Source organism: Phyllobates terribilis, unplaced genomic scaffold (genome assembly GCF_046119375.1).
Source record: "Phyllobates terribilis strain yellow unplaced genomic scaffold, ASM4611937v1 Scaffold_1__5_contigs__length_1240528914, whole genome shotgun sequence".
NCBI lineage: Eukaryota > Metazoa > Chordata > Amphibia > Anura > Dendrobatidae > Phyllobates > Phyllobates terribilis.
In genome coordinates, this window is record NW_027362761.1 from 361,755,201 (window position 1) to 362,043,558 (window position 288,358).

Here is a 288,358-nt window from a genome sequence, read left to right on the forward strand (position 1 = left end):
AGGTCTTTATCATTTATGGTTCTGCAGCCAAATGTAGTAATGTCATTGTGGTTTACACTTATTTAAGTTGCCTCAACCTTTATACTGCTTTTACTACACCGCTTAGCCAGAATGTGGTTAAATATGCTACCTCCCAGATCTCTCTTCTTCTAGGCTCTTTGTATTTTGAATTTACACTATTTTTTTGCTTTTTATCTGCAATAATGGTTTTAGTAATATCGTGATTGCCCAAGCAGCCCACCAATTGATTTGGCAACTAAGGCTCCGTTTTCACAGACTTACTGGTGGCACAGATACGACCAATGAACAATAAACTTTTACTGATCAGCACATGTAAGAATGCCTAAATGCACAAGCAGACCAAAGTAAACGATGGCATAGGCTGCCATAGTTCTCGTCAGTGCGAGTCCTGTTTACAGGACGATCCTTTATGCTGCACAAAAGATCATTTCACCCAACGAACAAGCGTTTTGTTCATTCATTGGGTGATCAGCAGCCTGTTTGAAATAAGCATTTTTAACAACACTCATTCACAATCTTCTTGCAGTGTAAATGTCCCTGAAGTAACATTCATTGTTCAGTGGATTATCAAAATCTCCATTCGTGGTTGTGGGACTTAAGGCCCCGTCACACTAAGCGACGCTACAGCGATCCCGACAACGATACGACCTGTCAGGGATCGTTGCTGCGTCGCTATGTGGTCGCTGGTGAGATGTCAAACAGTCACATCTTCCCAACGACGCAGCAGCGATGCAGCGACCCGTAATGATCTGTATAACGATGCACGCCTATGTGTTTCTGTGTCTGAGTCGTCAACAAGGTCGTTGGTAAGGTGTCAAACACAGCGATACATGCTACCCAGCGGGGCCTCAACGATCAAAGAAATGTCCAGACCTTTCCGACACGACCAGCGATCTCACAACAGTGGCCTGATTGCTGCTACGTGTCAAACGTAGCGAGATCGCTACTGAGGTCGCTGTTGCGTCACAAAACTTGTGACTCAGCAGCGATCTCGCTAGCGATCTCGCTTAGTGTGACGGGGCCTTAACAGTGGTGGAGGAAGTACCTTTCATAGTAAAAAGATTTCTGTGTGATACTGACATATAGTTTTCTGGTGCCACTGAAGATAAGTACTGTTTGGAAAAATATCTGCAAAGTTGGTTATCTGCAAGTGTATGGTGCTCAGGAAGGTAGCCGTGGGCAAGCTGCTGCTCCATAATGCCCTGGCACTTTACAAACCAGTCCACATGTGTTGTGCTGTGCACATTGCATTGTACTCACTTGCAGGACGGAGGATTTCGCTGACTCCATGTCCTCAGTTCCAGGACCAGCCACACACACACACACACACACACATCAGGGGACACACGGTTCGTTTTAACAAGTTCAACTTTACTGGACTGTTCAAGTACATCAGTCTTTAACATGCAGTATCAGGCACAACACCCACCGGTTCTTGTGCCATCAACACAGTACATTTCAATCAGTCCGAGCTGAACGTAAGAAAGTATCGGCCTAGCCGTACTTTAACAGGTCCTGTTAGTCCTAGGGATTCCCCGTCTGGCAGCGCAGTATTCCCAAGAGACGCTACGTTTCCCTCATGCGGTTCCACGTCCATCTTCCTCTGTACAGAAGGGTTGTCGGTGCTTTACATAGCCCCCAACTTGAGCCTTGAGCTCCGGACGTTGCAGGAATGTCTGCTGGTAGTTTTGTACGACCTCATACTCGCAGAACGTTTTGTCCTCACCGTGCTTCCAGCAAAGTGCACCTTGAACCTCAACTTGTTACTTAGCAAACTAACTCTCCTCACTAACTGACTAAATCGGGATGTAGTTCCCTTTTCCACTTGCCCCATCCCCTCCCAATCTGGGCTAATCCTAAACAATTAACTGGATCTTACCCTACTGTATCTACAGTACTATCTATCTCTACCCTAGGCATTAAATGGTATTCTATACTTTCTGTATACCTGAGTTACCTTAGGCGTTACCTTTGCAGTACCCACACAGCAGCATCAATACCTATCACACTTTTCATTGTTTACATTACTCTCTATACATTTTACATAAAATGCAGTAAAAATGCATGACAATATTCACACTACGCAATTGTTGTCTTCAGGGGCAGGAACATAACAGTTTTTGCCACACCGTTACATAAGCACCCATTCTCATCTCAATAAGATATAAATCATAGAAAGAATTGTACACGAGAGACATTTATTAAAGAATTAATCATTTTTATTAATTACGGTACAAAAAATGCGATTAGTTTAAAAACATGAAAAAAAACGTGGGAAACCACAAGATGGCGCCACAATCCCACGGATGGTAAATACAGGCAGAGAAGTGCATAGTATTGACTGGTCCCATAAACATCCAAAAAGACTCCCTCTATAATCTGCTATTGTCATACTAATTAAGCCTGACTGCACAGTCAAATGATATAATATCAAACAGACCCAGCAGATATATATACATTACACAGTCCCATAAACATATAAAAATACAAAAGGACTCTATAGTCTGCTGGTGACATACAGATTAAACCTAATTGTGCAGTCAAATGACATTGTATAGAGAGACACAGCAGAGATATATACATAGAGCCATAGTTAAGGGAAAACAATGACAGACATGCTATTACCTGTAGTGAGATGTGGAGCCAACCCTGAAAAACGCAGATGTACGTTTTGGCGTATTGCCTGCATGATGGTACCTACTGTGTCTCACACCAGGACACATGGCGTCATCTCCCCCAGGGGGTGGCAATGTCCCCCCGCAACTACAATCGCTAAACAGCCAATTGCAGTGTTTCTCAGTGTTTCAGTCAAATTGCCTGAAACACTCCTGTCCAGCCAACGATCGATGCTGTAAGAGCACCGATCATAGGCTGGAGTCTAGCACCTCTGGCGTCACCAGGGCCCGCTCTGATTGGTGCGATCGACGATGACGTAGATCGCACCAATCAGAGCGCACAAATGCGATCTGATCTCACAATGACCGCCCTGTACTTCCTCATTCTAGCTGCGGATTTGTACAGGTCAGTCAATGTATCGTTCTGTGCGCTGTGCTGGGCCTTCTGGTGCCAAGCCTGTGCCATTTGTAATGCACACGCCCGGGCTGAGCGGCGTGTGCGTGTGATTCTACTGGACCGTGCCGGAGAGTGAATGCCTGGAGGGGCGTAACTAGGTATTCACCCGATCCGACCAGGGTCGCACGATGGCATACGACGCCAGTGCACCAAGGAGGAACCGAGCAGAGGGACCAGGTGCTACTCCAGGACAGACCCCGGACACGGCTGTTGACCCACACAGGGGAATACAGGAACAGACTGGTTAGGCTGGCACACAGACTGGTGGGTATAGGCAGGCACGACTGGTATGCAGGCAGGCGGGTATGCAGGCAAGCACGGCTAGAGTACAGACAGGGAGGCACTAGCAGGTAGGAACACAGGCGGGATAGGACCCAGTACACACTGGGACTCAGGAACAGAACCACAGATGTGGCGGACAAACACAGCAGAGTAAGGCCGCCCAGAGTGGTGAGCGAGAGTAGGGCAAGACGAGACCGCCTAGAGCGGTGAGCAAGAGTAGAGCAGGACGAGGCCGCCTGGAGCGGTGAGCAAAGGGTCAGAGCGGAGCGAGACTGCCGGAGCAGTGAGCAAGAGTAGTCAGAGCGGAGCGAGACTGCCGGAGCAGTGAGCAAAGGGTCAGAGCGGAGCAAGACTGCCGGAGCAGTGAGCAAAGGGTCAGAGTGGAGCAAGACTGCCGGAGCAGTGAGCAAAGGGTCAGAGCGGAGCAAGACTGCCGGAGCAGTGAGCAAAGGGTCAGAGCGGAGCAAGACTGCCGGAGCAGTGAGCAAAGGGTCAGAGCGGAGCAAGACTGCCGGAGCAGTGAGCAAAGGGTCAGAGCGGAGCAAGACTGCCGGAGCAGTGAGCAAAGGGTCAGAGCAGGCCAGAACCGCCGGAGCGGTGAGCAAAGGCAGAGCAGGGGGGACAGGGCTCTGTACACACGGAACAGGCAGGAAGGGAAAGGCAGAACCAGATACCCACAGGGTACTTACAGTGAAGTAGCGAGTGGACCACAAACTCACAAACGGAAGTACAGTGACAACGAGCAGGAGTTAGGTACGAGTTCAGACTCTGCAGAAAAAGGAAAGGTACGGACATAGAGAAACACAGGAAACAAGCTAGAAGAGTATACAGACAAGAACGGACACAGTAGCAAGATACAGGAGCGGGTCTAGGTAAGCAGCCCCTAGAAGGCGGGAGGAACAGGCTAGGAGCGTGTTCAGACAGGACAGACAAGATACAGGAGCGGGTCTAGGTATGCGGCCCCTAGAACGCGGAATGAACAGGCAAGGAGCGTGTTCAGACAGGCCTGGAAATACAGCCTCCAGGAAGGGCAGGCAAGCAAACACAGAAGGGGACCTGGCACATTCAGAGTGAAAGAGCACACTGAATGAAACACAATGCTCAGGCAGGGATTCATTGGAGCACCTGGGTTAAATACCAGGTGACAGACAGCAATAGGCTGAGGACGCACAAGGGGTGTGCCTGCAGCAGGTACAAAAAGCAGGAAGTGATCGTGCGCCGCCCTTAAGCAGCAGAAACAGAAGAAAACAGACAGCATGGAGGGAAGCCAGAGAGACATTCTGGATTGGAGATCAAGTGCGCGCTCTTGCACAGTGGGAGATGGACCACTATGCAAGGACGCCGCCAGGTATGTTACACCATCACAGTTCTTTTTTGCTGCTGCTAACAGAAAGAAGAAAGAAAAACTCCTGATCCTTCCCTGAGCCGTTCCTGATCTTTCCTAATCCACCCCAATCCCCCTCTCCTCTCGTTTCCCCCTTCTTCCCCCTCTCCCCCCCTGCACCACCCTTCTGCCGCTGAGCACTGATCAGTACTTGATCACTTGATTTTTGGCAGTTTTTTCTTCTTCATGCCTCCTGCAGCCCCAGAGCGCTGATCAGTGACGCAAATCACTGATCAACGTCCATGGTTGCTATTTTCGACTACTTTTTTTGTCCCTGTCTATTTATTCTCACCCCCCCCTTTGCACCACCTCCATGCGTGCATCCTGCAGCCACTGAGCGTTGATCAGTCATGCAAATCATTGATCCGCACTCGTGCTCGCTGTTTTCAAGGTCTTTTTTTGTCCCTGTCTATTTTTTCTCCCCTTACCACTTTGCACCACTCTGTGTCGTACAGCCACCGAGCCGCTGATCAGATGCACCCCACTGATTAGCACCCGTTCTCGGTTTTGGCAAGTACATTTTTTTTTCATTCACATCCATGCACACTGCAGCCGTCAAGTGCTTATCGCTAACGCACATCAGTGATTGGCCTCTGGTTGTTTTTTTTTTGTTTTTTTGTGAAAAAAAAATTGAGTAAAAAAAATTAGATTAGTTGATAGGATTAGATTAGGGAAAGTAAAAATATACTGTATTAATCGTCGTCTACTACAGTATTTTTTACAGAATTGAGTAAGTTAGTGTCAGATAGTAAAGAGTAAAAATATACCATAGTAATAGTCTTATACTACAGTATCTTACTGAATTGAGTCAGGTTTAGTGTCAGATAGTAAAGAGTAAAAATATATCACAGTAATCGGTGTTTACTGCAGTATTTTTTACTGAATTAAGTCAGGGTTAATGTCAGTGTGGAAAAAAAACATCGGTGCGTGAGTCCTATAGCCAATTTACGTCGGGAAACTTTTCCAGTCATATACTGTAATGTCACCATGGCCAACCGTTCACCATACACAAGGCTAAAAGTGTGACCTTTCAGTCTCCGTCTGACCGGCATGCACTGATGTAACTGTATAGGAAAGCACAGCAGATTACATTTTCCTATACATGGGGACATTGCAAAGAGATATACACCATACAATATACCTCTCTTTACAGTGGGTCCATAAAGTGGACAGATGCTTTGGGATCCATCCTGACAGTGCACCCTGATGAACACATACCTCCTGAGCGTATGCACCCGACAGTGTCTACAAGCACAGTGTGGACCTAGCCTAGGTTCGGGATGCTGCTGGAGCAGTTTCAGCTGATCGTGAGAGTGTCAGACCCCTACCAATCTTATATTGAGATGAGTCATCAATTGTTAGGCCCTGGACAACCCTTTTAACAATCTATGCGGCACATGTTTCCGGAAGCACAAGCCAGGCATAGTATTGGGCACTAAAATGGCATATTTGTAATGTTCACTCTGCAACATCAATTGTGCACTAATTTCTGGAGAACGCCAGTGGGGTCAAAATAGTCACTACACCCCTAGATGAGTGTAATTTGCAAAATGGGGTCACTTATTGAGGGATTTATGCTGTTTTGGAACCTTAGGGGCCCTGCAAATGATGCCCACAAAGTACTCCCTAAAAGCCAAATGGTGCTCACTCTCTTTTGAGCCCTGCTGTACGCTCAAACAGAAGTGTATGATTACATATAGGGTATTGCTGCATTCAGAAGAAATGTTTAGGTCCATTTCCTCCTATTATTCTTTGTGAGAGTTAACAATTTGGAGCTAAAACAACATTTTTGTGTAAAAAAAAAATGTAATTTTTCAATTTCATGTCCCAATGTTATAAAATTCTGTGAAGCATCTGAAGGTTAAATAGCTCACAACACGCCTAGATGAATTTCTTGAAGGGTGTCGTTTCCAAAATGGGGTCATTTGTGGGGAGTTACTGCTTTTCTGGCAGTACAATGGCTCTATAAATGTGGCATGGTGCCTGCAAACCATAGGAGAAAAGTCTGCTTCCCAAAACGGCACTTCTTTCTTTTGGAGCTCTCCCGTGTGCCCGAACAGTTGTTTTCCCCAACATATGGGCCATCATTGTACTCAGGAGAAACTGCACTACAAATTAGGCAGTGGATTTTCTCTTGTTACCCTTATGAAAATGAAACATTTTTGGCTAAAGCAACTTTGAGTGAAAAAAACATAATTTTTCATTTTCTCAGTCCAATGTTTTAAAATTCCATGAAGCACCTGTTGGTTCAGAATGCTCACCACACCTCAGAATAAATTCCTTGATGGGTATAGTTTCCAAAATGGGGTCACTTGTGGGGGCTTCCACTGTTTAGGTACAAAGGTGCTCTGCAAACGCTATCTATTCCAGACAGTTTTGCTCTCCAAAACTGAAATGGTGCTCCTTCCCTTCCGGGCACTAAACAGTGGTTTTCCACCACATATGGGGTATCGGTGTACTTTTGTATAACAAATTGCAAGGTTCATTTTCTCCTGTTTCCATTGTGAAAATTAAAAATATGGGGTTAAAGCATCATTTTTGTGGGAAGAATTTATGTTTTCATTTTCACAGCCCAATGATATAAAATTCTGTGAAGCACCTGTGGGTTCAAGCTACTCACCACACCTCTAGATAAATTCCTTGATGGGTGTAGTTTTCAAAATAGGGTCATTTTTGGGGGGTTCCCACTGTTTAGACACTGTTTAGAGACTGCAAACGTGACATGGTGTCCGCTATCTATTCCAGACGATTTTGTGATCCAAAAGTCAAATGGTGTTCCTACCCTTCCGAGCCCTGCTATCTGTCCAAACTGTAGTTTTCCACCACATATGGAGTATCAGTATACTGTGATTGCACAACCAATTGTATGGTCCATTTTCTCCTGTTACCCTTGTGAAATTGAAAAATTTGGGGCTAAAGCAGCATTTTTATGGGAAAATTTTACAGATTCATTTTTTTCCTTTCACATTGATTTAATTCATGTGAAGCACCTAAAGAGTTAATAAACTTCTTGAATGTGGCTTTGAAAACTTTGAAGGGTGCAGTTTCTAAAATGTTGTCACTTTTGGGTATTTGGGTTTTTTCTATCACATAGGCCCCTCAAAATCCTTTCAAATGTGATGTGGTGCCTAAAAAAAATAGTTTTGTAAATTTTGTTGGAAAAATTAAAAATTGCTGATAAACTTCTAACTTCGTAACAAGAAATTGTTTCAAAAAATAATGCTGATGTAAAGTAGACATATGTTAAACGTTATTTATTATCTATTTTGCGTGGTTTGTCATATTTTCAATATTTTCATAAACGCAAATCATATAGACCAAAATTTACTACTAACATGTAGTACAATGAGTCACAAAGAAACAATTCTCAGAATCACTGGGCTATATTGAAGCGTTCCAGAGTTATTACTACATAAATGGAAAAAGCAGAAAAGGTCCTCCAGCGATGGCAAACAATAAAAAAAATTGTCTTTATTGTAGAAATATTTAAATATAGATGCACTGGTTCTCATGGAACATCCAAGAAATACAAAGACCAACGCGTTTCAGCTAGAAGCCTTAATCATGGCTTCCCATGTCCAAGACTAGGACGGCTCTGTGCGAGGCTCTACATGTGCTGGTGATCTCCAATCTGGTAAGATGATGTTCCCTTCCCTATTCCCCTCTGTTTATATTACTACATAAAGTGCCACTGGTCTGAATGGCAAAATATGGCCTGGTCAGGAGGAGAAAACAAGGTTTGGGGTGAAGGGATTAAGTCGCATAGGACACTCTGATGATAACCACGGGTCAGAATGTGCAGATTTCTTGCATTGCATCACACCGCTCCTACTATGGTGTCAGACATTATATTTTGAGGGCCTTCTAGGTGATGAAGTTAATTGGAAAATAATTTACTGCTGGAGTCTGGCAGAAGAGGAAAAATGAGCAGGATGAAAACTACTGGAGAGCCCAACATGGCAGAAACCTATGAGAACAAATAGTGTTATATCTGTGCTATCCCCCTTCTGTGGCAACATCAATGCCCCACAATTACCTTACACCGGACTACGTTAACAGTTCACTCACTGTGCAAATTGCAAGTTCAAAACTGCATGCATGCTACAAAACATGTGACCTGTGGTCAGGAGTATGTTGCAAATGTGTTCTGGATTAGCAGTTGCAGACACACCTGAAGGTGCCAGGGCATCCTGTATAAGAGGCTGGTGCAGCCCCAAAATTCATAGCCAAGGCAGGGTGTGTTGTGGTAGGGAGTTACTAGGACCTCCCTAAGATCCATGTAGGTTCTGTCACGAGCTGGCAGTCCAACCACAAAGTCAGCAATCTGCAACCAATAGTGTTCTGCAGATTAAGTGTGTAACGGATTGGGTGGTGGAACCACTGTACCAAGATCTGAGGAGAGCCTGGAGGGGCGTGACCAAGTGCCACACCAAGACTGACCCCGGATGCATGGCAACTGATGGTGCTGCGATCCGAGGAGAGCCCGGGGAGGTGAGACCAGGTGCTACACCAGGACTGACCTGAAGATGCACGGCAGCTGACCCGCAAGAAACAGGTAGCTGGAATGGCCCGGTAGGAGAGTACAGCTGATACAGGCAGGCACACACATAACCCCAGATGCAGATGGGTCCAGCTGATATGCAGATTGGCACGGCAGGTGCAGATTGGTTCTGGCTGAAGTACAGACTGACAAGGCAAGTACTTGCAAGTGGGCTAAGGAGGGACAGACTAAGTGAAAACTAGCAGGTACTAATGAATAGGGACCTGAGAACTAGCAATTGTGTTTGGGAAACAGACTAAAGACATTGCACATGCACCTCCATGCAGGTGGAGATGCCTTAAATCGCAAGTGGCTCCCAGCCATTGGCTGGGGACAATTTAGGATGACGCGCACGCTGCCCTCTTAAGAAAAAAGGAGTGCGCGTTTGCCCTAAGCACAGTGCTCAGGGATCTGCATGCTGTGCTCGCAGCCTACGAGGAAGGAGAATGAAGTGTGGGACGGTGGCCGCGGCGGTGAGTGAGTTGGTTTCCCTGCAGGGTAAGAGGGGCAGCGTGCAGGGACGCCGGCGATATAGTATAGTACCCCCCCCTTGCACCCACTCATTTTCAAGCCCGCAAGGAATCTCTCCAGGGGCATGGATGTTTTCTTCCCTAGACCTCTCCTCAGGACCAAGCCCCTTCCAATCCACAAACGTCATCAGTGTTGACTAAAGCAGGAGAGGTACCAGGATCTTTGATAAAAAGGACTGAGGACAACAGGCTTGAGGAGAGACACATGAAAAGAATTGGGGATCCGTAAAGAGGTTGGGAGTCTGAGCTTGTAGGCTACTGGATTAATCTGTTTTAGAACCTAGAACAGACCGATGAAGCGAGAGCCCAATTTATAGGAGGGTTCCTTGAGACAGACATACTTATATAACAGCCAGACCTTTTCCCCAGGGCAAAACATAGGCGGACCCAAATGTCTCTTGTCTGTGTCTTTTCATCCATTCAGAGGACTTCAATAAAAGGTGGATCCTTGACGAGGGTTTCAGCAGCAGGAATATCGGAGGTAGTGGAAACAGGGAATGGAATATTGGGATGTTGACCGTAGACCACAAAAAAATGAGATTTGGCAGACGATTCAGTCTCATGGTTGTATTAGAATTCGGCCCAAGGCAGGAGTTTGGCCCAGTGGGCATTGACAAAGTACCGCAGGAAGTTGGCCTGGATCTGATTGACCTGCTCTTTCTGGCCATTGCATTGAGGATGGTAGGCTGAAGAGAAATCCAAAGTGACATTCAGTAGTTTGCAGGTGGCCCTCCAGAAGCTAGAAGTAATCTGGAAGCCTCTATCCGAGACAATATGGAGCAGTAGACCATGGAGGCGGAAAATATGTAGAATAAACTTCTCTGCAAGCACTTAAGCAGATGGGAGACCAGACAGTGGAGTGAAATAAGCCATCTTGGAGAAGCGATACACAACCACCCAGATGACGGTACACCCGGCCGATACTGGAAGATCAGTGATGAAATCCAATGCAATATGCTGCCAAGGAGCAGATGGTCCAGGCAAACAAAGGAAGCAGCCTACCAGTCGGAAGCTGTTTCGGAGTCTGGGCACAAGTGGGACAGGCAGAGACGAAGTCCGCAATATCCTTGCGCAGGGTTGGCCACCAATAATGTCGGGAAATGAGGAGAGACGTTTTCTTCTGTCCGGCATGGCCAGCCAACGTAGATGAGTGACCTCACAGAAGGACCCACTTCTTTTCTGATTCTGCAACTTTAGTCTTTTTGGAGGGCTCAATGATGTGTTGCGGCTCCTCCTCCTGGTCGGAAGACAAGAAAGGTCTAAAAGTGCATCCGCCTTGACGTTCTTATCAGCCAGCCAGAAATGGAGAGTAAAGTTGAAGCAGGCGAAGAACAGAGACCACATGGCTTGTCGTGGATTAAGCTGCTGTGCGGACGGCAGATACGCTAGATTCTAGGGGTCAGTGTAGATACCCACTGGGTGCATCGCTTCTTCAAGCAAGAATCGCCACTCACCCAGAGCCAGTTTTATTACGAACAGTTCTTGATCGCCTATTGCAGTGATGGCGAACCTATGGCACGCGTGCCAGAGTGGGCACGCAGAGCCCTCCCTAAGGGCATGCGCGCCATCGCCGCAGCACTAGTGCTCCTGGACCAGGACCTGGCCCGGCGGGTGAGTACTCGGAGCCAGCCGACGCCAGTCCCCACTTCAGCTAGATGTGCGTTCTCTGACACACATCTAGCTGAAGTGTATTGCAGCGCATGAGTTGGCAGGCCCGTGCGCCGCAATACACGCTGCTGACCAATCAGAGACCAGCAGCTGATGTCAGCGTAGAAGCGACCGGGCGCAAGGTAGTGATGTCATGCGCCCCTTCGCTAGGACGCTGGAGTCAGCTGCTGGCTACAGGAGAGGATGCGGTGCGGGAGAGGAAAGAAGGTGAGTAGGAGTGTTTGTTATTTATTTATTTTTTTATATGAACAGCGGTGCCAGCAGGATGGAATGGGGGGCGGCGGACGACAGCAATATATACTGTACATGGAATGGGGGCGGGAACAGCAATATATAAATGGAATGGGGGGGGAGCATATATACATGGAATGGGGGGGGGAGAGCATATATACATGGAATGGGGGGGGGAGCATATATACATGGAATAGGGGGGAAAGAGCATGTATACATGGAATGGGGGGGAGAGCGTATATACATGGAATGGGGGGAAAGAGCGTATATACATGGAATGGGGGGGTAAGAGCGTATATACATGGAATGGGGGGGAAGAGCGTATATACATGGAATGGGGGGGAGAGCATATATACATGGAATGGGGGGGGAGAGCATATATACATGGAATGGGGGGGAGAGCATATATACATGGATGGGGGCATATAACAAGATGGGGGTGAGCACATTCTTTATTTCTGCAGTCTCATACCCCTGCTCCTGTCTGTGGCTGCTCTATGCTACCCTCGCCTGCTCTCTGTACGAGTTGTTTTTTCTAAACTAAAACCTCAGTATTCAGGTTAATTTGCAGTGTTGGAACTTGGCGATAAATTAGTGGGTTTTGGATTGCAGTTTGGGCACTTGGACCGTAAAAGGTTCGCCATCACTGGCCTATTGAGTAGTTGCGATCTGGGGCTGAGAAGATTTTGGAAAAGAAGCCACAGAAGCCGGAAGAAGACTTCTGGGTAAGAACGGCTCCGGCCCCTGATGAAGGAGCATCCACCTCCAGAAAGAATTGCTTGTTAATGTCCGGACGATGCAGCACAAGAGCTGAGGAGAAGGCCTATTTTAAAGACACAAAGGTGTTCTCTGCCTCTGGAGTCCATATCTTAGAATTGGCCCTATTGAGGGTCAGAGCAAAAATAGGAGCAGTCTGAGAGGAGAAATGCAGAATGAACTGCCAATAGTAATTTGCAAATCTGAGAAACCACTGGATAGCTTTCAGACCATCTGGACAGGTCCACTTCAAGATGGCGAATACCTTCTCAGGATCCATTTTCAGGCCGATCTCGGAGATTAAGTACCCAAGAAATGAAAGAGAGGTCTGCTCGAAGATGCACTTTTCATATTTGGAATACAGATGGTTCTTCCTTAATCTCTGCAGGACCATGGGAACATCCCTTCGGTGTGAAGGCAGATCGGGAGAGAACACCAAGATATCGCCTAAGTAAACTACCACACACGTGTAGAAAAGGTCCCGGAAGACGTCGTTCACCAGTTCTTGAAAGACTGCAGGGGCATTACGGAGTCCAATGGCATGACCCATAATGGCCATCTTCCATTCATCTCCTTGGCGTATTCGCATCAGGTTGTATTCTCCCCAAAGGTCGAGCTTCGTGAAGACCTTGGAACCTTTAATATGAGCAAACAACTCGGAAATGAGAGGCAGAGGCTATTTATTCTTGATAGTAATTTGGTTGAGACCCTTATAATAGGGTCGAAGTGAACCGTCCTTTTTCTTCACAAAGAAGAATTCTGCTCCAGCTGGGGGGGGGGGGACTTCTGGATAAATCCCCTGGCAAGATTCTCTTTAAAATACTCGGACATGGCTCGGGTCTCAGCCTGCGACAGGGGGGGTAGATTCAGCCTTGTTGAGGGGAAGTGCCTGGTAAAAGGTCGATAGGGCAGTCACATGGCCTATGAGGTGGTAGTGTCTCAAATTCCTTCTTTATTAAAGACGTCAGCGTACATCCAATATGCAGCAGGTAAGCCAGGTAAATTAGATGGAGAAGCTGAAGGTTGAGCAGGACGAATGGGAACTAGACATCTCTCATGGCACTCCTGACCCCAGCAGAGTACTTCTCCGGATTTCCAATCCAACACAGGCTCATGTTTTCGCAGCCATGGCAGACCTAGAAGCAGAGGGTGAGACAGACCCAACAGCACATAGAGAGGAATCTTCTCCAAATGTAGCATTCCTACTCGAAGTTCCACAGGCTCGGTCACAAAAAGGATGGTCTTGGAAAGAGGTTTTCAATCCATCGAAGTAACCACCAATGGATCCTGAAGATGTTGGATCAGGATTTGATACCGCTCTACTACGGCCTGTAGAATGAGATTACCTGCGGAACCAGAGTCCAGGTAGGCTGACTCGACAAAACGGATATTGCCACAGGACACGAATACTGACAGTCAGAGATGGAGAGAAGCGATTCTCGCCCAGGGTGACCTCTCCAACAGACCCTAGGCTCTGGAGTTTCCCGGTCTCTCTGGGCAGGAGCAGATTACATGCTCAGGACTGCCACAATAGAAGCACCTTCCCTCGACCCGACGGGCCTCCTGACTATGCATGGTGATCTTCACCTGGTCAACCTGCATGGATTCTGGAGATGGAGCCAGAGCTGAGGCTTGCTGCATGATCGGTCTTTGAAAGGTAGGAGCCAGGCATTCAGGTCTTCTCTCGCAGGTCACCTCCTTGGAATGCTCCTGAAACCTGATGTCTATCCGAGTTGCCAGAGACACCAGGTCATCACGACCGGACAGCTTGTCCTTGATTCGCCCAGAAGGCCCTCCCAGAAAGTGGCTACCAGAGCCTCATTATTCCAGGCGAGTTCAGACGACAGGGTGCTGAAACATACAGCATACTGGCCCACTATGAGGTTTCCCTGGTGCAGGCTGAGGAGAGAAGATGCTGCTGAGGAAGCAAGGCCGGGCTCATCGAAGACCTTACGGAAGGCTTCTAGAAAGGACTGGAGGATTGACACAAGAGGATCCACTCTCTCCCATAAGGGGTTGAGCCAGGCCAGAGGTTCGTCAGTGAGGTGGGACATGAAGAAGGCCACTTTGGCCCAATCTGAAACGAACTGATGAGCCAGAGTTCAAAGTGTAGCATGCGCTGATTGTTAGATCCCTGACATAGAGCAAGGTCACCACCACAATGTGGAGGAGCTGACAGACTGGGTCTGGAGCGGGGTACATAGCTGGCAGACTGATGAGTCTCGGCCGAAGTTGTTGCAGGTTGGGTAGGTGCGGATGTGGCTGGAGTTGTCATCGTGTCTAGACGGGTGGTTACTGTCCGCAGGTAGGATAGGATCTTATCCTGTTGGTCTTTCTGGCGGGAGACTTCATGGTACGGGTCAGGGATGGAGGAAGCCTGAGGAGGGGGTTAGCTCACAGCACAATGTCCTGGGTCAAACAAGTGCTTTCAGGCACTTCAAACACAGTCTACATCAAGCAGGTTTGATGGAACCAGTTTTATTGGCTCTGCATAAATTCAGAAGAAGAACTGACACTTTTGAAATATGCAAACCAACGATGAAGTCACTGGACAATGTCTTCAAATTGAGGAATATTTCACTGGCTCCGAAGATACGGCTCGTACATAATTTGGTCTTTTGTATGGTAACATAAGGATGCAAAACTTGGACGATAAAGAAACAAGACAGAAGAAGAATCAATGCCTTCGAGATGTGGTGCTAAAGAAGGATATTATCATTTCTATGGATGGCAAGAAGAAAAAAACAAATTAATCTTTGAACAAATCAAGCCAAACATGTCACTCAAAGCAAGGATCAACAAGCTACGACTTGCCTCCTTGTGACACATCATAGGAAGAGAGAAATCACTGGCGAAGGACATCATGGTTGGATCAATAGAAGGAACGAGGCGATGAGGAAGACCATTAACCCGATGTCTTAATACTATCAAGATAACAGTGGAGAACACCCTGGTGGACCTATCTAGGCTTGCACAAGATCGATATTCCTACAGATCGCTCATCCATCAAGTCACCATGGCGTGAGATAGAGTCGAAGGCTGCTAAATGAATAAAATAAATACATTCAGCAAAACATAGAAAATACAGAAGAAAATCCTAGGTCAGCTGGTCGCGAACTATTCAAATAAATCATGACACAAGAGGGCTGGGCCTAAGGCACAGCTTTCCACACTTCAGATTTCAAAAGCGCACATAGACAGCCAGAATGTGGACTGTGCCCTCATATACCATACCTGTACATTGCTGGTGATTAGCCAGAGTCATCACAAACACCTGGACTGGCTCCATGGAGCAGGAAATACACAGTTGCCTGCTTACAAACTGCCTGGCTGGCTCATCTACACAGTATAAGGATATGTGCACACGTTCAGTATGCTGCTACAAGTACTAGAGTGTTGGCAGGAAAAATGCTGGTTAACATATTCAGGTTTTTTCCTCATTTTTGATGCATTTTTATTGTCTTTTTCCATTTATTTTAATAGGTGAAAAATACTGCAAAAAACACTGAAAGAATTGACATGCTTCAGATTTTAAACAATTTCAAATCTGTACGGAAAAAAGCAGCATGTGCATGAGATTTCAGAAATCTCATTCACTTTGCTGGTAAAGTAAAATGCCTTGTTTTTTTTGCGTGGCAAAAAAACCCCAAACATGTAAAAACCATGGCAAAAATGCAATGTGTGGACATCCCCTAAGAAAGGAACCTAGTGGAAATGTACCCACAACAATCACTTTTCCCTTGGTCCTGATACAACCTCTTCACAGATTCTTACCATAAATGTTTCCCAATCTTAAAGAGACAGCAACAATTAAGCCCTGTTCCTAAAAAAATGTAATTTGTCTGAGTTTTTTGAGGCATTGATAGCATCTTGCTTCTTTATGCCCAGTCGTGTACTTCTCACTTGAGCTATGCTTTCATAGCAAAGGTGAAGAAACCGTGTGGTGTAGGTTGGCGACTGTGATCCAAGGAAATTTGGAAACTTGTCTGTAGAGGAGATGCTTTCTTAATGGTGCAGACAAAGACAACATTTCGGAGTCGAACCGTCCCCTTTGTCAGGTATATAATACCAATTAGGAAAGTAAAAAATACCATCCACTATCACCTTTGCTACACTATCAAACCCAACCTGTGAGATCGGAGAACAGAAGGCCGGCTGCCGCCTAGTACTGCACAGGTTTCTATACTCCTAGTATAACTCCACCAGATGAGAGTCGAACTTATGCCACGAACAACCATTTTCTTTCCCAGAGATGTTGCCCCATTTAGCTGTTCTTTTTTCTATGTACAAACAGTATGAGCTCTGCTTTTGGAATATGGCGGCTTGCCCCATTGTACTGGCGTCCTTTTCTCTCTTCCTAGGGCCGCAGTTCCCAGCTAGTAGTGTACGACTACTGCTTGCCTCTGTCTGGGCCCCGTCACCCCGGAGGCTTCTCGTTCCACACTCGCATCCTGACAATGTGCTGACTGCCAACATGGTGCTCGGCTTTCTCAGACAGCCTCATAGAAGTGAATGAAGCTGTGAATTGGTACTTCTGCTAATAACTACAAAAAAGGGGCCCCAGCAGGACTTATCCATTGAAGTATTGCCAACCAAACATGCAGCACTCTGGCTCAGTACTGGCACCAAGTTCTTTATTGCAGTCAGAAAATGTGCAAATAGGATAACAAAGCCACAAGGGGAAACCTGCCATACACAGCTCGGACCACGCCATTATTTCTGGGCCACAGCTGCTTGAGGAAGCCGGTCATAAACATCTGAAGTTAACACATTTGACCGCTAGATGGCAGCATGCGACAAATTGTGGAGGAGAAAGACACATTCCAACAATCCAATGACGCGACCGCTTTGTCCCGAAGACTTCCGTTCCTTCCCGGAAGCGACGTCACGCCTGGGAAACGTCTCCTAGGCAACAACTGCAAGCTGCTTTCATCGGTAACGGAGCAGGATTTCTGTCAGGTAACTGCCTGCGCGCACTGCTCGTTATATCCGAGCAATGGCGTCTGTATCTGATAAGAGCTGTAAGGATAGTGAAGTAGGAAAACTCTTATTTCTCCAACATAATGAAGTGTTGAGCTGAAGTGACCCGTGTATATGAAGGAGGGCTCCTCCTAGTACTAGCACTGCTGATATAACAGCAGTGACCGACCCCCAGGCTCCCTCCACAGTGTGACCGACCCCCAGGCTCCCTCCACAGTGTGACCGACGCCCAGGCTCCCCCCACAGTGACCTCCGCCGCTGCACATTGGCATGTACCGGCCATGGACACTGGTCCGCCAGCCCTCTGACCCCTGCTTGCCTTGTGTATGTATGGAGCATGCTATACTAGTATTAGTAAGTGACAAACGCGCAGAATCCACACAGAGTTGAGGTGGCGGCTCTCTGTGCCAACGTCTTAGAAAGAATGAGTTAGTTTATTCATGGTGCCCGGACCACAGACAGCAGGAATCGCACTCTGTGTTACCAGAAAACATGCTGTAAACAGCTGACTATATGGAGAAACGATGAGTGCAATGATGTCCCCGCCGGCTTCTTCCCGCCCTGCTCCAGCTGACTGACAGGTCTCCCTCATGTGTGTACTTAGGTAGAGACCTGTCAATCATCTAGAGTGGGGATTGGGAGATGCAGGACGGGGACGTCATTGGAATGGTCAGGTCTCCCCCCTAGAATTTCCAATTTTCTCTGGAGCACGGCAGCATTTCAGAGTAAAACTTTCTTTGTCCACACTGCCAAAAGTACCAATACCTGGTTTAAAAACAACAGTAATATAATAATAATTTTTATTTATATAGCGGCAACATATTCTGCAGCACTTTACAATTAAGCGTGGACATGTACAGACAATAAATTCAATACAAGGTAAGACAGTTTAAACAGTTACATTAGGAGTGAGGTCCCTGCTCGCAAGCTTATATTCTACAAGGAAATGGGGGGACACAATAGCTGAAAAGTGCTTGTTATTTCAGGTCTGGCACTTATAAATAGGGATTTTCATATAAAGCTGTATGATCCGGTCATCAGCCAGTATGTTTAAGTGCAATACTCAAGTATAGAGTGCAGTTATCTTGTGCATGGAGGGTGTGAAGACAGATGAAGAGAAGGGAACAGATTCTGAATAATATTTAGAAGAAGGGAACAGGGGAAAGTTAATTTACTGAGTAGTTGAGGTGGTAGGCTTGTTTAAATAGATGGGTTTTTAAAGCGTGCTTGAAGACATGGGGGCTAGGCATCAGTCGGATCGGCTGGGGTAGTGCATTCCAGAGAACTGGCACAGCATGAGAGAAGTCTTGGAGACGGAGGTACCAGGTTCGGATTATGGGAGATGTTAGTCTTAGGTCATTTGTAGAACGGAGGGCACGTGTAGGGCAATAGACAGAGATGAGAGAGGAGATATAAGATGGTGCAGAACTGTGGAGAGCTTTGTGGGTGAGAGCGGTGAGTTTATATTGGACCCTGTAGGGAATGGGCAACCAGTGTAAACACTGGCACAAGATGGAGGCATCGGTGAAGCGGCTGGACAGAAATACGACCCTGGCTGCCGCATTCAGGACGGATTGGAGAGGAGAAAGTTTGGTAAGAGGGAGACCAATCAGAAGAGAGTTGCAGTAGTCCAGACTAGAGTGAATAAGACCGACAGTTAGGCTATGTGCCCACGATGCAGAAATGCTCCGGATTTTTCCTGAGCGTTTCTGCATTTCCCTGGCAGAAAAAAACGCATGCGGATTGTACATGCTTTTTTCCTGCCAGGGACATGCGAATGTAAAGCGTTCTTCACATGCATTTCCGCATGCGGGTTGACAAGCGCTTTCCAAGCGATTTTAGCATCACTTGTAAAGTGCTTGACAACTTGGTCACACCATATAAATCCATGCAAACAGCATGGATTTATATAGTGTGACCCGAGAGAATGTCAAAAACTAAAAAATAAATCTATACTTACCTTCCGATGGCCCCCGGTGTCTTGCTTCGCTCGGTCCCGGCTGCTGGCAGATCGTGGTACACTGAAGGACCTGCCGACGTCAGCGTCGCGTGACCCGTCACATGACTATGGCGTCAACGCAGATCCTCCAGTCCATCGCGATCTGCCTGCTTGAGAGGAGGAGCGCACCGCGGGCCACCAGAAGGTAAGTATATATTTATTTTTTATTTTTATTTATTTATTTTTTTTATAGTTTTCTATGGTACCCGGGTCTGGAGGAGTCTCCTCTTCTCTAGACCTGGGTACCATCCGCACATTGAACGCATGTATTCTGCATGTGCTTATCTAGTGAAGCGGAATACATGCGTTCTAATGCAAGTCAATGGCGGCGAAAACGCAGCACTTCCGCAAAATAATTGGTAGTGCTGCTTTTTTTTCCGCAATGATAATCCGCAGCGGAAATTTCCGCAGCATGTGCACAGCACATGCGGATTATCATTGGGGACCATGGCAGGCCTTCTACCATGCTTTCTTTAAGCGTTTCTGCAGCGTTTTTGCCGCTGCGGAAACGCTTAAAAAACGCATCGTGGGCACACAGCCTAAGAGTTTTAGCAGTTTCAAAGGTGAGAAAAGGTCGGATTCTGGAGATGTTTTTAAGATGCAGGTGACAAGAGCAAGTGAATGATCGGATATGGGGAGTAAAGGAAAGGTTAGTGTGGAATATGATCCCATGGCAGCGGGCGTGCTGCTTGGGAGTTATGGTTGAACTCTCCAAGGTAATTTTGATGTTAGGTAAAGTTGGGTTAGTAGAGGGGAGAAACACAAGAAGTTCCGTTTTAGAGAGATTCAGTTTAAGATAGAGGGAGGACATGATGTTAGAGACAGCGGACAGACAATCCGTAGTATTTTGTATTAGCGTAGGGGTGATGTCAGGTGAAGAGATTTATAGTTGGGTGTCGTCAGCATAGAGATGATACTGGAACCCAAATCTGCTGATTGTTTGTACAATCGGGGTAGTGTATAGAGAGAAGAGGAGGGGGCCTAGGACTGAGCCCTGCGGGACCCCGATAGTAAGGGTACGAGGAGAGGAAAAGGAGCTGGCAAAAGATACAGTGAAGGAGCGGTCAGAGAGGTAGGAGGACAACCAGGAGAGAACAGTGTCATTGAGGCCTATAGAGCAGAGCATAGTGAGGAGGAGCTGGTGATCCACAGTGTCAAATTCGGCAGAGAGATCCAGGAGAATCAGCAGGGAGCAGTGACCTTTGGATTTAGCTGTTAGTAGATCATTAGAGACTTTAGTGAGGGAAGTTTCAGTGGAGTGTAAGGAGCGGAAACCAGATTGTAGAGGGTCGAGGAGAGAGTTATCTAAGAGATAGCGGATTAAACGGTAGTGGACCAAGCGTTCCAGGAGTTTAGAGATGAAAGGAAGGTCAGAGACAGGTCTGTAGTTAGCAGTGCAGTTCTGGTCCAGGGATGGCTTTTTAAGTAAAAGGGGTTATGATGGCGTGATTAAATGAGGAGGGAAAGATACCTGAAGAAAGAGAGAGGTTAAATATTTTAGTCAGGTGAGTGGTGACCACCGGTGAGAGAGACTTCAGGAGATGTGAAGGAATGGGGTCACTGTTGCAGGTTGTAGGTCGAGAAGAAGTGAAGGGCTGGGTAACTTCTTCTGTAACAGGCTCAAAGATGGCTAGTGAACTTGAAGTGCGGCAGGGAAGGGGAACCAGGCACTGAGGAGATTGGGCTGAGATATCCTGATGCATGTGGTTGATTTTTTCTAGGAAATAAGTGGCCAGATCCTCCCATCTGAGGTTGGTGGTGGGGGCCTGTGCTTTCAGGAGGGAGTTTAAGGTTTCAAAAAGTCGTTTTGGATTGTTGGACAGTGAAGTGATGAGAGTGGTGAAGTAGGATTGTTTGGCCAGATGAAGGGCAGAGTTATAGGTTTTGAGCATGAATTTATAGTGGATGAAGTCCTCTGCTAAGAGATTTTCTCCACTGACGCGCAGCACACCTTGAGCAACGCTGAAGAAAGCGTGTTTGCATTGTGTGCCAGGGCTGCCATTGTCTGTGTCGGGTCTTTCTGCTTGTAGAAGGTGCGGCTTCGTCTAGGGCGCTCTTCAGTGTATTATTGTAGTGTGACAATGCTAAGTCCGGACAGGAGAAGAGGAGATGGGGGCTAAAGATGTGTGCAGATTGTCTATAAGCTGCTGGGTATTAATGGTACGTGTATTCCTATAAGTGTGGTAAGTGGGGGTGTCCCGGGTGAGGAGACAGTTCTTGACAGAGAAGGAAAGAAGGTTGTGGTCCGAGAGCGGGAGAAGGGAGTTAGTAAAGTCATGCAGCGAGCAGAGACGGGAGAAGACCAGGTCCAGAGTATTCCCGTCTTCATGCGTAGGAAAACTAGTAAATTGTGAGAGGCCGAATAAGGAGGTTAGAGAAAGTAGATAAGAGGCAGATTGGGAGAGGGGATCATTGATGGGGATATTAGTCTCCTATGATGATGGTGGGGATGTCACAGGATAGAAAATGAGGAAGCCAGGTGGCAAAGTGATCCAGGAACTGGCGGGAGGAGCCTGGAGGGCGATACACAACCGCCACTCGCAGGGAGAAGGGTTTGAAGAGTCTGACGGTGTACACTTCAAAGGAAGGAAGCATAAGTGAGGGAACTGGGGGGGATGACCTGGAAAGCACATTGTGGTGAAAGGAGCAGACCAACACCTCCACCCTGTCTATTCTCAGGTCTGGTGGTATGTGAAAATTTCAGACCACCAAATGAGAGAGCAGCAGCTGCGGTGGTGTCTGAATGCTGGATCCAGGTTTCAGTAATAGCCAGAAGGTTAAGGGAATTAGAGAGGAAAAAATCGTGAGTGTAAGTTGGTTTGTTACACATAGACCGTGCGTTCCAGAGAGCACAGTGGAAAGCAATAGGAGAGGGCAAGCACTGAATGTTAATAAGATTAGCAGGGTTTCTATATGCAGCTGGAGGAGAGTGGTGTATGCTAGTGGAGGGAGGCCCAGGATTGAGGGAGATGTCACCAGCGACTAGTAGAAGGAGGAAAAAGAGAAAGAGCAGTTGGTGCAATGAGTTGTATGAATGTTTTGAGTGCTGTATGGAGGAAGTGGATGGTTTGGAGTGGGTGAGAAAGGTCAGTAGAGCCTCAGAGTTATACATTGGAGAGGGGAGAGAGGAGGAGTTGATATGGAGAGAGTGCACAGAATGTGTTAAAGGGCGGGTAAGATGTGAGAAAGCAGAGGTTAAAACAAGTAAGAAGCAGATTGCTATAGTAACATACATAGTAACATAGTTTGTAAAGCCGAATAAAGACTTGCGTCCATCAAGTTCGACCTGTTAGTTCTGTAATTGCTAAAGTTGATCCAGAGGAGGGCAAAAACCCCAAATGATTTGGCCAATCTGCACCTGAGGAAAAATTCCCTCCCGACTCTGAAACCAGCAGTCAGAATAAATCCCTGTATCAACCTACTATTTTATTTTATTTTTAAGTATATGCTGAAATCTGCCTGGTATCTAGAAATGCATCCAGTCCCCGCTTGAACTGGTGTAGTGAATCCGACATTACCGTCTCCTCACTCAGTGAATTCCATATTCTCACTGCTCTTACCGTAAAGAACCCCTTCCTATGCTGGTGCATAGTAACCAATGCATAATGCAATACAACTGATCAAGAAGCAGCATGTATGTATGAATATCTTATACACCTTACCTGTCTCCTGCCCAATTGCCGTTGTATAACTGCTTATTAAAATCACTTTAAGCTATTGCATGCATGACCCAGCACATGTGCTATCCTGAGCCAGAGCTGAATAACATACAGCACCAGTTGGCCAAACTGAGTAATTAGCCAATTAACACAAGGCCAGAGCAGGCAATGCTATGCAGGATAAACAGACCAATATACAACAGAGGGCCATAAAACAGTGAAATAGATAGCTTTGAACACTTTAAAACGGAACCAAAGAAAAAAAAAAGAAAAAGAAAGCCACAGCAGCAATGGATGAAATACCACGTAGAAATCTTGCTAGAATATGACTTTGTTCACACCCAGACAGCACACAAACGGAGGGATGGATGAAATACCATGTAGAAATCTTGCTAGAATATGACTTTGTTCACACCCAGACAGCACACAAACGGAGGGATGGATGAAATACCTGTATGAAGAAGAGAGAAGAGATGAGTGTCAGCTTCGTGCCATTGTATAACTGCTTATTAAAAGCACTTTAAGCTATTGCACTTAAAGTCTGTTGCACACGTGACCCAGCACGCGTGCTATCATGAGCCAGAGCTGAATATATATGAGATATATATATATATATATATATATATATATATATATATATATATATATATATATATATATATATATATATATATATATATATATATATATATATATTGTAATGCAGTGGCTTGCTGCATTGCTAAAATGTCCAGGGGGTATGTTCTGGCTGACCATTTACCTCCCCCTCAGGTGACTGATCACATGACTGTGACATCATCACAGGTCCTGTGTGCACAGAAGGATATATAAATCCTGGTGGTTTTGAGACAGAGAGAGAGTGAGTCCTGGTGAAGCCTGGAAGGCAGAGGTTCAATAGGGAACTGCAACAAATCAAGAGAGACTATGAGGATCTCCTCAAAGTTAAGGAAAAACTAGAGGATGATAAAACTGATGCAGAACACATGCGCCAAGTGATTGAGACTACTCTACAGGACACCTGTGATGAGAATGATGATCTCCGCAGAAAGATCCCAGGACTGGAAGCTCAGGTGAAGGAGCTGCAGACGTTCTGTGGTGATCTCCAGAGGGCAGATACGTGCCTTAAGGATAGAATCTGCAGGATGGAGGAGTCTATTGGAGAAGGGAGGTATGAAGCAAATGCCTCCGCGAATAATGCGAGCTTGGATGATTCGGTGGATGTAAGAGCCGAGATCAAGGAGCTCAAGTAGAGGCTACAAGCCCATTTGAAGCAAGAGAAGCTTGAGAGACTGGCTGTCGAGAGCCGAGTGGGCGCATTGGAGACAGAGAGGTCTGAGAAAATTCTGCTGATAAAGGAGCAGTTGAAGCTGGAAGAGCTTCAGAGATGGGTTGCAGAGAGGTGAGTAGCTGAGCTAGAGGAAGAAGTTTTCGAGCTCAAAGGTCGCCTGGCAAAGTACCAATCAGTGAACGAGGCCTCCTTGGAGAAGGAAAAGGGCAAACAAGTTGCACTGAATCCTTTATACCATGAGAAGGTGGACCTGAGGAGAGCTGAGAGAGTGTTAAAAGAAGATAAGTATGAAGTGGAAGTGGTCAAGACGAGAATTCTTGAGTTCATAGCTGTGAGTCAGCTCAGGGGAAGCATACAGGGTGAAGAAGCTGAAAGTCAGTTGTCCCTGAAACCTGAGCCAGATGATCGTTTGGAAGCCACTGGTGAGACAGAAACGTCTCGGTACAAGTGCTTCATAGATGTACCCGAAGATTTGAGAGAAGAATGCACCAGAGAGTCAGTGCATGAAGAGTTTAAGAAGGCCGTGGGAGCCTGTAAGGTGTACTCGACCTCAGAAGCTAAACAGCTGGTGGTCCTGTCCACAACCGAAGTCACAGTGAAGAGGGTGGCTATCCTAAGTGACATGCACTGGCGATGTGTTCGCACAAAGCGGTTTGTCCGGTTGAAGACGGAACAAGCCATTAGACAATTGGAGCTTATGAGAAAAGCTCAGAGTCTGCGGGAAGAAGTCATCCGGGTGCCTCATGCTCTGGTAAGAAAGCTTATTGGGAGAAATGGCCAAGCCATGCAAATGATGGTAAAGAAGTCTGGTGTGATGAACGTAAGCAGTCCACGTGATCATCAGGACTGGATACCAGATGAAGACGGCGTGGTGTCATTCTCCGCTGTAGGAACGGAAGAAAATCTTGTATATATATACGCATGCTGATGGAGTACCGAGTGACCTACCTGCGAGAGGTAGAACAGTTAAATCTCGCCAGACTGCGAATGGAAAGACAGCATCGTCTGAGCAGCAGAACATGGCAGCCGTCTATAAATTGTGAGACCAGACAGAGAAAGGGCCCTTCAAATAATAAGATGGCTAGAGTAGAAGTTAGAGACCTTTCAAGATGTCCTGAGGATAGTGGGCGTGGGTTTAGAGGTAGTGAGACCTCCAGTAACTCAGGTCTGAGAGGCCCATACAAATGACCCAATAGATTACGGGACAGCACGAAGTCAGACCTGACCGGGCAAGTAAGTCACACTGCTGTATTGACCGCTGGGAGCGGGGGGAGGTCTGACAAGGTTACGACTCGGAAATGTGACTTGACGAAGTTAGTGACAATGTCAGATGGTAGATCCCTAAGGAATGGGATAATGTTGATGACTAATGTTCCAGGGGCTGAACAGCACAATTGTCAAATACATGGTCTCTGTGTGAACCGTGGGTTATAATGTGTTTGTGTATACTATGTGTTCAACCCCACAAGTTTGAACAGAGGGGGGGGAGGTTTATGTAATGCAGCAGCTTGCTGCATTGCTAAAATGTCCAGGGGGTGTGTTCTGGCTGACCCTTTACCTCCCCCTCAGGTGACTGATCACATGACTGTGACATCATAACAGGTCCTGTGTGCACAGAAGGATATATAAATCCTGGTGGTTTTGAGACAGAGAGAGAGTGAGGCCTGGTGAGGCCTGGAAGGCAGAGGCTGGATCCCTGTGTTTGAGACACCAGTAGCCTTGGAAGGCACGTGGATTGGAGGCTACCTCTGGGAAGCCTTAAAGCCTCAGCTGTGGCAGAACCGAGCTGACAGAAGCAGCTGAGACCCAGCAAAGGTGAATCGGCGCTATAAGTGAATATTGTTGCTGTACCTTGCTGAAGTCTGTATTTGAAGCCAAGCGGGCATAGCTGCTACTGAAAAGGCTCTAGGATACATGTGTAACATTCCTACGAGCCACTGAGATGGACTATGTTATGAGCGGTTTATGATGTGTAGTAAACTGCTGGTCTTCATATTACCGGAAAGCGTTGCATGTGTGCTTTAATTGATCCGGTGAAGCGAGTACCCCCCAGTGTGATAAATAGCACTACCTTACAATATATATATATATCACTGTGCTTGATTCGCCAGCAAATTCGCCTGACCTTAACCTGACCTTGTCAAGAGGAAGATGAGAGACACCAGACCCAACAATGCAGACAAGCTGAAGGCTGCTATCAAAAGCAACCTGGCTTCCATAACACCTCAGCAGTGCCACAGGCTGATCGCCTCCATGCCACGCCACATTGATGCAGTAATTGATGCAAAAGGAGCCCCAAGTATTGAGTGCATTTACTGAACATACATTTCAGTAGGCCAACATTTCGGATTTTAAAATAATTTTTCAAGCTGTTGTTATAAAGAATTCTAATGTACTGAGATAATGACTATTGTGTTTTCATTGGCTGTAAGCCATAATCATCAACATTAACAGAAATAAACACTTGAAATAGATCACTCTGTTTTAATGACTCTATATAATATATGAGTTTTTCACTTTATTGATCGAAGAACCAAAATAAATTAACTTTTTGGTGATATTCTAATTTTGTGAGAAGCATCCGGGGGGGGGGGGGGGGATATAAGCCGAGCTCTGGCAAACGGAAAATCGCCCGAGGGTGAAGGCGTTAAGGACATTTAGATCCCCACTCATATGAATGGATCCTGTACCTATTGTTTTATTTCCTTTTCTGTCATCCTAAATCGAATACAAAACTGGAAATATCTTCTGGACGTATGAACATAGCCTAAGGCTTTGTTCTCGTCATATTCAGAGCCTGCCTCAGGAGGATATACCAATTATTATTATTTATTATTATAGCACCATTTATTCCATGGCAGTTTACTTGTAAAAAGGGGTATTTATAATAAAAAACAATTACAATAGTCTTAAACAATATAAGTTACCGACTGGTACAGAAGGAGAGAGGACTGTGCCCGTGAGGCAATCTACAAGGGATGGGTGAGGATACAGTAGGTGAGGGTAGAGCTGGTCGTGCAGTGGTATGGTGGAGCGAGGGTTACTGCAGGTTGTAGGCTTGTCGGAAGAGGTAAGTCTTCAGGTTCCTTTTGAAGGTTTCCACGGTAGGCGAGAGTCTGATATGTTGGGGTAGAGAGTTCCAGAGTAGGGGGGATGCACAGGAGAAATCTTGTATGCGATTGTGGGAGGAGGAGATAAGAGGGGAGTAGAGAAGGAGATCTTGTGAGGATTGGAGGTTGCGTGCGGGTATGTACCGAGAGACTAGGTCACAGATATATGGAGGAGACAGGTTGTGGATGGCTTTGTATGTCATGGTTAGGGTTTTTAACTGGAGTCTCTGGGCAATGGGGAACCAGTGCCGGGATTGTCAGAGAGAAGAGGCCAGGCAATAGCGGGGGAACAGGTGAATTAGTCGGGCAGCAGAATTTAGGATAGATTTTGGAGGGGTGCGAGAATTTTAGAGGGGAGGCCGCAGAGCAGGAGGTTTCAATAGTCGAGGTGGGAGATGATGAGGGCATGCACTGGTGTTTTTGCAGATTCTTGATTAAGGAATGTACGTATCCGGGAAATATTTTTGAGTTGGAGTCGGCAGGAAGTGGAAAGGGCTTTGATATGAGGCTTGAAGGAGAGATCAGAGTCCAGAGGTCACCTAGGCAGCGGGCTTGTGGGACTGGGGAGAGTGGACTGCCATTTACTTTAATGGATAGTTCTGTTGGGGAGGTTGAGTGAGATGGGGTAACGATGATTAATTCTGTTTTATACATGTTAAGTTTTAGAAATCTAGCAGAGAAGAAGGATGAAATAGCGGACAGACATTGTGGGATTCTGGTTAGCAGAGAGGTAGATCTGTGTGTCCAGTGGTAGGCTCAGATGTATTACTTTGGCTTCCAAAATTTGTACTATTTGATAACCTTTGTATCCTTTTCTTTTTTGCTATATGCCTTGTATGGAATTGTCAGGCTATTATCCTACTCCATATTAAAAAAGTTAAGTGATGATTAACCGTCCAGATAAAGCCATATGGATAGATTGGAGTATATGCCAGATATTTTCCAAACTTAGGCTCTACAGCTAAGTTCAGACGCTGTATTAAAAATCAGGCCAGTTACGTCCTATGTAAATTGTGGACATGTATGGCTCCGTGTGCTCATCTGCATATTGGACAAGTATAGGAGCTTACTGCTATTTACATGCACTAGTCTGGTTTATAAATCGGACCAACGTAGTGCATCCTGCAACTTTTGTCCCTGCAGATTGTTGGACTGGCTAGATGCGTGCATTTGATGTTTGTGGTGCACACGGACAGCACAATCTGTATAATATGCTCCACTGAAGGAGCCCTGAATGTGCAGACAACAGAGGCTTAGAGAGAGATCCTGTTGTTGTCAGTTGAATCTGCTATTTGTGTCTCCGTACCATACATACATACATACATACATACATAAATACATTTATGACGCTGGTGGGATGTTGGATTTACTTATAAACATCTAATATTTATGACCAGTGTATGGATTGTCATATGTCACTGCTGTTATCAATGTGGCTTCCATCAAATGTTAGTATTAGTACTGAACCGTTATCAGTTTATTTCTTGTTCTAAAATAGTAAAAAAATATATCTTTATTTTTACAGATTTCAATCTCACTATTAAAAATGAGTGACCAACTCAAATTCATTGTGGAAAAATTGAACAAGGATCCCTTTAAGAAGAATTTGAACTTAATAACATTTGATTCACTGGAGCCGATGCAATTGTTACAAGTCCTCAATGACGTTCTTGCAGAAATTGACCCGAAGGTAATGTGTATTATTTTTATTTGGACATATAAAATCGGTGTCTTGTTGGTACTTAATGTAATTTTATGTGTCTGTAATGGTAAACAATATTATGGCGCTGTACTGTCCTAATTTTATATGACTGTGCTAATAAATAAAGGTATATTCCTACATTAAATATTTATGGTTTGTCCACAGGATGTGCTATAAATGTCTGGTAGGTGTGGGTCCCTCTCAAGCACTTATACGATATACTCTATTATTTTTAATGCAGATTAGTGATGAGCGAGCATGTTCGCTACTGCTCAGTGCTCAGTGCTAGCCCGAGCATCTCACTGCTCGAGATGTTCGGCGCTCGCCGAGTATTTCCGGGTTGCTCGGGCGGGAACTCGGGTCCCGTCCCTGTATGTTTGGCGCTCTTTAGAGAGCCAATGAACATGCAGGGATTGCCTGCTATGCACTGTAATGCTGTAGCCATGTTGGTTGTGGGCATTACAGTGATTGGCTGGCCGCACAACTTCATCAGGTCTATATCAGACCTGGCGCCGCCATGCTCGTCACAGTCACTCCAGATCAGACAGTGTAGGGAGAGCTGCTGCTGTGTTAGGGAGAGATTTGATCGTGTATTAGGTAGTTTAGGGAGAAAAAACGTACATTACACATATCCAGAGAAAAAAATTGGAGGACGAGACAGACTACATGGTATTTAATATGCAAATTAATTTTATTAAGTTCTATTATAAAAATAAAGGGGACAGTTTACAAGGTGGATACAAAAACCAGATGTATAAAACAGTTTGAGATCTAAAACCTGGTCAATAACACAACTAGGTTTACATTTAACTAGTTTCAAGCAGATATGATAAAATATGTATATACCCTATCGTTAATCATATATACTCATGATCTCGCATTAATGCACAGTGCCCCAATGGCCTAAAACATTGCGTCAATATATAAGTAATTTAAGTAAAAGTACATGGTGATTCAACAATCCAGCACATATTACAGGAGCACACATGCACCAGAGATATCATAGGACAGGCTACAATAATGTAGAAAACAAAAACCTGCTTGGGGCAGTGTAATGACCAGAATGCTTACCAGGGGTGGGGGGGCGGTAGGGAAGAGAAATGTTCCTGACGCACGTTTCGTGGCACTGCTGTCTGCTTCTGCCCCTGAGAAAGCGGACAGCAGTGCCGCGAAAGATACTGTCCTCCATTTAAAATGGGCAAGGCACGTGGCAAGGGACGGGGAACTGGACGTGATGGTAATGGTACATGCAGAGGCCGAGGGCAAGCCGAAATTGTGCCACAACAAACACCCACATCTTATCGCCTGACCTTCCTGTCCCAATTTCTAGGGGACAGCAGCACACCACTATTGAACCCAGAGCAGTGTCAAAAGATTGTTGGTTGGATAGCGGATAATGCTTCCAGTCACTTAGCCACCACCACCACCCTGTCTTCCACACGGTCAAGTCTCAGTAGCCGTGAGTCTGGACCGCATATTCCTCACCCTGATCCTCCTTCCTCCCACCATGCCGAGTACCCAGAGACAACTGAGCCCACACTTGGACACTCTGAAGAGCTGTTCACTTTTCCATTTATAGATTCGGGCCTCTTGCCCGGTCCACTTGAAGCGGGGCAAGAGGAGATCGCGTGTAAATATTTGAGCAGCCACAGTCCCACAAAGGCGACGGTGGGAAAGTGTCACAAGAGGTGGACGGTGATGAGACACAATTGCCAGAAAGTCAGGAGGAGGACCAGGGTGCGGAAGTGGAAGACGAAGTGGTGGATGATATAGTAACTGACCCAACTTGGCAGGAGAACATGCAGAGCGAGGACAGCAGCACACAGGGGGAGGGAGGCAGAGCACCCCAGCAGACAGGAAGAAGCAGTGTGGTGGCCGCGGACAGAAGGCAGGCAACCGTTCCCCGTAACACCAACACGAAGGAAGTTGCCAGTACAACTGTTAGGTCTTCCCGAGTCTGGTTGTTTTTTAAAGACTCTGACGATAACCCCCAAAAGGCCATTTGCACCACCTGCCAGGCCAGCATCAGCACCAGCAGGGGTGGCAAAACGACCAGCCTGACCACCACCAGCATGATCAGGCACATGGCAGCAAAGTACCCGACTTTGTGGGCCGAACCCCGGTGTCCAGATATAGTGTTTGCGTGTGGCACCATTGCCTCTTCCGCTTTTGTGCATGCAAGCCAATCCCCTGTCCATGGTGCATGCGAAGACGCCTCCTGCCCTGCACCTGTCGTTGCACACTCTCAAGTAGCAGCATCAGGAAGCACGTCCATGTCCTTGTCCCAGCGCAGCGTTCAGTTGTCCATACCCCAGTCCTTGGAACGCAAGCGCAAATATGCAGCCAACGCCCCACAGGCCACACTACTAAATTCTCACATTTCACGACTGCTTGCGCTCGAAATGTTGCCTTTTAGGCTCGTGGAGACGGAAGTATTCTGCAACCTGATGGCGGCGGCCGTCACTCGGTACTCGGTCCCCAGCCGCCACTATTTCTCCCGGTGTGCCGTCCCCGCATTACACAAGCACGTGTCCCAAAACATTAGCCGTGCTCTCAACAACGCAGTTACCGGTAAAGTCCACCTAACCACGGACACGTGGACAAGTGCTTGTGGGCAGGGACGGTACATCTCGCTGACGGCACACTGGGTTAACATAGTGGAAGCCGGGACCCAGTCAGACCTTGGGACGGAACACGTCCTCCCGACGCCAAGGATTGCGGTCCCTAGATCAATCAGGGTTGCCCCCACGGTCTACAGCTCCTGCACGTCATCCTCCTCAGCCTCCTCCTCCTCTTCAGCCTCCATCTCCGAAATGACCACATCAGTCACAAGCTGGAAGCACTGCAGCACTGCCTCGGCCAAGCGGCAACAGGCTGTGCTGAAGCTAATATGCTTAGCTGATAAATCGCACAATGCTGAAGAGTTGTGGACAGCTCTGAATGGGCAGGCAGATCTGTGGCTCACACCGCTGAACCTACAGCCAGGCATGGTCGTGTGTGACAATGGCCGGAACCTGGTGGCGGCTCTGAGGCGAGGCAAGCTCACACACGTACCATGCCTGGCCCATGTGCTTAACCTCGTGGTTCAGCGGTTTCTCAAATCCTACCCGGAGCTGCCGGATCTGCTTGTTAAAGTACGCCGCCTGTGTGCCCATTTTAGAAAGTCAGCTACAGCTTCCCCCGCCCTTGCAGTGTTTCAGCAGCGTTTGCAGCTTCCGGCTCACAGACTGGTGTGTGATGTCCCCACGCGTTGGAACTCTACACTGCAGATGTTGGGAAGGATTTTTGAGCAGAAGAGGGCAGTTGTTGAGTACCAGCATCAACAAGGCCGTCGGTATTCAGTTCAGACTCCACACATAAGACCTCAGGAGTGGACATGGATGTCAGACATATGTACCATTCTCCAAAACTTTGAGGAGTCCACCAAGATGGTGAGCGGCGATGACGCCATAATTAGCGTCACCATCCCGCTTCTCTGTCTTCTGAAACGCTCTCTGCTCACAATCAAAGAGGATGCTTTGCAGGCGGAGCACAATGAGATGGAGCAAGGAACCATACAGGGTGATTACACACAGCCAAGCCTCATCTCATCCCAACGTGGATTGGGTGACAATGAGGAAGAGGAGGAGGAAGGACAGGAGCTAGTTTCATGCACTATAGACGGTACTACCTGCACAGCTGTCATACCGTCTGTTCAGCGTGGATGGCCAGAGGACAGAGAGGAGGAGGAGAGCCTGGTCAGTCATCCTCTTGGTGAGGACACGGAAGTATTGCCTGTTAGTAGTCTGGCACGCATGGCTGAGTTTATGTTACGCTGCCTTTCCCATGACCCTCGCGTTCTCAAAATTTTGGGTGACAGTTATTACTGGTTGGTGACACTTCTAGACCCACGCTACAAGGAGATCTTTATATCTCTTATTCCTGAGGCGGACAGGTCTACAAAAATGGGGCAGTACCAGAAGGCCCTTGTTGTGGAACTATTACAAAAAAATTCCCATTTGTAAACGCTGGCGGCAGAGGGCACACTTCGTTGGACAACCAAGGAGTACAGGCGAGAGAGACACAACTTCAATCCAGCAGAGGCAGGGGAACACTGTCAAAGTTCTGGGACAGTTTTCTCAGACCCTCCCATCGCACAGGCCCTGAGGCGCGGGTTACTCTCACAAGGAGTGCAAAGTTTGGGAAGATGCTGAGGGAGTACCTTGCCGACTGTACCAACATCCTCCGTGATTCCTCTGTTCTTTATAATTATTAGGTATCCAAGCTGGATTCGTGGAATGAACTGTCTCTCTATGCCTTGGAAGTCCTGGCCTGCCCTGCCGCCAGCGTTTTATCAGAGCATGTCTTTAGTGCCGCTGGTGGAATTATAACGGATAAGCGCATCCGCCTGTCAACTGAAAATGCTGACAGGCTGACTCTTATCAAAATGAACAAGGGCTGGATTGGGCTAGACTTCTCAACACCACCGAATGATAGCAGTGTAACATAAACTCAAATCCAGTGTCTTTTCTTGGGAGGTGTATTCCCATGCACCTTTTCAAAACCACACATGGGTATGCGCTTCCTGATTTTGGCTATTTGCTCTTGTCCTCCTCCTTCTCCTCATCCTCCACCACCATATCACCAGGGTGACCGTGGTCCGTGATGCAACACCCACATAATTTTTTTAAAGGGTGTTTATGATGCCCGTGAAATTTTTTTTTTTATACAGTATGTTCATGTATAGCCCCCAGGGGTAAATGTTTGTCAGCCCATACATTTAGTGCATGGGCATTACAAGTATAGGAGGCCCGCTCCTTTCTAATGGAAACATTTTTTTATGAGGCCCTCCTCCACGTCTCTTCCAAGGGGCATTGAAGTGCCTCCAAATTTTTGGCAGCCCTTGCATTCACTGCATAGGCCAAACACTATGGGAGACACTCTCCTTTCTAATGGGAATTTGTCGTTACTGTGGCCCTGCTCTGTGTGTCTTTAAATTCTTAGTGCGGTTTTTCCTAAAATTGGTCAGCCGTTGGACTTACTGCATACCCTATAACTGTAAAGAAAAAACCTGGGAGTCTGAACTGAAACGTAAATTGATGTGCATGCAAAATGTAAATGCATGTTCACATAAGGCCACTAGACAGAGAAAAACAAAAGACAAGCAAAATACCCAAATATCTGGAAGTAAATGGGTAAATCGCACAGTGCAAAAATAATAATAAATAATAAAGGGTATTTCGTTAACATAATTTTGATCAAAATAATGTAAAAGCCATCCCACAACGTCACGGTAACCCTTATGGGACAGTCCTAACTCTAATATTAAAACGTTACCATTTGTCAAGTGAGAGACTGAACCACTAGTAGAAACAAAGACCTAAGAGGCAGTATAACTATAACTGTATAGCAGACCCTCTCCTTTCTAATGGGAACATGTCGTACCTTGTTACTGTGGCCCTGCTCCGTGTGTCTTTAAATTCTTAGTGGGGTTTTTCCTAAAATTGGTCAGCCGTTGGACTCACTGCATACCCTATAACTGTATAGCAGACCCTCTCCTTTCTAATGGGAACATGTCGTACCTTGTTACTGTGGCCCTGCTCCGTGTGTCTTTAAATTCTTAGTGGGGTTTTTCCTAAAATTGGTCAGCTGTTGGACTCACTGAATACCCTATAACTAACTGTATAGCAGACCCTCTCCTTTCTAATGGGAACATGTCGTACCTTGTTACTGTGGCTCTGCTCTATGTGTCTTTAAATTCTTAGTGGGGTTTTTCCCAAATTTTGGCAGCCCCTGCAGTCACAGCATGGGCATTACCACTATAGGAGACCCGCTCCTTTATAATGGGAACATTTTTTTTACTGACACCCTCCTCTATGTCTCTTCAAAGGCGTATTGGGTTGCATCCAAATTTTTGGCAGCCCTTGCAGTCACTGGATACGCAATAACAGTATAGGAGACCCACTTGTTAATAATGGGAACAACAAAGCATAGCCGGCTGATGGCTCTCTAACAATAGCTAGAGCCGACTGCTGGCCTTTTAAGAATAGTAAGGGCCGTCTGATGTCCCTGTAAAAATAGGCTTTATGACTTTCAGAGTCCCTCCATCATAAATAAAAAAGGATGTGTCTGATGATGTGTCACACACCACATTGCCAGATAAGGTAAAATGTTAAAATGACATTTCCCGGTGAATACATTTGTCTTAAAAAATAGCGTAAAAAAAACAAAACAATAGGATCTTTCTTTAGTATAGAAAACAGCGTCACCAATTTAACCTCAATGTAATCACATTGTTCAGCACATGCACCTCCTCCTCCATCTCCGAAATGATCACATCAGTCACAAGCTGACAGCACTGCAGCACTGCCTTGGCCAAGCGGCATCAGGGCTGCAGAGTTGTTGAAAGCTGTAACACAGCAGCCTGATCTGTGTCTCTCACCGCTGAACATACAGCCAGGCATGGGCGTATGTGACAATGGGCGGAACCTGGTGACGGAGAAATGACAGCCGGTGTAGATACGGTTTCCCTCTATGCCAGCCCTTTCACCGAGCTAAAGAATATGGCTGTGGTGAAATACAACTCCCACTGAGAAGCTGTTTCAGATTGAAAAACATTGTGCCCACCAGAAGATTTGATTCTGAGGGCTAACCTTTCTCACCCGCTCAAGAGCCCCATAGCAGCTGCAAAGTTAGCGCTATCATGAACTCTCCTGAGGTAGAAGCCAAGGGACCGTCCAACCCTGCCGAGAAGCAGTCCTGGCTAAGAAAAGTGTGCGGGAAGGTTCCCGGACACTCTATGGCTGCTTTTTTACTGAGTAGGAAACACACGCAAACACGGGGAGAACATACATAGTCCTTGCAGATTTTGTCCTTGCTGGGATTTGAACCCAGGATCCCAGCGCTGCAAGGCTTCAGTGCTAACCACTGATCCAATGTGCTGCCGTTCACCCTCTAATATCTAACAGGCTGGAGAAACTTGCACCTACTGCCACTCTATCTTTAGCTCCTTTGTGAGAAAATGTATTTGGGCAACCACTCAGTCTACTAAATGAAATTCCTGAGAAGGAAATTGGGGATGGCTTCGCTACTGGTACTGCGGGCAGTGCTAATACCATGGCGTCGTACCATAGTTTGCTGGAAATATTCCAGGCTGGTAGGAGGCAAGCAAATTCCCACAGAAAAGTACCAGCAGTAATGTTCAGTCCACATTTCAATTGCTAGCAGCTTTAGAGGACTTCCTGGGAGAAATGACACGCAGGGTAGATACTGTTTCCCTCTATGCCAGTCCTTTCACCGAGCTAAATACAACTCTCAGACAAAAAAGTTGTGGACTGGCTCCGTACCGTCCCTGGCCACAATCACCTGTCCACGTGTAAGTGGTTAGGCGGTCCTTCCCAGTAAGTGCACTGGGGAGGGCATGGGTAATGTTGTGGGACCCGTGCTTGTGGAAGGCGAAGGCGATACCGGGAAATATAGTGGCGGCTGGGGACCGAGTATGGACACCCGGCCGCCGCCGGCATGAGGTTGTGAAAAGCTTCCGGCTCCACGAGCTTAAAAGCCCATATTTCAAGTGCAAAAAGCTGCCCAGAAATCTGGCAGTTTAGTGTTGCAGCCTGTGGGTGGGTGGGTGTCTGCCTGCATACTTGCACTTGCATTCCAAGTAGCAGAAAACTAAGCAGATGGTGGCCTCTATCGTCATCATGGGCTCACCTCGGCACTATGAACTTTCCTGAAGGAAAAGCCAGGACCCGCCGGAGGAGTCTCCGGTTCTCTGGTGGGCCCGTCCAACCCTGCCGAAAAGCAGCCCTGGCTAAGAAAAGTGTGGGGGAAGGTTCCCGGACACTCTATGGCTGCTTTTTTAATGTGGATCGGCCATACTTATGCATGTTATTTCTTAAACCGCATTACAGATCAGGCCATTGTCCAACTCTGTATTCAAGAAATTAAATGCGCAAAGAAAGATGTATGTGTGTGTCAAAGCACCACCGACAAGTGCGAGTTGATGTTGGATGGGCTGCCATTGCTTCTGCAACATGCTCAATTACTGGACTTCCGGGGAGAAATGACACGCAGGGTAGATAATGTTTCCCTCTATGCCAGTCCTTTCACCGAGCTAAATACAACTCTTAGCAAAAAAAGTTGTGGACTGGCTCTGTACCGTCCCTGGCCACATTCACCTGTCCACGTGTTTTGTGGTTAGGCGGTCCTTCCCAGTAAGTGCACTGGGGAGGGCACGGGTAATGTTGTGGGACCCGTGCTTGTGGAAGGCGGAGGCGATACCGGGAAATATAGTGGTGGCTGGGGACCGAGTATGGACATTCAGCCGCTGCTGGCATGAGGTTGTGAAAAGCTTCCGCCTCCACGAGCCTAAAAGGCCACATTTCAAGTGCAAGCAGCTGTCAAAAATTTGGCAGTATAGTATTGCAGCCTGTGGGTGGGTGGGTGTCTGCCTGCATACTTGCGCTTGCATTCAAAGGAATGGGTTAGGGACAACTGAACACTGCCATGGGACAAGGACGTGGACGGTGATTGTTGTAAGTCTGCAATGACAGGTGCATGGCGGGAGGCATTTTCGCATGCGCCAAGGATCACTTATGATGGGCACACTTTTAGGCAGTGACCTGGGAGTCAGAGATGCTTCCATAGGTCTTCCCCATGCTGTTCCCATGTCTTTTTCACCACTGTATGCATGTATCTGATGTGTCAAACACCACATGGCCAGATAAGGTTGTAAAATGTTAAAATGACATTTCCTGGTGAATGCATTTGTCTTGGTTGAAAGCAATTCAAAAGTGCAAAAACGCATCAAAAACGCTACGTGTGAACATAGCCCAAGTTGTGGAGGAGTATTTTTGTTTTTGGTTATTTATTTTGCCTTATATACAAGTCATTACCCTGGAAAGGATGTTCCTTAACATATTTCCGAGGAAAATCCCTTTTTGTTTCGTTTTTGTATGTTTTATTGTGAGTCCGTAAAAATGGTGTAATACTCTGACCACTTGCTGACAGCAGTGATCTGGGAGTCAGAGATGCTTCCAGGGGTCTTCCCCATGCTGTTCCCATGTCATTTGAGAACTGTTCCCATCGATTTGGGCAATTTTTAGGCCCTCTGCAGACCACCGGGGGGAGCCACCTGAAAAATGCTCGAATTTCCCATAGACTTACATTGGGCTCTTTGCTCGGGTCGAGCACCTGAGTATTCCAATTTGCTCGACCCGAGCAACGAGTACCCGAGCATTTTAGTGCTCGCTCATCACTAATGTTGATGCCTTTAATCTAGAACATGGAGAACGCGGAATAGTACAGGTATAAAAGGTATATTTTATTTAGATACAAAAGTCAAACCACAATGGGTACAGTAACAACATGATGATTAAAAATGACAAGACCAAATACTGTGGGAAACAGCTGCACAATCCCACATAAGGTGCAGCCTCTTGAGAAAGCCGGTTCCTATGCGGCGAAACGCGCATTGTGGCGTTTCCCAGCATCACCCCAGCTGCTCCTTCCCCCATTGAGGTCCTACAGACGTTGGTAAGGTTTCAGCCCCATTTCTGATATTTTTATATTACTATTTATCTTTTTTATGCATGTGAACCTGGGGCTATTAAAATATATCTGTTTTTCACTATATCAGGTACTCCTAGCTAATGCTCCTTATGGGGGATTGTGCAGTTGTTTCCCACAGTATTTGGTCTTGTCGTTTTTAATTATGTTGTTACTGTACCCATCGTGGTTTGACTTTTGAATCTAAATAAAATATACCTTTTATACCTGTTCTCCATGTTCTTCATTAGTTTTGGAGTTGGTATCCTCTAGCGTTTTTTGGCCCAATTTTTGAGCCAAGTACGCTGCATTTTGGTTATTATTTTTTAGCCTTCCTTTTGCTAAGATGCCTTTAATCTGCAGACAGGCATCTTGAGATAACCTTTCTCCTATAAAGGTGTGGATTTGCCATACCTCGTTAAAGGGTTTTTCCCAGGATCGCAAGATATCCCGTATCTATAGGATAGGGGATCACTTGCTGTTACCTGGGTGTCTGACTACTGGGACTCCCATGTATCCCGATAAATAGGCTCCAACTCCAACTTGAATTCAGTGGAGGTGTGCATACTTGGCCTCTGCTTCATTCATTGTCAATGGGACTGCTGGAAATACATTAGTTGAGTGCAGGTCAAGCATGCATACCTCCTACTGTTACTGTAAGAGGCAGGTGCTGGCTGTATAATTCAAGATGAAGCTTAGGATGACTAGGAGTCCCAGCGGAAGAATCCCCAGCAATCACCAAGTAATTCCCTATCTGGGAATCAATTTTAGCCCTGGCATTTGAAAGCACAAAAGTTCCCTAGATGGGGGTGTCTATTGCAAATATAGCTTTGCCTGACTTTGGAGGAAATCAATATTTATTGCTAGATGAATATTTCCAATAATACTGTTACACAGGGGTAAATAATACCTCCATGCTATGATTACATAATACCACCACAGTGACAGGATCATGCCAACATACTGATCATTAACAATCATCAGTGTAGCAATATTCCCATTAGCACTGTAATATGAGACAAATAATACCACTAGATCAAAACCAAATATTACCAGTGCATACAGTAGTGACAATACCAACATACTGATCATTAACAATATCTACTGTACTAAAACTGATATTACCACCATACAGTGACATTGTAATGGTAATATCAGTTCTACACCAAGTGCTCTGAAGACCATATTTGTGAATACTGCACAGAATAATCCATTGATCACCATTGACGTTCTTGCTGATTGCAGTCATGCACTTTCCCTTTTCTTTTTCATTCAGCCCAGACCGCCATAACCACTTCTTCAATTCATAACTCATCCCGGCAAAATAGAACACAGACATCTTTTGCATATCCCTTTTCCAACCCCCTCCTTACATTCCCCCATCTCTACACAAACCATTTAGTGATATAACCTGTGCCCTAAATAGAAAAAATACCTCCTCTTTGCCCTGTGGCTCCTTATAATAATACTGTGTCAGTTTATAGTTATACAACCCCCTACAGTAATAATGTTTCCCCTGTGCCTCATTATAATAATAATAATAATGCTGCTCTATATGTCTACTTAAAATAAAAATGGCCCCTTTGCTGTATAATAATAGTTCCTGTGCTTATTATAATAATAGTGTCCTCTTTTGCCTCCTTATACTAATTTCCCCTTGTACCTCTGTATTGTAATACCGCCACCCTTATAGTAATGCCCCAATTGTGCTTCCTTACCATAATGACCCCTCTACCCTTATTGTGCCTTCTTATTATAATGCTCCCCTATTGTGCTTCCTTATCCTACTGCCTACCCATCCAATTGTGCCTCTAGAGCAGGGATGTCAAACTCAAACACGCAGATGGCCAAAATAAAAAAATGTGGACAAAGTTGCGGGCCAACCAGTATACGGTAAAATGGGCCTGACATAATCCTCCTTACAGAATAATGGGCCCCACATAGTCTTCCATAAACAACAATGGGCCCCACATAGTCCTCCATACACAACAATGGGCCCACATAGTCCCTCCATACACAACAATGGGCCCCACATAGTCCTCCATACAGAATAATGGGACCTACATAGGGGTGGCGGTTATGGTGTCACAGGTCAAATATAATCACCCTGTGGGTCAGACTTGGCCCTCGGGCCAGAGTTTGGCATGTATGCTCTAGAGCAGGGGTCTCAAACTCGGCTGGGTATATGGGCCGCACACGGAAAAAAATTTAATTTGGGGGGCCGCATTCTTTGCAGGACAAAGTGACATTTTTAGTGATACCATTTTTTTTCTATACACCTTTTGAACATTTTTGCGGTTTTATTTTTTTATAGCTTGGGTCGTTATGGATGTGGCGATAATAAAATATGCACTTTTTTTGTTTACTTTAGTTTAGATATAAAGCAGCATTTTTAGTGGCAAAATATTTTTTCCTGCTTTATTTTGAAGTTTTTCTGCCAAAATCTTGTAGTAATGTGCCCCACCCTAGTCTGCATCTTGTAATGTCCCCCATCTTTGTCCCCATCTTGTCGTAATATTCCATACTGCGCCCCATATTGTCGTAATGTCACATACCGGTCCCCATATTGTAGATATGTCCCCATCATCTAGAAATGTCCCCATCCTGGTCCCCCTCTTGTAGTAGTGTCCCCAGCCTGGACCCCATGTTTTAGGACTGTCCCCAGCCTGGTCCCCATGTTTTAGGACTGTCCCCAGCCTGGTCCGCATGTTTTAGGACTGTCCCCAGCCTGGTCCCCATGTTTTAGGACTGTCCCCAGCCTGGTCCCCATGTTTTAGGACTGTCCCCAGCCTGGTCCCCATGTTTTAGGACTGTCCCCAGCCTGGTCCCCCATGTTTTAGGACTGTCCCCAGCCTGGTCCCCATGTTTTAGGACTGTCCCCAGCCTGGTCCCCATGTTTTAGGACTGTCCCCAGCCTGGTCCCCCATGTTTTAGGACTGTCCCCAGCCTGGTCCCCCATGTTTTAGGACTGTCCCCAGCCTGGTCCCCATGTTTTAGGACTGTCCCCAGCCTGGTCCCCCATGTTTTAGGACTCTCCCCAGCCTGGTCCCCATGTTTTAGGACTCTCCCCAGCCTGGTCCCCATGTTTTAGGACTCTCCCCAGCCTGGTCCCCAAGTTTTAGGACTCTCCCCAGCCTGGTCCCCATGATAGGCCGGCGGCTGGCACTGGTATTGCTGTGCAGAGAGCCGGTCTCTGCGTGGCAATACACTGAACTGAAGCGCCGCTGCCGGCAGCTCCTGGACCGGGCCGCGATCGGGGTCTATGGTGCCTGCGGGCCGCATGAAGCAGCCTGAAGGGCCGCATGCGGCCCGCGGGCCGCGTGTTTGAGACCCCTGCTCTAGAGCAAATGAGAGTTCCGTGTATAGATCCATTTTCCTAATCATAGAAGCCTAAAAAAGCCCCTGTAGAATTAAAGACTCTTTACTTGTCCTGTACTCAGTACCTAAAGTGATGACATTCTCCAGTGATGTCAATGTGAAAAAGTTCTCAATTTGCTGTTGATTGGTGTTGATTTTGAGCTGATTGTATGAAGCCAACTAATACCAAATATGCCACTATACTATCATGTATAAACCTATGAAGTCATGATATCCACAAATTTAATAAAAAATAATATATTTGATTATTTGATATAAAATAAAAAAAACTACATGAAATTATTGAATAAAAAATGAGGTCCACAATGAAGACTCAAACAAGAGGAAAGAACAACACCAGATAGTAATAGATAGCCAGAAATAATGAGCATATGAAATAGACAATGTCATGATTCCAATGAATTAATATATATGAGAAGCATCAATGAGTAAAAGAATCAGTAATGACCTTTTATCAAATTTTACATGTTAAACTGGACTCACAATGTTATAGTGGCTGTGGAGCGGAATAAAGGATTTTTGATATTTTTTATTTCTCTTTACCATTGCAGAGATATCAGTAACGAAAGTATTTGGCATCTAGTGAGTTAACATGTTAAGTTCAAATGGATGTTATCAGATAGCAACTCATACAGGGAGAAGTACATGCACCAAATGAAAAGTATAATAACAACCACTTGAGATTTAAGAGGTTATCCGGCCTTAGGGTGCAAGTGACTTGTGAATCTTCACAGTGCACTTACTGTGCGCTGTGAGGATTCTCCGGTGATGGGAGTGGGCGGTCATGTGACTGTAAGTATGCGATTTGCATACTTCCGGACACATTTCGACTAAACATGGCTGGCCTTGCTCATTACACTAGCATTGAGCGAGGCTGCGCACCTCTAGTCGGCATGTGACCGCATGTATTCAAATCACATACCGCTGGTACCAGAGAATCCTCACAGCGTGCATAGTGTGACTGCAGACTTGTATCCTAATGCCAGACAACTCCTACTTAATGCATTTATTGTAAGGTTTCTAAGACTAGAATGTTATTTCTTTTATTTTAATTGCTTTTGCAGCATTCCCTTGACATTCGTGAAGAAATGCCTGATCAAACCGCTAAGAGGATGTTGAGCATTTTAGGTATCCTGAAATATAAACCTCCAGGAAACATGGGAGACATGTAGGTACCAATCATTATGAAAATTTGCAAGCTGTCCACTTTAAAAAAAAGACTTTTGTGAATCCAAATATCATTGTCCCCTATATTCATATATAACTGCTACTATTTCTGACATGTAGGATGTAGATATTGTATTTTGCCTTTTGAATCAGCTTTATTAAAAGGTATACAGTACAGACCAAAAGTTTGGACACACCTTCTCATTTAATGATTTTTCTGTATTTTCATGACTATGAAAATTGTACATTCACACTGAAGGCATCAAAACTATGAATTAACACATGTGGAATTATATACTTAACAGAAAAGTGTGAAACAACTGAAAATATGTCTTATATTCTAGGTTCTTCAAAGTAGCCACCTTTTGCTTTGATGACTGCTTTGCACACTCTTGGCATTCTCTTGATGAGCTTCAAGAGGTAGTCACCGGAAATGGTCTTCCAACAATCTTGAAGGAGTTCCCAGAGATGCTTAGCACTTGTTGGCCCTTTTGCCTTCACTCTGCGGTCAGGCTCACCCCAAACCATCTCGATTGGGTTCAGGTCTGGTGACTGTGGAGGCCAGGTCATCTGGCGTAGCACCCCATCACTCTCCTTCTTGGTCAAATAGCCCTTACACAGCCTGGAGGTGTGTTTGGGGTCATTGTCCTGTTGAAAAATAAATGATGGTCCAACTAAACGCAAACTGGATGGAATAACATGCTGCTGCAAGATGCTGTGGTAGCCATGCTGGTTCAGTATGCCTTCAATTTTGAATAAATCCCCAACAGTGTCACCAGCTAAGCACCCCCACACAATCACACCTCCTCCATGCTTCACGGTGGGAACCAGGCATGTAGAGTCCATCTGTTCACCTTTTCTGCGTCGCACAAAGACACGGTGGTTTGAACCAAAGATCTCAAATTTGAACTCATCAGACCAAAGCACAGATTTCCACTGGTCTAATGTCCATTCCTTGTGTTCTTTAGCCCAAACTTGTCTCTTCTGCTTGTTGCCTGTCCTTAGCAGTGGTTTCCTAGCAGCTATTTTACCATGAAGGCCTGCTGCACAAAGTCTCCTCTTAACAGTTGTTGAAGAGATGGGTTTGCTGCTAGAACTCTGTGTGGCATTGACCTGGTCTCTAATCTGAGCTGCTGTTAACCTGCAATTTCTGAGGCTGGTGACTCGGATAAACTTATCCTCAGAAGCAGAGGTGACTCTTGGTCTTCCTTTCCTGGGGCGGTCCTTATGTGAGCCAGTTTCTTTGTAGCACTTGATGGTTTTTGCAACTGCACTTGGGGACACTTTCAAAGTTTTCCCAATTTTTCGGACTGACTGACCTTCATTTCTTAAAGTAATGATGGCCACTCGTTTTTCTTTACTTAGCTGCTTTTTTCTTGCCATAATACAAATTCTAACAGTCAATTCTGTAGGACTATCAGCTGTGTATCCACCAGACTTCTGCACAACTCAACTGATGGTCCCAACCCCATTCATAAGGCAAGAAATCCCACTTATTAAACCTGACAGGGCACACCTGTGAAGTGAAAACCATTTCCGGTGACTACCTCTTGAAGCTCATCAAGAGAATGCCAAGAGTGTGCAAAGCAGTCATCAAAGCAAAAGGTGGCTACTTTGAAGAACCTAGAATATAAGACATATTTTCAGTTGTTTCACACTTTTTTGTTAAGCATATAATTCCACATGTGTTAATTCATAGTTTTGATGCCTTCAGTGTGAATGTACAATTTTCATAGTCATGAAAATACAGAAAAATCTTTAAATGAGAAGGTGTGTCCAAACTTTTGGTCTGTACTGTATGTTGTCATCTGATTCCATCTTCAGGTAGTTTTGAACCTGCAACTATAAGTATTCATACAGAAGTAGGGCATTTTTCATTATTTGTAATCCTTATTTAATGTTCTGGCTGGTCTACTTCAAGGATCCTCAGCGTAGGTCATCAATATCAGATCGATAGGGTCGACTCACTGCACCCCCAGCAATCAGCTGTTTTATTGACAGTGCTGCTGCCTCTTCATTGTTTACATGGCCCTGTCTGCCTCCACAACATTCACTTCAGTGGAAAAAGAGCTTCAATAGCGAGTAAATTTCAGACAGATGGATCACTGTAAACATTGAAAAGGCCACAACGCTTGCAAGTGAGCCCTTCACACCTTAAAGGGAATCTGTCAGTAGGATCAACCTTCCTAAGCCGTCTGTATGGGCATGTAGGTCATAGGAAGCTAAATAAAATGATACATTGATATCTACGATCCAATGTCTTATTCCCGAGAAATCAATATTTTTCTTAATATGTAAGTGAGCTGTTAAGATCTATGGGCTGGATACAGATCTCCACGAGAATCTGCCTCCAGAGATTATTTTAAATGAAAGGGGGCGTTACGAGTGTGAGACATGTAATGACTGACATTCTGCTTTCCTGATCTGCATGTCCCACACTGGTAATGCCCCCTATAATTTAAAATAAGCTATGAAGGCAGATTTTTAGGGAGATCTACCGTATTTTTCGGGCTATAAGACGCACCGGACCATAAGACACACCTAGGTTTTAGAGGAAGAAAATAGGGGAAAAAAATGTAAGCAAAAAATGTGGTCATGATGCCCTGTTATGGGGAAGGGGGTCTGCTTCTGACACTGGTATTGGGGTAATGTCCCCCAATTCTGTTAATATCCTCCATCCTAGTATATATGGCCCCTCCTTCCTGATATACGTGGCCCCCATCCCCATCCTGGTATGCATGGTACCCCTTGATCCCCCTCTCTGGTATGCATGGCACCCCTTGATCCCCCTTCCTGGTATGCATAGCACCGCCTGATCCCCATTCTAGTATTGATGGCACCCCTTGATCCCCCATCCTGGTATGCATGGCACCCCTTGATCCCCCATCCTGGTATTCATGACACCCCCTGATCCCCATCTTAGTATTCATGGCACCCCTTGATCCCCCATCCTGGTATGCATGGCACCCCTTGATCCACCATCCAGGTATGCATGGCACCCCTTGATCCCCCATCCCTGGTATTCATGGCACCCCTTGATCCCCATCCTGGTATTTATGGCAAGCCCTTTATCCCCCATCCTGGTATTCATGGGACCCCTTGATCCCCCATCCCGGTATGCATGGCACCCCTTTATCCCCCATCCTGGTATACATAGCACCCCTTGATCCCCCTTCCTGGTATGCATAGCACCCCTTGATCCCCCTTCCTGGTATTCATGGCACCCCTTGATTCCCCATCCTGGTATGCATGGCACCCCTTTATACCCCATCTTGGTATTCATGACACCCCTTTATACCCCATCTTGGTATTCATGACACCCCTTTATACCCCATCTTGGTATTCATGACACCCCTTGATTCCCCATCATGGTATGCATGGCACCCCTTGAGCCCCCATCCTGGTATGCATGGCACCCCTTGAGCCCCCCCATCCTGGTATGCATGGCACACTCTGAGCCCCCTTCCTGGCATGCATGGCACCCCTTTATCCCCCATCCTGGTATGCATGGCACCCCTTTATCCCCCATCCTGGTATGCATGGCACCCCTTGATACCCCATCATGGTATGCATGGCACCCCTTGATACCCCATCATGGTATGCATGGCATCCCTTGATCCCCCATCCTGGTATGCATGGCTCCCCTTGAGCCCCCATCCTGGTGTGCATGGCACCCCTTGAACCACCATCCTGGTATGCATGGCACCCCTTGAGCCCCCATCCTGGTATGCATGGCACCCCTTGAGCCTCCATCCTGGTATTCATGGCACCCTCTGAGCCCCCTTCCTGGTATGCATGGCACCCTGTGAGCCACCTTCCTGGTATGCATGGCACACCTTTATCCCCAATCCTGGTATAAATGGCACCCCTTTATCCCCCATCCTGGTATAAATGGCACCCCTTTATCCCCCATCCTGCTATAAATGGCACCCCTTGAGCCCCCATCCTGGTATGCATGGCACCTTCTGAGCCACCATTACGCTGCACACAAAAAATAATAAACAATCATACTCGCCTCCTCTCTCCTCCAGCGCTGTCCTGCTCTGCTGCCGACACTCTCACTGTGTGAGCCGCGCATGGCGTCCCTACCATGCGCCCTCACACAGTTTGAGATGCTGTGCTGGAATAGTCACTGCTCCCCACGCCGGGACTCTGTGCGTGGGGAGCAGTGACCATTCAGTCTGTTCAATAGCCGTCACACTGTACCGCAGCGCGGCTCCTGCTGCCGCTCTGCGGTCAGTGTGCCTGTTATTAAAGACCATGGATATTCACTACAACCCATGGGAGTGGGTTGTAGGGAATATTCATGAGCTTTTATAGCGGGCACACATACCGCAGAGCGGCATCAGGAGCCGCGCTGCGGCTCCAGTGGGCCGGCTATTAAGACAAATGAATATTCATTACTCTCCACGCCCATGGGCGTGGGGAGCAGGGAATATTCATTTTCTTTAGTAGCGGGCACAGGGTAGGCTGCTACAGGCGGCTGCTGCCTCCTGTGCCAAGCTGATCCCCCGCTGCCGCTCCCCCACACCCACCACCACGCACAGCCATGTATATAGTATTCGGACTATAAGACGCACCCCTCACTTTCCTCCAAAATTTTTGGGGAAAAAAGTGCATCTTATAGTCCGAAAAATACGGTATGTCCTGCCCATAGATCTTAATAGCTCATTTACATATAAGAAAAACGTGGATGTCTCTGAAATAAGATGTAATTTTATTCAGCTTCCTATAACCCACATGCCCATATAGACGGCTTAGGAGAATTGATCCTACTGACAGATTTCTAAGGAAGCAACCGATTTTCGTTCTTATGATTTCGTTTTTTCCAACTCTTTCTTTCACATTTTTATTTTTATTTTTCACTCAATATAGCCGTAGGAGGGCTTTTTTGCAGGATGAGTTATAGTTTTGAATGACACTGTCAATTTTACAATATAATATACTATAAAATTCCTCCATTTGTTGGCTTAGTTTTTTGCTATGTCCATTGTGTGGTGAAAATGACCAGACAACATGATTCTTCAGGTCAGTATGACGATACCGAATGGTATAGCTTTTTGGTTATTATTTTAGTGGGTAAAAAGAACCTCAACATTTTTTTAAAAGTAAGTTTTTGTTGCGATTTTGCTCACTGAGCTGTAGTATTTTTTTTTTTTTGAGCTTTAGTTAGTGTAACCGGCGCCTGTACTTTGAGAACTTTATTCCCCCTGGTAGTGTTCGGGTGTAAGTCACAGGGGTGGCACCAGCGAATGTTCAGGGTGGCTGCAACCTCTATATGCTTTCTATATAGAGATCGGTGACTGAACCTGGGCCGGTGCCACTCCCATCACTGAAAGAGCGTGCCTGCCGGGAAAAATAAAGTTAATTTCCTCCCAGCATCGGGGCACAAAGTGCGGGCGCCGGGCAGATTCAGAACGCTATTAACATGCAGATTAACCCCATATCTGCAGGTTAATAGAGTTTTTTCATGTGACAGGTTACCTTTAAACAACAGTTTAGTTTGATCAGTTAAATCTGTTGTTTGTAACCTTATCACTGTAAGGGAAGACCTCAAAAATGTTTCCATCATGGGGAACCCCTCATGCTTTCCTACCTCTAAGCATGTTGGTGTAAGGGAGGGTAAAGCTATCTAATATTTTTGTTAAGTACTATTTTTTGCAAAGGCTCTTTGCAGGCTTAAATAAATTTGCCTAACAAATTGCAAGAGTCTGGTCTTGCCACTGTGTTCTGTAAAAACCTCTGATCAGGGCCACAAAATCATCTGATTGGAAACTTCTGGGTTAGATTACTGAATATTACAATTTTAAAATATCTGGGGGTCTACTAAGAGATAGGTGGCAGAATTATTTGGTAAAAAAGTTGCAAATTTTGTTGCATTCTTTATTTGTTCAATCATTTGCGACCTTTTTCAGTTTTCCGCAACTTTTGTCACATTGCAGAAATAAGCTAATGTTTATCTATTCCTTTTTTCCTTTTTCTCTGGATATTTCTGTGATGTTTGATGTCCAGAAAGTTGTCACACACCCATTAGCTTCTCAGAAACTGATGATGTAATGTCATTTTCTTATCATCTCCAATCAATTACAAAGTGACATTTTATGATTGCAGAAAAGCGATTTCAGAAGTGACAGACGATATTCCTGCGCACCCTGTTACTTTGTGAATTGATAACCTAATTAAATTAAAAATACCAGTATCTCTGGAAGTAAAATACACCAAATGAACACAATGGCTACTGCAGGAACGTCAAATTTACTAAAGAGGCCATATACACACGTGGTCAAAATTGTTGGTACCCTTGTTTAATGAAAGAAAAACCCACAATGGTCACAGAAATAACTTGAATCTGACAAAAGTAATAATAAATTAAAAATCTATGAAAATGAACAAATGAAAGTCAGACATTTTCAACCCTGCTTCCACAGAATTTAAAAAAAAATTAAACTCCTGAAATAGGCCTGGACAGAAATGATTAAACGAGGGGTACCAACAATTTTGACAACGTGTGTATGTGTATATTTATGTATTTATAAATTGACACCCCTTAAGAAACTGGATACAAGAATTGCCATGTATTTTGATTTACAATGATATGCTAACAAGCAGCCTGTTAGTCTCCAATGGCAACACATCAGGACCCAGCAGTTGTTCAGTGGGAAATGCTGGTAAGGTAAGAGGTGGGATCCCCTCACTTTTGTGTCTACTTAAAAATACGGACATTGTCGGAACAGAAACCCTACGGCGTACTAAGTAGCGCACCATCTGCCTCATGATAGTAAATGGCTTTTTCAGGACTCTGTAGCTATTTCCTTCTTAATTTTATTGTTTTTAGGGATTTAGACAGAAACACCTGCATAGTACTCGGTGTAGAGCACATGAAGAATGGAAAGCGGTCCTTAGTGGACAGTATGGAAATTGCAAGATAATTTCATACATTTGACATAAAAACTTATCAATAGGTCATTTTCTGGCGACACATTGTTTTGATGTATTTGGTAACTTAGAACACAGCGTAGCAGTGGTGCTCCAGGCTTGGCTTGTTTTGTGACTCAATATAAAATGTGTTTAACCCCTTAATAACATCTGACGTACTAATACGCGTCTGTGCCCTGGGACTTAAGAGCCAGACCCGTATTAGTACGTCATGGCGATCGCGCGCGCACACAGGCTGTGCGGGCGCGATCGCCGCCGGGTGTCAGCTGATTGTCATAGCTGACACCCGGTACTATGTGCAGGGAGCGGTCACGCACCGCTCCCAGCACATTAACCCCCGCGATGCTGCGATCGAAGTCGATCGAAGTCGATCGCGGCATTGCGGGGGCAAGGGGAGGTGATCGCCGATACTCACCTCCTCTTCCGGCTTCCAGCGCAGTCTGCAAAGGCTTCCCGGGTGTTGCCATGACGACCCGATGTCGTCATGACAACATCCGGGTCACCAGAGAGCAGGAAGATTGCTTGGACATGCGCAGTGCATCTCCAAGCAATCTTCACACTGTGCACTTCTGACAGCCTTCATGGCATAGGGATGGTGCTCCATTCCTGTGCCATGCAGGCGATCAGAAAAAAAAAAGTGAAAGTCCCAGAGTGGGACAAAGTAATAAAGTGTATAAACTGTGTGAAAGTGGAAAAAAAAAAAAAAAAAAAAATGTGCAAAAATATTATAAAAAAATAAAAAAAATAATACACCAAAAATAAAAATATAATGTACCCATCAATAAATATTATTATAAAAAAAATAAAAAAAAAACAATAAAAGTACACATATTTGGTATCGCCGCGTCCGGAACAACCTGACCTATAAAACTGTCCCACTAGTTAACCCCTTCAGTGAACACGGTAAAAAAAAAAAAAAAAAAAAAAACCAAGCAAAAAACAATGCTTTATCACCATACCGCCAAACAAAAAGTGGAATAACACGCGATCAAAAAGACGCATATAAATAAAAATGATACCGCTGAAAACGTCATCTCGTCCCGCAAAAAACAAGCCGCCATATAGCTCCATCAGCCGAAAAATAAAAAAGTTATAGCTCTCAGAATAAAGCGATACTAAAAAATATTTTTTTCTATAAAATAGCTTTTATTGTGTATAAGCGCCAAAACATAGAAAAATTATACAAATGTGGTACCGCTGTAAACGTACTGACCCGAAGAGTAAAGCTGCCTCATCAATTTTACCACACGCGGAACAGAATAAAAAAAAAAAAAAAAAAACAATTCCTGAATTGTTGGTTTTTGTTTATTCTGCCTCCCAAAAATCGGAATAGAAAGCGATCAAAAAATGTCACGTGCCTGAAAATGGCACCAATAACAACGTCAAGTCATCCCGCAAAAAACGAGCCGTCACATGACTGTCTGCCAAAATTTGGAAAAATTATAGCTCTCAAAATATGGCGATGCAAAAACTAGATTTTACAAAAAATGCGTCTTTTAGTGTGTGACAGCTGTCAGTCATAAAAACCCCATATGATTCTGGCATTGCTGTAATCACACCGACCCGAAGAATAAAGTCGTCTAATCACTTATACCGCACAAGGAACGGCGTCAAAAATAAACTCTTGAGTTAGGATTGGGCTAGGGTTAGGGCTGGGTTTGGGGCTAGGGTTGTGCTGGGGCTAGGGTTGTGCTGGGGCTAGGGTTGTGCTGGGGCTAGGGTTGTGCTGGGGCTAGGGCTGGGGTTGGGATTTTTTTCAAAAGTAAGAAAAAAAGATGACGATATGGCGACTAGTGTTGAGAGCAAGTGCTCGCTACTGGAGTTTGCATCGGGTGCTCTGGTATGCATTTAGTATCGTGGGTATTTGAGTGACATGCTCGAGTCTCTGCCCCATATGCTTCGCGGCCAAAAAACTTTACGGGGATTGCCTGCCATGCACGAGCGATCCCCGCATGTTTTTTTTTGGGTGTCTAATAACCGTGAAACATGCGGAGCAGGGACTCGAGCATGTCACTCGAGCACACGCTGTACATGGTGCATACCTGAGTACCCGATGCAAACTCAAGTAGCGAGCACTTGCGCTCAAGAATAATGAAAACTTATTCAATATGATGACCTAATGTAAACAAATAATGTGCCGTACCTCTGGGTTCAAAATGTTCACTATACACCTTAATAAAATCTTTGAGGGGTATAGTTTCCAAAATGGGGACACTTGTGGGGGAGCTCCACTGTTTAGGCACATCACAGGCTCTCCAAACGCGACATGGTGTCCGCTAACAAATTGAATGGAAAATCGGCTCAAATTGTTAGCGGACACCACATTGCGTTTGGAGAGCCCCTCTGTGCCCAAACTTTGGAGCTCCCCCACAAGTGACCCCATTTTGGAAACTAGACCCCCCAAGGCACCTTTCTAGATGCATAGTGAGCACTTGGAACCCCCAGGTGCTTCACAAATTGATTCGTAAAAATGAAAAAGTGAAAAAAAAAACACTTTTTCATTTTTATGAATCAATTTGTGAAGCACCTGGGGTTCCAAGTGCTCACTATGAATCTAGATAGGTGCCTTGGGGGGTCTAGTTTCCAAAATGGGGTCACTTGTGGGGGAGCTCCAATGTTTGGGCACACAGGGACTCTCTAAATGCAACATGGTATCCGCTAACAAATTAAATGGAAAATCGGCTCAAATTGTTAGCGGACACCACATTGCGTTTGGAGAGCCCCTCTGTGCCCAAACTTTGGAGCTCCCCCACAAGTGACCCCATTTTGGAAACTAGACCCCCCAAGGCACCTTTCTAGATGCATAGTGAGCACTTGGAACCCCCAGGTGCTTCACAAATTGATTCGTAAAAATGAAAAAGTGAAAAAAAAAACACTTTTTCATTTTTATGAATCAATTTGTGAAGCACCTGGGGTTCCAAGTGCTCACTATGAATCTAGATAGGTGCCTTGGGGGGTCTAGTTTCCAAAATGGGGTCACTTGTGGGGGAGCTCCAATGTTTGGGCACACAGGGACTCTCCAAATGCAACATGATATCCGCTAACAAATTGTCGGCTCAAATTGTTAGCGGATATCATGTTGCATTTGGAGAGTCCCTGTGTGCCCAAACATTGGAGCTCCTCCACAAGTGACCCCATTTTGGAAACTAGACCCCCCAAGGCACCTATCTAGATGCATAGTGAGCACTTGGAACCCCTAGGTGCTTCACAAATTAATTCGTAAAAATGAAAAAGTGTTTTTTTTTTCACTTTTTCATTATTACGAATCAATTTGTGAAGCACCTGGGGGTTCCAAGTGCTCACTATGCATCTAGAAAGGTGCCTTGGGGGGTCTAGTTTCCAAAATGGGGTCACTTGTGGGGGAGCTCCAAAGTTTGGGCACAGAGGGGCTCTCCAAACGCAATGTGGCGTCCGCTAACAATTTGAGCCGATTTTCCATTCAATTTGTTAGCGGATACCATGTTGCATTTAGAGAGTCCCTGTGTGCCCAAACATTGGAGCTCCCCCACAAGTGACCCCATTTTGGAAACTAGACCCCCCAAGGCACCTATCTAGATGCATAGTGAGCACTTGGAACCCCTAGGTGCTTCACAAATTGATTCGTAAAAATGAAAAAGTGTTTTTTTTTTCACTTTTTCATTATTATGAATCAATTTGTGAAGCACCTGGGGGTTCCAAGTGCTCACTATGCATCTAGAAAGGTGCCTTGGGGGGTCTAGTTTCCAAAATGGGGTCACTTGTGGGGGAGCTCCAAAGTTTGGGCACAGAGAAGCTCTCCAAACGCAATGTGGTGTCCGCTAACAATTTGAGCCGATTTTCCATTCAATTTGTTAGCGGATACCATGTTGCATTTAGAGAGTCCCTGTGTGCCCAAACATTGGAGCTCTCCCACAAGTGACCCCATTTTGGAAACTAGACCCCCCAAGGCACCTATCTAGATGCATAGTGAGCAGTTGGAACCCCCAGGTGCTTCACAAATTGATTCATAAAAATGACAAAGTGTTTTTTTTTTCACTTTTTCATTGTTACGAATCAATTTGTGAAGCACCTGGGGGTTCCAAGTGCTCACTATGCATCTAGATAGGTGCCTTGGGGGGTCTAGTTTCCAAAATGGGGTCACTTGTGGGGGAGCTCCAATGTTTGGGCACACAGCAGCTCTCCAAACGCAACATGGTGTCGCTAACAATTTGAGCCAATTTTGCGTTAAATTTGTTAGCGGACACCATGTTGCATTTAGAGAGCCGCTGTGTGCCCAAATATTGGAGCTCCCCCACAAGTGACCCCATTTTGGAAACTAGACCCCCCAAGGCACCTATCTAGATGCATAGTGAGCACTTGGAACCCTCAGGTGCTTCACAAATTGATTCATACAAATGAAAAAGTGTTTTTTTTTTCACTTTTTCATTGTTACGAATCAATTTGTGAAGCACCTGGGGGTTCCAAGTGCTCACTATGCATCTAGATAGGTGCCTTGGGGGGTCTAGTTTCCAAAATGGGGTCACTTGTGGGGGAGCTCCAATGTTTGGGCACACAGGGACTCTCTAAATGCAACATGGTGTCCTCTAACAAATTTAACGGAAAATCGGCTCAAATTGTTAGCGACACCATGTTGCGTTTGGAGAGCCGCTGTGTGCCCAAACATTGGAGCTCCCCCACAAGTGACCCCATTTTGGAAACTAGACCCCCCAAGGCACCTATCTAGATGCATTGTGAGCACTTGGAACACTCAGGTGCTTCACAAATTGATTCATAAAAATGAAAAAGTGTTTTTTTTTTTCACTTTTTCATTGTTACGAATCAATTTGTGAAGCACCTGGGGGTTCCAAGTGCTCACTATGCATCTAGAAAGGTGCCTTGGGGGGTCTAGTTTCCAAAATGGGGTCACTTGTGGGGGAGCTCCAAAGTTTGGGCACACATGGGCTCTCCAAACACAACATGGCGTCCGCTAATTATTCAAGCAAATTTTACAATCAAAAAGTCAAATAGCGCTCCTTCCCTTCCGAGCCCTGCCGTGCGCCCAAACAGTATTTTTTCCCCAAATATTGGGTATCTGCGTGCCCAGGGGAAATTGCACAACAAATTTTGGGGTCCATTTTTTCTTGTTACCCCTGTGAAAATAAAAAAAATTGGGTCTAAATTAACATTTTTGTGAAAAAAGTTAAATGTTCATTTTTTTCTTCCACATTCAAAAAATTCCTGTGAAGCACCTGAAGGGTTAATAAAGTTCTTGAATGTGGTTTTGAGCACCTTGAGGGGTGCAGTTTTTAGAATGGTGTCACTTTTGGGTATTTTCTGTCATAAAGACCTCTCAAAGTGACTTCAAATGTGATGTGGTCCCTAAAAAAATGGTTTTGTAAATTTTGTTGGAAAAATGAGAAATCGCTGGTCAACTTTTAACCCTTATAGCTCCCTAACAAAAAAAAATTTTGGTTCCAAAATTGTGCTGATGTAAAGTAGACATGTGGGAAATGTTATTTATTAACTCTTTTGTGTGACATATCGCTCTGATTTCAGGGCTTAAAAATTCAAATTTTGAAAATTGCAAAATTTTCAAAATTTTCGCCAAATTTCCGTTTTTTTCACAAATAAACGCAAGTGATATCGAAGAAATTTTTCCACAATCATGAAGTACAATATGTCACGAAAAAACAATCTCAGAATCAGGGGGATCCGTTGAAGCGTTCGAGAGTAATTACCTCATAAAGTGACAGTGGTCAGAATTGTAAAAATTGGCCCGGTCATTAACGTGCAAACCACCCGCGGGGCTTAAGGGGTTAAAGGGGTTGTCCACTACTCAGAGAACCCTTCTCAATTACTGTGCTTCCCTCAAGTAAAATAATAACACCTATACTCACCTCCAATGCGGATTATCATCCTCTGACAGGTGACAATACTGTAGCTGTACACTATAGCTGAAAACTTGCTGCATCAGCTGTGATCAGTTTTGGCACCGACCATGGTTGTTTAACCCCTTAGATGCTGCTGTCAATAGTGACTACACAATCTAAATAGTTAACAGAGTGTGGGGGCTTCCTCTTTAACCCCATTGGCACCCTGTGGATCTTGATTGTGTAGTCCTGATGTTTGCCATGGCAGTTCTTGGCCAAATAACGGCCCAAGAGTCTGTCTGCTATAGTGACCCGTTTAGAAGTTTAGGTGGTAAAAATAAACTTTTTCATTCCTGTCATACCTCTTTGCATTAATTCCTGAACTGCACCTGAATGGTTAATGAACTACCTGAAAATTGAACAGGTCCCTAAAAAAATAAGTTTTGTAAATTTCCTTGAAAAGCTGAAAAATGACTGCTACATTTTTAAACCTTCTAAAATGCTAATAAAAAGAATAAAACAACATTTTACAAATGGAGCTGATATAAAACAGGCATGAGGGAAATTTAATTTATTATTGTTTTTTTGTGGTATGACTATTAAAGGGATAATCATTCAACTTTTGAAAATTGCTATTTTTGTTTTGCCAAACTTCTGATATTTTTTATAAATAAATGCAAAACATCAACCTAAGTTTACCATTATTATGAGGCATTATGTGTCACTAAAAAGCAATCTCAAAATCAATGGGATATGTTGAATCATTCCAGAGTTATAACTACATAAAGTGACACTGGTTAGATTTAAAAAAAATTGGTCCGGTCGCAAAGAGGTTAATATGCGTTTGAATATGTTTGTCAGGCTTAGGCTATGTGCCCACGATGCAGAAATGAAGCAGAAAATTTCTGCAGCATTTCTGCATCTCCCTGGCAGAAAAAAACGCATGCAGATTGTGCATGCGTTTTTCCAGCAGAATACATGCGGATTCACATGCTTTTCCGCATGCAGTTTGACAAGCACTTTCCAGGCGATAGCATCACTTGGAAAGTGCTTGACAACTAGGTCACACTGCAAACAGCATGGATTTATACAGTGTGAACCGTAAAAATTAAAACAAATAAAGCTATACTCACCCCCGAGGCCCCGGCGTGGCTGCAGCGCTCGTTCCTGTCTGGTTCCCGGCTGCCGGCATATCGCGAGACAGAGCGGTGAAGGGCCTGCGGTCACATGACTGTGACGTCACCGAAGGTCCTTCAGCGCTGCTGGCATTCAGAGAGAAGACGCCGGACAGGTGAGTATAAACTTTATTTGTTATTTTATTCTTTTTTTACAGGTACAGTGGTACCCAGGTCTGGATGAGAGTCTCCTCTCCTCCAGAACTGGGTACCATCCGCACATAGAGACGCATAGAAGCCGCTTGTAAAAATGTACAGTCGCGGTTTCTGTGCGTCTCAATGCAAGTCAATGGCGGGAGTTCCGCTGCACTTCCGCAAAATTAAATGACATGCTGCGGATTTTTGTACGCAGCATAAACGCTGCGGAAAAATCCGCAGCATGTGCATAGAACATGCGGAATCCCCTTGGGGACCATGGGGTGCGGATTACCTAGCGTTTCACAAGCGTTTCCGCTGCGGAAATTCCGCAGCATAAACGCTTGAAAAACGCTACGTGGGCTCACAGCCTTAGTGCCCATGATGCAGAAATGCTGCATATTTTTTCCGCTCCTCCCTGGCAGGAAAAACGCATGCGGATTTTATATGCGTTTTTCCTGCCAGGTAGAAGCGTTTATCAAGCGTTTTTGCATGCGGGTTATCAAGCGCTTTTCCAAGCGATTTTAGCATCACTTGGAAAAGTGCTTGACAACTTGGTCACACTATATAAATCCATGCAACCAGCATGGATTTATATAGTGTGAACAAGTAATAGTTAAAAAAAAGAAAAGAATAAGAATGGTAAAAAAATAAAGATTATACTTACCTTCCGATGGCCCCCGGTGTTTTCTCCGCTGCATCCGGTGTGTTGTATCGGTCGCGGTGGTGTTTAAGGACCTGCCATGACGTCATTTAGTCATGTGACAGGTCACGCGACCGCTGACGTCAGCGGTCACGTGACCCGTCACATGACTGATGTCATGGCAGGTCCTTTCACACCACCACGACCCATACAGGAGACCGGGGGCCATTAGAAGGTAAGTATAATCTTTATTTTTTATTTTAAATTCTTTTTTTAACAGGTTCTATGGTACCCGAGTCTGGATGAGAGTCTCCTCTTCTCCAAACCTGAGTACCATCTGCACATTGAACCATGTGATATCTGCATGTGCAGATGCAGTGATGCGGATGTCACGTGGTCCAATGCAAGTCAATGGCGGCGATTATGCTGCGTGTCTGCAAAATTAATGGACATGCTGCGTATTTTTCTGCAATGATAATCTGCAGCGGAAATTTCCGCAGCATGTGCACAGCATATGCAGATTATCATTGGAGACCATGGGGCATGTATTACCAAGCGTTTTTTAAGCGTTTTCGCTGCGGAAATTCCGCGGCAAAAACGCTTGAAAAACGCATAGTGAGCACGCAGCCTGATAGAGATTATTAGCGAAAAAGAGGCATGATCTTAAAATCATGGAATTGTGGTCATTTGACATTAGGCTGTTATACATGAGTTATTTGCTGCACTCCTCGCTAGATACCAGGATGTAGGAACGGTGTCTTATTGCAAGTTGTTCCACATCTTCATATCCCATTACACACTGTTTGTCCAGAATGTTTAACAGGTTTATATTGAAATTGGCTGAATATTTATAAACGGTGATAAGTTATGAATGAGGTAATTTGCATAATTTTCTATTGGTAGGCTACTTTCACGGTAATAAAGAATGTGTATAATATATTTTATAACTTAGCTGTCCTGTATTATGTATTTGCTTGTCACAGTTCCAGTCTAGAAACCAAACTCCTAAAATCAAGTGTATGTGTTGTTTCAAAGGTCAACCAGCAGAGTGTGATATCTGATTGATGAAAGTGCCGTCTCTCTTCGAGTCCGTGCTTATATCATTTGATGGATTTCCTTAAGAGTTTAGTTAACTTTTAGTTTAGATTTCCTTTAGGGTTTGGTTAGTAATAGCCAAGAAAGTCAGAAAGAGAAGCTCTCACTCAGGACTTAAAGAGTAATCGCCGTTTTAATTTTTATTTAAGAAATTACTAGTACACATGAAAATAAGCAACTTTGCAATATATCGTATCAGAGAAATCTTTCTTCGCCTTGACTCATCATTCATTCTCCAAATTCTCAATTCCTGTGTAAAATCTGTTTTCAGTGAATACAGATATTCATTTTACTGAGATAGTTGTCAGTTGTAACTGATGAGATTCTACAGTATATAGATGGGAGGAGGGAGGGGCTCTGCCTATAGCTTCTAACTCCCCCTCCCACCTACATACAATCTCATCAGTTACAACTGACAACTGTCTCAGTAATGTAAAAATCTGCTTTCATAGAATACAGATTTTACCCGTGAATTGAGAATATTGTGAGTGAATGATCATCCCTGGCAGAGAATAAAGCCGATTTCTCTGATAAGATATGTTACAAAGTTTCTTATTTTAATGTGTAATGTACTATTAATTTATGAAATAAAAATTAAACCTACAGTTAGTCTTTAAGGCCTATATACAAATTACAATAGTAAGCCAATGGCACTGATTACAACAGGAATAGACAAGCATCTGATGTGTATCTCATGGCTATGAGTACCTTAAAGGGGTTGTGCTCTTTTAGTAAAGTGGGCCCCAAACTGTGAAAACTACCCAACACAGTAGGTACTGTACTTCCCTAGATTTAGCACCTGGTCCCCGCTGCTGCTCCGGACAAAGCATTTTGACTACTGCGGTGATGTCATGTCAACAGCACGTGTTACTTAGCTTAGTGCCTGTATATTGAAATTGGACTGCTCGTGATTTTCAGCTCCGTGCACATCACCGCTCTAGCCAGCAAGGCCCTGAGCTCATCGTGTGTCGTAAACCTCCATGTTCGAGCAGTGAGCTCTGTGAATGGCTAGACCGTGATGTACACTATTGACATGACGGCACCGCTGTATTCAAAACACCAAGACCAGAGCAGTGGTGTGGAGCCAGCGCTGGACCCACAGAGGGTGAGTGCCTACTGAGTTTGTTGTTCTATGTATTTTACTCAGTTTAGAGCCCATTTTCCTGAAAGTGGACACCCCCTTTAAAAGGAATCTGTCAGTAGGATCAACCCTCCTAAGTCATCTATATGGGCATGCAGGTCATAGGAAGCTGCATAAAGTGATACCTTGATATCTGTGATCTGATGTCTTATTCCAGAGAATTCCACTTTATTATATGTAAATGAGCTGTTAAGATCTATGGGCTGAATGCTGATCTGCATGAGAATCTGTCTCCAGAGCTTATTTGTAATAAAAAGGGGGTGTTACCGGTGTGAGACATGTTGCTAACACAATACAGTAGAACTGAACTTAGTTTTCTTAAAAGCACATTTGCTGCAGCTCTCACAGCTCTACTGTACTGCAACCCTGTCTGCCTGTGAGATGGCAGCTGAGAGGAGCCTTAAGATGTGTCAGTTATAATTACACACAGCTCTGCAGTGAGAGGAGAGCAGAGAGCAGCCATTACACATCACACTGGTAACGCCCGCTCTTCTCTGGAGGCTGATTCTCAAGCAGATCAGTGTCCGGCCCATAGTCCCGAGCAGCTCATTTATATATAAGAAAAATATGGATTTCTCTGGAATAAAACATCGGATTGCAGATATGAAGGTATCATTTTATTCAGGTTCCTATGACTTACATGCCCGTATAGACGGCTTGTATAATATGGTTAAGAACATGTTCATTCGATGGTAAACCTAAAATGCAAGATAGCATATGTGATTGTCTAATTAGATATGCAGTATATTTTGTGTATGCGCTGTGCTTACTTATAAAGCATCTCTGAAAGGTCCTCTGTGCTATCAGATCTGAGGGTACTTATGATAAAGACAAAAATGCTGAGCACTGGGATACATATTTATAACCTCCACAGTGCTGTACAAAGTTTCCTGGAATGTCCATAACGAGGAGAAGTAATGGGAAGAAATAGTTATGCATGTGTGCAGCTCTCACTTTTAATTTATAAGCTAATCCAATAAGAAAACCTGGCCTCTACAATGCAGCACTTCAAATAGCAAATAAATCCTAATAAAAAATGAAGTCAGAAGCTGCTTAAATTCAAAACAAATATATCTTTATTAAATACAATAGTTAAAATAATAGAGTAAGGAGAAGTAGCAAAGAGACCCAACACATCCAGGTCTACAGATAGGAATCTAATGCATATACACGTGTAAAACAAATGCAGACAGAAATAACACACATGTTACAAACATGGCACAGTGGTCATAACCATGGATACCCAAGGTCCTGCAATGCCTGCACATGAGGAAAGAGACAGAGCGAATTTGAAAAACGATACTACATTTCTAATTGAGAATAATCCTATATAGGGCTAATAATAGCAGTACATATTGAGAATAATCCTGTATAAGGCTAATAGTAGCAGTGTGTATGTACAGTACAGACCAAAAGTTTGGACACACCTTCTCATTTTAGGATTTCTCTGTATTTTCATGACTATGAAAATTGTACATTCTGTAAGGCAGCGCTAGTCATCATACTGGGGGATACTCGCTGCACCGGGTAAATTAAGCACACGTGCAAAGTCCTTCCGGTATTTTCTCAATACAGCAGTTTATTATGTTATCATAAACCGCTGTTCACACACATAATGTCCATCTTAGTTTGTCACCGGCATGTTTACACACTTAACATCCGGGAGTCTCTCAAATAGCAGACAGGCCCAATTGGCCCCGGTCACAGCCTTCAGCAAGGTAATACTATAGCAATGTCCATAACACAGTCCATGTAACAAAGTGTATTACCTGTGCCGGGTTTAGTTGCTGCAGTCCCTTTAATCCGCCACCACTGTGGCTTTGTGGCTTCCCAGGTAGGGGTCTCTAGTAGTGTTGAGCCACCCCCGTAGTGTTCGGGTTCGGTTCGGTTCGTCGAACACCGGGATGTTCGAGGAACTGTTCGTCGAACACCTTAGAACACCGTCGAACACCGTTAAAACCAATGGCAGGCAAACAAAAACACATAGGAACACATAGAAAACACCTTCAAAGGTGTCCAAAAGCTCACAAACTGCTCAGAAGACGCTTTCTTTAAAAAAGCCGGCCGGCAATTCAGCAGCGGCATACACCGGTACCCGACAATTTAGAATAGAAGGAATAGAGAATCACACATAGATTAGATAGATAGAAACATGTCAGCCACATATATATGAAGTACAGTGACAGAGTTGCTTACTGTAATTGTCATTTAGTGTAAAGGATTTATCAAAAAAAATAATAGTGTTTTCATGCACCGTCTCTTTAAAAAAGCCAGCCGGCAATTCAGCATCTGTACCCGACAATTTATAACAGAAAGAATAGAGCATCACACATAGATTAGATAGATAGAAACATGTCAGTCACATATATAATAAGTACAGTGATAGTGTTGGTTACTGTACTTGTCATTTAGTATTAAAATAAAGGATTTATTATTAAAAAAAATTGGCGTGGGGTTCCCCGTAATTTTAGTCTCTAGCGGAGGTTAAGCAGACAGCTGGGGCAGATGTTTGAAGCCTGGGAAGGGGGTAATACCCACGGAGCTTCCCAGGCTACTAATATCAGCCCCCAGCTGAATACCTAGCCTTTACTAGCTATTAAAATGGAGGACCCCCCCAAAAAAAATGACGTGGGGTCCCCCCTAATTTAATAGCTAGCAAAGGCTAGGCAGACAGCTGGGGGCTGATATTAATAGCCCAGGAAGGGAGCCATGAATATTGGCCCCCTCCCAGGCTAGAAACACCAGCCGTCAGCCGCCCCAGAAATGGCGCATCCATAGGATGCGCCAATTCTGGCACTTAGCCTCGCTCTTCCACGCTGCCCTGGTGCGGTGGCAGGGGGTAATAGGGTTGGGGTTGATGTCAGCTTATAATGCCAGCTGACATCAAGCCCAGGTTAGTAATGGAGAGGCGTCTATAAGACACCCCCATTACTAACCCCATAGTCAAAGTTAAAAAAAAAACACAAACACCCAGAATAAAGTCCTTTAATTGAAATAAAGACACAATTCTTTATTGTTCTAAATTAAACCATACTTACCATCACGCCCATTCCAGCTGAAGCCAACGATCTCCTGCAATAAAAGAAAAATAATAAAGCAACCTCATCCTTACCTTTCCATGGTTCCCAGGACAGCTTCAGCTCTGCTACATCGAGATGACAGGCTGGACCTGCAGAACGCTGCCATCCAGCCTGTCATCCCGGAGACACTGAGAAGCGCAGGCATGCTTGCGCTCCTCAGTGTCTGACTGTGACGGCATCCAGATGAGCCGACAATGAACTCGGCTCACCTCATGTACGTCACTGACAGCGTGGGAAAATTCTCCTGCACTCAGCGCTTCAGCGTGAGAATTTTGCCACGCTGTCAGTGACGTGCATGAGGTGCGCCGAGTTCATTGGACATGACCTCGGCTCATCTTTATGCCGTCACAGAGAGACACTGAGGAGCGCAAGCATGCCTGCGCTTCTCAGTGTCTGCGGGATGACAGGCTGGATGGCAGCGTTCTGCTGCGGTCCAGCCTGTCATCTCGATGTAGCAGAGCTGAAGCTGTCGTGGGAGCCATGGAAAGGTAAGGATGATGTTGCTTTATTATTTTACTTTTATTGCAGGAGATCGTTGGCTTCAGCTGGAATGGGCGTGATGGTAAGTATGGTTTAATTTAGAACAATAAAGAATTGTGTGTTTATTTCAATTAAAGGACTTTTTTCTGGGTGTTGTGTTTTTTTTAAATACTTTACTAGAAATTCATGGTGGTCATGTCTAATATTGGCATGACCCCATGAATTTCGGGCTTAGGGCCAGCTGATAATGCCAAGCTGGCCTTAACCCCTTTATTACCCAGTGAGCCACCGCACCAGGGCCCTGGATGAGTTGGGTACAGCGCCAGAAGATGGCGCTTCTATGAACGCGCCATTTTCCGGGGCGGCTGCGGACTGCAATTTGCAGCGGGTGGGGCCCAGAAAGCTTGGGCCTCCCTGCGCTGCAGATTCCAGCCCCCAGCTGCTTAGTTGTACCTGGCTGGACACAAAAATAGGGCGAAGCTCCACGTATTTTTTTTTTAAATTCATGAAATTCATGGAATAATTAAGAAAAAAAGGGCTTCCCTATATTGTTGTGTCCGGCTAGGTACAAATAGGCAGCTGGTGGTTGGGAGCAGCCCGTTCCTGCCTGCTGTACCTGACTGGACACAAATATAGGGCGAAGCCCCACATCAATTTTTTTTTCATTATTGTCAGGTCTTCCCCGCTCCCAGCGGTCAGTCATAATCTTGTCCGACCTCCCCCGCTCCCAGCGGTCAGTCGTAACCTTGTCAGGTCTTCCCCGCTCCCAGCGGTCAGTCATACAGCGGTGTGACTCACATGCCCTGGTATCTAAGGTCCGGTTCGACTCCGTAATGGGCCGTCCTCTATTGGGTCGTTTGTATGGGCTGCTCAAACCTGAGTTACTGGAGGTCTCACTACCTCTAAACCCACGCCCACTACTCTCAGGACATCTTGAAAGGTCCCTAACTCCAGCTATAGCTGACGGCTGCCATCTTCTGTTACTCAGATGATGCTGTCTATCCACTCGCAGTCTAGCGAGATTCAACTGTTCTACCTCTCGCAGGTAGGTCACTCGGTACTCCAACAGGATGCGTATATATTCTAGGCTTTCTTCTGTTCCTACAGCGGAGAATGATACCATGCCGTCTTCGTCTGGTATCCAGTCCTGACGATCACGTGGACTGCTTACTTTCACCACACCAGACTTCTTGACCATCATCTGCATGGCTCGACCGCTTCTCCCAATGAGCTTTCCCACCAGAACATGAGGCACCCTGATGACCTCTTCACGCATACTGTGAGATTTCCTCATCAGCTCCAGTTGTCTAACGGCTTGTTCCGTCTTCAACCGGAGAAACCGCTTCGTGCGAATACATCACCAATGCATATCACTTAGGATCGCCACCCTCTTCACTGTGACTTCGGTCATGGACAGAGCCACCAGCTGTTTAGCTTCGGAGGTCAAGTACACCTTACAGGCTCCCACAGCCTTCTTAAACTCTTCATACACGGACTCACGGGTGCATTCTTCCCTCAAATCCTCGGGTACATCTACGAGGCATTTGTACCAAGACCTTTCGGTCTCACCAGTGGTTTCCAGACGATCAACCAGCTCAGGGTTCAGGGACAACTGACTTTCAGCTTCTTCCCCCTGTATGCTTACCCTGAGCTGACTCACAGCTACAAATTCACAAATTTTCGTCTTGACCACTTCCACTTCATATTTATCTTCTGTTATCATGCTCTTAGCTCTCCTCAGGTCCACCTTCTCATGGTATAAGGGAGTGAGTGCAACGTGTTTGCCCTTTTCCTTCTCCAAGGAGGCCTCGTTCACTGAGTGATACTTTGTCATGCGACTTTTGAGCCCGGAAACCTCTTCCTCTAGTTCCGTCACTCGCCTCTCAGCGGCCCGTCTCTGAAGCTCTTCCTGCTTCAACTGCTCTTTTAACAGTAGAGTTCTCTCAGACCTCTCTTGCTTCAAATGGGCCTGAAGCAATTCCTTGAGCTCCCTGATCTCGGCTCTTACTTCCACCGTATCATCCAAGCTCGCATCACTCGAGGAGGTATCTGCTTCATACCTCCCATCACCAGCAGTCAACTCCTGGCCCTGGTCTGTGGCTTTTCCGATGGACTCCTCCATCCTCTCTCGCTCAGCTTCCATCTTGCTGACTGTTTCCTTAAGGTACGTCTCCGCCTTCTGGAGAGTATCACAGGACATCTGTAGCTCCTTCACCTGAGCTTCCAGATCTAGGGTCTTTCCCCGGAGACCATCATTCTCCTCACGGGTGTCTTGCAGAGTGGTCTCAACCACTTGGCGCACTTGCTCTGCACCCGCCTTATCCTCCTCTAGTTTTTCTTTTACCTTGAGGAGATCCTCATAATCTCTCTTAAGTTGTTGCAGTTCCATACCGAACTTTTCATCATACTCCTTCTTGGAGTCACACAGCTCCTGGTTGAACTGTTCACGCAATCGTTCTAGGTTTTGTTCACGCCCAGCAACTTCATGCTGCAGCGCCTCTTTGAGGGCAGACAGCTCTAACTGTACCAGGGAGAAGCGATCTTTCACCTCGCATAACTCATCTTCACACTCCGCTTTGTCAATCTCTAATTGAAAAACCTCCTCCTTGATTTTGCGGCGGTCCTCCTTAATTCCGTGGAACATTTCCTTCCAATGGTTAATTTCCGCGTTGCTTCCCTCCATGTCTCGCTGCCAGTTCCTCATAACCTGGTATATTTTCTGATGCTCAGACTCCAGGTTCAGCTGGTCTGAGGACACGTTCCCCAGGTTTTCACATAACTGCTGCACGTCAATCTGACACTGCGGCCTGATAGGCTCCAGCTCTTGGTCATGACTGGCCGCCTCCCCTTTCAGGGCTGTCGGATCCTGATCCGTCAGTCTCAGTACCGTACCGGAGGTTGCTACTAGCAACGTCATCTCCTCTTCTACCTCTAAAGGAGGATCCACACTTGAAGCATAGGCACACAGTACTACATTCTCTTTATTTTCATTTTCAGGGAGTACTACCGGAGCAACCTTTTTGTGGCCCTTGCGCCGTCGTCGACGAGAGGGGGACTCTCTCCCCTCGTCTAGCCCCTCCTGACTGAATTTACTTTTTACTTTCATAGTGTCACAGTCAGCTACGGGGTCTGTGTCACTCCTCATGGTGTTGTGGACTAACAGGTCACCTCCCACTTTGACGTCACCCCCTTCTACTGGAGTTATCCCGTTATCAACGGTCACATTGTCATTTTTAGGAGGTACCAACCCACAACCAGTAACAATTTCCAGTTTTCTACACTCCACACCCTTGTGAAAATCCGCCCCTTTTTTAGACTCCGCCCCCTTTTTAACAACCACACCGGCAGGGTAATTTTTACACAAAAAATCAGCAGTAGTCTTAGGACTCAGTTCACAACATCTCTTATCACCTCCCCGGGCACTCTGGGACAACACTGGCGCCCCCGGAGAGTCCATAGAATGGTCCACTGCCGCCATTCCATATGGTGCCCACAGCTCCTGCGGTTCCTGCACCATGTCCAGTAAAAGTTTCCCAAATACCTGCTCCGGTCCCAACCGGCCCTTCAACCGCTCAATAGCTCCAGACAGATCTGCTGCTTTGCTCACAGCCATCGCGGTACGCTGTTCACACTAGAACTTCACCGCTCTCCCGGAAAAAATATTCGTGGCCCTGCCGAGCCACCGCAAACCAGGTTTGAGTGCGACGATAATCTTCGCAACCCCGCCGAGTTGCCGCAAGATGCTTTAAACTTCGTGAGCCCCGCCGAGCCACAGCAAACCAGGTTTGAGTGCGACGCCAATCTTCGCAACCCCGCCGAGTTGCCGCAAGATGCTTTATCCACACTCGTCGTCCTGTGCCGTTGACGCTAGCAACCGGGCTTTCTTTGCCGCTAGCAACCCGCATCCTTGAACCATATGTAAGGCAGCGCTAGTCATCATACTGGGGGATACTCGCTGCACCGGGTAAATTAAGCACACGTGCAATGTCCTTCCGGTATTTTCTCAATACAGCAGTTTATTATGTTATCATAAACCGCTGTTCACACACATAATGTCCATCTTAGTTTGTCACCGGCATGTTTACACACTTAACATCCGGGAGTCTCTCAAATAGCAGACAGGCCCAATTGGCCCAGGTCACAGCCTTCAGCAAGGTAATACTATAGCAATGTCCATAACACAGTCCATGTAACAAAGTGTATTACCTGTGCCGGGTTTAGTTGCTGCAGTCCCTTTAATCCGCCACCACTGTGGCTTTGTGGCTTCCCAGGTAGGGGTCTCTAGCCGTCGTCCCGTCTAAGGCTACTGGAATGTTTCACTCACACACATCCAGTCTGCGCCTTTCCGGACTCTTCACCAAGCCTCTGCCTTCCAAGGCCACTAGCATCCACTCACAGGATCCAGTCTCAGCCTTTCAGGCTGCCAGGCTTCACTCAGCCTCACTAGGCAGAACGGTGTCCCACACACATGGGGAACAGGCCTCATATCTCTCACACCGAACACACCTGTCTCCAATTACCGGGGTTTATATATCCTGTGCACACATACACCCATACTGACAGGACCTTGCTGATGTCACAGTCATGTGATCAGTCAGCTGTGTGTATAGGTCCTGTGTGCTGTCCCAGTCATGTGTACAGACCTTTACTGTGCATACAGGACCTGTGTGATGTCACAGTCATGTGACCAGTCAGTTAAAGGGGAAGGTACATGGTCAGGTAAAACACATCCTGTACCATTTACAGTAATGCTAGCAAGCTGCTGCATTACAATTCACAATGAAGGCATCAAAACTATGAATTAACACATGTGGAATTATATACTTAACAAAAAAGTGTGAAACAACTGAAAATATGTCTTATATTCTAGGTTCTTCAAAGTAGCCACCTTTTGCTTTGATGACTGCTTTGCACACTCTTGGCATTTTCTTGATGAGCTTCAAGGGGTAGTCACCGGAAATGGTTTTCACTTCACAGGTGTGCCCTGTCAGGTTTAATAAGTGGGATTTCTTGCCTTATAAATGGGGTTGGGACCATCAGTTGTGTTGTGCAGAAGTCTGGTGGATACACAGCTGATAGTCCTACTGAATAGACTGTTAGCTGCTTTTTTCTTGCCATAATACAAATTCTACGTAAAGAAAAACGAGTTGCCATCATTACTTTAAGAAATGAAGGTCAGTCAGTCCGAAAAATTGGGAAAACTTTGAAAGTGTCCCCAAGTGCAGTTGCAAAAACCATCAAGTGCTACAAAGAAACTGGCTCACATGAGGACCGCCCCAGGAAAGGAAGATCAAGAGTCACCACTGCTTCTGAGGATAAGTTTATCCGAGTCACCAGCCTCCACATATGTTAATTCATAGTTTTGATGCCTTCAGTGTGAATGTACAATTTTCGTAGTTATGAAAATACAGAAAAAAAATCTTTAAATGAAAAGGTGTGTCCAAACTTTTGGTCTGTACTGTATGTGTGTATGTATATATAGATATATATATATATCTGTATTTTTCAGACTTTAAGACGCACCTAGGTTTTAGAGGAGGAGAATAGAAAAAAAAATTAAGCAAAAAATGTGGTCATGATGCACTGTTAAGGGGGAGGGGGTCTGCTGCTGACACAGTTATAGGGGTAATGTCCCCCAATTCTGTTAATATCCCTCATCCTGGTATATATGTCTCCCTCCTTCCTGTTATACGTGGCCCCCCCCTGATCCCCATACTGGTAATACATGGCCCCCCCTGATCCCCATCCTGGTAATGCATGGCCCCCCTGATCTCAATCCTAGTAATGCATGGCCACCCCTGATCACCATCACACTGCACACACAATAAACAGTTATACTCACCTCCTCTCTTCTCCAGTGCAGGGTCCCGCTCGGCTGCCGACACTCACTGTGTGAGCCGCGCATGGCAGGGCGCGAATGGCATCCCTGCAATGCGCCATCACACAGTGAAGTGCTGTGCCGGAATAGTCACTGCTCCCCACGCCAGGACTGTGTGCGTGGGGAGCAGTGACCATTCACTCTCCTTAATAGCGCGCACACTGTAGCCGCAGCGCGGCTCCTGCTGCCGCTCTGCGGTCAGTGTGCCCGCTATTAAAGACCATGAATATTCAGTACAACCCATGGGAGAGAGTTGTAGTGATTATTCATGGACATTAATATCGGGCACACTGGCCGCCGAGCACAGCAGGAGCCGTGCTGTGGTTACAGTGTGCGCGCTATTAAGGAAAATGAATTGGGGAGCAGTGAATATTCATTTTCTTTAGCAGTGGGCACAGCGTTAGGCTGCAGCAGGCGGCTGCTGCCTCCTGTGCCCCGCTCATCCCCCGCTGCCGCTCCCCCCCACACCTCCCACCACCCACAGTAGATAGTATATACTATGGCTAGTATTCGGACTATAAGATGCACCCCCACTTTCCTCCAAAATTTTGGAGGAAAAAAGTCCGTCTTATAGTCTGAAAAATATGGTATATGTATATCTATCTATATCTCTACATAATTTAGATTAGTGTAGTTCTAACCATAATAAAGATAGACAGGTTGAGTGCAGAGAACATGAGAAACATATATAAAAAAAATTGCACCTAAAGGTAGAAAGATAAAAAATGTTTTATTAAGTCAGAATTAAAATTGTACAAGATATTGGAAACGAGGGTAATGACAGATGAGTGACCAAAAAATGGCACCGCAATAAAGCAAGGCATATATATGGTACATACAGTGGAATATGCAACAAAGCATACATAATAGAATAACTGATCAGGACATAAACAGATGGCTACAAAACACTATTAGTCACACAGTAGTTGTATGTGACTATTATATAAATTATATAAAGCCTGGGATCAGCCACAAGCCAATGTCCTGGTAAAATATCTTAATCATAAAGGAGATATCAGTCTTGCAAAGGGCATATATGTGGGTACAGGAATGAGTTCCCTTGATCTGATATTGTGGTGCCATGACCCCAACATGCGTATCGGCTGGCATGCCGCCGCCGCCTTTTAATTTGAGGTATTTGCTTTTATTATTATTATTATTACACCTACTACATACTGGGTTAGGATCTTGGAGATGGGAATACCCCTTTAAGTCTGAAGCACGGAATATGCACAAGAATTAGGATATAGTCTCTGTTCACATATAATTTTCTAAACCCGTTCGGCATATGACATGAGATGGTTTTTGACACCAATGTACCCAGCATGTACCAAAAGACGGTCTTTTTGGAATATGTTGGGCCAGTATGTGTCATCATGGCTTTCTATTCCTTTTTAGGAAACCATAGTGTGCTATCCTTTCCTGCAGAAGTGGACACTGTGAAAATATATACCTCATTGTATTTTTTTAAAGGGATTGAACCTATGCCAATACAGGGATATAAACTGTAGCCTTTAGTTGGTATACAGTACATCAGGGAATATTACTCGCATATCCTGTACTTCTGATGTAAAGAAACAGTGAGGTATTACCAGAGTTTAATAGGAATCTGTCAGCAGGATTTCCGACCTTTTAAAATATTTACATGTTGTGACAGAGTCACTGGTATGATGTATGAGGGGAGGTATGTGTCACACAGGTTGCTAGCCTGTGTGAATGAAACCTATAAACTTTCTGCCAGCATGTTATATGCTGGGAGTTAACTCACAAAAAGGGTGTGGTTTTATGGGAATGGCAGAGGGTGGGAGGCCATTCCCCTACCTCCCCTTAGGGTGTGGCTGAGCAAGGTTTAAATGCTCAGTCACCTTTTTTTTTTCTGTTGTTGAGTTTAGAGTGGCAAAGACTCCAGACTGGAAAGCCACAGCTCAGAGAGGAGCTGGAAGCTGGGACTACAACCTGTGTGTGGGAGAACCACACACCGCTATGGACTGTACTATCGTTTATCTTTTGTTTTGTTGTTTTTCCAGTAAGGCTGTGTTTATTTTGCTGGAGTTGCAGGGCTTTATGCTGTATAATAAAGCCTGCAGAGAAAACCCAGATTCCTGAGCCTACTTCCGGAAGCGGCCGAGCGAGTCGTCTTACCACAATGCACATGTAGCTCTTTCAAAGACAAGTATCCAGCAATACCTTTTTTTCAATCAGATTATTTTTTATTGTGAAAGATATCAAGATACATTCACATTTTAGTTTGTTTTTAGAAAAAATCTAAACTAAATAAAAAAAACACACAAAGCAAACCAAATACTAACCGGTTCATATTAGCGTTCATCGTAGGTATTATCATTCGCTTACTACAATTTACATATATGAATATAAATATAAATGAATACCATCTGACTGCTTGTGTATTGCATTAAACTACAAAGAATTACAGCATTTACATTAAACCTTTGGATGCCGTTTCTATTGTAGTATACTGACGTACTGTACACTAGCCAAATGAAGGCCGAAAGGGCTGGCATAAGCAAAAAACTTGATGTGTACAGGCCCTTATGCTGAATTCTTTTGCTCAATCAGGAGATAATTTGCTGGCACAGGTGTTCCTCTCTGTCGGTACTTGAACCCAGCAGCTCTTGTACACCAGGCGGCAGATCTTCCCTCTGAGCTATTCTGCTCGATGAACAGTTCCTGGCTTAACTAGATTCTAGTGTCTGTGTTATTCCTGAGCGGCTCCATCCTGTGTTGCTCCTGATTGGCTTAATCCTATGAATTCCTGATCACACACCCTATTTAAACCTAGCCTGGCACCTACTCCTTGTGAGATTATTGAGCTCCCAGCCTTTAGTCAAGCTCTTCTTTCACCTGCTGCCTTCTACAAGATTATACTGCTTTCCTGTGTATCGACTAATGGCTTTCCCTGACCACGTTACCTGTTGCCTCCTACAAGATTATACTGCTTTCCTGTGTATCGACTCCTGGCTTTCCCTGACCATGTTACCTGCTAAATCCTACAAGATTATACTGCTTTCCTGTGTATCGACTAATGGCTTTCCCTGACCACGTTACCTGTTGCCTCCTACAAGATTATACTGCTTTCCTGTGTATCGACTCCTGGCTTTCCCTGACCATGTTACCTGCTAAATCCTACAAGATTATACTGCTTTCCTGTGTATCGACTCCTGGCTTTCCCTGACTACGCTACCTGCCGGTGGGTCCCCTAGTGGTTGCAATACCACTACTCCAACCACATCAGTTCCTAACATTTTCCTTAATATAATAAATATGCATGTTCGGCTGAGAGAACGGGTAGCGAAACGAGCCAATGCCTGCCTTTATATGTTGGCCAGCTTTTTTGGTTTAGATTGGATTTTGTATTTACAACTGGTGAAATAAGTATTGAACATGTCACTAATTTTCTAAGTAAATATATTTCTAAAGGCCCCGTCACACTAAGCGACGCTACAGCGATCCCGACAACGATACGACCTGTCAGGGATCGTTGCTGCATCGCTATGTGGTCGCTGGTGAGATGTCAAACAGTCAGATCTTCCCAACGACGCAGCAACGATGCTTCGACCCGTAACGATCTGTATAACGATGCACGCCTATAGGCCCCGTCACACTAAGCGAGATCGCTAGCGAGATCGCTGCTGACTCACAAGTTTTGTGACGCAACAGCGACCTCAGTAGCGAACTCGCTACTTTTGACACTTAGCAGCGACCAGGCCCCTGCTGTGAGATCGCTGGTCGTGTCGGAATGGTTTGGACATTTCTTTGATCATTGAGGTCCCGCTGGGTAGCATGCATCGGTGTGTTTGACACCTTACCAACGACCTTGTTGACGACTCAGACACAGAAACACATAGGCGTGCATCGTTATACAGATCATTACGGGTCGCCGCATCGTTGCTGCGTCGTTGAGAAGATCTGACTGTTTGACATCTCACCAGCGACTACATAGCGACGCAGCAACGATCCCTGACAGGTCGTATCGTTGTCGGGATCGCTGTAGCGTCGCTTAGTGTGACGGGGCCTTATGTGTTTCTGTGTCTGAGTCGTCAACAAGGTCGTGGGTAAGGTGTCAAACACACCGATGCATGCTACCCAGCGGGGCCTCAACGATCAAAGAAATGTCCAGACCATTCCGACACGACCAGCGATCTCACAGCAGGGGCCTGGTCGCTGCTAAGTGTCAAACGTAGTGAGATCGCTACTGAGGTCGCTGTTGCGTCACAAAACTTGCGACTCCGCAGCGATCTCGCTAGCGATCTCGCTTAGTGTGACCGGGCCTTAAAGGTGATATTGACATTACATTCTCATCAGATGTTGGTAACAACCCATCTAATCCACGCAAGCAAAGAAAATGATGTGTAATAATGAGAAATGACACAAGGAAAAAGTATTGAACACATGAAGAAAGAGAGGTGCAAAAAGCCATGGGAAGTTATGACACCAGCTGAATTCTCTCAGTAATTAGAAAGTAATCCTGCCATTTAGTGAAAAATAATTAGCTGGTTCAACTGATGGCCTATAAAAAGGTGTCTAATTACAAAGGTGCCACACAAGAAACATCTCATGATGGGTAAAACCAGTGAGATATCTAAAGACTTTCGCAACCTCATTGTTGCAAAACATACTAATGGCATTGGTTGCAGAAGAATTTCTAAACTACTGAATGTTCCAGTGAGCACTCTTGGGGCCATAATCCGGAACTGGAAAGAACATGATTTCACCATAAACTGGTCACAACTAGGTGCTAACCGCAAGATTTCAGACAGAGGAGTGAAAAGAATTATCAGAAGAGCCAAGGACCACCTGTGGAGAGCTACAGAAAGACCTGGAATCAGCAGGTACAGTTATTTCAAAGAAAACTATAAGTAATGCAGCCTGTATGCACACTCATCATGCAAGTCTTCATTGGTGAACAAAAATCATGTTCAAGCGCATTTATAGTTTGCACAACAACATTTAGACAAGCCTGTGAAATATTGGGAGAAAATAGTCTGGTCAGATGAAACCAAAATTGAACTCTTTGGATTCCATAATATACACCATGTTTGGAGGCAAAAATGCACTGTATATCACCCCCAAAACACCATAAAAACAGTAAAGTTTGGAGGTGGTAACATCATGGTGTGTGGGTCTGTCTTTCAGCATATGGCAGTAGCAAATTTCATTTAATTGAAGGAAGGATGACCGCCGTCTGCTGCAGGAGCTGCGCTAAGGTACCATGTGAGCACTATTAAGGACAATGAATATTCAGTGCTCCACACGCCCATGGGTTGTAGTGAATATTCATGGACTTTAATAGCGGGCACGCTGACCGCCGTCTGCTGCAGGAGCTGCGCTAAGGTACCATGTGAGCACTATTAAGGACAATGAATATTCAGTGCTCCACACGCCCATGGGTGTGGGGAGCAGTGAATATTCATATTCTTTAGTAGCGGGCATAGTGTAGGCTGCAGCAGGCGGCTCCTGCCTCCTGTGCCCACTCCACTGCCACTGCCGCTCCCCCACACCTCGCTCAGCCACAGCCACCATATATAGTATATATACATTCTGACTATAAGACGCACCCCCCCCCCACTTTCCTCTGCTGATATTTATGCCCTGATTCATCCCGGTCTTGATAAGGGGCATGATGGAGTCAGATGCACCTGACTCATTAAGATATGCACACCTCTTATTGTATTAGGCATGTCCTAAAAGTGGTGTGTGCCTCCCCACACCTCACCATAAATTTTGCTCCAGTCGGGGACTGGAGTAAGATTTGTAGCGTTAAGGTATGCCACAGATTGTCATGAATTAGACAAACGGGCATCTTCGTGCCCTGTTCCATTTATGCCTATTTTGGCACAGCTAACCGATAATGGTTTGAAAATGGCAAAAGTTGCAATTTTTTTGCGCAACATTGCAGTGCACAAAAATTTTGCAACTTTTCAAAGTGTTGAACTCCAGTTTTGGCATAAAAGCTGTTATGAAATCGGCCCCTTAGAGTTGTGGAAAACTCAGCTGCTGGACTCCAAATGCACAGTTTTGCATCTATAGAAAAACTTGGCACTTTTATTAATAAAAACTGCAGATTTCCTTTTAAGCCATTGCCAAGGCTACTACATTGTAGTTGGTAACTGGCCTGAAGGAGTTTCACAGACAAGATTTTGTCTAGACTCAACAAGGGTTATTGGCTTCTTGTTGTCACTAAAGGGCTATACAGAGCTTGGCTATTGTTGAAAATATGTGGTTCGACTACGGAAATAGCCAAACTGACTGCGCTATGCTGTTTCTTTAACTCACATAGAAGTGAATAGTAGATATGGAAATAGAGTAGATCGCGTGCTATGCAGTTTCCGTAACTCCCAAATTCATTGAATCTTTTCTTTAGCTTCCATCTTGCCCAAAATGTGATGTTTATAGCTTGCTTCCTTGAGTTACTGGATGGCCATGCTCAGTTCCAGCTCTAGGAGTTGCAGAAGACAGAGGTCAGCAATGCATGATGGGAACTGTAGTCCACCACTCTCATGGGCTGTTGCTGAAGACAAGCCCAGTCTTGCTATACCGCGAAAGGAGCCCCAGTGTAATAAAAAATGTAATTATTCATGTGGAGGATATAGTATTAGTGCTATACTGTTGCTCTCTGTGTTATGACCATGCAGCTGTCTTTCAAGATTCTCGTCTGAATGCTGCAACCTACATAATAGTGAAGTTCATGTATTCATTAGTCTCATTGTGCTGATGCATTGCCTGTGTATGTGTTTGTATACCGGTCACATAGTGTATTTGCGCACCTGTACATTAATGTAAATCTAAAGTTATGCGGACTCTTTTTGTATAGATCACAATATGTCTTTCAATATTTTAGTAGATTTAGTTACAAATTGTGTAATTTTCTCCTTAAAAAGACAGTTTCCAGTTACAACCATTAGAGTTACAGCCATTAATGTTAAAGGGGTGGTCCTAAATCCCTATCTATATTTAGTACCATAATATAAACTGTTTTCTAATATACTTGAATTAAAAATTCTCTATCCTTCCCTCACTACACTACATTTCTATTTTTTCCCACCTCCTTTTTTTATGACGCTTCATTGAGAATCCCAGTGCATGCTGGGATACTGAAACGAAGCATCTTCAGGGGGGTAGGGGCGGTCGCTTCAAGGGCAGGGCAAGTCGCTGTGTTATGTGCCCAATAGCAGCATGCTCTCTGTTGCCGGCTCAGATCAGCGGTAACGAGCTGGTAACAGAGCTTGTTATCAGAATCCGGCGTGCAGAGACCAGCGCCGCCCCCGCAAAAGACTTCACTGGTCTGACAACACGCTTTGTTGCCAGCTCGTTACTGCTGATCTGAGCCGACAACCGATCGCGTGCTGTCATTGTGCACATCACACAGAACGCAGAGACTACCCCAGCCTCTGAAACAAGCGTCACTGAAGATGCCTTGTTTCAGGGACGGGCAGTGACCGCAGCTTCTGCCCCCTGATGATGCTTCTTTCACGGAGGGGGCAGGGGCTGTGACAGTAAGGATTCCACTGGGATTCTCAAACGAAGCATCATCAAAAAGGAAGTGGGGAAAAAAAATGGAAAAGCAATTAGTATAGTTAGGGAAAGATAGGGAATATTTAATTTAAGTATATTAGAAAATAGTTTAGATTATGGCACTAAATAGACAGGCATTTAGGAGAGAAAATACTTTGGTCTTCAGAGCATCCATTTAATTCCTGTTTTTACTTTTGCAAAAATGACTACCATATAAAACATGAAATGTCGTTATCTGTTTGTAAAAATTAATATAATTACCAAACTTTGCCTACTGGCCATTATTTTCATATGTGACAGGTTTGTTGCAGAGTATCACATGTAGTATATCCATACCTGTTCCACTTGTTTTTCACTTTAAGCTTTTTTTTATCTCACAGGCATGCTCTGTTAAAAAATACAAAATTATCCCTACTCACACCAGCTGCTACAGCAATGACGTCATAACTACAGCCCTGGACCACCAACGGGGCAATACTGTGGTGCTATCTACCGTGATTGGATGCAGTGGTTACTTACTGTAGTTGTGAGGTCGCCACTGCAGTCGAGTCAGAAACGACCGATGTGAGCACAGGGGCGGAGTGGCAGGGGACAAGTCTCTTTTTGGTATTTTTTTTATCAGATTATGGCTGTAAAGAAAAAAAATGTTTAAAGTGAAAAACCCCTTAGTAAATCACCTGTGCTTTTTGCCAAATCATTTGGTTCATGTTAATTTTTCTAAACCAAATGATCTTGTCAAATGTTAATGTACTAATGAAATGAACAACTGCTGTGTCACGGCTAGAAATATAGCACTAGTTTGTTTTAAGCACATAAATGCCATCAACTTTTATAGTCAAGAATGGAATTTATTCCCGGCCATTTTATGTAATAATCTTTAATTGCTTTTATTCATAGGAGCACATTTCGCCAAGGTCTGGTTGTTGGAAGTAAACCTGTTATTCACCCAGTTTTATACTGGCTTCTCCAGAAGACAAATGAGTTAAAGAAGAGAGCTTATTTGGCCCGGTTTCTGGTTAAAATGGAAGTTCCTGCAGAGTTTCTTCAGGATGACATTGTTTTTGAGACATACAAGCAGGTAAGGTGACTTAGATTCTTTGGAGGCTTTGTAGAAACTGATGTCATAATCTCCGACTTTAGCGTGCACCTATAATTTCCTACAATTTCTGACACGTCGGATGTTTTAATCAGTAGAGGGTTTTTTTCTGCTAGATTATATTTTTTAAAAATCACCAATCTGGGTCTAACCACTGTTTTTAAAAGATAAATAATCCAAGCATAGATTGACATGCTATGCAGATTTAAAATCTGCAGCATTTCAATTCTTTCTGCTGAAAGTTTTGTTGCAGATTTGTGCCATTGAGTTCAGTGGCAAAAATCTTAATTCAAAATCCACAAAAGACTTCAATTGTTGCAGATTTTGCAGTATATTTTTAAAGGTAAAATGTCCACTTACCTTCTCTGTTGTACCCCCTTTTTATGATTTCCTGTGTAAGCCCTTTAGCCAATTACAGGTTCCAGCATTCATTACAGGACATGAACACAGGAGGATAGGTTAATCGTCACAGGACCAGACAAGAAAGCTGTGGATTTCTATGGGGTAGTGACTATGATGTCTTAATTAATTTTACCTTTATTTTTCTGCAGCAAAATTGGCAGCAAGATCCGCAGCTATTTTACGATGTGTGAGCTTTGCCCCAAGCTTTGTTGATGGAAATGACCGTTCTGCTTTTATTTGTTTTATAATGAACTCTAATGTAACATATTGACGTATAATGGATTCATCAGACACAGCTGAATGGCTGCCCGACAGGGCAACAGAAACCTGAGAGAAGTGAACCATGACGCCATTGTTAGCAGCTTGAGTAATAGTTTTATTATAAGATTTGTTATGGAGTCATCTACAGATTTCATGCAATGACAAGTGACCATTTTAACGCTGACAACTGAGGCCAATTAACATTGTTATTCCAAGTGACTACGTTTTTGCAAGTTCCTAGATTTGACTTTCTAGCTTCACACTTTTTTTTGCCAAACATTACAAGGACTAAACAAAATGACAAGGCAAAGGAAATATTCAACCATTCAAAGAGCAAATCATTTTATATTTATATTAATTATGGAAAGACTGGATGCAGTGGGAGACAAAGATGTCATATATATATATCTAGGTGTAAGTGAAGACGATATCTGATCTGTCTTCTGATAAGATGTATTTACTAGAACAGTCCTTCTGTGGTGATACCTTACAGATGTATTATCTTGGTGGTCAGTAAGGGGAATCGCAGGAATTGACGTTTTTGACAGATTTAGCCATTAACCTATTCACAGTCTTCTATGTACTGTATTACGTACAGGCTGTAGAAGCCAAATAAAGCTAATTATTTTTGATGAAGCACTATACTAATAAGATATTAATGGCCCCTGCCACTCTTCTAGCACTCCTCAAGTTCCTCCCCAGTCTTTGTATATCCTCACCCAGCCAAACATGTGACTGCTGCAGCCAATTGTGCTATGGTGAGTTATAGGATGCAAAGGTCACATACCCCTCTGGCCAGAACAGGGAGACCAGCGGGGCATCGGGGCATTCCTACGATTCCCCTTATTGTCCACCAACACGATACATCAGTAAGGTATCACCACAGAAGGACTGTTCTAGTAATCACATCGTATCAGAATGACTGAAGACAGCTCTGGTGTAATTCACTTACACCTAGATATGTATATATGACATCTTTGTCTCCCACTGCATCCAGTCTTCCCATAATGAATATATATATATAAAATGATTTGCTGTTTGAATGGTTTAATATTTCCTTTGTAATTTTGTTTAGTTCTTGTAATGTTTGCCATAAAAAGCGTGAAGATAGAAAGTCAAATCTAGAAACTTGCAAGAACTTAGTCATTTGGAATAACTATGTGAATTGATCTCAGTTATCAGCATTACAATGCAAATTGTCTCTTCAGAGAGGAAGGGGACTAGAACTCTAGTGCCACCTATAGGAAGTAGCAATCCTAAAAGTCAATAGTGACCCTTTAACGAGCCTTATCACATGACTTAGGATAAAAACCAGAACCAGAAACTCAGTTTGCAGACACTGTGTTTCGGGGTGCTGCCCCTCAACAGTGCAAAATATGAGTTTTTGCACTGACGAGGGGCAGTACCCCAAAACACAGTGTCTGCAAATTGAGTTTCTGGTTCTGGCTTATATCCTAAGTCATGTGATAAGGCTCGTTAAAGGGTCACTATTGACTTTTAGGATTGCTACTTCCTGTAGGTGGCACTAGAGTTCTAGTGCTCTTCCTCTCTGAAGATACAATTTGCATATTTCCCAGAGGAGCATTGCGTCTTTAAAAGTCTCCTCACCTTGACATGCTTAACATGTCACTCTCCGCAAGGAGAAGCATTACAATGGTCACTTGTCATTGCATGAAATCTGTTGATAAATCCATAACAAATCTTTTAATAAATCTATAACTCAAGCTGCTAACACAAGCGTCATGGTTCACTTCTCTCAGGTTTCTGTTGCCCTATCGGGCAGCCAGTCTGCTGTTTCTGATGAATCCATTATAAGTCAATTCGTTACTTTCGAATTCCTTATAAAACAAATCGAAGCAGAATTGTAATTTCCATCAACAAAGCTTTAGGTAACGTTCGAACGTGGTAAAGTTGCTGTGAATTTTGCTTTCAATTTTGCATAAAAAATAAAGGTAAAATAAATTAAAACAATATACTAAGTTCGCCCTGCAAATCCGCAGCTCCCTTGCCTGGTCCTGTGATGATCAATCCGTCCTCCTGTGATGATGGCCTGTCGTGAATGCTGCACCCTGTGACTTGCTGAAGGGGTCACATAGTACATCATTGCAGCTGGGTTGTACACAAATCAATGGGGAAACAGGTAACGGAATCATGACAGCAACAGAAAACGTAAGAGTTTCTTGTGTTTAAAAAATGGTATCAAAATCTGCAACAGTTTGAGCCCGTTGTGGATTATGAATTGAGATTTTTGTCACTGAACTCAATGGAAAAAATCTGTAAAAAAAATGTCCACATTTTAAATCTGCACAGCATGTCAATTTATGCGTGGATATTTTTTTGCAGCGTATGGATGAGATTTTTGCAAATGTCATCCACTTTGCTGTTATTGTATTCCACTCAATCCATAGTCACATAACTTTCACTATATGTGAGATAAGGGGTTGTCCGGTCCAAATCGAGAAGTCTGCAGTCACTCTTGTGTGACTGCAGACTTCTGAATCTCCCCCAGCGCAGGCACTGCGGGGATTCGCCAGTTTCTGAGTTGGGGCCTGAGGGTATGTATGCGTTATACATACTCCTGGCCAGTGGGCGCGGCCTCGCTTCCATACACTGGTATTGAGTGAGGCCGCGCCCCATCTAGTGACGCGGCAGTCCAGTTGGCGTGGCCGAATAGAGGTTTCTCTCCTTACAAGTGTATGGAAGTGAGGCCGTGCCCACTGGCCGGGAGTATGTATAACGCATACATACCCTCCATTCCCGACTCAGAAACCGGTGAATCCCCATAGTGCACAGTGCGTGTGCTGGGGGATTTATAAGTCTGCAGTCACACCTTTAGTGATGGCAGATTTATCAATTTGGACCGGACAACCCCTTTAAAGAGTACCTATCACCAATCTGGTGCTGCCCTTTTTATTTGTTAAAACTGCGGGCAGCTCCAGATTGGTGATTTTTTTCTATAATCTAGTTGCAAAACCCCTCAGAAGTAGCACTAATGTGACTCGAAAGGGCCCAACTTTTTGGACATTTTCGGGCAACTTCCAGGTTGATAGATCCTGGCCAGCAGAGCGAGATCCCACAAGCGTCAACGGCTGCTCTCTCAGTGAAAGAGCGAGATCTTGCACTTTACACTAATCCAGCATTGCCATGTACTTAAACCATTACCGAACATTAAAATCATTACAGCGGTTATCGTTAAGTTACCAATTAAGAAAATACTTGGCAGCGCTGGATTAGTGTAAAGCGCAAGTTCTTGCACTTTTAGGTCTCTTTCACACGTCCGGATATTTCCGGTACTGGGAAAATCAGTACCGGAGATATTCATGTGTCCATGTGCACCTGTGTGGCACACGTGTAGCAGCCGTGTGCCTCATCAGGAGCACCCGTACCGGCATTTGGGAATCAGCTGTACAGTTAGCGTTGTTCCCAAGCGCCGGGTGTTGAACACTGCCCTCATCATAGTTACCTTGCCGGCGCTGCGATCAGCACCAGCAGGGGATAATGATGAGAGTTGTAGTCTGCTCCTTGTGTCTCCACTTGTAAAAATAAGAATAAAATAAAAAAAATCCATATATTCACCAATCCTAAGTGTCCCCCGCTGTAATACATGCAACCGCTCAGCAGAAGAGCCGGGGAGAATGACTCGCTCTAGCGAGCGGGCTCCGGACCTCAGCTGCGTTCAGTGAGTGACAGGACACTGCTTGCTGAGCACAGCTTTGGGGCCCGCTTGCTGGAGCGATTCATTCTCCCCGGCTCCTCTGCTGAGCGGTTGCATGGATTACAGTGGGGGACACTTGGGATAGGTGAGCATATGGATTTTTTTTTATTTTATTCTTATTTTTCCAGGTGGAGACACCTGGAGCAGACTACAACTCTCATCATTATCCCATGCTGGTGCTGATCGGAGCGCCGGCAAGGGACTATGATGAGGGGAGCATTCAGCACCCGGCGCTTGGGAACAGCACTAACTACACTGATTCCCAAGCGCCGGTACGTGTCACACGGATGGCATCCGTGTGCGGTACGTGTTTACACGGATCCATTGACTTGAATGGGTCCGTGTGATCTGTGCTGCCAGCCAAAAACGGACATGCACGGACATGCGGTCCGTGGAAACACTGACATGTGCACAGACCCATTCATTTGAATGGGTCTACGTGTGTCAGTGTCTCCGGTATGTGTGGAAACTGTCACAACACGTACCGGAAATACTGATGTGTAAAAGAGGCCTTACTGTGAGAGGTGGTGGTGGAGGATTGGGGGATCCTGCTCTATATGCCAGGATTAGTGATGAGCGCAAGTGCTTGTTACTCGAGTTTGCCCTAGGCTGCTCGGGTATGCACCGAGTATTGTGGGTGCTCGAGTGACATGTTTGAGTCCCCGCGGCTGCATGTTTTGCGGCTGTTAGACAGTAACAAAAATGCGGGGATTGCCTGACAAACATGGGCCATCCCCGCATGTTTAGTGACTGTCTAACTAAACATTTTAGTCAGCTTTTATAGTGTTGAAGTATGTACACGGTTAAACAATATAGGTAAGGGTAAATGAAATGGTTATAAAAGCATTGAAGACACAGCTGGGGCTCAGGGTTAATATAGAGGAAACGTTTCAGTATACATAGTCTTTAAGAGCAACAGGAACATGTTCTACAGTGGACCGAAAGTACAGCCTGCAATGGAGAGGAATTGTACAACTCACCCACCTCCCTACGCCCACTCGCCACCACAAGGGTCCTCTATCAGGCATGCACTTTGAAATAACAGGCTGTGCAGAGCAGAATGTTTTCCTGCTCACTTCCAGGTTACAGCACAGATTTTAGATATGCAGTTTACCATAATTAGCATTATTGAGTCAATTTATTGTGGGCTTCCAACTGCAGAAATATTGCCAAATATATGCAGAGAAATTAAGTGGATCAATATGGAAGAATGGTACCGGCTAACGTGACATCATACATTTATAATTCAGAACAAATTAGTCCTGATCCCCGACGACTGTGTTAATATGTGTCTCTCTCTTATGTGCTTTGGCAATTACACACATTAATAACCGGCTCAGCAGCCTTCCTCCTGATGACTTACATTTACCAGGAAATGAATTTTGGAGCGTTTTTCTCATTTTTATCATCTGCAGAATGTTATCAAGATCCCTGGAACACTGCCCGGCGTGCTGTTTACATGGCAGTCTCAAGCACAATTGCCTAGTACAAGATGTAGTTAAATGCCACGAACCTCCTCAGAAATCATATTTATATCAGACAAAATTATGTTCCAGACATATAGGAATGGATGGAAGTTATACTTTTGTTAATGTGATTTTATTAAATCCTTGTATTTACAGTTCTTTGGATTGGCAGTACATGGTAATACCACATTCTGTTGTGCAGTGTAGGAAATACATTATTCACATCATTTCTTTTCTGTACGGCTTACAATGTCTTACTGTTTATCAGACATGCACACATTCTACATTCAGGTTTTATTGGAAACCAAATAGCACTTAATTTAAAGAAGCACTCCTCCCATCAAGATTTGTATCCTATTAATATATTGCAGTCATCATATTATAAGGCACTGTGTACTTACAATTGCTCATTTTGCCTTTCTACCCTGCTAATGCTTCTCTTTTCCATTAAGTCTATGGTATCACATGATTAAAAACTGACTAGCTAAAAACAGGAAGTCTATTTTCCCTGCATGAGTCATGAGTCACTGCAAAAGTCCTTGGCAGGGGGGAGGAGGCAGCAGCCCGGTCAGGAGTTGAAGAGAGGAACGATAAATGCAGGGACAAGATACTTCCTGTTTCTAGATAGAGCAGAGAAAAGAGAAGAATTAGTTGGGTAGAAAAGTAAAATGAGCAATTGTAAGTATAATGTAAGTATTGCTATATAATATGATGACTGCAATATATTAAGAGGATAAAAACTTTGATGAGAGTGCTTCTTTAAAGGCATTGTATGCCATATGTGATTGGCATTGGCCTGGCAGTTGGGACCTCCACTAATCAGAAGACTCATTACCATTCTCATCCATAGGACACTTTCCCATGTTAGTATTTTGCATCAGTATTTGTAAGCAAAAGCGAGGAGTGAGTGTCAAAACCAAAGTAATATACATTTTTCATTCAAATACTGACCAAAATAGATTACATGAAAAACCCCACAGGCTGTGTCTAGTACGTCAGCTCAGCAGCAACTTAGCCCTGTTCAATTGACTGCAATACCAGCTACAGACTCATAAGTTAATTAAATATTAACCCTTTCACGCCCATTTCCATTTTTGTGTTTCCATTTTTTCCTCCCCTTCTTCCCAGAGCCATAACTCTTTACTTTTGAGTGACACCATTCATTTTACCACATAGTGTACTGGAAAAATGGGGAAAAAATTCCAAGTGCGCTGAAATTGTGAAAACCCCCCCGCAATTCTGACATTGTTTTTTTGGGGGCTGTTTTTATGGTGTACATTTTGTGGTAAAAATGACAAATGCAATATGATTCTCCTCATCAATACGATTACGGCAATACCCAACATGGCTAATTTTTTTATTATTTTAGTGGTAGAAAAAAAATCTGAAGTTTGCTAAAAATAATTTGGGGGTTGTGTCACCATTTTCCGAGACCTGTAACATTTTTATTATCAGCCGATGGATTTATCAGCCGACGTGTGATGGCTTATTTTTTTTTATTAGTACCATTTTGGGATAGATATGACTTTTTGATTGCTTGTTACAGCCTTTTTTGTGGAATTGCGACGACCAAAGAAAACTTAATTTTGTCGTTCTTGAATTTTTAAGTTTACAGTGTTTACTGATCGGGTTAATTGTTTTTATATTTTGATAGATGGGACTTTCTGAGCGCGGCGATACCATGTGTGTTTTTTTATTTATTTTTTAATATCTTTATTTTCAATGGAGGAAAAAGGGGGTGATTTGAACTTTTATTTTTTTTCACATTTTGAAAGGTTTTTTTTTTTTTTTTTTTTACTTTTTACTGTCATTGTTAGCCCCTTCAGAGAACTTCAAGATGCGATCGTCCAATCGCTTGTGCTGCATACAGCGATGCGACAGCATATAGCAGAAATCACAGTATCCTTTGAAGCCCCGCCACAGGCAGCGTTTCAAAGGAACTCCATAACGACAGGCACGGGGGTCATCAGCTGACCCCCGGCTGTCATGACAACCCATCGGCAACCCGCGATCACGCCACGGGGCGTGCCGATGGGTGGAGAAAATGACATGCGTGCACGTCGACACGTGTTAATTGCCGCTGTAATAGGTTGACAAGTTAACAATCGCAGACGGAGCACTGCTTCATCCGCAGTTGTTAGCAGCAGGTCCTGTCTGTAATTCACAGCCATCACCTGCTGAGTATTGGGCGGACTGGGCTATCTGCCAGAGGACTCTCCATATACTTGCTTCCGACATGCGCCATACATGTACGGCGGATGTTGTGAAGGGGTTAAAGTGGCTCTGTCAGGTCTCCTACACTCTTCCCTCTATGGGCAATATGTAATAGAGGGCAAGACGCTGAGCTTTGGGGATATATAGTTTTGGTTTGGAATAATCCAGTTAATTTTTTGTATTTAAGTGCTGTTGAAATGCAGCCAGGACTTATTGAGAAGCCCGTGAGTCCTCCTTTCTCTCACCCACACATTGTGATCGACAGCTTTACATGTATACAAACTCAAACAAGGAAATGTGTCAACCAGCAGTGTGTGTGGGGACAGGAGGATTTACTGGCTGCGTTTTATCAGATTTTTACATGAAAATAGCCAGTCATATCATAGATAGCTATATATTTCAGAGCTCAGCATCTTCCCCTCTGTGCCCTCACTTGGGAGACATGACGGATCCACTTCAAAATATAAAATGTGTTAAAAACACATTGAACAATGCAGAATTTAAAATTTTGAGGATTGGAAGTGATCCTAGTCATACACGATCACTTAAAAGCCCTATTTTTCATACACTCGAATTAACTTAAAGTGTACCTGTCATTTTGGTGTCTGATCAGAAGAAGCTTTTGCGTGTGTATATCAGGAATAACATAAGAATATCAATATTTCTGCACATTATATAACCTGTTTCTTGCTTTTTTTACCAGTTTTCCTCTATGCTCAATGTCTTATGTTCAGTTATTTCTGATCTAGTTGGCTTAGACTAGATGTTATGATGTCTCCCATGCACAGCACACGCAAACATGGGTTATTCCTGCTCCCCTGTCTCTATGCTGTACATAATCAAAAATAGCCGCATGGAGGACATTATACAGCAGTACTGAGCAGTGTAGCTCTGTGGTGAGATAAATACTTACTAGAAAGCAACAGAACCTGTATGTATCTATACCTCTCTTTCACTGTTTCTCACTTTGCTCCTTCACCCTCCCCTTTTAATAGACTTCAATATGCAGCTTTAATTTGACACCTCAGTGAGCTGGTAGTCCATCTTGTTCTGACCAAGACAGATTTTAGCAGATTTTCAAGGTGAATGATGGTAAATGATGAGCGAAGGAGGGGAGAAGTGACTCATAAATGACGAGAGAAGCATGTTTTCGCTGAAAGATACATAAGTGTTTCTTAAATTTGCTTGTATCAATGATTTATACAAAATTTGTTGAAGTGACCATTTAATTAACCTGCTTACATTACGGTTTAATAGTTTTTTTTCTCTCGTTACTTGCACGTTAAGTGTTTTATGATGTAAGCTGTATTTATTTTTCTTTACAGTATGAAGATCTGATGGAGAACTTCAAAACTCTACATAAGGAGTGTGAGCAGCTAAAAACATCTGGCTTCTCTACTGCAGAGATTAGACGGGTAATGACAGCTTTGTGTTTTTGTTTTTCATCCTTACAATGAACATTTCTACCTCTTTTATCTTCAACATTTATGAATTTTTTCACTTTTATTTTGGGGTGATTTGTTCTCATTAGTTTGTCATAAGCAGATTATAATGAGGGCAATCTGGGCCACGGCTCGTGGCCCGAGGTTCTGGGGGGGCTTATGGCCACATTGTATCCAGGCAGGGAGCTTTCTTGAAGCTCCGCTGTTGACAGTACAGAATGACAATGTAGCTCCAGAGTAGCTTCTTTTGCCTCTTCTGTGACTTGCCTGTACGATGACATCAGCCAGAGCGATTATGTCATCGCACTGGCGTCAGCATATACGTGCCTACCACGAGAAGTAGAGCCCTGGGGGAATGGAAGGAAGGTGAGTATGTGTTGTGTTGTGTGCATGTATATAGGGGGCTATGTGAGGGCTCATGCTGTATATAGGGGGCTATGTGGGGGTTCACACAGTATATAGGAGGCTACGTGGGGCTCATACTGTATATAGGAGGACATGTGGGGGCTCATACTGTATATAGGAAGCCATGTGGGAGCTCATACTGTATATAGGAGCAACGTGGGAGCTCATACTGTATATAGGAGGATATGTGAGAGCTCATACTGTATATAGGGAGCTATGTGGGGGCTTGCACTGTATATAGGAGGCTTTGTGAGGGCTTTTACTGTATGTAGGGAGCTATGTGGGGGTTCATACTGTATATAGGGAGCAATGTGGGGGCTTATACTGTATATAGTGAGTTATGTAGGGATTCATACTGTATATAGGGAGCTTTGAAGTGTCTCATACTGTATATAGGAAGCTATGTGACGGCTCATACTGTATTTAGGAGCTATGTGGGGACTCATACTGTATATAGTGGCTATGTGGGGGCACCTGTTGTATATGGGGCTATGTGGGGGCTTGTGCTGTATATAGTTGGCTGTGTATGGGCTCATACGGTATATAGTGGATGTCAGCATAGTTAATTCTGCTCAATATTAAGTGATTGAAGTAATATTAATATAAAATAATAATTATAATAAATATGTTAATATTAATATTGAGCAGAATTAATTTCAGCCTATTGGTTCGGCCCCCCACAACAGTCTCGGTCTGTCATGTGGCCCCTCTGGAAAATTAATTTCCCAGCCCTGCTCTATTATGTCTATTATGTATAGCACTATGTTATATATTGCCTTGTACACAAGGGAAAAAAATTGCGCAGCACACAACTGTCTCTCATGTTTTGAGTCTACAGATTAACCTGTGTTAATCACTGGACTTATCACATGATCTATGAAAAGGGGTCGTGTGATGTCACATGATACATCAGGTGTTAGGGGGCCCATGCCTTCTAAACTGCCCCTGATTATAGTTGATGCTTAAAATGGACCAACATTTCTGTCTCAGTGCACAGATTTTATTTTTTTTATTTCTAATCTCAGAATCTCCAACAGGGCCCCTAACTATCACAGATCTTTAATATTATTGGTCTTCTGATATAGGCCCCCCTAGACTCCATGGCCCTGGGGTGACTGCAGCCCCTACACCTACTATGGTTACGTCTCTGCTACGTTCTTTAGTTAGCTAACTTCTGAATATAACTTTTGAATTGTGCAAATTCTAAAGCCATGTATGTTATACATTATTATTTATCTGCCATGTTTAGGACATCAGTGCAATGGAAGAGGAAAAGGATCAGCTAATGAAGAGAGTTGAGCGTCTGAAAAAAAGGGTGAGACTACATTTGATACTGTTACAGTTCAGTGTCAAAACGTTTGGCTTGGGGAATGCAAACATGGATTAGTAGCCGCATGTTGCTGTTTATTAAGGAAGATACAAATGCAACTGACGGGATCTCCTTGGGCCGAAGGCCAAAGCTTTTAAGGAACTTGAATCCAATACCTCCCTGTCATCTGCTGGGAGTAATGGACATGAAAAGGAAATGCTAAGAGAGACCTGTGATAAACATGATACATCTACTTGTTTTCTTAAGAATTTGACAATCATTTGCACCTCTTTATTATTTACTGTAGGTGGAGACAGTTCAGAATCATCAACGGATGCTTGAAATAGCAAGTCAGCTGCGTATTGAAAAGGAAAGAGAAGACTCTCTGGCTCAACAGAAGCAGGAGCAGAGAAATCAGGTACTGTCCTAATTCTGTACAACTCTCAGGTCATCATTCACCATGGGAGCAGCAATGTAAATCAGAAGAAACATAGGAGAATGTCTATCTGAGGGATTAACATTTTATACAAATCAAATCTTGTGTATTGCTTGGCTGCTCTATCTGTCTTCCATAATGACAGCTTAGCTTCTTTTTAGAATAGCAACCTCTGTACACTAAGTATAAGTAGTTACCCTCCACAGCTCACTAGGAAGTTATTGTGTGGATATCTATGAGCTAACAGTCTATTCAGTAGGACTATCAGCTGTGTATCCACCTGACTTCTGCACAACACAACTGATGGTCCCAACCCCATTTATAAGGCAAGAAATCCCACTTATTAACTCCTTAACCCCCGAGGGTGGTTTGCACGTTAAAGACCAGGCCAATTTTTACAATTCTGACCACTCTCACTTTATGAGGTAATTACTCTGGAACGCTTCAACGGATCCCCCTGATTCTGAGATTGTTTTTTCGTGACATATTGTACTTCATGATTGTGGTAAAATTTCTTCGATATCACTTGCGTTTATTTGTGAAAAAAATGGAAATTTGGCAAAAATTTAGAAAATTTTGCAATTTTGAAAATTTTAATTTTTATGCCCTTAAATCAGAGAGATATGTCACACAAAAGAGTTAATAAATAACATTTCCCACATGTCTACTTTACAACAGCACAATTTTGGAACCCAAATTTTTTTTTGTTAGGGAGCTATAAGGGTTAAAAGTTGACCAGCGATTTCTCATTTTTCCAACAAAATTTACAAAACCATTTTTTTAGGGACCACATCACATTTGAAGTCACTTTGAGAGGTCTTTATGACAGAAAATACCCAAAAGTGACACCATTCTAAAAAACTGCACCCCTCAATGTGCTCAAAACCACATTCAAGAACTTTATTAACCCTTCAGGTGCTTCACAGGAATTTTTGGAATGTGGAAGAAAAAAATGAACATTGAACTTTTTTCTCAAAAATGTTACTTTAGACCCAATTTTTTTTATTTTCACAGGGGTAACAAGAAAAAATGGACCCCAAAATTTGTTGTGCAATTTCCCCTGGGCACGCAGATACCCCATATGTGGGGAAAAAAACACTCTTTAGGCGCACGGCAGGGCTCAGAAGGGAAGGAGCGCCATAAGACTTTTTGATTGTAAAATTTGCTTGAATAATTAGCGGACACCATGTTGCGTTTGGAGAGCCCCTGTGTGCCCAAACATTGGAGCTCCCCCACAAGTGACCCCATTTTGGAAACTAGACCCCCCAAGGCACCTATCTAGATGCATAGTGAGCACTTGGAACCCCCAGGTGCTTCACAAATTGATTCGTAAAAATGAAAAAGTGAAAAAAAAAACACTTTTTCATTTTTATGAATCAATTTGTGAAGCACCTGGGAGTTCCAAGTGCTCACTATACATCTAGATAGGTGCCTTGGGGGGTCTAGTTTCCAAAATGGGGTCACTTGTGGGGGAGCTCCAATGTTTAGGCACTCAGGGGCTCTCCAAACGCAACATGGCGTCCGCTAACAATTTGAGCCGATTTTCCGTTCAATTTGTTAGCGGACACCATGTCGCGTTTGGAGAGCCCCTGATGTGCCTAAACATTGGAGCTCCCCCACAAGTGACCCCATTTTGGAAACTATACCCCTCAAGGATTCTATTAAGGTGTATAGTGAACATTTTGAACCCAGAGGTACGACACAGAATTTGATAACATTAGGTCATCATATTGAATAAGTTGTCATTAGTCTTGAGCGCAAGTGCTCGCTACTTGAGTTTGCATCGGGTACTCAGGTATGCACCATGTACAGCGTGTGCTCGAGTGACATGCTCGAGTCCCTGCTCCGCATGTTTCACGGTTATTAGACACCCAAAAAAAAACATGCGTGGATCGCTCGTGCATGGCAGGCAATACCTCAAAGTTTTTTTGGCCGCGAAGCATATGGGGCGGAGACTCGAGCATGTCACTCAAATACCCACGATACTCAATGCATACCAGAGCACCCGATGCAAGCTCAAGTAGTGAGCACTTGTGCTCAACACTAGTCGCCATATCATCAACTTTTTTTCTTACTTTTGAAAAAAATCCCAACCCCATCACAACCCTAACCCTAGCCCAACCCTAACCCGAGAGTTTATTTTTTACGCCGTTCCTCATGCGGTATAAGTGATTAGACGACTTTATTCTTCGGGTCGGTGTGATTACAGCAATACCAGAATCATATGGGGTTTTTATGACTGACAGCTGTCACACACTAAAAGACGCATTTTTTGTAAAATCTAGTTTTTGCATCGCCATATTTTGAGAGCTATAATTTTTCCAGATTTTGGCAGACAGTCATGTGACGGCTCGTTTTTAGCGGGATGAGTTGACGTTGTTATTGGTGCCATTTTCAGGCACGTGACATTTTTTGATCGCTTTCTATTCCGATTTTTGGGAGGCAGAATAAACAAAAAACAACAATTCAGGAATTGTTTTTTTTTTATTCTGTTCCGCGTGTGGTAAAATTGATAAGGCAGCTTTATTCTTCGGGTCAGTACGTTTACAGCAGTACCACATTTATATAGTTTTTCTATGTTTTGCACTTTTACATAATAAAAGCAATTTTATAGAAAAAATTATTTTTTAGCATAGCTTTATTCTGAGAGCTATAACTTTTTTATTTTTCGGCTGATTGAGCTGTATGGCAGCTTGTCTTTTGGGGGCGAGATGACGTTTTCAGCGGTACCATTTTTATTTATATTTGTCTATTTGATCGCGTGTTATTCCATTTTTTGTTTGGCGGTATGGTGAGAAAGCATTGTTTTTTGCTTCGTTTTTTATTTTTATTTTTTACCGTGTTCACTGAAGGGGTTAACTAGTGGGACAGTTTTATAGGTCAGGTTGTTCCGGCCGCGGCGATACCAAATATGTGTACTTTTATTGTTTTTTTTTTTTTTATAATAATATTTATTGATGGATACATTATATTTTTATTTTTGGTGGATTATTTTTTTTATTTTTTTTTTAAATATTTTTGCAATTTTTTTTTTTTTTTTCCACTTTCTGATAGTTTTTATACTTTATTACTTTATCCCACTATGGGACTTTCATTTTTTTTTCTCTGATCGCCTGCATGGCACAGGAATGCAGCACCATCCCTTTGCCATGCAGGCTGTCAGCGCTGGACAGGGAGAAGATTGTTTGGAGATGCACTGCGCATGTCCAAAAAATCTTCCTGCTGTCTGGTGACCCGGATGTTGTCATGACGACATCGGGTCGTCATGGCAACATCCTGGAAGCCACGGCAGACAGCGCTGGAAGCCGGAAGAGGAGATGAGTATCTGCGATCACCTCCCCTTGCCCCCGCAATGCTGCGATCGACTTCAATCGCAGCATCGCGGGGGTTAATGTGCTGGGAGCTGTGCAGGACCGCTCCCTGCACATAGTATCGGGTTATCAGCTGTGACAATCAGCTGACACCCGGCGGCGATCGCGCCTGCACAGCCTGTGTGCGCGCGCGATCGCCATGACGTACTAATACGGGTCTGGCTCTTAAGTCCCAGGGCACAGATGCTTATTAGTATGTCAGATGTTGTTAAGGGGTTAAAGGGAGTTGTGCCACAGATACAACATATAACCTATTTCCAGGATACGTGGTAAATTGCAAATAGCTTCGTATTCTACTTTTCGGAACCCCACTAATCACAAGAATGAGTGTCGCGAGTTTCCTGTTTAAATAGAGTGGTGGTCAAGCATGTGTAAGGTTGTTCCATTCAGTCCATTGGACTGGCAGGGATAGGCTGGCTCCCTCAGTCCTATAGACACTGAATTGTGTGGCAGTGCGCATGCTCTGTATTTAACCCCTTATTCCAGTGCACAAATATGAAGATGTTTTTATATAGTGAGCTAAGACAGTGATCTTAATTGTGTTTCACAGCTATTTAGTGTAGAGCAAAAGCTGCAAAGAGCCCAGCAACAGTTGAAAAACATGCGACATGCCGCAGCAGATGCAAAACCGGAAGGTAATTAATCCGATGATATATGTGTGTGTGTGTGTGTATAGTGTTGTATTGCATTCGAAGATGATATGATATGAAATCTGCTTGACCACATTAATCATTGTTGCAACCTCCTGTAGAGCTTTTGCTAAGCAGAAAGTACTCGCAGACAGGCAGAATTAGGAGGACTTGGGTATAATTTTCAAAAAGCTTGGAGTAGTGACATTGCATAGAAATAATTGCCATTCTAGTTCTATATTATAAGAAAACATAATGGTGAGATCAGCTGCGCTCTGAGTGAGCGTCCCATGAACCATTTTATTACCATAAGCAGGCCTGTGAAAGAACAGCTAACCGAATCTAACAGCTTCTTGTCTATTTAGACTTCTTGTTCCTATTAATTCATGCAGCATTTGTCTAGGAAAATGATCATGATTTATTTCTGTAATCTTACTAGCCTATAAACACAGGTCTAAGTGCTGTAGAATAATGTGTGCTGTAATCGCTTTTTTCCGCTTATGCCAGCTTGGAGGAAAAAACATTTTTCCTATAGTTTTTTTTCTTCATCTTTTGTATTTAAAGGGGTTTTCCAGAATAATTTTAAAATTGACAGTAGAAAGAAAAACGGAATACATTCTCAGCCCTGTTACCTGCTCCCTGCTGCAGCACTGGTAGTCTGACAGTCTCCTCTGGACCAGAAGCAATGACATGCCGACCACCAGTCACTTTATCCTGATAAAGAGCAATGAAAGTTTAACCTCTAAGTGGGGTTCTCCAGTAAAAAAAAAAACTTGAGAGGGGAAAGCCAGCCTGGAAAAAGAAAAAAAGAACAAATAATCATCCTTGGAATTTGCAATCCACTCCAGCTCGTAACATGAACCTGTAGCTTGTCAGAATCCTCAGTACTTGTCAGAATCCTCAGTGGTCAGGCCAGCGGTGGTCAGGACATCCTCTCCCTTTTCAAAGAGTCATAACTATTTTATTTTCCTGTCAGCGTATCCATACGAGGGATTGTTTTTTTACAGGACAAGTTGGAGTTTTTAAATATAATATTTATTTTTCTGTAAATGTACTGGAAACAGGAAAAAATTCTGAAACTTAACCGGAAAAAAAATGAACTTGAGTATAAATTGGTATGCATGCAAAATAGGAGCATGTTCACACTGGCCATTAAACAGACAAAACCTAAGATAGAATAAAAAACGTTGTTTATTAACTACCCTATGTTATTTATTTGCACTATTGCTTTTAGGTATTTACTTACAGCAGGGTATATGTTCATTTTGTTTCTATCTTAGGTTTTGTCTGTTTAATGGCCAGTGTGAACATGCTCCTATATTTTGTTCATTTTTTTCGGTTAAGTATCCGGTTCCTGCACTTAGTGCAGGTAAGGGTGTGACTTCCCTTTCTTTTAGTTGGACATGACGTTTATATAGTTTCTCATGGCTGGGTATCCATATTCCGGACCTGGTCCTGCTGGGCCTTTATGCACATTGAGGTTATTTTTGACATAGGGTAAGGTTTTAATACTAGCGGTTAGGATTGTCCTGATTTGGATACACCTTGATGCTGGTGGGATGGCTTGTACGCTTTTTTTTTTATCAAAAACTGTGTTTACTAAGTATCCCATGTTATTTATATCCACTATTGCTTTTTACTTACAGCAGGGTATATTTTAATTTTGTTTTTATTTTAGGTTTTATATGTTAGGATATCTTGTCTACCTTCAGCCTTAAAAACTATGAAACGTGAAGCAAATGACAAAAAAGTTTTGGATTCAGGAGAATCCAAATTTATTTGTAAAATTCAAGGCGATTTCAGTTCACCTCAAACCAGTGCGCTCATCTCTTTTGTAGTTTTTTTGTTTGTTGTTGTTTTTTTTAAATGGTGGAGAAAGTGTTCAAATTTGTAAAAAAAAAATTATCGCCATTTGTCGATGGAGCTGCGGTAGAGCTTATTTTTTCCTTGGTGAGCTACGGCAAGCTTTTTTTGAACTACGTAAAATGTTTTGAGTGCTTTTTTTGTATTTTTGGAGGACATCACTGCCAAAAAAGTGTAATTCTTGGGTTTCTATTTTTTTCAAATATGCATGCAAATATGTAATTTTTTATAGACTAGACATTTGCGAACGTGACAATATCAAACATGTTTATTTTTGTACTTTTTATTTATTTTTAATTAAGAAAAGGGGATGATTCCAAGTTTTATTTTTTTTTTTAAAACTTCTTTTTTTCCCACTTTTTAAATAATTTTTTAGGGACTTAAACCTGTTTTGCATATTGGAATTCTACAGTATTGCAGTATACAGTGAAATTGATATTCTCCTATGAAGCTCAACCACATGCAGCAAGGCCTACTGATGGCAGCAAGGGCAGCCTTCACTAGGACCCTGGTTGCCATGGCAGCCCATCAACACTCTGCGATTGCTGCACCGATAGGAGCTAGGCCATGCGCACACTGGCAGCTGTGAGTGATTGACAGCGGCATCTAAATGGTTAAACAGCAGTGATCGGAGCTAGTTATATAACACCGCTGACATCTGCTGCATATGGGGCAGGCCTTGCTTCTTAGCCCTGCATCCAACATGTGCTATGCATGTATGGCCGATGTTGGGAAGGGGTTAACCTGCATTCTGTGAATTGTAGATTCGCTCCTATTCATTTGTGTAGGAGCTGATCTGTAGTACTCAGGAATGACCATAAGACAGAGTTTTGATGTATCTCTCCACAAATTGTTTACTGCTGATTAATGGGGGTGCTGGGTGTCTGTCCCCCAATGATTTTGAGATTGATGACCCATCCAAAGGACAGATCACAAATATCATAGTAGTGGGCAACCTTTTTAAGAAAATATATGGTTTTAATGGTAATTTTAATGCCACTCTTTTTAGTTAATGTAGATCTTGAAAAGTTTAAAATCAAGGATAAGTAATATTTAATACCAAATATTAAATTATAATCTAATATGAATGACTAATACTAAAAAGTTGCAAAATATTAGGGATCAGTAAAAGTTATACCATGATGTGTGTGCCAATGAACTGGATGTAATAAATGGCTGATCAGTAAAAGAGATGTAATATAAATTGTGTGTTACAAAGAAATGGGGACAATAGGGCAGAGAAAATGGCTGATCAGTTATTCTGATCTGATGTAAATTATAAATTGTGTGTTCCAAGAAAATGATCTAATAAATGTTCAATTTTTTTTCCTTTTATAAGATCACTTTATTCAGTGTTCTCCAATTTCTATTTTTCCTCCTTTCTGACTCTTCACTATCATTTTGATGTTACTTCTCCTAATCCTTACTCTTCCACACCCCTCTCCTGTAAGGCCATGTTCAGTATTTGGTCAGTATTTTACATCAGTATTTGTAAGCCAAAACCAGGAGTGGGTGATAAGTACAGAAGTGGTGACGTGTTTCTATTATACTTTTCTTCTGATTGTTCCACTCCAGGTTTTGGCTTAAAAATACTGATTAAATACTGAACGTGGCCTCACACAAATGTCCTCTCCTGTGACAGTCTATTTTTCCTTCCCATTATAACATAGCTGCACAGCCACTCACTCTTTCCATCAATGCAGTTTCCACTAGCTCGCCTTTCTGCTTCCCACTCTGTCGGTGGCATTTAGGTGGTCAGGTGCATCTCATTACAACCTCAGAGGAGGACCTGGTGCGAGAGATGTCATAGTGTGACGTCAGCATTGGCTGCCCATGTGCCTCAACAACTAAAGCTGCTGTTCTAGTGTGGAAAAGCAGACCCCTAGTTCTTCCTATTCTTAGAGCTCTGTGGTGCAGAGGTTAGACTTGTTGCGATTAGCAGGGTAACATAACTATGCTACATAGCTTCCTAGTCATGTGACTTCGCAAAAAGTTACTTTTATAGCCCCATCAAGGATGCTTCTTAATGCCCTTTCAACCAAAAATAGTGCCAGGGTGGCACATTGGTGTGCCCTGGCACCATGAAACCCTCGATCTTGGGCTTAATGTTCAAAAAATATATTTCTTAAGTTACTAATGTGTGGAAGGGAGTCTGAGAGCATAGAATGACTATTCAAACCAAGTTCAGTTGCTCGGTGCGCCCTTGGCGTGCCCAAACATTTAAACGGGTTATCCAGGATTTTTATTATTTTTGTATATGGGGCTAAGAACTAACAGGCAGGTAGCTATTAACTACATGCCTGTTCTGCCTGAAGCCAATCTATGTCTGCTCTGAGCCGTCACGGATCGCTCCTGACGGCAATGCTGCGGCTTCCTCAGATGTCTTCTCTTCCGCTATGCTCTATTGATGAGGTGTCTTTCAATGTCATGCTGATTGACAGCCAACCCCTGCTGCCTAATTGTGGGGAGCCAGCGGTCAATCAGCATGATGTCTGCAGGGAATCCCCTCTGACAGAACAGACCAGAAGAAATGGTGCTGCTCTATTGACAAGAGGGGGAAAAAAGCAGGAGAATCGCTGGCTGAGATAGTCCCCATGCAGAAAAGGCAGGTAGTTAGCAACTATCTGCCTGCTAGTTCTTAGCCCTATACACAAAAATAATATAAGTCATGGATAACCCCTTTACGTGCACCTTCCCCCACTTGTTTGTCATGTATCTCCACCCTTTTCTGGCTCTATGAAGCTGGAGTTGTAGTTCAAAGGAAATGGGAGATGGAGATAGAGGGAAAACAGGCAGGTGGGAAGGAGCACTTAAAGGTTTGGCCGCGCCGAGGGTGTACCAAGCAACTGTGCTTGGTTAGAACAGTTATTCTATGCTGACAGTCCCTTTAACCCGGGTTGTAACAAGTGCTAAGATTAAAATTCCCTTAATGTCAGATTGCTTCCAGTTCTAAAACTCAAAGGTTAGTGGTGTAACTTCCCGTCATGTCCCTGTTCTTTGAGATCATCGTTTCTAAATTGAGATGCCCTAGTTCCTTCATTCCAGTGCAATCTGTTTTATACCCATGTATATGTAAGCACATGGTTGTGAAGTTAGAGCTTGGAAGGAAATCTCAGGGCATCTGGCCAGATCATTACTGTGCTCTGTACGTCTGCACATTTTGTAAACCATGGTTATGTACAAATGGTAAACAAACTCGTTATATGTAATGGAAAGATTTAATTTGCCTACGTAATTAAAAAAAATGGATCTGGGAATAGTGAATCCTTTACTTGCACCATTGTGGAAAAAATAGTTAATATATAGTTAAAATTGTTTTTTTTTGTTTGTTTGTTTGTTTTGTAACACAGCAGTATAGTAGGAATTTTACTTATGTTTGTTATGCGCTTGCAAATAGAAACACACAATGCCATTTTAGTTTTCTTGTTCATGACTATTCTGTAGTCTTTCATAAGTCCATTGTAGCCATCGCAGCTAGTGCGATAGATGCACAGCAGGCCCTGCAACATAAGGAATCATGTGCTTCAGAGGACAAAGCAATCTAAATACTGGAGCATGAATTTCGACTTTTGTATGATTATGTAATCATACACCACATAACTGTTTTCACAATAAGGAATTCCCTGATTCAGACTAAACCGAATGAAAAAAACAGCAGAACGCCACCAAAAGTTTTAAATATTTACTTAATGCAGTTTGACTCTTATAACAATTGAATAATAGTTCTCAAAATATAATGTTTATTTGTTAGATTGTTTCATGGATAAGTCTTGTGGAAAGGAATGAAAACAGCGGCAATCGTTAGATACTGGGTGCTTTCACACAGACAACAAGATGAGATGAGATGATATGCAGCAATTATTATTATAAATAGATGTTTTAATGTTTTGGGGGGACCCAACTATCGATCGGGAGTGTTTTAAAAATAATGGTGGAGTTCAGTGACCTGACTGGATACATGTATAGATTCCATCCCTCTGTGTTTTAGGACGCAGTGATTGACAGCTCAGTCGTCCAGTCTAATGCAGGGACGTTCTACGCTTTCTGTGTTTTGACTGACAGCTCGACCGTCCAATCCGAGACTGGGTGGTGTTGAGCTCTCATCAGGTACTGCCTTGTTTAGTACTTCAGGTACTTCCCTTGTTTACTTAGCAACTTAATTGGGCTGGCAGTCCCAGATAGCTCCCTGCTGTAGCTTCAGCTCGGTGTGTTTTTTTTTCCTCTGTAACTAGTGCATTGCTTGTTGATCTATCCCTGCCTGACCTTGGACCTCGTTCTGACCATCCATTTGTTTAACCCCTTTGCTCTGATCCACTATCCTCCTGGTATTTTGACCTCGGACCATTACCTGACTACGCTTTCGTCTCTTCCCTCTGTTTATGACGTACCCTCCTAGCTATTGACCTCGGACTCCTTGACTATCCCGACTCACAACTTGTCCATGGGAAGTGACTCAGTGTCACATTACAAAAGTTAATTGTGAGAATTTACAGAGGGTGATATAAGTATTGAACCTGTCACCAATTTTCTAAGTAAATATATTTCTAAAGGTGCTATTGACATGAAATTCTCCTCAGCAGATGTTGGTAACAACCCATCCAATCCACACAGGCAAATAAATCAAATCATAGATGTCAATAAATTAAGTTATGTGTAATAATGAGAAATGACACAGGGAAAAAGTATTGAACACGCTTACTGAAATGTATTTAATACTATTCCAATGTTTTGCCATCAATATCTAAGTAGTGGACAACCCCATTAATCTGTCATATCTCCAGAGGCCTAAGGAGGCAGATGGGATGATGTTCAGGGGCATTGCCCAGATCAGGCTGCTGTGTGGAGGAAAGGATTGCATTGTTTATGAAGAACCTTCCTAGTCTCCTCCAGTATTATAGAAGCCCTTGATACCAGAAATGTAGAGTTGTTAACTTGCTATGACTAACCAGCCTCTCATATAACTTAACTAGTGTGGAATATGGTAAAAGGCGTTTTGGGAATTATTGGTCTTTGGTCTAAAGCATCAATACTGGGGGAAAAAAAATTTGGACATGAGTGGTAATGATAATGTAAGTCCATACATGGCTGTAGAGCCAAACCCACTAATTTTCATTGGAGTTGGATGGTGTGTATTGGGACAGTGCAGCTATATACGCCATGAGATGTTGGAGGAATGAAGGGTGGGATTGTTGTATTACAAGATGCTCAAAGTGTTGTTGTCTCAAGGTATACCTGCTGCTACAAGTGTATGTCTCCCTCTGCCTAGATGACTTGTTCCTGTCTAATTTAGCCACATTTATCCTGTTCTTATACTATACTATATGGAGGTATCATACAAATAGCTTATTCTCCTGAACCTAATGTTTTGGGAAACATTTTTTAAGCTAATAAAAAGGATGATTCCAAATACATAATTGGAAGCAAAAAAAATAATACATACGCATCCTGTGATTAAATGGGTGCCATAAAATTTATTATTTTACTACATGGAAGCATTGTGGCAAAGTAGCTGTAAATAGCTTGGTACGGTAACTTCAAGGACCAGTTTGTCACGACCAGTTTGTGTTTTTTGTGCTTCTGTTTCTTTCTCCCCTTTTATAAGAGCCAGAACTTTTCTATCAGTGGAGCTGTGTTTATATATAAAAAAAGAGCTGAAAAGCAGCACTAGCAAATCGTTATATATATTATCCAGTTAGTACATTTGGACAGTGACCGAATCTTCATCATTTGAGCTCTGCAGGCCGCTATTTTTTATTTGAAATTAAACTACTGAGATACAATTGAAGACACCTGTATTATTCAAGGTGTTTTATCCTTTGTTATTACATATTTAAATTAGGCCATTGGGTCATATGCTTTCTACTGCTCTTACATAGCATATTATATTATTCCAATATTTTATTCTAAGCTCTATAAATGAAAATGTACTTTGTTCGTGGAACAACCCCTTTAGGTTTGTTTCTATATGAAAAAGGTCATCTTTATATTTGATGATAAGGAAAAATTTCCTCAATTGTAGACATGTTTTTAATAAATATCAAGGTTGGCCCACGACTTTGTCCAAGCTTTTATTTTGGGCCTCTGTGTATTTGAGTTTGTCATCCCTGCACAAGACCATTTGATCACATGTACCATATACTGCAATACTTTAATACTTCAAAATGTTGTCAAATGAACAATCTACTATTAAGCTATGCTTATGGCAGGGCTTCAGAGGAGTAGAAACATACTAAGATGGTAGCAGTTGTGATTGTGTCATGGGAGTCTAATGTGCAAGTAAATGGTCCCCTGGGATCTAGCCAATCCAACCATATAAATGCCACTGTCCTTGATTGTTAAGGGGGCATTTTAAAGGTTAAACAGCAGCGATCTAAACGAACGTCGTGGCTATAAGTGGCAGGTGCAGGCTATATAAACACGGTCAGCACCTGCAGTGTATGGAGCTGGCTCAGATCCTGAGTCCACCCCATACACCCGAACCTAAAACATTTTGTGAGTTCCTTGCAGAAATATTTCATATTTGTTCATTTAGTGTATATTTTTGCTTTTCTTTAGGTCTTATGAAAAGAGTTGAAGAAGAAATTAAATTTAATTCATATATGGTTTCTGAAAAGCTTCCAAAAGAATTGGAGAACAAGCGACTGACCCTGAGCTTCATGCAAAGAGTAATGAATGAGCAAGTAATCGACCAGTCTGATCTCACAGAACTTGAAGCCAAGGTATATATAGAGTATATGTCTACATTGACTGCCACTTTACACATAAATATTACTAGTATTATGTTTTATACAATATCTCAGTGTCTCCAGAAAGTCTTTAATCGAAATAGATGTTGTTTCACTGCATAGTAATAAACAGCCAAATAGCTGTATATCTGAAAGCATGCCATGTATCCATACGCTGTTTGAAGCACTAGATGATAAAATGCTGTGAAAAACGGCTAAACGGAAATGAGACCAGCACATGATAACTGTTCTCATCATGCAGTCATGTTTTCTTCCTTTTCCAGTTTTTATCAGATTGAAAACATTTTAAGCACATACCAAATATTAGCACCGCCTCAGTGCACCACCATCATATTAATTAGATCACATATCTTTCTCACACCATCCAACTCTATTAGTCAGTCCTATCCCCCTGCCTCCTACTCTTCCTTTATCACTCTTATATTTACAGACTGTAAATATAACAATTAGCTTTTATTATTATAACGTTGACTAGTCCGACTATAATTGGAAATGCATTCCTTTGCTAACTTCTGGTTACTCTTGGTGATCGCTGCAATTCAACATGTTAAAGAGTTAAGGCCCACATACACATTAGATTAATGTCGGCTGAATGTGCCGATATCGCCGGGTTCGGCCTGATGTCTACGTGTATGTGGGTGCCGGCTGACTGATGGTTGGGAGAGATGTCTGTTGGGCATATACGGTTTTATACTGTCTATCGCATTGTTCTCCCTGAGATAAGCCACTAGCCGACGGGTCAGTCAGCGGCTTTTTCCTTAGAGCACTCCTGTGTATGGGAGTGTCGGCTGAGATGGCTGTTGGCCAAAACATCGCTTAGATGTTATCACCTATCCATTGAGCAGGTGATAATCTGCTACTCATTGGTGAGCAGAACTGGAGCTCTGAAATCTGAATGGAGCCCTGAACAGACATGTCCACCACAGCTTAGTTCATTCTCTCTCGGACTACCAGATGTAGCCAAGTGCAGCACTTGTCTTTTGTAGGCAGTCACATCAAGAATGAATAACCAATGCCATGATAGGGCTGTTCTGCCTGTGCTAGTGCTTTGACTTTGTTATTCTTTCTTGATTCTGGTCACCTTTACCTCTGCATGATTATTTGTTATTTTTGCATATTATCTATGGTGCATTATTGCTTTTCCTTTATTCAGTCTCCTGATGAACTAAACATTGTGTTGGGGTATAGGTTACACTAGAGGTAATTATTATTGAAGTGCACAATGGAGACCAAAAGTTTACCTTTTTTTTTTTAAAGTGTAATTACTTCTGTCTGGTTGTTGTGATGCCATTTGTCTGGTAAGGTAATGAATTGAAAGTGCATGAAGTTGTCATCATGCAAGACCTTCATTTTAACCAAAATGCTTTTGAATATAGATATGGTCATTTAATTAAAGAAAACTGACTGCCAAAAGTTTTGCATGTACTATTTATTGATCACAACATAGAGAGTAATTCATTGTTTACAATGCCATAACTTAGTATTTTGTAGCATAACCTCTTGCTTTAATTACTGCATGACACCGACGGGGCATTGAAGCCACTAGGGTATTCAAGACACCTTGAGGGATCTTGCTCCATTCTATTTGCAATATATAGTGCCTGCCATCACTACCAACAGATTGAACTTGGATTCATCCTACCATAACACCTTAGACCAGTCTGTCTCTTTCTATTGGCTGTGTTCTTTGCCAAACTCAAGTTGGCTCTTCTGGTTCTTTGCAGAGATGAAAGGCTTCTTGACTGGAACTCGTTCATTCAACCCTACTGCTCTTAGCCGTCGCACCACAGTTTGGCGACTCACTTTGACCCCATATTCTTCGTTCATTTTTTGTGAAATCTGTACAGCATTTTTATGGACATCAGTTACTGACTTTTTCTTAATAATGTGGTCAACTCTGGAGGAAGTTTTCAGCGGTCGTCCACTTCTAGTTTTGCCAGCTGTTCCAGAACCTTCTTTTACTTTCTTTAATTATACGTGACACTTGACTCTGAGAACAGTTGAATTCCATAGCTACTTCTTTTTGGCTTTTGCCTGACTTCACCCTCAGAATAATAAGCTTCCTGACATCTGGAGATAAATTTAGCTTTATCTTTGCCATGTTTTAACGTAAAAACACACACACATAAAAAAAAAAAAAAAAAAAGGCAAAATTCGACTACCCATGACAAAATATGCAAAACATTTGACCTAGCAAATGTTGAAAACAAACATATAAAGGGATCAGACAATGTCAAACACAATTTTCGTCCTTATAGCTGACAACCATTTGCTTCCGGTTTACTAAAATCACCAGGAAAATGGCATCACTACAACCCGACAGAAGTAATCACACTTAAAAAAAAAAAAAAAAAAATGCAAAACTTTAGGTCGCCACTGTATATCTTATGTATTTTTGAGCTTGGTGGTAGTAATCTATTTTTATGATGCAAATAAATGTTGTGTTTTTAACCAGTATTGTCCAGTGTTAGAAAATAAGTAAAACATAAAACTATATAAATTTGGAATTGTCATAATTGTAGCCACAGAATAATGTTAACACCTTATTTATGCAGCACATAAAAAGACTTACATTTAAAATATAAAAAAAAACAATTACAAAATTGCTGCTTACTCTGTCGCCTCATTGGGGGACACAGGACCATGGGTGTTATGCTGCTGTCCACTAGGAGGCGACACTATGCATAATCTGAAAAAGATTAACCGTGGCTCCTCCTCTGCAGTATACACCCCTGGACGGCGTCAGCCTTCTCCAGTTTTTGCTTAGTGTCGCATAGGAGGCACACCTAAAACTTTTACTCCGTTTTCTCCGACGGGATTACAGATGAAGAAAAGTGGGTCTCCTGCGAGACTCCCGGCATGGCTCCTTCCTCTGCCCCCTTTTATGGGGTGCACAGTTGAAGTCAAGATGGCTATTCCCCATGTCGCTCCTTCCCCAGCCCCTCGGGTGCTGGTTCGAAGTCGAGACCCCCCTCCTCCCCCAATTCCTTTTGGTTTCTGGGTTGAGGTCGAGGCGAGGATATAGCCCCCTGATGGTGACAGCAGCAGCACCCTCCCTAATCCCCCTCTGGGGGCATTAGGTTGAAACGCCTCAGGTAGGGCCTGTACAAGCAGCACTCTGCAGCTCCCAGTAGCCAGCACACTGCAGCTGAATCCAGGGACCCCAGCCCTGCTGCGGGCTCCTGTCGGGGCCGGGAGGAGTGCAGGCAGGCATGGCACAACACAGGCACAGGTCCCTGCGCCCTGTCTCTGCGGCAGCACCAGCTCTATGGTGTCTCAGGGGGACTCTTCACAGGGCCCCCCTTCTGCTTATCCTGCCTTTAAATCCGGGGGGGTCCGGTTCAGATCCGCCCCCTCCCGGACTTCCGTGCCGGCCTGGAGCCCCTTTGGGCATCAGGCATCTAATTTAGACCGCGGCTCCGGCCTAGCCGCCACCCCCCTCTCCGGCCCACTCGCCGGATGACAAATATGACACTCTACAATGTCATAGAAGGGGCGGATCCAGACTGAAAGGGCGCGATTTTACAGCAAACTGCCGCCATTTTCAGCTCTCAGCCCCCCTTCTTCCTTAAACTTTACTACGGCGGCCATTTTCTGCTGCAGGAAAAAGAATTAACCCTGCAGCTACCGGTCGGCAGATACAGACCAGGCCTGCCAGTCTCCGGGGAGGCACAGGACTGTGGATGTTCGGCGCTGAACCTAGAGGCACACTGGTGGGGTAAGATCACAGCTGGAGTTTTTTCCCTCGGCTGTGAATCCTATAAGCTCTTCTGCATAGCTAGGGCCCTCTGCATAGCCACCCCTGTGCACTATGCCGGGCTCAAGGTCCAAGACAACCAGGCAGGACTGCTATTATGCACTCTGTACAGCCTGCAGTAATACTCTCCCCAGTGGCAGCACGTACCCTCACTGCCAGGACTGCATCCAGACTGCTATGCCAGAGCCCCAAGAAGCCCCAGCCAATGCTTCGGTGTCTAATGCCACGCCGGAATGGGTCACTCAGATGTCGCAATCTATGACAGTCTATAGATATCCTCACCTCCACATTGCTTCAGGCTCTGCAGAGTCATGCATCGGCTATGAACGCTACCCAGCAAAGGGAGAGCTCCACTCAGGGACATGACGACACGGGCACATCCACGTCTAGGTCAGGACGCAAGCGGACCCACAGGTCACGTTCATCTACTTCATCCCATACCACATGGTCATCCCCTTCTAGGGAGAGACACCGTAGTCCCAGGTCATCTAGACCGTCCCCTGCCAGGGACAGACAATGCAGATCTCCACAGCCATCCCCGACCAGAGAAGGCCTCCACCCCGGTTCACCCAGCAGGAGACGCCTTAGAGATGCACAGGATTTGGAAGACATCTGTGATTCCGACTCAGACAAGGAAACTGAAGGGTCCCTAATCCCAATCCCCCTAGCAATACAGCGCTAGTTGAGGACGTAATCTCATCCATCCATCGGGTGCTGGACATTTCTGATCCGCCCTCGGAAGCACCAGGACACAAGATTTCCTTTGAAGGAGTTCTGAAGCCGCCTAAGGTCTTCTTTGACCACCCACAGTTTAAGTCGATCCTTAAAAAGCAGTTCTCATAGCCTGAGAAGAAGTTTACCAATCGCAATTATCTGGAGGCGCGGTACCCCTTCCCACAGGAGGTCACCAAACAATGGACAGATCCACCTGAAGTGGATCCCCCAGTCTCTAGACTAGCAGCACAGTCACTCCTCTCACTGCCAGATAGTTCAACCCTTAGGAATGCAGCAGACCAGCAGGTGGAACGCATGGCTCGTTCAATTTTCGAGGCCGCAGGGGCCTCCCTGGCTCCAGCGTTCGCTTCAGTTTGGGCTGCCAAGGCCATCCTGGCTTGGGCCCAAAATTTACAAGCTGGCCTCCAAGTATCTGCTCCTGAGCTGTCGGACCAAGCGGTTCAAATAGCAGTTGTAGCAGATTACATGCTTCATGCAGCTCTGAATTCTGCAAGGGGTGTAGCGGGGATAGCATCAAACGCCATCACGATTCGGCGTATCCTCTGGCTGCGGGAATGGAAAGCTGACGCAGCCTCAAAGAAGTCCCTCACGCACCTCCCGTACCTCAGTGGTCGACTTTTTGGTGAACAGTTGGACACCATGATATCCAACGCCACCGGGGGTAAGAGTACCTCTCCCCCCCAACTGAAGCCCAAGCGCACTTACAAGAAGCGTAACCAAACTCGATTCTGATCCTTTCGGAACTCTTTGGGTTGGTCTGTCTCGCTACCAGCACAAAATAGCAACCGCGCCCCACGCAGGGACAACTCGCGGTCGACGCAAAAGTCGGACAAGTCCTGGCAGTCAAGGGCAGGCCAGTCAAAGTTCAAAGGAGGAAAATCTCAGATTTCCTCCTCATCATGACTCACGGACTCCGGAAGACACCCCACCTGTAGGCGGCTGTCTTTCGCTCTTTCATCAAGTCTGGCTGCCTATTGCAGAAGACAGGTGGGTCAGGGAACTAGTGTCTTCGGGATACAAGATAGAGTTCACTTCCAAAGTACGGCCCATACTGGACCTAAAACAGCTCAACAAATATGTACGGGTACGTCACATCCGCATGGAGTCCCTTCGGTCCATCATTGCATCCATGGAGAAGGGAGAATTTCTCGCCTCCATAGACATACAAGACGCATACCTGCATATACCAATTGCACCCGCCCATCAGAGATTTCTCAGGTTCGCAATCGACCAGGACCACTACCAGTTCGTGGCTCTCCCGTTCGGACTCGCCTTGGCTCCCAGAGTGTTTACCAAAGTCATGGGAGCCACCATGGACGTCCTGCACTCCAGAGGCATAGTAGTCGTTCCATACCTGGACGATCTCCTTATCAAGGCTCCCACCTTCAAGGACTGAGAGCTCAGCGTCTCAATCACAATCGACATTCTAAGTCGCCTGGGCTGGTTAGTCAACCTACAAAAGCCATCACCAACCCCGAGTCAGTCTCTGACCTTCCTGGGAATGTTATTCAACACCTTCAGGGGTCTAGTGCTCCTTCCCAGGGACAAGGCACTGCCTCTCCGTCTAGGAGTTCGCACCCTCCTCAGCAAACCCCCTCGATCTCTCCGGTTTGCCATGAGAGTCCTTGGCAGGATGGTGGCGGCAATAGAAGCTGTCCCATTTGCCCAGCTTCACCTCAGGCCTCTCCAACTAGCCATCCTCAAGTCATGGGACAGGAACCCTTTTTCTCTCGACAGGGAGTTCCAGCTGACGTCAACCAGGAGGTCCCTGCACTGGTGGCTCAAGCCAACCTCACTAACAAAGGTGAAATCCTTTCTCACGGGTCAATGGAAGGTTCTGACCACCGACGCGAGCCTGACGGGTTGGGGTGCGGTACACCTACACCACAGAGCACAGGGCAAGTGGTCCCCAGCGGAAGCGACCATGCCCATCAACATCTTGGAAGTTCATGCCATCCTCCTGTCGTTGAGAGCCTTCCATCACTTACTGGCAGCCTCTCACATCAGAGCACAGTCGGACAATGCCACGGCTGTGGCATATGTGAATCACTGTTACGGGTCCGGGTGGTGGAACCTCTGTGCCGAGGTGCAAGGAGGGACCCAGAGGGGCGTGACTAAGTATCCACCCGAACCGACCCTGGTCGTACGGCAGCTAACGACACCGTGACCAGGGAGGATCCGGGCTGAGGGACCAGGTGCTACTCTGGGGACGACCTTGTAAGAGAGCAGGTGGCTCCCACGGGTCAGATGGCTGGGACTGACCGGTATGGCGGATGGATACGGCAAGCAGGCGGAAGTCTCTGGTAGCAGACAGGTGGTCACAGTTCGAGAAAGCAGGGCAAGTAGCAGTCTTTGGGTTTACCAAGAAGGTGGTCACAGCAAGTGACAGCAGGGTCTCCAGGCAGGCTGGCAGGAAACAGGCAGGTGCTCCCAGATGAGCAGGCAGACAGACGAGGCAGGTAACTGGTGTGTGATCCCAGGTGAGCCGGCAGACAGACGAGGCAGGTAACTGGCAGGTAACAGGTGGGCGCTCCCAGGTGAGCGGACAGACAGACGAGGCAGGTAACAGGCGGGTAACTGGTGGGCGCTCCCAGGTGAGCGGTCTGATCGACAAGGCAGGCGGATGCTCCCAGGTTAGCGGACAGATAGCCAAGGCAGGTAACCGGCAGGTAACAGGTGAGCGCTCCAGGTGAGCTGGCTGGCAGGTAACGGGCAGGCAGGACAAGAAGTCAGGCTAGCAGCGGGACCTGAGGGCTGAAGCACAGATCAGACACAGTGCAAACAACTTTGCTCGGACACCTCCATTTTGGAGGAGGTGCCTTATATATGGGAGGTCCTCCGGCAATTGGCCGGGGACTCCTTAGGACGGCGCACGCGGTCCCTTTAAGAGAGGGGGAGCGCGCGCGCGCCCTAAGCACACAGCCGGGGAAGGAGCGCGTGCCGGAAGCAGCGGGGACAGAAGCTCTAGAGGACGCCGCGCCAGGAGCTGGAAGGTTAGAGGGACGGCATCTCTGCCTAGCAAGGGGCAGAGACGCCGATGCTACAGTACCCCCCCCCCTTTAGGCCCCCTCTTTTTTAGGCCAGAAAGAAATTTTCCAAGGAGAAGCGGGGCGTTGAAGTTCTCCCTGGGTTCCCAAGTTCTCTCCTCAGGACCAAACCCCTTCCAATCTACCAGAAATAAAAGGTCTTTCCTCTTACCCTCTTGGTGGCCAGAATACTCTCTACCTCAAAGACGTCTTCAGCGGAAACCGGAGCAGGGGGAGTACCTGGATTGCTGGAAAAAGAGTTAAAGACAACGGGTTTGAGGAGAGATACGTGGAAGGAGTTGGGAATCCGTAAGGTGGCCGGGAGTTTTAATTTGTAGGCCACTGAATTAATTTGCCTGAGGATTTCGAAAGGGCCGATGAAGCGAGGACCTAACTTGTAGGAGGGTATCTTGAGCCGTACATGTTTGGAGGAGAGCCAAACCTTGTCTCCCGGACGGAATTGAGGCGGATCTAGACGTCTCTTATCAGCATATCTCTTCATCCGCTCGGAGGACAGAAGAAGTGCGGACCTAGTGCTCTCCCAAATAGTAGAAAACTCGCTGACAAGAGACTGCGCGGCAGGGTTGTCCACAGAGGCGGAGACGGGAAACGGAAACCGGGGGTGCTGGCCATAGACAATAAAGAACGGGGACTTGGAAGAGGATTCGCTCTCGTAGTTATTATAAGAGAATTCGGCCCAATGAAGGAGGTCCACCCAATCAGAATGGTGGGCATTAACAAAGTGCCGGAGATAGCTGGTAAGGATCTGATTGATCCGCTCCACTTGACCATTGGACTGAGGGTGGTAAGCGGAGGAGAAATCCAAGGTGACGTCCAGCAGTTTACATGTGGCTCTCCAGAAGCGTGAGGTGAACTGAACCCCTGGATCCGACACGATGTGGAGGGGTAGGCCATGGAGACGGAAGATATGGCGGATAAAGTCCTTAGTCAGCTCAGGTGCAGACTGGAGACCAGGCTGGGGAATTAAGTGGGCCATTTTAGTAATGCGGTCCGCGACCACCCAAATGACAGTACACCCGGCAGAAACGGAGATCGGTAATGAAGTCCATAGCGATGTGTTGCCACGGGGCAACAGGTATGGGAAGCGGCAGGAGATGACCAGCTGGTAAGTGTCTGAGAACTTTGTTGCGGCCACAAGATGAACAGGCAGAGACGAAGTCTACCACATCCTTACGCAGGGTAGACCACCAGTAATGCCGGGAAATGAGTAGGAAGGTCTTCTTTTGGCCGGCATGGCCAGCTAGTTTAGAAGAATGACCCCAGCGAAGAACCTTCTCACGGTCAGGAGCCGCCACGAACGTCTTGCCGGGTGGTAGACGAGTCAAATCCAAGGGGGCCACATTCATTACCTTGGAGGGGGTCGATAATGTGCATAGGCTCCTCCTCTTGGTCGGAGGACAGGAAGGATCGGGACAAGGCATCAGCTTTGACATTCTTGTCCGCCGGGCGGAAATGAAGGATGAAATCGAAGCGGGCAAAAAACAAAGACCACCGGGCCTGACGTGGATTAAGTCTCTGGGCATTTTGGAGATATGCCAGGTTTTTGTGATCCGTGTAGATGATCACCGGGTATAGAGCCCCTTCAAGCAGATAGCGCCACTCTTCCAGCGCCAATTTGACGGTTTGCAGTTCTCGGTCTCCTATGGAGTAATTGCGCTCAGAGGAGGAGAAGATTTTGGAGAAAAAGACGCAGGTTACCATTCTCCCGGATGAAGACTTTTGGGTGAGCACCGCTCCGGCTCCAGAGGAGGAAGCATCAACCTCCAGGTAGAACTGTTTGTTGCAGTCCGGATGGTGCAGCACAGGGGCAGAGGAGAAGGCTTGCTTCAGGGAAAGGAAGGCCTCCTCAGCTTCGGGTGGCCATACCTTGGGATTCTCTCCCTTACGGGTGAGCGCAGATATGGGAGCAGTCCGAGACGAGAAGTGAGGAATGAAGAAACGATAGTAATTAGCGAAGCCCAGGAATCGCTGTATCGCCTTCAAGCCTTCCGGACGGGGCCACTTTAGGACAGCAGAGAGCTTCTTGGGATCCATTCGCAAGCCTGTCTGGGAGATAACATAGCCTAGAAATGGAAGAGAGGTCTGCTCAAAAAGGCACTTCTAGTATTTAGCATAGAGGTGGTTCTGCCTGAGCCTAAGCAGGACCTGACGAACATCCCTCCGGTGTGTGGGAAGATCCGGAGAGAAGACCAAGATGTCGTCTAGGTATACCACCACGCAGGAGTAAAGAAGGTCACGGAAGATGTCGTTGACCAGTTCTTTGAAGACAGCGGGAGCATTGCAGAGGCCGAAGGGCATCACACGGTACTCATAGTGTCCGTCCCGGGTATTAAATGCCGTTTTCCACTCGTCTCCTTGACGGATACGGACCAGGTTATACGCTCCACGTAGATCCAGCTTGGAAAAGATCCTGGCGCCTTTAAGGCGATCAAATAACTCAGAGATGAGCGGAAGGGGGTATTTATTTTTAACCGTGATCTGATTGAGTCCTCTATAGTCAATACTGGGACGTAGCGAGCCATCCTTTTTTTTGACAAAGAAGAATCCGGCTCCAGCCGGGGAAGTAGACTTACGGATGAATCCTCTGGCCAGATTTTCCTCTATGTACTCAGACATGGCCCGGGTTTCATCCGCAGACAACGGATAAATACGCCCACGGGGTGGAGTGGCGCCAGGTACCAGGTCGATCGGGCAATCATATGGCCTATGAGGTGGCAATGTCTCTGCTTCCTTTTTACCGAAGACATCAGCATAGGGCCAGTAAGGAGCCGGAAGACCGGGTAAATTAGCTGGGGTAGGTGGAGGACGAACCGGACGAACCGAAACCAGGCAGGTCTTATGGCAGAGCAGCCCCCACCGGAGTACTTCACCGGAATGCCAGTTCAACACGGGTTCATGTGTCTGGAGCCAAGGTAGGCCTAGCAATAGGGAGTGGGAGAGTCCGGGCAACACATGGAAGGAGATTACCTCAGAGTGCAGCATTCCCACCTGCAGGGTTATGGGTTCCGTGACGAGCAGGATGGTCACCGGAAGGAGTCTTCCATCCACGGAGGCGACTGACAGGTTCAGCCAGAGACTTGGTGGGAATACGGTATTTCTCAACCAGAGATTGGGAGATGAGGTTTCCAGCGGATCCAGAATCCAGGTGGGCGAGTTCAAAGTGACGGTTCTCTCCCCAGGAGATAGATACAGACAAAGTCAGGGTTGGAGAGGACTTACTTTTGTCTAGGGCGACCTCTCCGAGCGGTCCTAGACACTGGAGTTTCCCGGCCTCTCCGGGCAGGAACGGATCATGTGCTTCTTACTGCCACAATAGAAACAGCTCCCCTCGGCTCGGCGTGAGTCTTGGCGAGATTTGACCATCTTGGTCTGGTCGATCTGCATGGGCTCGGGTGAGTGCGCCCGGGGAGTGACAGAAGAGGAGACAGGTCTCTGGAAAGTAGGAGCTAGGCGGGGAAACCTTCTCTCACGGGTGGTCTCTTTGGTGCGTTCTTGAAACCGGATGTCAATCCGGGTAGCCAGCGACACCAGGTCATCCAGGGTGGTAGGAATGTCCCGACCGGCGAGCTCATCTTTAATCCGACCGGAAAGACCCTCCCAGAAGACAGACACAAGGGCCTCGTTATCCCAGGCAAGCTCAGAAGCGAGGGTGCGGAACCGCATGGCATATTGGCCCACGGTGAGACTCCCTTGGCGGAGACGTAGCAGAGAGGAGGCAGATGAGGTCTTTCGTCCCAGTTCATCGAAGACTCTCCGGAAAGCTGTGAGGAAAGACGACAAGTCGGACACCAGGGGGTCCCCTCTCTCCCACAGGGGGTTAAGCCATGCCAGTGCCTCACCAGTGAGATGGGACATGATGAATTGCACTTTGGCCCGGTCGGAGATAAACTGGTGAGCCTAGAGTTCAAAGTGCAGGGTGCACTGGTTTATGAAGCCCCGAGCTTGAGCGGGGTCGCCTCCGAAACGAGGAGGTGCAGAAAGCCGGGGTCCGGGGCAGGATGCCATGGTATTGGTGGGCAGCGGCGCTGCCGGGGTGCGAGTCGAGTGACTTGCGGTGGTTGCAGGTGGAGCAGTCAGTGTGTCCAGGCGGGAGTTGACATTCCGCAGGTGGTTCAGGATGGACTCCTACTGGGATCTCTGACGGGAGACTTCCTGGTATAGGTCAGAGAGCGAGGGAGCTTGGGTGCCACCGGGTTCCATGGTCCGAGCAAACTGTTACGGGTCCGGGTGGTGGAACCTCTGTGCCGAGGTGCAAGGAGGGACCCAGAGGGGCGTGACGAAGTATCCACCCGAACCGACCCTGGTCGTACGGCAGCTAACGACACCGTGACCAGGGAGGATCCGGGCTGAGGGACCAGGTGCTACTCTGGGGACGACCTTGTAACAGAGCAGGTGGCTCCCACGGGTCAGATGGCTGGGACTGACCGGTATGGCGGATGGACACGGTAAGCAGGCGGAAGTCTCTGGTAGCAGACAGGTGGTCTCAGTTCGTGAAAGCAGGGCAAGTAGCAGTCTTTGGGTTTACCAGGATAGTGGTCACAGCAAGTGACGGCAGGGTCTCCAGGCAGGCTGGCAGGAAACAGGCAGGTGCTCCCAGGTGAGCCAGCAGACAGACGAGGCAGGTAACTGGCAGGTAACAGGTGGGCGCTCCCAGGTGAGCAGACAGACGAGGCGGGTAACTGGTGAGCGCTCCAGGTGAGCTGGCTGGCAGGTAATGGGCAGGCAGGACGAGAAGTCAGGCTAGCAGCGGGACCTGAGGGCTGAAGCACAGATCAGATACAGTGCAAACAACTTTGCTCGGACACCTCCATTTTGGAGGAGGTGCCTTATATATGGGAGGTCCTCCGGCAATTGGCCGGGGACTCCTTAGGACGGCGCGCGCGGTCCCTTTAAGAGAGGGGGAGCGCGCGCGCGCCCTAAGCACACAGCCGGGGAAGGAACGCGTGCCGGAAGCAGCGGGGACAGAAACGCTAGAGGACGCTGCGCCAGGAGCAGGAAGGTTAGAGGGACTGCGTCTCTGCCTAGCAAGGGGCAGAGACGCCGATGCTACAATCACCAAGGGGGGACCCGCAGTGCCCAGGCGATGCGAGAAGTGACACACATTCTCCACTGGGCGGAAGACACAGGTTCGGTTCTCTCTGCGGTCCACATTCCGAATGTGGACAACTGGGAAGCAGACTTCCTCAGCCGGCAAGGAATGGACTCGGGAGAGTGGTCTCTCCATCCCGAAGTTTTTCGCCAGATCTGCCATCGCTGGGGGACTCCGGACGTGGACCTAATGGCATCCCACTTCAATGCCAAGGTCTCCAACTTCATGGCCAGAACACACGACCCGCGGGCGCTAGGAGCGGACGCACTGGTTCAGGACTGGACCCAGTTCCAGCTCCTGTACATTTTTCCACCTCTCCCCCTGATATCCAGAGTGGTGAGGAAGATCAAGCAAGAGGGAGTTCCAACCATCCTAATCGCACCGGACTGGCCCAGACGTACATGTTACGTCGACATCGTACAGCTCACAGCAGACGTCCCCTGGCATCTCCCCGACTGCTCGGATCTCCTGTCACAATGCCCGTTCTACCACCAGAACTCAGGGGCCCTCAATTTGACGGCGTGGCCATTGAGACCTGGGTTTTAACCCAGTCAGGCTTCTCGCCGGACGTCATTGGAACCATGATCAGGGCACGGAAGCCAGCCTCTGCTAAGATTTATTACCGTACCTGGAGAGCCTTCTTTACCTGGTGCGAATCTCGTGGCCAGACTCCCTTATTCCCTCCCCAGGGTACTTGGGTTTCTCCAATCGGGTCTGGAGGCCAGACTGTCCCTGGCCTCCCTTAAGAGCCAGGTGTCAGCTCTCTCAGTGCATTTTCAGAGGTGCATCGCTAACAAGCCGCAAGTAAGGACATTTCTTCAGGGGGTTTCCCGATTGGTTCCCCCCTACAGACGACCACTAGAAACGTGGGACCTCAACCTGGTGCTGACAACATTGCAGGAAACACCTTTCGAACACCTTAGGGAAGTCCCACTCCGCCTTCTATCCCAGAAAGTGGGTTTCCTTGTGGCAATCACCTCGCTACGCAGGGTCTCTGAACGGACAGCACTCTCCTGCAGACGACCCTTCCTGGCTTTTTACCAGGACAAGGTAGTTCTCGGTACGGTCCCATCCTTCCTTCCGAAGGTTGTGTCCAACTTCCACCTCAATGAGGAAATTTCACTGCCATCCCTCTGTCCGGTCCTGGTTCATAGAGTGGAGAAAGCTCTGCATACGCTTGACCTTGTCAGGGCATCACGTATCTATGTGTCTAGGACTGCGCCCTTCCGGAAGTCTGATTCTCTTTTCCTTCTTCTGGAAGGCGGCCCCAAGGGTCTACCAGCTTCCAAAGCTACCCTTGCCAGGTGGATCAAATCCACCATACAAGAGGCCTACCGCCTCAAAAATTCTCCTCTTCCAGCAGGTATTACGGCACACTCTACACGTGCGGTAGGGGCCTCCTGGGCCATTTGGCACCAGGCCCAGGCCTCGGCACAACAAGTGTGTAAGGCAGCCACCTGGACTAGCCTACACACGTTTACTAAACACTACAGGGTTCATACCCAGTCCTCAGCAGACGCGAGCCGGGGTAGACGTATTCTGCAGGCGGCGGTGCCCCAATTGTAGGGGCCTGTCTACACAATATTCGTCCATTGCTTCCCACCCAGGGACTGCTTTGGGACGTCCCATGGTCCTGTGTCCCCCAATGAGGTGACAGAGTAAAGGAGATTTTTGTGTACTCACCGTAAAATCTCTTTCTCTTAGCCTCTAATTGGGGGACACAGCTCCCACCCTGTTGCCCGTTCCGGGCCGTTATGTTGAGTTCTCATATTGTTTTTTTTTGAGCTCGTACATAGTTGCCTTCTTATAGGCATGGTTATGTTATCCATGTTACTTTCCTCCTACTGCTTTTACACAAAACTGGAGAAGGCTGACGCCGTCCAGGGGTGTATACTGCAGAGGAGGAGCCACGGTTAATCTTTTTCAGATTATGCATAGTGTCGCCTCCTAGTGGACAGCAGCATAACACCCATGGTCCTGTGTCCCCCAATTAGAGGCTAAGAGAAAGAGATTTTACGGTGAGTACACAAAAATCTCCTTTTTTAATTCCTCTCCAAAAAGAGTGAATAAAAGTTTGTAAGTTATATGTACTCCAGCTGAGAAATGCAGCTCATCGCACAAAAAGACAAGTCCTCTTACTGCTACGTAACAAAGATAAAAAGGAAAAAATAAAGATTAGTTATCAAGGCCTAGTTCTTGAAGAGGACCTATCATCGGGTCAAAAGTGGCCAGTTTTGGCTTTTATTTAATTCTCACGGCTTCCCTGAGTATGCCGGCTTTTGTTTTCTATATTCACCCTACAGTTCCAGAGATATGGGCCTTATTATTTAGTACTTCGTTTTATCATCTTTACCGAGGGGGCATAGCTCACAGGATTCTCTGAGGCAATGTCTTTTAGGCTGCTTTGCATTATTACCCTCTGAGCAACGCCCCCTTGCTAAAGACCATAAAAATTAGCACTAAACATAAAAAGCCAATATCTCTGAAAACATGCAACGGATTTAAAACAAAAAAAAAACCTGCTTACTAAGCAGAGCATCAGGAATATAGTAACAAAAAACTGACCACTTTTATCTTGGTGACAGTTTTTCTTTAAGTGGATTGAAATAACATGCACATCTTGTAAGAAAGATTACAGGGAACCTGTCTGCTGATTCATGCTGCCCAAACCACAAACAGAATGAATTAGAATGATGATAAAAGTTTTTGCAATCCACATCTCCACTAAGGACAATAGAAAAAAAAAAGATTGGCTGAAGTCTTTGATTTGGGCACATATGTCCCACAAGAATTTGGGGAATGTAAAGAGTTAATGCGCTAATTTGAAAAATCACTGCAGGACCAAGGATCCAGCTTTCAGATCCAGCCAAACTGCCCATAGAGACTGCAGAGATGGTTTATTACCGTCTCTTCCTTCTCTATGGCTGTATACACAACACTAAGCAATCACTGACAGCACTTCCTCCTCTGCAGTCAGTGGTCATGTGATCACTGGGTGTAGGGCGGGAGCATTAGCTGTTGGGTCCAAACAGACCCAGGCAGCTCTGCTGTGCAGCCAGGAGGCTGAATTCCCACTGTAACTGGAGCTAATGTGCCAGCCCCAGTTATAGAGGAAATCATATAAAAGACCTTTTGGGGGCATTTCAGTCCCCCATATTTTTTTAATTACCTTAAGGGGGGCACAATGTCTAAATTAAATTAAAAATGAAAAAGCAGGAAAAATAAATACTAGTAAATTTAAAAAAAGAAGCCTCTACCTATCCAAATCGCTATTAATCATTCCACCCATGTAAAAAAAAAAAAAAAATGTGAACAATATAGTTACTGAAAGGTAATCACAAATCAAAATGTTTTTTAATGCTCCATTGTAATTAATATAGAAAATGGGAAAACAGATGCGTATTACCTTTAATTGTTTTCCACTAATATCGCCCAGTGGCGGAAAACAAATAAGGTGTATGAAAATAATATAAAGATTAGGCCCCATGTACAACGAAAACAAAAATGCTAAAATGATTTGAATATCCAAATAAGAGAATTTTTACAACTCTTTAAACTATATGTATTTGCCTGTCATTAATATGGATAAATGGCATGGTCTTGAACTGGTTAAGGAAATTAAATGTTTGAACTATCAAAATGTAAAGTTATTTTGTAAATCACACATTAAACACCGAAAAGAAAAATATTTAAATGTTAGAATTGCAGTTTTTAGGTCACCGCACTTCCTCAAAAGGTGCGATACAAATCAAAACATCATGTGTACCCACAAATAGTATCAATAAAAACTGCAGCTCAGCACACAAAAAGCCCTCACACAGCTCCATTGACAGAAAAAAAAATGTAGAGGTCTCAGAAAATGGTGACACACATTTATTTTTTAAACAATAAATTATTTTAAAAAATCCTTATAAGTTTAGCATTGCCATAATCGTATTGACCTAGAAAATCATATAGTCAAGTCATTCTTACTACACAATGAACTACATAAAAATAAAAAAACAATGGCAGAATTGCAGGGGGGGTGGGTTCACTTTTTAAAGGGAAGTTGTCACTTGAAAAAAGTGTGCCCGTCGCCCGCACTTAGAGCCTCTGATGCTCTATTGTAGTTACAGCTGCTGACTTCTATGCACAGAGCAGTGACTGAACCTGCTCTCACGCAACCCCCGTGACTGAACGCCGAACGCTGCCGGGAGGAATAAAGTCCATTTTTTCCCTGCAAAGAGTCTAGTGTGGGCGCCAGGCAGGTTCAGAACTCTATTAACCTGCAGATTACCCGTGTATCTGTAGGTTAATAGCGTTTTTTTTTCACACGACAGGTTTCCTTTAAGTACATTGAAAGTTGTCATTCAAAATTACAATCCATCCCAAATAAAACAAGCCATCACACGGTTGTGTCCGCTAAAAAAAAAATACAAAAGTAATGTCTCTTGAAAGAAGAGGAGCGCTAAAGAAAAAGGGCAAAATTGAAAAGTTGCCAGATCGTGAAGGTAGTAATAGATTGATTGTGGTACAAGAACACAGGGATTCTCTGAAAGTTACATTTATGTTAATGTTTTCTAATCCACCTACACCTTTTAAATATTAACTTATGTTTTATCCCACGTCTTCAAATAATTTAAAAGGTCAAATATTTTCAATTTTTTTTGTTATTTTTTGCTTAGAATACTAGAACAAAATAGCTTAATACTTATTTAACTTATTTTAGATCCAAGAAGTTAATGCTGAAATTAATCATGTGATTGAAAAGAGAATGAGAAGTGATCCAGTGGATGACAAACTGACTCTTTTTCGACAGCAGGTGTGTTTTACTGTATGCTGAAAAATCTTATCAGCCCGCCCCTTCTATCCCTTATATTATTCAAAGCTCCTTGGCACTGTTCAGTTTATAGGAATGCGCATAAAAAAAACAGTGAAGCCGTTTGAAAGATATTTATGTCATACATATTGAAGACTCAATTTATTTGGTATTGAATCAATATACACAATTTTTACTTTTCTCTCAGGCAGCTATCATTTCACGAAAGAAAGAGACAAAAGCTGAAGAATTACAGGAAGCAAAGGAAGAAATTGCCAATTTGGAGAGGGAAATAACACAAAAATCTAGCCAGTCTCGAGACACTGATGGGTCTGAAATGTTAAGAGGAGATGAGGTGAGAAATAAGCCACACAACATACTTGTGCAAAATTGTCCTAATTGCTACACTCTCTTTAAATGAACAAAGCCGGGAGAAATCCTTCATATGAGTAATGTAGTTTATTAGTTTTAAGGTTGAAAGAAGACACAGCCAATAATCTAGCATGTTGATCCAGAGGAAGGCAAACCCCTCTTAAGGCAGAAACTAATTACGCTTTTTTTAGGGGGGGGGGGGGGATTTCTGCCTGCCACCAGATACGGTGGTCAGACTAGTTCCCTGGATCAAGTCCCATCACCAAAATTTAGTACTCATAACCTGTAATATTGTGTTTTTTTAGAAAGGCATCCAGGGCCTCTTTGAACTTTTTTAGTACTCAGTCATTTCAGCATCATGTGGCAGAGTGTTCCATAATCTCACTTCTTGCACTGTACAGAATCAGTCTGTAATAATAATTAACCATTTTTCCTCTAGATTTAGAGGATGCCCCCTTGTCATCATTGCAGACGTAAGTCTACAAAGATCTTTATATTTGTACATTGTAATAAGCTCTTGTCAGGAAGAACACCAGTATGTCAGGGAGCAACACTCCGCCGCCTCCAGCCATCAAGACAATTATGCAGTTGAATGAGCAAGTGGTGGACGAGGCCAATTATTGGGGAACTCGCAGTGAGCGTATAGTATACACTGCTCCGATTCCAGTGCATGGAAAATATACAGTGGCATGTTAAAGCTTGGGCACCCCTGGTCAAAATTACTCTTATTGTGAACAGTTAAGCAAGTTGTAGATGAAATGATCTCTAAAAGGCCCAAAGTTAAAGATTACACATTTCCTTTGTATTTTTGGCAAAAATATATATATATATTTTTTTATCTTTTACATTTTAAAAATTGCAAAAAGAAAAATAGACTAATGTAAAAGTTTGGGCACCCTGCATGGTTAGTACCTAGTAAGTATCACAGCTTATAAACGCTTTTTGTAGCCAGACAAGAGTCTTTCAATTCTTGTTTGAGGGATTTTCATCCATTCTTCCTTGGAAAATTCTTCCAGTTCTGTGAGATTCCTGGGTAGTCTTGCATGCTCTGCTATTTTGAGGTCTAGCCACAGATTTTCAATGATGATCAGATCAGGGGACTGTGAGGGCCATTGTAAAACCTTCACCTTGAGCCTTTTGCGGTAGTCTATTGTGGATTTTGAAGTGTGTTTAGGATCATTATCCATCTTTAGAAGCCATTCTCTTTTCAACTTCAGCTTTTTTACAGATGGTGTTATGTTTGCATCAAGAAATTTCATTGAATCCATTCTTCCCGTGAAATGTTCCCCATTCCATTGGCTGCAACATAACCCCAAAGCATGATTGATCCACCCCCATACTTAATGATTGGCGAGATGTTCTTTTCCTGAAATTGTGCTCTTTTTTCGCCACACATACTGTCATCACCACGAAATGTGGGACGTTCTGAGATGTTGTGCCTGTTCCAAATTAAATAGTAAAATCCAAATACGTGCACTGAAGAGCCACACTGATACATTCAGCATCAAAGCAGATCTCTCTTTGTTTCATCATTTGGTCAGGGTTTTATAGGTTTTTAATATTCATCTTTATAACAATATAATTGGCTCAGCTTATCTCTAAATATGTGCTGGCATTAGCATACATACATCTCATTGGCTAAAAGGTAATACTATCTACACCCAGCTGAAGAGGTTAGGTGTGTCTCTCACTTAGTTTCGTTTCTCCATTATGTCTAAGTCTTTAGACAAAGAAATTTCTAAGATCTCTGTTACCTCAAAACACACATACTGGCTCAAACTCCTCCGTTTTGGGATGCAGGAGATGCATGTAGAATCTCCAAAATAGAGTCAGGATAGATAAATAAATCCTGCTCTCACAATACCTATGATCATTGTGGCCGAAGAGTTCTATTTTAACCTCATAGGTCCACGGCAATTGTTTCCAAAATGCATTATGCTTGTTTAGATGTTCTTTTGCATACTTCTGACGCTGAATATTATTGTGAGGACACAGGAGAGGTTTTCTTCTGATGACTCTTCCATGAAGGCCATATTTGTGCAGGTATCTGTACATTAGAACATTGTACCACAACTCCAGAGTCTGCTATGCTAAATCTTTCTGAAGGTCTTTTGCAGTCAAGCTTGGGTTCTGATTTGCCTTTCTAGCAATCCTACGAGCAGCTCTCACTGAAATTGAAATTGCTGCCACCACCAATCGGTTTTACAGGTCGGTTGGACACCCGACAGATAACGTATTGCTTCAGAGGTGCAGTTTATAGAGCAAGAGGAATGAAGCTATTCAATTTTATATATTTAATCCAAAAAAGTAGGCAGTGTTTATGAAAATATACAAAGATGTTACAAAATGAGATCAAAGCAATACAGTAGATAAAATTACATAACATAAAAAGGATAAAAAGAAGAAATTTACTAAACCTGATACCACAGGGTTGTCTCTGGCTTTTGTGAAGGGGAGCTTCTTGTTTTTGGGGGGCGGCAACGGACAGAACTACAGTAAACTGCATCTCTTAGGACTGACCAAGATTATAATTTGGCATTTGCTTTTATTAACACAAGTTACACCAACATACCTCCCCTCCGGTGACTCATAACAGGGCTGGTCATGAGATGTGGCTCAGTCTTTAACAAATTACAGGATTTCAAATTCCACAATATTTTTGCCCCTGGAGGCCCCAGGCATGAAATATCACTGTCATGTTTACTATCACGATTTTACCTCTACAGTTATATGAAAAAGTTTGGGCACCCCTATTAATCTTAATGTTTTATAAAAATTGGTGTTTTTGCAACAGCTATTTCAGTTTGATATATGTAATAACTGTTGGACACAGTAATGTTTCTGCCTTGAAATGAGGTTTATTGTAATAACAGAAAATGTACAATCTGCATTCAAACAAAATTTGACAGGTCCATAAGTATGGGCACCTCACCAGAAAAGTGACATTAATATTTAGTAGATCCTCCTTTTGCAAAAATAACAGCCTCTAGTCGCTTCCTGTAGCTTTTAATGAGTTCCTGGATCCTGGATGAAGGTATTTTTGACCATTCCTCTTTACAAAACAATTCCAGTTGAGTTAAATTTGATGGTCGCCGAGCATGGACAGCCCTCTTCAAATGATCCCACAGATGTTCAATGATATTCAGGTCTGGGGACTGGGATGGCCATTCCAGAACATTGTAATTGTTCCTCTGCATGAATGCCTGAGTAGATTTGGAGCGGTGTTTTGGATCATTGTCTTGCTGAAAGATCCATCCCCTGCGTAACTTCAACTTTGTCACTGATTCTTGAACATTATTGTCAAGAATCTGCTGATACTGAGTGGAATCCATGCGTCCCTCAACTTTAACAAGATTCCCGGTGCCGGCATTGGCCACACAGCCCCAAAGCATGATGGAACCTCCACCAAATTTTACTGTGGGTAGCAAGTGTTTTTCTTGGAATGCTGTGTTTTTTTGCCGCCATGCATAACGCCTTTTTGTATGACCAAACAACTCAATCTTGGTTTCATCAGTCCACAGGACCTTCTTCCAAAAAGAAATTGTCTTCTCCAAATGTGCTTTTGCATACCTCAGCCGACTCTGTTTGTGGCGTGCTTGCAGAAACGGCTTCTTTCGCATCACTCTCCCATAAAGCTTCTCCTTGTGCAAAGTGCGTTGTATAGTTGACCGATGCACAGTGACACCATCTGCAGCAAGTTGATGCTGCAGCTCTCTGGAGGTGGTCTGAGGATTGTCCTTGACTGATCTCACCATTCTTCTTCTCTGCCTTTCTGATGTTTTTCTTGGCCTGCCACTTCTGGCCTTTACAAGAACTGTCCCTGTGTTCTTCCATTTCCTTACTATGTTCCTCACAGTGGAAACTGACAGGTTAAATCTCTGAGACAGCTTTTTGTATCCTTCCCCTGAACAACTATGTTGAATAATCTTTGTTTTCAGATCATTTGACAGTTGTTTTGAGGAGCCCATGATGCCACTCTTCAGAGGAGATTCAAACAGGAGAACAACTTGCAAGTGGCCACTTTAAGTAGCTTTTCTCGTGATTGCATACACCTGGCTATGAAGTTCAAAGCTCAATGAGGTTACAAAACCAAAAAAAGTGCTTTAGTAAGTCAGTAAAAAGTAGGTAGGAGTATTTAAAACAAGAAAATGATAAGGGTGCCTATACTTATGCACCTGTCAAATTTTGTTTGAATGCAGATTGCACATTTTCTGTTAGTACAATAAACCTCATTTCAAGGCAGAAACATTACTGTGTCCAACAGTTATTACATATATCAAACTGAAATAGCTGTTGCAAAAACACCAATTTTTATAAAACATTAAGCTTAAGATTAATAGGGGTGCCCAAACTTTTTCATATAACTGTATATAGATATATAGCATGGATAGCATCATCCATCTTACCCGATATTCAATTTGAAGGTGTTATTGTCACCGCACAGTGACGTAAGACAATGTGTTACGTTCGTCACTTCTCAAAAATATGACTTTCATATCTATGCCATTCATCAAAACCTCAATATTCATAATAATTTGAATGGAACAAAGAAGCTCACATCAGTCCGTTTGCAGTTCTGAGACACGTGGAGACAAGGGCCATAAATCTGTCACCCTCCGCACTCTTAGGCAATCTATCACTATAAATTTTATTCCACTACCCATAACAATCATTTTTATATATCGGACTCTTTTTTGGGGGGGAGGGAAAGCGGGGCCATATCTAGGAATGACAATTCAGGCAGAATTTTAAAATGTATTTTTCCTGATTTTTTTTCATTCATTCGTTTCACACATTGTGCCCCCCCCCCCCTATAAGTTCATAAATGATGACACTCTTGTATAGCTCACAGGAGTGCACCGCAGAGCAAGCTCTCTGTGTGCAGGAGTCAGAAGAGATAACTGACAGCTATCTATTGTGTATTGGGCCCTTTAGGCCCAGGTCACTATCTGCTCTATCTTCCGCTCCTGTACAGTAATAGCCCTCCCCTTTCTTATCCACAGTACAGCTGGACCCTCCTCATTGAGGTTCAGACAGTAGACAACAAAGTCATCTCAGTTGTCCAGAATTCCAAGACCCTCCTTCGTGCAACCATTTCTGAGCCACTTATTTACATCACTAATTTCTTGTTGCCTCTCTGGCATGGCATGATACTGGTAGTAATTCAGAAAATGGTTCTTGCCTTAAGTTATGGCATAAATTCCTGAAATAATTTTTAAGTACTTTCCACCTACCTCTATCTTTGTCATTATTGATGCCAATGTGCACCATTACTACTGGGTCTTCACCAGCTCCTCTCAGTAATCTATCAAACTGATCTGAGATATGTTAATTTTGTGCACATTGAAGACAACACCCTGTTCCACAATCTGGTCTTTGTGACAGTTTTTCTTATTTATTACCATAATAATTGAATCCCCTGCTACCAGCACATGTCTATACTTCTCTGCACTCCTGTTCCATTAGAGCAGGCATTCCCCTGGCTTTCAGAGGACGTGTCTTGTTGCAGTAGTGCTACTACTGTACGGACATCCCCTCATCTGCCAACTTGGCAAACTTGTTCGGATGTACCAGATCAGGACGAGCCTCTAAGCCACCATCTGTCACCCAGCTAGCTGTCATCCCATCCCACATGTAACCCAGCGAATTCCTGTTTAGTGATCAGCAAACTCCTCTCCATTTTCTCAGTGGATCATAGTGTTACAAGTTGCTCATTTAAATCCAGTATCTGGGCTTCCAAATGTTTAACGTTAATACATCATGTACAACAGTATGCATCCTCAAATGGCTACTCTATGATTGCATACATGCAACAAGATGAAAACTGGATGGCGTTGTCAATCATGGAGCTCATTTTCCTAATAGGAAATGCGCAGATAACAAAAAAAAAAAGGAATATATAGCAATAAATACAATTGTATTTATTGCTATATATTCCTTATATCCCTGAGTCCAAAGTCACTGAATCTCACGTCACACACTTAAGACAAAATACACTTAGAACCAAACACTCGAAAGCTTGCTCACTTGTATTTACATATACTTTTAACGATTCTTTTCTTAGCTGTAGCTGTAATACAACCTGCAGCACATTGAAAGGTTTGTCATATCAGTCGTTCACTTTTACCTCTCATACTCCTGTGCCGTTTTACAATTTTTCTTGTTTTTAACCAATTCAGGTTCGGGACATTTTCAGTGTTCATTGCCAAGCACATTTTTGTTTTTTGTTGTACATGTGGTTCTAAGAGTGATTAAAGTTTTTTCTTATTTGGTTGTTAAATATTTTTTGCCTTTTTTGTGATATGTAGGGTCTAATTTTTATATCATTTTTTTATTTTTATTTTTTGCCAATATTGGGAGAAAACGGAGAGAAAGGGAAATTTGTCTATCGTTTTCCAATATTTTCACTTTTTTGTCAGACCACAAAGGGCCACTAAAACATGTGTTGAATTGTGTTACGCATTCCATTACATATATTTATTTTTCTATGGGAGCATGCGGTTAATTTTTGATGGTGTTTATGCTGATATACTTTGTCTGACCAGGCTATGGCTCGTGACACTGACTCCGGTCTGTCAGACTTTGACTTTATTTGTGTTTTTGTCATTTGTCCTTGGCTTTTCCACAGACTAAGGTTTTGTCTTCCGATTTTGTCTTTTTCTCTTTCTTGTTATTTACCAGATAGTTTGACCATTCTTGCCTCAGGCTCATTTCTCCAGCCAGCAGCTACTCTGTAGATGCAACCCAGGGGGCCTGATTCCAGTGTAGGTTTTAAAGGGTGAAGGCTGGCGCTCCTCTGGGAACTTCTAGATGGAGTGGCTAGTGTCAAGTCTGTCCAAAGTAGCTTTTTTGAGCTGTATGCCTCTGACTGACTTTACACTATAATTCTATTTTTGCCTAAAGTTTATGGTACTGATACAGATACATGCTTGGCAACTACTTCATTCAGAGCCCTCTATTTTGTGGTTTAGCATTGAGGAGTAACAGGGAGTTAGAGACTCGTCATTATAGAGACTGCTAGGGGTCCCAGAGGTGGGGCCTCCAGCTATTGGAAATTTAAATAAAAAATAATAATTTTGAACATGAATAGTTCTAGCCTTGTCGGTGCATGAAGCAGAAAATGAATTGGAAGCTTTTTACCCTAACAATAAATAGAAAAGATTGGCAGGACAGGGCGCTGTGACCAAGTGCATGTCACCTTGTCTTATGTGCTCTTGTTTTTACGACTCTACCTTTGTCACATAAATTACACTTTTTGTCTACTTGAAGTATTTCCAAATGCTTATAATACTTGTCCAAATGGTAACCACATGTATTGCTTATTATTTAAGAACATATTTCTGATCATTTGGAAGTTCCATCATGACTTATTCAGATTCTTGTTGAGCATATGCATTCTCATATTGGGAATATATATTGGTTGATGACAGGAGTAGAAAGAAAGGGGCACATGTGACACAAAACACTAGCTGGGAGTTGCATTCTGTTCGTTGTGGCTTTCATTCCATCATGTGGCTATTAGTAGAATGGAGATACTTTAAATTGTTTCCAGGAATAAATTATCCACCATGGTTCATTAAAACAATGCCTCCAAGAATAAAGGATTTGCCTCCTGGTAAGTGTAGCAAATATCAGAAATACATCTTCCCTTTCCCTTTTCATACCATCTCTGAATTGATGAAATACAGAGGAGAATATTCAGGTTTTTCTTTTGTGATGATTCTGAAATTTGATTACAATGAAAGCAGATCATGAATTAAGTTAAAAGGAACCTGCTGGTCAGTTCACAGGCAGCATGAATGAAAGCCTGGCTGCACGTCTGCAGCCAGGTATGTTTTTCTCTGAGACGCTAGAACATAATTAGAATAGCCGGCCAGGGACAGCTGTCTATAAAATTGACAGGGTTCTCAGATATGTGTACTTGGGTAGAGACCTGTAAATCAACTGCAGTGGGGCGAGGAGAAACTGGCCAGAGGCTGCATCGGACTAGAGTTGTCTCTCCCTATTGTCCCCAGCCATTTCTTCAAAGTAAGTTTTCTCTGAAACATCAGAGCATTTCGGAGCGAAACATGGGTGACTATAATCATGCAGCGAGGCTCTGATTGCTTTGGGCAGCATGACTTGACTGACCATTTACCTTTAACAAAGGCAAGCATTGAAGCATTGAATGGTGATGTAACTTTACATAAAGATTTTGTAACTGTCTGGAAGAAATTTAAAATGGATGGTATTGGGTGGCCCTAATGTGACAAAAAATGAAAAATCCCTGCACAATTCTTTCTGTAAGACTAAGATCTCATGACAGCATTAAAAAATCAGCAAATTTTAATCCAGAAAAAGGGCCTATTTTGCATCTGTATACCATCCATATGTTCATGTTTTACACCTATATAACATCCACATGGCATTCGTTTTTATACATCAGCAGTTAATAAAAATGCAGAACAAATACCGTTTCTTAAGTTAAGAATTGCAATATACACTGACGAGCAAAAGGGTAACAATGTTTTGAACTTTTGACTTTTAGGCTCCATATCACACCATCCACTACTGCTTCGAACATGAGACTACCACCATTTTATAGACAATCATCTTGGCTATCTCATACATAAATTTGACTTGCATCTATTTAACATATGATTAGTTATGCAGATTCTTGTCATGTCACTGCATTGTTACTGTTTTGTTCATAAAAATCGTCTAAATTTAAGTTTTTATTATTTTGATAGTCTTTTGTAAACCCACCTTTGGCTTTTAACACTGCCTGACTCCTTCTGGGCATGCTCTCGATCAGATTCAAGCATGTCTCAACCGAAATCTGATCCCAGGTCTCTGTTACACGTTCCCAAAGTCAGTGCATACTGGTCAACTCCCTTGGGTATGTATACAGCTGGATGGTGAGATATGGAGCCTGAAAGTCAAAAGTTCAAAACATTGTTATCCTTTTGCTCATCAGTGTATCTGGAAAAAAAAATGCTATACAGTTGATGTGTATGGGATCCGATTTTATTTTTTGTGCACCATAGACTTGAATAGGCGAGTCTCCTCTTAAATCTGGAAGAGACTGGTGCATGCTGCAAAATTTTTTTTCACTTAGACATTCAGTCCGTGAAAGATCTGCCTTTTGAACAGTCCAATTGAATAACATTGGTCCGAGTTATGTCGGTGTGAGGTCTGATTTTTACACTGTCAGTACACAGATTGAAAATACATTTGTGTAAACGTACCCTAATATGGAGGTTTCTTGTACACTATGGAAGCTTCTAAAAAGTGGATTGCAAATTTTGTCAAATCCCCATTCTTACAACTAAGAAACATAGCACAGATCAAGTAGTATTTTTCCCTTTGAGCTCTACAAAAACGTATTCATGCATTTGTCCTCCTGATGGGACTGGACTATTACAATGTACTGTACCCAGATCTTACTATAAGGAACCTGCTGTAGTTTCCGGATGTTAAAATTGCTGCCAATGGGCCGCTAACAAACCTGCCCTTCTCAAATCACACCAGTTCGCTGTGCTCTTTCTCCTGCTACTCGATAAAATAGAAAACGTAAGATTGCCTTCTTTGTTTTAAGACCGAATGATCTGGGGCTGCACACTTTAAGAACCTTCTAGTACTTTTCACACCAAACTTCCCTTCTACTGATAAATTAGCCCCATTGGTGCAGAACCCACCTAACTTCTTATGATACTTGAGTACTTTCTCACTCAGTTTCTGCACTCTGGACTTCACTGCTCACCTGAGTCTATGAGGCTCTATCCGTGAAGACTTAGAGTACTTGACCTTTCTCACAAAATGTGTAAACCATGGTCATGCTGCCCTCATCCCCCACAGTAAGTAAAAACTTCTTTTGGTTCAAATAGCCGGCTAGTATGTCCAGGAACAATTCTCTTGCTCTGCAATTTGCAATCCACTCTTATTTAGTGGGTGGTTCCTCTTTATCAGTATTCTGCCTGTACTATAGATGTTAGAACTTCCTTTGTCTCACTTCCCACCATTTTCTGCCATTTTAAAGTGGCTTTCCTACCCTGAACTAGTTACTCGCCATACAAGAAGTCAAAAAGCGATGGGGACAAGTTAGACTGAAGGGAAACGCCTAGTGGCCAACAATTTTGAGTGATTTGTAAGGAGTAAGCCATAAAATTGTAGAATTTTTACAAATTACCTGTTTAGCACGTTGTTTATCAAATCAGATCAAGTTGTCTAAAAGTATAGTGACCATTTATCAAAACTTCACGACAGCCGACGGAGGGGCAAATGTATATACAGATGTATTCCCATAGCCTTGTTGCGTCACAATCATTCTACCAATAAAGTAGTAGCTGAATGCTTTGCTTTTATTCCAAATTGCACGTGTTGTGACAAGTTCAAGAATTTCTTTAATTATTAGGTATGTAAAGCATTTCTTCAGTTTCACAGAAGTATGTTCGAATATCTGGGCAATTCTTAGTAAAGTTGCGCTTTGCCCTTATGTTCATTTGCCACTGATTTACTGATTTTCATGACCCTCGAATGATTCTCGTGTGCATAGCGTTAGCTAGACTGAGAACAGAGTAGCCCAAGAAGTATTTTGTCCATACAGGGGTAAAAAAATTGGGCCTAGAAAAGGGGGGTACTACATGACTTTAATAAGCATTGCGAGATACGTTTACAGTACATTTTTATGTCACACAGGAGGGTCCCTTTACTTTATAATTTGCATTCTTCTGTACAAAATGCACTATTTTTATTCATTTTGCATATGATACCCCATTACGGATAATGAAGGACTTTGGAGCGGAACCATGTCACTTTCATGAAACATAATGGAACATACAGTTACTTCATGCAGAATGTTGTTTATTCATTTCATCTGTAGATGACTATTTTTAATAGGGACTATCCTTCTGTCTATTTATATTGCCTGATATCATTTATAAAAACGTATCATGAACAGGCAGCGAAAACTAAATGTACATTCTGTCCTGCTCAAATTCAACAGCAGGAGAAGAGGTTTTCTGTTAATAAGATTTATCCGTTATAATTGTGCCAGTCCTTGAAGTTGGAATGAATATCATCTGAGATTGGGGATAAGATCAGAATGCGTCTTTTTATTTCTTGCAACATTTCAGTATTCTTTTCTTCATCCTGTTTATGTAACCTATGAATGAGATCATTAAATGTGGCCTGTATTGTCTGGACAGTGCTCCTTGGCCAGCCTCTAACTATTCCCTCGCCTCAGCACCTTGCAACTTTAATTCTATTGTGTTCTGCATTTAGTTGGCCACCAAAATGTTTTTCTTTCTCCTTCTCCTATAGTTCTGGAAACAAATTTACATTAATAGTAGAATACAAACTCAAGTAAATACAACAGATTATAGACCTCACAATATAAATAACGGGTAGAAATCTGTTTACCCATAAACCATACACACACGTACATTTATTTATGGTGATTAAACTTGAATTACTATTTTTTCAGTATTTCACCCATAATAATAAAAATTTGTATAGACTGAATACTAAAGATGAATAAATCTCAAAATTCAAATTCACTAGTTTAGCTGAATTTTTCTCATAAATTTGATTGATGGCAATTCGCAAGTACTTCAGTTGCCCTGAAAAGATGTGTATCACACTGTAAGGTCTCCTAGGACTGTATCCAACACATTTTAACTTCTTTAATAATGTAAATACGGCCTTAGTAATATCAAAATGATCTCAACATATATGGCTATGGGTGTAAATATAGTAACTGTTTTTTACTACTGTTCTTTCACACACTATCTGTAATGTTTATTCAGTGTTTAATGGTTTTCAGGATCCAGATTCTCTACAAAGTAACTGCTGTATTCCCAGCTTTTGCTTTAATACAATCTGTGATAGGCCCTCCTGATTGGCTGTGCTCTACCTGGTGATGTGATAGCTGCAAAACATTATTGGAAAGGAGACCTCCATGATCATGTGAGCCTTCTCTGCCTGATCATCTGCAATATGTAAAATGGCTGTAGCCATTTTAAGCGATTCGCTCGTTGTTCATATTCGATGAGTTCAGCAAATTCCTAAAAATTGGACACAAACTTGATTAACATCAAATCAATTAATTCTTCCCTGCTGAACACTTATTATATTTTTTTCCAAAATTGTACTTGAAAAAATGTATGTAAAAAAACAACAACCCACCAACAAGACCCCACAAGAGTATGTGCACCTGACGTCTTTTAGATGTGTGCGTACCTGCTGAGTTTTTCAAGCAGAAGAAGCTTCAGGAAATGCCAGAAGGTTTGATCTTGAAGCGCCATTTACATTGTCTTTTGGTTGTTTCCTGCAATATCTTTTTTTTTTTCTTTTACTGTGTGAACTAGTGAGCATTTGCCAAGCGCAAGCCGCCTGAAGAATGTTGGGTCACTGCTTTTAACCGCTTTGCATTTTTGGATACGTGAAGCGGTTAAAAGAAACTTCAAAAACTGAACATATGCACAACAAGTCGTATTTACTTACAAATGGATATGTTCATTCTTTTTAGCGTTTATTTCCCACTTTTCCAGGCGGCTTAGGTAGCGCACGCCTGTAAGATAGATGTTGTGTATACAAAGCCTAAAGCTACAGAATTAACAAGGTTCAAGCTACTGAAAGCACTGAAATTTCCAGCAGTGAAAAGGGTAAATAATATCCGTGCCTTCACATTAATGCAGTTAGTGCCCCGATCTGTAAAACTGGCCACTTTTGCAACAATAATTAGCCAGCCTCTTCTTCTTTGATACTCTGCTAGTCAAGGCAGAGAGAGAAAGAAAACAAGCTGAAATCTCCTTTTAAAGCCTTGTGGGAAGGTTTAATGATCTCGATGGTCTCATTCTCACACTCTTCTATACATTTATATCAGTGTTTATGCTTTTGTGTTTTGCAATACTGTAAATTAGGCTATGTGACCCGTCACATGACTCTGACGTCAGCACAGGTCCTTCAATCCACCACGAAGTGCCGGAAAGCAAGGAGGAGTGCAGCGCGGGCCGCCTGAAGGTAAATATACATTTATTTTTTATTTTATTCTTTTTTTTACAGATTTTTTAATGGTACCTGGGTGTGGAGGAGACTCTCCTCTCCTCTACACCCGGGTACCATCTGCACATTAGAACGCGCCAATTACGCAAGTACAGATGCAGTCTTGCGGAATTGGCGCGTTCTAATGCAAGTTAATGGCGGCGAAAACGCAGCATTTCCGAAAAATAATTGGTAGTGCTGCGTTTTTTTCCGCAATGATAATCCGCAACGGAAATTTCCGCAGCATGTGCACAGCACATGCGGATTATCATTGGGGAACATTGCTTCCATTCTGCCATGCATTTTTAATGCGTTTCCGCAGCTGCAAAAACGCTGCAGAAATGCATTAAAAACGCATCATGGGCACACAGCCTTAAAGTGTTTCTTGTTTTACAAATGTAATGTGCATAAAAATAACAGGAAGGGGACCGATCCTCTGTAACTTCAGATATTTGTTTCTTTTATAGTTTAAACGTTATGTTAGCAAACTTCGTGGGAAAAGTTTGATTTTCAAGAAAAAGAGGCAAGAATTAGCAGAACTTACTGCAGAATATGGTGTTCTACAAAGGACGGAGCAGATCCTAAAACAACGTCATGACAGTATGCAGCAGCAGCTGGTAAGCTGGAGATTCTCTACTGTACAGGCATTATTTCAGAGACTTCACTTTCTTTAAACTTAACACCTTTTTACTCTTTGTCATAATAACTTACATGTAGTCACTTGGAACCTAGAGAACTAAAATATTACACATTTTATCAGTAGTAAGTTAATATGATTGTGATAGTATAAAGCATGGCTGACGCAAGACAAAGAAAGTATGTTTGTTTTGTATTTCTTAAAAAACAGCTTTATATTCTAAAAAAAATTCGGCTGTGTTCACATATATATTGGAGCTTCAGTTAAAATATTTGTAAAACATGCTGAACAAAATGTCACTATACACTGCGCTATTTTAATAACAAACACAATGAAGAAAATCCTATGGACCACGTCATAGTCAGTGGAGTTTATCAGACCATGTTGGTGTCCTTCTTGTGACTGATCCAACATAGCCATCATTTTGCTATTCTTATGACCGAGAACATCAAATTAAATGAAAAACACAGATGTGCACATAGCCTTAAAGGGGTTATTCACTACTAGGACAACCCCTTCTTGATCTAAATGTTTGGCGCAGATGAAATGAAAAATCTTATACTCCTTTCCGTGCCAGCGCCGTTCCAGCGGTATCAGCACTTGCGTTCTTGGGGCTTTCGTTCGGTTGTTGTGACACGTGAGGCTAGCGCCAATCAGCTCCGGTGTCACTGTCTCAGCATTCGGACAAACCAGATATCAAGAGGAAGTGAGAGCAGTCGCACCCCTGACTTCCTCTTGATGTCCGATTTGTCTAAAGGCGGGGCCAGTGTCACCAGCGCTGATTGGGCACCAGGCTCACAAGTCATAAAAATTGCACGAGAACCCCAGAACCGCGAGTGCCGACACCACTGGAACGGTGCCGGCACGGGAAGTGAGTATAAGCTTTTTTATTTTATCGGGGCCAAGCGTGGGGTATGAGAAGGGTTTGTCCAAGTAGTGGATAACTTCTTTAAGATCATTTCACTCTTTTATTGGTTATTTTCAGTTAGGTCTTTATTGCATTTTGATGGTCAGAATACTGTTATATGTTGTATCCTAAATGAAAAAAAAGTGAGTGCATGGCAGACCCACTATAAATTAAATGGGTTATGCATGAGGGATTATGCTGGATGATGTCTTGGATTCTGCAAAAATGGAAGCCATGACACCAGTGTGAGCTGAGCCTTACATAATCAGAACTTGAGAAAGGTCAGGTTGAACATTTTTTCCTGTCACATCTTTGTTTATATGTATCTTCAGTTCTAGGTTTTATTATTGGTGCTATTATTTGATAATGGTTCGAATGTAGCTCTTTTGGTCTCAAAGCATTCTTCCTTACCAAACTCTTAAAGTCAATGGTGTCAATTCAAGGATGATTGCTTCAGGTATCTTAAATTTAGAGGACATTTAAAAGGATATGCCATCAAGAATATTTATGATATATGAACAGGATAGATGTGGATTACCCCATTGGAGTCCATAAGTTCACTGTTGGGAATAAAGAGATGAACATACATGCACTGCTCTCTCTAATAATTTCTTTGGGAGCCTATCCTATCCATATGTAATACATTTCAGTGGTGTGCCATTAATAGCAGCGACTATGCAGCCTCTATGCAGCCCATGAGTCGGGGGGAAGATGCCCTGTCCTCCCACCTGGTGTCTCAGTTTCAACGATGATTGCATCCTCAGGATGCAGATAGAGTTGAATAAAGTGGTGTAACACGGAGCTGTCGGCTCCCTGCTTCACCATTCAGACTGTGTGTCGGAGACTCAACACAGCAGGCGAGAGGATGTCACTATGTCATTCCTGCTGCGCAGAGCCTCAGTCTGCACAGAGTGTAGCATTGCATTCATAAAATAGGGCTTTTTCATGTTGTACTTATAGTGGGAAACTGTTGGGGCATCAAAATGAGTGTATGGCTATAATAGTGTGTGGGGGGCTGTGGGGGCCTTGATACTGTGTGTGGGCCACTGTGGGGGCTAGGATGCTGTGTGTGGGTACATGATTGTAAATGGGAGCGATGATAGCATGTTGAGAGGCTGTGAGGGGCATCATACTGTTAATGGGGAATAGTGGGGGCCGTGATATTGTGTGGGGGTACTGCCATGATACTGTGCATGGGTGACTATGAGAGACATGATGCTGTGTGTGGGAGCCATGATACCATGTGTGGGAGCCATGATACCATGTGTGAGTGACTGTAATGCCATGATACTTTGTGTGGGTGACTGTGGCGGCCGTCATGCTGTGAAGGCCATAATTCTGTGTGGGAGGTATTACAGTTGTGCTCAAAAGTTTACATACCCCGGCAGAATTTTTCCTTTCTTGGCCTTGTTTCAAAGAATATGAATGATAACAAAAAAACCTTTTTCTCCACTCATGGTTATTGGTTGGGTGAAGCCATTTATTGTCAAACTACTGTGTTTCTCTTTTTAAATCTTAATGACAACCAAAACCATCCAAAAGAACCTGATCAAAAGTTCACATACTCCATTTCTTAATACCATGTATTGCCCCCTCTAACATCAGTGACACCTTGAAGTCTTGTGGTAGTTGTGGATGAGGTTCTTTATTTTCTCAGATGGTAAAGCTGCCCATTCTTCTTGGCAAAAAGCCTCCAGTTCCTGTAAATTCCTGGGCTGTCTAGCATGAACTGCGCGCTTGAGATCTCCCCAGAGTGGCTCAATGATATTGAGGTCAGGAGACTGAGATGACCACTCCAGAACCTTCACTTTGTTCTGCAGTAGCCAATGACAGGTCGACTTAGCCTTATGTTTTGGGTCGTTGTCACGTTGGAACGTCCAAGTACGTCCCATGCGCAGCTTACGGGCTGATGAGTGCAAATTTGGCTTCAGTATTTGCTGATAACGTGCTGCATTCAAGTTTCCTGTACCTTTGTAGCTCACACATCCCCAAAACATCAGCGATCCATGTCCGTGCTTTACTGTAGGAGTGGTGTTCCTTTCATCATAGGCCTTGTTGACCTCTCTCCAAATGTAACGTTTATTGTAGTAGCCAAAAAGTTCAATTTTGGTCTCATCACTCCAAATTACCTTGTTCCAGAAGTTTTGAGGCTTGTCTCTGTGCTGTTTGGCGTATTTTAGGTGAGATACTTTGTGGCATTTGCACAGTAATGGCTTTCTTCTGGCGACTCGACCATGCAGCCCATTTTTCTTCAAGGGCCTCCTTATTGTGCATCTTGAAACAGCCACACCACTAGTTTTCAGAGTCCTGAATTTCTGCTGATGTTATTTGTGGGTTTTTCTTTGCATCCCAAACAATTTTTTCTGGCAGTTGTTGCCGAAATTTTTGTTGGTCTACCTGACCGTGGTTTGGTTTTTACAGAGCCCCTGATTTTTCATTTTTTAATCACAGTTTGAACGCTGGATATCCTTGGATATCTTTTTGTATCCGTTGCCTGTGTTATACAGTTCAACTACCTTTTCCATAGATCCGTTGACAATTCTTTTACTTTCCCCATGACTCACAATCTAGAAACGTCAGTGGCTGGATGAAAGATGCAAGAGACTGTCTGGATCCCAGAAACTTACTCAGCTTTTATGCACACACCCTGATTACAACCAAACAGGTCACAGGTGAGGATGTTACCTTTAGTAGCCATTCAAACCCATTTGTGTTAAATTCTGTGCATGTTATCAGGCCAAAATCACCAGGGTGTGTAAACTTTTGATCAGGGTCATTTGGATGTTTTTGATTTTCATTAATATTTAAAAAGAGAAAACACAGTAGTTTGACAATAAATGGCTTCATCCAACCAATAACCATGAGTGGAGAAAAAGTTTTTTTGTTATCATTCATATTCCCTGAAACAACGCCAAGAAAGGAAAAATTCTGCCGGGGTATGTAAACTTTTGCGCACAACTGTATACTGTGGGGGCATTATATTGTGTTTGGAGTTACTTTGGGGACACTGTGGCAGTATTATGCTGTGTTGGTGGCATACAGTGCATTTAGGGGGTACTGTGGGGCCAATGTGTATGGGGGAATTCACTGTAGGGGTATCATAGTATGTGTGGGGTGCCATTTTTGGCGGCATCATACTCTATTGGGTTATGAAAGGGGAATCCTAGTGGGTGAGAACAGGGGTACAATTACAGTGTTTCAGGTTGCACTACATCACTTTCCTTGTCTTTATATGGTAGGAGGTACGCCCTGCTGTGACTGCATTTACTCTGCTGAATATATATATTTTTTTAAGTGAGAGAGAAGGTGGATTAGAAGGGTGGACCAATTAGGACTTTTGCTATAGGGCCCCATGATGTCTGTGCATGCCCATAATTCAGTTGCAATCAAAATTATTCAACCCCCATTTCAATCTGGGTTTATTAACTTTTTGCTGTTTGCAATTAACCAATCAAACAAGCACAATATAAATACCTGAACACGACTAATATAACAAGTGGTTTTTCCATATCCAAAACAAAATGTCATTTTAAATCACCAATACAGTGTCAGAATTATTCAACCCTTCATGAAAATAATCTTTAGTACTTAGTAGAGCCACTTTGGCTATTATGACCTGCTGCATATGTGATACATTGCCAGACACCAGCTTCTAGTAGTTTTCCTGAGGAATATTAGCCCATTCCTCGTGGGTAACGGCTTCCAGTTCTGTAATATTCTTGGGTTTGCTTGATGCAACTACTGTACCTTCTCCAAAACCCATAAAAAAAAATATTTTATTTCTGGGATTCAAGTGAGGTGTCTGAGAAGCCCATTCAAGAATCTTCCAGGACTTCGGAAACCAAGCATTTGTTGATTTTGAGATGTGCTTGAAATCCTTGTCCTGTTGGAAGGTCCAATGATGCCCTAGCTTCACCTCCCTCACAGAAGGAATGAAGTTTTCTTTTAGCATTTTCTGATAATTGATTGAATCCATCTTGCTCTAACATGCTGCAAGTTTCCAGTGCCAGGAAGCAAAAGAGCCCCAGAGTATAACCAAGTCACTGCAGGCAGAGTATAATTTTCAGTGTATGCTTCATTCTTCTCTCTCCAGACATACCACTGATCCTTAGACTCCTAGCACAGCCTGTGTTCCTTCAACTTTGAACTTGTGAACTATGTTTCCAACTGTATCTCAAAGTGCATTCAATACCCTTGCTATCTTTTTGTATCAAGTCAATGACCTCTAACCTTTTGGATCACTTACATGCAATCAAATGTCACAGCCTGCAAACCCCTAGCCAGTACAGGTATTTGATGTTTTATTTCAAGAACACCTGATGTCACTTATGAAATCTTTGATTATTTACATTAGATGTGCTTGAGACTACACCTGATTTACAAAAGTGGCCCTTATAAGTAGTGTTGAGCCACCCCCGTAGTGTTAGAGTTCGATTCGGTTCGTCGAACACCCGTATGTTCGCCGAACTGTTCGTCGAGCACCTTCGAACACCGTTAAAACCAATGGCAGGAAAACAAAAACACATAGAAATGCATAGAAAACACCTTCAAAGGTGTCCAAAATCTGACAAACTGCTCAGAAGACACAACTAACACATGGAAAAGTGACAAGTACATATAGTCATGCGAAAAGAAAAGAGGTGGAGGAGTAAAAGGAGGGGGAGACACAGATATAGGCATGTCATGCCCTTCTAAAACCAAAAAAGTGCGAAGCCGACACGGCCAGTCCGTTCCTGCCCGTGCGACCTCAGTGTCGCTGGGATTGTGCCAGAGCTGCGGTGGACCCTGACGGCCAGCCCCCCTCTCCCAATACTGGTGCCTGTCCGCTGGTGGGTCAAGCGACCCCCCCCTGTGGTGGAGGCAGGTCTAAGCTTTTTAATTTAAATTGTCTCTCTAATTTGAATGAATACATTTTAAATCCTTTTACAAGGATCTATTGGAGGGCAAGTCTCATGCCAGCAGCCGCGTAATTCCAGCTCCAGTAGCGTCCACTAAAGCTGCTGCAGTTAAAAAGCTTTTATAAGGATCGAGCTCGGCGGTCCACCGCAAGGCGTCCTACCGCCAGTCCCAGCCCCTATGCCTTGGGGTGTCTCCCCGATGCTCTTCACTGAGTGTCCCGGGGGCCCGAACCATTTCCTTTGAAAAAATTAAGTGTCCAAACTACAGGTGGTGTAGCTTGCTTAACAGCTGGGATAATCTGCTGACTAGCAGACACTGCTACTAGACACAAAGTATTTCCTGGGCTAGATGCAGTTAAAAATTTGTAATTAGATACTCTCGTTGGATGCTGAGAAAGCACTCCATGGAGTCTCCTGGCACGCCATATATTATTCCCTTAAAAAGCTTGGGGTAGGGGTCTAGGGGACCCTTTTATAGGCAAAATCACGGCCCTGTATCGCAATACGTCACCTAGGCTGAAGATAAATGGAACATTTTCATCACTTTTCATAATCACCAATGGGACAAGGCAGGGATGTCCTCTGTCCCCTCTCTTATACATCCTAGTGACGGAGCACCTGCTCTGATCAATGCACCTGCTCTGATCAATTCGCCATAACCCCAATATTAGGTGGATTGAGGTGGGAGGCACCGAGTACAAGTGCTCTGCATTTGCTGATGATGTCCTAGTATATATCACTCAATCACATATATCCATCCCTGCTGTTATGGCTGAAATAGATCACTTTGTTACATGGTCAAATTTTAAAATCAATGCAGCGAAGCCTGAGGCCCTCGATGTCTCCCTCCCCAAATCCATACAGTATTCCATCCAGTCCAACTTTCCCTTTGCCTGGCCCTCACGGGGTATCAAATACTTAGGAATTCGTGTTCATAGAGACCTCTCCCGTCTATGTTATCTTAATTTTGGGCCCTTTATTGAACAACTCCATACAGACCACGGTTGGCAAGTTAGAACTGTAAGATTCACTACGTGAACCACTGGTGTTTTGTGGAAAAGCACATGTACACTGTGTTCCAAATTATTATGCAAAAAGTGTTTAGGAGTGATAAGGGAAGAATTTGTTTGTTTGTCAGTTAAACTCATTGATGGTGATGTGTGTCAGGGCTCTTTATATCACTGTAAAAATTGCAGACACCTGTGCTAATTAGTTTGGCAGGTGTGTCCAATGAAAGGCAAGACTACTTAAGAAGGCTGTCCCACATTATTAAGCAGCCTACATTTTCTGCCAAAATGGGAAAGAAAAAGGATGTGTCGGCTGCTGAGAAGCAACAAATTGTGGAGTGTTTAGGTCAAGGCATGACTACAATCAACATTGCCAAGATACTTCATCCTGATCATCGCACAATCAAGAAGTATGTAGCTGATTCACAGTACACACGTGTGCGTGCTGATAAGGGAAAATTGAGGACTCTTTCCTCCAGACAATTACGTCAGATTAAAAGAGCAGCGGCAAAAAAGCCTTGTCATAGCAGCAGACAAGTTTTTGAAGCTGCTGGTGCCTCTAACGTCCCCCGAACAACAAGATGCAGAGTCCTTCAGAGGTTTGCAGCTGTGCGTAAGCCATCCTGTCGACCTCCTCTATCCACTGCACACAAGCAGAAATGGCTCCAGTGGGCCAAACAATACATGAAGACTGACTTCAAAACTGTTTTGTTCACCGATGAGTGACGTGCAACCCTCGATGGTCCAGATGGATGGAGTGGAGGATGGCTGGTTGATGGACACCCCACGCAAACACGGCTACAGCGCCAACAAGGAGGAGGTGGAGTAATGTTTTGGGCTGGAATCATGGGGAGAGAGATTGTCGGCCCCTTTAGGATCCCTGAAGGGGTAAAGATGAACTCCATAATGTATGTGGAGATTCTCAAACAGCACTTCCTGCCATGGTTCAAGAAGAAGAACCGTGTATTCCGCAGCAAGATCATTTTCATGCATGATAATGCACCGTCTCATGCTGCACATAACACATCTGCATCTCTGGCTGATATAGGCATAAAAGGGGACAAACTTATTGTGTGACCCCCATGCTCCCCTGACCTCAACCCCATTCAGAACCTCTGGAGCATCATCAAAAGGAGTGTGTATGATGGCGGGAGGCAGTTCACATCTAAGCAACAGCTCTGGGAGGGTATTCTGTCCTCATGCAAAACAATTGAAGCAGAAACCATCCAAAACCTGACAAATTCAATGGACGAGAGAGTTCAGAAGCTCCTTTCGAACAAGGGGTCCTATGTGCAAATGTAACATCACCTAGAATAAAGTTTTGAGTTGAAAACTGTTTGATTTCAGTTTCTAATAACCTGCTAATGCTTCTAATTTAAAAAATTACCATTTTTTTGTTCTTTATTAAAATGAAAAGGTTGATCGAAGAGTGTGGGGGATCTAAGAGTGTGGCAACCCAGTAGTCAGGATTACTTCGAATTCTGACAATCTGAGGGTCATGTTGCAGGTAGTGCAGCAAGAAAGCACTCATGTGTCTTGCGCATCTAGGAGACCCAAAATTATTTTCCGGGCTAGATGCAGCTAAAAATTATTATTAATTTGAAAGCTTGTGGAGCTTAGTATAGATGGCCTAATAGAATCAGTACTGCAAACTGCTACAAAGCCCAAATTATTTTCCAGCCAAGATACAGATAAACATGATTAGTAATTTTAAATCTGGTGGAGCTTAGTATAGATGGCCTAATAGAATCAGTACTGCACACTGCTTCAAGGCCCCAATTATTTTCCAGCCAAGATACAGATAAACATGATTAGTAATTTTAAAGCTTAAAACGGTTGGTGAGGTGATTTTAACAAATCATCAAGCTTTTACTCTCCCCAGGATGACACAGGGGTAGAAAAGTCGTTTCGGATCCATGATTTGTTCATCTTTATGAACGTGAGTCTGTCTACATTATCAGTGGAGAGCCGCGTGTTCTTATCTGTCAGCACACCACCAGCAGCACTGAACACACGTTCAGACAGAACGCTGGCTGCAGGGCATGACAAGATCTCCAAGGCGTAAGTGGCGAGCTCCGGCCATTTATCCAGATTGGAAGCCCAAAAAGAGCAAGGGTCCAGTGACACAGTCATGGCTTCAATGTTTACTTGGAGATACTCCTGTACCATCGTCTCTAGGCGTTGACTATGTGTCAGACTTCTTGTCTCCTGTGGCCTTGCAAAGGATAGGCTAAAAAAGTGGTGAAATGATTCTGCAAAATTGATGTTACCAGCAGATACTGTGTTTCTGTTACGGTTTGAGTGCTGAACACTCGACGGTCCCACGGTTGGCAAGTTGGAACTGTGAGATTCAGTACGTGCACCACTGGTGTTTTGTGGAAAAGCACATGTAAGATTCTGCAACAGTCTCTGCTGATACTCCTGCATGCGTGCATCCCTTTCTATGGCAGGAATAATTTCTGCAAATTTACTTTTGTACCGGGGATCTAACAGTGTGGCAACCCAGTAATCAGGATTATTTCTAATTCTCACAATTCGAGGGTCATGTTGCAGGTAGTGCAGCATGAAGGCACTCATGTGTCTTGCGCATCCAGGAGCACCAAGTCCCTGTTGTGTTGGTGGCGAGGTAACAATCATGCTTCCTTCCTCTGTCTTCTCCCCCCAACCTCGCACAACAGAAATGTGATCAAGGTCTCCCTCATCTGATGAGTCCTCCATCAGTTCGTCCTCCACTTCTTCCTGGGCTCCTGCACCTTCCTCACTAGTTTGGCTGCTACCATGCGCCCTGGTAAAACCATCTCCCCCACCCTTACATGCCTGCCGCCTTGGTGCTGCCGACCGTCTGGACCTTGCAGATGTTAGCCCTTCCGCATACAACTCCTCCTCTACTTCCTTCACCTCCTCTTGTGCCACCACCTGACTCCGAATTCTGTTTAACATGTGCCCCAGCATGCAAATCACCGGAATAGTCATGCTGATAATGGCATCGTCAGCACTAAACATCTTCGTCACCATTTCAAAACTGTGCAGAAGGGTGCATAGGTCCCTGATCTGAGACCACTCCTCCAGCGTGATTTGCCCCACCTCTGGATCTCGTTGGCCCAGGCTATACATCAGAACGTATTGCACCAGGGCTTGTCGGTGCTGCCACAGTCGCTGCAACATGTGCAGAGTTGAATTCCACCGGGTAGGCACATCGCATTTTAGCCGGTGAAGTGGCAGGCCCAACGACTTCTGTAGAGATGTAAGTCGCTGAGCTGCGGGATGCGAACGGCGGAATTGAGCACACAGCGACCGTGCCCTCTGCAGAAGGCCATCTAGTCCGGGATAGTGGGCTAAAAATTGCTGGACAACCAGGTTCAACACGTGAGCCATACAAGGCACGTGTGTGACATTGCCCCGGCGAAGGGCCGCACCCAGGTTTGCAGCATTGTCGCACACGGCCTTCCCTGGTTTCAGGTCCAGTGGAGACAACCATTCATGAAACTGGTTCTCCAGAGCTGACCACAACTCCTCAGCTGTGTGACTCACATTTCCCAGACATTTCAAAGTAAAAACCGCCTGATGACGTTGAGCCCTGCTGCCAGCATATTAAGGAGGTGTGCAGGATCCCTTCTGCGCAGTTAGAAAGCTTGTGGCATGACCAGACAGGCTTTGGGTGCAGGTGGAGGACCGAGAGGAGGTTGAGGAGGCAGAAGCAGTGGAGGAACTTCACCTGGATTCACAGAAGCTCTGGAGCCGACCTCTGATTCCCAGGCTATAGTATGAGTAAACAGCTCTGCAGACTCAACCATCTGTTCTACCCCATACTCAGACGGGCAGCTGGAGACTTGAGAGCTGTGAAGAAGCAAGTGCGATTGGGGTGACACCTCTGAGGACTGGAGTATTTGTGATGTTGAAGTTGAGGTGGAGGAGAGCCCACTTAAAGGAGCACTTGATATCCGTTGAAGCACCTGCTGTTTTTGTGCCTCATCTGGAATTTGTAGCGATTGGCGTGGCCGTAAGAAAGGGATCTTATCACATTGTCCGCTAAAAGAAGTAGACATCTTAGTTTGGCTGGAAGACGGTCTTTCTTCTGCAGATGTTACTGTTGCTTTAACACCTACCCCACGGACACAACCTTTTTTTCCCTTCCCAACACGCCTATTCCCCTTTCCACCAGCAGCAGGCCTTTTTCCACTCATTTTGGTGGTTAACTATTTCACAACTCTGGAGTTGTTTGCACAAAAGAAAATGGATGGGAACCGAGCAGAGCTGAGTGGCCAAACTGTGGTATTAGCCCAAAAGTATTGGCTGGATTAGATGCAGAAAAAAATTATATTGAATTTGCAACCTGATGGAGGTCAGTATACATGGACTAATAGAACAAGTCCCACGCACTGCTACAAGCTGAAATATTTTTTCAGAGCTAGTTGCAGAAAAAAATTATATTGAATTTGCAACCTGATGGAGGTCAGTATAGATGGACTAATAGAACAAGTCCCACACACTGCTAGAAGCCTAAATATTTTTTCAGAGCTAGATGCAGAAAAAAATTATATTGAATTTGCAACCTGATGGAGGTCAGTATAGATGGACTAATAGAACAAGTCCCACACGCTGCTAGAAGCCTAAATATTTTTTCAGAGCTAGATGCAGAAAAAAATTATATTGAATTTGCTACCTGATGGAGGTCAGTATAGATGGACTAATAGAACAAGTCCCACACACTGCTAGATGCCGAAATATTTTTTCAGAGCTAGATGCAGAAAACAATTATATTGAATTTGCAACCTGATGGAGGTCAGTATAGATGGACTAATAGAACAAGTCCCACACACTGCTAGAAGCCTAAATATTTTTTCAGAGCTCGATGTAGAAAAAAATTATATTGAATTTGCAACCTGGTGGAGGTTAGTATAGATGGACTAATAGAACAAGTCCCACACACTGCTACAAGCTGAAATATTTTTTCAGAGCTAGATGCAGAAAAAAATTATATTGAATTTGCAACCTGATGGAGGTCAGTATAGATGGACTAATAGAACAAGTCCCACACACTGCTACAAGCTGAAATATTTTTTCAGAGCTAGATGCAGAAAAAAATTATATTGAATTTGCAACCTGTTGGAGGTCAGTATAGATGGACTAATAGAACAAGTCCCACACACTGCTAGAAGCCTAAATATTTTTTCAGAGCTAGATGCAGAAAAAAATTATATTGAATTTGCAACCTGATGGAGGTCAGTATAGATGGACTAATAAAACAAGTCCCACACACTGCTAGAAGCCTAAATATTTTTTCAGAGCTAGATGCAGAAAAAAATTATATTGAATTTGCAACCTGATGGAGGTCAGTATAGATGGACTAATAGAACAAGTCCCACACACTGCTAGAAGCCGAAATATTTTTTCAGAGCTAGATGCAGAAAAAAATTATATTGAATTTGCAACCTGATGGAGGTCAGTATAGATGGACTAATAGAACAAGTCCCACACACTGCTAGAAGCCGAATTATTTTTTCAGAGCTAGATGCAGAAAAAAATTATATTGAATTTGCAACCTGATGGAGGTCAGTATAGATGGACTAATAGAACAAGTCCCACACACTGCTAGAAGCCGAAATATTTTTTCAGAGCTCGATGCAGAAAAAAATGATATTGAATTTGCAACCTGGTGGAGGTTAGTATAGATGGACTAATAGAACAAGTCCCACACACTGCTACAAGCCGAAATATTTTTTCAGAGCTAGATGCAGAAAAAAATTATATTGAATTTGCAACCTGATGGAGGTCAGTATAGATGGACTAATAAAACAAGTCCCACACACTGCTAGAAGCCGAAATATTTTTTCAGAGCTAGATGCAGAAAAAAATTATATTGAATTTGCAACCTGATGGAGGTCAGTATAGATGGACTAATAGAACAAGTCCCACACACTGCTAGAAGCCTAAATATTTTTTCAGAGCTTGATGCAGAAAAAAATTATATTGAATTTGCAACCTGGTGGAGGTTAGTATAGATGGACTAATAGAACAAGTCCCACACACTGCTGCAAGCTGAAATATTTTTTCAGAGCTAGATGCAGAAAAAAATTATATTGAATTTGCAACCTGATGGAGGTCAGTATAGATGGACTAATAGAACAAGTCCCACACACTGCTAGAAGCCTAAATATTTTTTCAGAGCTAGATGCAGAAAAAAATTATATTGAATTTGCAACCTGATGGAGGTCAGTATAGATGGACTATTAGAATGATGCTATGCCCAAAAGGTTTTACTTCACTAGGTGCAGTAAAAAAAATTGTATTCTATACACAGGTGGTGTAGCTTGCAACACAGATAGGCTACTCCACTGACTAACACACTCTGCAAGAGGCCAAAAAGGATTTGCTTTGCTAGATTTAGCCAAATGCTGTGAAAAAAACTTGCACAGCACTGGCACAGACCTGCGTGGCAAAAAGTGATAGGAACTGATGTAACCTAGTCCTGAAAAGGACTCCAATTACAATTAGTCTTTACTCCCAACCTATCTATTTAAGAGCACAGACCTGCCTGATAAAAGTCGTAGGAAATGATGTAACCTAGTCCTTAAAAGGACTGCAATCACAGCTATTCCCTACTCCCAAGCTATCTGTAGATTTATGCGAAAATTGGCTTGAAATTAACTAAGGATAGCGCACACAGCAACAGCGGTGCCGTCTAATACGCAGCTGCAGCAGTGAGAAAATGGTGGCGACGGGGAAAATGGCTGGGTCTTATAGGGCAAGGACATGTGACATACACTGCCAATGACACATGCCCTTGCTTGTGTGAAAAAAAGCAGTTCGCTCCGTGTGTGCGCTGCTGATAGGCTGACAGACTGCACCTCCCCACTGTAAATGCGGGGAAGAGAAAAAAAAATGGAGATCTTCATTATTTCTGCAGAGATCCATCCCCTGCCCCTCCTCCCGCCCCGCTGTACACTCAAACTGCGTATTAACATTAATTTTCAGCATTACTGAGAAAAAAATCCAGTTATGATTTTGGTGCACGAACAGTTATCGAACATAACCTCGAACAGCCGAATTTTTTTCAAATCGTTCGTGTTCGCCGAACGGCTCGAACACCGCCCAAAACAGCTCGAATTTGAGATTGGCGAACAGTTCGAGTCAAACACCGCTCATCTCTACTTATAAGGCATTTAATTCAGAGGGTTGAATAATTCTTTAAAAGTGGTATTTTGTGTTGCGATTGGAAAAAAAACACTGGTTATATTAGTTCTGTAAATTTTTTCTTGTTCGATTGGATTATTGCAAACAGCAGAAAATTTTTTCATTTTGCAAATAGAATTTGCAGCGGGGATTGAATACATATGATTACCACTGTAAATGTCTCAGATGGGAACACCCCTTTAATTGTAAAATACATCTCTCTCCATTTTAAAATTCATAAGGGGAGCGTTTATATTTGTGAAAATATTTGTTGTTATCTTTATATGATCAAATACTGTTTTTATACATTGTTTTAAAATATATTTCCTTCAACATATGTATAATGAGCAGCAGATCTGAGCACTGACTGTTACTGCAAATGAGATGTGTGAAAACCGATAATAGCCGCATATGTTGGATCAAAAATGAATAGACTTAGCTCTCTTTGGACAGACTAACACAATGATATACGCATTATTCCTAGGACTGAAAGGAAATATGTGAAATGATATCTTGTGCAAATAATGCTGTGCTCATTAGCCATCACAGCCAAGATAGGTGTGAATTACAAAAGTAAATGATTAAATTGTGCAGTGCAATATTGCAGACAGTTTCTAATAAAGGTTTCATTACAAGGCCATTTTTATGACAAATGCCTGCTAAACACAGCTTCTTCCTATGGTTTACAGTACAAGAGAGACAGGAATATGTAGAAGAGAATTTACATGGATCTTGATTACTTAGTAACTTGTGGAGTGATTGAGACAAAGTGCATCACTTCAGAGTTGACAAGATGCCAACCATAACGTCAAATACTGAGCTACAGACTAGTGCCCATTAAATGCAGCATCCAGGATAAAGACTTGCTTGTCAACCACTAAAAATTTTAATTTTATATTAGAGTGGAAACTGTATGATTTTGACTATAGATATGGTGCTTTTTATGTAAATCCCCAGAAAATGTTACCATGTATTTACTAACTTATTTTGCTAGCGTCTCAGCGGAAAAGCTGTTTGTACATTCTGTAACTACCGGGAAGGACCAGATATTTAAATAATCTTTATGTCTGAAAGATAAGATCTAGTAATAAAATCCTACGTGACACATACCTACAATTCAATCTCTTTTGAAGTGGTTACCTGGAACCTTTATATTGATAGCCTACCCAAGGTAAAGATCTGATGATTGGGGTTGCGACACCTGGCACCCCCACCGATTAGCTATTCCCAGTACCAGCATGCGGATGTGCAGTACTTGGTGATAGCCAGCTGTGCTTGTGCTTCATGACTGAGCACATTATTATTATTATTTATTAATATAGTGCCATTAATTCCATGGCTTAACATGTGAAAAAAGGGTATACATAGCAAACAACAAAACACTACTTCAAAGGCATATATAGTACATATTAGCTAGAGATAGATATATCATATCTCCCCATTTAATCAACATAGACAGAACTATGCAGTGGGTCCCCAATCATAACACCTAAACTTGGAATGATTCCAAATACCACTTGCAAATATAATAACATTCTTTATTGACAAAATAATAATTAAAAAATCATTATTAAATGATCACAGAGTTTAAAAAGATTTTTAAGAGGAAAAGGATGAAACAAAAAAATCTCAAGCACATATAGACAATAATAATTTCCCAGTGGATTCTAATTCCTATGGGTAAGTGTTCATAGAAAAAGGACTAGGTAAGGTAATGGTAATGACATCTCCCATGCCAGCTAATATTATTCTAGAAAATGTGGCCATACGAATGAGGTCACCTGTCATATGCCATATTAGTGAAAACCCTAAGATTGAATACAATAGTATAGCTCACACAAAGGATCTACATGGAGAGAATGACAAAAGTGTGTAGACACTCCCCTTGAGAAAGCACTGGGTGTGCGAAACGCGCGTCGGGGCGTTACTGGTGGGACGGGACTGTACGCAGCGATATTCCTGATGGGTAAGTTAAATGGCCTGGTTTGGTGCTCCCATTAGGGCAAGCATCATTTTGTCATTCTCTCCATGTAGATCCAAGGCCAAAGGTGTAGATGGAGAAGAGCAGGGGTCCTAGAACTGAGTCTTGGGGGACACCGACAGAAAGGGGGCGAGATGAGGAGGTGGTGTGTGAGTGGGAGACGCTTAATGTCTGGTCTGTTAGGTATGAGGAGATCCAAGATAGGGCCAAGTCTGTGATGCCAAGAGATGAGAGAGTCTGTAGTAAGAGGGAATGGTCCACTGTGTCGCAGTTGACAGGTCCAGGAGGACAGAGTAGTGTTGCTTGGATTTGGCGGTCAGTAGGTTGTTGGTGACTTTAGTCAGGGCAGTTTCAGTGGAATGGTGCGGTCGGAAGCCAGATTGTAAGCTGTCAAAGAGGGAGCAAGAGGAGAGGTGGGAGGACAGTTCAAGATGGACGTGTTGTTCCAGTAGTTTTGAGGCATAGGAGAGAAGTGATATGGGGCGATAGCTAGACAGAGAGGATGGGTCAAAGGATTGCCTTTTAAGGATGGGTGTGATCGAGGCATGTTTGAAGCATGAGGGGAAGACACCAGTTGTTAGTGACAGGTTGAAGAGGTGAGTTGGGGTTGGCATGAAGACTGCAGTAAAGTTTGGGATGAGGTGGGACGGGATTGGGTCAAGTTCACAGGTGGGGAGATGTGACTTGGAGAGTACAGAGGAAAGTTGATCTTCCGTGATGGTGGAGAAGCTGGTTTTGGAGGAGGAGAGTTGAGTAATTATGATAATTGTTGTCAATTATGGTGCCACTTCCCGCATCGGGAACGGCTGATTGACAGGGGTGCCAAGTGTCGTACCTCCACCGATCAGATATTGATTACCTATCTTAAGGATAAGCCTTCAATATATAAGTCCTGAACAACCCTTCTGATAAAGTGTATTAATTTTTTAATCAGAAATTCGGGAGTAAGTTAAGAAAGACCTTTAAGAAACATCATTGCCTTTTAACTGTATGCAAATAAATAAATAGCTTTTATCATAATTGTACCTACAGAATAGTAAAGAAAAAGAAGTAATGTCCAGTAAAAGTAGATGTTTATTTGTGGTCTCAAAAAGATGTGCAAGTCAGATCCATGAATGAATGCCCCAGGCAACAGCAGTGCTCAACATTGTCCTCTGCACAGCTGAAGTGTCGCCTCCACTCTGAGCATATATATCACAGGCTTTCTATGCCCTCCAGATGATTTTATACTAAAGAAGGGATTTTAAGGAAACAAGAAAGTGCCCCAGGCCCTTACAAGCATCTGCAGGCTACTGTGTGATATGAGTGTGCCATGCTTAGCTTATGCTAGAATAGAACAGCTTGTATCTTTTTTACAAAGGACTGGTCATCTGGTCGCCCCATCTCTAGTTTTTTTTTTTTTTTCTTTTGCAGTACATAAGGCAGTGACTCACTATCTCAACTCATCTTGTGACTAATCTGTACCCTGTTCTTGGAGTCTACTGCAACTTGACACACTGCAAAGCTAGACTAGGGCCTATTATGTCAACATACATACTTAAAATGCTGCGCACAATTAAAGCTGAGACCAGGAAGCTTGGAGATCATCTCTTGTGTGTCCTCCAGGAATACGTTTGCCATCAATTTCCATACCAGCTCAAAAGGGTCTCTGTGTGGCATTCTTAAGGCCCTAATTATATGATCCAACTACTGTCCAAAAGTTGGAACTGTTTGGAAGTTACTTTGTGAATGACAATGACAGACACTGGCTAAGCTTGATTCGTTAAACTTTCTGGTCAAGCCTCGCAAATACCTAGGTGTAGCTAGCTATACCTACATACCTAGAAGGGGAAATCTACTCTGGACATATTCCCACTGATTTAGTAAGTATTCTTCATCTGCTCTGCTGCTGCATTATTACGTGCAACTGTATTTGTGTTTTTCATCACTATCTTCCTCTATCAACATCACTGGAAGTGTAGTTTGTAAGGGTTGGTGTGATTACTTCTATTTAAAAACTGGAATTTGGTTCTATATGTTGTATTTTTTTTTGTTCTCTGTCCTTCTTTACCATAATCTAAGCAGCAGAAGTTTCTGGTATTTGTTCATATGTAAAGATAAGATCACTACTTGTTGTAGCATGGTGCTGTGCTAAGTACCCATCTACTATTTTTCATACTTAGGCCCTGAATCATCAAGACTTTTGTAAACTACTGCTTGTTAGTAGTTTGCATAGGATACTTGCATTTGTTGTATAGTTCTTGTTGTTTTTACACCCAAACTATACCCATGTGCTAATTGATCGTGTAGGTGAAAAATCACCTTGTTGGAGATTTTTTGATTTGGAGGGGGTTGGCTGTGGGATGTTAAGGCTTACCTGCACCTCACCAATCAGAGAGTGCAAGCAGATGAAAAATCCACTTATATCTGGATACCACTCACGCTTTGGTGAATTTGCCTAATGTGTTCTTCATCAACTTTTCATGATATTAGCAAAGCATGCCCATAAATCTCCTGACTACTTTTGTTTTTGGTTTGGCTTCAATCAATACTGCCCTGTTTGCTATCTATCAGTCATCTAAAATGTGCCTATTCCGTCATTAACTCTACTCCATGTTATATATTGTGCACAGTCTCTAATTTTGGAGGCATATCTGCTTTTTTGTGCTTTGCTATTGTGGGTCATACGTAAATACTGAGGTCAACTCGTCAAAATTCTTCCTAACCTGTCCAGATAGACTTTTTACAAGCTGAAGCTTCCCCTTTTCTCTATTGACCTTGATTAATGATTGAACTTTGTATGTACAATTTTCACCTAAATTGCAAGATTTCTCGAGGAAAAACTGACTTGAAAGTGATCTCCTTACTGAGTATAGCTTCCAATCTGAGGGTACTTGCACACGTTAAGTATTTGCAGCAAAGTTTTCTGCCCCCAAAACACTGCACTAAAACACAGCATTTTTCAGTATCATCGAAATGAATTAGATTTTTTAAATCACTTGCTGCTTAGTTTTTTCCTTGCAGATTAAAATCTGCAGCATGTCAATTCTTTTAGCATTTTTCTCCCATTCAAATGAATGGGGAGAAAAAAACGCATCACAAACTAATAAAAAAACGCATTGAACTGCAGCATTTTTCCTGCCAAAAGATGCACTTTTGGTGAAGAAATTTCTGCTGCAAATACTCAACGTGTGCACATTACCCTGATGTTCTGTGCCCGGGACTTGAAACATTCCTGTATTCTTTTGCCTGGCCCTCCTCCTTCTCCACAGGGCTGTGGAGTCGGTAAGCCAAACCTCCGACCCGGACTCCAACTCCGACTCCTCAATTTCCATGACTCCGACTCCCTCACACATGGCTCATGTTTAAGTGATAAATTTACTGTAGCACAAATTCATCTCAGCTAAAAGTCTAGACCCTTAGATCAGGAATAGGACAGACATTTATAGGACATTTCATAACTTTCCTAAATTCTTATGAAAAAAATATTCCCCACTAACTGCATTGAACGACTGTACCCAATTTATTATATATTTTAGGAGTTGGAGTCAGTCCATTTTATACCGACTCCGATTCTGACTCCGACTCCACCAAAATGGATACAGACTCCGACTCCACAGCCCTGGCTGCCACTACATCTTACGCTGTGTGTTAGATGTTAGATGGCTTATGTCACACTGTCACAGAATACTGGAGGTAGGGGGCCTAAGCTGACCCTAAGCTGGGGCCCTGACTAATCCCTCATCCTGGAGGTACTGTTAAAGGTACAGAGGTCCAGGCCGCCAGCGTAACCCCTACCTCCTGAGGATCCCTGCACCACAGTAATCTAGTCCTGAGAAGGACCCCGATCACAACAATTGGGAACCAGCGATAATATGCCCACACACAGTATTTAGACGAACGAGACAGTACAAGGGAAAAACCAAAACCACCTTGCATACAACTTCAACAAAACTACAACAGAGGGAACACCAACGGGAAAGGAGATAAATGATAAAGCGAGGAAAGGGAAATAACACTTTCAAATACACTTATCTCAGCAACTCCAAACACCACGATCCGCTCTGTAAGTCTGAATGAAAAGCTTTCACCGACACCTCACAAACAGACCTGCAGGAATATAAAGGAGTCTCACTAACGAAGCATTGATTGCAGCTGGGCGAGGCTGGACCTCAGCTAGCCCAGAGAGAGAGAGAATTAACTCCTTCACTGCCGAGAAAACACAAAGCACCAACAAGTCAGCTGCGAGAAGTCAGGCTGTGTACTCGTGACGATCTTCGTGGCAACACACCCGTGACAGTACCCCCCCTTCTACGAGGGGCCTCCGGACCCTCAGGGCCAGGTTTATCCGGGTGAGTCGTGTGGAAGGCCCGAACTAATCGGTCTGCGTTAATATCCGACGCAGGAACCCACATCCTCTCCTCAGGACCATACCCCTTCCAATGAACCAAGTACTGAAGGGACCGGCGATTAAAGCGTGAATCAATGACCCTCGATACCTGGAACTCCAAGTTACCATTGACAACCACAGGAGGGGGAGGTAAAGGTGACGGTACCACCGGCGCCACATACCTCTTAAGCAATGATCTGTGAAACACGTTGTGAATTTTAAACGTAGGGGGGAGGTCAAGACGGAATGCCACCGGATTAATAACAGAACTGATTCTGTACGGCCCGATGAACCTGGGACCCAGTTTCCAGGAGGGAACCTTAAGTTTAATATTCCTGGTAGACAACCATACCTGATCGTTCACACTTAGGTCCGGACCAGACACTCTCCTCCTATCAGCCATACGTTTGTATCGGTTCCCCATAGTATTCAGATTCTTCAGCACCCCTCTCCATACTGAAGCGAGAGATGAGGAAAATCGTTCCTCCTCCGGAACCCCCGAAGAGCCCCCCCTACTGAAAGTACAAAACTGGGGGTGAAAACCATATGCCCCAAAAAACGGGGACTTACCAGTGGACTCGCTTCGCCTATTATTGAGAGCAAACTCTGCCAGAGGTAGGAAAGAAGCCCAGTCCTCCTGGTTCTCTGACACAAAACACCGAAGATATGTCTCCAAGCTCTGGTTCATACGTTCCGTCTGACCATTGGTCTGAGGATGAAAAGCCGACGAGAATGACAAATGCATCCCCCGCCGTGCACAAAACGCCTTCCAGAACTTGGACACAAACTGAGACCCCCGATCAGACACCACCTCGGAGGGTACCCCGTGAAGCCTCACAATCTCCCCAATGAACACCTGCGCAAGAGTTTTAGCATTAGGGAGAGCCGGAAGAGCGATAAAATGTGCCATCTTGCTGAACCTGTCCACTACAACGAGTATGACCGTTTTACCCGAAGACGGAGGGAGGTCCGTAATAAAGTCCATAGACAGATGAGTCCAAGGACGCTCCGGGATCTTCAAAGGTAAGAGGGCCCCAGACGGACGGGTATGTGAGGTCTTAGAGCGCGCACAAACCCCACAGGACGCGACAAAAGTTACCACCTCTTTATGTAAGTTAGGCCACCAAAACCGACGCGAGAGGAGATCCACAGTTGCTTTACTCCCCGGGTGTCCTGCAAAAACTGAGTTATGGTGTGCCTCGATCACCTTTTGTCGCAACTGATCTGGAACGAACAGTCTCCCCGGAGGTCCAACAGGGGCGTCCCCCTGAGCCTCCAATATCTCCTCCTCCAGCTCAGAGCATACTGCCGAAACCACCACCCCCTCCTGAAGAACAGGAATCGGGTCGTCCGTATTCCCGGCCCCAGGGAAACTACGAGATAAGGCATCCGCCTTTACATTTTTAGACCCAGGACGATATGTAACGACGAAATTAAACCTGGTAAAAAACAATGACCACCTAGCTTGTCTGGGATTCAGACGTTTAGCGGACTCCAGATATAGCAGGTTCTTGTGATCGGTGATGACGGTGACCGGATGAACTGCCCCCTCCAAAAAATGGCGCCACTCCTCAAAAGCTAACTTAATGGCCAGGAGTTCCCTATTGCCGACATCGTAATTCCTCTCAGCGGACGACAATTTTTTAGAGAAAAAGGCGCACGGATGCCACTTACCAGGGGACGAACCCTGTGACAATACTGCTCCCACCCCTACCTCGGAAGCGTCTACCTCTACAAAGAATGGCTGAGACGCATCAGGTTGAATGAGTATGGGTGCCGAGGCAAAACATTTTTTCAAGGAGGAGAATGCTTGACAAGCCTTGTCAGACCACCTAGAAAAATCCGTCCCCTTTTTAGTCATGTCTGTGAGAGGCTTAACCACGGACGAGAAATTACGAATGAACTTCCGGTAATAGTTAGCAAACCCCAGGAAACGTTGTAGTGCCTTAAGATTCTCCGGCCGATCCCACTCAAGAACTGCCCGCACTTTCCCAGGGTCCATACGAAAACCGGACGCAGAAACCAGGAAGCCTAAAAACTGGAGTTCCTGTACGGCGAACACACACTTTTCCCACTTGGCATACAGTTTATTATCCCGCAAGATCTGTAACACCTGTCTAACATGCTCCTGATGAGACACCAGATCCGGCGAGTAAATTAAGATATCATCCAGATATATGACAACAAACTGTCCCACCAGGTGGCGAAAAATATCATTAACAAAGTGTTGAAACACCGCCGGGGCATTAGTCAGACCGAATGGCATGACAAGGTTCTCATAATGCCCCTCCGGAGTGTTAAAAGCCGTCTTCCACTCATCCCCCTCCTTCATCCTAATCAAATTGTACGCCCCCCTGAGATCCAACTTAGAGAACCATTTGGCGCCCACGATCTGATTAAAGAGATCGGGAATAAGTGGGAGCGGATACGGATCTCGGACCGTAATCCGATTAAGTTCACGGAAATCCAGGCAAGGGCGTAGGCCTCCATCTTTCTTCTTAACAAAGAAGAACCCCGCGGCCACCGGTGAAGATGAAGGTCTAATATGCCCCTTAGCCAGACTTTCAGAAATATAATCCTTCATGGCCTGCCTCTCAGGACCAGAAAGGTTATACAACCTAGCTTTAGGTAACTTGGCCTCAGGGAGCAGTTTTACAGAACAGTCATACTCGCGATGAGGAGGTAGTTCCTGACACCCATTCTCCGAGAATACATCCTCAAAGTCTGCCAGAAATGGAGGTAAGACCCAAGGAGTAACCGCACCGATGACCGTGTTCATGCAGTTTTTATTACAGAATTTACTCCATTGGCTTATCTCTCTGGTTTGCCAATTAATAACAGGGTTATGCTTAGCTAACCAAGGAAGGCCCAACACTATAGGAGTGGGAAGACCCTCCAACACGTAGCAAGACAACAGTTCTTTATGTATTGCCCCCACTTGAAGTTTTACGCCATGCACAGCTTGCAAAAAACTTCCCTGACCGAGAGGCCTGGCATCGATCGAGAATATGGGGATGGGTTTAGCCAACTCACTCAATCGCATACCTTGAACCCGGGCAAACCGAGCATCAACCAGATTAGCCCCGGCCCCACTATCCAGAAGAACAGATATCCTCTCAGTTCTCGTACCCACCACCACCTCCGCCGGTACGAGAAACTGAGACGAACCTAGGGACGAAATACCTACTCCCAGATTGCCGTCCACCACACAACCTGGGATCAACAGTTTTTTCGACGACTCTTTACTCAGCAAGGGGCGGGATGGACACCCCCCAATAAAATGTCCCTTTTTCCCGCAGAGGAAACACCTTCCTGTCTTATGGCGCACCACCGGTCCCCTTCCCCGAAATGATGTCCCTCCTAATTGCATAGGCTCCTCCGGACTGACCAGGGGAACCACCATATGAGGGGACCTTGTAAGAGGTGGAGACATTACAGGGGGTAGAGTTATCCCGCACCTCTCCCGAAGCCGTCTGTCAACGCGAATAGCAAGGGCCATAGCGGCTTCCAGTGACGCGGGAGAGTCATACTGTGCCAACACATCCTGTAATTTGTCGGATAAACCATGACAAAACTGGCTCCTAAGAGCCGGGTCATTCCACTGGGTGTCCGTGGCCCACCTACGGAACTCCGAACAGAATTCCTCCGCCGGACGATCTCCCTGCTGAATCCTACGTAACTTAGACTCAGCAAGGGAGATCCGATCTGGGTCATCATATACGAGTCCCAAAGCAGCGAAAAACCTATCCACTGACTGGAGAACTGGGGAGCTAGGGGGAAGAGAGAACGCCCAAGATTGTGGGTCCCCTTGTAGGAGCGAGATGACAATTCCCACCCTTTGTTCTTCACTGCCCGATGACCGAGGCCGCAGCCGAAAGTACAATTTGCATGCCTCCCGGAAAACAAAAAACTTGTCCCGCCCCCCAGTGAACCTGTCAGGGAGAGCTACTTTAGGTTCTGGTCCGGCTTGCTCCAGAGGATGCAAAACCTTGGACCTAACGTCCGCCAGCCCCATGGACAAACTCTGCAACTGCTGAGCTAGACCGGCTACTGGATCCATGGTAGCTGGAGAAAAACTAAGTTGGTCGGTGAAAATGTCACACTGTCACAGAATACTGGAGGTAGGGGGCCTAAGCTGACCCTAAGCTGGGGCCCTGACTAATCCCTCATCCTGGAGGTACTGTTAAAGGTACAGAGGTCCAGGCCGCCAGCGTAACCCCTACCTCCTGAGGATCCCTGCACCACAGTAATCTAGTCCTGAGAAGGACCCCGATCACAACAATTGGGAACCAGCGATAATATGCCCACACACAGTATTTAGACGAACGAGACAGTACAAGGGAAAAACCAAAACCACCTTGCATACAACTTCAACAAAACTACAACAGAGGGAACACCAACGGGAAAGGAGATAAATGATAAAGCGAGGAAAGGGAAATAACACTTTCAAATACACTTATCTCAGCAACTCCAAACACCACGATCCGCTCTGTAAGTCTGAATGAAAAGCTTTCACCGACACCTCACAAACAGACCTGCAGGAATATAAAGGAGTCTCACTAACGAAGCATTGATTGCAGCTGGGCGAGGCTGGACCTCAGCTAGCCCAGAGAGAGAGAGAATTAACTCCTTCACTGCCGAGAAAACACAAAGCACCAACAAGTCAGCTGCGAGAAGTCAGGCTGTGTACTCGTGACGATCTTCGTGGCAACACACCCGTGACAGCTTATTAACTTATTTCCAATACACTTTGGGACCAATTCATCAAAGCATTTACACCACAAAAGTGGGATAAAAGCTTTGAAAAGTCGCAAATTTTTTGTGCAACGTGGAGTTGCTAAAAAATCTTGCTACTTTTGATGTTTTGCACGATAGTTTGAAGCAGCTTATCCAAAATGAGTGGAGCTGGGACTTAGCGTAGCCACTCCCGCCCATCAAATTCATTAAAACCGACTTTTGCACTCCAGAAATGCTATTCCAGGAGAGGTCCTGAATTCATTAAGTGCCATGCGCTTCTTGTAATGTATTTGGCGCCTTCTACTCCTACAAGACTGACGTAATGCGATCATGCGCTCTGCCAATCTTGGTGAATCTGCCCTTTATCTCCATTTGATCCAGCTTACGATTAACATTCTACTGTTTGGAGATAACATGCTCCTAAATTGTCATTCACAGTATTCCATACCCACACACCTATGACAGTAATATAGAGGTTATTTATTTCATTCGCTTATATAGCGCAATTGATTGCACTTTATAAGCACTTTACAGACATCATCACTGTCCCCATTGGGGCTCACAATCTCAATTCCCTATCAGTATGTCTTTGGAATGTGGGAGGAAACTGGGGAACCTGGAGGAGGAACCCACTGAAACATGGGAAGAACATACTAACTCCTTGCAGATGTTGTCCTTGATGGGATTTGAACCAAGTCATCCACTTTGGCTCCATTTTTCCTCAGTCATTTCCCCTTTTCCCGTTACTTTCATAGGAAATGGGTTCTTACATGTAGTCATTCACACATGATGAGTTATCACTTGGAGATGATGTTATTCATCTGTTTCCCACAGCTCACCATAAATAGCCATAAATAATTTAAAAAAAAATTTACGTGGGGCTTCGCCCTATATTTGTGTCCAGCCAGGTACAGCAGGCAGGAACGGGCTGCCCCCAACCACCAGCTGCCTATTTGTACCTGGCCGGACACAACAATATAGGGAAGCCCTTTTTTTCTTAATTATTTCATGAATTTCATGAAATAATGAAAAAAAAAAATACGTGGGGCTTCTCCCTATTTTTGTGTCCAGCCAGGTACAACTAGCAGCTGGGGGCTGGAATCCGCAGCGCAGGGAGGCCCAAGCTTTCTGGCCCCCCCCCCCCCCCCCCGCTGCAAATTGCAGTCCGCAGCCACCCCGGAAAATGGCGCGTTCATAGAAGCGCCATCTTCTGGCGCTGTACCCAACTCATCCAGGGCCCTGGTGCGGTGGCTCACTGGGTAATAAAGGGGTTAGGGCCAGCTTGGCATTATCAGCTGGCCCTAAGCCCGAAATTCATGGGGTCATGCCTATATTAGACATGACCGCCATGAATTTCTAGTAAAGTATTTAAAAAAAACACAACACCCAGAATAAAGTCCTTTAATTGAAATAAACACACAATTCTTTATTGTTCTAAATTAAACCATACTTACCATCACGCCCATTCCAGCAGAAGTCAAGGATCTCCTGCAATAAAAGAAAAATAATAAAGCAACCTCATCCTTACCTTTCCATGGTTCCCAGGACAGCTCCAGCTCTGCTACATCGAGATGACAGGCTGGACCGCAGCAGAAAGCTGCCATCCAGCCTGTCATCCTGCAGACACTGAGAAGCGCAGCCATGCTTGCGCTCCTCAGTGTCAGGCTGTGACGGCATCCATATTTGTCTACCCTTTTATATGCATTACTTCAACTTTGATATACAGTAAGGTTTTTAATATAGACAGTGTAGGACCGTCCCAATTTAGGGTCACCTTGTCGCTGGTGGGACGGCTTGTATACTTTTTTTGATCAAAAATAGTTCACTAAGTACCCTATATTTCATATGCAACTTTGCTTTACATTTATATATAATGATGGTAGGGTATGAGATGTATTTTTTGTCTTTTGTAGGTGGGGGCTGATATTAGTAGCCTGGGAAGCTCCGTGGGTATTACCCTCTTCCCAGGCTTCAAACATCTGCCCCAGCCGTCTGCTTAACCTCCGCTAGAGACTAAAATTATGGGGAACCCCACGCCAATTTTTTTTTTAAGAAATCCTTTATTTTAACACTAAATGACAAGTACAGTAACCAACACTGTCACTGTACTTCTTATATATGTGACTGACATGTTTCTATCTATCTAATCTATGTGTGATGCTCTATCTTTCTGTTCTAAATTGTTGGGTACCGCTGCTGAATTGCCGGCCGGCTTTTTTAAAGAGACAGTGCATGAAAACACTATTATTTTTTTAAATAAATCCTTTACACTAAATGACAAGTACAGTAAGCAACACTGTCACTGTACTTATTATATATGTGACTGACATGTTTCTATCTATCTAATCTATGTGTGAAGCTCTATTCTTTCTGTTCTAAATTGTCAGGTACCGGTGTATGCCGCTGCTGAATTGCCGGCTTTTCATGTTTCACTGTGAGCACAGTTCCCATCGATTTGGGCTACCACCTCCCCTAATACATTCTACATTATTGTTAGTTGTTTTCCTTCATGTAGAATTAACCTACAAGAAAAGAAAGGGTTTATTTTCATTCCGATATTTGTGTCCCATTGACTTGCATTGGTTTCCGGTATTGGAATCGGCGATATCCGATACTTTTTGAGTATCGGCCCAATCCAATCCGATCCGATATTTCCTGATATCGGAAGGTATCGCTCAACATTACTGCTAGCACATTTGGCTATTTGCTATAATATAATTGCTTGTAAATTACATTTAATCTTTAGCCTTTGTTTCTCTTAAAGCAAACGATAGAAGAGAAAAGGGGAATATCGGGGTACACTGACACCCAGGAAGAATTGGAGAGAGTGTCGGCCTTGAAGAGCGAAGTCGATGAAATGAAGGGACGAACCCTAGATGATATGTCCAACATGGTAAGTAAATCTGCAATTTTCTAAGCAACATAAATTATTGCAGCATTACCAGAGCTGTATGAGATTAGAAAAAGAGTCTGCTAAGCAATCATTTTGAGTGTAGTGTGAAAATAGGTTAATAAATTACTTATTGTAATGAGGTAGTTTACACATAGGCATATTATAATGAGGACGATCTGGGCTACCGCCCGGGGCCCGAGGCTCCAGCAGGGCCCACAGCCAGATCGCCCTCTTTATAATGTTTTCTGGAGAGGTAGGGGCAGGGGGACCGCACATTACCATTAGACGCCGGCCGCATCAGGGAGACAGACACGCCCCCTGCACGCTGTGGCTGTGTCTCCAGGACTGACGTCACACAGCAGCGCCTGGAGCTTCTTCACTTCATCCTGCCGGAGAGGAGCTCGTGCTTCAGTGGATGGCGGTAAATACGAGGTTGAGGTCGGGCCCTGGGCAGGATGTCTGGAGTGAGGAGGGGGCTGCAGGACGCTGCTCCCCTCCTGATGAGTTCACACGGATCCCTTAGTGTCAGGTCGGCGGCCGCTCTGCTGGGGCCCTGTGTGAGACTTATGGCCGGAGTCTGACCTTTGCTGCAGATCAGGTCACTCTGGAACATCAGCTCCAGAGTCACCAGATCTGCAGGAAAATTCAGAGTCCTGCAATAAATCACCCTGAGCCCCTACAGAGCGACCACAGACATAAGCAGAGCGGATCCTGCACTGACTGATCAACCCTGAACCTACAGGATGTCACATACTATACTGCTTCATATATAATATGTGAGGTCCTGTAGGCAGGTCCAAGTGTGATCAGTACAGTGTATACCCATGTACAAAAAATGTCATCCAGTATATCGATTACTGTAAGGTATACTGTGGTACAGACATCAGATGGGATATAACAATGTGTATAGCATATAACATCTAATGTCTGTATCACAGTATATCATACTAGCTATTGAACCTGTTCTGCACCCGGGTGGCAAGCTTTTTTATTGGTATATGCTCTCCCATCCTGGCCCCGTATCCTGGTATATGCTCCCCCATCCTGGTATATGCTTCCCCATCCTGGTCCCCCATCCTGGTATATGCTCCCCCCATCCTGGTATATGCTCCCCCATCCTGGTATATGCTTCCCCATCCTGGTCCCCCATCCTGGTATATGCTCCCCCCATCCTGGTATATGCTCCCCCATCCTGGTCGCGCATCCTGGTATATGCTTCCCCATCCTGGTCCCCCATCTTGGTATATGCTCCCCCATCCTGGTCTGCCATCCTGGTGTATGCTCTCCCATCCTGGTCCCCCATCCTGGTATATGTTCCCCCATCCTGGTGTATGCTTCCCTATCCTGGTATATGCTCCCCCATCCTTGTGTATGCTTCCCCATTCTGGTCTCCCATCCTGGTGTATGCTTCCCCATCCTGGTGTATGCTTCTTCATCCTGGTCCATGCTTCCCCCCCCATCCTGGTCCATGCTTCTCCCTATCCTGGTATATGCTCCCCCATCCTGGTATATGCTCCACCATCCTGGTCCATGCTTCCCCCCATCCTGGTATATGCTCCCCCCTCTCTGGTCCATGCTCCACATGTCCGCATAGCGCGATATCTGGTTTCATTTGAATGAATACAAATGTGCAGAGTGTATTCAACAGAATGGCGCCAAAGTATGCGCATGCGCATACCACGCTGTCCATTTTGTCGAAGACACTGTTCATATTTGTCTTCACTAAAATAGCGCCGGAAATCGGCGCTTGCGCCACACTCCTCCCCTGGCCTCTCCAGAGATGACAGGACCGAACACGTATGTGTTTATGGTGCCGGAGATCGCGGTATGCGCTCAGTGCTTATGCATACCGCGATCTCCAGCGCCACACTCCTGATCCCTGTCTGGGATGTGGATGTGTCTTTCTGTCTGTGGCCAGACTGCGCAGGTATTGCGCTTGCACAATCTATAGAGGCTTCTGGCAGAAGGACACATCCCTGATTATACTATAGATACCAGTCATGTATTGTCATATAAACTATACAGGGCCATACCTAGGGGAATCAGGGGGGCATGTGACCTGGGTACAGCCGTCAGGGGGGTGCCTTCGGGCCACCTCATGCGGTGGTCAGAGGTGTCTCCCAGGTAGCTGCATTTTGCATTCGACCATTCTCTGAGCTGGCTGTGGAACTGACAATCGATCAGAGAAGGGAGCTATGTACGGGCTCATATTGTATGTATGGAGCTATGTGGGTGCTCATACTGTATATAGGGAGCTATGTGTGGCTCATACTGTATATAGGGAGCTATGTACGAGCTCATACTGTATATAGGGAGCTATGTACGAGCTCATACTGTATATAGGGAGCTGTGTGGGGGCTCATATTGTATATAGGGGCTATGCGGGATCTCTTACTGTATCTAGGGAGCTATGTGTATGTGGGGGCTCATACTGTATCTAGGGAGCTATGTGCGGGCTCATACTGTATCTAGGGAGCTATGTACGGGCTCATATTGTATATAGGGAGCTATGTGGGGCTCATACTGTATATAGGGAGATATGTACGTTCTCATACTGTATATAGGGAGCTATGTGGGGGCTCATACTATATATAGGAGGCTATGTGCGGGCTCATATTGTATATAGGGGCTATGCGGGATCTCATACTGTATCTATGGAGCTATGTGGGGGCTCATACTGTATCTAGGGAGCTATGTGCGGGATCATACTGTATCTAGGGAGTTATGTGGGGGCTCATACTGTATCTAGGGAGCTATGTGAGGGCTCATACTGTATCTAGAGAGCTATGTGCGGACTCCTACTGTATCTAGGGAGTTATGTGGGGCTCAATTTGTATATAGGGGATGTCAGCATACTTAATTCTGCTCAATATTAAGACTTTGTGCCCATGATGTGTTTAAGCGTTTCCGCAGCGGCAAAAACGCTGCAGAAACGCTTGGTAGAAGGTCTGCCATGTTCCCCAATGATAATCCGCATGTGCTTTGCACATGCTGCGGAAATTTCCGCTGCGGATTATCATTGAGGAAAAATCTGCAGCACTACCAATTATTTTGCGGAAGTGCTGCGTTTTCGCCGCCATTGACTTGCATTGGAACGCATGGATTACGCATCACTGCATATGTAGATGCGGAATCCACGCGTTCCAATGTGCGGATGGTACCCAGGTCTAGAGGACAGGAGACTCTCCTCCGGACCCGGGTACCATAGAAACTGTGAAAAAAAAGAATAAAATAAAAAATAAATGTTATATTTACCTTCTGGCGGCCCCCGGTGCGCTCTTCCTCTCATGCCGGCAGATCGCGATGGACTGAAGGACCTGCGCTGACGTCATAGTCATGTGACGGGTCACGCAACACTGACGTCGGCAGGTCCTTCAGTGTACCGCGATCTCCCGACAAGGGAGAATAGAGAAGCAAGACTCCGGGGGCCATCAGAAGGTAAGTATAGATTTATTTTTTATTTTTAAACATTCTTTTCGTCACAGTATATAAATCCATGCCGGTTGCATGGATTTATATAGTGTGACCAAGTTGATAAGCACTTTCCAAGTGATGCTAAAATCGCTTGGAAAGCGCTTGTCAACCCGCATGCGGAAATGCATGTGAAGAACGCTTCACATCCGCATGTCCCTGGCAGGAAAACGCATGTACAATCCGCATGCGTTTTTCTCTGCCAGGGAGATGCAGAAACGCTCAGGTAAAAATCCTGAGCATTTCTGCATCGTGGGCACATAGCCTTAATCTCGCTATGGGACTGGCAAGTGCACTGTCCACTGGGCCTGCAGGCTCTGTTTCAACGGGTGATCCTCCTCTGACTGGGGACTCTTCCTGTTCTTGAGCAGGTTCCTCTAGGGCGCTCACAGGTTCTTCTTGTGGTTGATAGAAGTGTATTACTGGTATAATAACTGCTCCATCAAGTTGGGCTCAGTCCGCAGGGAAATCTCCTAGAACTGTGTGAAGCACATCTTCCTTGGGTTCTTCCGGTGCTATAGGAGGTACTTCTTCCTCCGTTGTCTTCAGTTGACCTGGGCACACTTTCAAATGGTCTCTTGAGACTGTTGCGTTTGTCTTACCTCCATCCTTACTAATCAGACAGGTTTTACTGTTGTCAAATCTGGAGTTTAGCACAGTGTAGGGCTCTCTTTCCCACTGGGGTACAATTAGTAGAACTCACAGGTATGTGATTGTACAGATCTACCAGGTCAGGTAGTTTGTCTGGCCACTGGTTCCTTTCTTCCAAGGGTAAGGTTTTCAGCAGGTCTATGATGATGTTGTTCATTTTCTCACACAAACCATGGGTCTGAGGGTGATACGGCGTAGTCCGGATCCTCTTGCACCCATACAGATGACAGAATTCTTTAAACAGCTCGGCTTCAAAGGCAGGGCCTTGATCCGTCAGCACTTTGTCCGGGTATCCATGGGGCCTGCAGAAGTTTGCTTGGAATGTTCTTGCTGCAGTTTCTGCTGTCAGATCCTTGACAGGGGCTACCACCAGGAACCAGGAATAGTGATCCACCATGGTCAGTGCATAGGAATAGCCTGACCTGCTGGGTGACAGCTTGACGTGATCCAGAGCGACAATCTCCAGGGGCTGGGTTTTTTTGATGGACTGCAAGGGTGCTTTCTGGCTGCCGTAGTCTTTCCTTCTGAGGCTACAGGGCCCACAATTCCGGCACCACCTTTCTATGGAGCTCCGCATTCCAACCCAATAGAACCGATCCTTCAGCAGGGTTTCCAGCTTCTTCCAGCCAAAGTGACCTGCTTGGTCGTGGTAGGCCTCCAACACCATCTGGATATTAGTCCTGGGTAAAACAATCTGCCACACCATTTCATGAGTCTTGGGGTTGACATACCTTCTGCACAGCTTCTCTCTGTAGATGAACAGCCGGCTTCTCTCATTCCACAGGTTTATGGCTTGTGGAGCAGCATCCTTCTCCAGGTGAGAACCTGGGTTATCAGTCTTTTGATGAGGCTGACAACCGGGTCACTGTCCTGGGTCTCCTTCCAGCTGTGATGAGGTAGAGGGTTTGGCGTCCTTCCATGACGTCCTCCGGTGGCGTGTTGCTCGTGGACCTCTCTTCTTCGGTGGAAAGCAGGTAATTCAACTTCCTCTAAATCATCCACTTCAACCTCGGTGTCTGACTGGTGGGGCATCCTTGACAGGGCATCGGCATTGGTGTTCTTGTGACCTGCCCGATACTTGATGGTGAACTGATAATTCGACAGTCTGGCCACCCAACGCTGTTCCATGGCTCCCAACCTGGCTGTCTCCAGGTGTGTCAAGGGATTATTGTCAGTAAAGGCTGTGAATTTCGTTGAGGCTAGTTAATGCTTGAACCTTTCAGTGATAGCTCAGACCAAGGCCAGGAACTCCAGCTTGAAGCAACTGTAATTCTCTGGGTTCCTCTCAGTAGGGCGAAGCTTCCTACTGGTATAGGCAATTACCTTTTCTCTGCCATTTTGCTTCTAGGACAACACAGCTCCCAGTCCCTTGTTGCTGGCGTCGGTGTACAGCAGAATAGGCTGGCTGTAGTCAGGGTAAGCCAGGATTTCTTCACCGGTTAGGACTTCCTTCATTGATGCAAAGGACTCAGTCTGCTCAATGCCACACTCGAATGGGGGACTCTTTCATCTTTTGGACTGTCCTACCAGGAGGTCTTGTAGAGGTGCTACCTTTTTTGGTATAGTCCTTTATGAACCTCCTGTAGTACCCGACCAGTCCCAGGAATTGCCGTACTTCCTTGATGTTTTTCGGTTCAGGCCACTTCTGGATGGCAGTGACCTTCTTCGGGTCTGGCGCTACTCCCTCTGAGCTGACTATGTGTCCCAGGTACTGAACCTTCTGCTTGAGCAAGTGGCATTTAGAAGGTTTTAGTTTCATCCCATACCGGGACAATGCTTCAAATACCTCCGCCAGGTGCTTCAGATGGTCTTCATACGTCCTCGAGTACACGATAACGTCATCCAGGTACAGCAGCACTGTCTCAAAGTTCCGATGTCCCAAGTAACACTCCATCAACCTCTGGAACGTTCCGGGTGCTTTGCAGAGTCTAAATGGCATGCTGTTGAATTCGCACAGTCCCATCGGGGTGGTGAAGACTGTCTTTTCCCGGTCTTCCTCATCAACAGAGACTTGCCAGTACCCGCTAGTGAGATCCAATGTAGAGAAGTAATTGGCAGATTTTAATGCAGCCAGGGATTCCTCTATACGGGGCAAAGGGTATGCATCTTTATGTGTTATTCGATTAATTTGTCTATAATCTACACACATCCTCATGCTACCGTCCTTCTTTCTGACCAGGACCAGGGGAGCTGCCCAGGGGCTACAGCTACCCCTTACTTACCCCTGCCTTTTTCATGTCATGCAACATTTCCTTGGCTTTTTGGTAATGTGCTGGTGGTACTGGTCTGTAACGCTCCTTAATGGGTGGATGGTTACCGGTGGGTATGTGTTGTTGTACCCCTTTGACCCTTCCAAAATCAAGTGGGTGTTTACTAAACACTTGTTCATACTACTGAACTACTCTATAGACACCGTGTTTTTGATGGACAGGAGTGGCGTCAGTCCCAACATGGAGCTGTTGACACCAATCCTCCAGCTGAGCTTCGGAGTCATTGTCCTCCACTGTATCTGGTGGGGTCAAGGATACAGTGCCACTCTTATCTGTGCCACTTGTAGCTGCACCCATGTCTACAACCATACCTCATACTGCCCTAGCACTATTTTGTGCATCAGGTCTAACTGTGCATGTGCAAATTCTGCTACCCATACAGTAAGAAATATCTCTTTTTATATACGTCTCACCCTTGAAACTTCAGCAAAATTTATATTCTTATCTATGGGCATTGTCTGGTATTGCACCTTACCCACATTCAAGTAAATGGAGCGAGGCTTGATTATGAGACCTAACCAATGGACGGTAGTAGGAATAAAAAATTTTTACATTTCAAATACAAGTTTAAAGGGAACATGGTAGCTGATAAATGCTGCCCAAACTGTGAGCAGAAGGTATCAACCACTGGCTGTATTATCCTGCTAGGTATGTTTGTCATATAATCATAGAATGTTAAAGTTGGAAGGGACCACCAGGGTCCTCGTGTCCAGACCCCTGCTCAATGCAGGATTCACTAAACCATCTCAGACAGATGTCTGTCCAGCCTCTGTTTGAAGACTTCCATTGAGAGAGAACTCACCACCTCTCGTGGCCGCCTGCTCCACTCATTAATCACCTCACTGTCAAAAAGTTTTTTCTAATATCTAATCTGTATCTTTTCCCATTGAGTTTCATCCCATTGCTTCTAGTCTTTCTTTATACAAATGAGAAAAAGGCTCCTTGAGAGCAGAAACGCTTTGTACCATTATATGCTGTTATATGTCAACCACTCATCTCTTGAGAGGTTTTTAATTCCAAATAAATTTTTATATCTTGAACCTATGCGCTTTTGAGCAGTCACCTGCGAGCCTATTGGCACGTTTCCACTAAACTTACAGTGGACTCTCTATCATTATCCACGGGAGCGCCTCCGGTAATCTCTTCTATATGCGCATGTGGGCAGAGACTGGCTGGGATAATACAGCCACTGGCTGATGCATGCTGGGGTTTGGGCAGCAACTATCAGCTGACAGGTTCCCTTTAAGCACAATATGGCAGCAATCTAAGTAAGATTTCCATGTGCTAGTGGGGCACAAACTTTGAGGGTAATTTTCTATAATTGTCTTTAATAAACAGGATCCATTTGTGATCATTTTATTAAATTACATCAGACACTTTTTTATTCTCAGATGGGAGCATTTATTATATGTGATTTGGTGATGAATGGCAACTCCATCTGAAAAGAGATTTTCCATCCTGTCTCGTGAAATATACCAGACACTGGAGGATTATTGTGATGTCCTTCACTTCGTCACATGGCATGCATTCTGCTATCATCTTGTTTAGGTATTGTGGGTCTTTACAGCAGGATAAATCTTCAGGTATTGCATTTCTATCTTTCGTGATCCCATAGGTGTTGATTAAGTGCTCTGCAAAGTGAGGGTGCACTGCAGGATTATAGCCCATCGTCTTCAGCTGATCCATGGTGTGGTGGTAGCGCTGGAACAGCTCGGATCTTAAGTTCTCCTCTACTTTTCCGGTTAATGGATTCGTGGTCACCTGTAATCATAAAATGGACATTTAATTTACTGGGGTAATCACAATATGGCTAGTCTTTGGAAACTGTTGGCGAGCATGCTGACAGACATTTTTGTCTAGATAAATGTTTATAATGCAAAGGGATAGCTTGTTTTTCTTCATCAATTTATTGTAAAGTGCTTGATGGAAAGACTACACTTCCAAAAATGCAATCCATCGCAAGATCTGTACAGAAACTGAATAAGAAAGGAATGATGGGAGATTTCAGCTCTGTGAGTTGCAAAATTAATACATCTCTAAATTATTGGACTGGCTCTGACTCTGGACCAATACAATCAAATCATGGGATTTCATTGCAAAATGATCTTTTTGTAGAATAATTCTATAACTTGTAAAATGTGCTCCCTTGTGAACTTGGACTTTAAATATCTATTTTAATAATAATTTTAGGTTTCTCACCTGCAAAATCTTCTCTTTTATATCAGCTACTCTGTATCCGTACAGTCGTTGCTGTTCTAGGAAGATGGCACAGAGTATACGGCGATCCAGCTGAAAGGCGATCTCGCCAACAATACGCTGACATGTCTTAACTTTTTCAGGGTCTGTAAAAGTTCAGTAGTAATAATTAGGCTTATATCAAATCCCTACATTGGTTTATATTGAGACTAATGGTATAGGATTTGTTACCTGGAAGTGGGAGTGAATTGACCACTCGTTCTTCTTCTTTGGGGTCTAGAAGATATAAATAATAAAATTAGTTGTCTGTAATAAACATAAATGATAAAATCCCCATGATTGTAACCATACACCCGGGATAAGATAAACAGGTAAAAGTCATACTCAGGGCTTGAAGCCTGAGGGTGCCCGACAGGTTCACCTGCCACAAAATTAGACCCCCAAATCATGTATGTTACATTGTTACAGTTACTTCATGATAAACCCTGAATTATAAGATCTACCTAAAAAAGTCAGGTTCTACCTAAACAATGTAGGGTCATTGTAATAATGATCCTGGCCAGATGAAATTTTCAAAAATTGTATCTTAACTATAGAGTAATATACAAAATATCAGGTATCAAGAAAACAATTTATATATTACTCACATCGATGTGGCAACACGTATGTTTTTTTCTTGTCTTTCATGCCTAGAATACAAAAAATGGCTTCCTATGACTAATACAAGATAACCTTAGAAATTCACATTTACTGATGAGAATGAATAAAAGGTAAAAGTGTCCACTAATCTAAACCATTCTAGACATTATTGACCTAGATTCCACCAATCACTTTAGGAAACTTCAAACATCCGCCCATTGCAATTTTTAATTTGGGGGAAATCCGCTTTGTGTTATCCCAGTCTTACCCTTGTGGTATTTCTTATGTTTTCCTGGCGGTGTCAGGATTTGAGATTTTCTCTCATGTTCTTTTAAAGTACAGCGCAGCTCCACGTTTTCCTGCATTAACCCCATCAGTTGTCGCAGTTGAGCATTCTCTGATAATAGACGCCTGCTCTCGGTGTTGAAGGCTTCTTCATCACAAGAATTTATACTAGTATTGTCCATGTTGTAATATGCAGAAGCTCCTGAAGACGTCTTCACAGATTTTCTTCACCAGGCTAATGTATGTGATGGAACACTCGGGATGCTAATATTATAAGTTCTGTGATGTCATCAGCCATGCCATTGGAACCTAGTTATGAGCTCATCGTTCATTGCAGCCAATAGGAATTCACAACATTGGAACACTAAGTCTATGACTTGTATTATGTGTGACCACAGGAATAACATCTTAACAGTATTAATTGTAGAAAGTTTAGAATCCAATGCAATTATATATTTTTGTTTTGTAACTTCTAATGTTTTTTTTTCCTTTTTTTTTACATCCGCCATATGGTTTTAAAGAAATGGGACTTTTTATTTAGTGTGCACTGGTATGCTTTATTTTTTGATTTTCACCAAAAGGGTGTTTCTAACCGTAATTCCAGGGATTCCTATGAGCAATGCCCCCTTGATTAAGACTATAAAAATTAGCATAATGAACACACCAAATAAAAAGGCCGATATCTCTGGAACCGTATGTCAGATTAAAAAATAAAAATCAACAAAATACTCACGAGAGCAGCAAGCCGGCAGGGGGGTGCAGTCGGGCCACCTAATGTGGCGGTCCGAGGTGTCTCCCCCAGCGGCTGGGTTCTGCCGCCCCCCGAACCGGGATTCGGCCGTTCTCTGACCAGGGTGTCAAGCTGACACCCAGCTCAGAGAAGCTGCAGTGCGCCGGCGCTCAGTGATTGCAATTGCATCTCTCAGACCAAGTACAATTGAAGCTCTGACCCCTGCGGGTCAGAGCGACGCCAGCAGCGTGATCAGGTCATGTTATCACGCTACTGACGTCACTCACCGGCACCCAGCGTGAAGAGCATCGGTGGTGGTAAGTGCTTCACACTGGTGCTGAAGACACCGAAGATTACATGGAGGGGGTGGGGGGAGAGATTTACTATGTGTGTGTGTATGTGTATATATTTACTGTGGGGGTATATACTGTGTGTGTATATATTTACTGTGGGGGAATATACGGTGTGTGTGTATATGTGTTGTAGGCGTATATACTGTGTGTGTATATTTACTGTGGGGATATATATACTTTGTGTGTGTGTGGATTTACTGTGGCGGTGTATATTTATATATACTCTGTGTGTGAGGGGTATATACTGTGTGTGTATTTACTGTGGGGGTATATATACTTTGTGTGTGGGGGGTATATACTGTGGGTGGGTGTAGGGAGGATTTACTGTGGCAGTGTATATACTCTGTGTGGGGGATATTTACTGTGGGGGTGTATATAGTGTGTGTAGGTGGGGGGTATATACTCTGGGGGTATTTACTTTGGGGGTGTATATACTCTGTGTGGGGGGGGATTTACTTTGAGGGGTATATACTGTTTGGGAGGTACAGTGGGTACGGAAAATATTCAGACCCCCTTTAAATTTTTCACTCTTTGTTTCATTGCAGCCATTTAGTAAATTCTAAAAAGTTCATTTTTTTCTTCTCATTAACGTACACTCTGCACCCCAATCTCGACTGAGAAAAAAACAGAAATGTAGATATTTTTGCAAATTTATTAAAAAGAAAAACTGAAATATCACATGGTCATAAGTATTCAGACCCTTTGCTCAGTATTGAGTAGAAGCATCCTTTTGAGCTAGTACAGCCATGAGTCTTCTTGGGAATGATGCAAACAGTTTTTCATACCTGGATTTGGGGATCGTCTGCCATTCTTCCCTGCAGATCCTCTTCAGTTCCATCAGGTTGGATGGTGAACGTTGGTGGACAGCCATTTTCAGGTCTATCCAGAGATGCTCAATTGGGTTTTGGTCAGGGCTCTGGCTGGGCCAGTCAAGAATGGTCACAGATTGTCATTTTAGCTGTGTGCTTAGGGTCATTGTCTTGTTGGAAGGTGAACCTTCAGCCAAATCTGAGGTTCAGAGCACTCTGGAAGAGGTTTTCATCCAGGATATCTCTGTACTTGGCCACATTCATGTTTCCTTCAATTGCAACCAGTCGTCCTGTCCCTGCAGCTAAAAAACAAGGGGCGCTTAGAATTATCACAAAAAAGTTCTATCTTCGTCTCATCAGACCAGAGAATCTTATTTCTCATAGTCTGGGAGTCCTTCATGTGTTTTTGAGCAAACTCTATGCGGGCTTTCATATGTCTTGCACTGAGGAGAGGCTTCCGTCGGGCCACTCTGCCATAAAGGCCCGACTGGTGGAGGGCTGCAGTGATAGTTGACTTGGTGGAACTTTCTCCCATCTCTCTACTGCATCTCTGCAGCTCAGCCACAGTGATCTTGGGGTTCTTCTTTACCTCTCTCCCATGATTGCTCAGTTTGGCTGGATGGCCAGGTCTAGGAAGACTTATGGTGGTCCCAAACTTATTCCATTTAAGGATTATGGAGGCCACTGTACTCTTAGAAAACTTGAGTACTGCAGAAATTCTTTTTTAACCTTGGCCAGATCTGTGCCTTGCCACAATTCTGTCTCTGAGCTCCTTGGGCAGTTCCTTTGAGCTCATAATTCTCATTTGGTCTGACATGCACTGTGACCTGTGAGGTCTTATATAGACAGGTGTGTGCCTTTACAAAGCAAGTTCTATCAGTTTAATTAAACACAGCTTGACTCCAATGAAGGAGTAGAACCATCTCAAGGAGGATCACAAGGAAATGGACAGCATGTGAGTTAAATATGAGTGTCTGAGCAAAGGGTCTGAATACTTATGACCATGTGATATTTCAGTTTTTCTTTTTTAATAAATTTGCAAAAAATTATACATTTCTGTTTTTTTCAGTCAAGATGGGGTGCAGAGTGTACATTAAGGAGAAAAAAAAATAACTTTTTAGAATTTACCAAATGGCTGCAATGAAATTAAGAGTGAAAAATGTAAAGGGGTCTGAATACTTTCTGTACCCACTGTATATACTCAGGGTGTGGGGCGCTATTCACTTTGGGGGTGTATATACGCTGTGTGTGGGGGTGTTATTTACTGTGTGAGGCTGGGCGGAATTTAGTGTAACGGGGCTGGGGGAGATTTACTGTGTGGGGGAGATTTAGTGTAACGGGGCTCGGGAGATTTATTGTGGGGGGTATATGTTACACGCATGCTGCCTAAGTTCAGATAGGGGCCAGACCGGTTACATGAATTCGTTGGAATCCTGGGGGAACCGTTACTCAGGGCGACCATAGACTGCTGCTTCGCTCAGGCACACAATAGATTCAGTTGCTGACCAGACACATCTGACAAGAATCTTCATAAACAGTAGAACAGTAACATTTAATGAGGCATGGCCAGTGCAATGCAAATGTCTCTTTGAATAACAGGTTCCAGTAATAACAGTACAGTCTCCTTTGCAGCACAGCAGTACACAGTCTACAGGGTGGGCCATTTATATGGATACACCTAAATTAAATGGGAATGGTTGGTGATATCAACTTCCTGTTTGTGGCACATTAGTATATGGGAGGGGGAAAACTTTTCCAGATGGGTGGTGAGTGACCATGGCGGCCATTTTGAAGTCGGCCATTTTGGATCCAGCATCTGAAACAACGGATACTGGAAGCCTGTGCTAGCATTTCTTCTGCAGTGTTGCTATCAGTGTTAAGAGTGGGAGAAGAGGGTTGCATTGACAATCCAACACAATGGGCAGCACTTTGAACACATTTTATAAGTGGTCATAAACTTGTAAAAAACGCATGAAAGAATAAAGTTACGTTAAAACCAAGCACACCATTGTTTTTCTTATGAAATTCTCAATAAGTTTGATGTGTCACATGACCCTCTTTCCATTGAAAAAAATAAAGTTGGATCCAAAATGGCCGACTTCAAAATGGTTGCCATGGTCACCACCCATCTGGAAAAGTTTTCCCCTCCCATATACTAATGTGCCACAAACAGGAAGTTGATATCACCAACCATTCCCATTTAATTTAGGTGTATCCATATAAATTGCCCACCCTATATTATCCATTAGCACAGTTTTAATGCATACACAACCACAGGCTTTTCCTTCACAAGGACTCGATAGTACACAGCATTCTTTATCCTGCATGGAGATGGAGGGGGGGGGGTGATGAGAGAGATGATCTCTATGACAGGCTTCCTTCCAGTCTCTATCTTCCTGGCCGATAATACTCCACATTATTAGCTCAGGGAGTCTAACTGACCTTTGTTTAGCTTCCCTCCTGACCTGAATTTTGTTCCCTTGCCTTCTGTAAGATACAGATCATATGCCACCTTTCTTTTCAGCTCCAGCCAGACAGTAAACAACTTCTCCACAATCCCCCTTGGGCTCTGCTAAAACACTCCCCTTCTCCTGTGACTGTGTTAACCCCTCTATTTGCTAGATGCTTCTGAAGCACTACACTTCCTGTCTCCTGTGCTTGTGTACTTCTAATCCTTGCTGAATGCTTTTAAAGCAACAGCACTACTTCTGCATGTCACACTCTGCAACAGCACTACTTCTGCATGTCAAACTCTTCCCTCCTTTTTGAATGTCGTCCTCGACATTCGTTTTAATTGGTCAATCTGACCAATTCTGAGACAGTGGTAAAAGTTGGATAACTTTATATACAAATTGCCATTGTGAAATTGGTATAACGTTCATAAACATTGATAACAACCTAATCTTACGACCTTTTTTTTGTAGTATGCCTGTAAGAAATAATCAATTAACACAATTAAAACAATCAGCATCTCTTCAGCTGGAGCTTTTTGTACGTCTTCAATCAGCTCTCGCTCTCTATGCTTTAACAGTTCTTTGTTTCAACCAAGTCTTTTAAGGAAAATCAAAGCAGGAAAACAAGTCTTTCCACCAGGCAACATCTTCCATACTGCCTCTCGGTGGTGAATACCACTCAAGGGCGCTTACCTGGTCTGCAGGCAGAGATACCTGTTTCCGGTTGACAGTCCTTGGCACTTGACTTCGTTCACTAAGTGTCTCATACGTCAGCATCACGGGCCTCCTCACTTCTCGAGTCGACATACTCCTGGTGGGTTGTTCCTCAGAGACCACAGGTTCTTCGGTCACAGAAGTTTCTTCCTCCGCACTCATTTCCCTTGTTTCCTCAGATGCTCTTGGTGCTGCCTCTGTAAGTTCCTGTATTTCTCCTGAGTCGCTTGTTTCCGGACAGTCTGGTAATTCCGCTCCTCCTGAGTGTCAGTCGGTCTCTTCAGGGGCCGGTGTTCGAACATCAGATCTAAATTGGACTTCATCTGTACTCCTTGGTACGAACTCTTGAGCCTCAGGACTTCGTTCACTCTCCTGAGGATGGTACATCCCTCTCTTTGCCGGTCCGAGAAATACAACGGTGTGTTCTTCTCCATCGGAATTTTCAAGGTCACTATCCACCTCCGGAGCTTCAGTCTGTGGTGGTCCCTTAGTTGATCTCGGATGATGTCGGTCTACTTCTGGGAAGTCTTGTTGTGGTGGGAGATAATCACAGGGTAGTAGTAAATTCCGATGGACTATTCTGGTTTTCTTGTCTCCTGTTTCCAATCAGATTTCATACACTGGGCTGTCATCAGCTTTCCTACTTACGACCACATACACCTTGTCTTGCCAGTACGAACAAAGTTTTCCTGGACCACTTTTCTCACGTACGTTCTTGACTAGCACCCGGCTTCCCGGTGGCAATTCTGCTCCATAACATTTTCAATCATAGCACTCCTTACTCTTGCTCTGTCCTTGCGTACCCGCTTTGGACGCTATGTTGTATGCCTCTGCCATTTGTTCCTTCCTTCCGGATACGTTCTGTAAGTCTCTGACACCAGAGTATCGAACATGATGTCAATTGGCAGTCTTGGCTATCGTCCATGCTATAGGAAAAATGGTGAGTAACCTGTTGCATCGCTCTTTGTACAGTTATAGGCATGTACCACTTTTGACAGAGAACTCTTCCAGTCTTTCTTCTCATCAGCTGTTAAAGTGTGCAACATCGACAATAATGTTTGGTTAAAATGTTCCACTTGTCAATTACCCTCTGGGTGATAGGGCGTTGTGTGGGATCTCTGAATTCTACAGTACTTTCCTAGCTTGGCAAAGAGCTGGTTCTCAAATTCTCTTTCTTGGTCGTGGTATAAACTCGTAGGGAACCCAAACCTCAAAGCAAAATCATTGAAGAGCTTCTCTGCCGCTGTTAGACCCGATTTATTGGTGGTGGCATATGCTTGAGCAAATCGAGTGAAATGGTCCATCACCACCAAGATGTTTTCCTAATCACCCTTGCACGTCTCGAGATGTAGAAAGTCTATTGAGTTTGGATGTTGCCCATAGGTGCCCGGGTTGATGTCTTGGGACGTTTTTCTTTCAGACACCCACACTCCCTGGTCACGTACCTCTCTGCATGTATGGCCAGAAGAAACGTTCATGGATAAAATTTGTTGTCCTTTCCACTCCCAGGTGTCCCATGTTTTCATGGAGTTCTTTGAAGACCAACCTACGGAATACTCTGGGTAGTACGAACTGCTGGTTTTGTCCTCTTTTACGATACAGGATACCGTCTTCACTGAGGTAGAGCTTCGTCCATTTTTTAATTAAAACAGATACTGCTGGTGACTCATTGTCTCTCTTCCGTTCAGAGGTTTTGGTTGATTCCTGCAGGGCTGTTGTTAGGGCTTTGAATTGTTCTTTCAATTCCTGTAGTTCAGTCTGTGGACGGAGATTCCCGCTTTTGGTAATTGATGCTGCCCCTCCTCCTCCAACTTCAACCTGGTTAGAAACTGTGTTAATTCCTGGAGGAATGTCCCCATGACGTCTTCAGCTTCTTTCTCCCCCAGCTCATCCATTTTTGCATTAATGGCGGCTAACAGTTGCTTGCGGTTGTGTGCTTTGGAAATCTGTTCTACTGACATCTTTATATGTTCTGCTACTGTTCTCAATTCTTCACAGGTTAACTGAAGAAGCAGCTCACTAATTCTGTCCATTTGTATTTCCACATCCATTGCTGCTAGTGAGTTTTTCTTTAGGGCTGTTCCCTTCTAATTGGTGTAGCAGAGTTGAGTTGAGGTGCTGTGCTGCTGTGTTTTTCCAGACACTTTTCCTCTTCTCTCTCTACACTCTAATTCCCGCTCAGTATTCCCCGTACGGGCCACCAATGTTACATGCATGCCGCCTAAGTTCAGATAGGGGCGAGACCAGTTACATGAATTCATTGGCATCCTGGGAGAACCGTTACTCAGGGCGACCATAGGTTGCTGCTTCTCTCAGGCACACAATAGATTCAGTTGCTGACCAGACACATCTGACAAGAGTCTTCATAAATGGTAGAACAGTAACATTTAATAAGGCATGGCCAGTGCACTGCAAGTGTCTCTTTGAGCAACAGGCTCCAGTAATAACAGTACAGTCTTCTTTTCAGCACAGCAGTACACAGTCTATTATGCGGTAGCACAGTACAGCACAGTTTTAATGCATACACAACCACAGGCTTTTCCTTCACAAGGACTCGATAGTACACAGCATCCTCCATGGAGATGGAGAGGGGGAAGGGTGTGATGAGGGAGATGATCTCTATGACAGGCCTCCTTCCAGTTTTTATCTTCCTGGCCGATAACACTCCACACTATAGCTCAGGAAATCGAACAGATCTTTGTTTGGCTTCCCCCCTGACCTGAATTCTGCTCCCTTGCCTTCTGTGAGATATAGATCATAAGCCACCTTTCACTTTGGCTCCAGCCAGACCGTAAACAACTTCCCCACAATCCCCCTTGGGCTCTGCTAAAACACACCCCTTCTGCTGTGACTGTGTTAACCCATCTAGTTGCTGGATGCTTCTGGAGCACAACACTTCCTGTCTCCTGTGCTTGTGTTACTTCTAATCATTGCTGAATGCTTTTAAAGCAACAGCACTACTTCTGCATGTCACACTTTGCAACAGCACTACTTCTGCATGTCACATATATACTGTTTGTGTGGGGGTGTATATACTGTTTGTTTGGGAGATATATACTCTGAGTGTGTGTGGGTATTTACTGTGTGAGGCCTGGGCTTTTAGTATAATGGATCTAGGGGGGATTTACTGTGTGGGGGAGATTTAGTTTAATAGGTGTGGGGGAGATTTAGTATAAAGGATCTGGGGGGGATTTAATGTGGGGGAGATTTAGTGCAACGGGTCTCGGAGGATTTACTGTGTGGGGGAGATTTAGTGTAACGGGTGTGGGGGAGATTTACTGTGTGGGCGAGATTTAGTGTAACGGGTGTGGGGGAGATTTAGTATAAAGGATCTGGGGAGATTTACTGTGGGGGGGATTTAGTATAACAGGTCTGGGGGGATTTACTGTGTGGGGGAGATTTAGTGTAATGGGAGGAAGATTTGAGGACACAAGTTTGGGGAGCAAGGATACACAGTAGGTGCAGACACAGTATGGTGAGTGGGGGGATGGGTGCGGACACAGTATGGTGAGTGGGGGGATGGGTGCAGACATAGTATGGGGAGTTGGAGGGGATGTGTGAGGAGGCAGTGTGGAAAGTGAGAGGTTAAATGTATTAGGAAGGAGTAGGAAACGTGTGGGGAGACTATTGAGGGGAATAGCTAGGAGACAGTATGGGGAGAAAAGTGTGAGTGAGCACAGAATAGAGACTGAGTAGTGTGGGGGGAGGTATGGGGAGACAGTGTAAGGGCACAGCCAGGAATGGATATTAAGCCAAGGAGGGGGAGTGTGATGAAGGGGCCAAGTGTGGAAAGGAGAGGGCCGTGCGGAGGGCATGTACCATAAGAGGTACAAGGTGGGGGTCATATTTTGTGCAGGGAATATAGTGAGGGGCAATTATTTATTCAGGGGCAGATATTATTATTCAGGAGCATTATAATGACAGTGCTATATTTAAGGGCATCGTGTGGGGATGTGCTGCAGAAGACAGGAGAAGATAGAAGTCTGCAGAGATGAGCTGTGGATGAGAAAAGTCACCATGGAGTTTGGACAAGATGAAGAAGAAAAGAAAGAGAATGACTCCAGAGACAACATCATCTATCAGGTACCTGGATGTAAATGTTTTTTGTGATACTGACTAATTCTCATATTTTTATTTATGTTAGGAGCATTAAAGGGGTTGTCCAAGTTTGTGAGGAGTCTGCAGTAATTCTATGTGACTGCAGACTTCTGAATTCTCACAGTGCGCACTGCACGCTTTCAGAATTCTCTGGTGCCGGAGATTTGCATACATGCGGTCACATGCCAACTAGACATGCGTGGCCTCAATGAAAATGAATTGAGCGAGCCTGGACACGTCTAGTCGGAATGTGGCCAGAAGTATACAAATCTCATACTTGTGCAAGGGAGAATCCTAAAAGTGTGCAGTGTATGCACTGTGAGAATTCAGAAGCCCGAATACACAGAGTGACCGCAGACTTTCATCTCAAGCCTGGACAAGCCCTTTAGTTGTAAAATGAAGCCCTATAGCCAATCCTAACAAGAAGTAATATACTCACTGTCATGATGTAGCTCTGCTTGCTGTTTCCATCAGTCATCACACGGCCACTTCACTCATACGCAATTTTCATACTGACGGTCACCTGACATCGAGCTTCTCTTCCTGCTTCTCTCAATTTTCCACTGAACATTGAGAGAATTAGGGAGAGCAGCTCGTCGGCACGTGACTAAGTGTGCAAATCACATATGTGCTGGGACAAAGATGGGGGCGCCAAACTGAATTCTTGCCCCGGGTGCCAGAAGACCTAGATACACCTCTGGGTTGAGGGCTTATGTTGTGTGTGCCAAGATTACGTTTTTTATTGATTCCATTTTGAGCAACATACAATTTTGATCTCATTTTATTGCACTGTTGCGGTGACGAAAAAAAATGGAATTCTGGCTTTTTGAATTATTTTCTAGTTACACTGTTTACTGATCGGATTAATTATTTTTATATTTTGAAAGATCGGGCGTTTCTGGACACAGCGATTCCAAATATGTGTATTTTTTTTTCTGCTATTATTTTATTTTGAATGGAGCAAAAGGGGGGTGATGTAAACTTATATTTTTTGCTTCAATAGTCTCCTTAGGAGACTTTAACCCCTTAACAACATTAGACGTACTAATACGCGTCTGTGCCCTGGGACTTAAGAGCCAGACCCTTATTAGTACGTCATCGCGATCGCGCGTGCACACAGGCTGTGCGGGCGCGATCGCCGCCGGGTGTCAGCTGATTATCACAGCTGACACCCGGTACTATGTGCAGGGAGCGGTCCCGTACCGCTCCCAGCATATTAACCCCCGCAATGCTGCGATCGAAGTCAATCACAGCATTGCGGTGGCAAGGGGAGGTGATCGCAGATACTCACCTCCTCTTCCGGCCTCCAGCGCTGTCTGCCGTGGCTTCCAGAATGTTGCCATGACGACCCGATGTCGTCATGACAACATCCGGGTCACCAGACAGCAGGAAGATTTATTGCACATGCGCAGTGCATCTCCAAACTATCTTCTCCCTGTCCAGCGCTGACAGCCTGCACGGCACAGGGATGGTGCTCCATTCCTATGCCATGCAGGCGATCAGAATAAAAAAAGTGAAAGTCCCAGAGTGGGACAGAGTAAAAAAGTGTAAAAACTGTCAGAAAGTGAAAAAAAAAACAAAGAAAAAAAATTGTAAAAATATTTAAAAAAAAATAAAAAAAATAATCCACCAAAAATAAAAATATAATGTACCCATCAATAAATATTATTATAAAAAAAAAAACAATAAAAGTACACATATTTGGTATCGCCGCGTCCGGAACAACCTGACCTATAAAACTGTCCCACTAGTAAACCCCTTCAGTGAACACGGTAAAAATAAAAAACGAAGCAAAAAACAATGCTTTATCATCATACGCCAAACAAAAAATGGAATAACACGCGATCAAAAAGACGAATATAAATAAAAATGGTACCGCTGAAAACATCATCTCGTCCCGCAAAAAACAAGCCGCCATACAGCTCCATCAGACGAAAAATAAAAAAGTTATAGCTCTCAGAATAAAGCTATGCAAAAAAATAATATTTTCTATAAAATTGCTTTTATTATGTAAAAGTGCAAAACATAGAAAAACGATATGAATGTGGTACCGCTGTAAACTTTCTGACCCGAAGAATAAAGCTGCCTTATCAATTTTACCACAAGCGCAACAGAATAAAAAAAACAAAAAAAACAATTCCTGAATTGTTGGTTTTTGTTTATTCTGCCTCCCAAAAATCGGAATAGAAAGCGATCAAAAAATGTCACGTGCCTGAAAATGGCACCAATAACAACGTTAACTCATCCCGCAAAAAACAAGCCATCACATAACTGTCTGCCAAAATCTGGAAAAATTATAGCTCTCAAAATATGGCGATGCAAAAACTAGATTTTACAAAAAATGCGTCTTTTAGTGTGTGACAGCTGTCAGTCATAAAAACCCCATATGATTCTGGTATCACTGTAATCGCACCGACCCGAAGAATAAAGTCGTCTAATCACTTATGACGCACGAGGAACGGCGTAAAAAATAAACTCTCGGGTTAGGGTTGGGCTAGGGTTAGGGCTGGGTTTGGGGTTAGGGTTGTGATGGGGTTGTGATTTTTTTCAAAAGTAAGAAAAAAAGATGACGATATGGCGACTAGTGTTGAGCGCAAGTGCTCGCTACTGGAGTTTGCATCGGGTGCTCGGGTATGCATTGAGTATCGTGGGTATTTGAGTGACATGCTCGAGTCTCCGCCCCATATGCTTCGCGGCCAAAAAAACTTTGCGGGGATTACCTGCCATGCACGAGCGATCCCCGCATGTTTTTTTTTGGGTGTCTAATAACCGTGTAACATGCGGGGTACGGACTCGAGCATGTCACTCGAGCGCACGCAGTACATGGTGCATACCTGAGTACCCGATGCAAACTCAAGTAGCGAGCACTTGCACTCAAGACTAATGACAACTTATTCAATATGATGACCTAATGTTATCAAATTCTGTGTCGTACCTCTGGGTTCAAAATGTACTCTATACACCTTAATAAAATCCTTGAGGGGTATAGCTTCCAAAATGGAAAATCGGCACAAATTGTTAGCGGACGCCACGTTGCGTTTGGAGAGCCCCTGCTTGCCTAAACATTGGAGCTCCCCCACAAGTGACCCCATTTTGGAAACTAGAACCCCCAAGGCACCTATCTAGATGCATAGTGAGCACTTGGAACCCCCAGGTGCTTCACAAATTGATTTGTAAAAATGAAAAAGTGTTTTTTTTTCCACTTTTTCATTTTTACGAATCAATTTGTGAAGCATCTGGGGGTTGCAAGTGCTCACTATGCATCTAGATAGGTGCCTTGGGGGGTCTAGTTTCCAAAATGGGGTCACTTGTGGGGGAACTCCAATGTTTAGACACACAGGGGCTCTCCAAACGCGACATGGTGTCCGCTAGCAAATTGGAACCATGTCGCGTTTGGAGAGCCCCTGTGTGCCTAAACTTTGGAGATCCCCCACAAGTGACCCCATTTTGGAAACTAGACCACCCAAGGCACCTATCTAGATGCATAGTGAGCACTTGGAACCCCCAGGTGCTTCACAAAATGATTTGTAAATATGAAAAAGTGAAAAAAAAAACACTTTTTCATTTTTACGAATCAATTTGTGAAGCACCTGGGGGTTCCAAGTGCTCACTATGCATCTAGATAGGTGCCTTGGGGGTCTAGTTTGCAAAATGGGGTCACTTGTGGGGGAGCTCCAATGTTTAGACACACAGGGGCTCTCCAAACGCAACATGGTGTCCGCTAACAATTTAAGCCGATTTTCCATTCAATTTGTTAGCGGACACCATGTTGCATTTGGAGAGTCCCTGTGTGCCTAAACATTGGAGCTCCCCCACAAGTGACCCCAATTTTGAAACTAGACCCCCCAAGGCACCTATCTAGATGCATAGTGAGCACTTGGAACCCCCAGGTGCTTCACAAATTGATTCGTAAAAATGAAAAAGTGGAACAAAAATACTTTTTCATTTTTACGAATCAATTTGTGAAGCACCTGGGGGTTCCAAGTGCTCACTATGAATCTAGATAGGTGTCTTGGGGGGTCTAGTTTCCAAAATGAGGTCACTTGTGGGGGAGCTCCAATGTTTAGGCACATCAGGGGCTCTCCAAACTCAACATGGAGTCCGCTAGTTATTCAAGCAAATTTTACAATCAAAAAGTCAAATGGCGCTCCTTCCCTTCCGAGCCCTGCCGTGCGCCAAAACAGTGTTTTTTCCCCACATATGGGGTATCTGCGTGCCCAGGGGAAATTGCACAACAAATTTTGGGGTCCATTTTTTCTTGTTACCCCTGTGAAAATAAGAAAAATTGGGTCTAAAGTAACATTTTTGTGAAAAAAGTTAAATGTTCATTTTTTTCTTCCACATTCAAAAAATTCCTGTGAAGCACCTGAAGGGTTAATAAAGTTCTTGAATGTGATTTTGAGCACCTTGAGGGGTGCAGTTTTTAGAATGGTGTCACTTTTGGGTATTTTCTGTCATAAAGACCTCTCAAAGTGACTTCAAATGTGATGTGGTCCCTAAAAAAATGGTTTTGTAAATTTTGTTGGAAAAATGAGAAATCACTGGTCAACTTTTAACCCTTATAGCTCCCTAACAAAAAAAAATTTTGGTTCCAAAATTGTGCTGATGTAAAGTACACATGTGGGAAATGTTATTTATTAAGTATTTTGTGTGACATATCTCTCTGATTTAAGGGCATAAAAATTCAAATATTGAAAATTGCAAAATTTTCAAAATTTTCGCCAAATTTCCGTTTTTTTCACAAATAAACGCAAGTGATATCGAAGAAATTTTACCAAAATCATGAAGTACAATATGTCACGAAAAAAACAATCTCAGAATCAGGGGGATCCGTTGAAGCGTTCCAGAGTAATTACCTCATAAAGTGACAGTGGTCAGAATTGTAAAAATTGGCCTGGTCATTAACGTGCAAACCACCCTTGGGGGTTAAGGGGTTAAGCTGTGATCTTCTGATCGCTTGTGGTATGCATAGCAGTGCTTCAGCACTGCTTTATGTGTAGCAGAAATGATCATCTGCTACGAACGCCGGCCACGGGGCGGCGCTCATAGCAGATCTACAATGACAAGCACAGGAGTCTCCTGCAGACCCCCAGCTGTCATGCCAGCCCATCGACGCCCCACGATCATGTGATAGGGGTGCCAATGGGGATGGTTTGTGATGCGCTTCCGGTGCGCTCAGAGATTCACAGTGGCATTTAACATGTTAACAGCTGCGGGTGGATCGTAATTCCACCGGCGGCTATTAGTGACGCGCCCCCAGGGCAGTGGGGTACTCGGTGTCCGGACCTATGGATGCTGGGGGGGAATATGGCACAGTGGCCGGCCCGGTCCGTGGCCCAGGGCTGTCAACAAAAAGGGGATAGTTTATATGGGATTTGTAGTTTGATCGTGACGCCACCTGTGGTTTCTGGTAATTTGTACCAGCGCTGCTGCAGACCTCTGAGGCAGTTGATAGGCAGCTAGGATGGAACAGCTCCCCACAGGTGGAGCAGGCCTCAGGGCAGTGTAGAGTTTGGTGGGTGGTGATTCTGGGGCTTGTAGTGCAGGCGGATGGCGCAGCAGGAGTAACTGACAGAGACAGGGGATTCGCTTCAATACCTTTACTGGTGCGGATGCCAGGTACGGTCCAGGGTACTCGGTAGGAAGGGTGCACTTCAGGACTTCTCCCCAGTGAGCGGGTATAAGGCCTGCTGGTCCGTGTCTCCCTCTCTCTAAGCTCCTGGCCAGCCTGCAACTGGGCCTAGCTTATGTGTCGTGCTGTTCCTTCACCTGTCACTTGGTAGTAGGACGTTCCGCTGGCAACCACTTTCCCTGGGCGCCGGGGCATTCGTGGTTCCCGATCCTGTAATGGGTCTAGCTTCAGGTCGGCCAGGGACTTGTAGTCCTCCTGGTATGCTGGTGATCCCTACTGGGTATAAAGGGACCCTGTAGGTGCGGACCCGGTGTCCGGTTTGTATACTCGGGGGTGAGCCTATGATGCTCCTCTGCCCCCTCAACGCCTCTCTCCTCTCCTCTTTTCCTTCGGCCACACTCGGGGCCCTCAATACGGCAGCAGACGTGCTGCGTCTTCACTGCTCTCCTCAGACTAACTAACTTCTGACTCACCTCACTGCCTGGCTCCACCCTCCATATATATATCCCTATCCGGACTCCCTCTGGTGGTATGAGGTGGAAGGTTGGAGGTGTTTGTATGTAATGAGGGCCTCTTGTGGAGTAGTCCTTCCATGCACCCTTTTGGGTCCTGTGGTACCTGTGAACAGCAGGGTGCCACATTCCCCCCTAGTACAATTCAGTACTCCTGGACTGAAGCATTTTATAACAGGTTACAACAATAATAATAATAAAGTTACAGTATGTCCCGTAACCAGGTGTCCATTTCACCGAAGAAAGTGTAACAAGGGTAGCATGAGGGACCCGCCTGAAAACCCTCAACGTAGGCCCTGGGCGTGGCTACAGGGCATAAGTGATCCAGGTCCTGGACCACGTCTTCGGCCACGCCAAACGGGTTTTTGTTCTGTGGTCTTATAAGGGGGCACTTTTGATGAGTGCAACTATTTACAAGATCAGTTCTTGGCTGCTCACAGTCCTCAGCCTACAAGTCTCTGTAACCTGACGGGTAACTAAATGCACATATTCATAGGCGGATTATAATGAGGACGATGTGGGCTACCACTTGGGACCTGAGACTCCGGCAGAGCCCACGGCCAGATCGCCCTCATTATAGTGTTTTCTGGAGAGGCAGGGGCAGGGGGACCGCACATTACCATTAGACGCCGGCCAGCCGCATCAGGGAGACAGACACGCCCCCTGCACGCTGTGGCTGTGTCTCCAGGACTGACGTCACACAGCAGCGCCTGGAGCTTCTTCACTTCATCCTGCCGGAGAGGAGCTCATGCATCAGTGGATGGCGGTAAATACGAGGTCGGGCCCTGGGCAGGATGTCTGGAGTGAGGAGGGGGCTGCAGGACGCTGCTCCCCTCCTGATGAGTTTACACGGATCCCTTAGTGTCAGGTCGGCGGCCGCTCTGCTGGGGCCCTGTGTGACTTATGGCCAGAGTCTGACCTTTGCTGCAGATCAGGTCACTCTGGGTCATCGGCTCCAGAGTCACGAGATCTGCAGGAAAATTCAGAGTCCTGCAATAAATCACCCTGAGCCCCTGCAGAGCGACCACAGACATCAGCAGAGCGGATCCTGCACTGACTGATCAACCCTGAACCTACAGGACGTCACATACTATACTGCTCCATATATAATATGTGAGGTCCTGTAGGCTGGTCCAAGTGTGATCAGTACAGTGTATACCCATGTACAAAAAATGTCATCCAGTATATCGATTACTGTATGGTATACTGTGGTACAGATATCAGATGGGATATAACAATGTGTATAGCATATAACATCTAATGTCTGTATCACAGTATATCATACTAGCTATTGAACCTGTTCTAAGCCCGGGTGGCGAGCTTTTTTATTGGTATATGCTCTCCCATCCTGGCCCCGTATCCTGGTATATGTTCCCCCATCCTGGTCCCCCATCATGGTATATGCTTCCCCATCCTGCTCCCCCATCCTGGTATATGCTTCCCCATCCTGGTCCCCCATCCTGGTATATGCTGCCCAATCCTGGTATATGCTTCCCCATCCTGGTCCCCCATCCTGGTATATGCTCCCCCCATCCTGGTATATGCTCCCCCATCCTGGTCCCCCATCCTGGTATATGCTTCCCCATCCTGGTCCCACATCTTGGTATATTCTCCCCCATCCTGGTATATGCTCCCCCATCCTGGTCTGCCATCCTGGTGTATGCTTCCCAATCCTGGTCTCCCATCCTGGTATATGTTCCCCCATCCTGGTGTATGCTTCCCCCATCCTGGTTTGTGCTCCCCCATCCTGGTGTATGCTTCCCCATCCTGGTCCCCCATCCTGGTGTATGCTCCCCCATACTGGTGTATGCTCCCCCATCCTGGTGTATGCTCCTTCATCCTGGTCCATGCTTCCCCCCATTATGGTATATGCTCCCCCATCCTGGTCCATGCTTCTCCCCATCCTGGTATATGCTCCCCCATCCTGGTATATGCTCCCCATCCTGGTATATGCTCCCCCATCCTGGTCCATGCTTCCCCCCCCATCCTGGTATATGCTCCCCCCTCACTCTGGTCCATGCTCCACATGTCCGCATAGCGCGATATCTGGTTTCATTTGAATGAATACAAATGTGCAGAGTGTATTCAACAAAATGGCGCCAAAGTACGCGCATGCGCATACCACGCTGTCCATTTTGTCGAAGACACTGTTCTTATTTGTCTTCACAAAAATAGCGCCGGAAATCGGCGCCTGCGCCACACTCCTCCCCTGGCCTCTCCAGAGATGACTGGACCGAACACATGTGTGTTTATGGTGCTGGAAATCGCTGTATGCGCTCAGTGCTTATGCATACCGCGATCTCCGGCGCCACACTCCTCATCCGTGTCTGGATGTGGACGTGTCTTTCTGTCTGTGGCCAGACTGCGCAGGTATTGCGCTTGCACAATCTATAGAGGCTTCTGGCAGAAGGATACATTCCTGATTATACTATAGATACCAGTCATGTATTGTCATATAAACTATACAGGGTGTAATGCACACTCCCGGGCTGAGCGGCGTGTGCGTGTGATTCCATTGGACCGTGCCGGAGAGTGAATGCCTGGAGGGGCGTAACTAGGTATTCACCCGATCCGACCAGGGTCGCACGACGGCATATGATGCCAGTGCACCAAGGAGGAACCGAGCAGAGGGACCAGGTGCTACTCCAGGACAGACCCCGGACACGGCTGTTGACCCACACAGGGGAATAAAGGAACAGACAGGTTAGGCTGGCACACAGACTGGTGGGTATAGGCAGGCACGACTGGTATGCAGGCAGGCGGGTATGCAGGCAGGGGGATACAGGCAAGCACGGCTAGAGTGCAGACAGGGAGGCACTAGCAGGTAGGAACACAGGCGGGATAGGACCCAGTACACACTGGGACTCAGGAACAGAACCACAGATGTGGTGGACAAACACAGCAGAGTAAGGCCGCCCAGAGTGGTGAGCGAGAGTAGAGCAGGACGAGACCGCCTGGAGCGGTGAGCGAGAGTAGAGCAGGACGAGGCCGCCTGGAGCGGTGAGCGAGATTAGAGCAGGACGAGGCCGCCTGGAGCGGTGAGCGAGAGTAGAGCAGGACGAGGCCGCCTGGAGCGGTGAGCAAGAGTAGAGCAGGGCGAGGCCGCCTGGAGCGGTGAGCAAGAGTAGAGCAGGGCGAGGCCGCCTGGAGCGGTGAGCAAGAGTACAGCAGGGCGAGGCCGTCTGGAGCGGTGAGCAAGAGTACAGCAGGGCGAGGCCGCCTGGAGCGGTGAGCAAAGGGTCAGAGCTGAGCGAGACTGCCGGAGCAGTGAGTTAGGAGTCAGAGCAGAGCGAGACTGCCGGAGCAGTGAGTTAGGAGTCAGAGCAGAGCGAGACTGCCGGAGCAGTGAGTTAGGAGTCAGAGCAGAGCGAGACTGCCGGAGCAGTGAGCAAAGGAGTCAGAGCAGAGCGAGACTGCCGGAGCAGTGAGCAAAGGGTCAGAGCGGAACGAGACTGCCAGAGCAGTGAGCAAAGGGTCAGAGCGGAGCGAGACTGCCGGAGCAGTGAGCAAAGGGTCAGAGCGGAGCGAGACTGCCGGAGCAGTGAGCAAAGGGTCAGAGCGGAGCGAGACTGCCGGAGCAGTGAGCAAAGGGTCAGAGCGGAGCAAGACTGCCGGAGCAGTGAGCAGAGGGTCAGAGCGGCGCAAGACTGCCGGAGCAGTGAGCAAAGGGTCAGAGCGGAGCGAGACTGCCGGAGCAGTGAGCAAAGGGTCAGAGCGGAGCGAGACTGCCAGAGCAGTGAGCAAAGGGTCAGAGCGGAGCGAGACTGCCGGAGCAGTGAGCAAAGGGTCAGAGCGGAGCGAGATTGCCGGAGCAGTGAGCAAAGGGTCAGAGCGGAGCGAGATTGCCGGAGCAGTGAGCAAAGGGTCAGAGCGGAGCGAGACTGCCGGAGCAGTGAGCACAGGGTCAGTGCGGAGCGAGACTGCCGGAGCAGTGAGCAGAGGGTCAGAGCGGCGCAAGACTGCCGGAGCAGTGAGCAAAGGGTCAGAGCGAAGCAAGACTGCCGGAGCAGTGAGCACAGGGTCAGAGCGGAGCAAGACTGCCGGAGCAGTGAGCAGAGGGTCAGAGCGGCGCAAGACTGCCGGAGCAGTGAGCAAAGGGTCAGAGCGGAGCAAGACTGCCAGAGCAGTGAGCAAAGGGTCAGAGCGGAGCAAGACTGCCGGAGCAGTGAGCAAAGGGTCAGAGCGGAGCGAGACTGCCGGAGCAGTGAGCAAGGCAGAGCAGGGGGGACAGGGCTCTGTACACACGGAACAGGCAGGAAGGGAAAGGCAGAACCAGATACCCACAGGGTACTTGCAGTGAAGTAGCGAGTGGACCACAAACTCACAAACGGAAGTACAGTGACAACGAGCAGGAGTTAGGTACGAGTTCAGACTCTGCAGAAAAAGGAAAGGTACGGACATAGAGAAACACAGGAAACAGGCTAGAAGAGTATACAGACAAGAACAGACACAGTAGCAAGATACAGGAGCGGGTCTAGGTATGCAGCGCCTAGAAGGCTGGAGGAACAGGCTAGGAGCGTGTTCAGACAGGACAGACAAGATACAAGAGCGGGTCTAGGTATGCGGCCCCTAGAAGGCGGAACGAACAGGCAAGGAGCGTGTTCAGACAGGCCTGGAAATACAGCCTCCAGGAAGGGCAGGCAAGCAAACACAGAAAGGGACCTGGCTCATTCAGAGTGAAAGAGCACACTGAATGAAACACAATGCTCAGGCAGGGATTCATTGGAGCAGCTGGGTTAAATACCAGGTGACAGACAGCAATAGGCTGAGGACGCACAAGGGGTGTGCCCGCAGCAGGTACAAGAACCAGGAAGTGATCGGGCGCCGCCCTTAAGCAGCAGAAACAGAGGTAAGCAGACAGCATGGAGGGAAGCCAGGCTAGCAGACTGGACTGGAGATCAAGTGCGCGCTCTTGCACAGTGGGAGATGGACCACTATGCAAGGACACCGCCAGGTATGTTACACAGGGCCATACCTAGGGGAATCAGGGGGGGCATGTTACCTGGGTACAGCCGTCATGGGGGTGCCTTCGAACCACCTCATGCGGTGGTCAGAGTTGTCTCCCAGGTTGCTGCATTTTGCATTCGACCATTCTCTGAACTGGCTGTGGAACCGACAATCGATCAGAGAAGGGAGCTATGTACGGGCTCATATTGTATGTATGGAGTTATGTGGGTGCTCATACTGTATATAGGGAGCTATGTGGGGCTCATATTGTATATAGGGAGCTATGTACGGGTTCATACTGTATATAGGGAGCTATGTGGGGGCTCATACTATATATAGGAGGCTATGTGCGGGCTCATATTGTATGTAGGGGCTATGTGGGATCTCATACTGTATCTAGGGAGCTATGTGCGGGCTCATACTGTAACTAGGGAGCTATGTACGGGCTCATACTGTATCTAGGGAGCTATGTTCGGGCTCATACTGTATCTAGGGAGCTATGTACGGGCTCATACTGTATCTAGGGAGCTATGTGGGGGCTCATACTGTTTCTAGGGAGCTATGTGGGGGCTCATACTGTATCTAGGGAGCTATGTGGGGGCTCATACTGTATCTAGGGAGCTATGTGGGGGCTCATACTGTATCTAGGGAGCTATGTGAGGGCTCATACTGTATCTAGAAAGCTATGTGCGGACTCATACTGTATCTAGGGAGTTATGTGGGGGCTCAAACTGTATATAGGGGGATGTCAGCATACTTAATTCTGCTCAATATTAAGGCTTTGTGCCCATGATGCGTTTAAGCGTTTCCGCAGCGGCAAAAACGCTGCAGAAACGCTTGGTAGAAGGTCTGCCATGTTCCCCAATGATAATCCGCATGTGCTGTGCACATGCTGCGGAAATTTCCGCTGCGGATTATCATTGAGGAAAAATCTGCAGCACTACCAATTATTTTGTGGAAGCGCGGCGTTTTCGCCGCCATTGACTTGTATTGGAACGCATGGATTACGCATCACTGCATATGTAGATGCGGAATCCACGCGTTTCCATGTGCGGATGGTACCCAGGTACCATAGAAACTGTGAAAAAAATAATAAAATAAAAAATAAATGTTATATTTACCTTCTGGTGACCCCCGGTGCGCTCTTCCTCTCATGCCGGCAGATCGCGATGGACTGAAGGACCTGCGCTGACGTCATAGTCATGTGATGGGTCACGCAACGCTGACGTCGGCAGGTCCTTCAGTGTACCGCGATCTCCCGACAAGGGAGAATAGAGAAGCAAGACTCCAGGGGCCATCAGAAGGTAAGTATAGATTTATTTTTTATTTTTAAACATTCCTTTCGTCACAGTATATAAATCCATGCCTTTTGCATGGATTTATATAGTGTGACCAAGTTGATAAGCACTTTCTAAGTGATGCTAAAATCGCTTGGAAAGCGCTTGTCAACCCGCATGCGGAAATGCAAGTGAAGAACGCTTCACATCCGCATGTCCCTGGCTGGAAAACGCATGTACAATCTGCATGTACAATCCGCATGCGTTTTTTCTGCCAGGAAGATGCAGAAACACTCAGGAAAAATCCAGAGCATTTCTGCATCGTGGGCACATAGCCTGAGTCATACAATTAATATATTTTTTTATTATTTTGTTAATATTATTAATATTGAGCAGAATTAATTTCAGCCTATTGATTCACCTTCCCCAACAGTCATGGTCTCTCATGTGGCCCCTCAAGGAAATTAGTCTCCCACCGCTGCTCTACTATATGTAGCTCTATGTTATGTATAGGGCTGTGTACATAATGGAAAAAAATTTCCATAATTTTCCGTCTACAGATGTAACCAAAGCTTCTGTGTTAGTCACATGACCTATCACATGATCTATCAAAGGGGATCATGTGACATGTCACGTGATACATCGGGTACCTGTGGGGGGGCCCACACCTTCTAAACTGCCCGGGGCCCTGGCTACTCTTAATCCACCCGTGAGTTTACAGGAAACATTGTGAATGAATACATTAATTGTATACATATTTGTGTAATTGAAGTCCATATTGATCCATCCAGTCTTTTAGATAATGGAGTAAAAATGTCTCTCAAGACTGCATATTTGACAATGTGGACAAATATATATATTCACCCTAAGAGCTCAATGAAAATACTCAAATACCATAATATACTTTGTATTTAGATGTCTATAGACCAAATAATACAAGCTTTTTGGAAATAACCATTTGACAATAGTAGTTGGCACAGGAGCTCACCTATGCTCGCAACGAATTTTATAATGCTGTGTAATTTTGTATTTTTCTTTAGGTGAAGAAGTTAAACTCCATGATAGAAGCAAAAAAATCAGCATTGGCTCCTGTTATAAAAGAGCTAAGGCCTTTACGCCAGAAATGCCAGGTTTGTAAAAATCGAAATATATATTACAGATTTAAGAGGGGAGGAGGGGTTGTTGTGTTTTTTATTACAATATGTGCCTGTGCATTATTCTACATTAACTAGTTTATAAACGCCAGGTTCTGAATATATACAGTAATTTCGGGTGATTCTACACTCCTGGATTTGTGTCAGGTCGGAGTTCGTTTTTGTTTTACTTGGTGGAGAAGGAAGGCTTCATCTGTCGTACTGAAATGATACCTGTTATAGGTTAATCTAAATGAGATGCCAAGTCACTTGTCTGAACACAATGTTAATTTCTCATATAGCTGCTTAATCTACTGTTTTTAATGCCAACACAAGGCCTCCCATGTTGCTGCGCATAGTGTTAGTGCCAGCTGTGCGTTTCATTCCTCGATTATGTCACTTATGGAATTTTATTGTAAAAATGCCTATAAAGAAATCTGCTATAGATGAGGTCCAACTTACTATATTACCATAATTTAACTTTAATATGTTCACTTCCATACAATAATAGACTTTTGGGGAAAAACATTTTGGTGCCTTGCAACAGGTCATCATAGTGGTTACTTCAGAACATCTTGGTTTGGCAGTCTTGTGTCTGTCTAAAGTATCAGACAGATACGTACTCCCTCGCCATGTGTGAATGAGGAATGAGACACATCTGCTGAGATTAAGTAAGCAACACTCTATGTGCCAGGACGACAGGCTGAAGCTGCTGACTGACGGAAACGTACATTTCACAGTGCCATGTGCTTGAGGTATCGTAGTACGTGCTGACATGAATCTTTGCCCTTTTCACATTAGGAGCTGACGCAGGAGTATGATGAAAAGAAAGCCCAATATGACAGCTGCGCGGCTGGCCTGGAGAGTAACTGCTCCAAGCTAGAGCAGGTATCACCTTCCTTATCCTGTGACGTCTCTTCTGAATATGTCATGTACAACTACAGTGTATTTCATGACCGCTGAATAAAAAGTCACCTTTATATGGCACACACAGAAGTAGTAATTGTATAAAAGCTATGCTCATTTCTACCAATCAGATTACAATTTTTACTTCTACGTTGCATGTCAGAAAATAGGAGCTGTAATCTGATTGGCTGCTATGTTTGTCTGATCCACTTTTTGTCTGCATGTTGTGCATGCAGGAGGCGCCATTCATGTTTTGGTACTAATCATTCAATGAAAAGTTTAGCTCCACTATTTTAATTTCAGAAACATTCTGGCAAAGTAAATAATAAGAAAGTCAACAAAACAAATTATTTTTGTGGCTGACGTCCTACTTCCCAGCTTTATAAGGTGTCAGTGGCCAACAAGAGAATTTGCAGTATCCCTGTTTACTGTCTTGGGAGGTAGATGTTGTAGATGTTTGCTACCTCAACTTCAAGTCAGTGGTGCACCTACAAATGTTGGAAGATCATGCTAGTAGATAATCTCGAGATGTCTGCGTCCTTTCTTCTCAGATGCATTTAAGAGGCCAGCCATGTCTGAAAGGCAGACGTAAAGTCCTGTTTAAATTGCCTTTGAGCTTTGTTGTGGAGGTATATGCTGAGAGGCTTTTCTTATGTATACCTTCTACTGAAGGTCCCAACACACTCCATACAGAGACACATGTCAGCTATAGGCAACCATGTTAAATATATATATATATATATATATATATATATGTAATATATATCTAAATATGTATGTAATATATGTATATAGTTCAGCACAAAAGGCCGGCACTCACTTGTATGCAGAATTTGTGAAGTTTATTACATATTCCTCATCAATGAATACAACAGTCAAAAATGTGACATGTTTCTCAAACAACATATGTTTGAGAAAGGCTTGTGCTAAGCCGAAACGCATCACATTTTTGACTGCTGTATACATTGATGAGGAATATGTAATAAACTTCACGAATTATGCATACAAGTGAGTGCCAGTCTTTTGTACTAATCTGAGTGTGGGGCGCCATCCCTAGACATGAGCATCACTAAATTGAACGGGTGCCAACTGGAATTTATCTTGGATATATACACTGCTCAAAAAAATAAAGGGAACACTTAAACAACAGAATATACAGTTAGGTCCATATATATTTGGACAGAGACAACATTTTTCTAATTTTGGTTCTAGACATTACCACAATGAATTTTAAACAAAACAATTCAGATGCAGTTGAAGTTCAGACTTTCAGCTTTCATTTGAGGGTATCCACATTAAAATTGGATGAAGGGTTTAGGAGTTTCAGCTCCTTAACATGTGCCACCCTGTTTTTAAAGGGACCAAATGTAATTGGACAGATTAAATAATTGTAAATAAAATGTTCATTTCTAGTACTTGGTTGAAAACCCTTTGTTGGCAATGAATGCCTGAAGTCTTGAACTCATGAACATCACCAGACGCTGTGTTTCCTCTTTTTTGATGCTCTGCCAGGCCTTCACTGCGGTGGTTTTCAGTTGCTGTTTGTTTGTGGGCCTTTCTGTCTGAAGTTTAGTCTTTAACAAGTGAAATGCATGCTCAATTGGGTTGAGATCAGGTGACTGACTTGGCCATTCAAGAATATTCCACTTCTTTGCTTTAATAAACTCCTGGGTTGCTTTGGCTTTATGTTTTGGGTCATTGTCCATCTGTAGTATGAAACGACGACCAATCAGTTTGGCTGCATTTGGCTGGATCTGAGCACACAGTATGGCTCTGAATACATCAGAATTCATTTGGCTGCTTCTGTCCTGTGTCACATCATCAATAAACACTAGTGACCCAGTGCCACTGGCAGCCATGCATGCCCAAGCCATCACACTGCCTCTGCCGTGTTTTACAGATGATGTGGTATGCTTTGGATCATGAGCTGTACCACGCCTTCGCCATACTTTTCTCTTTCCATCATTCTGGTAGAGGTTGATCTTGGTTTTATCTGTCCAAAGAATGTTCTTCCAGAACTGTGCTGGCTTTTTTAGATGTTTTTTTTTAGCAAAGTCCAGTCTAGCCTTTTTATTCTTAATGCTTATGAGTGGCTTGCACCGTGCAGTGAACCCTCTGTATTTACTTTCATGCAGTCTTCTCTTTATGGTAGATTTGGATATTGATACGCCTACCTCCTGGAGAGTGTTGTTCACTTGGTTGGCTTTTGTGAAGGGATTTCTCTTCACCATGGAGATTATTCTGCGATCATCCACCACTGTTGTCTTCCGTGGGCGCCCAGGTCTTTTTGCATTGCCACTCCTAATATTGTAGCAATTTCTCGGATGGGTTTTTTCTGTTTTTGCAGCTTAAGGATGGCTTATTTCACCTGCATGTAGAGCTCCTTTGACTGCATGTTTACTTCACAGCAAAACCTTCCAAATGCAAGCACCACACCTCAAATCAACTCCAGGCCTTTTATCTGATTAATTGAGAATGACATAACGAAGGCATTGCCCACACCTGTCCATGAAATAGCCTTGGAGTCAATTGTCCAATTACTTTTGGTCCCTTTAAAAACAGGGTGGAACATGTTAAGGAGCTGAAACTCCTAAACCCTTCATCCAATTTTAACGTGGATACCTTCAAATGAAAGCTGAAAGTCTGAACTTCAACTGCATCTGAATTGTTTTGTTTAAAATTCATTGTGGTAATGTCTAGAACCAAAATTAGAAAAATGTTGTCTCTGTCCAAATATATATGGACCTAACTGTATATTCTGTTGTTTAAGTGTTCACTTTATTTTTTTGAGCAGTGTATATATCCAAGATAAAGCCACACTGATTGACAATCAATTTCACATGCTGTTGTGCAAATGGAATAGACAATAGATGGAAATTATTGGCAATTATCAAGACACCCTCAATAAAGGAGTGGTTCTGCAGGTGGGGACCACAGACCACATCTCAGTACCAATGCTTTCTAGCTGATGTTTTGGTCTCTTTTGAATGTTGGTTGTGCTTTCACACTCGTGGTAGGATGAGATGGACTCTACAACCCACAGAAGTTGCTCAGATCATGCAGTTCATCCAGGATGGCACATCAATGCGAGCTGTGGCAAGAAGGTTTGCTGTGTCTGCCAGTGTAGTGTCCAGAGGCTGGAGGCGCTACCAGGAGACAGGCCAGTACACCAGGAGACGTGGAGGGGGCTGTAGGAGGGCAACAACCCAGCAGCAGGACCGCTACCTCCGCCTTTGTGCAAGGAGGAACAGGAGGAACACTGCCAGAGCCCTGCAAAATGACCTCCAGCAGGCCACAAATGTACATGTGTCTGCACAAACGGTTAGAAACCGACTCCATGAGGGTGGTATGAGGGCCCGATGTCCACAGATGGGGGTTGTGCTCACAGCCCAACACCGTACAGGACGCTTGGCATTTGCCACAGAACACAAGGATTGGCAAAGTCGCCATTGACGCCCTGTGCTCTTCACAGATGAAAGCAGGTTCACACTGAGCACATGTGACAGACGTGACAGAGTCTGGAGACTCCGTGGAGAGCGATCTTCTGCCTGCAACATCCTTCAGCATGACCGGTTTAGCAGTGGGTCAGTAATGGTGTGGGGTGGCATTTCTTTGGAGGGCTGCACAGCCCTCCATGTGCTCACCAGAGGTAGCCTGACTGCCATTAGGTACCGAGATGAGATCCTCAGACCCCTTGTGAGACCATATGCTGGTGCGGTAGGCCCTGGGTTCTTCCTAATGCAGGACAATGCCAGACCTCATGTGGCTGGAGTGTGTCAGCAGTTCCTGCGAGATGAAGGCATTGAAGCTATGGACTGGCCCGCCCATTCCCCAGACCTGAATCCGATTGAGCACATCTGGGACATCATGTCGATCTCCATCCACCAACGTCACGTTGCACCACAGACTGTCCAGGAGTTGGAGGATGCTTTAGTCCAGATCTGGGAGGAGATCCCACAGGAGACCATCCGCAACCTCATCAGGAGCATGCCCAGGCGTTGTAGGGAGGTCATACAGGCCCGTGGAGGCCACACACAATACTGAGCCTCATTTTGACTTGTTTTAAGGACATTACATCAAAGTTGGATCAGCCTGTAGTGTGTTTTTCCACTTTAATTTTGGGGTGACTCCAAATCCAGGCCTCCATTGGTTAATAAATTTGATTTCCATTGATGATTTTTGTGTGATTTTGTTGTCAGCACATTCAACTTTGTACAGAACAAAGTATTCAATGAGAATATTTCATTCATTCAGATCTAGGATGTGTTATTTGAGTGTTCCCTTTATTTGTTTGAGCAGTGTATATATATCATATCATGTGGGGGATTCCTCTGTATAGGTGAATGAACTTCAACTGGGCATTTTCATACAGTAAAAAAAAATGGCTGACGTATACCAACCTGACGGAGGCCAAAAAGGCTCTCTAAGCCTCTGTTGGGTGAATGAGGATCTATGAATACATTTTGACATATTTACTATATTATTTTACAATATATAAATGGTAAAATGCTTTTTTTTATTGTTACTTTTGTAGAATAACGGTAGTACATTTAATAGAAGATTATATATTCTCTGACATGATGTGCATAACCAGCATTTTAACTACTATTGTTTAGTGCTGTATTTGCAATTGTCTATATTCATTGACCACCTTCAATAAAGTGTTCTTTACCTAATAAAGGGGGTCCTAATCGTTGATAAATTGTTGCCCTCAAAGGAATCAATGAAGTTTGGTTATGTAGTAGAAAGTTGTCCCCCATGCTAATTCTGCCTCATCTTGCACAGTGAGGTGCAGCAGGAGATAGTATACTACATGTTTTTTGTTCATGAGACAGCATTTACCAGTTAGGATTTCACAGGCACCCTCCTTGACTGTTCTACAATTTCCCCCTGCAAGCCCCATGATTTATTTGAGGAGGCAGAATTGGGACGGAGTTCAGAATTGATCCCAGCAACATTTCTTCTAGTATGATGCCCCTAAAGCTTTGTTGATGAAGCATTGATTTGCATGTAAAACACTGAAAAATATTTTTTAGTGATTTACTTTTTGGCTTGTTAACTTTCCGCTGTGTTTTCAGTGCTTGTTCTATTTTTACTCCTGAATAATTATGTAATTATTTATGTTTAACTCAGGAAGTCCGAGGTCTCCAGGAGGAGTGTAGCCAAGCCGAGACTCAGTATCATTACATCAACTTGATGAAAAAGGTTAAACTATGCAGATTTATTTAATAACTTTCTTTCTGGTTTTGGACAGAAATACTGAATCTGTATTCTTTCTTAGATTGCAGAAGTCCAGATACAGCGCGCAGCAGATGAGATGAAAGCTTATGTGTCTCCAGACTCCCAGGAAAGGAGGAAAGCTCTCAGGTAAGGTTACTGTATGCTATTCTGATTATAGCTGCTGGTATGAAAAAGATTGTTTGCAAACATAAGATATTTCCACACAATAATCTCCCCGTATAAAAGGCCTTTAAAGGGGGATTCCCATTATTAGGTTCATTTCATAGTGTATGTGATATTCTGAATAAATAATAAACATAACTGACATCAGTTTTCTAACTTGCTTGGGTTCTCTGTGTGCCTCCGATCTTACCGACAGGACGAGCTTGCACAGTTGTGTTCCAGGCTAACAATGCTCTCAATGCAGGCAATCAATTTCATGATTAGGTCCATCCTGATAATATAGAATTTGCATGAATGTTAGACACCTGCACCACTTCACTGAGCATGTGCAGAATTGCTTTATTTATGTAGCATGACTGGGCACATTTAATACTGAGCATGTGCAAATAGGTGTTTTCCTAACTGTGTTGATAGGAAATAACACATACTATTTGTTATTTAAGCTAAATCACTATGTCCCATTACCTTCCATTCCAGCATAAAATATCCCCAAGGAAAATCTCAAGCTACCACCCGACCTATGGTTAACGTAAATATTGCACCTTTTAATGTAAAAGGTATAAACATTCCGCAGAAAATAACTCAGATTCTGAGATTCCCGGAAAAAAATAAAATTGATATTTATTTTCTACAGGAAGCCCTATTTAAAAAGAAAACCTACCTCCTGATCACTAAAAACAGAGCATATACCTTATGGTATAATGCTTCCCCATCCATAAAAAAATGGGAACAAGAGCTAAATTTCTTTTATTTTTAACTGTGGATAAGGCCTCATTCAGACATTAATTTTTTGCATTTTCACGGATAGCACTCCTGCCTATGATAGTTTATGGGGCCATTCACATGTCTGATTTTTTTCCTCGGACCAACTGGTCTGCGGAAAATACCGGAGACATGTCTGATTTTGATTCGAGGGTCAGATCGAAATTGGCAATGCAAGTCAATGGGTCCGTGAAAAAATCAGAACACGCTCGGATGACATCGGAGTGCGGTCCGGTTTTCACGAACTCTCAGAATGTAGAAGATGGAGAAAAAGTTTTTAATTTTTTTTTTAGCCCTCACACGTGACTTGAATACGCAATAACTTGTACTATATGGATCAATAATCCAGTTTTGCACAATATAGTAAAAATCATAATTTCCTATGAAGCCCAATCTGTGGCTGGACGGAAGGGGGCCATCAGCACCCTGCTAACGAATCACAGGGGGAGCCGATGGGTGCTCAAACATACACCCAGACTGGATTTAGATGCTTAAATGTCATTGTCAGTGATTGACAGTGGTATTCAGGGGGTTAGTGCTCTCATTCGCCCCTGTGTGGAGCGGGCTCAGCTTCTGATCCCTCTCAAAACACCGGCAACTGCTCCATGGTGTACATGTCCTTCATGGCATGTTAAGGGGTTAAGATTGTAGAACTTTTAGAATAACTTTTAAAAGAGTTGGGAAACCCCTTAAAGACAAACTCACGTTAACTTTTTTTCCCCTAAATGTGTATATAGTGTAGTGTGAGTGTGTTAATATACTCACCTACCTGCGTCTCCTACGGTATCCAAAACAGTTTCGCTGCTTTTCTGAAGTGACGTCACTGCCCTTGAGACTATCCTGCTCACTCTATGCTTTATGTTTGAGTCAGAAGTGTCTTTTACAATACAAGCCTATGAAGTCTTGTTCTGACGCTCCATAGACTTGCATTGTAAAAGCCACTTCTGGGTCACACAGAGCACAGCGTGACCTGGAGAGTTTGCAGAGTGGTGACGTCACTGAGAAGAGGAGCAGAACAGCGCTGGATCCCGAAGAAAACTGCAGTAGTTCAGTATAGTAACACTCACACTAAATTACATTACATATACACAGGCTTATGAGAAGAAAAGTTTGTGGAAAGGCTTCTTCAAGATATTACAGTTTCCAAAAGTTAAGCCTCATGATTGTATATTTATAATTTTACAGTATGATACCTAACTTACATACATTTGTATTCCATGGTGGCTCAGTGGTTAGCACTTCAGCCTTGCAGCGCTGGGGTCCTGGGTTTAAATCCCACCAAGGACAACATCTGCAAGGAGTTTGTATGTTCTCCCCATGTTTGCGTGGGTTTCCTCCGGGTCCTCCTTTTTCCTCCTGGTTTTCCAAAGACATACTGATAGGGAATGCAGATTGTGAGCCTCAATGGGGACAGTGACAATAATGTCTGTAAAGCGCTGTGCAATATGATGGTGCTGTATAAGTAAAGCATAATAAATGATCATGTGATGATTGATACATTTTGCATGGTTTTAAACCTGCCCCCCCTCTTTTTTCTCATCCTGTGCTGTCTATATTTACTTGTTTATAAAAATATTATTATTAATGATACTATATAATAAAATACGAGGTCTGTCATATAAAGTGTTATATAAAAAAGGTTGTACTTTGTATCACAAGACCAGTGGGATAATCGTACCCATCGTCTGTACATATAAGCTGATAATAGATTTGTAGAGGAAATTTTTTTTTTCCATACATGTATCTTTTTTAAATTGGTTTCATAAGCCCACAAAAAAAAGATTTCATTAAGATTAAAATCAATTTAATCTCTTGAGTTCAAATTTTCCATGATAAAAACGCATCCATCATATGAGCGCTGACAAAATCTGACTTGTGTATTTTGCTATCTAAATTTAGAAGGTTTTCAAATCTATGAGGCATTCTTTCCGAGGTCAAAATTATAAATAGCAATACAAGAAATCTAAATAATACCACAGCACATTGTCCAAACTACTTGTTCCCCTGTAGTCATTTTGACCAATATAGATGCCCCCAGTTTTCCTGTTACCGTGGCTGAAGCTGCGTAGGCGCTCTGGTAATATAATCTATAATCAGGATTATGCTAGGTGTATTGATACAATCTTTAAAGGACAAGAACTTTTTTTTTTTACCACACACTGTGTGCTCTATCTTCAGTAGGAGCCAAGGGCAGATATATTATTGGTGCAACCTGTGCAGCCCCACAGGGGCCCAGGAGATAAGGGGGCCCATTTCCACCTCCAAAGCAGAAAGCATTATGTGTATTACGGTGAGCTATTGGACTGTAAAGGGCCATATACTGTTCTTGCACAGGGACCCTTTTCTGTCTGTGTCCACTAGTGGTGGGAGCACTAGAAAGCATGTGCTGCCATGATGCAATTTTCCTAGGAAACAGTTCTAGGAACTACCAAGAATTACTTCTGTAATAAAAAGGCATCATGGCAAGATGGTACCTGAAACCCCAGTTTTACTTATTAGCCCTTGGCAGTTACTAAATGTAAAAAAAAAACATTGAACAGTATTGTAAAGCCTTGAAAGTGAATAACTACGATAAACCACAGCAGTACATTGAGTAGAGAGGACCACATAGTTAAACTTCAAAGAGTAACAGCCGTTTACAATTTTTTTTTATAAATCAATAGTACACATGAAAATAAAAACCTTTGTAATATATCTTATCAGAGAAATCTGCTTCGATCTTCCCATGGACTGATCTTTCATTCTCAAAGTTATCAATCCACAGGTAAAATCTGTTTTCAGTGAATATAGATTTCTCAAGACACTTCATTTGGGGACACAAGAACCATGGGTTATATGCTGCCACCTGGAGGTTGACACTAATAATACATCTTAGAAAAAAAACTGACTCCTCCCCAACAGCGCAATTTAGTGCTCCAAAAGTTGAATGGTGCTCTTTCCCTTCCAAGCCCTGCCATGCGTCCAAACAATGGTTTTCCAATACATATGGGCTATTGGTGCACTGAGGAGAAACTGCACAACAAATTGTACTGTGCATTTTCTCCTCTTATCATTGTGAAAATGCAATATTTTTGTGCGAAAAAGTAAAACAGCGAATCCTCGCAGCACACGTTATCATTTTGGACCGGACAACCCCATTAACCCATTTGATTACTGCAAAATTGTCCAGTAAAGCAATCTCTAATGGTCTTGTGAATCCCAGAAGACTGCAGCCCCCTCCTTATTCAGCACAGGTTTCCCCGTCTCCAGAAGTGTTGTCTGCACCGCCCAGATGTCAACTGTTGCTGAAGCCTGTAATGGACTCCAGTGGTAAGGTGACTAGAAGAGCGCATCATCAGAGAAACATCTGGCAAAGGGCTCGTCTAGTCACCTGACCGCTTTACCCAATCACAAGCTTCAGTGGTCCTGTTGACATCTGGGGGACGCAGATATTCCTTATGGAGCCGGCGTAGACCCCCCTGAGTGGAGTCCATTAGATGCACGAGAGTGACCAAAGGTAAATGTTCCTCATCCTAAAAAAAAAAAAAAATTGGCGTTGGACAGCACTTTTAATAAAGTACATCTTAATGTGGGCATAGTTTTCGCATTATAATCTAATAAAATGTAAAAATAGTGTTGAAATGGTGGTTTAGAAAACAAAGCTGTCAACTCTCATGAATTTTCTGATTTGTGCGTTTCTGATTTTGAGTTGTGCTGAGGGAGCACAGAGGGTGCTCACTCACTCTGCGATGTTGCTGTCACTATTGACAGCAGCATCATAGGGGTTAAACTCCTTGATTGGTGCTAGCACCGATCATGGGCGTTGCTGCGGGGTGTCAGTTCTCACATAGAGCTGACACCCGCATATGATCAATGCGGCGCTCAGCATGAGCCCCCATGATCACTCCCGCAGAGCAGTATAAATACGGCGCATGTCGGGAAGTGGTTCATGTTTTCACAATTTTTTTTTTTTTACTTCGTCCCTCTATGGGACTTTAACGTTTATTAGTCTGATCTCTGGTATAATGGACATTATACATGTCAGTATTACACTGACAGAAGCCTCTTTGACCATGCTCCTGGCATGGTGTAAGCAGGCCACCGTCAATGGCAGACTCGAAGGTCGTCATGACAACGATTGGGCCTTCGCAATGACGTGGTGGCGCTGATTGCATCAGGTGGGCCTCCATCTCCTAGTCTCCCAAATGCTGCAATCGATATCAATCGCAGCATTTAGAGCGTTAAACAACTGGGGGTAGTGCGGGCACCGCTCCTGGCAGTGACAACCGGGGCTCTGCTATCACATAAGCCGAGCTCTCGGCGTGGGAACAGCTCCTGTGCCGCACACAATCACTATAACGTACCCATTCGTCAAAGGTCGGGAACCCCTACCGATCATAACAAATGGGTACACCGAAGGTTGTGAAAGGGTTTTCTGGCTTGAAAATTTGTTTAGGACCCCAGCTATCTATAATGCAGACAAACAACACAATGCCTTACTCCTTCTGGAATACCTGCCGACTTGATGCCTTGCAAGGACAGGCAGTGAATTGTAATGGGCACCATCTTATGCTTAATTTTCTTTGTGGTTGTGACTCATTTTTGAGCTTCACCTGTGATCAATTTATTGTTCCGGAAATTTTTTGAAAAAGATATTTTTTTATAAGCCTTTTAGATATGGACATTTAAAGGATAAAGGATACTGTTAACGGGAACCTGTCAAAAACTTTTACTCCCTCCTTCTCCAAACCATTAAATTGAACCTGACAGCTAATACATGCTGTCCATCCCATCTTTCTGATCTAATGCTGGAGATACCAGGGATGCTGAGGTAGAAAGAGGCTGCTCACACTGCTGTCCACCCCATCTTTCTGATCTAAGTCGGAGATACCAGGGGTTCTGAGGTAAGAAGAGTTTGCTCACACGGCTGTCCATTCTGTATTTCTGATCTAATACTGCAGATACCAGTGGTGCTGAGGTAAGAAGAGTCTGCTCACACTGCTGTCCACCTTATCTTTCTGAATGCTGAGTGGCTGCTGTGACCCGAAGATAGCGTGACAGTATGTGGTTTGTTATCTTCTATTGCAAATGCTAACAGGCCTTTGTCCTATTAACATTTTTGGACAGGTTTCTGCCGATGTAACAAAACGGTGGCCATTTTGATTCTGTAGTGATGATTACCTCCTTAGATAAAATGACTATGATTTGCTAATATAAAAGTATTTAGGAATTTATATACAAAGACCTTTCCTTTTAATTATTTTTTTTCTGTTTCTGGAGAACCCCTTTAAGTGTAACCTTGTATTGAAATATACTAGGAACCTCGAGTCTTGCTTTCAGTCAGTGGTTAATGATTTAATCACATTTTCTGTAAGGACTACCCTAAATCTGTCAACACAATCAGAGTAAGATTATACCTGTAGGGTGTGATTATGTCTGTGGCTCTATCTGCAAACAAGTTTTCTAATCTGTAAAGAGGAGAAGGGACAGGAACAAGGATTTAGTTTTTTTGGTTAATAGAAAATCGTTAATATAGACCAGTGACATGAGTCTGATCATGCTCATAGCAGCTAAACCTGTATTATTTTTAATAATGTGAATACTCCATCTGATGGATTTTCAATTAATAGAAATGGAAATCATATTGCCTCTTGAGGCGTGGGATTAAAAAACAGAAATTGTTTTAAATGTTAAAATTGACTGTAGATTTCCTGTGAAGTTAAATTTATTTTTCATTTATCAGGTAATTAGCTTCAGTGTACCTTGGAAACAGTGTGTTAGTTTGCATGACTGGAGATTTGCTATTTTCAGCTTGGGAGGAAATTACATGACATTGGAAATGCCCATGATGTGGATTTGACCACCATGTATGGTAAAAGAGCTTTGCAGTCCTGATTACTACCGCACTCATCACTAACAATGATGATACAGATGGATAAAGCCATTATCCGTTCATTTATTCATTTTTAAGCTGTATGATCTGCTTAGTAGAAAGAGCATGCCACTGATTTAAGTGAACAGCCTGTGAAATAATGGTATCAAACTAAAATGGATATTTGAATGCACATGCCAACTTTACCCAGTTTTATATAGTTGGCAGACTGTTCAACAGGACTTTATTTCTCAATGTTTATTCAAAAGTTAATCACCAAAATAATAAAAAAAAAATATCAGCTGAACTATTCTTGTATTTAAAAGAAGGTTTCATAAATGTTCCTGTCCCGGATGCTTCTATAAGAGAACCTGTAAGGTCTCCTGACATGTCCTTTTTAGTGAATGCTTCCATACTCTCTGAAATAACAATTCTGGAGGATATTTTTTTAGCCCTCTGCTTTGTTCTGTTACCCTTTTATTACTTCTGTAAGCATATTAGTAAGTTAACAACTGCTGTTGTCCAAACGATACTTTGAGCATTTGGCTGTCTGCCATCTCTCCCATACATATACAGGTGTGCTCTAAGTGCTCCTGTGTTCTCTATGAGAAAGCCACTGACAGTCATCTCTGCCCGCTGCTTTTGTTCAGGAGAACAAAGCGATAGATATCTTCCCCGACAATCAGTTGGCCGGCGCCCTCATACACATTAGATTGTTGGCCAAACCCATCAATATCGGTGGGTTTAGAAAAAAATAGTCCGTGTATGGGGCCTTTAGTGTTAGCATACTCCTAATAATGTGGTACGTCACTAGCACTTCACAAAGCAACATCACAATGCAATGAGCAACAAGAAAAGATGGGGGATACAAGTACTTAGTGTAAAAGAAGTTAGGAGGGCTACAAGAGCTTCCTCTGACGGCCAGTAGACCCCACCGCCTTTTTTTTTTTTTTACGCATGATAGAAAAGTAGTACTTATCATTGGGTTGACTCTCGGCTTGACAATCAAGAAGATGCCATTTTTATGCAAGAGGTGTGAAAAAACGCTCCAGAAGACATATTGATTGGGCTCCAAAGCCACATATGGCCCTAAACGTAGAGGCTATGGGCATCTGGACTAAACCATACATGAAAAACATAGTGGTGAATGCAAATCGTTGTATTGTCCATTCCAATCAATCAGACTTTTTTCTTAGTTTGGAGAGTCTGAAACGCAGAAACGTAATTTATTACTATGGACAACTACTAACTTTCCATTTGTTTTCTTTTTATACCTCTCCCTTATTGTTTATGATCCTGACAACGTGGCTGGACAATTACAAACACATAGATGAGTAGTAACGTTTCAGAGTGATTGATGAGTGTAGTCCTAATTACTTGTCTTATTGCTAAATGCGTGTTACGTCAGTAATAGGGAACTATAATATAAAATCATTGTTCTATACACTGACGAGTAAAAGGGTAACAATAATCTGCGCAGCTAATAATCTGCTAAATAGTTGCAAGCCAGATTTATACATTTGTAGAAAGCCAATATGATTGTCTATAAAATGATGGTAGTCTCTCGTTCGAAGCAGTACCTGATGGTGAGATATGGAGCATGAAAGTCAAAAGTTCAAAACATTGTTACCCTTTTGTTCGTCAGTGTATTAGTTGAAAATCTCATACTTTTATAAAGGGTGGAATGAAATCTAGAGACTGTGTAATCTGCTGTGGTCATTTCATTGGGCTTGAGAAGTGGACTAATGTGAACTGCTGCTGAAGACGAGAAAATGACAGAAGGTTTCCATGACAACTTCCTACACAGAAGTTTGCCCACATGAAGACTGCGGATAAAATTTGGCTCCGTGTCACCAATTTACTGTAAATCTGTATCTTGTATTTTTCATTGTGACTTGCAGTATCTTAGTTCTTACATTTTTTATTGACCCTGTGCCCGTTGTGTCTTCTTCATCTATAAATTGCGCATACCCTTTATATGTCTAAGAATTTGGCAGCATAAATGATTTGGAGCGTTTTCCTTATATACTTGTATGCTTATGATGTTCTATTTATTTAGTACAGAGAACTATTATATTCCCTAAAAGTCTCAGCTTCATGCTGCCACCGCTAGGGGTTCATATACAGTTATATGAAAAAGTTTGGGCACCCCTATTAATCTTAAGCTTAATGTTTTATAAAAATTGGTGTTTTTGCAACAGCTATTTCAGTTTGATATATGTAATAACTGTTGGACACAGTAATGTTTCTGCCTTGAAATGAGGTTTCTTGTACTAACAGAAAATGTGCAATCTGCATTCAAACAAAATTTGACAGGTGCATAAGTATGGGCACCTCACCAGAAAAGTGACATTAATATTTAGTAGATACTCCTTTTGCAAAAATAACAACCTCTAGTCACTTCCTGTAGCTTTTAATGAGTTCTTGGATCCTGGATGAAGGTATTTTTGACCATTCCTCTTTACAAAACAATTCCAGTTCAGTTAAGTTTGATGGTCGCCGGGCATGGACAGCCCTCTTCAAATGATCCCACAGATGTTCAATGATATTCAGGTCTGGGGACTGGGATGGCCATTCCAGAACATTGTAATTGTTCCTCTGCATGAATGCCTGAATAGATTTGGAGCGGTGTTTTGGATCATTGTCTTGCTGAAAGATCCATCCCCTGCGTAACTTCAACTTTATCATTGATTCTTGAACATTATTGTCAAGAATCTGCTGATACTGAGTGGAATCCATGCGTCCCTCAACTTTAACAAGATTCCCGGTGCCAGCATTGGCAACATAGCCCCAAAGCATGATGGAACTTCCACCAAATTTTACTGTGGGTAACAAGTGTTTTTCTTGGAATGCTGTGTTTTTTTGCCGCCATGCATAACGCCTTTTTGTATGACCAAATAACTCAATCTTGGTTTCATCAGTCCACAGGACCTTCTTCCAAAAAGAAATTGGCTTCTCCAAATGTGCTTTTGCATACCTCAGCCGACTCTGTTTGTGGCGTGCTTGCAGAAACGGCTTCTTTCGCATCACTCTCCCATACAGCTTCTCCTTGTGCAAAGTGCGTTGTATAGTTGACCGATGCACAGTGACACCATCTGCAGCAAGTTGATGCTGCAGCTCTCTAGAGGTGGTCTGAGGATTGTCCTTGACTGATCTCACCATTCTTCTTCTCTGCCTTTCTGATGTTTTTCTTGACTGCCACTTCTGGCCTTAACAAGAACTGTCCCTGTGTTCTTCCATTTCCTTACTATGTTCCTCACAGTGGAAACTGACAGGTTAAATCTCTGAGACAGCTTTTTGTATCCTTCCCCTAAACAACTATGATGAATAATCTTTGTTTTCAGATCATTTGACAGTTGTTTTGAGGAGCCCATGATGCCACTCTTCAGAGAAGATTCAAACAGGAGAACAACTTGCAAGTGGCCACTTTAAGTAGCTTTTCTCATGATTGCATGCACCTGGCTATGAAGTTCAAAGCCCAATGAGGTTACAAAACCAAAAAAAGTGGTTTAGTAAGTCAGTAAAAAGTAGGTAGGAGTATTTAAAACAAGAAAATGATAAGGGTGCCCATACTTATGCACCTGTCAAATTTTGTTTGAATGCAGATTGCACATTTTCTGTTAGTACAATAAACCTCATTTCAAGGCAGAAACATTACTGTGTCCAACAGTTATTACATATATCAAACTGAAATAGCTGTTGCAAAAATACCAATTTTTATAATACATTAAGCTTAAGATTAATAGGGGTGCCCAAACTTTTTCATATAACTGTATATGTAGCTGTATGAGCTCCAGTGGCCTTGAAGAGGAACTGTATACAAGTCTGCCCCCTAGTGGCTGCCACAGACAGATGAAATGTTTGATGTACGTGCCTTGATATAACAGGAGAAGAATTTTTTGCTCTAAAGAAATAGGCCGCTGCATCCTTATAAAGTATACATTTTATAGTAATAAACATTTCACATCACTAATGCTGCTGGTTTCTTAGTTAAAAAGGAAAAATCATATACTTTAATTTTATGAGTTGCCATGGATACCTACGTATAAGCATTAATCATTACACCATGCTCCCATCTGTCCACAAAATTAAATACATTAAAAAAATCTGGAAACAATACCGTAGTGCTAGTTAAAGAGCAAAACAATTAGTTTGGAGAAGATCAGATGGAAGTTTTGAACCTAGTGACATCTGATACAATATGCTGGACTTTGCAACTACTATGTTAGAAAAGTGCATCATTTTAATTGAATGGTGAATAATTTATATTTGCTAAAACTGTAAATGTCCTTTAATGTGTATATTATTTATTTATTTTTTTTTATTAAAGCTCAAAAATATTTGCTGTTTATGTTTTAGGGACCAATATTCAAAGAATATCCAAGAGCAAGAAAATTTGGGAAAGGTAAGACATACATTTTATGTCCCTACAACAAGGGTGCACAGACTGCATCCTGGGGGCCACATGCGGCCTGTGATCAGAGCTCTGGAGTCAGTAAGCCAAACCTCCGACTCCAATTTCGACTCCTCAATTTCCATGACACCGACTCCACGACTCTGACTCCCTCATACATGGCTCATGTTTAAGTTTAAGTGATAAATTTACTGTAATAGAATGGTAACGTCAGGCTTTTAATCATTATTATGATACATTAATCAAGCTATTTAGATAGAACATAAAATATGTTTATTGGAATACAACTTTAGAACAAAAAAACTTTTGCATATTTACAATTTATTATACACTATGCAGTAAGTGAATTTGTTCTGAGAAATAGTATCGCCTCCATCAGATCCTCCTTCATAGAAGACCTCAAATCTGACCTAATTATTTTAAGGCTAGAGAACAACCTCTCTACACTAACTTGGGTTGGTGGCAAAGCAGTAACCACATGGGCAACATCTCTAACAATTTCAGGGTATAAAGGAATTGCCTCGCGCACAATCAGTTTTAATGAACGATTGAACTCTTCTACTTCTTTGAGAGCAAGTGAAAAATGTTGTAATTCCACAATTGCCCCTTTTCCAGCACGTCTCTTCAAGATGGAATAAATTTTAGGGGTTCTGGCAACAATAGCCAATTTCCTCACTTTGCTAATCAGAGTTGCAGCATGTCCCTCTTGCAGACTATCTCTTATTGCCATCTGCAGCGTGTGCACAACACAGCGCATGTGATGAATAGGAGAGAGGTGTGAAGCAGCTTCAACAAGATCATCTAATTGTAAAGAATAATTTTGCTGTTCTTCTGTAGTAATATCTGTTTGTTCCTCCATTATGGGAACAGGACTGTGGCTTTCCATCTCCAACATACTGAATCTGAAATGTTCTTCTAGCTACTGTTCACCTTCATTATTCTCATTCATCAGTTTAATTGTACGTATCATGTTTGAAGCATTATCAGTTATAATAGCAAGAACCTGTTCTTTTTTGTTCTTAATCCTGCTTTCCTGTTCACTCCAGAAGTTCTGAGATGAGTGCAGGCATTCCTTCCCTGTGTGTTTGTTTTTTTTCCCCCTTATCTGTAGAGGAGGAGCTTCACTACTTATCATGTACATAAGCTGCAGCACAGATTCATCTCAGCTAAAAGTCTAGACCCTTAGATCAGGAATAGGACAAACATTTCATAACTTTCATATTCTTATGAAAAAATATTCCCCACAAACTGCATTGAACTACTGTACCCAATGTGTTATATATTTTAGGAGTCTGAGTCGGTCCATTTTATACCGACTCCGACGACACCAAAATGGACACCAACTCCACAGCCCTGCATGTGATGCCATTTTGTTTGAACCCAACTCCGTCACAAACATGGTTATCTATGTCAGGTTTGCTGCTAGCTTGTATTTTGTGTGTCAAAGAGAAAAATGAGTTCATAGTCAGAAGCTGGGTCTGGTATTTACTAATATAGTGCAGGGGTGGGCAATTCATTTTCCCAGGGGGCTACATGAGATACTGTGGCTGTTGTGGTGGGCCAAATCAACCTGCCAAACTTAATTCTGCTTATTATTGTTTGTTGACTAGTTATTACTACTAATATACAGTACAGACCAAAAGTTTGGACACACCTTCTCATTTAAAGATTTTTCTGTATTTTCATGACTTTGAAACTTGTACATTCACACTGAAGGCATCAAAACTATGAATTAACACATGTGGAATTATATACTTAACAAAAAAGTGTGAAACAACTGAAAATATGTCTTATATTCTAGGTTCTTCAAAGTAGCCACCTTTTGCTTTGATGACTGCTTTGCACACTCTTGGCATTCTCTTGATGAGCTTCAAGAGGTAGTCACCGGAAATGGTTTTCACTTCACAGGTGTGCCCTGTCAGGTTTAATAAGTCGGATTTCTTGCCTTATAAATGGGGTTGGGACCATCAGTTGTGTTGTGCAGAAGTCTGGTGGATACACAGCTGATAGTCCTACTGAATAGACTGTTAGAATTTGTATTATGGCAAGAAAAAAGCAGCTAAGTAAAGAAAAACGAGTGGCCATCATTACTTTAAGAAATGAAGGTCAGTCAGTGCGAAAAATTGGGAAAACTTTGAAAGTGTCCCCAAGTGCAGTTGCAAAAACCATCAAGCGCTACAATGAAACTGGCTCACATGAGGACCGCCCTAGGAAAGGAAGACCAAGAGTCACCTCTGCTTCTGAGGATAAGTTTATCCGAGTAACCATCCTCAGAAATCGCAGGTTAACAGCAGCTCAGATTAGAGACCAGGTCAATGCCACACAGAGTTCTAGCAGCAGACACATCTCTACAACAACTGTTAAGAGGAGACTTTGTGCAGCAGGCCTTCATGGTAAAATAGCTGCTAGGAAACCACTGCTAAGGACAGGCAACAAGCAGAAGAGACTTGTTTGGGCTAAAGAACACAAGGAATGGACATTAGACCAGTGGAAATCTGTGCTTTGGTCTGATGAGTCCAAATTTGAGATCTTTGGTTCCAACCACCGTGTCTTTGTGTGATGCAGAAAAGGTGAACAGATGGACTCTACATGCCTGGTTCCCACCGTGAAGCATGGAGGAGGAGGTGTGATGGTGTGGGGTGCTTTGCTGGTGACACTGTTGGGGATTTATTCAAAATTGAAGGCATACTGAACCAGCATGTCTACCACAGCATCTTGCAGCGGCATGCTATTCCATCCGGTTTGCGTTTAGTTGGACCATCATTTATTTTTCAACAGGACAATGACCACAAACACACCTCCAGGCTGTGTAAGGGCTATTTGACCAAGAGGGAGAGTGATGGGGTGCTACGCCAGATGACCTGGCCTCCACAGTCACCAGACCTTAACCCAATCGAGATGGTTTGGGGTGAGCTGGACCGCAGAGTGAAGGCAAAAGGGCCAACAAATGCTAAGCATCTCTGGGAACTCCTTCAAGATTGTTGGAAGACCATTTCCGGTGACTACCTCTTGAAGCTCATCAAGTGAATGCCAAGAGTGTGCAAAGCAGTCATCAAAGCAAAAGGTGGCTACGTTGAAGAACCTAGAATCTAAGACATATTTTCAGTTGTTTCACACTTTTTTGTTAAGTATATAATTCCACATGTGTTAATTCATAGTTTTGATACCTTCAGTGTGAATGTACAATTTTCATAGCCATGAAAATACAGAAAAATCTTTAAATGAGAAGGTGTGTCCAAACTTTTGGTCTGTAGATTTTTAGAAGCAAAACAGTAACAATGCAGTGACATGACAAGAATCTGCATAACTAATCATATGCTAAATAGTTACAAGTCAAATTTATGTATGAGATAGCCAAGATGACTGTCTATAAAATGATGGTAGTCTCACGTTCAAAGCTGTAGTGGATGGTGAGATATGGAGCCTGAAAGTCAAAGGTGCAAAACATTGTTACCCTTTTGCTCGTCACTGTATGTGTGCCATAAATGTCCCGGATGCTAATATGCCTTTAAGTTTTATTGTGGCCCATGGATTACACTTCACAATGTGGCCCTCGGGCCAGAAGAGGTTGTGTATTTCTGCTCAGTATTACGCTGCATAATTTCTAATTAATTTCTGCCTATTCCCACTGAGTTTACTGCCTTATGACTAATTTTGTGTTTTATTAAAGTAGTTCATCTAAACAATATCTGGATTTATTGAATAGATTTTACTCCTACAAAGGATATGAATATTGTTATAATGTAAAATGTTTGTAATATGATCCGTCCACATGGGGGGAATACAGAATGTTTAATTTACCATGTGTATGTAGAATAAAGCTGAAAAGTTAGTTTTGTTTTTGTCATGTGAATTGGCAGGACAGAGAGGGCTCTTAACAATAAATTGTTATAAAGGGACTGTATTTATGGAAGCTGCTGCAGTTTATTATTTATTTTCTAAAGATTGTACATCTTTAACTTTTTCTTTTCCGTTCTCCATTGTACATTGATGGCAATAGACTAAAATAGACGTCAAACATTTCCTTTTACAGTAAAAGTATGAATGCCTGCAGTTCCCTTGGTCTGACAAGATGCTATGTGATTGACAGAAGTGTTTCTTCAGTTACAGATATGCAGTTGCAAAGGAAAATTGTGGTTAATTTATTTTAAAACCAATGGTTTAATTTCATTTTAGAAAAAAAAAGCTGAAAACTGCCACATGTTGAGACCTCTATTTAGAGCTCATTTACAGCATATAAGAAGGCTTGTTCTCAGGGTAGAATGAGGGTTCGGGGTGCTCGGCTGCATCATGACAAAACTGCTATTAAATTATTATTAGTTACTGCCCAGCCACACGGCCATTAACAATAGGTAATCAGTCTACTCTCATTGCATTATAATCCATTTGACAGCCGCCGTGACAACCACTTGCTGACCACTAAGTGTGACACTTGCCTATGGGTTCGTGCCTGAGGCCTTATCCGTTTACTGCCATTCAGTGAACTTTACAATGATGCTTAAAAGTTGCTGATCCATTCTGAATTTGCCATACTTCTGCATAAAATTCACCTAAAGCTGTATCAGATTTTCACATAAGTATTAAAAGTAGATAAAGCGAACGAAATGAGTTCAAAATATTAGGCTTTTTTATTGATGAAAATGATCCAATATCATGTATGTGAGTGGCAAAAGTATGTGAACCTTTAGATTGGACCAGTGAATTCTGAATTTGTTCAGCAAATTTTAAAAGAAAATATCAAAACATCTGTCCTATGAGCTGAATCTTAAGAGAACATGCGTCATACAGCAAGACAGTAACCCAATGCACTCAAGTGGCTCTACAAAAGAATAGTTAAAGCACCACTCCAGCGTTTTTTTTTATTTCACTGCTGGAGTGGTGCTTTAAATATCAGTCCCCTGCCCCTTGTCTCATACTCAACCTTCCAGCGTTTTCATCTGTTTTTGCCGCTGCTCCGGTCCGTCTCCTGCGAAAAGTGACCTGCTTGCTGCTCCAATGTTTCATGGAGTGGCGTGGAGGTCACTTTAAAATACAAGTCTATGAGAGCCTCATACTGGCCTCGTTCTGTATCTCTTAGACTTGTATTGAGAGCTTGTGACGTAGCTTTTTACTTCCAGCCACTCAGAAGCTACTGTCACAAGATGGCGCCGCAGGACCGGAGCGGCACCAAAAAATGGTGAAGATATCGGTTGAGTATGTGACCAGGGCAGTGGGCTTGCATTTAAGCGCCACTCCATTGCTGAAAAAAACGCACTGGAGTGGTGCTTTTAAAGGAAAATAAAGAGAAAGATTTGAAATGGCAAAGTCAAAGTCCTGACTTTAATCCCATAGAAATGTTGTGGAAGGACCTGAGGTGAGCAGCTCATAGGAGGAAATCCACCAACATAACAGAATTGAAGCAGTTTTGTAGAGAGGAATGGGCTAAAATGTGCAGGACTAATCAACAATTATCAAAAACTTCTAGATCTAGTTATTGCTGCACAAGTAGGTCACAACAGATACTGAAATTAAAAGTTCACATAATTTTGCTACTCAGGCATATCATATTGGATCATTTTCCAATATGACAAAAAAAAAGTGTATTATTTTTTATTCATTTATTTGATTTGGTTCCCTTTTTCTTATCTATTTTAAGTACTTTGCAAATGTGCATATCAGATGTGGTTTGTGTTATGATCTGCAACATGTACTAAGGAAAGATGGAGAAAGCTGTCCCTACAGTAAGACTAAGTGAACAGACCCGCCTTAGTCCTCGGCTAGTCTGAACGAAGACCTATAGAATTAAGGGAGGGGTCCCTAAAAGAACTAAGGACTGGGACAAAAATAGGACACCTCCTAAACAGAGAAGTTGTTGCAGAACACAAAAAGACAAACTGACAAAAATGTACTTGAGGTCCCAGAGGACCAAGCGAACTTGACAGAGAAAGGCACAGAAGCACCAGGCTAGAGAAACAGTCAAACACTGAAGTCCAGCACAGCCATAAGGGCGGAGCTGGAATATAAAGGCAGATGGTCACGTGACCGCAAAATACAAGATGGAAAAAACAAACAAGAGGGTTCTAACAGTACCCCCTCTTTTATGAGGATCCTCCGGATCCTCCAGGCCCAGGCCTATCCGGAAACCTCCTGTGGAAAGCTTTAACAAGCCTAGGAGCAGAGACATCATGCGTCCTTACCCAGGAGTTGTCTTCAGGACCAAAACCCTTCCAGGAGACAAGATACTGTAATCTCCCTCTATGCCATCTAGAATTCAAGATACAAGAAATTTCATATTCGCCGTCTTCCACCACAGGAGGACTGTGACAGTGGTGTCCCTATCAGATACATCAGCCTTTTTCAACAAGGAAACATGAAACACAGGATTAATCTTCCAGGAAGTAGGGACATCCAACCTAACAGCAGACGGGTTAGCAACCTGAAGTACTTTAAATGGACCCACAAACTTAGGACACAGTTTTTTAGAGGGAATCCTCAACCGCAGGTTCTTCGAGGACAACCAAACCATGTCACCCACAGTAAACAAAACCTTTACGTTTCCTGTCAAAATACTTCTTGGACTTCTTGTTAGCCTCTTGAAGGTTGTAACGTACATTAGTCCAAACTCTCTCCAAATCACCGGAAAAATTCTCCTCCTCCGGCACCGCCGACCCCAATTTGGAGAACGAACCAAAAGACGGATGTCTCCCAGTACAACAAAAAAAAAGAACACCCAGCAGAGGAGGATGTATGATTGTTAAGAGCAAATTCTGCAAGAGGCAGAAACTCAGACCACACCTCTTGATTGTCCGCCACAAAACAACGCAAAAACTGTTCAACATCCTGGTTCTTTCTTTCAGTCTGTCCATTAGACTCAGGATGATAACCAGACGAAAATGACAAATGGACTCCCAACCTGTCAGAAAAAACACGCCAAAAGCGAGCCACAAACTGAGGTCCTCTATCAGAAACAATATCTGTGGGAAAGCCATGGAGCTTGACAATCTCCTTAACAAACGCCTTAGCGAGTGTCTTGGCGCAGGGCAACTTAATGAATGGAACCAAATGACACATCTTACTAAAACGGTCCATGACCACCCAGATGACAGTAAAACCCTCAGACACAGGAAGATCAGTAATAAAATCCATTGTGAGATGCGTCCAAGGCGCACTAGGAACCTCCAGAGGGCAAAGCAACCCCGCAGCAGGAGTATGTGAAGCCTTTGACCTAGCACACACAGTACACTGACGCACCCACTTGATGACTTCCTTCTGCCATCCAGGCAAAAACTGCGACCTACAAGTCTCTTAGTCTCCGAAATTCCTGGATGACCTGCCAACCGAGACTCATGACACTCCACAAACAAATCTCTCCTAAAGGCTCTAGGCACGAACAACCTCCCATGGGAAGTGTTAGATGGCAACATCCAGATAGATCAAATTCTTATGATCTGTGAAAACCTGAATAGGAAATCTAGCGCCTTCCAAAAAATGACGCCAATGTTCAAACGCAAGTTTAATAGCCAGCAACTCCCGATTTCCAACATCATAATTCAGTTCGGTTTCCAAATTTTTTTTTCGAAAAGAAGGCACAAGGATGTACTCCACCCTTGTTCTCCTGAGACAAAACTGCTCCGACCCCCACCGATGAAGCATCGACCTCGACCAAAAAAGGCTTGGTCTTATCAGGCTGCATAAGGATAGGGGCAGAACTGAACCTCTCTTTGAGATACTCAAACGCTTCAATGGCCTCAGTAGTCCACTGGGCCGTATTCGCACCTTTCCTGGTGAGATCGGTTAGAGGTTTAACAATTACAGAAAAATTCTTAATGAATTTCCTGTAATAATTGGCAAAACCCAAAAATCTCTGTATAGATTTCAAACCAATAGGCCTAGGCCATTCCTGCACAGCCTGAACCTTCACAGGGTCCATCTCAAAACCCTCGCTGGAGACAATGTAGCCCAAAAAACTAATTTTCTGCACAGCAAACTCACATTTCTCCAGCTTAGCAAAGAGTGAATTATCACTCAATAACTGCAAAACTTCACGTACACTCTGCCAATGGGACTCTAGATCTGGTGAATAAATCAAAATGTCATCCAAATACAAAACCACATTCTTACCAATTAAAGGTCTCAGGATGTCATTAATAAGGTTCTGAAAAAATGCAGGTGCATTGGTAAGACGAAAAGGCATCACCAGATACTCAAAATGACCTACCGGAGTATTAAAAGCAGTTTTCCATTCATCACCCTCCTTCACTCGTAACAAATTGTATGCCCCCCGGAGATCAATTTTGGAGAACCACTTGGCTCCCACTAACTGGTTAAACAAGTCAGGAATTAACGGCAATGGGTAGGAATTGCGTACGGTAATCTTAGTAATTTCACGAAAATCCAGACATGGACGTAAACCGCCGTCCTTTTTTTTTTTTAACAAAGAAGAATCCAACTGCCACAGGTGACTTAGAAGGTCTAATGTGACCAGCAGCCAGGCTAGTCTGTGTGTACTCCTCCAAGGCCTTTCTTTCAGGGATAGTCAGATTAAACAAGCGACTCTTGGGAAAAGTAGCACCCGGAACAAACTCAATGGCGCAATCATAATCCCTATGAGGAGGTAAAACTTGCGACTCCTCCTCCGAAAAAACCCTCCAAAAATCTTGAATAGGTACCGGTAATTCCCCTTTTTCCACAGCCGCAATGCGACCATTACAACATTTATCATAGCACTTCGGACTCCAAGACTTAATCACATTAGTAGACTAGTCCAATAAAGGATTGTGCCGTTTTAACCAAGGCAATCCTAGAACAACTGGAGAGGGCAAATTATCAAAGTCCAAAATTTCTTGGTGAACTCCATTGATAGTGAGGGGAAATGCAGCAGTCTTGTGAGTAATACATTTCAAAGGAGTGATATCAATTGCAATCACAGAAATAGGTGATGACAAAGGTTTGGATTTCAATTTAAGGTTTTCCAAAAACCCTTTATCAATCACATTAAGTGTTGGACCACAATCCACAAATACCTGAAATTCCATCAAATCTCCCTGCAGAGTAGTACTCCCAGAAAGAAATACTCCTGCAGAGCGTAAACAGGCTATATGGGCATAACTGACCTTTTTTTTCTTTACTTAAACGACGCTCACAATACTTAATCAAATGGTCAGCTTTACCACAATAAAGACACAATCCCTCGGTAAACCTCCGGTCTCTTTCCTGAGAGCGGAGTGACATCCCTCCAACCTCCATCTGTTCTCCGCCGTCAGAGCAGATTTTCTGGGGTCTAGGACCTGACATTACAGGAGTCTTTACCTCATTAAGCCTGCACCTCAGTCTCCTGTCTATACGAACTGCTAACTGCATAGCATCCTGCAGAGTCTCAGGTGCAGGGAATGCCATTAGCAAATCCTTAACCCTTTCACTCAGACCAGCAAGAAATAAACATCTCAGCGCAGGATCATTCCACTTAACTTCTGAAGCCCATCTCCTGAAGTGTGTGCAATAATTTTCAACATCATCTGACCCCTGATTCAAACTTCTGAGTTCTGATTCAGTAGATGAGATTCGATCAGGATCGTCATATAATAGCAGAAAAAAAAATTTCAACAGACCTTAAACACGGATCATTAGGCTGGAGAGAAAAGGTCCACCCCTGTGGTTCATTGCGCAAAAGTGACATAATAAAACCAATGCGCTGTGATTCATTCCCAGAGGACCTTGGTCTCAAACGAAAATATAACAAACAAGCATTTTTAAAGGAAAAAAAATCTTGCTGTTTACCATAAAAAACATCAGGCAATCCTACCTTGGGTTCGACAAAATGCTCTCCAGCTACTCACGTGTTGCTGAAGCTCGGCCAACTCCAGAGACAATCCCTGCAGGCGTTGAGCCAAATCCTGGACGGAAACCATACTGATCCCCGAATTTCTTTCCTTTTAGTTTTTTGGGCTGGACATACTGTTATGATCTGCAACATGTACTAAGGAAAGATGGAGAAAGCTGTCCCTACAGTAAGACTAAGCTGAATCCCTATGATGTAGCGGGCTGCCTGTTCCTAGTGAACAGACCCGCCTTAGTCCTCGGCTAGTCTCAACGAAGACCTATAGAATTAAGGTCTGCTTGCGAAAAGCTGAATAACACCCTTTGGTATCACTTGGGATTCATATGTTTGGATCAATCCACACATTTTCTCCTATTGTAATAAATTAAGTACTTTCATGTCATGAAAAAGCAATGGTATCCATTGATACCTGTTAAACATATTCCAAAATTATGCTTGTTTAGGTATACATCTACTGCATTGATCCTTCTGGGATGTTGCATTATATGTACAGTAGTGTTCAAAATAATAGCAGTCCAATATGACTAACCAGATTAATCACTGTTTTTGGTATAAATTATATTACCACATGTCAAACAATTTACCAGTTGGTGCAGTAACATAGTAACATAGTTTTTAAGGTTGAAGGAAGACTAAGTCCATCTAGTTCAACCCATAGCCTAACATGTTGATCCAGAGGAAGGCAAAAAAAAAACCATGTGGCAAACACTAAGCTCCACATTGGGGAAAAATATTCCTTCCTGACTCCATACGACAATCAGACTAGCTCCCTGGATCAACGCCCTATCAAGGAATCTAGTATATATAACCTGTAATATTATACTTTTCAAGAAATGCATCCATGCCCTTCTTAAATTTTAATAGTGAATCACTCATTACAACATCATGCGGCAGAGAGTTCCATAGTCTCACTGCTCTTACAGTAAAGAATCCCCGTCTGTGATTATGATTAAACCTTCTTTCCTCCAGACGTAGAAGATGCCCCCTTGTCCCCGTCTCAGGCCTCAGAGTAAAAAGATCAGTAGAAAGGTCTTTGTACTGTCCCCTCATATACTTGTACATAGTAATAAGATCACCCGTAAGCCTTCTTTTTTCCACACTAAATAACCCCAAGTGTAATAACCTGTCTTGGTATTGCAGACCCCCCAGTCCTCTAATAACCTTGGTCGCTCTTCTCTGCACCCTCTCTAGTTCAGCTATGTCTTTCTTATACACCGGAGACCAAAACTGTACACAGTATTCTAAGTGTGGTCGCACTAATGACTTGTATAGAGGTAAAATTATGTTCTCCTCATGAGCATCTATGCCTCTTTTAATGCATCCCATTATTTTATTTGCCTTTGCAGCAGCTGCCTGACACTGGCCACTAAACGTGAGCTTGTCGTCCACCAATACACCCAGGTCTTTTTCAGTTACAGTTTTGCCCAGTGTTTTACAATTAAGCATATAATTATACATTTTATTTCCTCTTCCCAAGTGCCTTACCTTACATTTATCTCCATTAAAGCTCATTTGCCATTTATCAGCCCAAGCTTCTAGTTTACATAGATCCTCCTGTAATATAAAATTGTCCTCCTCTGTATTGATTACCCTGCAGAGTTTAGTGTCATCTGCAAATATTGAAATATTACTCTGTATGCCCCCTACAAGGTCATTAATAAATATGTTAAAAAGAAGGGGGCCCAATACTGACCCCTGTGGTACCCTACTGTTAACTGAGACCCAGTGTTTTCCATTAATAACCACCATTTGTTTCCTATCACTGAGCCTATTCTTAACCCACATACATATATTTTCCCCTTTCCCCATTGTTTTCATTTTATGTATCAACCTTTTGTGTGGGACCGTATCAAAAGCTTTTGAAAAGTCCATATACACAACATCCACTGCATTTCCTTTGTCCAGTCCAGAACTTGCCTCCTCATAAAAGTTGATCAGATTAGTTTGACAGGAACGGTCCCTCGTAAACCCATGTTGATATTGGGTCTTGAAGTTATTCTTCTTCAGATACTCTAGTATAGCATCTCTTAGGAAACCCTCCAGTAGAGGTTAAGCTTACTGGCCTATAATTTCCAAGTTCAGTTTTTGTCCCCTTTTTGAATATTGGCACCACATTTGCTATACGCCAGTCCTGTGGTACAGACCCTGTTATTATGGAATCTTTAAAGATTAAAAACAATGGTCTATCTATGACGTTACTTAATTCCTGCAGTACTCGCGGGTGTATCCCATCCGTGCCCGGGGATTTGTCAACTTTAGTGGTTTTTAGACGCCGCCATACTTCCTGCTGGGTTAAGCAAGTGATATTTAATGGAGAATTTTTGTTATCACTAATCATGTTTTCTGTCATGCGATTTTCTTGTGTAAATACGGTTGAAAAAAAATCATTTAGCATACTTTCTTTTTCCTCATCCTCATCCAATATTTCACCCAGACTATTTTTAAGGGGGCCAACACTGTCATTTTTTAGTTTCTTACTATTTGTGTAGTAGATTCTAAGAAAACCAACAGACTCCGCATTCTGCATGTTTTTGAGTCTGTGTATTTGAATAATTAATTGTAAGGGGATGTGTTCAAAATGATATTGTGGAGTTCAATTAGTGAGGTCAATCCTTCTATGAAGAAATAGGTGTGAATCAGGTGGCCCCTATTTAAGAGTGAAGCCAGCACATGTTGTACATGCATTTCTTCTGGAGAGCCTGAGAAATATGGTTCGTTCAAGACATTGTTCAGAAGAACAGCGTACTTTGATTGGAAAGGGTAAAACTTATAAAGAAGTGCAGACAATGATAGGCTGTTCAGCTAAAATGATCTCCAATGCTTTAAAATGGAAAGCAAAACCAGAGAGACATGGAAGAAAACAGAAGACTACCATTCCAATGGATCGATGAATAGTAAGAATGGCAAAGGCTCAGCCAATGATCAGCTCCAGGATTATCTAAGACAGTCTCAAGTTACCTGTGAGTACTGTGACAGTTAAAAGACGCCTGTGTGAAGCTAATCTCTTAGCAAGAAGTCCCCGCAAAGTCTCGCTGTTAATAAAAAGACATGTACTAAAGCGGATACAATTTGCCAAAGAACACATTAACTAGCCTAAAGAGAAATGGAAAAACATTTTGTGGACTGATGGAAGTAAAATTGTTCTTTTTGGATCCAAGGGCCGCAGACAGTTCGTCAGACGTCCCCAAAACTCTGCATTCAAACCACAGTACACTCTGAAGACAGTGAAGCATGGTGGTGCAAGCATCATGATATGGGCATGTTTCTCTTACTATGGTGCCAGACCTATTTCAGCAGCAGAAAGGAAGGAAGGGAGACACAGATCCATTACTAGTGGGTAGGCGGAGCCCCATAGGATAGTTCACCTCAGATTTATAAAAAGTGATGACCGGCCCCTCCAGCTTAGGCTCCTCCTTCTCCCATGTTCCTCAGTTTTAAATTTGAGGTCGCAGAGGATAGTCGCTGTCTTTGCAGCTCCTCAGAAGATTTTATTATTTTTATCCGGAGACCTGGACCCCCCGTGGTCTAGAGGTCTCAGGGGGTCTCAGCGCTGCTGGGACCCCCGACCCTCCCCTGGCGGATCTGCGTACCCCCTAAGGAGGTCCCCGCAGAACCCTGCTGGTCCCGGGGGATACAGGGCGGTCCCTGGCGGAGACGCACACCGCTCTTGTGGGGTCCCTGCGTGCTCCGCCGTGGGGGGGAGCAAGGGCCACGGCGCCACACATCCCTGGGGGTCCCTGTGGCGCTCAGCTGGGTAAGTGCTCTTATGGAGTGCTTTCAGCGGCTGCTGTGACTGTATATGTGTTTTTGTGGTGACTGCTGTTTTTTTCGGCTTGCAGGGATTTCTCCTCTGCATGCTGCTCTTGATCCTCGGCGGGCAGGGGAGCGGGGACGGAGGATTTGCGCGCTCTGTTCATATTCGGCGGGGGGGCGTGGCTTAATGTCTCTCTGCTGCCAGTTTGTGACAGGAAGTGCCGGGAAAGCGCGCGCTGGAGATGCCCCAGCCCCTTCTTCTTCCGGCCAGCGTCCATCCTCGTGCTGCGGCTCCTACTCCCTGCTCCCCGCTCTCATCACACCGAGAAGAGCAGTTTCTACGCCTGCTGGTGAGTCTCTCCTGCCTTATAGGCAGAAAGTTCCTTCTACAGCGCAGATCACTTTCCTTATGTCCTAGCTGACAGGGTGTGCTGTATACGGCGCTGCTTCTTCACATGCTGAGATGGCTCTGACACACACCTCACAAAAAGGGTAGTGTGGATCAGTAGCGTTAACCCCTTCTGAACGGGGTCTGGCCCTTCAGGCTGGTAACCCTCTCTGGAGGTGCACCCTTCTGGGATCAGAGGGTGCTTCTCTCTAGTGTGTCAGGTTAACTTTTGCTCTGCAGGCCACTGGGGTAGCTTTTCTCCTTCTAGGAGGAGCTTTAACCCTTCAGTGCCGGGTGATTTTTTGTGCAAGAACAGGCTGTGATAGTGGAATTTACACATCCTTGATCACTGCACCCATTGTAAGGTTATTACCGCCTTATCCGCGACGCTCGCAAATGTATGGGGGCATGTCGGATCAGGGACCAGGGGGTGCGGACCTCTCTCCCGGTCCGCTTCAGGATCGGTCACGCGTATCTGATACGCCGGGGTCTTTAACGGCGTCAGGTTCGACGCTAGTTGGGGGTCTCAGTGATGTTAAGGTGGAGCGCTCACTCGCTCCATTGACAGTCTATCTGACCTCCTGGGTCATTGGGTCTCAACCGACGTCTAGAAGCAAGAAGCGTCTCAGGCCTGTGGCGGTGCCGTCTCCTCCGCGCAGTGCGTCGGAGGCTTCAGAATCGCCGACAGACTCTTCTGGTGAGATCTCCGATTCTGATGAAGAGAATCGGCGGGGTCGCTCTGCTTCGCTTTCGGGCCGCGTGGACGCTTTTGTTGAAGCTATGCGGGAAGCGTTACAACTGTCTGAAGAGGTGACGGAGCGCCCTGGCAAATCGGCCCGGCTGTATCAGGAGTCGCGTCGGGCTCGCTCGACGCTGCCGATGCACGAGGAACTTAACAAGGCGGTGGAGAAAGAACGCCTGTGTCCGGATAAATGTTTCCAAGGGGCGCGGTTGTTTGATGCCCTGTATCCCTGTTCCACGGAAACGATCACTAATTGGGTCCCCTCTCCTGAAGTGGATGTGCCATTGTCTCAGCTGAGCAAATCCTCTTTGCTTCCTGTTAAAGGGAAGGCGAGTCTCCAGGACCCGCTGGACAGAAGGACGGAGTCAGCGGCAAAGTCCATCTATGAGGCTGCGCATCCCGTCCGAGCCCAAGCTAGCTGCCGCTCTGCTGCAGGAGGTCGACTCTCTTCTGCAGCAGGGTGTGGTGATTCCGGTTCCGCCGGAGGACCAGGGAAGGGGGTTTTACTCCAACCTTTTTGTGGTTCCCAAAAAGGAGGACAAGTTTCGCCCTATTCTGGACCTCAAAGATTTGAATTTGCATGTCTGGACCCCAAAATTCCGTATGGAGTCTCTTCGCTCCGTCGTGGCGGTCCTGTCGCAGCACGATTTTTTGGTGTCTATCGACATCCGCGACGCCTATTTACATGTCCCTATCGGCAGGGCTCACCAGCGCTTCCTGCGGTTCGCCATAGGTCAGGCCCATTACCAGTTTGTGGCCCTACCATTCGGGTTGGCCTCGGCGCCCGGGGTTTTTACAAAGATTCTGGCGCCGCTCATGGCGCTCCTTCGAAAGCAAGGAGTTACGATTCTCCCCTACCTGGTCGACCTGTTGATTGTGTCATCCACAGCGGAGGAGGCGGTAATGGCTCGCGATCTCTCCCTTCAGCACCTAGAGGTCTTCGGGTGGCTGGTCAATTGGAAGAAGTTGTCTTTGGAGCCGTCGCAGTCAATCGTGTTCTTGGGGATGCATTTCGACACAGTCCGAGCAGTGGTGTCCCTGCCTCCGGACAAACAAGCGAACCTTCGACACCATGTACAGGTTATGAGGTCGGCGATGGCAATGCCCCTTCGGAAGTGTATGCGCCTTCTGGGTCTGATGGTGGCAGCAATGGAAGCGGTACCTTTTGAACAATTTCATTCCCGGGGTCTCCAAAATCTTATTCTGACCCGTTGGGACCGATTGCCAGCTTCGCTAGATCGCTGTGTCGGTATCTCCCGCAGGGTGCGAGAGTCTCTTGGATGGTGGTTACGTCCGGAGGCTTTATTCCTGGGGAAATCCTTCCTCCTCCCACGGTGGTCGGTCATTACCACCGATGCCAGCCTGACTGGCTGGGGGAGGGTTTGGAACGATCTCTGGGTTCAAGGGGTCTGGTCGTCAGAGGAGTCGTCTCTGCCGATCAGCATCCTGGAGTTGAGGGCGATTTTTCTCTGCCTCCGACATTGGACGATCCCCTTGAGCGGTCTGCCGGTCCGGATTCAACCGGACAATACGACAGCGGTCGCGTATATCAACCATCAGGGCGGGACGAGGAGTCCCAGACTCATGATGGAGGTCTCTCGGATCCTGGTATGGGCTGAGTCCAGGGTCCCAGCCATCTCCGCGATTCACATCCCAGGAGTGCTGAATATCACAGCGGACTTCCTCAGTCGCGAGCAGGTGGATCCCGGAGAATGGAGTCTTCATCCGGAAGTTTTTACACTGCTGTGCTCCCGTTGGGGGACTCCCCAGGTGGACTTGATGGCATCCAGGCTGAACGCCAGGATTCCGACGTTTATGTCCAGGTACAGGGACCCGGAGGCTGTGGCGGTAGATGCTCTGGTGGCCCCGTGGGACCAGTTCGAGCTGATCTACGTGTTTCCGCCGGTATCCTTGCTTCCTCTGGTCATCCGGCGGATCAAACTCGAACGGATTCCGGCAATTTTGGTGGCGCTGGATTGGCCGCGGAGGGCGTGGTATTCAATGCTGGTGTCTCTTCTGGCGGCGCCTCCGTTTCCACTGCCTCTTCGCCCGGACCAGTTATCCCAAGGGCCCATTCGTCACCCGGACCTGAAGTCGCTTCGTTTGATGGCGTGGCACTTGAGACGAAGATCTTGACCCGTTGTGGGTTTTCGGCCGAGGTCATTGCCACCTTACGGGCGGCCAGAGGTCCAGCTACGACCAGGATTTATCACAGAACTTGGGAGGCCTTCTATTCATGGTGTTCTGGATCGTCAAGGAACCTGAGGGTTTTTTCCATTCCCAACTTCTTGGCTTTTCTGCAATGTGGTTTGTCCAAGGGTCTGGCGGTTGGTACCTTGCGGGGTCAGGTATCTGCACTATCTGTGCTTTTTCGGAAGGCTATTGCCTCGCGCAGGGATGTGCGCTCGTTTTTTCGCGGGGTTGCACGTCAGTTTCCGCCTCGAAGGGCGTTTGTGGCTCCTTGGCAGCTTAATCTAGTCTTGGAGGCTCTTCAGCATGGACCGTTTGAGCCTATGGATTCAACTACGCTTTACTTACTTTCTTGGAAAGTGGCCTTCCTGGTGGCGGTCACCTCCTTGAGAAGGGTTTCTGAGTTGGCGGCACTGCCTTGCTCGCCCCCTTTTCTGGAGTTCCACCCGGATCGAGTGGTGCTTCGTACCCGTGGCGATTTTTTGCCTAAAGTGGTGTCGCGTTTCCACGTCAATCAGGACATCGTGTTGCCCTCCCTCTGTCCGAATCCGAAAAGTCCAAAGGAGCGAGCCTTGCACTCGTTGGATTTGGTGCGGGCTTTGAAGTTCTATCTGTCAATCACGCAAGGGTTTCGGAAGTCGGACTCTCTTTTTGTGATTCCTGCTGGTCGTCGGCGTGGTCAGTGGGCCTCCAAGGACACTATAGCTCGGTGGATACGTTCGGCTATCCTGGAAGCGTACCGGCTCAGGGGCGAGCCTTGTCCGGTTAAGGTTCGATCTCATTCCACGAGAGCTGTTGGTTCGTCGTGGGCTTTTCATCAGGGGGCTTCGGCAGCGCAGCTCTGCTGGGCGGCTACCTGGCGCTCCGTTCACACTTTTACTAAATTTTATAAAGTGGACGTGAGTGCTTCCGCCGATGCGGCCTTGGGACGCAGGGTCCTGCAGGCGGCGGTGGTTTAAGTTATCTCTTTATCTAGTTTCGGCGCTTGTTGCGCGCTTGACTAAGTTGTTGGGGTATTGGCGATTCTGCCACTGTTTCCCACCCTTGAGTTCTGGACTGCTTTGGGACGTCCCACTAGTAATGGATCTTTCAGCGGCAGAAGGGAAGGAAGGGAGACACAGATCCATTACTAGTGGGACGTCCCAAAGCAGTCAACCTCTTCAAGAATTTTAATATATGCAAACTGGTCCATGATGCCTGATATGCGGTAAAGACGGATTTTGGTAAGACCTTACCTGTAAAATCCTTTTCAGCGAAGGAAGGAAGGGAGACACAGCACCCTCCCAGGGCAGAAGTGCATTATTGTTTTTCCAGATGCGGCGCGACTCCTCTCTGATGGCGGTCATCGGGACTGGGGTCGGCGCGCTAGGGCTCTGTTCCAACATTGCCAGCTCATCGCAGTTGTCAGGTCCAGTGACTAGTGCCTGGGACTGTGTGTTCTTTCTGTTATATGCATAACCTGTTCTCTCACATTTCTGATTTTTCAGAAGGGGTTGTGTTGTTCCGCTGGTGTTGTCTGCTCTTCCTTAGCTTGTGTACGAACTGAGGAACATGGGAGTAGGAGGAGCCTAAGCTGGAGGGGCCGGTCGTCACTTTTTATAAATCTGAGGTAAACTATCCTATGGGGCTCCGCCTACCCACTAGTAACGGATCTGTGTCTCCCTTCCTTCCTTCGCTGAAAAGGATTTTACAGGTAAGGCTTACCAAAATCCGTCTTTACCGCATATCAGGCATCATGGACCAGTTTGCATATATTAAAATTCTTGAAGAGGTCATGTTGCCTTACGTTGAAGAGGATATGCCCTTGAAATGGGTGTTTCAACAAGACAACGACCCTAAACACACCAGTAAACAAGCAAAATCTTGGTTCGAGTTCAACAAAATTGAGGTTATGGAGTGGCCAGCCTAATCCCCGGACCTTAATCTGACAGAACACTTGTGGGGTGACATCAGAAATGCTGTATCTGAGGCAAAGCCAACAAATGCCAAAAAAATTGTGGGATGCAGTCAAAACATCCTGGGCTGGAATAACAGTTGACCGGTGCCAGAAGTTGGTTGACTCTATGCAACATGATGTGAAGCAGTTCTAAAAAACTGTGGGTATACAACTAAATATTAGGTTAATGATTCACAGGAATGCTAAATCCTCAAAAAAAGTACATATTGTGAGTCTGTAAAGGAATGCAGACACTGCTATTTTTTAGAAGAGCCCAATGTTCATTTTTTGTTAATTTCTGTAAAGTAGTTAAAAATTATATACATTTCTCTTTGTGTTTTGAATTAGAAAAGTGTGCAATGTTCCCAATGCATGGAAATAAAAACTAGTATAAAGATTTTCTCATGTTTTTGAGCACACTGCTATCATTTTGAACACTACTGTATATGTCAGATGTATGGCCCGAACATGATGGGAACAGAGCATAGCGGCTATTTAAATGAGGGCTTATTTGACCCTGTGATTAGTAAGTTTACAGTAAATGTGAAAGTTTATATGTCATGCTCTCTGAATGTTTAACCAAAGGGAATCTGCAGAAATAAAGTTGAATAACATTGGTCCGAGTGCAATCCGATTTTTTAATTGATTGCGCTCGTCCGATTTATACGCTAGTCTGAGCGAGCCCTAACAGTGACAGAATGGTACAGAGGGGAGTGGATCTTGCCCTCTCGTGATTACAATCTACAGGGTAATAGGGAGGAGATAGTAGTAGGTTAAGGGGCTACAGCAGCTCCGGTGGTGGTGAGTTGACAGTGTGGTTATTGCAGGCTGTAGGCTTTCCTGAAGAGATGAATCAGACATGCTAAGGCACTGAGTTCTAGAGGATGGGGGAAGCTTGGGAAAAGTCTTGGAGGCAATTAGATGAGGACGATGGATAGAAGGTCTTCTGAGAACTGGAAATTACATGTAGGAAGGTATCTGGAGATTAGTTTGGAGATGTATTAGGGAGACAGATTATGGAAGGCTTTTTAAGTCATTGCTAATAATTTCAACTTCATTCACTGGGGAATTGGAAACCAGTGAAGGGATTGGCAGCGGCAGAGGAGTAGCGATGGTAGAGGTGGATTAATCGGGCAGCAGAATTAAGAATATAGACTGGAGGGGTGCAAGCTGTGCAGACTTAGTCGCCCGTTCATTTGGTAAAATGTTCTCAAAGGGCTAATAGGTGATCTCTTCAAAAGTTGTGTTTGACATGATCATCTGATCTCTAGAGTAGTATCCTTTAAAAAATATACATTCTCATAAAATAGAAAGCAAATTACTAAAGAAGATGTCTTTATAAATACATTCCTAAATACTTTTAATCACAGGAATTGTGTCTAGGAGAGTAATTACTATAACATTAAAATGGCCACCACCTTGTTACAATGACAGAAACCTGTCTTAGCCTGCAAGCTTTTGCAGTAGAAGCTGTGCACCCTGCCTCCCCCCTAAACAAAGGCAACTCACACTGCTAACCCCCTTGTCTTCCTAATTGACAGTACATGCATGGTATAGGTTCCTCCCATGTTATCCATAATAACATTTTCTTTAGTGGTTTGGTTGTTGTTCTATTCCCAGAGAACCCCTGGAATGAGGATCATCAACCAAACAGTTCAGATTTACTAGGTCATATACCTGTTTTTTACAGTTCTTTAAAGAGGTATTTCAATCTTGTACATTTATGGCATATTTAAAGGATATGCTATAAATATATAGTATAAGCGGGTTCAACCAATGGAACTTGCATCTATATTGAGAACAGGGCCCTAACGCTTACAGTCGTCAGACAGTAGGTGGTCGGAATCTGTATTCATCTGTGTGGATATTTTAACCTCCAATCGTGCGCGAGGGGGGCTGGGTCCTGAGATAGATGCAGGTTACATTGTTGGGATCCATATCTACTATATATTTATGGCACTTGGGCACTGATTAATCAAAGCTTTTACATCTGAAAGCTGGAGTAAACAGCTTTGAAAAGCCACAAGATTTTTGAGCAACGTGACATTGCGCAAAATGCTTGCAACCTTTATTGTTTTCGCGCCAGTGTCTTCCAGCTCTGCCAAATTAGGATGGGATGGAACGTGATGCCACAGCTCATCTAATTCATGACCAGCTGTGGCATTTCTTAAAACAAAAATCTTACTCCTGTCACCGACTGGAGTAAGATTTGTGGAGAGGTGCATGGGAGCGCACATCTCTTGTCAGATGCTCCTGATTCTTTAAGCCTTGTGCGCCTCTTAATGAATCAGGAGCATTTGACTCTAGAATGCCATATGATCAAGACCGGTGTGAAATTCAGTCTTGGTGAATTGGAGCCATACTTTGGATATGCCATAAATGCCATAAATATATGAGATGGGAATATTCTTTTATCTAGCTTCTCAAGAAGAGAATATTGTTAGGATCACATGAACTTCACTAAAGCAAACGCACAGCCCTCCATGTGCTCGCCAGAAGTAGCCTGACTGCCATTAGGTACCGAGATGAGATCCTCAGACTCCTTGTGAGACCATATGCTGGTGCGGTTGGCTCTGGGTTCCTCCTAATGCAGGACAATGCCAGACCTCATGTGGCTGGAGTGTGTCAGCCGTTCCTGCAAGATGAAGGCATTGAAGCTATGGACTGGCCCCCTCGTTCCCTAGACCTGAATCCGATTGAGCACATCTGGGACATCATGTCTCGCTCCATCCACCAACGTCACATTGCAGCACAGACTCTCCAGGAGTTGGCGGATGCTTTAGTCCAGATCTGGGAGGAGATCCCACAGGAGACCATCCGCAACCTCATCAGGAGCATGCCCAGGCGTTGTAGGGAGGTCATACAGGCACGTGGAGGCCACACACAATACTGAGCCTCATTTTGACTTGTTTTAAGGACATTACATCAAAGTTGGATCAGCCTGTAGTGTGTTTTTCCACTTTAATGTAGTGGTGACTCCAAATCCAGGCCTCCAGTGTTTAATAAATTTGATTTCCATTGATGATTTTTGTGTGATTTTGTTGTCAGCACATTCAACTTTGTACATAAAGTATTCAATGAGAATATTTCATTCATTCAGACCTAGGATGTGCTATTTGAGTGTTCCCTTTATTTTTTTGAGCAGTGTACTTGCAAATAACAATATATAAGTATTCCACATAAATATTAGTATACATTGTTTAAAATAATGTTTTTTCTTTTAAAACAAAGAGAAATATAAAAATGACTCCCGAGAGCTGGAGTCTATTTTCCTATGTCTATTAATAGTAGCTGGGCCTTTAGCATAACCCAGAGCAACTCTAGCTAAGCAGTACTTGCTGTGCTCTTCAGATAATGTCTGTTTCCCATGCCCTCTGTTGGATAAACCAGCTTTTCTCAAGTTTTAAAGCCATATGATTGTTCTATGAAACCCCCATTCTCTAGCGCAGACTGTGAGAAACAGGCATTGTGCTTGCTTTTGGGTAGAGGCTGAAGGTTGTGACGTCAGCAGAGGTTCCTGCAATGATTCATCAGCTGTAATGTGATCCTTGTCGGTTGCATTTCGTATAAATAATGGAAAGTCGCTCTCCATGGAGACTTTGTGCACACACAACACCTTTTTCATCATCCCAATTATAAGTCACACCTGTTCTTCAGACTGTACTCATCCTATTAGGGAAAGGCAGGTCCTGGCAGTGTTAAGCTTCTATGTATGTATCTGCGGTTGGAAAATACTATCCCACATTCTTATGCACAAATAGTTGCTTTAGTACAATAGCAAAACCCACCGTCCAAATAGTATGAATAAACACACACACAATTATATCAGTGGTTGTAAGATCACTATATATAGCAAACTTTATATAGACAGGGTTAATGAAAGTGCCGATGGGTTTATTATGTATAATTATATCATGTTGTAATTTTGCAAAGGCCCTTATTACATGTTATAGATGTCCTCATAAGGCATAGTTCACTCTTGATGCTAGTGGGTTCCTCCCCAAACAAGCTACACAAAATCGGCATATTATAGTTGTTTTTTGGCCCCAGTGAGAAATTTGAATGTATCCTAGTGGACTTGCCTTTTTCAATCAATGATTTTTAGCCATTTTGCATATCCTAGTTGTTTGTGATCAGCGTTGGCTATTTATTTTAATCCAATTAAAAGGAATCTGTAATAGGTTTTTGCTACCCCATCTGAGAGCAACATGAAGTAGAGGTAGAGACCCTGATTCCAGCTAAATATGTCACTTACTGGGCTGCTTGCTGTAGTTTTGATAAAATCACTGTTTGATCTGCTGCATATCTATAGGTTCTCTGAATGCTGAGCTCTGTATAACCCCACCCATACCACTGGTTAGCAGATTTCTGTGTTCACTGTACATAGGCAGAAAGCAGCCAATCAGTGGTGGGGGTGGATTTAGACAGAGCTCATGAATATGGAGGACTACATGGCAGCAGGTTCCTACTCCTCTGGTGATAATCTTCTGCTGATAATACGGTTATCACATTGATACACATCAGCAGATCACCTGTATCTAGCAGAAATGCTCCTGTACTATGAGCGCCGACCACTAGGTGGTGCTCATAGTCATCTTTACATGACAACCACTGGTGTCTGCTGCAGACCCAGGGTTGTTATGACCACCCATCGGTGACCCGCGATCACGTGATGGGGTCACCGATGGTTGGGGTAAGTGACGCGCTGCCGGCGCGGCAATGTTAAATGCCGCAGTCAGAGATTGACAGCGGCATTTAACATGTTAACAGCCGCGGGTGGATCGCGATTCCACCCACGGCTGTTGCGGGCACATGTCAGCTGTAATAATCAGCTGACATGTGCCCGGTTCAGTGCGGGCTCAGCGCCGGAGCCCTCACTGAACCGGGGGTGCTGGCCTGGGGCGTACTAATACGCCCTGGGCCAGTAAAGGGTTAAAGTAAATTTGTCAGTAGAATCAATCTTTCTACCTGTCTATATTGGCACGCAGGTCATAGAAAGTTGAATAACATGATATCTTGATAGCTGTGATCTGATGTCTTGTTCCAAAGAATCCATGTTGTTCTTAATATGTACAGTAAATGAGGTGTTAAGATCTATGGGCTGGACACAGATCTCCCCGAGAATTGGCCTCCAGAATTTATCTTAAATGAATGGAGACGTTACCAGTGTGAGACATGTAATGACTGACAGTCTCACACTGGTAACACCCCCTTTCACTTAAAATAATCTCTGGAGACAGATTCTCATACAGATCAGTGTCCGGCCCATAGTCCTGAACAGCTCGTTTACATATAAGAAAAACGTGGATTTCTCTAGAATAAGACATCGGATCGCAGATACCAAGGTATCATATTATTCAGCTTCGTATGATCTGTGTGTCCATATAGACGGCTTAGTGGGGTTGATCCTACTGACATATTCCCTTTAAGTAGCTGAATGCCATCCTGTGACTGCACATCCGCCAGTTCAGTATACAGCTGACTGTGCTAAAAAGCAAGGAAAAATCATTACAGTTTAGAAAATTTGACTTTACAAGTTCTCTAATTGTTGTTTTGTTTGTTTTTGTCTTTCTTTAATGACAGAAATTAAGAGAAAAGCAAAAATCTATACGGGAAAGCCATGGGCCTAACATGAAACAAGTGAAAATGTGGAAAGATTTTGAACAACTGATGGAATGTAAGAAAATGTGTTTTCTGAAACCTCAAAATCAGTCTTCAACTGAGCGCATTATTCAAGAAGGAGGAGAAGACCGGCTCATCTTATAAACACTTGTAAATTTTCAGATGTCCTTACACTATATCTACATGATGGATTCCAATGTATTTGTGTGCACAAAAAATATCTTTGTAGAATATAGTTTAGCCTGAATTAGATCTGGTGTATCTTGTTCCCTGATACTCTCCTCTCTAGCGCAGTCCCCAGTAGTTCATGCAGCTGATCGAGCATTTTATACACATAGATGATCTGAAAATGTGTAAATGATCTGACCTGCTCTTCATGGGGCCTAGTAAACAGTTGATTTATCTGAAATTGGTTTTCCAAGTAGTTAACACAGATGTGTCAGGAGCATAACAGGTACTAATGACAATAAGCCCAAAGGCAGTGGGAGAACGTCATTTCTTGTCATACAATGATGCTTGTCAAACAATAGCGTGTATAGTAAAAGAGCTTGCATGCCAATACAGGAGAGAAACCAGTATGTATTTGTCTGAAAATGTTCATGTCCTATTGCTTCTACCCCTGCTTATGTGTACGCTGTATTTTCAGTTAGATCTGTGTGTTTACTGATCAGCATTAAAACTATTTTTTTCTAATCACATAACAGTAGTTAAATAAATGATGGCAATTCTATTTATTTCTAAGAGAAACACCAATTAAAGTGAGTTTTCTGTACTAACTATTAATGGAACGTTTGTCTAACTAGATTTCTTGTTTTTTTTCCTAACACGTTATCACCAGTTTCATTCCTAGTCACAAGCCATTTTAGGTATTGGTAACCAACATTGACCCATAGAGGTGCTTCCTGTTCTTTACATATGTGAATTTGCAATGAACTGAAGACAAATTATAACGGAGCGGACATCCACCCATGGCAGCTTTGCAACATATTTTCATGCATACATCTGCTAATATGTAGGCGTTTTCACGGAAAATGGTGATCTTTCTATTGCTTGTCGGCAGTCTTTTATGATTCCTAGTACTTGCTCTGCCAGTGGAGTCGTTCATTATTTCTGAACCACAACATGGTCTTCAGGTTTATATGCAGTCCATGTAGTGGACTTGAAGTGAATTGACTTGGGGCATGTGCACCTAACATCTTTTAGATGCCAGCATACCTGCATAGTTTTTAAAGTGGAAGACCCTTCAGGGAAATGCCATCTTCTTTGCGGCTGCTTTGCTAACTGTTTTTTTTATTTCATATATAAGATAGTGGTGGCTTCCAAGTGGTAGCCGCCTGAAGAAAAGTAGTTTCTTTTAGTCGCTTTATAGTTTTGAAGTTTGGAGCATTTAAAAGAAGTGAAAAAAAGAAGGAACATATGCACAGCAGGTCGTTTTGACATTGCTGTACATATGTTTTTCTTGTGGTTTTTAAGCGCTTTTTCAGGTGTGTTTCAAGCAGAATCCACCTGAAAAAGACATTATGTGCACATACACTTACAACCTACAGACAAAGATAAAAACTTAGAATGCTTTTGTGACTTTATACACATATATTTATTCTGCCTTTAGTTTCAGTAACTTCTTGTCAGCCAATGTTGGTTGGTTGTTTGTGCATAAACAAATATCAATGGTGGCTTGATTGATAAATACTGCTTGTAGTTTCATGTTCAAAACTATTGCCTGCCTAGAATACAGCTCCTGTGAGAGCCATTGCGAGGGATCTATGCTGGGAAAATAAATTCCGGTGGAAAACGTCCAACTATTTTCTAATGACTTTTTATAGTTTGCAAAATCATTTAATGTAAACTCCCATTTAGAGTTGTGAACAGTCTGTATCTGTTCCAATACTAGCCACCATAGCAAGAGTGGATCACACCATATGCAGCTATACAAGTGGTCTGCAACAGATAGTTCTCAAATTTCTGTGAAGCTACAAATTTGTGCTTTCTGTGGAAGCTGAAAATTGTAGTGGCAGGCTTTGGTTTGCAGAACAGTAGTCACATTTTTAAATGTCTAATATTTTTTTCTTCTAAAACCTGCCCCAAAATAGCCAAAAAGTAAAAAAAATATATATATTTATGCTCAATAGCTGATTCTCTTCCGTAGCACTCCAGGTTCCCTGTCGGTCTTCGAGCCTTTTCTTCTGGTGGGGACATTATGTCAGTGGCCACTGCTTTAAAACGCATCACCAATGCGAGAAGAGACGAGTAAAGAGATTCTCAAGTGATCTACTTGGCATACGGGCAAGTAAGGTGTTATTCTCCAGTGATGATATAGCTGAGGATAGAACGTACTAAATATTAGGCATTTCATTCAGGTATTCACGAGCAGGTAAACGAGAACAAACTTTCCTTCGGACACTTGTTCACCAATTATCTTCTCAACTAAATGAATCATAAAGGGTTGTCCTCTACTGGACCACCCCAACTTAATCCATTCTGGAGCTGAATTAAAATAAAAACAATGTATGCTCATCTACTTGAGTGTGCTGTTCCAGTGATGTCCGTACCGCTGTTCATAGCAGTGACGTGACTTTGTTGTGTCGCATGCCTGTTGTAGCCAATGAGTGGCTGCAGCAGCAGCAGCTCACCAATATTCAGATGTCCGCTTTGATGAAATAAAGAAGAGAGGAGTGCGGTGGATCCTGGGCGCAGCTGCTGAAAAAGTTTAATCCAGAAGGTAAGTATAAAAAACGTCCAATTTATTGCAATGTGTTTTGGAGTAGAACCTACTCCTTCCTCAGGCATAATAGAAAAGGAAATCTGAAAAGGATTCACCTCCTCCCTTATAAACGGGTCTGAGATGACGTAGTGTGTATGTGTATATATAGTGTGTGTGTGTGTGTGTGTGTGTGTGTGTGTGTGTGTGTGTGTGTGTGTATATATATATATATATATATTGTAAGGCAGCGCTAGTCATCATCCTGGGGGATACTCGCTGCACCGGGTAAATTAAGCACACGTGCAATGTCCTTCCCGTATTTCACCATGCAGCCGTTTATTATTATCATAAACCGCATATCACACAGTCCTTCTTAGTTTATCACCGGCATGTTTACACACTTAACATCCGGGAGTCTCTCTCAAGTAGCAGACAGGCCCAATTGGCCCAAGTTATAGCCTTCAGCAAGGTACTAACTTAAATGTCCACAATAAGCAGTGTCTTTACCTTTGACGGGTTACAGCTGCTTCAGTCCCTTTGGTTTTGCCACCACTGTGGCTTTGCGGCTTCCCAGATGGGGGTCTCTAGCCGTCGTCCCATCCAAGGCTACTGGTATGTTTCACACACACACACACACACACACACACACACAACATCCAGCCTGCGCCTTTCAGGACTCTTCACCAAGCCGCTGCCTTTCAAGGCCACTAGCATCCACTCACAGGATCCAGTCTCGACCTTTCAGGCTGCCCGGCTTCACTCGGCCTCACTAGGCCTCACACGAACGTTGTCCCACACACACGGGGAGCAGGCCTCACGCCTATCTCACAGAACACACCTGTCTCCCATCAAGCAGGGTTTATATATGCATCCCGTGTGCACACACACACTGACAGGACCTTGCTGATGTCACAGTCATGTGATCAGACAGACATTCTGTGCGCGCAGGGCCTGTGCTATGTCACAGTCATGTGACCAGTCACCTGAGGGGGAAGGTACATGGTCAGGTAAAACACATCCTGGACCATTACCGTAATACCAGTAAGTCGCTGCATTACATATCCCCCCCTCTGTTCAAACTTGTGGGGTTGAACACATAATATACACAATCACTATAACCCCCAGCTCACATAGAGACCATGTACTTTACAATTGTGCTACTCGGCCCCTGGAACATTAGTCAACGACATTAGCCCATTCCTTAGGGACCTACCATTTGTCACTGACTTCGTCAGGTCACCTTTCCGGGTCGTAACCTTGTCAGAGCTCCCCCGCTCCTAGCGGTCAGTTGTAACCTTGTCAGGTCTCCCCCGCTCCCAGCGGTCAGTCGTAACCTTGTCAGGTCTCCCCCGCTCCCAGCGGTCAGTCATACAGCGGTGTGACTCACATGCCCTGGTATCTAAGGTCCGGTTCGATTCCGTACTGTCCCGTCCTCTATTGGGTCGTTTGTATGGGCTGCTCAAACCTGAGTTACTGAAGGTCTCACTACCTCTAAACCCACGCCCACTACTCTCAGGACATCTTGAAAGGTCCCTAACTCCAACTATAGCTGTTCTGTTATTTAAGGGGCCCTTTCTCTGTCTGGTCTCATAATTTCTAGACGGCTGCCATCTTCTGCTACTCAGATGATGCTGTCTATCCACTCGCAGTCTAGCGAGATTCAACTGTTCTACCTCTCGCAGGTAGGTCACTCGGTACTCCAACAGCATGCGCATATATCACAGGCTTTCTTCTGTTGCTACAACGGAGAATGATACCATGCCGTCTTCGTCTGGTATCCAGTCCTGACGATCACGTGGACTGCATACTTTCACCACACCAGACTTCTTGACCATCATCTGCATGGCTCGACCATTTCTCCCAACGAGCTTCCTCACCAGAACATGAGGCACCCGGATGACCTCTTCACACATACTGTGAGCTTTCCTCATCAACTCCAGTTGTCTAACGGCTTGTTCCGTCTTCAACCGGAGAAACCGCTTTGTGCGAATACATCGCCAGTGCATGTCACTTAGGATAGCCACCCTCTTCACTGTGACTTCGGTCGTGGACAGGACCACCAGCTGTTTAGCTTCTGAGGTCAAGTACACCTTACAGGCTCCCACGGCCTTCTTAAACTCCTCATGCACGGACTCAATGGTGCATTCTTCCCTCAAATCCTCGGGCACATCTACGAGGCACTTGTACCAAGACGTTTCGGTCTCACCAGTGGTTTCCATACGATCAACCAGCTCAGGGTTCAGGGACAACTGACTTTCAGCTTCTTCCCCCTTTACGCTTCCCCTGAGCTGACTCACAGCTACAAATTCACCAATTTTCGTCTTGACCACTTCCATCTCATATTTATCTGTGGTTAACACTCTCTTAGCTCTCCTCAGGCCCACCCTCTCTTGGTATAAGGGAGTGAGTGCAACGTGTTCACCCTTTTCCTTCTCCAAGAAGGCCTCGTTCACTGAGTGATACTTTGTCAGGCGACTTTTGAGCCCGGAAACTTCTTCCTCTAGCTCCGCCACTCGCCTCTCAGCGGCCCGTCTCTGAAGCTCCTCTTGCTTCCAATGGGTTTGTAGCGACTCCTTGATCTCGGCTCCTACATCCACCGAATCATCCGAGCTCACATCACTCGAGGAGGTATTTGCTTCATGCTTCATACGTCCCATCACCAGCAGCCCACTCCTGGCCCTGGTCTGTGGCTTCTCCGATAGACTCCTCCATCTGCTTCTGCTCAGCCTCCATCTTGCTAAGCCTTTCCTTAAGGCACGTCTCTGCCCTCTGGAGATTATCACAGAACGTCCGCAGCTCCTTCACCTGAGCTTCCAGATCTAAGGTCTTTCTGCGGAGATCACCATTTTCTTTACGGGTGTCCTGCAGAGTGGTCTCAACCACTTGGCGTATGTGCTCTGCATCCATCTTATCATCCTCTAGTTTTCCTTTAACCCTGAGGAGATCCTCATAGTCTCTCTTGATTTGTTGCAGTTCCCTATTGAGCTTTTCACCATATTCCTTCTTGGAGTCACATAGCTCCCGGTTGAACTGTTCGCGCAGTCGTTTTAGGTTTTGGTCACGTCCGGAAACTTCAACCTGCAGCGCCTCTTTTAAGGCAGACAGCTCTCTATCCCTCTGGTGTAGTCCCTCATCCAGCTTTTGCTTCACTTGTATCAGCTCTACGTGTACCAGGGAGAACCTATCTTTCAACTTACACAGCTCATCTTCAAACTCCGCTTTGTCAAGCCCCAACTGAAAAACCTCCTCTTTATTTCTCTGGAACTTTTCCTTCCAATTGTTGACTTCCTTGCTGTTTTCCTCCAGTTCTCGCTGCAAGTTCCTCACAACCTGGTTTATTTTCTGCCGTTCAGACTCCAGGCCCAGCTGGTCTGAGGACACGATCTCCAGGTTTCCACATAGTTGCTGCACGTCACTCTGACCCTGCTGGCTGATAGGCTCCAGCTCTTGGTCACGACTGGCCGCCTCCTCTTTCAGGGCTGTCAGATCCTTCTGACTCGGTACCGTACCGGAGGTTGCTACTGGCAACGTCACCTCCTCTTCTGCCTCGGAAGGAGGATCCACCCTTGAAACAAAGGGACACCGTACTACATTTTCCTTATTTTCACTTTCAGCCAAGTCTACAGGAGCAACCTTTTTGTGGCCCTTGCGCCGTCTACGAGATGGGGACTTTCTCACCTCGTCTAGCCCCTCCTGACTGACCTCTCATTTCTTAGTGTCACCGTCAGCTACGGGGTCTGTGTCACTCCCCATGGTGTTGTGGACTAACAGGTCACCTCCCACTTTGACGTCACCCCCTTCTACTGCAGCTACCCCGTTATCAACGGTCACATTGTCATTTTTAGGAGGTACCAACCCACCACCACAAATTTTTTTTGATTTTCTATCCTCCACGCTGTTTTGAAAAACCGCCCCTTTTTTAGACCCCGCCCCCTTTTTAACAACCACACCGGCAGGGGAATTTTTACAATAAAAATCAATAATACTCTTAGGACTCAGTTCACAACAGCTCTTACCACCTCCCTGGGCACTCTGGGACAACACTGGAGCCCTCGGAGAGTTCATAGAATGGTCCACTGTCGCCATTCCATATGGTGCCCAACGCTCCTGTGGTTCCTGCACCATGTCCAGTTTCATTTCCAGTAGACGTTTCTCAAATACCTGCTCTGGTTTTAACAAGCACTTTAATCGCTCAATAGCTTCAGACTCAGTTGCTGCTCCTTTCACAGCCATTTTTATCTGCTCCTGCATTTCCTCAGGACACTATTCACACACCGCTCTCCCCGGAAAAATTTTTGTGGCCCCGCCGAGCCACCGCAAACCAGGTTTTGCGTGTGCGGACAATCTTCGCAACCCTGCTGAGTTGCAGCAAAACCGGATTTGAGTGCGACGACAATCTTCGCAACCCCACCGAGTTGCAGCAAACAACCGGATTTGAGTGCGACGACAATCTTCACAACCCCGCCGAGTTGCAGCAAACAACCGGATTTGAGTGCGACGACAATCTTCACAACCCCGCCGAGTTCCAGTAAGATGCTTTATCCACACTCGTCGTCCTATACCGTTGCCCCTAGCAACCGGGCTGCAGTTGCCCCTAGCAACCGGACTGCAGTTGCCCGCATTCTCGAACCATATGTAAGGCAGCGCTAGTCATCATCCTGGGGGATACTCGCTGCACCGGGTAAATTAAGCACACGTGCAATGTCCTTCCCGTATTTCACCATGCAGCCGTTTATTATTATCATAAACCGCATATCACACAGTCCTTCTTAGTTTATCACCGGCATGTTTACACACTTAACATCCGGGAGTCTCTCTCAAGTAGCAGACAGGCCCAATTGGCCCAAGTTACAGCCTTCAGCAAGGTACTAACTTTAAATGTCCACAATAAGCAGTGTCTTTACCTTTGACGGGTTACAGCTGCTTCAGTCCCTTTGGTTTTGCCACCACTGTGGCTTTGCGGCTTCCCAGATGGGGGTCTCTAGCCGTCGTCCCATCCAAGGCTACTGGTATGTTTCACACACACACACACACAACATCCAGCCTGCGCCTTTCAGGACTCTTCACCAAGCCGCTGCCTTTCAAGGCCACTAGCATCCACTCACAGGATCCAGTCTTGACCTTTCAGGCTGCCTGGCTTCACTAGGCCTCACACGAACGTTGTCCCACACACACACGGGGAGCAGGCCTCACGCCTATCTCACAGAACACACCTGTCTCCCATCAAGCAGGGTTTATATATGCATCCCGTGCGCACACACACACACACTGACAGGACCTTGCTGATGTTACAGTCGTGATCAGACAGACATTCTGTGCTCGCAGGACCTGTGCTATGTCACAGTCATGTGACCAGTCACCTGAGGGGGAAGGTACATGGTCAGGTAAAACACATCCTGGACCATTACCGTAATGCCAGTAAGTCGCTGCATTACAATATATATATATAGTGACAAAGTCACTGGTAAAGTGCTGGAGGGGAGGTATATTTCCCTGAGGCGGTTAGCTTCGGTGAACTAAAACCATTTAGATTTCTCCAGCATGTTATGTGTTGAGAGGGGTTAAGTCCATTTGTAAAAGGGAGTGTTTTTTGTGAATGTTGGGACGTCATTCACCATATCTCCACCTCAGGGTGTGGTCTGGGGCATTTAAATACTCGGCCAGCTGAGGCATTCAGAGTTCAGTCTGGAAAAGTTAGCTCCAGAAGGGAGCTTGTGTTTGTTCCTGAACCATGTGGAGTTGATGAACTCTCAGCAGGCAAACCCCTGCTACTGCAAGGACTATGTTCTTTGTGTTACCATTTTTGCTTTGTTTTCCTGTTTTGCCCAGCGGGCTGTGTTTATTTTCAAGGACTAAAGGTTGGTTTATGCCACCTTTATAATAAACCAGCCAAAGATTTAAAGAAACAGCGTATCTGTGTCTACCTCCGTGTACAGCCGAGTGAGCGATCTACCACTATATATAGATATATAGCAGTGAGGGGGATCATATGCGAAGTACGGTATGTATACCCCATGATGCACATAGAGGCATATTAAACCCGCTGGAGTGTAAAAGTAAGTTTAAACTTGGTCAAGCTATTTGACCAAGGCAGATTTAAGAAAACCCAGCATGGGCTTTTATTCTTGGAGTGGACTACAGGATGGCAGTGGGGCGGTCCACTCCCTCCAGCCCGGGTCTTGCATGTGGCTCATGTCCACAGTTTTCATTTAAAAACCTGCAGCAAAGGTTTGGGTGTGTCAGTCTTTGGTTTTGCAAGCTGCAGAGCAGACGGCTCTGTGCTATAGAGGCCTGAGTGAAGTGAACACAGAGCCCCAGGAAGGCAAAGATTCTGACACACCTTGGAGTGATACGGCGGTGCAATCGCTCACGGCAATGGTGTTTATTTGTACGGACTATTGTGGACAACCCATCTGCGATTCGGAGGAAAAAGCTGCCTTCACTGTGTGAGTTATTTGGACAATAAAAACTTTAAGTTGGGTCACTGCCTATTAAATCGCACTGCGTGAACACCGCCGTAATACAATATATATATATAGTAGTGTGTGTGTATGTGTATATATAGAAATATATATATATATGCTGTAGAGTTTTCTACTCACTTCAGCCGCGTTAGAGGTAGGCAGGGGACACTGTCTCTTTAAAATGTCCAAGGCAGGTTTATTATGCTGCATAACCCGCACTTTCAGACGTAAACAAAAGAAAAGCCTTGTTCGGCACAGTGTAACAAACCAGAAAACAAACAGTCCATCCAATATGGCGGGTTCACCCGCTCACGGTCAGTGTCCTTTTGGCAAAAGCACTCTGGAGGTCTCCACACCTCCAGCCACAGACACCGAATGAGACACTTGGTCTCCATTTTATACACACGCCCTGGGGGTGGGGATATGTGAGCAGCCAATCCCCCCCATCTCTTATGACTGCTCGAAAAAAACAGCCCTGATACACCTAATTAACCCTCTCAGCATTACTTGTGCTGGATCATGCTTTTCTGGTTTTACATCACTGAAGTTGCCAACCTCAGCGATACATATCTCCCCTCAAGGACATGTCCAGTGGCTATTTTACAATACATATGTATACAGTCATCGCCGAAAGTGTTGATACCCTTGAAATGGTTTCAGAGAATGAAATATTTCTTTCAGAAAATTATTGCAATTACACATATTTTGTTACACTTATCTTTATTTCCTTCGTGTGTATTGGAACAACACAAAAAACAGGAAAAAAGGCAAATTGGACATAATGTCACACAAAACCCCAAAAATGGGCCAGACAAAATTGTGGGTAAACAACTTTGTTTCATGCATGTGATGCTCGTTCAAACTCACCTGGGGCAAGAAACATGTGTTGGCAATATGAAAATCACATCTGAAACCAGATAAAAAGGGGAGAAGTTGACTCAATCTTTACATTGTGTGTTTGTGTGCCACACTAAGCATAGAGAACAGAAAGAGAATAGAACTGTCTGAGGACTTGAGAGCCAAAATTGTTGAAAAATATCAACAATCTTAAGGTTACAAGTCCATCTCCAGAGATCTTGATGTTCCTTTGTCCACGGTGTGCTACATAATTAAGAAGTTTACAACCCATGGCACTGTAACTAATCTCCTTGGACATGGACGGCAGAGAAAAATTGATGGAAGGTTGCAACACAGGATAGCCCGGATGGTGGATAAGCAGCCCCAATCAAGTTCCAAAGACATTAAAGCTGTCCTCCAGGCTCAGGGTGCATCAGGGTCAGCAGGGTCCGTTGACATTTGAATGAAATGAAACACTATGGCAGGAGACCTAGGAGGACCACACTGCTAACATAGAGACATAGAGTTTGCCAAAATATATGTGAGTAAGTCAAAATCCTTCTGGGAAAGAATCTTGTAGACAGATGAGACTGAGAGAGAGCTTTTTAGTAAAGCACATCATTCTACTGTTTACCAAAAAGGGAATGAGGCATACAAAGAAAAGAACACAGTACCTACAGTCAAATATGGTGGAAGCTCAAAGATTTTTTAGGATTGACTACCTCTTGAAGTTCATCAAGAGAATGCTAAGAGTGTGCAAAGCAGTCATCAAAGCAAAATGTGGCTACTTTGAAGAACCTAAAATATAAGACATATTTTCAGTTATTTCACACTTTTTTGTTAACTATATAATTCCACATGTGTTAATTCATAGTTTTGATGCCTTCAGTGTGAATGTACAATTTTCATAGTCACGAAAATACAGAAAAATCTTTAAATGAGAAGGTGTGTCCAAACTTTTGGTCTGTACTGTATGCTTATTAATTTTACATCTAATAGATTATACTGTTCTCCCTACATATTGAAGATTGCAGTCACACTCCAAGTTCTTCAATCCAAAAAGTGAAACTCATATATTATATAGAGTCATTACAAACAGAGTGATCTATTTCAAGTGTTTATTTCTGTTAATGTTGATGATTATGGCTTACAGCCAATGAAAACACAAAAGTCATTATCTCAGTAAATTAGAATAATTAACAAAACACCTGCAAAGGCTTCCTAAGCATTTATAAAGTCTGTTTAGTCTGTTTCAGTAGGCTCCACAATCATGGGGAAGACTGCTGACTTGACAGATGTCCAGAAGGCAGTCATTGACACACTCCACAAGGAAGGTAAGCCACAAAAGGTCATTGCTAAAGAATCTGGCTGTTCACAGAGTGCTGTATCCAAGCATATTAATGGGAAGTTGAGTGGAAGGAAAAAGTGTGGTAGAAAAAGGTGCACAAGCAACCGGGATAACCGCAGTCTTGAAAGGATTGTTAAGAAAAGGCCATTCAAACATTTGGGGTAGATTCACAAGCAGTGGACGGCTGCTGGAGTCATAGCTTCAAGAGCCACCACACACAGATGTATCCAGGACATGAACTTCAAGTGTCGCATTCCTTGTGTCAATCCACTCATGACCAATAGACAACGCCAGAAGCGTCTTACCTGAGCCAAGGAGAAAAAGACCTGGACTGTTGCTCAGTGGTCCAAGGTGTTGTTTTCAGATGAAAGTAAATTTTGCATTTCATTTGGAAATCAAGGTCCCAGAGTCTGTAGGAAGAGTGGAGAGGCACACAATCCAAGCTGCTTGAGGTGTAGTGTAAAGTTTCCACAATCAGTGATGGTTTGGGGAGCCATGTCATCTGCTGGTGTAGGTCCACTGTGTTTTATCAAGACCAAAGTTAGCGCAGCCGTCTATCAGGAAATTTTAGAGCACTTTATGCTTCCCTCTGCCGACAAGCTTTTTGGAGATGGAAATTTCATTCTCCAGCAGGACTTGGCACCTGTCCACACTGCCAAAAGTACCAATACCTGGTTTAAAAACAACAGTATCACTGTGCTTGATTGGCCAGCAAACTCGCCTGACCTTAACCCCATAGAGAATCTATAGGACCTTGGATGTAATAGGGGGCATACCACTAAACATTATATAAACCAGAGAAACCATAGGTATTTTCAAAACCCCAAAATAACATAATTAAAACACCATATGTTGACTAAAAGAGATAAATGCTTTATTTATGTATTTTTTAAGAAATAACACATGGAAAAAAAAATCCAAGTGCAGTGAAATTGCAAAAAAAGTGCAATTCCACAAATTTTTATTTTTTTTTACTATGTTCACTACATAGTAAAACTAACCTGCCATTATTATTCTCCAGGTCATTATGAGTTCGTAGACACCAAACATGTATAGGTTCTTTTTTATTTGAGTGGTGAAAAAAAAATCCAAAGTTTGTTTAAAAACAAAAAAAAGGCGCCATTTTCCGAGACCCATAGCGTCTCTATTTTTTGGGATCTGGGGCCGGGTGAGGGCTTATTTTTTGCGTTCCGAGTTGACGTTTTTATTGATACCATTTTGGTTCAGATACGATTTTTTTTTTTTTATTGTTACGCAATTTACCAATCTGATTCTTTTTTTTTATATTGATAGATCTGGCGATTCTGAACGCGGCGATACCAAATATATGTATATTTGATTTTTTTTATTGTTTTATTTTGAATGGGGCGAAAGGGGGGTGATTTAAACGTTTTTTATATATTTTTTATTTTTTTAATATATATATTTTTCTTTGCTTCAATAGTCTCCTTAGGAGACTTGAAGCTGCAATTGTCCAATCGCCTCTGTTACACATAACAAAAGTGCTCATCTGCTATGAATGCCGACCACTGGGTGGCGCTCAAAGCAAATCGGCTATGACAACCACAGGGGTCTCATCCAGACCCCGGGTTGTCATGCCAACCCATTGGTGACTCGCGATTACGTGATGGGGTCGCCCATGGGCGGAGCCAACAACGCGCTTCCCGGAAGTGCCAGTTAAATGCTGCTGTCAGAGTTTGACAGCTTCATTAACTAGTTAACAGCCGCGGGTGGATCGTGATTCCATTGGCACATGTCAGCTGTAAGAATCAGCGGACATGTGCCCGGAAAAGTGCGTGCTCAGCGCTGGAGCCCGCACCAAAGGAGGGGACACGGCATGCGCAGTACATGTACGGCGCATGTCGTGAAGGGGTTCAAAATCATTTTTCAAGCAGTTGTTATAAAGTATTCGAATTTACTGAGATAATGACTTTTGCATTTTCATTGGCTGTAAGCCATAATCATCAACATTAACAGAAATAAGCACGTGAAATAGATCACTCTGTAATGACTCTATATAATATGAGTTTCACTTTTTGTATTGAAGAACTGAAATAAATTTACTTTTTGATGATATTCTAATTTAGTGAGAAGCACCTGTATGTAACAAAGACTGTGCTGCAATTAAAAAATTGATGAATCTGGAAAATTTCTTTGGTAACTATTGATTGAACTGTTCAGCAGCCATGTTTGTACCATTTACACTTCAAATTGCCACAGTGGTAGCAACTTTTAAGTTCTGGAAAGAGGGAAAATTTTATTACTACATCTTTTTGGAATTGTTGTTTTTATTCTTAATGTGACTTGGGGCTAAATGATTCTTTAAATTCATATTACGTCTGAATATAGTATATTGAGTGGGGTGGGACGAACATTGGCTAAAATAGGATCACTTTTAGTAATAGACCAGTATTTTAAAAATATATATATATTTATATGTGATCTGTTAAAGGTTGTAATAAAATGCATGTTTATTATATTTCTTATCAATGTTTAATTCCTTACTATCAGATTTTTTTAAAACAAACCTCTCGTTTTAATTTTTTCGTACGATTAAATGCATCTGTGAGGATTTTATCTGGATATCCCTTTTTGAAGGAATCTTTTTATTTCTCCTGCTTTGATGAAATAGTAAATGCTCCAGTTAATGAGCAAACTGCTCATTGGGTGCAGCCGGCATGTGATACAACAATGTCATGTCACGGGCAGGAATAGCGGCGCCAACACGGCAGGAATGGCACCGCTGCAGGAGGTGAGTATCCACTGTTTTTATTTTACTTTGGCTCCCGAATTGATTAAGCTGGGTGGACAACCCCTCTAGGCTAACTGAATAGAACTATACCCTTAATAGGAGAACTTTTCTTTTTGCCAATAGAGTTGGCTCAGAGAATTAGCTATTATTGTAGTTGCCCCCAGCTATTATTTGTGATGAAATAGTAATAAAAAGAATTTTAATACATTATATGATTAAGAAGGAATTTGACATGTTTATCGGTTTATGAGTAAGTTTCTGATATTTCATTAACATGAACACTTGAGAACGATTTGCTATGAACCTTCTAGGTTGTGTGATTTCATCTGTTCTGGTAGAAAATCTCCTTTGAACACAGCCTAAATTTAGACCCGGCGCTGGGTATATATTTGAGTGTCCTGTGATTGGTGTTTATTTTAAGTGATGCCAGGCATATTTTAAAGCCATATTTCTCAACACATAAGATACAAGGCTTGATTAAGTTTCTTGAAAAATAAATATCTGTATGTGATATTTTTACATAAAGAAGAGATGTATTTATACTATAGAGGTAGACATTGTAGACCACCTGTGAGAAGACCTTCTGTGTCCAATGATGATCCAATGATTTTTGCTTTTGTGTTTGCAAGTCATAGGGACAATGGCCTCATAGAAGCTAATCATAATCTAGATTTCATCTTATACCCATTACAAAAAGAAAGAAGATATTTAATTACTTGCCTTATGGCCTGGTATCGGCGAGGACACTGACCTGCTAGAACAAGACACCTCAAGGTGTCACCAGATAGTCTGCAACTTACTAAAGAGGCTTAATATACTGTATATTTCTAATGATTCCCCTTTAAGGCTTGCTTTCTTTAACTCCTTTAAGTAATGTACTGTCTACTATGCGCCAAGTAGGTAATTAAATTAATTGCATATAAATTCAGGCTACCCAATAAACATGGAAACCTGGATGCAGTGAGACGTTCCATTGCCTACATATTAATGCTTGCCAATAGACATTGTTGCTTACATTTATTTGTTGAGAATACTTCCAAAAATATACGTCACTTGTGCCAATATCATAACACATGGGCCTTTGTGTATTTTTTTTTTTTTTACGGAGGAATCTATAAAGGGATAGAATAGCCACCAGCTGCTGTGCAGAACTGGAGCCAGACCAGGTTGTTATTAGGAATGCTATTATTGACGTAGGTAATTGTAACTGCACTGTTGTGAGAGCAACGGATGATTTGCAGGCAGAATTTACTCTTTGTAATCCATGTATCACAATGATCTGTATTAAACATCCTTCTCCTTTGTCCGTTTTTTTTATAAAAAGAAAAAAAATACAAAGAAAATCATTATGCAGTTTGCGCTTGTGAAACCAAATCTACTTTAAACAGTTGGCATCTACAAAGCACATCTTGTTTCCATCAGGAAAACATTGCTTTTATTATTTGTGCCAGACAGCTCTCCTTGGCCTTTTAATGGGATCCACTCACTGGTGGTTTGGCAATGTCACGCAAATTTTAAACTGACACTTCTTGAATAATTTGATTGAAACTATATATGTCTAGATAACATTCAAAGCAATGTTCCTGCCTTTGTTTCAGGATTATTTTTGGAAACCACAGGAACGACCTTGGTCTCAGCTGCTTTTCCAATTTAGGAATTTTTTTGTTCTATTGTAATACGTATATGTGCATGTATGTGCAGTGCTGGTCACCATTATTGGCACCCCTTCATTTTTTTCATAGACTGTACAAAATCTTCAGAAATAAATGGAATTGTACCAAAGTTATATCCTCAGGATTTTTTAATTAGTGGTTCAAAACATTGTTTTTCAACTTCCATGTTGCAATTTCAAAGAAGAAACAGAATGAACAGCATGTGCAGCAATAAAGGCACCCCTAATTAATACTTGGTTACACACCCTTTCGCATTGATGACAGCCTCCAAACGTTTCTTGTAGCCATCTATAAGCTTCTTGCACTTCTCAGCTGGAATTTTCTCCCATTCTTCTTTTGCAGTTTATTCAAGCTCTTGAATGTTTACAGGATTCTTTTTCCCAATGGCAGGTTTCAGCTCACCCCAAAGATTTTCAATGGGATTGAGGTCAGGACTCATTGCTAGCCATTTTAAAACGGTCTATTTTTTCTTTTTCAATCATTCCTGTGTACTTTTGGATGTGTTCTTTGGGTCATTGTCTTGCTGGAGGACTAATGATCTTCAACTGAAATCAAAGTTTTCTTACATTTCGCTCTAAAATCTCTCGATAATTCTCTGATTTCATGATTCCTGTGATACATTCAAGGCCTCCAGTACCAGACTCAGCAAAGCAACCCCACAGCAGTATGGATCCTCCACCATGCTTAACTATTGGTAAGGTGTTCTTTTCTTAATAAGCTTCATTGTGCCATCTGTAAACAAACTTGCTTTGTATTTGCAAAAAAAGCTCTATTTTTGTTTCATCTGTCCACAGAACATTTTCCCAGAAGTATTTTAGTTTGTCAAGGTACTCTTTGGCAAAGATCCGTTGTTCCTTTTTATGTCTTTTCTTCAGCAATGGTTTCTTCCTTGGCTTTCGCCCATAAAGCGCTGCTTGGTTTAGTGTGCGTTGTATGGTACTTGTTGAAACCATGACCCCAAACTGTTCCAGGTTGGCCTTCAGGTCTTTGGATGTTTGATGAGGTGTTTTTTCCACCATTCGCACCAACCTTCGAAAACATCTTTTGTCAATTTTCCTCTTTCCCCCACGTCCAGGGAGGTTCTTGACGATTTCATGCTTGGCAAACTTCTTAATAACATTGCGCACTGTTGAAACTGGGATACCAAGGTCTTTATACATGGCCATATACCCTTTGGAAGTTTTGTGTTTGCTAATAGTAGCAGTTCTGATATCCTCAGACAGCTGCTTTGTCTTCACTATTGTGACAAAGGAACAGGGCCTACCATGTGGCTTTTTAAAACAGTGAAGTCACCATTCATTGGATAATTCATGTCACAGGAGCACCGACAATCACAGGAGAATCTCTTTTGTGATTTACCACAGGCGAGTCAAAATGTGTTTCCATACTAAATTAATGTAATGGGTGCCAATACCAGTGACACAGCAAGCTTTAGGTTTTTCTATTTATCCCTCCCATTGGTTTTGGTTTTAAATTATTGTTTATCATTTGCTCTTTTCTATTTAACATGAGGGCTCTATACAAAAAAACTGTTTCACTTGATTCATTTCTTATCAGGAGATATTCCACATTATGTACTTAAACTTCATGGGTACCAATAATGATGAGCAGGACTGTGTGTAGGTTTGTCTAGGACATTAATTGTTATCAGAACAATGGATTACAGGATGTAGATATTTTCTATTAAAGCAAAAAAAAAGGTTCTGTTTATAAAATTATCACTATATAACTATAATACCATAAAATGTTTGTTGATGGCTTACTCCGATCTCTAGTATTTTTGGATCGAAGTACATTTTTATTTTCAGTATGAAATGACAATTAAGTGAAAAACAAAATAGTAGTGATGCATTTAACATTTGTTACTGACTGAAAAATCTGATTATAAGCCAAGGCACACTGAGCCATGTGCAGTCTAAATGAGGACAGAGAAAACTGGCAGGATTCCTGCTATTGCCACCTGTCCAGAGCATATATTTTCTAAGTTAAAACTTATTTTAAGAAAAAGCACTTTCTTGTCAAGTTTAACAATTTGATACCAAGTTGAAGTTCCCTCCACTGTCTAACAGGTGATCACAACGCACATTTTTTTCTGTTTTCAAGAACTCGTAGTATGGTGGCAGATTATATGGCTGCAATGGGCGCCTGCTTGGTTTTTGTGAGATACTTCCCAGGACTTTTTTCTCCAGAGTAACAGTGGTGTTACAAACCGTGATGTGAGGTATTGGCTTAAAGGGGTTTTCCCACATACAAAAGTTCATTTTAATCAATGGCTGTGTCTGACCATGTAACATGGTCTGATCATACCACATCTCCTGGGCAGGGGAGGAAGCAAAAAAGTATACAGACATTTCAGCACGGGATCCCAGCTGATTCTTTCTTTGAAGTAAAGCATTGTTTAAAAACAGGCAGTGAAATGTTTTACCTCACAGAAAGAATCAGCAGTGATCCCATGCTGTCCTGTCTGTATACTCTTTTGCTTCCTCCCCTGCCCAGGAGATGTGGTATGATCAGACAGTGTTCCGTACATGGTGAGACACGGCCATTACACAGGAGAACATTTATAAGATTATCTCAGGAAAGGAACATTTTATTTAAACACATCCAATTGTGGAACTTATTATTATTCCAAGATCTATTGATTAAAATCAACTTTCATTTGTGGGAAAACCCCTTTAAACCCTTTACAGCCTGTGCCGTATTTGTACGCACAAGGCTGTAACCCCCGGTTCAGTGAGGGCGCATCAATCTCTGACAGCGGCATTTAACTTGCGCAAACCGGATGCGCGTCACTTACCCCGCCCATCGGCGACCCCGTCACATGATCGTGGGTCACCGATGGGTTGGCATGACAACCCTGGGTCTGCAGCAGACTCCAGTGGTTGTCATGGTTGTCATGAGCTGGTCGCTATGAGTGCCACCTAGTGGTCGGTGCTCATAGCACAGGACCATTTCTGCTGCATAGAGGTGATCTGCTGATCATCTCTATGTAGCAGAGGCAATCAGACAAGTGCTGCTTCTAGTCTCCTATGGAGACTATAGAAGCAAGCAAAAAGTGAAAAAAAATGTTTTTAAAAATATAAAAAAAATAAAAGTTTAAATCACCCCCCTTTCGCCCCATTCAAAATAAAATAATTTAAAAAAACAACACATACACATTTTGTATCGCCGCGTTCAGAATCGCCTGATCTATCAATATAAAAAAAAGAATTAACGAGAAAAAAATTCTAAACACCAGAATTACGTTTTTTGGTCGCCACAACATTGCAAAATAATGCAATAACGGGCGATCAAAACATCGGATCTACCCCAAAATGGTATCAATAAAAACTTCAGCTCGGCGCGCAAAAAATAAGCCCTCCCCCAACCCCAGATCCCGAAAAATGGAGACGCTACTGGTCTTGAAAAATGGTGCCTTTTTTTTTTTTTTTTTTTAGAAAACTATGGAATTTTTTTTCACCACTTAAATAAAAAACAACCTATACATGTTTGGTGTCTACGAACTTGTAATGACCTGGAGAATAATAATGGCAGGTCAGTTTTATCATTTCAGTGAACGTGGTAAAAATGTAAAAAAAACATCTGTGGTATTGCACTTTTTCAGCAATTTCACTGCACTTGAAATCTTTCTCCCATTTTCCCGTACACGATATGGTAAAACTAGTAATGGCGTTGAAAAGTACAACTCGTCCCGCAAAAAATAAGCCCTCACACGGCCATATTGACCAAAAATAAAAACGCTATGGCTCTGAGAACAAGGGGAGCAAAAAACGGAAAATCACAGGGTTGCGAAAGGGTTGAGGTTTTTTTTTACTACTAGACAACCCGCCAGTCTCGTGAAATAAACAATGCCATTGTCCAGACATTGGCGGCTTAATGGGCTGTAGCCTTCACAGTTTTGTCCAAGTGGGAGATAAGTGTTTCTTGTACTCTATCAAAAGTGTAAATGCTGCAGTCAATTAGTGGTCGCTGATTGTCTGCAGTGTTTGTTTTACATTATATCACAAGACCGGCAAGGAACACAACGCTCAGCATGGAGCAGCAGCCTTTGTTTGGGACTAAGTACACTTTTTTTTTTACTTTATTTGGCACTCTGGAGCTATTGTTAAGGAGTTGTCCTGTAGTTAACAACCACTTTAAGGGTCTTGAAATGTGTAGAAAAATATGGCCTTATCAGCATAACAGGCTAGAAGTGCTTTAGGGGCATATACCAGTCTTATGTGAGCTGGAATTGTCCCTATTCCCATCCTCTGTAAGGGTATGTGCCCACGTAGCGTTTTTCAAGCGTATATGCTGCGGAATTTCCGCAGCGTAAACGCTTGTAAAACGCTAGGTAATCCGCTCCCCATGGTCCCCAAGGGGATTCCGCAAGTTCAATGCCCATGCTGCCGATTTTTCCGCAGCGTTTTTGATGCGCGGAAAAATCCGCAGCATGTCCATTAATTTTGCGTTTCCGCAAGCGGAATTGCCTTTGCAATGCTATAAAAAACGCAAGGCAATTCCGCATGTGGAAATCGCGCGATAAACGTGTGTGGAATTCCGCATGTGTTTATCCGGGAGAGGACTTGCAGAAAATTTCTGCTTCATTTCTGCAGCGTGGGCACATAGCCTTACTTGCCATCCTTTTTTTTTCAGACAGTGCATCTTCATCAGCATCCCAAGTGCTTGAACTTCTTTCTCCACTTCCCATCATGCATTGCTCCTTTCACTGTCCAATGGCTTGATTGCCCTAAACTGAAATCCCCCTTCTGTTCCACTTTTTTGCAGCTTGTCAGGAGAGCAAGGGCAGAGAAATAAAGACTCACCCGAACTTCCTGTAATTCAATGCAGTCTCTGATACTAGAGACAGGTAAAGAAAAGCAAGTTACACTGAAGGGAGACACTTCATATGGAGAGTTTGGCAGCACATCCAGTGAAATGAACCTTTTATTAACCCATGTGACATTTGCTTTTCTCAAGCAAATCTCACAGTAGTGGAAACATCGCATGGGATAATAAAAGGTTCATTTCACTGGATGTGCTGCCTCACTTTCCATATTTGTTGACTATTGGTGACTGTTGGATGAGATTCTTAGAGGCTTGCACCCCCTCTTTCAAATTGTCATTGCCTTTCCTTTAAAGAAGCACTCCCATCAAAGTTTTTATCCTCATAATATAATTATAATATTATATAGCACTATGTACTTACAATTGCTAATTTTGCCTTTCTACCCAGCTAAATCTTCTTTTTTTCCATTAGGTCTATGAGATCACGTGATTAAAACCTGACTAGCTGAATCCTTCTAAGCTGTATGTAGAAGTCAGTTTTCCCTGCATGACTCATGAGTCACTGCAAAAGTCACTAGCAGGGGGAGGAGGGAACAGCTGGGTCAGGAGTTGAAGAGGGGAATGATTTTTGCAGGGAAAAGAGACTTCCTGTTTCTACATGGAGCAGAGAAAAGAGAAAAAATGTACTGGGTAGAAAGGCAAAATGAGCAATTGTAAGTACACAGTGCTATATAATATGATGATTGCAACATATTAAGAAGATAAAAACGTTGATGGGCATGCTACTTTAAATACCTTTGAAGGGTGACATCTAGTGGGCAGCACATTTGGTCCTAGTTGGCGACACCATAATGGGTAGACTACTTTTGAATTCTGTTTCTTTTATTACTGCTTATATTTATAGCCCATAGATTTGGTTATATAATGTGATTTTTTAAATACATTACAATGGACAATGCATTGTGTCCTAATTGGATTAGTGCTACATTTTTTTCATGTTACAATTAGTTTCCTGGTATGACTCTACAATTACATCAGTACGACGCTGTTTTACAGTGGGTGAAGTGGAACCGGTCACCTGATCTTATCTGATGACAAATATGCGAACGGATCACATATACGTACCGTTTATAGCTTGTTTGTGATTACTAATGCATAATAAGCTATAATTGGCTAACGAAGTGCCAATGGTAAATCATTTATTTTATGGGAAATCATTTCCATTAACCCACATGTAGTTTACTTGGTTGATGGTTAACACAAAGATCAAAGCATTTATCACTAAATACCAAGAAGAATTTTTAAACATAAACAATAAGTGATCAGGCTGATAGATCAATTACAGGAGATGTGATGTACTGTAGGAGAAGGGGAAGATAAAGGCTCAAAATCTTCATGGTTTTAGGTAATAGGGATCCAACCACTATTTGTCACATGCATGATGCTGTAACAACATCCATGCAACATAACATCACATGTCTGCGGCACTCGGTGTCTTATGTGTGATGTGACAAATAAATGACCAATAAATGAAATTTAGTTACAGTGAAAGAGGTTGTCCGACCTTGGGCTACAAGTCCACAGTCACTCTATGTGACTAGGCTTGTGAATTTTCACATCACGCAAATTGAGGATTCTCCAGTGGCGGGCGCGTTACCGCAAGTATGTGATTTGCGTACATGCAGATGTGACACCCCAGGGGTCTGGTTGCCACAGTAATAGAGATATTACGTCTGAGAGCAGGTGGGAGGTCTCTTGGTCAGGAATCCTATGCATGCCACACCTCCTGCCCAGTCCTGGGAGGGGAAGGACTTCCCCTATATAAAACTGGGGCTGAGGCAGGGTTAGGGAGAAGAGTAGAGTGAGAAGAAGAGAAGCAGCTATAGGAAAGAGAGATCAGGAGCTCTGGGGAAGTCGTGCTAAAAGGAATCAGGGGCTGGCAGCTGTAGAGCTCGCCCTGATTGAAGAGTTACCACCGGACCCGGAGTCCGAGGCTGTGGGGATTAACCCAGACCCAGCAGCAGAAACCGCCCGGCAGGGGATTTCAGGTCCTCTGGCCAAGAAACCCGAAGGCACGGTCGCACGCGTGGGACCAGCACCGCCGTCGTGGAGCGGAAGCCACTAGAAGGCCCCGAGTCACCGGCCATACGGGTGAGCACCACACGGTACACTCAGGGACATGGGCTACTTTTACCCGCCTCTAGCAAGGTAGCCAGAAGAGTACAATTAGTTGGGGAGGCCTACAACTCCGCCTGGCCAGGGGAGATCCCATCTGCTCAAAGACTGACCAGGCCCCGACCGCTAGCCAGTACTCCGGGAGGGTTTTATCACCAGTAAAGACCCTGAACTACACCGCATCGTCTCTGAGTGGTTCCTGCTACCCCCATCATCCACGTCGGCTGCCCTGAGGCCATACCCCTCCCGTTGGGGGTTATACCATCTACGCTGCACAATCGTACCACCGGCCTCAGCGGTCTGCCCTGCAGCGGCAGCTCCATAGCTGCATTCAACGGGTGGCGTAGTCGTCCAACATCTACTGCTAATACTCAGCCGCACAGTTTGACTCCCTGGGCACGGACCGGGTCACCGCCACGAAACTACTACCCCCAACAGGCCCGGCTCCGGGTAGTCCCCGCGTGCGCAACGCTACACTAAGTAGGCCCAGGGGCGCGTCAACTTTTGGCGTAGTCGGCAGGATTTCGTGCCCGCAACCACCGGGTACTGCGTGCCTGAAAAAGACTGTTCAAACTTACCAGTGGTGAAGATTCCCGCCATCCGTGGAGGTTTCCCGCCATCCGGCGCCATCTTCTACCTTCTTCCCGCCATCCGCGAAGTTTTCCCGCCGTTGGACGCCATCTTGAAGACGCCGCGCAGGAAGAAGAGGGGCGTGGACTCCGAAAGCGCGCGAGAATTGAAGCCCCGCCTCACGTCCGGACGTTGCGTAAGGTCCTGGAAGGAGCCCAGCAGACGCCAACGTCACAGGAGCGCGACGGAAGGTCCTCAACCCTGACGATCCACTGCGGAGCCGCGGCCTACGGAAGAGGATCATCGCAAGGTAGGCCACGGTCCACTAGGGGGGGAGAAAGATGTCGGATACGGAGGAGAGCTTCACTGCCTCAACCCCCGCCAGCGCCACCGCTGCTGCAGTCATGCCTTTCACCATGCCCTATATCCCGGGAGCGGCCTGGCTACCCCAGTACTCAGGGGAGTCACATACCCTGAATGACTTTAAAGAAAAGCTGGATAGCCTCTTCCAGGTGTACCCCCTCACAGAGGAGCAAAAAGTGAGCGTCCTGGTGGCCCAACTAACCGGGGCAGCCCAAAGGGAGGTAAAGTCCTGGCCACCTGGGAGGAGGACTGTCGCAGGGATACTAACCCGGCTGAGGGACACCTTTGATACCCGCACCTCAGCCGAGATTAAGCGTAGATTCTATGGGTGCAAGCAGCGAGCACATGAGAGTATAAGGGACTATGCACTAAACCTACAAGAGGCCCTGAGAGCCATTAAGCAGACCGACCCTGACGGCGTGGGAAACGAGGACAGGCTGTTGACCGAACAATTTATAGAGGGACTATATTGCAATGCCCACCGAACCCAGTTGCGGGCAATGGCCTTACAGGATCCTCATCTGGACTTTGCACAGTTCAAGGACAGAGCCATCCGGGTGCTCCGAGAACCGGCAACGGGTGGCGCGGTGACCCACAGGCGCCCTACTACCGCTTACCACCAGGAGGCGGCGCCCTTGTCGACAGGGCCTGTGGGAGCTGACGCGCAGGCTTTGAACAATGACCCGGCTCCAGACCTGCACCATCAGGTCCAAGAGCTAGCTAAAAGCGTTGCTGCGCTAACCCGAACTGTGCAGTCGTTACAGGTTTCTGCTCCAGGGAAGATCCAGCTGGCATCCGGACCAGAGGACATCCCGTGGCGTCGACCAAGGAGGACCCCACCGGCCAGAGGAAGACCCAGCGACCGATACAACGAGGACGGACAACCCATCTGCCGCCGCTGCAATCAACCCGGACATATGGCAAGGTACTGTCCTTTAAACTGGCACAACCTGGGGTAGAGGGCCAACCCCCAGGAATAAGATCACCAGGCCCATCGAACTGGCGCGACAAATATGTGGGAGGACGTCCAGTCTTGCCTGTGGCACTGGATGGCATCCCTATGAGTGCCCTACTGGACACCGGGTCACAGGTCACCACCATCCCGTACGTGCTGTTCAAGCAGTACTGGAATGACTCGGATATAACCCGCTATCCAGACGACGACTTGAGTATCATCGCCAGTAATGGTCAGCCCGTGCCACAGATCGGATTTAAAGAAATGACCATTAAAATCGGTAGAGTCGAACTGGCAGCACAGGGACTGATCATTGTGGACATTGACAAGCGCGAGAGTCACCCAAAGATAACTCTAGGAACTAATGTGATTGAAAATTGTCTTGCAGAGGTGATTTTCATTTTACAGCAGGTTGCCAAGAACGCCAGCTCCGGCCAGCAGCGAGTGCTCCAGAAAGAGATTCGGGCACTGATGCGACGGCAACAAGTGGAACTCTCCGGCGGTGAGATTGGTAGCGTAAGAATGTGTGACCCTTTCCCTATTGCCATACCCCCGAAAAGTGAAATGATGATTTGGTGCCGGGCAGCTATTGGTCTGAGAGGTAGAGATTACCAGGCCATGGTAGAACCAGTCTACTCAGACAGTAGGCCCACCATTTTGACAGCACGGGGGGTAGTTGATGTACGCCATGGGAGGGTACCCGTTCGCATAATAAATATTGGGAAAAGGGAAGTATACCTGCCCCGGTATGCTACGCTAGCCAAATTATATACTATCAACCAAAATTCTATACAGTCTGTGGAACCCTTGCCTCCATCTCACCCGGAGGAAGGTAACGGCTCTACGAAAATAATGGAGGATTGGTGTCAGCAACTACATTTGGGTACTGACTCCACTCCCTCCCACCAGAAACAGGGAGTCTACCGGGTGGTTCAAGAGTACGAAAGAGTGTTTAGTAAACACCCGTTAGACTTCGGGCGAGTCAAGGGGGTAGAACACCACATCCCCACGGGAGACCATCCTCCCATAAAAGAGAGGTATCGGCCCGTACCCCCTGCACACTACCAACACGCCAAGGGGATGCTTAGAGACATGAAGGAGGCTGGGGTAATCAGGGATAGCTGTAGCCCCTGGGCAGCTCCACTAGTCTTGGTCAAAAAGAAAGACAACACCATGAGAATGTGTGTAGATTACCGGAAAATTAACCGTATCACACACAAAGATGCGTACCCCTTACCAAGAATAGAGGAGTCTTTGGCTGCTTTAAAATCTGCTAACTTCTTCTCCACCTTGGATCTCACTAGCGGGTACTGGCAGGTTCCTGTAGCAGAGGCGGATCGGGAGAAGACCGCATTTACCACCCCGATGGGACTTAGCGAGTTTACCTGCATGCCGTTCGGACTCTGCAACGCACCAGGAACCTTCCAGCGATTGATGGAGTGCTGTCTGGGACACCGGAACTTTGAGACGGTCCTGTTATACCTGGACGATGTCATCGTCTACTCCAAGACCTACGAGGACCACCTGAAGCACCTGGCGGAAGTGTTTGAAGCTCTGGCAAGTTACGGCCTAAAGGTGAAACCCTCCAAGTGTCACCTCCTGAAACCAAAGGTGCAGTACCTGGGACACGTGGTGAGTGCTGACGGAGTGGCTCCCGACCCTGATAAGATCACCGCAATTAAGGAACGGCCAAGCCCCTCCAGCGTAAAGGAAGTGAGGCAGTTCCTCGGGTTGGTAGGCTACTACCGAAGGTTCATATCCGGTTTCACCAAAAAGGCAGCTCCTATGCAGGACCTCCTGATAGGCCAGTCCAGGAAGGCCAAGAACCAGAAGCCGCCCTTCAGATGGGAGAAGTTGGAAGAAGAGTCCTTCCGCCAGCTGAAGATGGCCCTCACGGGGGATGAAATCCTGGCGTACCCGGATTACAGCCAGCCCTTTATCCTCTACACCGACGCAAGTAACATCGGGCTAGGAGCCGTACTGTCCCAGATCCAGCAGGGGAAAGAACGAGTAATTGCTTACGCCAGCCGAAAACTGCGACCCACCGAAAGAAACCCTGAGAATTACAGCTCATTTAAGCCAGAGTTCCTGGCAGTGGTGTGGGCAGTCACCGAACGCTTTAAGCACTACCTCGCTGCTTCCCGGTACACCGTGTACACGGATAACAACCCGTTGACACACCTGGACACGGCAAGACTCGGTGCCCTACAGCAGAGATGGATGGCCCGCTTGTCCAACTATGAGTTTACAATCAAATACCGGGCAGGACGCTCCAATACCAACGCGGACGCCCTGTCCAGGATGCCGAACCTACCGGACGTAGGGGAAGATTCAGAGGAACTGGAAGAAGTTGAACTCCCCGCGTTCCACCGTCATGGGACTATCCAGTATTCCCACCGTGTAAGGAGTAAGCAATCCGCTACGTTCAACCCATTACCTCATTACAACTGGGCGGAGACGCAAGACAGTGACCCTGCCGTCCGACTGGTAAAGGAGATGCTGACTCGGCCAGATGCACGCCTTGACCCAGACGCTCCGGAGGAAGCCAAGCAACTGTGGGCTGAGAAGAGTCGACTGTTCCTTTATAAGGGAAAGTTGTGCCGCAGAATGGTTAACTCCCGGACGCATGAACTAATCTGGCAAGTAGTGGTGCCAAGAAGAGACGCAGCTATGGTGATGGAGGCATACCACGACGGAGCTGGGCATTTCGGATGGAAGAAGCTGGAGTTTCTGCTGCGCGGGCGGTTCCATTGGGTAGGCATGAGAGGAACCATCGAGAGGTGGTGCAGAGACTGTGGCCCATGCAACTTAAGAAGGAGGGACCGTGCCAGCCAGAAGACTCCCCTGCGGTCCATCATCACCAGACAGCCGTTGGAACTGGTAGCCTTGGATCATGTAAAACTGACCCCAAGCAGAAGTGGCTACGTCTACGCGTTAACCATCGTGGATCACTACTCCCGGTTCTTGGTTGTCGTCCCCGTCAAGGACTTAACGGCTCACACAGCAGCTAGAGCCTTCCAACAGCACTTCTGCCGTCCGCATGGATACCCGGAGCAGGTGCTGACGGACCAGGGGCCTGCCTTTGAAGCGGAAGTCTTCCAGGAGTTCTGCACCCTGTATGGCTGCCGGAAGATTAGAACAACACCCTATCACCCGCAAACTAATGGACTTTGTGAGAAAATGAACCAGGTGGTGATAGATCTCCTGAAAACATTGCCCCTGGAGGAACGCAGTCTGTGGCCTGAAAAGCTGCCCGACCTGGTGGACCTATACAACCACATCCCTGTAGGTTCCACCAACTGTACCCCGGCTTACCTAATGAGGGCAAGACCTGGTAAGCTTCCTGTTGATCTGGAGATGGGAGTCCTGACACCCGAGGACACTTCACCAGAAGCAGACTGGGACACAGAGAGGCAGCAGCAGTACCGGAAAGTACAGGAGAGCGTGGAGCGAAGTCTCTGTCAAGCTAGGGAAAGACAAGAGAAAACTTGCAACCAGTATGCTCCCTCTGTTCCCCTGGTGCCCGGAGAGCAGGTCTTGAAGAGGAAAAGACGGCTCCACAAGTTGGACGACCAGTGGGAGAAGGACCCGTACACCGTACTGCCCTCAAGCCACGACAACCCGAAGATCTGTACAATCAGTAAAGACGGAGGGGAAACCACAGCCATTGTATCCCGGGATCACCTAAAGAAGTGTCCCGAACAGCTACGGAACCCTGAAGAGGAACAAGAGGACCCTCGACCCGTAGAGGAAAGGGAAGATATGGTTAGTACTGTGCTCGGAGACTTCCCTCGGTCTTGGACTCAAGTCAATGGTGCTGTTGTGGTACCCGTCCTCACGTTCCTCCAACCAGCATCCCAAGTGCCTACGGAGACACAGGTAGAACTGGAAGAACAGCCGGTCCAGGAGGCAGAAGACCCTACACAAGCAGACCCGGAGAATCAACCCTCTGCTTATAGTGAGCCTGCTATACCCCTAATGAGCCAAAGAGTCCGTAGACGGCTGCCCAGTTTACCCTTGACAGCTCCTATACCCTGTAGCTCAGGACCAGTCAGCCAGCTCCGTAGGTCCACTAGGGTCACTAGAGGCCAGTTGCCCATACGGTGGAGGATCTAAATGTACAAGCTATTCTATTAATGTTTACCTGTTTATTGTTGCTTGTGTATAATTATGTGTTTCTAGTTATTTATAGGAGTCTTTGGTGGATTTACCGGGAATCCTTTGTGTATATAGTTGGAGCGTAACCCAGGACGGACTGAAAGACTGTTAAGGACTCGGGGCAGGACAGACCCCTACCTGGTTACGTCTCCCTGTGTTGGTGAAATGGACACCCTTGTTTTCTTGAAAAACTGCACCCGGTTGCGGACACGCCGTGACCATCCTAATGTTTTTCTTTATTGCGTTGTTTCTGTTTGTAATTTGTTATGTTACAAAAATATGTTTAGTCCCGGAGTACTAAATTTTACTAGGGGGGAATGTGACACCCCAGGGGTCTGGTTGCCACAGTAATAGAGATATTACGTCTGAGAGCAGGTGGGAGGTCTCTTGGTCAGGAATCCTATGCATGCCACACCTCCTGCCCAGTCCTGGGAGGGGAAGGATTTCCCCTATATAAAACTGGGGCTGAGGCAGGGTTAGGGAGAAGAGTAGAGTGAGAAGAAGAGAAGCAGCTATAGGAAAGAGAGATCAGGAGCTCTGGGGAAGTCGTGCTAAAAGGAATCAGGGGCTGGCAGCTGTAGAGCTCGCCCTGATTGAAGAGTTACCACCGGACCCGGAGTCCGAGGCTGTGGGGATTAACCCAGACCCAGCAGCAGAAACCGCCCGGCAGGGGATTTCAGGTCCTCTGGCCAAGAAACCCGAAGGCACGGTCGCACGCGTGGGACCAGCACCGCCGTCGTGGAGCGGAAGCCACTAGAAGGCCCCGAGTCACCGGCCATACGGGTGAGCACCACACGGTACACTCAGGGACATGGGCTACTTTTACCCGCCTCTAGCAAGGTAGCCAGAAGAGTACAATTAGTTGGGGAGGCCTACAACTCCGCCTGGCCAGGGGAGATCCCATCTGCTCAAAGACTGACCAGGCCCCGACCGCTAGCCAGTACTCCGGGAGGGTCTATCTTTATCACCAGTAAAGACCCTGAACTACACCGCATCGTCTCTGAGTGGTTCCTGCTACCCCCATCATCCACGTCGGCTGCCCTGAGGCCATACCCCTCCCGTTGGGGGTTATACCATCTACGCTGCACAATCGTACCACCGGCCTCAGCGGTCTGCCCTGCAGCGGCAGCTCCATAGCTGCATTCAACGGGTGGCGTAGTCGTCCAACATCTACTGCTAATACTCAGCCGCACAGTTTGACTCCCTGGGCACGGACCGGGTCACCGCCACGAAACTACTACCCCCAACAGGCCCGGCTCCGGGTAGTCCCCGCGTGCGCAACGCTACACTAAGTAGGCCCAGGGGCGCGTCACAGACATGTGCTGACTAGATGGGTGCGAGGCTGGACAGAGTCTAGTCAGAATGTGGCCAGAAGTATGCAAATCACATATTAACAGTCACATGAACGCCGGCTTCGGGCGACGGCACCAGTCAATCCTCCCAGCTTGCAGTGCGCACGGTGAGGATTCACAAGTCTGCATTGACAGAGAGCGACTGCAGATTTATAGCCTAAAGCCAGAAACCCCTTTAAGATGAATAGGCAAGGGGTGTTCTTTCTATCCCAGTTACTAATTATTCCATTGTAGTGACATCCATTGACACGTCTATATATAATAGTCCTGTATTCAGCAGTTCATGACCTGTACAAACACACTAAGCCTGTGGCATCATGCTTTTATATGGTCACATAATTCCTTGGTAACTTGTAATATTCTTAGAATTTATGATAAGGAGAGTATAAACCCATATATTATGTAAGTGAGTGTGTGAAATTAAACTGGGAGAGATTTAATCCATTTGATAGTTTAATAGTAAAAGATTTCAAACAGGTCAACAATATCTTTTGGAGCTAGTATCTCAGATAACAGACTGCCAACACTTTATACTTTGCTGCTTTTTTAATACTCTCCAAACTTTCTGTGAAGTTGCCTGGATACATGGAAAGCTTCATGTATCTTTGTAGATTGAGTTGGAATGTTAAGAGTTAAGCCTTTTTTAAAGCAATTTAAACCTTGTTGGAGAAAGGATGAGTAAAGGCCCTTTTGCACAGGCCAATAAATGGCCGAATGAGCGCTCATTAAAACACATGTTCTTGCGTAAGCTTGCCAGTGATGTGCAAGCAAAATCCTTGTTAGTCTGCTGATCACATTCTGGTGATACTGTACAATTGTATTAACATGTTGGTTTTTGTTGTGTAAAATGGCCTTTTTTCCATTACTCTGAAAACCCTTCTTCAATTGCTATATTTCCCTATATAAAATAATAATAGCCTGTACTCACCTCCAGGTCTTGCGCCGTTCCAGCGACTTCGGGGTTCGAATGACATTATGTCAAGGGAGCCCTGCAGCCAAGGCCACTATTGGGCCACTTCGCAGCAGCTCCCACTTTTTCTGGATGTCAATTCCGTTCAAAGGCAGTGAGAATGAAGTGTCCCATTAGCGACCTCTGAGTGGCTGCAGGGCTCACTTGACATAACGTTATCCGAATCCCGAAGTTGCTGGAATGGCGCCGACACTGGAGGTGAGTACTCGCTGTTTTTATTTTACATGGGGGAATCTAGCAATTGTGAATGGATTGTCCGAGTAGTGGACAACCCCTTTAAGCTAGCACTGATCCTCTATACCATTGATGGGTGCTTGTTATGGACAGAAATCTGCCTTTGTAAATGTGCCTTCAGTGTAGCAATATATAGCGCTGAAATATTTCCAGAGATTCAAAGAAATTACAGTGCATTTCCATAAGAAAACTTCTGAAGTCATTCAGCAAATTGTTCATCTCCTTACTAGAGATGAGCGGTGTTCGACTAGAACTGTTCGCCAATATCAAATTCGAGCTGTTTTGGGCGGTGTTTGAGTTGTTCGACGAACCCGAACGATTTGCAAAAAATTCGGGTGTTCGAGGTTATGTTCGATAACTGTTCGTGCACCAAAAGCTTGTCCTGCATGTCTGGCGCTATTTAGAGCACCAATCATGCAGGGATTGTCTGCCACTCACTGTAATGCCACAGCCATGGTGGTTGTGGCATTACAGTGATTGCCCAAATCGATGGGAACAGTGAAACATGAAAAGCCGGCAATTCAGCAGCGGCATACACCGGTACCCGACAATTTAGAACCGAAAGAATAGAGCTTCACACATAGATTAGATAGATAGAAACATGTCAGTCACATATATATGAAGTACAGTGACAGTGTTGCTTACTGTACTTGTCATTTAGTGTAAAGGATTTATCAAAAAAAATAATAGTGTTTTCATGCACCGTCTCTTTAAAAAGCCGGCCGGCAATTCAGCAGCGGTACCCGACAATTTGGAATAGAAAGAATAGAGAATCACACATAGATTAGATAGATAGAAACATGTCAGCCACATATATATGAAGTACAGTGACAGTGTTGCTTACTGTACTTGTCATTTAGTGTAAAGGATTTATTAAAAAAAATAATAGTGTTTTCATGCACTGTCTCTTTAAAAAAGCCGGCCGGCATTTCAGCATCTGTACCCGACAATTTATAACAGAAAGAATAGAGCATCACACATAGATAGATATAAACATGCCAATCACATATATATGAAGTACAGTGATAGTGTTGATTACTGTACTTGTCATTTAGTGTTAAAATAAAGGATTTATTTAAAAAAATTGGCGTGGGGTTCCCCGTAATTTTAGGCTCTAGCGGAGGTTAAGCAGACGGCTGGGGCAGATGTTTGAAGCCTGGGAAGGGGGTAATACCCACGGAGCTTCCCAGGCTACTAATATCAGCCCCCAGCGGAATACCTAGCCTTTACTAGCTATTAAAATGGGGGACCCCCCAAAAAAAATGACGTGGGGTCCCCCCTATTTTAATAGCTAGCAAAGGCTAGGCAGACAGCTGGGGGCTGATATTAATAGCCCAGGAAGGGTGCCATGAATATTGGCCCCCTCCCAGGCTAGAAACACCAGCCGTCAGCCGCCCCAGAAATGGCGCATCCATAGGATGCGCCAATTCTGGCACTTAGCCTCGCTCTTCCCACTGCCCTGTAGCGGTGGCAGTGGGGTAATAGGGCTGGGATTGATGTCAGCTTATAATGCCAGCTGACATCAAGCCCAGGTTAGTAATGGAGAGGCGTCTATAAGACACCCCCATTACTAACCCCATAGTCAAAGTTAAAAGAAAACACAAACACCCAGAATAAAGTCCTTTAATTGAAATAAAGACACAATCCTTTATTGTTCTAAATTAAACCATACTTACCACCACGCCCATTCCAGCTGAAGCCAACGATCTCCTGCAATAAAAGTAAAATAATAAACCAACCTCATCCTTACCTTTCCATGGTTCCCAGGACAGCTTCAGCTCTGCTACATTGAGATGACAGGCTGGACCGCAGCAGAACGCTGCCATCCAGCCTGTCATCCCGCAGACACTGAGAAGCGCAGGCATGCTTGCGCTCCTCAGTGTCTCGCTGTGACGGCATAAAGATGAGCCGACAATGAACTCGGCTCACCTCATGCACGTCACTGACAGCGTGGGAGAATTCTCCTGCACTCAGCGCTTCAGCGTGAGAATTTTCCCACGCTGTCAGTGACGTGCATGAGGTGAGCCGAGTTCATTGGACATGAATGAGCTCACCTCATGCACGTCACTGACAGCGTGGGAAAATTCTCACGCTGAAGCGCTGAGTGCAGGAGAATTTTCCCACGCTGTCAGTGACGTGCATGAGGTGAGCTCATTCATGTCCATTGAACTCAGCTGACCTCATGTACATCACTGACAGCGTGGGAGAATTCTCACGCTGAAGCGCTGAGTGCAGGAGAATTCTTCCACGCTGTCAGTGACGTACATGAGGTGAGCTGAGTTCATTGGACATGACCTCGGCTCATCTGGATGCCGTCACAACGAGACACTGAGGAGCGCAAGCATGCCTGTGCTTCTCAGTGTCTGCGGGATGACAGGCTGGATGGCAGCGTTCTGCAGCGGTCCAGCCTGTCATCTCAATGTAGCAGAGCTGAAGCTGTCCTGGGAACCATGGAAAGGTAAGGATGAGGTTGCTTTATTATTTTACTTTTATTGCAGGAGATCGTTTGCTTCAGCTGGAATGGGCGTGACGGTAAGTATGGTTTAATTTAGAACAATAAAGAATTGTGTGTTTATTTCAATTAAAGGACTTTTTTCTGGGTGTTGTGTTTTTTTTAAATACTTTACTAGAAATTCATAGTGGTCATGTCTAATATTGGCGTGACCCCATGAATTTCGGGCTTAGGGCCAGCTGATAATGCCAAGCTGGCCCTAACCCCTTTATTACCCAGTGAGCCACCGCACCAGGGCCCTGGATGAGTTGGGTACAGCGCCAGAAGATGGCGCTTCTATGAACGCGCCATTTTCCGGGGTGGCTGCGGACTGCAATTTGCAGCTAGGGGGACCCAGAAATCTTGGGCCTCCCTGCGCTGCAGATTCCAGCCCCCAGCTGCCTAGTTGTACCTGGCTGGACACAAAAATAGGGCGAAGCCCCACGTATTTTTTTTTTTAATTATTTCATGAAATTCATGAAATAATTAAGAAAAAAAGGGCTTCCCTATATTGTTGTGTCCGGCCAGGTACAAATAGGCAGCTGGTGGTTGGGGGCAGCCCTTTCCTGCCTGCTGTACCTGGCTGGACACAAATATAGTGCGAAGCCCCACGTCAATTTTTTTTTAAATTATTTCATGAAACTAGATGGTGGCCCGATTCTAACGCATCGGGTATTCTAGAATATGTATGCGGCAGACCCGGCGCAATCAGCAGAGCGGTGTTTAAATTTGGCGCCAAAATCGCTGACTGGTCGCGGCCAGCAACCGCGACCAATCAGCAAAGCGGTGTTGAAATTTGGCGACTATATCACTGATTGGTCACGGCCGGCGGTCGCGACTAATCAGCAGTGCGGGGTTTAAATTTTGCGCCAATAATGCTGATAGGTTGTGGTCGCGACCAATCAGCAAAGCGGTGTTTAAATTTGGCGCCAATAATGGTGATTGGTCACGACCTCGACCATTCAGCAGAGCGGTGTTTAAATTTGGCGGCAACAATGTTGATTAGTCGCGGCCGGCGGTCGCGACTAATCAGCAGAGCGGGGTTTAAATTTTGCGCCAATAATGCTGATAGGTTGTGGTCGCGACCAATTAGCAAAGCGGTGTTTAAATTTGGCGCCAATAATGGTGATTGGTCACGACCTCGACCATTCAGCAGAGCGGTGTTTAAATTTGGCGGCAACAATGTTGATTAGTCGCGGCCGGCGGTCACGACCAATCAGCAGAGCGGGGTTTAAATTTGGCGCCAATAATGCTGATTGGTCGCAATCGCCGGCCGCGACCAATCAGCAGAGCGGTGTTTAAATTTGGCGTCAAAATCGCTGATTGGTCGCGGAAGGCAACTGTGACCAATCAGCCGAGCAGGGTTTAAATTTGGCGCCAATACTACTGATTGGACGCGTCTGGCGTCCGCGACCAATCAGCAGAGCGTTGTTTAAATTTGGCGCCAAGCTCGCTGATTTGTCGCGGCCGCTATTTAAATGTGGCGCCCAAATTGGTGATTGGTCGCGGGCAGCGTCCGCGACCAATCAGCAGAGCGGTGTTTAACTTTAGCGCCAAGATCACTGATTGGTCGCGTGCGGAGAGCGCGACCAATCAGCTAATCGTATTGGTGAGGACCGGGGAGCGCCGCTGCCTGGTCGGATACTTCCGTTGCGAGAAGCCGGGAGATGAGCGACTGCTCGCAGCAGAAGTATCCCGACCCGCAGCGCCGCTCCCCGGTCCTCCCTTGACACCCTAGCCGCTGATGTCCCCACAGTATCCGCATGGTGTTACAAAGGTCCGGACATTTGTGTTAAAAATCGCTGATTGGTCGCTGGCGCCAAATTTAAATATCGACCGCAACCAATCACCAATCTTGGCTCCACATTTAAACACCGCTGTGCTGATTGGTCGCCGACGCTGGGCGCGACCAATCACCGATTTTGGCGCCACATTTAAATAGCGTCCGCGACCAATCAGTACAGCGGTGTTTAAATGTGGAGCCAAGATGGATGATTGGTCGCGGAGGATATTTAAATTTGGCGCCCAAATCGGTGATTGGTCGCGGCTGATATTTAAATTTGGCGCCCAAATCGGTGATTGGTCGCGGGCAGCGCCAGCGACCAATCAGCGATTTTTAACACAAATGTCTGGACCTTTGTAACACCATGCGGATACTGTGGGGACATCAGCGGCTAGGGTGTGAAGGGAGGACCGGGGAGCGGCGCTGCGGGTCGGGATACTTCTGCTGCGAGCAGTCACTCATGTCCCGGGTTCTCGCAGCGGAAGTATCCGCACAGGCAGCGCCGCTGACATCCATGCGGCTAGGGTGTGAAGGGAGGACCGGGGAGCGGCGCTGACATCCAATTGGTCGCGGCCGCTATTTAAATGTGCGGCACAAATCGGTGATTGGTCGCCGTCTTGACCGCGACCAATCACTGATCTTGCCGCCAAAGTTAAACACTACTGTACTGATTGGTCGCGGACGCTGCCCGCGACCAATCACAGATTTGTGCGCCAAATTTAAATATCGGCCGCGACCAATCACCGATCTTGGATCCACATTTAAACAACGCTGTGCTGATTGGTCGCGGCCGATATTTAAATGTGGCGCCCAAATCGGTGATTGGTCGCGGTCTTGGCGCGCGATCAATCACTGATCTTGCCGCCAAAATTAAACACTACCGTGCTGATTGGTCGCGGACGCTGCCCGCGACCAATCACCGATTTGTGCGCCAAATTTAAATATCAGCCTCATGCACGTCACTGACAGCGTGGGAAAATTCTCCTGCACTCAGCGCTTCAGCGTGAGAATTCTCCCACGCTGTCAGTGAGGTACATGAGGTGAGCTGAGTTCATTGGACATGACCTCACCTCATGCACGTCACTGACAGCGTGGGAAAATGCTCACGCTGAAGCGCTGAGTGCAGAAGAATTTTCCCACGCTGTCAGTGACGTGCATGAGGTGAGCCGAGTTCATTGGACATGACCTCGGCTCATCTTTATGCCGTCACAGAGAGACACTGAGGAGCGGAAGCATGCCTGCGCTTCTCAGTGTCTGCGGGATGACAGGCTGGATGGCAGCGTTCTGCAGCGGTCCAGCCTGTCATCTCGATGTAGCAGAGCTGAAGCTGTCGTGGGAACCATGGAAAGGTAAGGATGAGGTTGCTTTATTATTTTTCTTTTATTGCAGGAGATCGTTGGCTTCAGCTGGAATGGGCGTGATGGTAAGTATAGTTTAATTTAGAACAATAAAGAATTGTGTGTTTATTTCAATTAAAGGACTTTATTTTGGGTGTTTGTGTTTTTTTGTAACTTTGACTATGGGGTTAGTAATGGGGGTGTCTTATAGACGCCTCTCCATTACTAACCTGGGCTTGATGTCAGCTGGCATTATAAGCTGACATCAACCCCAGCCCTATTACCCCACTGCCACCGCTACAGGGCAGTGGGAAGAGCGAGGCTAAGTGCCAGAATTGGCGCATCCTATGGATGCGCCATTTCTGGGGCGGCTGACGGCTGGTGTTTCTAGCCTGGGAGGGGGCCAATATTCATGGTACCCTTCCTGGGCTATTAATATCAGCCCCCAGCTGTCTGCCTAGCCTTTGCTAGCTATTAAAATAGGGGGGACCCCACGTCATTTTTTTGGGGGGGTCCCCCATTTTAATAGCTAGTAAAGGCTATGTATTCAGCTGGGGGCTGATATTAGCAGCCTGGGAAGCTCCGTGGGTATTACCCCCTTCCCAGGCTTCAAACATCTGCCCCAGCCGTCTGCTTAACCTCCGCTAGAGACTAAAATTACGGGGACCCCCACGCCAATTTTTTTTTTAATAAATCCTTTATTTTAACACTAAATGACAAGTACAGTGATCAACACTGTCACTGTACTTCATATATATGTGACTGACATGTTTCTATCTATCTAATCTATGTGTGATGCTCTATCTTTCTGTTCTAAATTGTCGGGTACCGCTGCTGAATTGCCGGCCGGCTTTTTTAAAGAGACGGTGCATGAAAACACTATTATATTTTTAAATAAATCCTTTACACTAAATGACAAGTACAGTAACCAACACTATCACTGTACTTATTATATATGTGATTGGCATGTTTATATCTATCTATGTGTGATGCTCTATTCTTTCTGTTATAAATTGTCGGGTACCGCTGCTGAATTGCCGGCCGGCTTTTTTAAAGAGACGGTGCATGAAAACACTATTATTTTTTTAAATAAATCCTTTACACTAAATGACAAGTACAGTAAGCAACACTGTCACTGTGCTTCTTATATGTGTGACTGACATGTTTCTATCTATCTAATCTATGTGTGAGGCTCTATTCCTTCTTGTCTAAATTGTCGGGTACCGGTGTATGCCGCTGCTGAATTGCCGGCCGGCTTTTTTAAAGAGAGCGTCTTCTGAGCAGTTTGTCAGCTTTTGGACACCTTTGAAGGTGTTTTCTATGTGTTTCTATGTGTTTTTGTTTGCCTGCCATTGGTTTTAACGGTGTTCGACGGTGTTCTAAGGTGTTCGACGAACAGTTCGACGAACAGTTCCTCGAACATCCCGGTGTTCGACGAACCGAACCGAACCCTAACACTACGGGGGTGGCTCAACACTACTCCTTACCCATTCATCTTACTATGCAATAAGGAATGCTGATTCTAGTGTGTAAATAAAATCTAAATTAGAAAGTTTCTTCTTGCGCTGTCAAGAATGTGTGCCGTTTCCTCTTTCATTCAATGTATAGTTTTCTACAAATATGTGGGCACCCCTTGTCAAATTATTTGTGCTTTTAAAAACTTAAAACTCCTAGGTCCCAAAGCAAAATCTGTAACAAAGCCCTGCCCACGTACAATAAGCATATATAATACTGGTGTTCTGCCATTGTGCAGAGGGGCTTTTGGGACTGCCTGTAAGCTGTGGGGCAACTGCTACCTTTACACTTCCTGAAGATTCCCTTGATTGTTCATTTTCTAAAAGATGTTAACAGAGCTTCTGCCAGAAATATACTGAAATTTGCAAGATTTCTGCAAATTTGTACCCACCATTACTGTTAGCTTGCTGAACTTAAAAATTTGAACATATTGTATATTTTACCTACTATCTCATATCTGTTGTTTCTGTAAATTCATGTATACATATTTTTACCACATTGTACAGCACCACAGTATATCATAATACCATAAAATCAATATTACTTATAAAATAAGTTTCTGAAACATGGGGAAGAAGCTGCCCATGTTCCAGAAATTGGCATAAATTATATAATCTACTAAACTTCAATTTCTCGCTTAATTTATAGGAAATCTATCATACTAATGTGGTCCTGTGCTCTCATGCTGAACCCCTCGACTTTTCACATTACTTTGTGAACTTTCTACACCAGAAGACTGGCATAAAGTCTTTAGAAATATGCCTTGTCTGATGAATTGAGCTGAATGAAAAGGCGTGCTACGACAATTGGAATATACATTATCTTTGCTTTTTGTGTATATATTCACTGTGAAATGCTTAGAATAGCGATATAATGTAGCTTTATCTGGCTCTTCTTCCTGACCTGCGTATTGATAAAATGGTATCCCTTGCACTTGGTGTCCCTTGTGTCTTTGTATGTATTCCCTCCGCTTACCTATGACTGTACAGAATTAGCTCCGTGATTGTAAACAACTTCTTTTACGCTTTTACTACCTCATTTTCTAAAGTTAATTATTAATAATTTCTCAAAATCCTGCATGATGTAGATAGTAAAGAACAAGGAACAAAGTACACTGTAATCCAGATCTCCTGTTATTTTAGTGTGGGTGTCTAACAAGTGCCTGTTAGCATGGAGTAACCTTTGTTCATACTCTAGATGTTGGTTTCTCTACATTTTGTTGCTCATTGATTTTTTTTTCTCCTTATAGTAGTGAAAAGCATCTCATAGAATTTAGATCTGTCAACTTGCGTATGGAGTCATGGCGACTAAAATATAGCAGGACCAAAATTAACCCCTTCACACCGCGGCCCTTTTCTGTTTTTGCGCTTTCATTTTTTGCTCTTCTTCTTCCCAGAGCCATATTTTTTTGTTTTTCAGTCAATATGGCCATGTAAGGGCTTGTTTTCTGTGGGACGAGTTGTACTTTTAAACGACACCATTGATTTTACCATATCTTGTACTGGAAAAAATTCCAAGTGCAGTGAAATTGCAAAAAGAAGTGCAATTCCACAATAGTTTTTTGGGTTTTGTTTTACCATATTCACTAAATGCTAAAACTTTTGTTGATACCAAACATGTATAGGTTCTTTTTTATTTAAGTGGTGAAAAAAAATCCAAAGTTTGTAAAAAAAAAATGTTGCCATTTCCGAGACCCGTAGTGTCTCCATTTCTTAGTATCTGGAGCCGGGTGAGGGCTTATTTTTTGCGTGCCGAGCTGAAGTTTTTATTTATACCATTTTGGGGTAGATACGATGTTTTGATCACCTGTTATTGCATTTTATTGCAATGTTGCGGCGACAAAAAAGACGTAATTCTGGCGTTTTGATTCTCTTTCTCATTACGCCTTTACCGATCGGATTAATTATTTTTATTTATTGATTGGGCAATTCTGAACGTGGCGATGCCAAATATGTGTATTTTTTATTGTTTTATTTTGAATGGGCTGAAAGTGGGTTGATTTGAACTTTTATATTTTTTTAAAAAACTTTTTTGTTTTTACTTTTCTCTGGCTTCAATAGTCTCCAAATGGAGACTTGAAGCTGCGATCATCTGATCACCTGTGTCATACATAGCAGGGCTGCAGCCCTCTATGTGTAACAAAAGTGCTCATCTGCTATGACAACCACAGGGGTCTCCTGCAGACTCCGGGTTGTCATGCCAACCCATCAGCGACCCGCGATTATGTGACGGCGCGCCAATGGGCGTGGTTTGTGACACGCTTCTGGTGCGGCCATGTTAAACGCTGCTGTTGGAGACTGACAGCGGCATTTAACATGTTAACAGCCGTGGGAGGATTGCGATTCCACCCGCGGCTGTTAGGGGCACATGACAGCTGAAAAGCTGCTGGGAAAGATGTGGACTCAGCGCCGGAGCCCGCATCAAAGGGGGAGACATGCCATGCTCTGTACATATAAGGGGTTAAAGGGAATATGTCACTAGGTTTCTGCAATCCCATCTGAGAGCAGCATGATGTTGGGGCAGAAACCTTGATTCTAGCGATATATCCTTTACTTTACTGGGTGCTGCACTTTTGATTAAAAACTGTTTTATCTGCTGCAGATCTACCAGATCTCTGAATACTCCGCTGTGTATAACCCTGCCCACAACACTGATTGGTAGCTTTATGTGTACACTGTGCATAGGCAGAAAGCTGCCAATCAGTGGTGTGGGCGTGATTGGACTATCTGGCAGCAGGTTTACTAGTCATCTCCTGCTGATTAAACAATGATTTTATAAAAACTACACTAAGCAGCCCAGTAAGTGACACATCACTGGAATCGTGGTCTCAGTGCCTACATCATGCTGCTCTTTAATTAGGTAACAAAAACTTAGTGACAGATTAAACTATTTCTCCATCTAACTTTCTCTAAAGTAGCCTTCATTACCATAATTTCAAATTAGAAATTGAAGTGCCATCCAAATATTTATTTGCTATATAATTCCCCAGGGCAACAAAGGTTGGGTATAACTTGTACAGTGCTTTATTTCTTTGAGACACCCTGAAATTAATATAGACCTATGGTTTGTATGGATGGGGTACCAGCTGTGGATTACAAAATGATTTTGACATTAACTAGCAGATGAATGAACAACCTGAATAGCATGTGATTGTGCCTGTATGAGTAAGTCACCAAGCAGGCACTTGCCAAGGAAGTGTTGAAATCAGCAGCTGTCATTCTACATTATATTGTCTGAACTATATTACCTTATACAATATATGCTTCTTCTATAATATATATGTACAGTACAGACCAAAAGTTTGGACACACCTTCTCATTTAAAGATTTTTCTGTATTTTCATGACTTTGAAAATTGTACATTCACACTGAAGGCATCAAAACTATGAATTAACACATGTGGAATTATATACTTAACAAAAAAGTGTGAAACAACTGAAAATATGTCTTATATTCTAGGTTCTTCAAAGTAGCCACCTTTTGCTTTGATGACTGCTTTGCACACTCTTGGCATTCTCTTGATGAGCTTCAAGAGGTAGTCACCGGAAATGGTTTTCACTTCACAGGTGTGCTCTGTCAGGTTTAATAAGTGGGATTTCTTGCCTTATAAATGGGGTTGGGACCATCAGTTGTGTTGTGCAGAAGTCTAGTGGATACACAGCTGATAGTTCTACTGAATAGACTGTTAGAATTTGTGTTATGGCAAGAAAAAAGCAGCTAAGTAAAGAAAAACGAGTGGCCATCATTACTTTAAGAAATGAAGGTCAGTCAGTGCGAAAAATTGGGCAAACTTTGAATGTGTCCCCAAGTGCAGTTGCAAAAACCATCAAGCGCTACAAAGAAACTGGCTCACATGAGGACCGCCCCAGGAAAGGAAGACCAAGAGTCACCTCTGCTTCTGAGGATAAGTTTATCCGAGTCACCAGCCTCATAAATCGCAGGTTAACAGCAGCTCAGATTAGAGACCAGGTCAATGCCACACAGAGTTCTAGCAGCAGACACATCTCTACAACAACTGTTAAGACGAGACATTGTGCAGCAGGCCTTCATGGTAAAATAGCTGCAAGGAAACCACTGCTAAGGACAGGCAACAAACAGAAGAGACTTGTTTGGGCTAAAGAACACAAGGAATGGACATTAGACCAGTGGAAATCTGTGCTTTGGTCTGATGAGTCCAAATTTGAGATCTTTGGTTCCAACCACCGTGTCTTTGTGCGACGCAGAAAAGGTGAACGGATGGACTCTACATGCCTGGTTCCCACCGTGAAGCATGGAGGAGGAGGTGTGATGGTGTGGGGGTGTTTTGCTGGTGACCCTGTTGGGGATTTATTCAAAATTGAAGACATACTGAACCAGCATGGCTACCACAGCATCTTTCAGCGGCATGCTATTCCATCCAGTTTGCGTTTAGTTGGACCATCATTTATTTTTCAACAGGAGAATGATCCCAAACACACCTCCAGGCTGTGTAAGGGCTATTTGACCAAGAAGGAGAGTGATGGGGTGCTACGCCAGATGACCTGGCCTCCACTGTCACCAGACCTGAACCCAATTAAGATGGTTTGGGGTGAGCTGGACCGCAGAGTGAAGGCAAAAGGGCCAACAAGTGCTAAGCATCTCTGGGAACTCCTTCAAGATTGTTGGAAGACCATTTCAGGTGACTACCTCATGAAGCTCATCAAGAGAATGCCAAGGGTGTGCAAAGCAGTCATCAAAGCAAAAGTTGGCTACTTTGAAGAACCTAGAATATAAGACATATTTTCAGTTGTTTCACACTTTTTTGTTAAGTATATAATTCCACATGTGTTAATTCATAGTTTTGATGCCTTCAGTGTGAATGTACAATTTTCAAAGTCATGAAAATACAGAAAAATCTTTAAATGAGAAGGTGTGTCCAAACTTTTGGTCTGTACTGTATGTTTCTTCATTCTTTTTCATTTAGAATGTTTGCATGCACTGCCTATAAACTATTATTTTATTTGACATGTACAAAATATATATCATGACTTACATTCATGTTTCTAAAGTATTTGACAGCTTAACACAATTGATCTTTTACATAGAGTCAATTCTTTGAACATATGTTCCATATTACTGAATACTAAGCTCATAAGGTCATTTAAGTGCATAGTCCATGAACAATAGCTTTGTGCAGTATTATATGTCAGGACCTACTATAGATACATTTGTGTGAATCCAATCATTTCTTGACTACCGTTAATCTTTTATCATCGGCTGCATTCATTGATTCATATTTCTACAATGCAACAAGGAGGGTAAGAGGTAAAATGAAAGAGGTGAGGAGGAAAAGTTATGAAAAAGTGTTTTCCCACTGTAATTATTCCAGGGAATCTAGAAGAATAATTGTTGAGTCCCGCTGTTTGCTAAGCAAACCGGCCACTGCTCAGTATCAGCAGACGCAGACAGGGGGTGACTATGCCAAGGTAAACCAGATCTGACATCACTCACAGAGAAATGGCAGGAGGCTCAGGTTCATGTGACCACCTCATCTCCATGAACTCAATTCATTTTTACTGTGGATAGGAACATCTGTACCCAGCCCTGAATATCAGATATATTTATTTATTATACAATTATAATACAATTCATTATATATTTTTTTATATATTCATTATTTTAGTTTTTTAGCATTATTTTAGTCTATAGCATTTTTAAATGAACTGAGTTGGACTGGGAAATAATTTAGCATTCTATTGTTGGAGTATTTCTACTTAAAGAGGTTGTTCACTACTTTATCATTGATGACCTTGTGCATTGTGAAAGTATTTGGCCCCCTTGAACTTTTCTACCTTTTGCCACATTTCTGGCTTCAAACATAAAGATATAAATTTCTAATTTTTTGGGGAAGAATCAACAACAAGTGGGACACAATCGTGAAGTGGAACGAAATTTATTGGATATTTTAAACTTTTTTAACAAATTAAAAACTGAAAAGTGGGGCGTGCAATATTATTCAGCCCCCTTGAGTTAATACTTTGTAGCGCCACCTTTTCTGCGATTACAGCTGCAAGTCGCTTGGGGTATGTCTCTATCAGTTTTGCACATTGAGAGGCAGAAATTCTTGCCCATTTTTCCTTGCAAAACAGCTCAAGCTCATTGAGGTTGGATGGAGGGTGTTTGTGAACAGCAGTTTTCAGCTCTTTCCACAGATTCTCGATTGGATTCAGGTCTGGACTTTGACTTGGCCATTCTAACACCTGGATACGTTTATTTTTGAACCATTCCATTGTAGATTTTGCTTTATGTTTGGGATTATTGTCTTGTTGGAAGATAAATCTCCGTCCCAGTCTCAGGTCTTTTGCAGACTCCAACAGGTTTTCTTCCAGAATGGTCCTGTATTTGGCTCCGTCCATCTTCCCATCAATTTTAACCATCTTCCCTGTCCCTGCTGAAGAAAAGCAGGCCCAAACCATGATGTTGCCACCACCATGTTTGACAGTGGGGATGGTGTTTTGAGGGTGATGAGCTGTGTTGCTTTTCCGCCAAATATATCGTTTTGCATTGTGGCCAAAAAGTTCAATTTTGGTTTCATCTGACCAGAGCACCTTATTCCACATGTTTGGTGTGTCTCCCAGGTGGCTTGTGGTAAACTTCAAATGAGACTTTTTATGAATATCTTTGAGAAATGGCTTTCTTCTTGCCACTCTTCCATAAAGACCAGATTTGTGCAGTGTACGACTGATTGTTGTCCTATGGACAGACTCTCCCACCTCAGCTGTAGATCTCTGCAGTTCATCCAGAGTGATCATGGGCCTTTTGGCTGCATCTCTGATCAGTCTTCTCCTTGTTCGAGATGAAAGTTTAGAGGGACGGCCGGGTCTTGGTAGATTTGCAGTGGTCTGATACTCCTTCCATTTCAATATGATCGCTTGCACAGTGCTCCTTGAGATGTTTAAAACTTGGGAAATCTTTTTGTATCCAAATCCGGCTTTAAACTTCGCCACAACAGTATCTCAGACCTGCCTGGTGTGTTCCTTGGTCTCCATGATGCTCTCTGCACTTGAAACAGAACCCTGAGACTATCACAGAGCAGGTGCATTTATACGGAGACTTGATTACACACAGGTGGATTCTATTTATCATTACCAGTCATTTAGGACAACATTGGATCATTCAGAGATCCACACTGAACTTCTGGAGTGAGTTTGTTGCACTGAAAGTAAATGGGCCAAATAATATTGCACGCCCCACTTTTCAGTTTTTAATTTGTTAAAAAAGTTTAAAATATCCAATAAATTTCGTTCCACTTCACGATTGTGTCCCACTTGTTGATTCTTCCCAAAAAAATTAGAATTTTATATCTTTATGTTTGAAGCCAGAAATGTGTCAAAAGGTGGAAAAGTTCAAGGGGGCCAAATACTTTCACAGTGCACTGTATCCTTAGGATAGGCCATCAATGTCTGATCTGTTGGGGTCCGACACCCGGCACCCCCGCCGATCAGCTGTTCTCGGCACCGGCTGGCCCGAAATGCTCATTTGCGGAGCTGCTCCATTTTCTGATAGTGGCCACAGCAGGGTACTGCACATTCGCCTCCTATTGATTTAACCCCTTAAAAACATTAGACGTACTAATGCGCGTCTGTGCCCTGGGACTTAAGAGCCAGACCCGTATTAGTACGTCATCGCGATCGCGCGCGCACACAGGCTGTGCGGGCGCGATCGCCGCCGGGTGTCAGCTGATTGTCACAGCTGACACCTGGTAGTATGTGCAGGGAGCGGTCACGCACTGCTCCCAGCACATTAATCCCCGCAATGCTGCGATCGAAGTCGATCGCAGCATTGCGGTGGCAAGGGGAGGTGATCGCAGATACTCACCTCCTCTTCCGGCCTCCAGCGCTGTCTGCCGTGGCTTCCAGGATGTTGCCATGACAACCCGATGTCGTCATGACAACATCCGGGTCACCAGACAACAGGAAGATTGTTTGGACATGCGCAGTGCATCTCCAAACTATCGTCTCCCTGTCCAGCGCTGACAGCCTGCATGGCACAGGGATGGTGCTGCATTCCTGTGCCATGCAGGCGATCAGAATAAAAAAAGTGAAAGTCCCAGAGTGGGACAGAGTAAAAAGTGTAAAAACACCCAGAAAGTGAAAAAAATTATAAAAAAAAAAAATTGTAAAAATATAAAAAAAAAAATAAAAAAAATAATCCACCAAAAATAAAAATATAATGTACCCATCAATAAATATTATTATAAAAAAAAAAAAAAACAATAAAAGTACACATATTTGGTATCGCCCCGTCCAGAACAACCTGACCTATAAAACTGTTCCACTAGTTAACCCCTTCAGTGAACACGGTAAAAAAAAAAAAAAAAACGAAGCAAAAAACAATGCTTTATCACCATACCGCCAAACAAAAAATGGAATAACACGAGATCAAAAAGACGAATATAAATAAAAATGGTACCGCTGAAAACGTCATCTCGTCCCGCAAAAAACAAGCCGCCATACAGCTCCATCAGCCGAAAAATAAAAAGTTATAGCTCTCAGAATAAAGCTATGCTAAAAAATAATATTTTCTATAAAATTTCTTTTATTATGTAAAAGTGCAAAACATAGAAAAACGATATAAATATGGTACCGCTGTAAATGTACTGACCCGAAGAATAAAGCAGCCTTATCAATTTTACCACACGCGGAACAGAATAAAAAAAAACAAAAAAAACAATTCCTGAATTGTTGTTTATTGTTTATTCTGCCTCCCAAAAATCGGAATAGAAAGCGATCAAAAAATGTCACGTGCCTGAAAATGCCACCAATAACAACGTCAACTCATCCCGCAAAAAACAAGCCGTCACATGACTGTCTGCCAAAATCTGGAAAAATTATAGCTCTCAAAATATGGCGATGCAAAAACTAGATTTTACAAAAAATGCGTCTTTTAGTGTGTGACAGCTGTCAGTCATAAAAACCCCATATGATTCTGGTATCGCTGTAATCGCACCGACCCGAAGAATAAAGTCGTCTAATCACTTATACCGCACGAGGAACGGCGTAAAAAATAAACTCTCAGGTTAAGGTTGGGCTAGGGTTAGGGCTGGGTTTGGGGTTAGGGTTGGGGTTAGGGTTGTGATGGGGTTGGGATTTTTTTCAAAAGTAAGAAAAAAAGATGATGATATGGCGACTAGTGTTGAGCGCAAGTGCTCGCTACTTGAGTTTGCATCGGGTGCTAGGGTATGCATTGAGTATCGTGGGTATTTGAGTGACATGCTCGAGTCTCTGCCCCATATGCTTTGCGGCCCAAAAAACTTTGCGGGGATTGCCTGCCATGCACGAGCGATCCCCGCATGTTTTTTTTTGGGTGTCTAATAACCGTGAAACATGCGGGGCAGGGACTCGAGCATGTCACTCGAGCACACGCAGTACATGGTGCATACCTGAGTACCCGATGCAAACTCAAGTAGCGAGCACTTGCGCTCAAGACTAATGACAACTTATTCAATATGATGACCTAATGTTATCAAATTCTGTGTCGTACCTCTGGGTTCAAAATGTTCACTATACACCTTAATAAAATCCTTGAGGGGTGTAGTTTCCAAAATGGGGTCACTTGTGGGGGATCTCCACTGTTTAGGCACATCAGGGGCTCTCCAAACGAGACATGGTGTCCGCTAACAAATTGAATGGAAAATCGGCTCAAATTGTTAGCGGACGACATGTTGTGTTTGGAGAGCCCCTGCGTGCCTAAACATTGGAGCTCCCCCACAAGTGACCCCATTTTGGAAACTAGACCCCCCAAGGCACCTATCTCTTATGCATAGTGAGCACTTGGAACCCCCAGGTGCTTCACAAATTGATTCGTAAAAATGAAAAAGTGTTTTTTTTTTCACTTTTTCATCTTTACGAATCAATTTGTGAAGCACCTGGGGGTTCCAAGTGCTCACTATGCATCTAGATAGGTGCCTTGGGGGGTCTAGTTTCCAAAATGGGGTCACTTGTGGGGGAGCTCCAATGTTTAGGCACATCAGGGACTCTCCAAACGCAACATGGCGTCCGCTAATTATTCAAGCAAATTTTACAATCAAAAAGTCAAATGGCGCTCCTTCCCTTCCGAGCCCTAACGTGTGCCCAAACAGTGTTTTTTCCCCACATATGGGGTATCTGCGTGCCCAGGGGAAATTGCACAACAAATTTTGGGGTCCATTTTTTCTTGTTACCCCTGTGAAAATAAAGAAAATTGGGTCTAAAGTAACATTTTTGTGAAAAAAGTTAAATGTTCATTTTTTTCTTCCACATTCCAAAAATTCCTGTGAAGCACCTGAAGGGTTAATAAAGTTCTTGAATGTGGTTTTGAGCACCTTGAGGGGTGCAGTTTTTAGAATGGTGTCACTTTTGGGTATTTTCTGTCATAAAGACTTCTCAAAGTGACTTCAAATGTGATGTGGTCCCTAAAAAAATGGTTTTGTAAATTTTGTTGGAAAAATGAGAAATCGCTGGTCAACTTTTAACCCTTATAGCTCCCTAACAAAAAAAAAATTTGGTTCCAAAATTGTGCTGATGTAAAGTAGACATGTGGGAAATGTTATTTATTAACTATTTTGTGTGACATATTTCTCTGATTTAAGGGCATAAAAATTCAAAGTTTGAAAATTGCAAAATTTTCTAAATTTTCGCCAAATTTCCGTTTTTTTCACAAATAAACGCAAGTGATATAGAAGAAATTTTACCACAATCATGAAGTACAATATGTCACGAAAAAACATTCTCATAATCAAGGGGATCCGTTGAAGCGTTCCAGAGTAATTACCTCATAAAGTGACAGTGGTCAGAATTGTAAAAATTGGCCTGGTCATTAACGTGCAAACCACCCTCGGGGGTTAAGGGGTTAAATAGGAGGCGAATGTGCAGTACCCTGCTGCAGGCAACTATCAAAGACGAAGCAGCTCCGCAATTAGGCAGTTCCGGCTACCGACACCGAGAACAGCTGATTGGCGGGGGTGACTTGTGTCTGATATGAATTCAAATCTTTTTACTTGCATTTTTCACCTATTAATTTCATTATGTGAAAAGCGTTGCTAAAACTGTGAAAAAATTGACAAGCTGCGTCTTAGCAAAAATGCAGCAGGGCTCAAAATAAGCACAGGAAAAAATTCCAGCATGTGCATAAGATTTCAGAAATCTCATTAATTTTGCTGGTACTGTACAATGCTGCCTATTTTATGCACCAAATATGTTGCGTATTTTACACACCAAATATGTTGTGTAAAAAATGCCACGTGTGAACATATTCTTATTTTTCCTTGCAGGGAGTCACCACAAGTGTCAATTGTGGAATGTGACCGCCCGCTCTCCCTGGCATCACCTGAATGCATGTAATGTGCACTATGTAAGAATTCAGAAGATTGACTGCACACGTTAATCAGAAGACCGGACAGTTCCTTTAATTATTATAATCTTTCCTCATAATGAAGATCCTCCACGCCCCTTATCAGTTTTGTGACTCTTTGTAGTTATCTAACTCCCTTCAACCCTTCTATGAACTACAGGGTGGGCCATTTATATGGATACACCTAACTTAAATGGGAATGGTTGGTGATATCAACTTCCTGTTTGTGGCATATTAGTATATGGGAGGGGAAAACTTTTCCAGATGGGTGGTGACCATGGCAGTATGCATATAAATTACAATTTCTCCTGAAAAGAACAAGACCCCTTATTTTGAAGTCGGATATTTTGGATCCAACTTTATTTTTTTCAATGGGAAGAGGGTCATGTGACACATCAAACTTATTGAGAATTTCATAAGAAAAACAATGGTGTGCTTCGTTTTAACGTAACTTTATTCTTTCATGAGTTTTTTACAAGTTTATGACCACTTATAAAATGTGTTCAAAGTGCTGCCCATTGTATTGGATTGTCAATGCAACCCTCTTCTCCCACTCTTGACACACTGATAACAACACCGCAGAAGAAATGCTAGCACAGGCTTCCAGTATCCATTGTTTCAGATGCTGCACATCTCGTATCTTGATGGAATGATGTGGTATATGGGGTACAAAGATAGTGGGGCCATTCTTCATCAATGGCAACCTCAATGCCACTGGATATCTGAAATTGCTACATGATGATGTGTTGCCCTCTTTATGCACTGAAGATGGCACGTTCCCTGAGTTTTTCCAACAAGATGGTGCACCACCACATTATGGGTGTCAGGTCCGAGTATTCCTACATGAACAGTTTCCTGGAAAGTGGATTGATCGTCGTGGGCCAGTTGAATGGCCACCAAGGTCTCCCGATCTGACACCCTTAGACTTTTATGTTTGGGGTCATCTGAAGACAATTGTCCATGCTGTGAAGATACGAGATGTGCAGCATCTGAAACCACAAAACTCATGAAAGAATAAAGTTCCGTTAAAACCAAGCACATCATTGTTTTTCTTATGAAATTCTCAATAAGTTTGATGTGTCACATGACCCTCTTCCCATTGAAAAAAATAAAGTTAGATCCGAAATGGCCGACTTCAAAATGGCCGCCATGGTCACCACCCATCTGGAAAAGTTTTCCCCCTCCCATATACTAATGTCCACAAACAGGAAGTTGATATCACCAACCATTCCCATTTAATTCAGGTGTATCCACATAAATGGCCCACCCTGTAGTATTCAGAACTGAATTGCAAATGAGGTTGCGCTAATGCTTTGTAAAGTGGTAGTATTACAACTTGTGAGTCCATTCCACATTTAATAAATTTCATAATGCTGCTTGTTTTAGAAGCCACAGACTGAGATTGGATGCTGTTATTTAGTTTGTGATTCATAAGTACATCCAGATCCTTCTCTACAAGTGACTCTCCTAGTTGTACTCCTAGAACATATAGTGCTCGCAGGTTATTAGTAGGCATGAGTGAACATTTCAATGTTCGGTTCGGAAAAGTTCGCCGAACAAATTGATATTCGCCGAACATTTCCGAATCCCATAGGAGTCAATGGGGGGACCAAACAAATGCATAGACAACACCTAGAAACGGGACCAAAAGCTGCCAAAACACCAAACACCAAAGTGCCATCAATTGACCCAGAGTACAAGTAATATAATTATTATTACTGTGACAGCAACATTTATTCATTTGCGCTTTACATGTCAAAAGGGGTCACTGACTGGTACAACAGGAGAAAGGACCCTGCCTGCGAGGGCGCACTGTCACGGACGTTTTTGTGGAACCACTGTGCCACGGACCCCGGAGAGCCTGGAGGGGACTGACTAAGCGAGCACCGGACTGTTCACTAGAGCCTCTGATGGTGAGGTTAGACTTGGCTCCCCATGAACGCCAGGTGCCACTCCAGGACAGACCGACGGACTCGCAGCAGCTGGACCCAGTAGGACAGACTAGACATTGCAGCAGGCAGAGGCTGTATCAGGAGTGAGGCAGGCAGAGTCTGTATCAGGAGTGCAGCAGACAGAGTCTGTATCAGAGTGCAGCGGGCAGAGTTTGTATCAGGAGTGCAGCAGGCAGAGTCTGTATCAGGAGTGCAGCAGGCAGAGTCTGTATCAGGAGTGCAGCAGGCAGAGTCTGTATCAGGAGTGCAGCAGGAAGAGTCTGTATCAGAGTGCAGCAGGCAGAGTCTGTATCAGAATGCAGCAGGCAGAGTTTGTATCAGAGTGCAGCAGGCAGAGTCTGTATCAGGAGTGCAGCAAGTACTGGTACGCAACCTTACACAACTTAGACTGCAGAACAGGCGGGTTCCACTGCAGCCAACCCAATAGATGGAGACCCAATCAGGATTCCCCACATTTAAAAAAATTTGTGGCAGACGTCAGCAAAGTGGCATTAATTTCACTACTGTAGAAATAGTGTAAATAAGACCCACACCTCTTCCAGTGCAGCCAACCCAGAAGATGGAGACCTAACCAGGAGTGTTCACATTGCCCTAAATGAGGGCTTAACACCACCAAAGTGGCATCAATGTCATCAGACTACAAGTAATTTAACGCAGACCCA

The 288,358-nt window shown here is 44.2% G+C and overlaps 2 protein-coding genes across 3 annotated transcripts; one reads left to right on the forward strand and one right to left on the reverse strand.

The window, feature by feature from the left end:
- The first annotated feature begins 17,340 nt into the window (after positions 1-17,340).
- Positions 17,341-236,728, forward strand: IFT81 (intraflagellar transport 81). 2 transcript variants are annotated; one of them, XM_073676298.1, is made up of 19 exons: positions 17,341-17,443; positions 29,046-29,210; positions 43,193-43,296; positions 78,117-78,297; positions 87,699-87,788; positions 89,470-89,535; positions 89,837-89,947; positions 93,887-93,971; positions 102,384-102,547; positions 119,911-120,003; positions 120,209-120,355; positions 133,863-134,012; positions 161,869-161,997; positions 194,075-194,164; positions 194,969-195,055; positions 200,207-200,278; positions 200,355-200,440; positions 211,449-211,494; positions 235,913-236,728. In XM_073676298.1, the coding sequence occupies exons 2-19, from the start codon at positions 29,067-29,069 to the stop codon at positions 236,093-236,095; spliced, it is 2,028 nt and encodes a 675-aa protein (XP_073532399.1). In that variant the 5' UTR covers positions 17,341-17,443; positions 29,046-29,066; the 3' UTR covers positions 236,096-236,728. The 2 variants fall into 2 exon arrangements, with proteins under 2 accessions (XP_073532399.1, XP_073532400.1); XM_073676299.1 differs by lacking the exons at positions 17,341-17,443; positions 29,046-29,210; positions 43,193-43,296; ... (2 more) ...; positions 89,470-89,535; positions 93,887-93,971.
- Positions 169,770-171,034, reverse strand: LOC141165121 (speriolin-like). Its single transcript, XM_073650764.1, has 4 exons — positions 171,007-171,034; positions 170,817-170,861; positions 170,589-170,731; positions 169,770-170,150 (listed from the first exon to the last, which is right to left on the reverse strand). Exons 1-4 carry the CDS (start codon positions 171,032-171,034, stop codon positions 169,794-169,796), a joined length of 573 nt encoding a protein of 190 aa, XP_073506865.1. The 3' UTR covers positions 169,770-169,793.
- Positions 236,729-288,358: the final 51,630 nt, after the last annotated feature.

What these genes read in the sequence shown, in the direction of transcription:
- LOC141165121 (XM_073650764.1), bottom strand. Translation starts at nt 171,034, where the DNA reads ATGATTTGGGGGTCTAATTTTGTGGCAG. An exon ending in GGGGTCTAATTTTGTGGCAG is followed by an intron (nt 170,862 to 171,006) that starts GTGAACCTGTCG and finishes TATATCTTCTAG; the next exon opens with ACCCCAAAGAAGAAGAACGA. An exon ending in CAATTCACTCCCACTTCCAG is followed by an intron (nt 170,732 to 170,816) that starts GTAACAAATCCT and finishes GAACTTTTACAG; the next exon opens with ACCCTGAAAAAGTTAAGACA.
- IFT81 (XM_073676298.1), top strand. Translation starts at nt 29,067, where the DNA reads ATGAGTGACCAACTCAAATTCATTGTGGAAAAATTGAACAAGGATCCC. An exon ending in CCAGGAAACATGGGAGACAT is followed by an intron (nt 43,297 to 78,116) that starts GTAGGTACCAAT and finishes TTTTATTCATAG; the next exon opens with GAGCACATTTCGCCAAGGTC. An exon ending in ACTGCTCCAAGCTAGAGCAG is followed by an intron (nt 195,056 to 200,206) that starts GTATCACCTTCC and finishes TGTTTAACTCAG; the next exon opens with GAAGTCCGAGGTCTCCAGGA.